This window comes from Ochotona princeps, chromosome 10 (genome assembly GCF_030435755.1).
Source record: "Ochotona princeps isolate mOchPri1 chromosome 10, mOchPri1.hap1, whole genome shotgun sequence".
Taxonomy (NCBI): domain Eukaryota; kingdom Metazoa; phylum Chordata; class Mammalia; order Lagomorpha; family Ochotonidae; genus Ochotona; species Ochotona princeps.
The window spans coordinates 48,468,107-48,756,464 of NC_080841.1; the positions used below are offsets into that span (position 1 = coordinate 48,468,107).

Consider the following 288,358-nt stretch of genomic DNA (forward strand, 5'->3'; position numbering starts at 1 on the left):
TTTTGTCTGTGCTTTTACTTTTAGATAAGGAAACATCTTCATTCATGTTCTTACTTTATTTCATGTTCCAGAAAAAAAAAAACAGAATTCACACATATGCATGACAAATAGCATACACTTGAAATCATATGAAAAAGAACAGTAAATAAAAATAAAGCCAGAAATGAGTTTATAGAAGTATGATGTTAACTTTCTCACCAAGAGTTGATGTACAAATTAGAGTCTAAATTTCCTGGCACACAGAAAAATAAAAAGAGAAAACAGAAAAAAAAATAAAGCATGTTCAATTGTTTACCCAATTTAAAATCTTGCCCAGGGAACTATTAAGAGTCGGCTGACAGAGAGCATAAATATACCCAAATATGTCTGTTAGAGAATTCGTGAGAATCCTTCAGGGTGAATTCCTGTTTGATCTTTATCACCTCACTGTGTAAGAGAAGATTCTTCAGAGGATGAAAGTCTCACCACCAACCATGAATGAAAACGAAACTAGGAGCACATCCTATAGCAAAAGAAGAACCAAGCCACTAGGCTGCTGTGCAGACTCTTCATCTTACACGCAAAACACAGTGTCTTCACTTGGCAGGATTTTTCAAACCGAAGTCCCTTCTATGTTAAAGCTGAGTTGCTCACACTTAAGGGTACTAATGAGTTAAATGCTATTACTGAAAATTGGCCCTGACCAAAGACTGTTTTCTGGGTCACAAGTGGGCTGAGCTTTGGGCAACGTTAAGCCTGGGAGAAACCAGAGTGTGGAGAAGCCAGCCCCAACGAGAAGAAGAGACAACTGCCGTGACCAACGCTTCTGTGGCTATGGACTCCTCTGACTTGCCAAGGAAAAAAGTAGCTGTCATTGGTGGTGGTCTGGTAAGAATTTATTCAGATCTATTATTCCTGTGAAAGATTCAATAGATGATATTTCTAATAATTATTGTTTTTCACTTGTGCAATTGGTTAATTTTCTGGTGAAAATATTTCTAATATTGGGATAGATCTAGTTGAAACATGCTGTTAATATGTTCTTTTTCTAGGAAAGATATTCCACATACATTAACTAGCAAGTTGTCCTGTTTTCTCTCATCATTTTGGTCTAACAGCTCTTGAAAATGAAAACTGAAGATGGCTAAATTTACTTTGGTCATCCTAATTGGCTGTGTTTTTCAAAATAGGTATTTGTCTTAATAGTCACCTTGAAACATTTGTCCCACTTTGGTTAATAACTCATTTTATGCTGTCTAGTGATATGAGAGGTCAAAACAGATGAGGTTATTGTAAAATTCCATGGAATGTTCACTAGTTGTTAAGTGATTGAGCAGTTGGGAATAAAATGTTGGGCCTTATCCTACAGCTAGCAAGATACAAGAAACGTATAAGCAGGTGTGAAAAGAATTGATCCTTAGCTTTCATGTGTGAGTGGCAAAGCTAATTCTGCTTAATGTTGGGACTGCCTCAAGGAAGCTAAATTTTTTCCCTCCTTTCAGTTGGGCCTGTTTTAGAAAAAAAAAAAATATTCCAAATAGTCAAAAGTGTGATCAATTTGTTCTCCCCTTTGGTCAGATTAGCAGGCTTTTAAGTCCTATGTATCCATTGATTCATTTACTTGATGAAAGGGTGTTGAGAGGCTTACACAGTTCTAGACTGCATGTATATTGGTATATTATATGCCACGAATGTGTTTATATACTACATGCTAGTTTTGTCTTCTGCCTTTCTGGGTCTGCTGTCTGGGTCACTGTAGATGACATACGTTGTCATTGCTTCATACTGGGCTTCTGGCCAGTTCTTTCCCATCAAAATGTTGCACAAAGTGAGAGTTCACATAGTCTACAAAATCTTACTGAGTGCTTGCTCTATGTAAACATTATTTTAGGTAATAGGGACAAAAGGTAGGCATTCTAAGGAGGAGGTGGAGGAAACTTCGTAACAGATGAAAGTCAAAATATTGACGAAATTTAAAAAATATTCATTCAATAGGATGGTTCAAGAAGGTTATATTCATTACACAGAGGCAAAACTTATTGTCTTACACATCTTCTTGCTGGTTTTTTTTCATTGTTCTCATTCTTCACTTCTCCATGGGCAATATCCTAATATATTGTCTAACATATTCAGACTGTCTCCTGGTTTCTAGGATTTAAAAAAATGCAAAAGTTGAGAATCTTTTTTTTTTAGAAGTTCTTAGGATATGACGAACTTGCCTTAATTCATGATAGATCACTGTATCTAGTGAATTTGTTCTTGCTTCTGTTGTAGTGGTGATCTGGTCCTGGTTCGACCAGTTGATTTCCTTTCTTTGAAAATATTCCTGAGCCAAAAAACCAGGAATTGAACCTAAGAGAAATCAAGAGATAACTGCATGAATATTTACTGAGAAGCTAACCATAATCATAAATTGGAGAAAGTTTAAATATTGAAGCAAAGCATGGAAAAAAGATGTTTAATAATGTTAACTTAAATATTTCAAAAACTCACTGTATTGAAACCATTCATGAGATAATATCATTAGCAATGTAATCCTTTCCAGGATTACTTTACAAAACAATTTGGCAAACAAATCACATTTCAGACCCAAATGAGTTCCATAGGTATAATTTACCAATTCTAACACCTTAGAAGGCAGGAAAACACCTGCCTTTCAAAAAACTACTGTACAAATAACCTTGTTTTGTGTGGGGACTTTCAAAGAACAATGATAAACCCGAGAAGTAAAAAACAGCGTGGGCATTTAAGCTAGCAGCTAATTCCTGGCTTGCACGCCTTGCTCTGACCCTGGGTTGACTCCAGCTTCACTCCACACAGACCCTGAGAGGCAGCTGTGCTGATTCAAGTGACACCTGTCACTCACATGGGGGGCGAGTGGTATGACCGGGTCAGCCCCAAGTACTGAGGACATTCGGAAAGTGAACCAATGGATAGGAGCTCGTTCTCAGTGTCTCTCCCTCTCTTTCTCTCTTCCTTCCTCTCTCTTCCCTGAGTCTTTCCTCACTCTCCCCCATAAGTTAAATATTTTAAATTTCGAATAAACAAAGGCTACCTGGTCTAACCTGTACAGGTGCCTTTAACCCATGTCTTAAATTCAGATTCCTTGCTATTCAGAAATACTGAGAAATGTTGACCACTATTTTGAGTGTTCCCAGGTATTATGCAAATGATTAGCATCAAAAAGCATTAGCTCAGTGATGACTATAGCTATCTAAGCCCTCACTTTTTGGCAGAATCCAACAGCCTTGAATAAAAGCACTAATAAATATTGCAGGATCAGCTGTTTCCTGCTGTTGTCATAGGAATGCACTCTTCTAGAATATATCCTGAAACTACGTTTTAGGGTACTGCTGAAGCAATTCTGTCCCTCATGGTGAGAAGCAATGCTAACACAGTGTCTTTTGTGATACATTCTTCCTCTGTTTGACCCAGAAAACTTGGCAATTGAGAGATATTGGTTTTATTTTTAAGTTTTTATTTAAAGGAGAGTGAGATTGAGAGAGAAAATTTCCATCCCTTAGCTTTACTTCCTCAGATACCTGCAACAATCATATCTGGGCCAAGTTGAAGCTTGGAGCAGTTCCACCGGTCTCCCATGCGGGAGGCTCCCGGCATACACACTAGCAGGTAACTGGATAGGCGGTGGAGGAGGTTGAGCCTAAGCACTCACATATTTGATTTGGCATCCCAAGTGGCAGATATTCCGGCTGTGCCAGAGTGCTTGGCCCTGAAACCAAATCCTTTCTAAGAACTGAAATAAATAGCATCCAGAATTTTCACTTTCCCCAAAATAAACATCCTCAACACAATAAACCATCAAGTGTCTCATAACCTTAGGTTGAGGTCTATATGGATAAAGTTTGGTTCAAGGAATTTTTTTTTATTTCTTGCAAGTATCAACCAGAGATACCATTAAAAACCAAAATTACAATTCACCTTTATTACTGTTGTTATTATTTTGTTAATGGTAAAATGAAACTGTAACTCTGTTTACTCTTGCTTCCTACTCCCTAGACCCAGAGCCTCTTAAGAAAATTTCTCCTCACAGGTAGAATGGATTTTTCATGACAATAAAAATCATTCTGAATCTGTCCAACATCAGCATATACCTTTTATCTGACCCTGTGAACCTTCCTCAATTGATTTCATAGTTATTACTGATATTCCAATTCCTCCCCCCAAACAAGTTTTCTTCCGTCAGTCTTACTATGTAGCAATAGGCTACTTCAAAAATGCCAAATCTGGGCTACATGCAAACCCACAACAAAGCCCTCAGAAATTAATGTTACCACAAATCCTTTGACTCTTTTTGAGACGCTTTGTGGTTATTCAAGAAAGCAAGGGTAAAAGCCAAGCAGAGTTCTGCTAATTTCTCTCCCAAATAATTCCAGATCTTCCCCGTTCCCCCTTCTCTGCTTTCTGATTCCTACTTTTCTCTGCCCTAGCAATCAAGAGCTAATTAAGCAGATAAAAAGAGAATATGCCTCTCAATAGTTGCTGGAGTTTTGGCTCCTTTCACTTCAACTTTCCCTTTAATGGGTAATCTCATTATTGCAATTTTATCAAAAGAAATGAATGCACACCATGTAATTGTTTATAATGCTAAAAGAATAACTTGAAAAATTAAATATGGTTGCATTTCAGGTAATTAAATGTGATGAAGCTATGAGTGTTTTAGTAAAGATAGTTGCATAGGGTACCCTGGTTAAAGTCCTCACCTTGCATGTGCCAGGATCCCATATTGGCACTGGTTCTAATCCCAGTGGCCCTGCTTGTGCTCCAGCTCCCTGCTTGTAGCCTAGGGAAGCAATGAAGAGTGACCCAAAGCCTTAGGATCCTGCATCCATGTGGGAGACCTGAAAGAAGCTTCTGGCTCCTGGTTTCAGGTCAGCTCAGCTCTGGCCATTGCAGCTACGGGAGTGAATCAACAGATGGAAGATCTTCCTCTCTGTATATCTGACTCTCCAATAAAAAAATAAATCTTAAAAAAAAAAGATAGTTGCATGAAAATATATAGCAGTATTTTATAATAAATAGCATGTGTCTTATATACTCAGAAAATATTAAGACTAATTGCTTCTGCTGTTAATATAATTCATCAAAAAACAGTAAAACAAGAACAAGTCATCTGACGTCCGTTTCCGGGGATAGCTAGCTGTAACGTGACATTTACCTTCAATAGATAGAGATTGGAGCAGCAGTAGTCCTGGTAAGAGGTAAGTAGGGGAAAAAACAAAACAGAAAGATGTGCATAGATCTGTTTTGAGAAAGATTCCAGAGGAACAACTAGTAGACTTCAGTGCCATATTAACTGTAAACTGTTAAGAAAATATGGACATGAAATATTATTTGAGCTCTTGTAGATGGATGTATCAGAGGGAAAATTGCTGTTTTCCAAAATATGAAATTCAGAAGAAGGAAAATGTTTATAAAACATAAATAGCAGGGAAAGAAGGAAGAAGGATGAGAGTATGTTGAATTTTAAATATATCGACCAAGTCACCAAGGTGAACAAGTTCAGCAGTGAGAGATGGAGTTCAGGAGAAAGATAGGAGTTAAATAAAAGTTGCAAATGAGTGTCCTCTAGAGTGTCTGTGGAATCGCATGGGACAGGCACTTTATCACACCTTTGAAAGAAGGGAAATTGAGACCTCTGCTTGGCTAGTAGAGAGCAGGAGCAAGTGGTACAGATGAGAAAATTCAGGTGATGTTTAAATTAAAACAAACTTGGTATGATCGTTCATAGCAAAACACAAGGACATTTTTGTGTGCTCATTACAAGTAGAGCTAAAATAATTCTTCTCATTACATTGATATTTTTAAAAGACTTATTTACTTGAAAGGCAGACTCACATACTGAGGGAGAAAGAGAAAGAGCAGAAGGAAAAGAGAGAAAGAGAAAAAGATCGTCCGTCTGCTGCTTCATTCCTCAAACAACTGTAACAGTCAGGGCTGGGCCAGGTCAAAGCCTGGGGCCACAACGCTGGGTCTCCTGCATGTTGGCAGGATTTTCAGGTACCTGAGCCATTATTTGTTTCCCATGTGCATTAGCAAGAAGTCATATCAGAAGTGGAACAAGGAGGAACAATAAGCATCCCAAGTGGTAGCTTAACTCACTGTTCTAAAATATCTGCCCCCTCATTACACTGATGTACTTAAATGATGATTATTATTACTTTTTAAAGTTTACTCACTTGAATTATTTTCAAGGCAGAAAAAAAGAGAGATAGAGATCCCTCATCCGCTGGTTCACTCACTAGGTTACCACAATGGTTAGGGCTATGACAGACCAGTGAGAAGCTGGGAACACAATTCAGGCTTCCAGTGTGAATGGCAGGAACCCAACTACTTGAGCCTTCACCTACTGCCTTCCAGGGTACACATTTGCAGGGACTGGAAGCTGAAGCAAAGCCAGGACTTGAACCTGGAAATTTTATTTCCATTTGAAAAACAGAGCTACGGGGAGAAGGAAAGGGAGAGAGAGAGAGAGTGAGAGAGAGAGAATGAATCTTCCATCTGCTGGTTCATTTCTCAAATGGCCACAATGTCCAGAGCTGTGCTGATTCAAAGCCAGGAGCCTCCTCTGGGTCTGCCACATGGGTGCAGGGACCCAGGGACTGCAGCCACCCTCTGTTGTCATCCCTGTCATAAGAAAGCTGTATCATAAGTGGAGCAACTGGGACTAGAACTAACGACCATACTGGATGCAGGCGCTCAGGTGGAGGCTTAGCTTATGTTGCTACAGCGCTTTCCCCTCCCAAGCAGTATTTTAACTACTTTGTCAATTGCTGACTCGCAAAGATCAAATTCCTCAGATTGTAGTCCGTGACTAAATACAGATTTCAGGAGGAATAAATCAACTTTTAAAAAGTCAAATGACAAATAAGAAACACTTATTGTTCACAGGGAATGTTCTATATGGGCTTCATCAAGTAAAAAATCATTGATAGAGTGTTCAGTATGACATTTCAGATTAATTGCAAGTGCATTACACAAAGAAACATAAAACACACTAAACTTTATAATCACAATCCCCTTTCATAATAGGCTCAGCATTTGTAAACTTCAGGTATGCTTTTCTAATGGTCATTTGCCACTCAGAGCCATCACTGCTGGATGGGATCACATGGTAAACTAATAAAATACATCAGCTGAGCTTATGAGAAGTATTTCAAAATATTCACATAAAATTTAAGTTTTTAATTGATAAGTAAGGTGTCAATGTAATGGACTAACAAAGGGTCAAAGTACGTGTTGTTTAACGAGGGAAGTTTAAGGAGACAGAAGAAAAAATTGCAGAAGCAGACTTGGGTTAATTCCATAATTATGTAATTAGGGAATCTCTTAAGAACTCTTATATATAATCAGGTTAATATCATAAATTTTCTCTGCTGTGTGATAATTAAAATATACTACAGGGACCAGCACAGAGGTGTAGTGGGCTGGTCTGTCACCTGTGTGCCAGCATCTTACATGGGTTAGTATCCCACTCCAGGGAAAGCAACAGAGGACAGATCAAGTCCTTGGATCCTTGCACCGATATGAGAAACCCAGAAGCTCCTGACACCCTCATTTGGGTAGGTCAAGCTCCGGTCATTGTGGCCAGTTAGGGAATGAGTCAGGGGATGGAAAATTTCTGTTTCTGCTTATCCCTCTCTGTAATTCTGACTTTGAAGTAAAATAAATAAAACTTCAAAAAATATGTATGTATATAGTGCAAAAAATGTATAAGAAGGAAATAGACATCTTTTTATTTCGTTGTCGGTTTAGCCCGTGTCTGTATTTTTGTAGAGCAGCGGTCCTTCTGCTCTTTGCTTGTTGCACATCATGGCTGGTGGTGCATTAAACCTGTGATTATACAGTAAGCTGAAAGTACATTGTTGCAAAAAATTAAAGGACAAAAAAGAAAGGAAGGAGAGGGTATTGGTGGAGAGAAAGTACGGCTATCTTCTCAGATTTTTATCTATGAAATCTGTTTTCTTTCTTTAAATTTTTTTTAATTGAAAAGCGAAAAAGAGAAGTTGCTAATGTAATTTTAAATTTACAAATAATTTTGTGATATAAGAAGTTTACTTCAAACAAGTATAGATCCCTTTGCCGATCATGTCCTGAACAGAAACTGTCTTATCTCTAGGAAGACTCAATCTCAAGACCTGGCACTGTGGAATCGGGTTTATTCTCCCAGGTGTCTGCTGTTGCCCGGTTTCCCCCTCATCTCACTACCCTCCTTCCCTATTTATACTCAGGAACCCAGCTGTGTTGTAACCAAGAGTTTGTGGTGGGCTTCCAGTGGTTCACAAACCACATTTTGTTTCCATTTATGTCTTAGTCTTCTTAGAATTTTGTTTTTACAGCAAAACGACTAAAAATGGCACTGACAGTTATTCTCAATTAAACATGTTTTTACAGAAAGTACAATGGGAAATAGACTTACAGTCCCGTGACGACAGTGTCAGCCTAATTCCTAACCCTTCAGATTAAGCCAGTTACACATCGGAGCTGCCCTTGTGGCTTTAGGCATTTCTTACATGGCATCCTCCAGGTTCTTATTCTTCTTGCATTACAACTGCACCCAAAAGGTAGAAAGTAGGAAGATCAGATTTCAGAAGATCATGTAGAACAAAATATGTTATTCCAGGCATTTTTGAAAAAATACCACATTCTTCGAGGCAAAATTAATCCTTTTCTCTATAATTCTCTTTTTCTCTCTCTCCCTCTTGCATGTTCCCTTTCTTTTACACTTGTTTTCCCTTTACGGCCAAGAGTTATTTTGCAAGGAGTATTAAAACTTATATGCACACAGAACACTGGGTGTTGGGGCCAGCACAGTGCTTGTTGTAGCAGGCTAATTCTCCATCTGCAGTGCTGGCATCCCATGTAGACACCAGTTTGTTTCCTGGCTGCTCCACTTTCAAGCCAGCTCCCCCCTTATAACCCGGGAAAAGCAATGAAGGATGGCTCAAGGTTTTGGGTCCATGCACCCACTTGGGAGATCTGGAAGAAACTCCTAGCTTCTAGCTTAGAGCAGGCCTACCTCTGGCCATTACAGCCACTTGGGGAATGAACCAGCAGATGGAAGATCTGGGGCTGGCAACAGCCAACTTTTTGACTAGAATAGCAGTTATAAGGATGAGAATGCTATAAAGTTCTCCTTTCAAATTATTCCGTTAGGTATATGCATGATTTGTGTTTTCTCTAAAACTGTACCATTTAATCTTGAATTAATCTTACTATTTTTGCAACGAGTTCTAACAATGACTGATTAATGTGACAGATGAAGTTAGTAAATATAGCTATGTATATTCTTGTTGCCACTAAACTTCCCTATATTGTAGAATCAGATAAAGACATGAAAAAAATTGTTCTTGTTCCTAGGTTGGATCATTAAATGCATGCTTCCTTGCAAAGAGAAATTTCCAGGTTGATGTTTATGAAGCTAGGGAAGGTAAGTCTGTAGTGACATGTAGGTACGGCTTTGATTCTTGGACCTCTATTTCTTTAGAATATTTTTTAATAAGGAAGGGCTTTTTAATAAAAGAAAAAATGTAAGAAGTGCTAAATTTAATTTAATTCAGATTTACTAGTATTATCTGTTATGGAATTTTAAAAACTTATTTATATAAAGTGAACAATTTTTATGTATTTCACAACACAGATTTAGGAGCTATTGTCTGTTTCTAAGAAATGGTAACACAATCTTCTAATTTGGTTCTGAATGCACCAATTGCTCAGGTGTGCTATTACTATGTCTGTCTTACACTGGGATATAGAGTTGTGTGTAACACATGTTTGCTGTCAATGTTTTAGATATGCGAGTGGCTAAATTTGCACGTGGAAGAAGCATTAACTTGGCCCTTTCTTACAGAGGGCGACAAGCCTTGAAAGCCATTGGCCTGGAAGATCAGGTATTCTGTTGATACATTTTCCTTATGCAAAGCAATACCTGAAGGTTTGCAATAGTCATATTGTCTGTATTTCAACTTGGTTTGATGCTATTTACCACCAAGCCCTTCTGCATTAAAAACTCATTCTATAAAGGTTTTTTTTTGAAGTTTGTTCAACATTTGCTACATGAAGCACTTGGGAGTTGGGGCAACCCAAGCACAGAAAGAAGACGCTGTAGCCTCCTCTGATGACCACTTTGCCTCTGAGTTCTCACTGGGTGACAGGTCTCTGGCTACAGACAGTGATTGTTGGCATGCCAGGACAAGAGGAAACACATAGACTCCATTTTGATTATCTGTTTACAGAGGTCCATAAACTCTTATCTACAATTCTGTGTTCCCCCAAAGCCTTGAAAATATAGAGCTTTCCATCCCCCGTTTGGCAGCAAAATTTCACCTGATGTGAGAGTTTTCATGTCCCCCACCAACTCAGACTTAGCATGAATTTGTTTTGCTGTAGAAATATTTTGCTTAGCTATGGAGTAGTTCTCCAGATGTACTGAGTGTCATATGATATATAGTATACATACAAATACTGCTTCTCTATAAGTTATAATTAAAATCTGATAGCTGAAGCCATCAAGCCCTGCAGGTTTGGATAAGATGCTGCAGGCTTAATGGATTTTTCCTCATGTGGGCTGTTGTGAAACTCTTCACTGTTTATTGTATGTGCATTCCTCCATTCTTATTACAAATAGGAGCAGTCATGGGCAAAAAAAAAAAAAATCTGGTGCTGGTATTGTGGCAAAGTGGATAAAGCCGTTGCCTGCAAGGCTGGCACTCCATATTGGATGCTGGTTCAAGTACCACCTGCTCTGCTACTGACCTAGCTTCCTGCTAGTGGGAAGGTAGTGGAAGATGGCCCAAGTATTTGGACCCTGAGCCCAATTAGAAGACCCAGATAAAGCTCTTGGCTCCTGGCTTCAGCATGGCTCAGCCCGGCCATTGTGGCCATTTGGGGAATGAACCAGTGGGTGGGAAATTCTCTCTCTCTCTCTCTTCTATCCCCAACCCCCTGCACCGTGTGACTCTTTCAAATAAATAAATAAATCTTTAAAAATAAAACACTTGGCACTAGATTTTAGCAGCCTTAGGTTTTATTCTTCATGATGCCACTTTACTATCATGAGAAAAACTGATCTCTTGAGCAATAAACCACTTTCTTCAATGTGTAATATTTGATTTAGAGCAAATAAACTTTAAATCCAAAATGCAAAAACAATGTGATGGCCTTTTGGGATTTCTAAATGTTTTGGGAAACTATTTGCAAACCTTATTCTAATATCAGTATTTATATTTGTATGACGTCATGTTATAGTAATTGAAATCAACATCTCTGGTTTTCTTTCAGATTGTATCCCAAGGTGTTCCCATGAGAGCAAGAATGATTCACTCTCTTTCTGGAAAAAAATCTGCAATTCCCTATGGGACAAAGTCACAGGTAGATTTATTCTGGAGATGGTTGGTTGTGCATGGATTATTACTGACCTAATGCTGATAATGTGCTGCTTATTTGAAAGTACCTCTTTCTGTATAGTTCTGTTTCTGACATTGTCTGCTTCATGCTAGACCCCAGGAACATTTACACTAGGTAGCAAGTTAATTCGTAAGAGGTACTCAAAATAGGGCCCAGGATAGTCAGGAAAAACTGGCTGTTATTCTCCTATTTGGCCATTTCTTGCCTCTATGTTTTGCTCTTGCTGCCTGGTTGCTTAAGATACCCTTTCCCTTTATCTCCTCTTCAATGAGATCAAAAAGGTCAAGCAGGTTATTTGTTGTCAAGTGTAATGTACAAACACAACACTACAGGGTTTGAGGTGTTGTTGGCTTCCTACAACCCATTTGCTCCAAATGCTTATAATTTATAGAATTGTTTTGAAATGCTTTCACAACTTCATGATTGCTAATATAGCAAATGAGAAATGATGAGATAGAGTTTATGAACAAAAGTTATATTGTTTTGCAGTTTCTTATCTTTCACCTAACAATGTTCAGAGCTGGGTAAAACATATGCTTTTATCTAATTAAACCTTCTGAGTTTGTTTCCTTGAGGGAGAATGAATGTGTCAAACATCCATTAATAAGAAAAATACTCCTACTGGTCTTCTCTGTATCCAACAGTGCCTCATGTTGTTTAGAACAGAGCCCAGTGAGGTTCCTGTACTCCCGAGTTCCCACCCTGGGTAGATCAACAGTATTTCTCAGACTCCCTGGAATCCTGCTAAAATGCAGTCTGCCTCTGCAGGGTTGGGGTACAGACTGAGGTTTTACATCTCTTAACAAATTTCCCATGTGGTTTCTAGCCTGCTGGTCTTAGGACCACACACTTTGGAAAGCAAGAAATAAAATGTATGTGTTTGTGGGTGCAAGCTCATTGTTGATCTTGGGGTGATAAATAGGACTTAAATGTAAGACATTCCAATAAGTAAGGGCTTTGGGGGTGGGGATAGGATCAAAATGTTCTTTTCAATGACTTTTTTTTTTTTTTTAATTTATTATTTTTTTTTTTTATTTTTTGTTTTTTAAGACTTATTTTATTTTTATTACAAAGTCAGATATACTGAGAGGAGGAGGGATAGAGAGGAAGTGGAGCTGCCGGGATTAGAACCAGCGGCCATATGGGATCAAGGCAAGGACCTTAGCCACTAGGCCACGCTGCCGAGCCCCTTTTCAATGACTTTTAAAAAATAGTAACAGTGCTAAACCAGCTCACAACAGACAGGCCAAGAGATAGGAGTTGAAAGAATGCTCAAAGGCACAAGAACCACAAGCAAGCCCACACAAACACACCTTGTGAGTTATTACCTAGTGTGCAGTTACCATTGAATAACAAACTCACACATCAAGTAAACATAGCGTCTCGTTTGGGTTTTTGAGTCCTCTGATGTTGATGTAGTCTCAAGTGATTGACCAAGAATGTAGTGACCCAGGAACACTCTGCGAATAACTTCTCACATCTAAGGCGAACACACACAACTGCTGCAGCTGCACCTGCAAGTTGGCACTCACTTAACTCTAACAGAAAAGCCTATTAATTGAGTGTTAATGCTATGAAAGCAACAGTCAGCAGCCCAATACCAGAGATAGACCATGATTTTTGAAACTCAACAAGTAACTTTCTTATGTTAGCGTTACGGATGCTAAACTGATTACAGATGCTAAGCCATTCTTTCTGAGAGAAATTTCAGGTTACTGAATTGGCCCAATTTAAGCTGGGTGCTTCAAAAAAGACAAATGTCTCCCCTTAAAAGACTGGTAACATTTGCACATTCAAGTAAAATACAATCTGTGAATACAAAATGTTTCACTCAAAGCTCCTGAGCTCACAGAGAAGTTTGCAAACTGGTCTGGATAGTAGGGATCAAGTTCGTTGTGGAAAGCTCTCAGTTGATCTCAGGAGAGATCGGCTAAAAAATACTGACTCAGAAAAGGAAGAGATTTCATTCAGAGAAGACTTCATAGAGGAAGTAAGATTTCAGACAGCCAATTGGCTTAAATATTGACAGTGAAGTAGAATTGTCCTAATCAAATCTGTGAAGCAGAGCCTTTACCCCTAATGCCTTAGATGCAGGCTATCAGGACTCAGTAACTTTTCCTTAACTTGTAGTTCCTCTAGTAAAGATCCACCCATGAAGTTGAGAGAGTGATGTAAGGTAATGCCACAGCCCAGATCCTAAATCATAAGGATTCAAATTGCTCCCCCTAGTTAACTTCTCAGTGTTAATCTCTATTCTGACAGCTTGGTAGAAACTCATGGGCAGAGAGCAAAGTAATACCCAGTCTTCTCTCAAACCCAGGAGATGGGTAACTACCTTTGCCATTGCCAAGAAAACATGCTGACCTCCTCAATGACCAATCAAAGGAAGGCCACATGCACTGTGGACCAACCAGCAGCACACACAAGAGCTGATTATATGCTGCTCATCCCCAACCTTGAACCACAAGATTGTACTGCCTGTAACCCCTCTGGAAGTTGAGGAATTGCGTTCTGGAGGCCAGACTCCCTGCTCTGCACTTAGCAATCAATACCAACCCAGTGTCAGCGATTGGCTAGTTGCATTTTGGGCAAACAGACCAAATTTTGAGGGTTCTGTAGCAACTCTTCCAATCAGTTGTGGACTATTCTGTAATTTGGGGATCAAGATATGGAAGGAAGTTGGGGGAACATCAAATTTCTAAGAAATTAATGTGCTGAGTCTGTGTTACTGGAAAATGATGTGTAAAGGCACCTGAGCATCACAGCAAACATGAATCACTGCTCCAACTGTCTTAACAGGAAACAGGCTGCATGACTCATATGAGAGTAATATTCAGGAAGAAATAAAGCAGAAAGTATATTTCTCATAGGGAAGTTGCCTGCCAAGCATGCTACAGGAAACCTGGGCAGTACTGTTTGGTTACCTTTTTATCTTTGTTTAAATACAGAGACTCGAAGTAATCAGAATCACAGTAGTGGTAGCCATCACCATCCTCTTGTATTAACATGGGATTGCTGGAGAAGGTCAGATATGGAGCCAATAAGCAAAAAGCAAAGAATGACTCCATATCAGAAAAGCCAGAAAAGGGGAACGAGGGATTCTACACTGCATTCTGTCTGTCTGCCTGTCTGTCTGTGTGTGAGATTTTCATGAGTGCTAATAGGAGTACCCACTCTGGGTCCTTTCAATACATTTTAAGGAAAAGGAAATTATGCTTTCCACATCGTTACTGCTGTGCCTCAATTCTTAACAATCAAGTTAATGCTAAATATACCCCTAAATTATAGTTTTTGCATCATGAATTGCCCTTTTCAATCAAACATGGAGTCCTTTGTGCCTTATAAAATCCATATAAGATTGCTTTGAACTTTCCAGTTCCACAGCTTATGGAGGTTCAAAGTCATCTCAGAAACAACATGCAGAAGATGCTGGCACTTTCTGAAGACTTTCAGGTGACAGAACAGTCACTTAGTGAGGTACACAAACAATTCAGAATCTCTGACATGTAAGACTTGACCTCCCAAATCCTTTCTGAGCCCTCTTTTGATCTCAGTCCTTCATCAGTTGGTTCCCTAGCCCTTTCTCCTGTGTGATTCCCAGGTCCTTCCTGCCTTGCTTGCTGTTTCCAGGGTCCCCTTCAAGTTGTTCTGGAAACTGTTAAAAATCTCCTCAAACATACATAGCATGTCAGGGCTCAACAGCTGAGACTCCCAGCCACCTGTCCTCCAAATAGAGAAGCTGCATTCCTCCCAGGAGGAAGCATTCTCCATGAGCGGCATTGGAGATAAACATTTTTTCCTGGGATAGTGTAGAAAGGCCCTCACACTATTGTTCAAGGAATCTCTGAATGAGATTGACCTATTTTACATTTCACTTTTTCTGTCTTTCAGATTGTAAAGGACATTCTACAATCTTTAACTTGTCTATTCATATTCTTTACAAGATCAATGTTGTAGAATAGGTATTGTACAGAGTGACTTGATGGGAGTGACTGTCGGTTAGGCTCTCGTTTGATCTACAACTGTGTAGCAGACTGAACAGGGACAACTTAATATTCCCTTACAGGGCTGATTTGTCAATGGTTCCCAGATGATACATACATCAGCCAGGTCTGATAATTGACATTCCCTACTTAAACAAACCTTCATAAGGTGAACATGTCCTAACATGCCTTGGATAAGAAGTTTAATTTACATTAAATGCAGCAATTAATGACATAGAAGACCAAAAAACAGTGAGACACAGAACCAAAAAGCACCTCCTCATTCATTCTAACTTATAGGAGACAGGAAGCTCCTCCTTGGTCATTACCACTGTGGTCTGATTGAATTATTTTTACACTAAGAAGTTATTTAGTTATTATTATAATACTTCCACTGTTGAGTGAAGTGATATTTCAAAAATTGGTATGTCTGAGTTAAAATGTTGTGATGTCCATAATTTGGAAAATTACATGTTTTAACTAATTAGATTAATAGATTCACCATGACTTACAAGACTGTAGTTTGACTTATCCTACACACTTTAACCCCTATGGGTCCTTCTATAAAATAGCAAATATTAATAATTACATTGTATTATTTTATTGGTAGAAAGACAATCACTTATTATTTATGTATTTATTATTATTATACAGTGCCTACTAGTATTATAGTTACATCTTTCCCTTCTGTTTTTTAAATAAAGTAAAAAAAAAATTTAACTGTGAGCAACAAACTTGACTAGTTTGATTGATGGTCGTCATGAATTACCCGATAAAGTCAGAAGGAATGAGCACGTATCCCAGCAAGGCTTGTCGTGCTTGTGACCATATTCAACCCCATCACAGCCAACACGCACACAGACACACACACACACACACACACACTTTTATCATTGGACTGAAGGGCTTCAAAGTAGCCTCTTTTTGGGAGAGTAACACATTTCTTCTAGTGATGGTGTCATTAGTGAAATTTTTCCAACAGCTTGATTTACAGACCTAAGATGAAAAATAACTTATTAAATTAAGATAACATTTTTCTTGACAAAATATTTTAGATGCAAGAGAAAAGTTTGATTTTTATGGTATCAAACTTGAAAAATAACAAATTAAAACTTACGAATTTTATTATACATATTTTGCTAAAGTATTTCTTCCTGAAAAAAGCCTTTTAGTAAAATGGTTAAAACCTAAGCTTACAACCTTCTGCTAAATAGTTAACCATTTTTTATTACAAATTAACTTAGAATTATAGTTGTCTATAATCCAAAAACACTGTTTACTTAATTTTTCTTGCAGTACATTCTCTCTATAAGCAGAGAAAATTTAAACAAGGATCTATTGAATGGTAAGTACAAGATTTTATTTACCAATAAAGTATATCAAACTAATCGTGTCACATAACTTACTGGGATTATCTCACTAGTTCTTTAGGGTTTTTTTTTTTTTTTTTAAAGATTTATTCATTTTATTACAGCCAGATATATACAGAGGAGAGACAGAGAGGAAGATCTTCCGTCCGATGATTCACTCCCCAAGTGAGCCGCAACGGGCCGATGCGCGCCGATCCGATGCCGGGAACCTGGAACCTCTTCCAGGTCTCCCACGCGGGTGCAGGGTCCCAATGCATTGGGCCGTCCTCAACTGCTTTCCCAGGCCACAAGCAGGGAGCTGGATGGGAAGTGTAGCTGCCGGGATTAGAACCGGCGCCCATATGGGATCCCGGGGCATTCAAGGTGAGGACTTTAGCCGCAAGGCCACGCCGCCGGGCCCTAGTTCTTTAGTTTATAAAGAGGACTATGTATATTACAAAGTCCTTCCTTTAAAAATTATTTATTAATTTATTAGCTTGAAAGGCAGAGAAAGAAAGCAAGAGACAGGACTGCTTCCATTCACTGGTTCACGCCCCAAATGCCTGGAATAGCTAAGATTGTGTCAGACCAAAGCCTGGAATCCAGATCTCAACCCAGGTCTCCCACATGGACTGCAGAGAGCCAAGTACTTGGGTCATCACCTGCTGTTTTTCCGGTGGGCGTAGGCAGAAAGCTAGATGGGCATGGATCCTAACTGGAACCCGGGCACTGCAACATCGGATGTAGGCATCAGATGAAGTGTCTCAGCTGCCCCACCTGTCCCACAAAGTCCTTCCTAAAGAGTAGTCATACAGCCCCCAGCATCTTGTCTTCATCTTAACAATTTTCTACATGGAAATTGCTGGTCCAACATGCACTACATTCCCATTATGCCCTTGGCATTGCCATTAATATGTGTTTATTCTCTCAAGAGACCAGTAAAACAGGTAAGCTCAATTAATTTGCCAAGTTACATGGATAGATATGCTTTTCATCTACATGAAAAACACTAGTGTGGAGGTTGGTTGCTACAATCTTGAGGGCATTAACTTAATTTCTGTTTGCAAAGAGAAGCCCAGAATTAAATCTATGATAGTTGCAGCCAAGAGTTTGGAGTCAACTTGATAGGAAATCCAGAGGTTAAAGAGAGAAAAGTGTGAAGTATAACCTTAACATTCCTCATCTGAGTAACTGAAAGATGTATGCATTCATGGAAAAGCCATTAGATTATAAACTTGTTGTTTGGATAGTCAATCCAATCACATCTCATGCATCCATTACTGAATTTAAGCCTAGATCATAATAGCGCCGGCGTTTATACTAAATGGATTCATTGCCAGAAAAATATGCTCCTTGCTACAAACTTTTCAACCAATTTTTTTTAAAAAAGATTTGTTTTTGCTATTGAAAGACATAGTTACATTTCAAGAGAAAGAAAGACAGGGGCCTTACAGCCTTTGGTTCACTCTGCAAATGGCCACAAGTTCCAGGGCTGGACTAGACCAAAGGCAAGAGCCAGGAGCTCCATGCAGGTCTCCTGTGTGGGTGCAAGGGCCCAAGCAGTAGGGCTATCCTCCGGTATCAGTAGGGCTATCCTCTGGTATCTTTTCAGGCACATTAGCAGGCACATTCTGATCTCAGGATCAGAAATGGAACAGCTGGGACTTGAACTAGCACCCATATGGGATGCCCACAGTGCAAGCAGTGCCAGCAGGCAAGGGTGGGGGTAAGAAAGATCAATAACTTTTGACTCTTGAACAGATGAGTTTCTACATGACTTGTCTTTGTGTCTCTACAGTACCCTCACAAAGGAAATTTACAATGTCAAGTTGAACAGAATTGAGTCAAACAAATAGGGTTGAATGGAGGGAGCAGAGCATAATTTCATTCTAGGTGATTCACTGAGGACTCTGAGCTAGAGCTTAATATTCTTTTTAATTCCATTTCTTTTTTTAAGATTTTATTTTTATTGGAAAGTCCTTTGATTTACTCCCCAAGTGGCCGTATCGACTGGAGCTGCACCGATCTGAAGCCAGGAGCCCAGAGCATCTTCTGGGTTTCCCATGTGGGTCCCAAGGCTTTGGGCCATCCTCTCCTGCTTTCCCAGGCCACAAGCATGGAGCTGGATGGGAAGTGGGACCGCTGGGACACAAACCAGAGCCAATATGGGATCCTGGTGTGTGCAAGGCGAGGACTTTAGCTGCTAGGCTACCGCGCCAGTCCCTTAATTCCACTTTTTAGTTACATTTAGTAGACTGTATTTTGGACAAGTTGATGGGTGGGATGGAACCAGTTTGTTTAAGATATTCACACTGATCTTAAGAAAGCCAATGAACCAGAAAACAGCTTTTTTTAAAAACAATATAGCATATCTAAAGCAACTTACTTATGGTATACTCTAAACTTATTAATATAAAATTAATCATAAGACTTATTTTTAAACATTGGAGCACCAGATATTACATTTAAATGCTTTATTGCATGAATGTAAATAACTCTACCAGTAATGATGTGTAAGGAGAACTTAGGTTAATAAGCTCTTAGATTAATAAATCTACCACTGTTAATAATTGGCAGACTGTAAATTTGAACGTGGGTCTGTTTATTCCAAGGTCCAAGATTTTAACTACTGCAGTTTCTTCTTCAATATTATTTATAAGATATCTGCTAGGAATAATAAAGTCTTAATATATAAAACCGAAGGGCATTAGCTCTTATTGATTAAGAATGTGCTGCACATTATATAATTTCATAAATGCCATAAATGTGTCAATAAAATGAGCATTGAATCTCTTCTAAATTTCACTTGGCAAAAGAAGTTCTTCGTTATTTACAAGCCATCAAATCTATGACCCATTCATTCTACACATTTAATCAATTATAAATGTTCATTTCTCTTTGAACAGTCCGTCTTCTGAACACTAGATTCTCTCCCTGTATCAGTACAACTATTTCACGGATCACTCTGCCATGGGATGTTCATATTTGCCACACAAAACAAAATAGTAAAACAATGTATAGTTCAATAAATTTGACAATTCCTGAATTTAAAAAAATAGTTTTAAGAACTGAGAGTTGTGGTCCAGCAGGTGAAGCTGGGACACTCGCTTGCCTGTCAAAGTGCCTGGTTCAAGCCTGGCAACTCTGTTTTCCAATCCAACATCCAGTGAATGCACCTGGGAAGCCATGAGTGATGCTGTAAAGGGGTTCTGCCACCCACATGGAAGACCTGGATTGAGTTTTCAATTCCCTGGATATAGTCCAGTCACTGAAGGCATATCTGGAGTGAACCAGCACATGGGCATACTCTCTCTTCTTTTCTTTCAATTTTTTATATTTTTTAAAGTGAAATTGACTTCAATAGGACATATTAACCAAAGGTATCCAAAATAATGTTATTTTAGTGTATAACCAAGTTATTCATGGAATATTTTCATTGGTTTGCTTTTGATTTTGCATATGCAACTGTGCACAGCGTACTTCAGTAGAGATCAGGTCACATTTCAAGCACTCAGCATTCATGTTCCTGGGTCCAACACAGCCCGAGGTCAAAAAGGTAAAAGAATCAGCATTTCCTAAGCTGTCTTTAACCATGGTGCAAGGTTTGAAAGGAATCTACGCCAAAAGCAATGTTCTGGTGGAAATTCTTTGGGATATAGCACTATATATTTAAGGAAAAATAGAATAAGGTTCAAATTACATTTCACATAAAATGCTTGTGAAAGATATCCTTAGCATGTCAGACAAACTGATTTCTCCAAATTAATTTGCCAAAAGGCTTGTTTTAAGTCGATAGCCTAAGAATCTTCAGATTTCAATATTCCAAATGTCAGTCCTGTGTCAGACTCTCAAAATCCTCAACCCCCAGACCAGCCAAAGAATACAGAGCCAAGGAGAAACCAGAGGTGCAAAGAAAAGAGAAATACAGGTATCAATATTAAACTGGAAATTAGGAGCCCTGACTTTTTCCCCCCACGTTTTTTTTCAAAGTCAACAGTTTTCTATCAATCACTTTGAATTATAAAAGTTGTACATAATTTATGTACACTAAGAGTTTGCCTCTTTATATATATACATACATGTGTGTACATATATACACACATACACATGTACATGCACACATATATAGCTTTGTATGATTCCAGAGACCTTCTGTTCCCTTCCAGGGTCTTGATTACTCTATGATGCAAAGAGGAATTTTGAATCTAATTGTGTCTGAGGTCTACTCCAGTGCTTACAGCTGTATTCCATTTTGCATCTTTATAACATAAGTATGCTATAATTATAGATTTTTTATTCATGAGCATCAATATAAATAAAATTATTTAATAACTGTCACAGTAGATGATTAATAGTTCAGAAAGTGAAATTCACCATTTTACAGGTTACTTCCAGCAAAAAATAGACATTGAAACCATTTGGTGGTATATATATATATATATTTTTTTTTTTTTTTTTTGGTGGTATATATTGATAAATTTCCAACTTCTTACTCATTTTCTCTGGTGTTTGCTCCCAAGAATGCTTAAGTATCAATAATCTGTATTTGCGGCAACTTGAATCGAAAGTCCAGAGTGTTTGCTAAAAAGGGATATGTAGATACACATAATAAAATAGGAGGAGTTTGACTGAATTTTTCTAATCACAAAGTCTTAGTGACAACTGCTGTGATACATGGGTGTCTGATTCATTCTATGCGTGGAAACAGTTTCAGTGGTGGGATTGGCATGCTGAAATTGGCTTCATTTTAAAGAAATTATTCCAGCTAATTTGAATCCATCTGTCATTACTACAGAAGTATACTAACATATCCGCCAAGCAACTGTCAAAATACTGGTTCTTTTGGCTTTGTTAAGAGCAAATACATCACACTGTTCCCCAGAAAGTGACCGTTTCAATTTGATTAAATGACATAAGAATTAAAAAGTTTCTCTTCTGTTTATTCTCTTTCTTCTTTCCTCAGCTGTTGAGAAATACTCCAATGCCAAGGTGCACTTTGGCCACAGGCTGTTGAAATGTAATCCTGAGGAAGGAACACTCACAGTGCTTGGGTAAATAGGGGCTCAGGATTTACATTTCAGAGGTGAAAGTGCAGAGGGAGAGAACAGTGTGTTAACTGTGGTTTTGTTTTGCTCTTTGGAAAGGATAAAATAATAACTGAAACTGCAATTCAAAGAGTTTCTAGATTCGGGGAATTTTAGGTTGAAGTAAGCCACAGAGATCTTCTGAGTACTGGAGACAGTGATTTTGCTTAATTTTTGTGTTCACTCCCCTGTCGCAGTATTCCACAGAGATGGCCTCACCGCTCTGTTTCAGAGTCTCCTCCCATGAAATAGGTAGCCATCCATGGTCTTTCTTTTCTTGCCCTTTTCCCAGTGCTATTTCTTTGCCTCTCCTTGGCTTATACTATTTCCACTCAAGTTCTAAGTTCTATATCCGATTCTTAGGATGTGTCACGGATTCACAGTTATGGGTTCAACAATCACTTGTTAACTCACATTTCTAGGGTAAAAATCTAGTTCACATGCCTGTCTTCGTTCCCATTCCTTCTCTGCATCCTACTCAGTTATTGTTCATCTTTCATGAAGCATCTTCGCAGATCTCAAACACATCTAAAGAAAGCTTTGCTCAACTATTTGTCTCAAAATATGTTCCATTCCTGACTGTCCAGATAGACCCATTTACAATGTACCCTACTTCCGATTTTCTCCCGTTACAGTTAAAAGCACTCTCACCTTCATGTGTCCGTGCTTGCTTTGGAATCTGTCTTCCTTCCCGCTGTATGATGGTCCTCCGAGGCTCTTTTCCCCCTGCCTGTGGAGGCCTCCTATTCCTCCTTCCTGTTATACCTCCTTCTCCATTCTGCTTCCACTTCAGAATGAATTTTCTTAAATCACCATTCATCATGTATCACCCTCCTCAAGGATGGAAAAACTTGCTTTCTGTCTTTTTTCCAGAATAATGTATATAAGCCCTTTATCTTCATGTTTAAAATTCTCTTATGCTTCTCCCTCCTTGCCTTCTTCACAGGACATTATTTTCTTAAACTTGATTTTGGATACCTTCTGCTCTTGTCAAGTTTCTATTGCTCCTAGAATATCCTGGTCACATCCCTACAGTTCATACACTTGGAATACACTTCAATGTGTTATTTACTGGAAAATTTTTCTTGCCCTCTTTCCAAGATACTCTTCCTTCATGCTGATAGCGCCACTCTTTTCACACCGCCATGGTCTAGCTTGTTTTTATTAGTCAGTATGGCTGTGCTATTCTTTCTCATAGCAACTCTGTAGTTGGGATAAGTCATCCCATCTTAATTTTGTATCTATTGTTAGATATGTAAAGGAGACTTCTCTGAGTTACCAAGTTGAGCCACTATTTCTCAGACTCGTTGTTTTTACCAATAATGTTTTTTCTTTTTGCTATGAATTTGTTCTATTTTTCAGCCCTGATAATATTCCAAAAGATGTGACTTGTGACCTCACTGTAGGATGTGATGGAGCTTATTCAACAGTCAGAAATCACCTCATGAAGAAACCCCGTTTTGATTACAGTCAGAAATACATTCCTCATGGGTACATGGAATTGACTATTCCACCTAAGGATGGGGATGTAAGTCCTTTCCTGTTCCCCATATGGGTATAGGGTTACCACAAGAACCTTGCTACCAATAATCATTTGGATGTATAATAGCCCTTTAATCATATCACCCTCACTCCTTACCTTTTGATATTCTCTCTTGAGTGTTCAAGAAAAGAGAGAAGTTCTAAACATCCTATTGGAAACCCAGAGGCTGTTTATTACGTAATAATGCCATTTATCTATGATGTCTTACAGTAATTTACTCTGGGAGTAAATTTTTCAATATATTGACAATCCAGAATACCTATCACCATGACTGAATCAGGTAATAGTTACTGCAAAAAATGACTAATAAATTGTTGCAAAGAGATCTTCATTGTGTTTTTCTTATTTCCTGGTTCCTATAGTTAAACCATACACAAGCAGAGGCAAGTGAGCAGTACGCTAATTTTTATGTTGTCATTAGAAATAAATGTAGGATATCCTTAAGGAAAATTGAAATGCTAATAAAAAACAATCCGAATTTTTTAAAAAAGATTTATTTTATTCTTTTTTGCAAAGTCAGATATACAGAGATGAGGAGAGACAGAGAGGAAGATCTTCTGTCCAAAGGCTCATTCCCCAAGTGGCCGTAACAGTCAGAGTTGAGCCAATTCGAAGCCAGGAGCCAGGAGCTTCTTCCGGTCTCCCACGTGGGTGCAGGGTCCCAAGGCTTTGGGCCATCCTCAGCTGTTTTCCCAGGCCACAAGCAGGGAGCTGGATGGGAAGTGGGGCTGTCAGGATTAGAATTGGCACCCGTATGGGATCCTGTTTCAAGGCGAGAACTTTAGCCATTATGCTATCGCACTGGGCCCACAATCAGAATTTTAAAACCTCACATATTTTAAGATATGTAATAATCCTGAGAATCTCCAGGGTTTTCATCAATTGGGTCCTTGGATAAATTGATCAACCCAAGCAAGCCATAACTTCCTCAGACTCTCACTAAGGGCACTAAGGAGGAGTCACTAAAACAAGCAGACTCATCTCTATTCCTTGTGTTATGATAGGAAACAAATCATAAGAGGTTTGTCATAAAGTTTTGTTTGGTTCATGAAATTTAAACTTCAGATTTTACTGTTTAATATGGATATCTTTTCGAAGGCAAAAAGCTAGAAAAATAACACCGGATGTACACATACACATACACATACACACATATATGTATGTGCACAAACACACATCCAATATTATATATACATATATTCTACCCATGTTTGTATGTACAAATAGGTGTATCTGTATGTGTGTGTCTATGAATAGAAAGAGAAGAAACATCTTATTGCAGCACATCCTCAGAGTGTGACTGATCTTGGCATCAAAAACCAGCCTAACGTGGAATTTATGAACTCAGAACACCAAGTATTTTCTAAGATTTGCTGTGTGTGTAGCAATAGACATATATCATCATATATACATTTATATGACCCTGGCTTAGATTATGTGGAAATGGTTATACAGTAATTCAGTTTTATAGATGTTATTTGATGCACTAATCAAACATGCATGATTTTTTTTTTGCAGTATGCAATGGAACCCAATTATCTGCATATTTGGCCTAGAAATACCTTTATGATGATTGCACTTCCCAACATGGTAGTATAAGACTTCTTATTCACAGTAATATTGCATCTGTAAACAATGTTTTCCATTCCTCACTTTTTTATCTAGTATGTGCTTACCTAATTGGTGTGCTTACTTCTAATCTTTGAAAATTCTGAGGAAAAACAGTGAAGAAAGCACTATTAGTTACTTTGAAAAAAAGGAGATGAATTTTTTTTCTGAATGAGTAATGGGAGTTCATTTGTCGTGATGTCACTCAGCTCCAGTGAAGATGTTACTGGAAGAAAGTCAGATATACTGGGACCACATATTGGGAAGTCGGAACAGCACTTAGGAATTGTGGGGCATCGGAATATACACTACCAAAGACAGGCACAGCTTTTCTTTGCAAATTGGGGAGTTTTCTTCCACAAACTTTTAGTTATTTGTCTTGTTGGCTTTTTGTCTTTCTGTTGCAATCTGTCATGTAAGAAGGTCATTGTTTACTCGGTGAAAATGGAGAATCTACAGTGTAGAAATTTCTCTAAAAATCAAGAGAGCAGTGGACCACCCGTGGGGCTCAGCAGAACTTTTCTTTGAGAGGGACGGGACAAAGCCAGCTTGTCTTTCCTGTCTGCTTGAGTTTTCCTTCCAGCAAGAGTCCCTGTGACTGAGACATCTACTTTTAATGTTGGCATTGCTTGCCTCCCTGTTGTCTCACACTGTCCCTCTTCTCACAGAACAAATCTTTCACGTGCACTTTGTTCATGCCCTTTGAAGACTTTGAAAAGCTTCTCACCGGCAGTGATGTGCTTGACTTCTTCCAGAAGCACTTTCCAGATTCCATCCCTCTAATTGGAGAGTAAGTTTCAAGACATTCAATTGCGCCTTTTTTTTATGGGCCTGTGGTACTCCCAGTTCAAATAGAGTACATAAGTTATTTTGGTTTATTTAAGAACTACAGGTATGCCAAAGTTGACGTTAAAGCTCTCTCCAAGGTGATGGTACCCTAGAGCAAAACTGTAAGTGGATGTTGTGCTGTGAGCGGGAAATCTGGAAAACAAAAGAGAACAAAGCATGGCATAGTAAAACAAGCCACAATGTCCCCAGGCCTTTATGAATTTTGTGCCATCGTCTCAAGATCCTGGATTTGGCATCATGTCACAGGGCCTGGCTGTGTTTCCTTCTGCTGAGAGACACACGAATCTTTGGCATGGATGACACATCCAGCAATCTCATAAGCTTCCTTGTGCCTCTGACCCCTCATGGTAAAATGCCGATAACCCTATCTGAAAAGGTTACTGAAGTTAAAATGAGACACACTTATTAATCACTCAGCACCGGGCCCAGTACACATTAAGTTCCAAGTGACAGATAACTGATCGTGTCAGTTACCTAGCTCATCTCTATTTCTCTGGCCCGGGTCAGAACCACCCTCCAATGAACTTGGTCATTTATTCTAATTTGGGGTCTTTTCACTGTCTTCCCATGGCAGAAGCATTGTATCTTCTCCGGGGGTCCCTTGAGGAGTACTAAGCCATTCCTGAGGGTCCACTCTGAGGAGCTTTTGGTTCCAGGTAGCCTCACCTATTAATACCATCACCTTGAGGAACAAGATGCTCACACATGCGTTTTAGGGGATGTAAGCACTTGGTCTATAGCGCTGTTTCTGGCTCGCTCTTCCTTAAATCTTAAGTCTTAAATTTGATATCCTTAAATGGATATCAAAATACATCCCTTTGAAGACAGTTGTGTTAAGTAAACTAAGTATGTAAACTGGACAGACACTGCTAGCCTATAACACGTCTTTTTGAAAAATTGCTAGCCCATATTTTCCTGTGTGTTACAAAGGAAATTTAAAAATTTTCAGACATAGATAAACTTCTTCTATTTGGGTGTGAATAACACTGTTATGAACCAAGAAAGTAATTAGCACAATGGAATTTAAGAACTGGAAGAAGACTGTATTTTCCTTTTTCATGTCTTTTTTCCTGGCATTCTTGGGTATTTAAAAGTAAGCCTATTGTGATGATGTCAAGTAAATCTGAAAGCGCTGAGCAGCACCTGCTACCTGATGTAATAATTTCACATTCTGATTTTTTTTCCTCCAAAGGCAAGCCTTAGTGCAAGATTACTTCCTGTTGCCTGCTCAGCCCATGATATCCATAAAGTGCTCCTCTTTTCACTTTAAATCTCACTGTGTGCTGATGGGAGATGCAGCCCATGCCATTGTGCCATTTTTTGGGCAAGGAATGAATGCGGTGAGTTCTTTTTCCCTAGGTAAGTTGCTGATATGTTCCCAGGTCTATCTTAACTAATGTGTATTAAAGAAGCAATATTTGAAAGACTAAGTCCAAATACACCTGAAGATTACAATAAATTAAAAAGCCATTCCAGATGTTAAATTAGATTGATCACCAACTCTAGTCAAAAATTTGGATTACTTAACTAGTAATTTAAAATACAAGCAGTATAGGGAATAATATAATATTATGTTTAGTTTGAAAATGCCATCAATAGCTTGAAATTTAGAAACTTAGTTAGCAATGTTTCTAGTCTTCATCTTTAAAATATATTTTTCTGGACATTACACATAAACTTATTTTTTAGAGTTATTTATTTATTTAAAAGGCAGAATTACAGAGAAAGAGAATAAAAAAGATCTTCTGTGCACTGGTTCATTCTCTAAGTGCTCTTACCAGCTGGAGCTGGGCCTGGCTGGGCTGAAAGGAGGAGCCAGTAGCTTACTCTGGGTCTCCCACCTTGCTGCAGGGGCCCAAGGAGCTGGGCCATCTTCAGCTGCTTTCCCAGACACATTAGCAGGGAGCTAGATCAGAAGTGGGACTTGAACCAGCACCTAATTGGGATGCTGGTGCTTCAGGTGGCAGATTTACCTGCTGTGTTACAGTGCAGGCCTGGTACAAATTTATAATGTTAGCATCAAATAAGATTCCCAAATATTTTTATTTTCCAAAGGAAAGGGAAATGCGATAAGGTTAAATAAAACTGTGAACAGATCAGTTATTGAATACAATGGCTTTCATGAAAAAATTTACTAGTCAAGGAATAGCATTCAAACATTGAACATTAACTTAAAGAAATCCTAGGGGTCAGCGTGGTGGCTTAACTAGCTAAATCTTCTGCCTTGAGGTGCTGGCACACTGTGTGGGTGCTGGTTCATGTCCCTGCTGGTCCATTTTCCATCCGAATCCCTGCCTGTGTCCTGGGAGGACAGTAGAGGATAGCCCAAGTCCTTGGGACCCTGCACCCACCTCGAAGACCCAGAAGCAGCTGCTGGCTCTGGCCATTTTGGTCTCTGAGAGAGTGAACTAGTAGATGGGGGATCTTTCTGTCTCTCCTCTCTATAGATCTGCTTTTCCAATGATAATAAGGATTTTTTTAAAAAATAAAGGAATTCTAAATTGTCTTTGTGTTTCTGTATATGTAAATGCTAACTAATAGCTTTATAATCATTTGGTCATATACTATGTTTGCCATGGCAAATTATAGCAAGTAAAACTAGCTAGTGAGTCTAGTTAGTTGTTTTCCAAAAGAAGTGGTAAACATTTCTGTACATAAAAGCATTAGAATACATCAACTGTGGCATAGAGGACAGCTGCGCAGGGTCTAGCATTGGAACCTTTGGGTTCGAATTCTTGCTCCAGGGGTTAGTGGTCAGTATAATATTGTACATTTTATTTACCCTACCTCTTCTTTATCTATAAAATTGAAATTTTTAATACCTACCTACCTCAGCGATCTATGGCAAACAAGTGAATTAATTTAAATGAATAATTTAAAACTTATTTCAGCCCCATATGGTAACTGTTGTTTTTAAAATTTTTATAAAATGTGAAGATCTGCGTAATTTATTTAACCCATTTACTTGCTTCAAATATAAATAATGAGAAAAATACTTTTTCGTAGTTTATATTTTCTATAAACATATAGTTTGAATTTCTATAAAATAGGAAAGACCACTTTTCTTATTTCTCACTATATTTTGCATAGAACCTACCTTGCTTAGTGGAGTTTATTGTTTGCATATTTGCTTTAATCTTGAGATGTAAACTAATTTGGGGAATAGCTTTATGTTATCATTAAATTGCTCTGAATGTGAATCTTAAAGATCTGAGTATTTTAAATATAATTCTAACTTCAGGTAGAACAATATAATTACTCATTATTCTCAATAAAACCATGACATACAACAACATCATAATAATAAGAGGTATTTTGGTAAAATTCTTAGCCACTGTTTCTATACATGCAGTGGGCAAAGACAGCACCATCAAGTCATGCTGTGGATGGTCTTTATGATCACAGTTCAATACCACATGACCGAACTAGTCATGAATGGAAGATCTTTCAAAATTACTAAGATTTTGTTTTTGGTTTATTCTCCCCCTCCCCCGACCCTGTTTTAATTTCAGGGCTTTGAAGACTGCTTGGTATTTGATGAGTTAATGGAAAAGTTCAATAACGATCTTAGTAAGTAAAAATTTTCAGTTGTACCTGGACTGGTCTTGCTGAAAATTGCAGGCCAGTGTCTGATCCTCAATTCAAAAGCTCACGAAGCCTATTCCCTGTTCAGGATTACTTATTTTTCTGGTAAGAGCCTATGCTTCGCTTACTTCCCACATCTGTCAATGAGTAAATAATAAGGAAAATAGAGTTCCTTTTTTAAGGCCTGTGCATGAAGCTCCCACACAGTGACTCACTCAAGGATGACGATTCAGAACACCAAATGGTGGCTGAGAGACCCTCCTTTTCCTTTTGAGCTTAGACAATACCCTCTCCCTGCAACCTCTACCACATACCTGTAGAAACACTCTCAGAAGTCCTAGTACTTTCTTGCTGTTTTCACTGACCATCACTGATAATAACTGTTCTCCATTTGGGAATGACAAAAAACAATTATTTCATCCAATGGTGTATTAACCTTACTGTTGAATCACAACATACAGGAAGTGCCCTGTGTGTTGCTCAGGAGTCATAGGTTGTTGACAATACAGAATGGATATCCATAGTTTTAAAAATTAGAGAGAACATTAGTTTTGAATAGACCATGTAGCTTGAACTCTGTATATCCCAATACATTTCTACACAATTCTTGGAACAATGTATTATTTAACTTGGTTTCTAGATATCTGTCTTCCCGAATTCTCAAGATTCAGAATTCCAGACGGCCATGCCGTTTCAGACCTATCCATGTATAACTACCTAGAGGTGAGTGAGGTGATTCAGCTCGATTCCATGCAGTCGTTTGTGGACATCTTGCAAATGTTACTTTTTGTTTTTGTTTGCTCTAGCCCTGTCTCGTGCATGCATGCTGCTTAAGAATAGAGACAGATAAGAACACACACACAAATACAGCATGACTTAGACATGGATGGAATGTGCATAAGTAGCCAGTAATAATGACCCATACACAACATCGCTCTTTATACTTTAGGAACATTTTAAACTAATGGAGATGACAAAATCACTAATCATTCACAGGATTAAATGGTGAATATTTAGTAAAGTTAGTAATATGCTGTCTTAACAGATGTATTAGCATGTTTATAAAATATAGCTATGTATTTTATATAATATATAGTTAGTAGATGTGTTAACATAGTCAAGAAATCTAAGAAATGTTCAATGACCCTTCCATTCTTAACATTATAGTATTACAAATTTAGCAAAGTATTGAATATCCTTTGGAGATCTACGCAGGGAAAAAAGTATAATATCAAAGAAAGATGAGTACTTTGAAAAATACATTCATTCTGTTTTTACTTAGTCATGAAAATATCATGATAGTAGTTATAATTATAGCTTTTCAACAACCAGACAAAAACTCACAAGATAAAAACTCACAAGATAAATTTAAGGAAAAGAGTGACAAAATTTTTTCTATCTCTTGTGAAGACATAAAGAAATAGAATAACATCAGAGTGAGCAGAATTATTTATGTGATAAAGCAAGTTTTAGAAAACACTTGGAATACTTTAATGATATATCTGGCCTAAGTATTTAAAAATATATATTACATGTCCCAAATAATTAGCAGGTCAAAACAGTCATCACTTAAAACAATCCATGTTGCCATAAGCAATATTGCAAACTAACCAATACACAACAGCAATTGGCCAAACCTGTGGGCTCACAGACGACTTACAGATCTGGCTGAATAAACACTTTGCTGAAATACAGTCCCTATAATGACCCCTGAATAAAATAAGAGTTTCCTCACAGGTTTTGCATAATTGCTATACATTTTTAAGGTTGTAGCCTGTTTTATTGATATTTCTTAAAAATGATTGGGAATGATCCTTATGGAAATAAGCATTAAGCCTTGAATCTAATGATAAGTGGAAATTGAGAGTATTCATAAATTGTGGAAAGGAAACAGAGGCACATATACTTTGTTCAAGCTATTCTCTTAAAAAGTTCTCTTGCACTGTTGCAGATGAGAGCGCACGTCAACTCCAGGTGGTTCCTTTTTCAAAAGAACATAGAGAGAGTTCTTCATGGTATTATGCCATCTACTTTTGTTCCTCTCTATACCATGGTAAGGTCTGGATTTAAGACTCCCCCGATGGAATCCTTTGTTTAGCCATTAAAGAATGCACAAAAATACCTCTTAAACTTCCCTACAGGTCACTTTTTCCAGAATAAGATATCATGAGGCAGTGCTGCGCTGGCATTGGCAAAAAAAGGTTGGAACAGATTATACTTTTTATATAAAAAAGACTTATTTTCATTTGAATATCAGAGTTGCAGATAGGAGAGATAGAGACAGACATCTATCAGCTGATTCACTCCTCAAATGGAGAAATAGCCAGAGCTGGGTCAATCTGAAGCCAGGATGCAGAAGCTTCTTCTGGGTCTCCCGATGGGTGCAGGCTACCAAGGCATCGCACCATACCACAGCTTTCCCAGACCTTATGCGTGGAGCTTGATAGTGGAAAAGCCAGGACATGAAGCAGCACCTAGAACATGAACCAGCACCCACATGGAATACCAGTACTCCAGGCAGCGGACTAACTTGCTGCTGGCCCCAGAATAGATAACACTTAAAAAAAAAGTGTACTGAAGTATTGTAGTGTCTAGGTTATCTTTATTTCAAGTAAATACAGAAAAGATGGGACAGAATCCAAATTTTATGCTCTAAGGACAAAGTGTCCTGAGTACACAAAGGGCATACTAAATAACAAAGCTAAGAAAGAGAGTTTTTTAAGGGAAGAAATAGAAAAATAAACTGATGCTAGTACTTCTCAGCCTTTTACTTAAGCTCTGAGGCCATTCTAGATGTTTGATTTGTGCAATGTTCTAACAAAAGCAGAGAGAACCAAGTTCCCTATGAATCATTATATAATTCCAGCATAAGGCTGCAACACATTCATTTTGGGTAGCTGGCTCCAAAGATGTCATAAAGTGGAGCTCAGATTCTTGATCGTCCACTTCAGGAACACTACAACTTCATCCATTCAACAAATAGTTTTACTTAATGCATCGACATTGAGCATATGAACCAGACACAGAGCCTATCCCTCCTTAGAGGCTGTTGAAGAAAAACTACAGAGAAAACTACAGTGGCCAGGGATAAACTTACTTAGGGAGTAAAGGGGTGGGCTGGCCCAGGAGAAAGCTAAGGAACCAGAAAGAGCATGGCCAGTGTAAGAAGGTGAGAAGGGCAAGCTCCAAGGCATTGCAGGAGTGTGAGAACAGTTATAGACAGAGAGGGAGAAACAATCACAAGCGAAAGGGTCTTTAATATTGTCCAGAGACAAACAAGGAGACCAGGAAAGCAGGCTAATAATCTCACTTGAATCTGAGAAAGAATATTTTGCTGTGGCAGGTAGTTAGAATGAAGGACAAACGGTGGTGTCAGAAATAGAGTGTTACGAACAGGTTAAAGAACAAAGAGGAAAATGTATACACTTTTATAGTTTAAGAGAGTTTTGTTTCCAGATAGTAATGTCTGAACAGAGTCCTTGCTGTCCCACAGGTGATAAACAGAGGACTCTGTTTCTTTGGATCACTGATCGCCATTGGTAGCTACTACCTATTTATGCACTACATGTCACTGAGACCACTGGACCACTTGAGAAGACCAGGGAACTGGATCGCTTACATCCGAAACACTGGACGTGTTTTGCTGCCATTTCTACAAGGCCACTAGAACAAATTACATTTAATTACTAGTTGCTACAAATATTCTGAAATAGAACTGATTTCTCTGTGATGAAATTAAGGATCAAAAATGTGTCTCCCCCACCCCTTTGTATTTAATTCATTATGGGAAGATAATTGTGAACCTATAATTAAATTAAAATGTACAGTTTCTTTGTGATGATTGCAATTATTGGTGGGTGGCAGGGGGGCACTTCTTAAAAAACTAACATACAGCTTCCTCACCACATTTCTGCATACTCAGGTTGGTTCATTCTAAAAAGAGAAGTGCAGTGACTAAGACTGCACTTCTCACAAAGGCAAGGCAAGGCGTGCAGGGAAGACACCCAAAATCTTTTTCTTTGAAGGACATGACAGGACTCCCAATAAGCTTTATTCACTGCCTGGGACTCAAAAATCACAATTTGCCTAAAATGTTAACTACTTTTTCTCACCTGACTAAAACTCATCCAACCACAAGGCTCTGACTCACTTGACAAAAACCAGAAAGGCAAATGACAAAGTTGGAGATCTTCTTACAGAATAAACTGATGACTTACAGAATAAACCGATTTTATTTCCCAGCCTCCAAATGCCAATAATAACTGTGAAGATAGGAAAAGGGTTATTCATCAAGATGGCGGAATAGGGTAAGGACACGTATAAACAGATGGAGAAACATTTAATCAGAGTGAAGCAGAGAGAACGCATTCCAGGAAATAGGAGAGGACAGAACAACAGTAGAGGGGTACCTGGAGACTGACAGGCACAGGAAAGCAGTAAAAACAACGGTGCAGTGTTGCAGTGACTGATACTCCAGCAGCATTCAGCTAACGGTGATCTGAACTCCACCAGCAACCAGGTAGGAAGGGACTTTCACTGGGAGCTTAGGAGGTGAACCTAGACAAAGAACTGTCCATCCTGCTGGTCTGTTTGATTTGACCAGGAGCAGAGTCAGAGCAGCAGATCCCAGACAGGCAGTGCGAGAACAGGGTAGATTTCACAGCCCAGTCAGTCCCCTAGAGCTAAATTAGACACCATTTTACATAAGGAGGCAAGGGCTTTGGGGCAGGACTGTGCATGCACTGAGCTGGGAGTGAACTCATTTCTGATTCAGTGAACTGCAGCAATGCAGCATTCTAAAGGTTCCACCCAAGACCGGTCTGGGTAGACTTCAGACCTGATGGCTAGCAGATCAAGCACTCTAGTAGGGGCATGTCAGGTGCCGTTTCGTACACTGTGGCAATAGCTTCAGGACAGCAGGGGACAAGAGTAAACTGTGCTTGTGCTGAGCTAGTGAGAACTCACTGAGTTCCGTGGATTGCACTGGTCCCGCAGGAAAATAATACCGACTTTGGCATTGTACAGGTCAAAATAGGTCCGAGTGGCACCCAGACCTAACATCCAACAGGTTCCGGTAAGATCAGCACCACCAACAACCTAGCTATATAGGACACCTGGTTTCTACCTAATCCTGGGACCTACTCCAACCAGAAGTGGGAGAAAGGTTGCAGAGACAACAGTGCAACCTCAGCATGATATCACAGGAGGTTGAGAGTGGTGAGCCAGGAGCTGGGGGCTACAGAGAACATGGTGGAAATCTAACATAAGAACCAAGACCTGGAACTTGCTGGAGGGAGTAGTAAAATTGGCTGCAAGCAAAGAGCTCTGTACCAACTGCAATAAGTAAAATCAAACTACAGACCTGTGGGTGACACAGCTTAGAAACCTGTCCCAAGGAGAAGAATCTGCTAACCAGAAGTAAAATTACCAAGAGCAAAAGAAGAGATAAGGCAAAATGAATATTACTGAAGACTCCCCTGCAAAGGGCCAAAACCCTATGCCAACCCCAGTGTTCACTGAGCAAGACATCAAGAAAATGGGGGATACAGAATTAAGAAAACTCATTTTAAAGCTTCTGATCAACAATGAGAAACACATACAAGAGTTCAAAGAATTTAAGCAATATCTTACACAAGAAATAGCAGCAATAAAGCAAATCAAGGTTAATATATCAGAAATTAAGAACACAGTAGAGCAAATTAAAAGTACAGTGGAAAGTCCCCAAAATAGAATGAAGCAAGCAGAAGAAAGAATCTCAGAATTGGAAGATATTTCCTGTCATCAGGGGGAAGCAAACAAAAAGCTGGAAGCAGAGCTGGATCAGACCATAAAAAGTATCCAAGAATTGAAAGACACTACTAAGAGGCCAAATATAAGAGTTATGGGAGTTCCAGAATGTGCAGAAAGAGAAACTGGTTTTACAGATATATTTAATGACATAATAAGGGAAAAATTCCCTAATCTAGAGAAAGAATTGGGAAACAACATCCAGGAGGGGCACAGAACTCCCAACAGGGTTGATCAAAAATGATCTTCACCACGACATATGATCATCAAGCTCTCTTCAGTTGAACATCAGGAAAACATCCTTAAATGTGCACATGAAAAAATCAGTTGACATATAAAGGAATGCCAATTAAACTCACAGGAGATCTCTCACAGGAAACTCTACAGGCAAGAAGAGAATGGAATGACATATTCCAGATTCTAAAAGTAAAAAACTGTCGGCCTAGGATAACATATCCAGCAAAGCTTTCTTTTGTCTTTGAAAATGAAATAAAATCCTTCCACAGTAAAGAAAAGTTAAAAGAATCTGCCTCTTCCAAACCTGCCCTACAAATGATGCTTCAAGATGTTCTCTTGACAGAGAAAAGGAATAGCACCCAACAAAACCAAAGGAAAGTGTGAAGAATATCCTAGTAAAATGACAACAGAAGACTAAATCAATGAACAACCCATTCCTAAAATGACAGGACCAAATTACCACCCATACATATTAACCCTGAAAGCAATTGGCTTAAGCTCAAATGTCATAGATTAGTAGACTGAATTAAAAAACAAAACTCATCTATTTATTGTGTAGAAGAGACACATTTCACCAACAAAAATCAGCAGAAGCTGTATCTCATAGATTTTGATGTTGTTGTTTTTGTTAGTTTCATCTCTTCAAAATAGTTTCTTGTGATTAAATTCTTCAATTACTCATAGATCATACAATATCATTTTCTTCATGAAGGTTCTTGATTTTCCTTTTCATTTCTTCAGCGACACATTAATCATTCATTAGTATGTTATTTAACTTCATGGTGTTGTTAATTACTTTTTTCATCCTGTTGCTGATTTTGTTTTGTGGCTTTTCATTTAAGGGGATGTATAGTAGCTTATAATGGAGACTGTCATATCTAGTAACATATTATTCAACTCATGGCATTGTAAATTTTTATTTTTCTTCCTGTTGTTAATTTTGCATTTTGACTTTTCATTTAAGGGAATGTACAGTAACTATGAAATGGAGACTAACATATCCAGATGTGAGGATACAATGTAGCATGCATCTCTACTTCCAAAGATGGACTTACAATGAAACTGTTTACTATAGCTTGACAATAGAATGCTGGACTCTCTGCCACTGTCCATGCCTGCAATTATGGACATGTGACTGTGTATGAAGAACTATACTTTAGTAATGATGTAGAGGAACTAGGTGGGGGGGGGGGAGTTAGGAAGGGGATAAGGGAAATCCAATGAGCCTATGCAACTGTATCATACAATGATAATAATAATAATAAATAAATAAAGATTAAAAAAAGGGCTATTAATGCCATACTAAGTAAAGGACAGGGAAGGTTTTATTAATAAATTAAATATGTATAGAAGGGTACTTTAACAGGTCCTTGAAAAATGAAATATTTATTTTGGGGAAAAAAACCCTAATCATGCATGGGAAAGGTAATCAAAATGTTCATGGAAAGTAATTATGAAAGAGCATAGTATGAATTTCAACTATTTTTTTGCATAAAAGCAAGCTTTTCTTTAAATTTCACTTTTCCACAAACACTTTGAAGTACCCTCATACAAAATAGTGGAAGGAAACAAGGGCAGACAGTTTTGGTAGAAATATTAAACCATGGTTTCTTCCTATTCTAACCCTCAGAAGTAATTTGTTAGCTTATTCATGAACTACATTCTAAGGCTGAACAAGAAATGAACTTGATTTCAAGAAGTATAGTTAGTAAAAGTTTTTTCTTTGGTTGTCCTTTTATAGAGGACAGAAGTCCTTTAGTGTGAATAATGATGAAGATGCAACACTATGGAGACTATTACCCAATATAAGAATTATATAATGAAATGGAAATTTTCAGCATTTTTCTACAATGTTACATTTAATCTACAGGGGAGAAAAGAGTAATTTTTCCTTTTATCCATCTTATGTTCATTGGCTGGATCCCTATGACAAAAGGCACCAAAAGGAAACCAAACACAAACAAAGTTTATTCACATGTATTTTTCATATGTACATGGTAGGCACCCAGGGGATGGGTAAATCTCAAAGAGCTGAAGTAGATCTTCACCAAGAACAAGTAAAATGGGATTTGAACCTCTAGTGATGGCAAATTGTGAGATGGAAAATAAATGGGAGTTAATGCAGATTTCTCTGGTTCTGTCTCCAGGAAGAGAATTCTCTGGTGACCAGCCTTTCTGTCTCCAGTAGAATGGGGAGACAGATTTGTAAGTATCTGACCTTTCAGGCAAAGAGAGTAGGGACCTTTTTCTGAGCTTCTTCTCAACTGTAGTCATATGAAAATAATCCTTTTGCAGAAGGAACATGTATAGTGGTAACATATTATGGTTGCCTCTCCACCAACATTGGTCATAACTTATTTAGTGGACTAATTGACGACCACCAAAACTAAATAATATATTCCACGAATACACTTCTACACTTTAGTTCCTTGTTTGCCTGGAAATCTTTTCCTAAATCCGTAACTCTGGAAAACTATTTGAAGGCAGGATAACCCTTCCATGCTCATGGTCCAAATAGATGGAGAAAGCAGCTGTCATCAACATCATCTTCACCATGTAATCTTCTATAATTGTACAATGAGCTATGTACCAAGATTACCTTGAAATTCCTCAACCTGTTCTCTTTGCATTGCTGGTTTTAGTAATATCACCAAGCACATACTCCATAGTACATTAGTGTGAGACTCCTCTTATGCTTGCATTCTAGAATTAGCTCCATAAATATGATTTAGTCAAACATGACAACACTGAAAAGGACCCAATTGTACAGAAAATTCAAGATTTTCTAATTATTTCACACAAGTGTATGAGACAAAGCTATTTTTACAGAGAAATATATTTGAGGAAAAATGTAATAATTGCCTTGGAAAATACAGTCCCTTAAAAATGTATCTGAAATGAAAATTTCCCACATTAGAAGAGGATGGAGTCAAGATGCCCATCTTGTGCCACAGGTGGTTTTTCATTATGTGAAGCACCCATTGAATGAAAAGAATTTGTTGTCTTCAATTACTTCTTGAAGCTAGACAGTAATTCAGAATTATGCTGGGCCACAAACATTGTGTTAATTTTATGAAGAATGTGTATTCTGAAAGTCTTTTTAATGGAGGTCTATATATAGTGTTCAATTCAAGGCTCCATCTTTTATTACCATCATTTATTCCTATAATGGACGAACCTGGATTACATCAACCTTGGACCCACTGGCTTTATCACTGTCATCAACTGATAATGACTCATCACTGGTGATAATAAAAATGATGGAGGAAGAATTAAAAGTCACTTTTTTCTTTGGCCTGTCCCCATCTTTCTGTGACATCACAATGGGTCTGATCTGCATTTCACTCCCGACAGCTGGCAGGGCTTTACTCGACTGCTGGCATCTCAGTGGCCGGAAACACAGAAGCTGCAAAAGGGATCTTCGAAACTGGGCAGAGAAAAAAAGAGTTGAAATTTAAGTAAAAATTTGGCCTGTTATCCAGATTAATATTCCAGAAAATTAGTTCAGCTTTGAGTTGATTTTTTGCTTGTCAGCTGATAGGGTGTGGAGTTCTATAGTAATGCTCATATCTAAGTCACCATGGAATTTCATGTCTTATTTAATTCTTATTAATTATAGGACTATTTAAAAAATATCCCTAGCTTCAATTCCTATGCTCTGCCTATCCAAGCTGTTATATTTCTTTCTCTAAGGAATCTGAACATCAATTCGATCTACAAATGCTCAGTGAGCACCTTCTAAGTTGTAATGCTAAAAACGAAATTATAAAATGCAAAGCCAGTCAAGTCACTTCCTGGCAGAGTTTAGGTCTTGGTGTACTCTCTTCCTTTAATTAATGAAAAATTTTTAAAATCAAAATCACTAATCATTTGGGGGAAAATACAACACAGATTGTCAGTGTTCACCAATGCATGTGATTCTTGTAGTGTTTGGAGTAAAACCCTGCCTCGCTCTTCTCAACCCCCTTTGTTCTTTCACTTCTGCAAGCACCTTGGGAAGTCTAGGCTTGAAGCTGGCGACGTCACAGAATGGAAGGAGCTTAGATTCCTAAATGACTGCCCCAAACAGATCCCATCGCATCAGACAGGAGACTGGAGACTGACTCATAAACTGTCTCTCTGAGTTAATCCTCTCAAACACTGAGATTATTTGCTACAGTAAAACAAAGGCTAATTTGACTGTTATCCATTTTCTATAGGAAAAATAACCTATACTTTCCAAAATCAGGAAATACCAATTAAGAAAATGAGGAATATCTGGATTGATTTCTGTCTTCATATAAGCAAATTAGCACTTAGTTTCTATTCCCAGTTTAAAATACTCATTTGTTTTGAACTTTTTCATCAAACCATTCCTTGGTATGTCAGATTATATGTGCTAAAAATACATTATTATAAAGGTTAAATGTATATATGGCAAAATTCTATATTATTTTCATATATAAGGAATAACCGCATTCATAACAAGGATCAGCCCAGCACAATAGCCTAGTGGCTCAAAGTCCTCATCTTGCACGCACCAGGATCCCATATGGGTGCTAGTTCATATCTCGGCAGTGCCACTTCCCATCCAGCTCCCTGCTTGTGGCCTGGGAAAGCAGTGGGGGATGGCCCAAAGCCTTGGGACCCTGCAGCCATGAGGGAGACCTGGAAGAAGCTCCTGGCTTCAGATCGGCTCAGCTCTGGTCGTTGGAGCCACTTGGGAAGTGAATTATTGGATGGAAGATCTTCCTCTCTGTCTCTCCTCCTCTCTGTATATCTGACTTTGTAATAAAAATAAATAAATCTTTAAAGAAAAGATAACAAGAATCACTGTCTTTTTTGCTTAATTTAACTTATACATTTGGCTTTTTTTAAAGCTTTATTTATTTTTATTGAAAATGCAGATTTACAGAGAAAAGGAGACAGAGAGAAAGATTTTCCATCCTCTGGTTCATTCACCAAGTGGTTCAATGGCTGGAGCTGAGCTGATCCGAAGCCAGGTACCAGGAGCTTCTTCATGGTCTCTCGAGTGAGTACAGGGCCCCAAGGCTTTGGGCCATCCTCTACTGCTTTCCCAGGCCATAAGCAGGGAGCTGGAAGGGGAGTGGAGTAGCCAGAACACAAACTGGTGCCCATATGGGATCCCAGAGGATACAAGTTGAGGATTTAGCCACTAGGTTATCGCATCAGGCCCGAGATTTGAATTTTTAAAAATTATATTCATGCATTTGAAAGGTAGAGTGATAGATGACAGATCAACAAAGAAGATGCTCCCAATCATTGGCTCTCTCCTCCCAGGCCCACAATAGCCAGTGGTGGGCTACAGCAAAACCAGGGGATTGGAATTCCATCTGGTTCTCCCTGTGGACAGCAAGGACCCAACAGCTTGAACCATCACTCACAGCATTACGGGTGCATATTAGCAGGAATTTAGAAAAGCAGTCAGTACCAAATCCAGATACAGGCATCCCAAGTGGCTGCTTAACTGCTGTGCTAATGGCACACCGCAAGCTCTCATTTTCGTAACAGCCAACAAATAAAAATATTCGTGCTACAGAAACAGACATAAACTTTCCAGTAGACCTACATGAAGTTTCTAGAGCCAAACTGAATTTGGCTAGATACTGGCCATGGTGTGTGAAGAACAGCCCTGATCGATGGCTTGGTAGTGTCCATAGTGTCAAGTGAGGAGGTATAAACACTGAATTTGAAGATACAATTGAACCAGGTTCAAGTTGTAACATTGGCAACTCCTGGATTAGGCAAGTTCATTTATGCAATCTGAACCTATCCATAATCTACAAAGGAGAAAAATATTTTTATTTCATGGGTTTTTGTAAAAACAGTATCACTGCTTAATACAGTACTGGTTCTAATCCCGGCAGCTCCACTTCCCATCCAGCTCCCTGCTTGTGGCCTGGGAAAGCAGTTGAGGACGGCCCAATGTATTGGGACCCTGCACCCACGTGGGAGACCTGGAGGAGGTTCCAGGTTCCCAGCTTCGGATCGGTGCGTACCGGCCCGTTGCGGCTCACTTGGGGAGTGAATCATCGGACGGAAGATCTTCCTCTCTGTCTCTCCTCCTCTGTGTATATCTGGCTGTAATAAAATGAATAAATCTTTAAAAAAATATGTCTTAATTGGGGTTCCCAATATTGAAGCTGCTCTGAAATATTTCTCTAAAAGTATTATACTGTCCAACTCCACCCTCAACATGATAATAAGGAACCAATTACATAATTTACCTTTCTGATCATGAAGATATAAATAACTGGATTGTACACTGTGCTTGATTTACAAAAGAGATACGAAACAATAGATATTGTTGGTGTGACCAGGCGCCCATAGCCATTAACCACCAAGAAACGGATTACTATATAAGGCATCCAGCAAATCAGGAAAGTGAAGATCATAAAAAAGCACATTTTGGCCACTTTCTTTTCATATCTTAAAATCTTGATCACTTGAATTGTCTGAAGGTCTTCCACACAACGAAGCTGCAGAGAGGAGAAAGAAGGGAAGGGGTTCAAAATGAACGAACTGTTTTCTTGGCTGTTATTGTAACAAATCCACAGACATCATTTTAGCCCCTGTCTGAATGAAAAGAAGAACTGAACAGGACCCAGATAGTGTGACTTCTTATTCGAGACCTATGACCAGGCCTGGGGAATTTGTCTGGGCTCTCAGAGTCCTCATCTGTAACGTGTCATGGTTGAAATACAGAGCATTTTCCATCACTAAGTCATTTTCAATGCTCTTGTAATTTACATAATAAGAAAAAAATAATTCTTTTGTTTAGGTGCCAAGTTCTACAAGATAACTGAAAGAGTCATGATAAAATGGAAGCAATTTCTGCGTGATCTTGGAAACTTCTATATCCAGATCATTAGTCCACAGCTTCACATACCATGCAGCCAACCCAGTACTATGTCAGGAGTTCTGACAGCAGAACCTGTAGCTGATCTTGATGATGCTGGAAACCACTGAGTCCTTCAACCCACTGCTAATGACTGTGGGGTGAGATTTGAGGAATGTGTTTGCTGATAGTTTTATCAGGGGCTCATTTACAGAGAACAGCACTTGATAAAACCTAGAGAACCTGATTTCCCTGAAAACTGCACACCCACTCCTTGTCCGTCCCCTATAACGAAACTCAGGGCTAAAATGCACAGTCTGCAAGTAGTTAAAAGTTTCACTGATAAAAATTTCTTCCTTTTTTTAAATAAAAAGTTCTAATAAAATTTTAATTATAAATTTATTTTTTAAAAACCTCTGCCATCACAAAAAAAGATTTTTCAATGTCTGTCCTATTATTATTATAACTGTGTTGTGAAAGTGAAGGACATTATATTCCTACACACCAAAAGCATATTCTAAGGTAAAAATGGTTGCTTCAAGACATTCTCAGAAGTTATATCAATTTTTCTTCAAAATGAAAATACTTTTACATTGATTTTTTAAAAAGATATGGTGCATACAGTTGATACATGGTCTTGAAAATTTTTAACTTGGAAACATACTCCATTGCAATGCACTCTAAACATTCATTTTAATTCTAAAACTATCATAAAAATTTGGGGAAAATTTTCAAAAGAAATTACCTGTAATGTGTGCTAATAGTGTTTTAAAATAGCTTTGAATTGATATTCTTAAATAGTGATATCATATAAAATTATATTTCAGAAGCTATAGTATTATTAAAATTGTGGGTTTAGATTGATCAAAAATAAAGACAGCCAAAAATTAAAGTGTCTTTTTTTAGGATAGAGAGATAATAATTTGTGTAGACAGGGAGTACATATTAAATTTTTAGTGCTGTTGTCCTTGTGTATAACTCTCTCTTAAAATAATTGCATTTAACATGATAGAACAGTACCCTCTTTTCAGAAATGTTTTGAAGGGAGGTTCCTCCTTAGAGTATTTAGGAAAGTTATGGGTTTTGGTAATAAAAGCTCTAGATAGGGGGAGTATGCAGCACAGCTGGTTAAGGCATTGGAAGTATCCAAAGCTTAAGCACTGGCTCTGGTCCCTGCTGCCCCACTTCTGATCTAGCTTCTACCTAATGCACCTGAGAAAGCAGCAGAAACTAGTTCAAGCATTTGGGCCCCCACTACCTACATGGAAGACCCAGATAGAACTACTGGCTCCTAACTTCGGCCTGACCCATCCTTGGCTGTTGGAGCTATTTTGGGAGTGAAACAGCAGATGAAGATTTCTCTCTCTCCTCCCCTCCCTCCCTCTGTCTGTGTCACTCTGGCATTCAAATGTAGATAGATAGATAGATAGATAGATAGATAGATAGATAGATAGATAGACAGACAGACAAACAGACAGACAGATAGATAAATTTTCTTTTTAAAAAAAGTCTCTGGATTTGGAATTAGATCAGGTCTATATCCTACTTGGGCTCCCAGTGTGATACTGAGCAAATCTATTAGCTCCTCAAAGAGTAAAGAGAAATGAAGTTAAAATGAATAATGCGTTAGAATAAACAGAACCTTAGTTCCAGTTCCAAATATATGGTTTGGGGAAGTTGTTCTCAAGATTAAAATATCTACTTATGTTTTAACTATATCTGAAGCTAATATGCTTGTATACATATGCAATTTTATAATATCATAGGATATTTGCAATCACGATTTTTGATTGCTTGAAACTCTTCCAAGTATCAATTTGTAACCACATATACTGCCATCCACTCTACCCACTGCCATGAGCCCCCCTGAGTTTTGCTGCATCACTTTCTGGGCAAGTGAGTCTTCATCATTTGTCACTAGTGTTCCACTCAGAGTGCTTACTCAGCACCTTGGAATTCCATGCATGCTGGAGAAGCTAATGAGCAGACACTGCTCAACACCCGCCCAGCTCCTTTCTGGCAGAAGGAAAAGATCCTAATATTTCAGATTATTTAGTTTTACATATGTGAAGCTTTCAGAATTTTCATTGGCCTATTTGTTTTGCTTCTTAGGTGTATCATTTTCTATTCCTTCATTCTTCTCATTAAATTGTTTTTTAATTAAAGAGCTCTTCTTCCTGTATCAGCTCCTTTGTTCAACTGAGGACATTTTTCAAAATGGTTATCGATGAAGCAAGAGCGCATGCACAAATTGGTCCTAATTAATGAAACCCTTGAGACAAATGCTCTGGAATTTCTCCTACACAAATTCTCTGCCTAAATAAATAGTGGATGCTTGGTGCTTATTGATCTAGGTATCTGTCAGTAGTCAAAGAGTCCCAAGTTTGCAGTTTCGTCTCCATCACTGTTTGAGTCACCCCTTGAAAAGCCAACAAATAGAGGCAAATTACTCATCATGACTTGTCTGTTGAGGTAGCAGCACAGTCAAACTTTCAGTAGCCCCTGCATTCCTCTTTCTATGTCCTCCATCTGTAACTTATACTAAAATTGTGATGGTACCTATTGTATATGAGCACCACTACCATCGAAGATGAAAAAGTAAGTAAGCCCTGCTCTCTGGTCTTAAAAGAATTCACCATTTGATGGGGCTGATAGGCACACAAACTGAATCAATAGGTGAAGCCTGCCAAAGGGAAGGTTACAAGCATAGGCTTGGAAGTACTCAGGGTGGTTGGTCAGTTCTGATATTCAGTTAGAACAGGAAAAACATGATCTCAGCCTTCTAGCAAGAGGAGGAGAGATAGAATATTCTAAAGAGAGAGAATGTGCTAAGGCAGGGAAACAAAAGACTATTCAAGGAACAAGAAATAGTGCATTTTAGGGCCCAGCACAATAGTGTAGTGGTAAAAGTCCCCGCCTTACACACACCAGGATCCCATGTGGGGACCGGTTCTAATCCCGGCTGACCTGCTTCCCATCCAGCTCACTGCTTGTGGCCTGGGAAAGCAGTCGAGAATGGCCCAAAGCCTTGGGACCCTGCACCTGGATGGGAGAATCAGAAGAGCTCCTGGCTCTTGGCTTCAGATTGGCTCAGCTCTAGCTGTTGCAGCCGCTTGGGGAGGGAACCATCGGGCGGAAGATCTCTCTGTCTCTCCTCCTCTCTGTATATCTGCGTTTCTAATAAAAGTAACTAAATCTTTTTAAAAAAGAAAAATGCATTTTGGCATGAACTGAGATGACAAGGGGAGGAGAGTATCAAATGAAGCTGACCAGGCAGATGGGAGATACCACACAGGATCTGGTTCTGTTCAATCATGCAGCTGATGGACTTCCTGAGGTATTACTTGAAAACAAGTGCTGTGGTGCTGATGTGCAGCGAAGAGGCGAGAAGGAAGATATAAAGGAAGGAGGACTGAGATCTTTTGAGTTGAGTTCATAGCAATTGGATTGGGAAAACATGGACATATGGCACAATATTTAAATAAAAGATAAAAATTGATGGAAGTTAGCTTTGTTGGCTGACCATGGGTGAACAGTAAAGTATTACTTCCTAATTTCTGGTGGTGAGCTAGTCATGATGACCATTCAACAAGAAAAGGAATGGAAAAGTAGCAAATCTGGGGGACACATGGCAAATTAATCTCTACATAAGTTGACTTTGAGGCGACTGAACTCCAAGTGAAGGAATATAGTAGGCAGTTCACTCTGAAGACCTAGCAAACGTCAGAAAAAGACTTGCACTGGAAAAAGATTTTAAACTCAAAGTTCTTGGTAGACAAAAAAAAAAAAAAAGTTAACGCCAAACTCATGACTTCATCTACTCATCTAACCCTAACTACATTCTAAGGTCTTATTTTTCAAATAATATCAAATTGGGAATTAGATCATAACGTATGAACTTGGGAGAGACACAAATCTAAGGTTGGTTTTTATTGTAAGTTAGCCTACTTAGTAAAGAAAAGATTGAAGATACAACAAAAGAGAGATGTAACATTTGAGTTTCCTAGAGGCAGACAGCAGGCTGAGTGGAACAATCAGAACACAGCATCAGTTTGTTCCTGGCATACAGCTCTGCTCACCATGTAATTGAGGAAAGAGGCACAAAGATCAGGGTGGCCCTGTGTATTTGTATAAAGGGGAGCAAAGAGAGGGGGAAGTTCTTGTCATGGCTTTATTTTACTCAATGTGTAAGAAGCATGATTACTTGACAAACGTGAGAGTGAAGGGATAGTTGGAAAGAGATTAAAGTCAGGATCTGTAGCCGCCCTGGTGTAGCCCACATAAAGATATGAAGGATGCTTTTCATCCATGTCCAGGGCTGAGGGAACATCTAAGTAAGGGCAGGAGTGGGTTTTCTTCCAGTTTTGCTAAAAGAGCATTGGATTCAGGGATTTCTTTTAATAAAATGAATGTTTATAAAGGAAAAACACGTTGAATAAGATGAGTCATGATATAAAATGGTACATGTAGCAGTATGTGGTTTAAAAACAAAGTTAAAAAAAAGAATAAAAGCTAGAGGCATTTGTCAGACTGAGCAAGACAGAATTCTGATGAAAGCAGAAGACAAGTAGCAGCGAGTGAATACAGAAAAATGTGCACAGTCCAAATTAGAGCTGGTATAGGGATGCATCCCACTCTCAGTTCAAACGTCCTTCTAGTTGGTGCCCAACATGAAATCTGTCTCTGCTCAGTTCTTTTCCTTTCTGATTTTGAAGTGGTTTATAGACAAGACACCTGTGCCTGTTTCTAGGGGTGGGGTCATGTGACCTTTGAGTCAATAACATGATTGGAAGTGCGGAATTCCCTTCTTTAGCATTCTTAAATTCAAAGAGTGCTGGATAAAGAAGGGATTTTTATTGTGGTTATTTTTTGTGGTTGATTTTTGTCTGCACATTAGATGCTTATTCCTTTTTTGTGGTGAAAATTATGTAGAAAGTAAATACTAATTCTCATTGATCTTTAGAGAGTGACTCATAGTACAAAATTCTACTGAAAAATATTCTGAAAAGCAAAATCAAAAAGAAATTATATTGAAAAGATACCCCATTGATCTTTTCAGAATGATTCAATGTAAAACTCTACCAACAAAGGACTCTAGAAAGTCCCCCAAAGCTACTTCAGTTCTGTATGGCTACTAATTATACAGACAGACTTGGATTCATTCCCACACAACACTGCTCTGGGGGAGAGACCTCTGTTGCTTTCAACTCACCATTCGAACCGAATACAGAATATGGCCATAACAGTGGGCTATGACACCCACAGGCACCACCAGGCAGCCAAGAAACAAGAAGAGCACAAAAGAGGAGTCGTTGGCATTCTTGGATTTCCAGTCCACGGTGCAGCCTAGTCCATGTATGTCCAGCATGTACCTGTTCCAGCCCAGGAGAGGTGCTCCGGCCCATGCCAGGGAGTAGAGCCAGATGTAGGTAATGGCCCTCCAGGCCCAGGAATAATTGATCACTCTTGCATGGACCACACGAATATAACGTTCATAGGCCAGCACAGTTAGGGTGGTAATAGAAACAATCCCTGCAAGAAGAGAAATTGGAAAAGCATAGCATGATGCCAGGGTAAAACAGAGAGATGACACATTATCCACTGGAAATGTCTCATGGGGCGTCAGACTGATGGAGTGCTCTGAAGCTTATATATCCAGGACTAACAAAGACCCTATGGTACCCAGGAAATTGGGCGGAAAACATATTTACTGAAACAAAGAAAACACAGCAGAAAATGGCATGTGGATTGTAGTAGGAAAAAAAAAGTCCTAAAATCAGCCCTGACCCAATGATGCAGCCTTGCTTTAAATTTTCTGCTAAAAACAAACTTCAGAACAAGTCAGAGACAGTCACTAGAGCAAATATCTCCTTCACTTTTGCCTTCTTTCAGCTATATCTAACTTAGCAATAAAGACGTAGTATATTACTGTTTTTAATGATCTATGATGACTTTAAAATTTAGTACATATGAACATATGTGTGTTTTGCCAATCAGTTATTGTTTATAACTGTTTCTATATTCTGATTAAACTAGGGTTTTGTTATTTATTTTCTTTTTACTTGCTAAACTCATTATAAGCCTTTTACTATACTGCAAATTTATAATATGTTATCTCAAAAATTAATACAAGACAGAAAGGGAGGAGAAAGGAGGCTGGGAGGAAGGATGCAAGCAGGAGGGAAGGAGAAGGGAATATCATATATTCTTAGAATTATATCTATAAACCATATTAATGAATAACTTTTAAAGAGTTAAGAAAAATTATGACGCTATCACACTATTTGGTGTATCATTATAAATATTGCTGCAGAGTCCTATCATGTGCTAATACATTCTTATTTCCCCAGTTATGACAATTCTCATGATCTTCCTGCCTTATGACATCAATCTCTATTCTTAGTAAAAAGTATCTATACTACATATAAAGCAAATGCAGAAAATATTAAAAATGGTTAAATTTTGAAGTTAAGAATAGGGCCCGGCAGCATGGCCTAACGGCTTAAGTCCTCACCTTGAACACGCCAGGATCCCATATGGTCGCCGGTTCTAATCCCGGCTGACCTGCTTCCCATCCAGCTCCCTGCTTGTGGCCTGGGAAAGCAGTTGAGGATGGCCCAAAGCCTTGGGACCCTGCACCCGCATGGGAGACCTGGAGGAAGTTCCTGGCTCCTGGCTTTGGATTGGCACAGCACCGGCCATTGTGGCTCACTTGGGGAGTCATCTGATGGAAGATCTTCCTCTCTGTCTCTGCTCTTCTCTGTATATCTGACTTTGTAATGAAAATAAAATAAATCTTAAAAAAAAGAAGTTAAGAATAAAGAAATCATACAGTAAGAAAAAAGCGGCAGTTAACTTCTCTTCCTTCTCCTCATTTTTGTTGTGTAGGTCAGTCATTCTTATAGCAATATAGAATTAGAAATAGTTGGAACCAGCTTGAAGACTACTGTGGCAGTGAGAGCAAGATATGGCAGGGCCTCAACAAGAGCAACATTAAAGGGATGAACAATAAATTCTGGATCCTAGAGATATTAACAATCGCACAATGGAATCCATCTGCTTATTCAACCCAAGGAGAGAGGAAGGGGAGTCCAAAATAACTTAAAAATAATCCTTAACCTGCCTACTAAGAAGATGGTGATCACAATAAGCCAAGATTGCAAACTGTAAGGATATGAAGAGAAAATGGAATTATGAGCTGACTAGAACACATTGTGAAAAATATTTGTCTAGGGCCTGGCGCGGTAGCCTAGTGGATAAAGTCCTCGCCTTGAATGCACCAGGATCCCATATGGGTGCTGGTTCTAATCCTGGCAGCCCCGCTTCCCATCCAGCTCCCTGTTTGTGGCCTGGGAAAGCAGTGGAGGATGGCCCAAAGCCTTGGGACCCTGCACCTGCGTGGGAGACCTGGAAGAAGCTCCTGACTCCTGGTTTCAGCTCAGCTCCTGGCTGTTACGGTCACTTTGGAAGTGAATCATCAGACGGAAGATCTTCCTCTCTATCCGACTTTGCAATAAAAATGAAATAAATATTTTTAAAAAGTGTAATGTGTAGATGAAAAGAAGTTAGAGGAAAAGTGGCTTTAAAAGAAAAAAAATAATAATCAGGTTGGTCTCCCAAGAAGCAGGGTAAGGTGTGTGTGAGAGAGAGAGAGGGAAGCACACGATGCTGCTATTCAGAGGCTTGGGGGCAAGTCCCAACTCCACACTAAGTAACTTCATAATTTTCAGAAGATGATACAGTCACTTCAGACTTTAGCCTTTTATTCTTTTGCAAAATTAAAAATCTTTCCACATCATAAAATTTTGTGTTGATGAGCTACAGATTTATGAAGTAAAGAGGCCTTAGATTCAAAAGGCAATGGACAGGACACAATGTTCATTTATTCCCCGACATTTTGAGAGTAGTATTAGCCCCAGTGTCTGACACAAATGTTTCCAATAAATGCTCAGTGGTTAAGTTAGTTAATGCTTACTGAACCCTTACTTGACCAAGAAGACTGAGTTTTGAAATACAGAAATTAGTGATATAATGACAAATAATAGACTTAACTTCAAATTCTGACATATAGATGCATTGCCTTCTAAAATCAGTTGTATCTTATAAGTGGTACTGTCTTTGCTTTGATTATATCCCTAGAAAGAAATCTAAACATCTGGAGATAGTGCTGTAATAAGTTAATTCACTGTTGTTTAGCAGGACTTGACCCGACCAAACACTCCATATGGGACATAGGCATCTCAAGTGGTATCTTGACTACCAACCCAGAAAGTGATATTTTTCCACCAGAAAATTAAGTAGGTTAGGTATTGGCGTTTGTGGTACCATGGGTTAAGCCATCACCTGTAACACCAGCATTCTATGTTGGCACCAGTTCATGTTTTGGCTGCTCCAGTCTGACCCAGCTTCCAGCTAATGCATCGAAAGCAGTGAAAGATGGCCCAAATCATTGCACCCTGACAATCACGTGGGAAGCCTAGATGAAGTTCCTCATTCCTGGCTCGGGTCTGGCCCAGTCCAGGTCCCAGCTGTTGAAGCCATATTGGGAGTGGACCAGCATATGTAAGATCTCTTTATAACTCTCGCCACTTGGCCACTAATATTCAGTACAAGGACAGGTTAGTACAGATTGGGGAATAGTAAACCTTGTATTCTTCAGGTTCCCCCTGGCAGCATGGCCACGGAGCCGAATGGCGCCTCTAATCAGATGGACGTAGTCTTGAAGGGTGAGTAAGTGAACAACTCCTTCGCATGTACATGCTGGTGTTGAGTCTACTTACTGCACATGATTCAGCGTTTCCCTTAACACTAAGGCAAAGGACGGCTTATGCAAACTGGCCCCAATTATTCATGACCAGAATCATCACTCTATAGATGGCTCCTCTGCTTTTGGGAAAGAGGTCTTTGGCTCAGAAACCTGTAGGTAGTGGAGGTACTTTTGCAAGCTGAGGATGAACTCCCAAACCTGTTATTTTGCTTTTGCGCCACCTGCTGCCACTAAAGTGCAACTCCCACTTCCCCACACTGGGATAGTGTGTAGTGTGCTGCCTCTGCTCTTCCCTGCGCAGCTGCTGGTTGAGCAGGTTCTGTGGAAGTGCCTCCCACTGTGCTGAGTAGATCTTGTTGAAGAAATCAACATTAAAACTGGTCCAGAATATAGGAACAGGTGTTACGGGGTAAAAAGACTGGGCATGCATTCCTGGCTGGAAGAACTTCTACAAAGGCAAGGTGAAATCCCTCAAATGTTTGCAAGAATGCCTCTGGGGGCATCAGTGGTTAAGGTGCTGCTTGGGATACCAGCAACTCCTATTGGAGTGCCTGGGCTTGAGCCCAGCTCTGCTTCCAACTCCAACTTCCTGCTGATGTATACCCTGTGAGGCAGTGGGTGGTGGCTAAGATGTGGGAGACCCTGATTGAGTTCCAAGTTCCTGGCATGGACTGGGTCACATCCTGCATTTGCAGGAATTTGGGAAGTGAATCAGCAGATGGGAGATCTTTCTCCCTCTCTCTCTCTCCTTTCTTCTTTCTCTCCCTCTGCCACACACACACACACACACACACACACACACAAAGAGTGCCTTAAACTCCAGGCCTACACTGGAGTGGAGTCTAACACCAGCACTGGTGCAAAGCTAGTTTTGTTTTCTGTAGTTGTGCTCCACAGCAGGGAACTTACAATATTTTTCTAGTATTTTCTCAAGAAATAATTATTTTTCACATTCCTTAAAGTGCTCATAAGTTTAAAAAAAGACACCTAAGTTGTTTATCTAAGTATCAATATTTTAAAGTCCCACTCTTCTAAATAATCCATTGCATGCATGTGTGTATAAAAAGATGAGCAATAATTTACACGTATTTCATTCCAATTTACTCCTAAATGTTTTATCACACATACATAAGTACAGCTGAAAGAATTAAAAATGTTCATCTTATTTTGCAACAAAAATGTATCTAGAAATTGACATTTTTCAATTGCCTAAACAGAAAGACTCCAAGCATTAAAAAAAGAAGGCCGTTGAGGTTGAATTATCATTAAAATTTATATTTGCAGATAATTTGTCAGAATGATTTATTACAAGTAAACAAGAATGATCTCTTAAAGAAATTAATATGGCTTTTTCCTACTACAAAAGATATATCTACCTATTGTTATCATTACTAATACCTACAATAATGCAGGATCAATTCTATTCCTAGTGTTCTTGTTTATAAAGTAAAAATAGCCAATCTCACTTACAATGGTGGCAAAGGAAAAAGTTTCGTTATATAGTTAATTGCTATTAATTATAAGAACATTCATTCTTTGTCTGATTGCTTGAACTCTTTATTTTTAATGATTTACCAGTTAGCAACTCAATTTGTTTAAAATCAAATAATTGGAGATCGTCGGAGTAGTCCTACATTTCCTCAGTATCTTAAACTGTCCTTTGGTTCATATCTTAGAATCCCTTCCGTGCCCAATGGCAGCCAGCAACCATAGTAAGACTTCACTTTACTGAGGAAGCACAAGGAATTGCCTTTTGGGAGGGGGGTCCTGGCAGAGGACAGAAGAGCTTTGAGAACAGGTATGTGATTTCCAGGAAGGGACACAAGCAGAAATGGAGAATTTAGAAACTCTGTCTACCTAGCCACGAAAAGGGTGGAAGTACCTCTAGAGATTCTGGAACCAGCAGGCTAGCAGTGTTATTTTGATGGTATATCATGATGCCTTGGAGGTTTTGCTGGATCTGGCTGCATGGCTCACATCAGAATACACTTCATGCTCAGAGTGCAAGCCACAATCAGAGCTACCTGGCTGGCCACTGGCTTCCCTTTGCCCTACAATGCTGACAAAGTCTCCCAGGCTGGAACACACAGAGGCACGAACAAATGATTCCAGGGACTTGATGGATGTTGAAACAGAGCATGTGTCCAGAGAGCTGGGGAATGCAACAGAGGAGTACTCCTCCTGGGGAAATTCTGAGGCAGGTTCTTAAGAGAAAATCAGTTCTTTATTATGAACGCAAAGAGTTTATCAAATTGATGATACTGATGGTGTTATTTATGGCCAAAGATACCAGTGGTCTTCAAAAACTTTATGAAAATGTATGTAATTAAAAACTGCACAAATTTCAAAATTGTATTGCCTCAAAATGAATCTACCGATTCCATTTTCCATGCATGAACTTTCAAAAATCTCATTGTAATGCATGCAGAAGGCATCAAGATGAGAGAGGTATTCGGATGCTGACCCCTTCCTCTCTGAGTCAGATCCAGTTGTCTTGCTTCTGCAGCCATAGATTCAATAAAGTGTGGGCTCCTTCTTATTGTTCTTTAACCATACAACAATTTACATATCATCACTTTACATTGCAGGGTTTTATAGGTAACCCAGAGATTGTTTATATGGGAGTACTGTGCAAATATTCTGCCATTTTATTTAAGAAACACGGAAAAGTGAAGATTTCAGTATCCCAGTGGAGTCCTGGGACAAATGCCCATCCAATACCAGGGAACAACTGTAGTTTTTGTGAGATAGCTTGATATGACTTGATTGTTATGCATCACACATCATAGCATATAGCATGCCAGATGCCATGCTAGGCAATAAAAGAAATAGGTGAATTATACACAGAAAATAATTTTAGAATAGTGTGATAAATTCTACAATAGAAAAATGTGTTAAGATCAAATTCCTTAGAATATGACTCTGGGATAATTAATGAGCATCTCTGAACCTCAAATTTCTCACCAGTAAAATAGGTACAACTGTACCAACATGCTGTCTTACCATGTGCATGTGTTTCTGTGTATGCAATGAGAATTGCATTGATTTAATAAAACAGTGGTGCATAGTGTATTACTGCTGTGGCTGAATAGCTGTATATCTTAGAGAAAAACTGTTTATAGTGGGTAGTAAGAGGACAGAAGGTACAAGAGTTTATATACGTAATGTGATGAATTTCTATGTAACTCAAGAACAGCCATGCTCCTACATTGGCCACTAGTTGGCGTCATTAAATAGCTTATTTATAGTTCAATACTGTAGGCTGTCTAAGCAAATTTCACTAAGAAGACAGTGTAAACTTAACAGTAAGTGCTTAGAATAGATACTGCCTTGCTGTGACCTAGATCTGTTACTTCCTATCTGTTAAGTGAAAAGTTACTATGACACGGTCCTTGCCTCCACTGAGAAGGGAGTAGAAAAAGAAACTGTCAATGGGAGAAGTACTTAATTCAGAAAATGGCTTTTGAAGCAAGAGTCTTAAAGGGTAAATGCATTTCAACCAGGTTTAAAAAGGGGAGGGAGGTGTGAAGGAAGGAGCTTCCAGTCCTTCTGCAGAATCAGCTCTGTAAGCCAGAGCTTGTGCCATTTTATTTTTTGTAAATAACTCAAAATAGTAGGAGCAACTATTTCTAGAAAGAGAGCAGTGAAAGATGAGAAATTCTCCAAGGGCTCTGGGAGGTCATCATCCTGGTTTTGTCAACTTCAGCAATTCTAGAGAATTTTATTTGGAGTTTGCAGATCTTTCTATTGGAAAGTTCCTGTGGCTGCAGTGAGGAAAAAGATATGTGGCTAAGGACAAGCCCAGCTGTGGGAAAACCTAGTGGTCAAAGATAAACACCGTGCTGTAAGCAGAGCTCGCACAGTGCACCCTGGGAGAGGTGAGGGGCCGATTACTGAGGAGGTGCAGCTTTGAAGGCTTTGGGAATGGATGAACATCTGCAAGACTTGTGGGCTTGTTGGCCTAGCTCAGTCAACAAGTGTTGTAGTACTGAGGAAAAGAACAGAAAGAGTTATGGGAGAGAAAAAGGGGGTGGGGATAATTTGCCTCAGAGCTCTCTGGGTCCTTTCAAATAAACCACTTGATGGACTGTTTTTAAACCCTCTTCTTAGGAGATGGACAACTACAGAAACTTGCATTATGGTTTTGATAGCTGGCCAGGTGGTGATTACATAGCAAACTTTTCCAAATTAAGTTGAAGCACATTTGCCCTAACAAATATTGCAATTTCCTTTGTTCAAAAATATATATATTGACTTGGGGATTTTTAAAAACATGCAGTTTAATTGTACCTGTCCAATACAGTAATGGAAACAAAGGCTGTTTGAAGCGTGCTTAATAAAAAGGTTACTTGATTAGTTACTGGCTTTTACTCACGTGAATATTAAAGTAAACCAGTACATATATTGTTCTTGAAAAAGCTTTTTCTCTTAAACAGGTAAGCCTGTTTTAAACTTGTTTCCATTGCTTACCTGCTGGGCAGCTTCCCCATCTCTTATTTATTGGACAATGGTGACTCGAGGCGTTAGCACTTGGAGAAGCCCGGTACACTGTTCTGTTATCTGCTATCTCATTCAGTTTTCCCAGTTGCCATGTGAAACAAGCAGTAATTGCTGTTATTATCACGTTAGTAGATAATGAAGAATTCAAGACAAAAAATGGTAGCAAGGTCACATGCTAGTGACTGACGGCCAAGATGTAAATCACACGGCTCTCCCGCAGAGTCCATGCTGCATGGTTTTCTCCTTCTCCCTTGAGAATTATCAAAACTGCTGGACTAGTTAGGTTCCCACTACAAACAGCATACTGAACCCTCTCATAGCTAGCCTAATACACAGCTCCTGTAACTGTATGTACCGTTGATAAGAGACATTATTTTTTGAATTCAAGTTTTGTTAAGCTGAAGGATTTTAGAGGAAATGAAGGATGACCATCTTCATTTTAAGAATGCTTTCCAGCTGCTGAAATAAGCAGTTCCCATTTGGTCAATAAGAGCGGTTCTCTAAAATACTAAAATGATGGTTTAGTATGAAATGTTTACCAGACGTCTATCAAGGTACAAAAATAGTTTTAGTTAATGATCCCTTGGTTCAGATCTGCTTCTTCCCTCCCTTTATCACATTCTGTTTTTCAATGATTAGTTGTAAGATCTTACATTGAATGGCCTTCATGGTTAATATACAGACTCAGTTCCAAGGCATGTCCACACAGAATGAAAGTTAACAATAACTTCTCATGGGTTCAAAATGATGACTTCAGGTAAGATCGAACAGGTTTATGTGGAAACCGAGCCACCAAAATGCTCATGGTCCATTAAAAACTGAGACTCTGGGACAGATGTTTAGCCCAGCAGCTAATGGGCCTGTGTCTCACATGGGAGCATCTGGGTCTGACTGCCAGCTGCAGCTCCTGACCCCAATTTCCTGCCACAGCACCCCCTTGAAGGCAGTGATGATGGCACAAAGTAAGTGGGTTCCTGCTATGCGCGTCGGACACCTGGACTGAGGTCCCTGCTCCTGACGGTGGTTGCCCCAAACCGAACAGAAACAACAAAATCGGGAGCTTACCAGGACAGGTGACAAGGCAGTCCTCATGATGTGGTCGCTGGGATCATTTCTCATGGTTATGACATCTGTTCAGTTTCAGTTCTTCTTTGTTATGCTACCCTTTACTGGTAGATCATACTGAGGGTGCAATTTTTAACCCATTAACTCTGGGGACTTTTTTGACTGGGGAGGTAGAGATGAATAATTGCCAATGCAGCTGGTAAGACACTGAGTATGGGCTACATGGGCAAATCATTTTACACTCATATCCCTTCTTTGACCTTTCTTCCATTATTAACTCTCCTTGATTTCTGACTTCTCTGGCTTCAAACTTGATTCTTGTCTCCCTTATATCCCTGCTTGCACAGATATCCCAGTTTTAGAATGTTTACTTTGACTCCAGTGCGACACTTAGCATTTTTCTCCTTGATAACTGCTTGACCCCATAAATTAAGCCTCTCTTGGGACAGGACCCCATTAGCACATATTCCACACATACACCTTACCTGTCTTGGGAGGATATTGTATAGAGTGGTTCACAACGTGGGAGAATTGGGTAATACTGCTGCAAGAGACAAGCATCAGCCCAATTTATGATGCTATTAAAAATAGACTCGTGGCTGAGTTCTTTATCTTTTTTTTTTCAAGGATTTAGTTGGGGCCTAGCACAATGGTTCAGTGGCTAAATCCTCACCTTGTAAGCGTCAGGATCCATTATGGGCTCCAGTTTGTATCCTGCTATTCCACTTCCCTTCCAGCTCCCTGCTTGTGGCCTGGGAAAGCAGTAGAGGATGGCCCAATGCCTTGGGACCCTGCACCTGCATGGTGTACTAGGTTCTCCCTGCTGAGATTCCCGCAGTTTCCAACAGTACCACATGGAGGACCAACATCCCAATCAAAAAAGGACCCAAGAAATACCTATTGCTAGCAAGAACTAGAGGCCCAGGAGAAGATGAAACTGAATACAAGACAATGTCTCTATGTATTCCTTAAATTTCAACAGAATGACACACATAAGCACAGTGAACCAATCTCAAAACCTTTATCAGGAGTGCAGCTTTTCTGTATTCTACAGATAATCCAACCACACAGAGAACGTGTATGGTACTACATACATTTGTTTCCACCATTAAGCCAAAGTATTTTCTTAAGCAAATCTTAGAATAATCCGCCAACTGTGTGTGCTCAAGAAAGTCATATTGGCGAATACTTTTGGAGTAGAGTCTAGGCTCTGATACACTTTAGGAACACCTTCACTTGCTTAATTTTTCCATTTCCTCTCTCCCCCTCACATTTGCATTTAAAATTTACAGAAGTCTTTTCTCTTGAAATCTTTTAAAATTGTTCTCAGTGCCTCATCCCATGCTCACTACGCTAGTTTAGGCTCATAGCCTAAACTGATGGCTACTATCTACTTCTAAATGATGTTTTCTTCTGACTTCTGACATCCTTTTGCATATCAAATACGACATCAATCTTACCCAGACGCGATTTCTACACCGGCACAATCTTTTCCACCTGACTCATAATCCTCACTCCCAACTGTGGGCTGTGACCATGTGCGTTGTATCTCAGCAGTAGCCATTCCGTGACTACCAGCAGCTGCCACTACAACCACTGCCACTTACACATAGTGCCAATCTCTACTGTGGACCTGTGGAGAAGCTGGCTTCTCCAGCAGCAGCTGCTGGACCGAGCTGACCCAGGCAGAAGCAAAGGGATGCTAACATCTCTTCCAGTAGACTTGGACCCATGTGAGTAAAGAGACAAAGAAGAGTCAGGGATGAAATTTAGAGTTACACTGTATCTCTGAAGTTGCCCTGAAAGACTGATTAACCTGCTGGCTTTTTGTTTGTTTATTTGGTGAAGCTCTCGTTGGTTTGGGAGAGTATTCTAACCTCTTTGGCTTCCTTTCTTCCTTCCTCTATTCCTCTACCTTTTTTTTTTTTAATTTATTGACAAGTCAGAATTGGAGAAAGATCTTCCATCCACTGGTTTACTCCCCTAAATGACTGCAATGGCCAGAATTGGATCAGGCTGAATCCAGGAGCTTCATCTGGGTTTCCTATGTGGGTGTCAGGGACCCAAAAACTTGAGCCATCTTCTGTTGCTCATGTCTCTCTCTCCAATTAAATAATAAGCACCATGCATTTTATATCTTGGCATCCTCCTTAAACTTACAAAAGTTCTTAAAGAATTGCTGTATATTTGTTGATGATAAAATTTGTATATATATAACCATTTTAGTACTTCCTCTAAAACAAAGAAAACTCCTTGAGTATGCCTCTGAAATGAAATAAACACTAAGGTGAATTTGTTCTTAGAAATAGATTTCAACAAAAAGGATAAATATTCATGGTCATTGGCAATATATCAGTTAGAAAAATGTAACATAGCGACTGGCATTGTGTTATAGAGGGCTAAGCTACACCTGCGATGCCAGCATCCCATATAGTGACCAGTTAAATATGCAGCTGCTGCACTTGGATCCAGGTCCCTGCTGATAGCATGGGAAAAGCAGTAGCACACTGCCCAAGTGCTTGTGCCCCTGCACCTGCCCAGGAGACTTGGAAGAACATTTGGATCCTGGCTGCAGCTGGGTAGAGCCCTTTTGCTACAGCCATTTGGGAAGACAACCAGTGAATTGAAGATGTGTGTTACTCTAATTCTGCCATTCGCATAAATAACAATAAATCTCTAAAATAAATAAATGGACATGTGAAACAAGACTAATTCCCTGCTCTTTTTCCTGAAGGATCCTTCTTTAAATTACAGATGAATATTTTACCATAGGATTGTCATTGCACGATGTTTATTATTAAATATCTATAAATATTAGTTTTAGAGGATATAAAGTCAAATATTCCTATTAGGTTTATCATGTCTTGCTCCTCAGTCATGGTAACACCTTATATGATATGACTTTCAAATACAACTTAAAAGTTTCAAATAATAACTGCATGTACTTTTCTCATTAGATCCTCACAAACATGTGAGGCAGGAAAAACTCACTGTCCCCATTTGACTGCAGTGTGGGGAAAAGAGGGGATTAGATTCAAAACTAACTTTAGGTTATTATATCAGTAAATTTTCTGCTTGGAAGAAAACCCAGATCCTCTAACTGCTAGTCCAGAGCTCTATTGCCTTTTATATCATTTTTCTTCACAAAATTTAGCAAAGCAAGTTGGTTGTGATCCATGGAGAAGTCTGATAGTTCAATTTTAATCCCACGGGGGAAAAAAATCACTGCATGAATAAATAGTAGAATAGCCATGTGACCTCCATCTGCAATGATAAGTGTAGTCTGTACTGCTCCTTCCATGAATGTTAACCTGGTACCAAATGAAAAAACCCAAGCTGGCAAATTAAAGAAGGGAAAATCAAATCTATGAGGTATGGCTAGAAGCACTGAGTGAAATACAGTCATATATAATTAACAAAGGTTTCAAGGGAACTTAAGATTTTGAGTCCTACAATGTGACAATAATAATGCCGATGCTATTTTCTTTTTTGTGTGTATTGCTGACTCAAGGGAAGAATACCCAAACAGCCAGAGGCCCACTGTCACTTTTCTCTCAAGAAGCTGTGATTTTGGCTGTATAAGTAACTAACCATAAAATAAATAACCAGAAGATCCTTCAGGATTGTAAAAGGAGAGTAAGGATGGAAGAAGCTTGCTAGCATATTATAGCCCAGTCAGTGCAATGCATGGACAAAAATTCTTGGTAGTTTAAGCACAAATGTGTCAGGTGGTAGCACTGAAGTATAAAGTAAAACCCACCTTGGTAACAACTTTGGGAAAATTTGCATAGGCAAAAACAACAGCAACAAACAAACAAAAATTCCTTAAAATTCTTCATTATCCTGAGCTGAGAATGGCAAATGAAAAAGATTTAAAAAAAAATTGACAGTGAAGGAAGCAATGCTTTCAGATGTTAGATCAGAGCAGTTTCCTAAATCTATAAATTTTAAGATTTCAAGCTTTCCTTCCACATCACCAAACTGGGCTTAACCTTCCCTCTCACTGTTCAAAGCAAAACTCTCGGTCAGACAAGCAGAACTCTCTTTCCCGCCTGAGAAAGTGCTTTCAAAAGTCAGTTCTTAAAATAGTTACCTACACATCTCCTGGGACACTGTTTAAATTGCTAATTCTAATTGTTTGCTCTTGAATGATCCAGTAAACCTGGGACACGTACCCAATTATCTATAGGACTCCACTGATGACACTTTCAGAATGACTGGTCTAGATTACAATCAAATCTCTCTTGATTTATAACCCAGGTTTTCTTCCCTAGACCTGATCATCAGGGCAGGGCAAGTGCTTAGTTTGTACCCACTCAGTGCGGGTGCTTCAACCTCTGTGATCTTGCCCCAAGTCCTCACCTCCATTATTTGCAGCATAGCAGCAGCAATTCCCATTGTGCGACTACGTTCAGGCAGCAGCACAGGGTTGCGAATATACTGACAGTTCTCAGCACTCTAATTCTGTTCAGTAAGAAGAATGAAAAGAAATGCTTTAAGTGCCTAGTGGAGAGAACAGTTTATGTTTTTTTTTCATATATGTAACTGAGAATCTCCTTAAGCAAGAAAATAGCAGAGAGCTGACCCCTTAGAGCTGCCATGCTTTTGTTCTTTAGAGACCTTTCCCTTTTAGCACTCCCTCCCTTCATCTTTTGGCCCCTTAAAAGCCTTAATGAAAACCTCTCAATCTGAGTGATAAAACAGATTTGCTTTTCTTCCCACCTGCTACTGAGAAGTTGCCTATTACATTGTGGTAAACTGTCCCCAATGAAGAACTGAGTAGAACTGTCGCACATTTCACTGGAAGATGGGAGGAGTGTCATCCACCAAGGTCCCTCCTTCAGAGGGACAACAGGAGTCCCAGAGTGAAGCGCTAAGTCAGCCCTTGGAACAGAGACATCTTCTAACTGACATAGGCTGCTCTGATTTTTCACGATGCTTTACCCAATTCTAGCTTTACTTCCTCTCTTTAGTGGCTCTGTCTCTTCAATCCTGCTGCTTCTTCTAGTCCAATATGCTATGTTGGTGCTGTGTTTAATAAAACAAGACATAGCATCTCAGAAAATAGCTGGAGGGGAGCACACTGGAAAAGGAACTCTTCAAAATCTAGCCAGACTGCTTCATGCGTGTGAAGCTTACCCTGGCTCTGCCGGTTACCCTGATCCTGTCCTCTATCAAAACGTGAGAGGCTTGCTGGAGAGACATAGCAGTTTCATCAGGGAAACAGGCAAAATAAAGATGGGTGTCACTTCCAAGAGAATTCTATTATACAGGAGAGCAGCGTGAAGCCTGGATGCACAAGAAATGTGAGGTAATTCCAGATAAGTTAGATATAGTTGTTCCGGACACAGCACAGCATAAAAGCAGTTTGACCTGGCCAAGAGTGTCCAAACTCCTAAGCAGGTTTAAGTGTTTCTAGCAGCCAGGACAATGTCTCTTTCTCTGTAGTTCTTGTTTCCTTCCCTAACTCTATTATCCAAAATATAAACCCTTAACAAAAGAGACAATGAGATCAAATTTTCAAGTATTCATGAAGATGACCCACTTCCTATATTGGAGAACCTGGGTTGGATTCACGAGCTTAGTGCTGGAGAACCAAAATCGTAAGACATGGTCCTTGACATGAAGGGGAAAAATACTATAAATGATAAACCAAATTACCAACCTGTATACCGAAAAGGCCAAATGAGAAATACAGATGTACACACCACAGGAGCGCAGGGCAGCAAGGTCACGACCAACTAGAAGACAGGGATGCCTGCTATGAAAAACAAACTGCTCCCGGCACATCAGGTGCTACCTGTTCTGGACTCACCCTGACAGCCCTGTAAAGATCCTCACAGCTCACTCAGAGTATGTGAGACATGTGCTGTCGGGGACTCAAGCCCCTCTGCCACTCACCAGGTGTGTAATGTGGGTTTAGTTCTCTTCAAAGAGCTCGTATCTTTTTCTGCAAAATAGGACTGGTAATAATGTTACTAACACAACTGAGACATTTGATGACTAAGCACAGCTAGCACTTAGAGCAGGACTCTCAGAGTGAGTGCTCAAGAAGTGTTGATGACAATTACCGCCTCTGTGAATGTGTGAAATAGTGTGGAAAGAGGAACACAGGCCACACTCAGCAAGGTTACGTGCCCCGTGCAGTATCATCTAAAGTTCTTCTCAACGAAGCATACTTTATGATGCCATTACAATGAAATATTGTCTACAGGTTAACACCCATCTATAAAATGCCAAGCTGCTGCACTAACCTATTGCTTGGGCAACTGCTAGTGAGTGTAAACTTGAGTACAATTAGATGGTTTATTCTTTTACTGGCTTCTCTGAAGCTCACAGGATTCTGTTATATACACCTGTGATTTTATTAGTTTACTTAAGGAAGTGGGGAATGTTTTCATTGCCAAGAGCCATTGGAGTATTTTTTAACATAATTTGGGGGCCATACAAAATTACCAAGTTTAAAAGTAGCTTGCTAGGGCCCGGTGCGATAGCGTAGTGGTTAAAGAACTATCCCATATGGGCACTGGTTCTAATCCCGGAAGCCCTGCTTCCCATCCAGCTCCCTGCTTGTGGCCTGGGAAAGCAGTCAAGAATGGTTCAAAGCCTTGGGACCTTGCACCCGCATGGGAGACCCGGAAGAACTCCTGGCTCCTGGCTCCTGGCTTCGGATTGGCTCAGCTCCAGCAGTTGCGGCCTCTTGGGGAGTGAGCCATCAGACAGAAGATATTCCTGTCTCTCCGCCTCTCTGTATATCTGCCTTTTCAATAAAATAAATAAATCTTTAAAAAAAAGTATCCTGCTATAAACTTATTGATGTCTGAGTCTCACCTACAGTTACCTTAGCAGGTCAAATCAAGTAACTGCGTGGGCCTTCTGCAGATCTTGGACTGGACACTCCCCAGCCCTGTGTAAACTCCATGTCTTAAGAAAAAAAAAAGTGGGTTAAATTACATTCCCGTTGATTCTGAGGCAACTTCTTGCAATACATGAGAAAGGTAGCTTCTCATATCTGCAACTATTTTGCCAGTTATTGTTATTTCTTAAGGATTTTAAAAACCCTGCAATTCTTAATGTATATCTGAACACTGGGCCAGGATGAGAAATTGTATTTTAGAGTTTAAGTTACGATCAAGTTGCGGAGGGAAGCCATGTTTGATTGGCAAGAGGCAACAAGGGAAGCAGCACATTCGTGGGAAGAGCGAAGACAACAGTTCCTATGAACTGTAAGGCGTCAGAAGACTCGAGGCAGAAGTGGGGAACATAGAACAAAGCAGAATCCTTATGACAATGCACAACTTCAATGTGATTTCTCCACCTTGGCACTGCTGGCATTCAGGAATGCATAATTCTGTGGTTAAGGGGTAGTATTGCGCATTACAGGACCAGGAGCAACACCACTGTCCTTTACCCATTCAAAAGCACCTCCTGCTCAAATGTCCCCTGGGGCAAAATCACACTAGTTTCAGATCCACTACTCTGGCAGGGCTAAGGAACTTTTTTTTTCTGCCAAAAGTTATTTGGATATTTGTGACAGCATTCATAGGCCACAAAATTATCACGCTAAAAATCAGCCTGATAGATTTACTGAATTTCAAGTGGAACTTGAAATATACAACTCTTAGGCTAAGACATTGCTAACCCATGCTCTAACGGGAGACTATGAGTAAAATTATTAAATGAAAATATTTTATATATTTTTTATAATTTTTATTAAACTCCAAATTATCCTGTGCTTTAAAAACTTCTCTTCAATTACAAACCTTATACTAAAACTATTGATCTGTAGTAAAATATAAGGGGTCAGCATTGTGTGACCAATTTTCCCACACGGGTCTCAGTGGTTCTATTCCTCAAACTGGAACCTAAACAGGGTGGTAGAGAAGAGCTGCTGGAAGGCCATCTTTCCGTTAGCTAAGTGTTTTTTGGATGCCCATTTTAGGCAAGAAGCGGTAGGAAAAGTAGAGGCAGAACACACATTGTCTAACGGAGACTGCAGTTTCCAGACAAGTGGTTTCCAGTGCAGTTCTTACCTGTTTTCGTTTTAAATAAACATCCTATTGTGGTTTACATTTCAGCAGCAGATAGCCCAACAAATAAGTCATCATAAAATGGAACTGGTAACAAACCAGGACATACAGATCATTTTCCCACAACACTTCCTTTCAACATTTTAGGAAATCAACTTATTAATTTCCAAAAAGAAAAGATTCTCGATTCTTCCTCAGCAGAGCACATTCAACTAAAGTTCTTCACAGTAGGCAATAAAATACTGAAACTGCTGCAAAAATTACAAATCAAACTCAGATATAATGAAAATGTATTTATGATACCAAAAATACTTTCCTCATACTGTACTAGTAATATTCCTGTTTTAAAAGATCAGGAATGAATAAATAAGAGCATTTTATGTATGTAAGAAAAACAGGTGGTAAAAAGCCCGCACCAGTGCCCTAGAAGATTCTCACTCTATGCAACTACCAAATGTCCAGCAGTGAAGTTCTTGGACCCTGCTACGGTCAACCCTGAACTGTGTGACTAGTCACTCCTTCTATTATGTTGCTTTTATTCATACTAAATTGTTATTTTGCTCCTATTTAGGGTTACATATGTTTTCAGCAACAAGCAAATGCTAAAAATCACAGGATATAACAGCAAGAACTAATTAAGGAAATTCTTGACTTAAATATCAAAATAATGAGTTTATCTTGGTGTATTTAATCATCTCCCTTCTGTTTTTCAGTCAACCCACTTTAATCACAGATCTTTACGGTTATTAAAAAAAAAAAACTAATGAACTCTAAAACTCTAGAAGCCACCACATTAAAAATAGGAATTTAAATGCCGCACTCAATTATGTGCAACAAATCACTTTCTTTAGTTGGAGGCACACCGGAACAGTAACATGTCAACCCTTACGAATGAATCTGAAAACTCATTAGGAGTATGGGTCAGTAATTTAATTCTTGTAGGTCTTCCATATAAAATAAGTACCAACTCCTGCCCTTTCTCCCCTCAAACACATAGCCTGAGGATCACATTAAGAAAATGCAGTTGTCAGAAAAAAAATCATTCCTATGAATGACACAGCGTAACTGTTGTCACAAAGTCCATGCCACAGTTATGTTACACTCACCTTCTTTACAGAACACTGGAGGTACTGTGCCCCCCTGCTGTCAAAACATGAATATACTTGGTTGTCGGGAGAAATGGAGAACGATACTGCACACAACCTCTCTTAAAAGTAAAAATAATAATAAAAACTCAAGTTGCCACCTCAATGCCAATGAGAATGATTTCCACTTGAACCGCAAGGTAAATGAAACAACCTAATCAGAATTTCTTGGAGTTGGAACAGATTCATTCTCATTTAATGGCTTTACACTTCCTTTTCTGTTTGATTTTAAAGCTTTATTCTTCTGGACCTGATCTTTTGTACCCCCTCTTCATTCCTTCCTCAAGCAACTGGGAAACTTCTGATAGTCAGAACTTAACTAACCGCATGTTGCTGAAACAGATTAGAGAATAGCCTGGTTTTAATCTTTCAGCCACTTCTTTTCAATGGTGTGATAAAAGATTTTGGTACCCTTTAAAAGCAAGGTCATGCCGTGAGAGATTTCTCGTTTTTCCTCTTGCAGTGATGGGGTAGTGGTAGTTACAGTTGTCAGTGTAACACATAGAAACACCTTAAAATTCAAAAGGCAAAGAGCACTTTACCATAAACTAACAGAATGCTTCTCACTTTTGATTTGGAAATTTCTTACCCTTAGGATAGTGCCACAAGTGGTATTTGATGTCTGTTGACTTAAATCCCCTTGATGTGGACTCTCAGGCCGACTGTAAGAAGGGATGTGGCTGCATCCTCATAACCCATGATCCACCAGATCATGGGTCTCCTGCAAACCACCCTCAGGACACACCAGGCTCCTCGTCGAAACCCAACATTCATTCCCCTGGGTTCCGAGACTCCCAAATGCACAATGTGTTCTTGGATTAGGACCGCATTTCAGATGTAATGTCTTCATGCTGATAGCCTAGGATGTATTAGGTCTGTATTCTCTTCCTTAACGCTCAACCACTGAGAGGAGAAAACAAAGTCCATTTTGGCCAAAAACTCCTTTCCATCTAGACTTGTAAAGCTTTCAGCCACACATTTTTTTGAATTAGTCTTTTTTACTTTAATATTTAAAAGTGTTTTTATTTGAAAGAATTTTACAAGTATCCAAAAAGTCATTTTCTCACCAACTCAGTAAAATACAACAATTAATATTTAATTTTTTATTGCACACATCAACATTTTACAGGAAAGATAAAGAACCCCTTTGTGTTACACTGCAATTATATGTTTTCTGATATTTTTCAATGGGGAGATCAAAAGTTTTTACACAAATATATAGTAAGTATATAATATATATCCTGATGAACATTTTTGAGTCTTGTTTATACACTTCTTGCATAACACTGTATTTATTACCAATATTATTTAAGAGCTATATAGCAGTTTACAATAGCAAGACACCAAAATTATTTATTCATTTCTCAGTTAATGGACTTAAAAAACTGTATGTATGGAATTCCTATAAAAATCTTTGTACAAGCAGTTTCCTAATATTTTTCTAGGTATATGCTACTGAAGGTGAATCAGTATTTCAGAACACAGGTCAGGAGCAGGAATTTGGCCTTGGCGTTGAGATGCTAGCATTCCTTACCACAGTGCTAGTTCAATCCCATGTTTGGTTGCTGACTCCAGCCTACTCATGTGTACCTTGGGACAATCTCCAGCAGGCCATAGTGATGGTTCAAGTCGCTGGACTCCTGTCACCCAGCAGTCTTGGCCTGCTTGTCCAGTTCCTACCTTCTACCTCAGGAAGCTATAGGCAGCTGGGAAGTGAACCAGCAGATGTATAGAGAATCTACTTCTCATATTTTTTTAATTAAAAGTTTTTAAAAATTAAAAGTTTAAAACCCAGATTTCATTCTAAGAATTTTCATTGTCTGACCCCTTCATAAATTTGTCTAGGAAAAGTTCTTACAGATTGCAATCCATTTTCAAAAAAAATATTTAGCACTTGTGCAACACAAATAGCTATTCTTAACCTTTTAGTATTCAACTTTTGTTTTTGTTGATCTATCTTGTCAATAACTTTTTCATTGCCTTGAGGCTGTCCTATTACTGGGATGAAAACTGTGGACTTTTATTTTTACTCTTCTATTTAACATTTTTAATTCATCTAGAATAAACTCCATTATTACACATGAATATCTTTCATTGTAATGCTATCCAGCTAATCTTTTCACCACCAGTTTTAAGTATTCATTCCAAATGGCTTATACTAGTCTTGAACTTTCCCACTCAACAATGGAAGATATTTAGCGACCAAGTTTCTTTTTTAATTTATCTTTCCTTACTCTCCTTTATGGTCTACCATATATTTGTAAAGCTAAACAAAATAACCCAATTGTAATGCCAAATGTAACTGACAAATCTACATGTTAATTCACACTGGCATTACTTTGGATGTGACTTCATTTATATTATCTAATTCTCACAATTTTGTGCAGCATCATTTCCATTTTATGCATTCATGAAAAGGAAGATCAGACTATTGGTTAGTAATGAAGCAATATTCCCTATTTACCACTTTTGCATTATGCCAGGATGCTTCGGATACATGACAATTTTAAGTTTAGCTTCTTTAGCTTGCTTCTATTTAAACATCTTGCTTAATTATTCCAGTACAGTAGTACAATTTTCTTTAAAAGGCTCATATGTATTAAAATTCTAGCATTCTTAAAACTGTAGTCACCATTCAAAATTGTAGTCACCATTAGCATCTACAGTAACTTTTAAAAATGATGTGTCTTGCAACGTCCTGAATTAATTTTTCATTAATAGACTATTTATATGATAATAAAGACTTAACTAGCAATAAAGTTAATAGAAAATATTTATGCTCTCTTTACCTTTCTTTGTCATTTTGTATACTTTATGGCAGTGACAAGCTTAAAATGACGCCACTATTAATTTCTTTTTTTCCAATACTTCTTACATGTTTGCCTACTAAGCACGATACTTATTATCATACTGTTATAAGCCAACAAACTCATTACCCAAAGACAACTAAATCAAAACAGAATGAATTTTTTCAAAAAGTGCATGTAGCTATCTTTTGGAATTTCTACATTTTACCCTACAAATGGTGCTATAACAACTGTTCTGCTGAACATTAACCTTATAATCCTGTAACACAGTAAACATTTTTATTTATTGCTGTTACTGGCTGTCAATATTTGCATTTTGCAAATGTCTGACTTTCAGTATTGAGTCCAAATTTGTCTCAAAATGCAATTAGCAGAAAGATATTAATTATTATTTCAGCTTTTGAAAATGTTCACCAAAAAAAGCTTAATCAGGTTCAAATTCTAACTTGTCAGTAAATAAGACTGCATTTTAATGCCTCCTGAACTTTAAATGTTTTTTTTGTTGTTGTTGTTGTTGGCTACAACTCTTCTCATTTCAACTTATTTTGTACTGATGTAGGAAATGTAATCATTTTGTTACTATTTTTAGGTAATCCTTATTTTTTGCTTTTTTAAAAATTTCCATATTTAGCCATACCATCTTTTGCAATATCTCCTTATTCCTTGTCTCAACATCTTAGACATAATTCTGGGATAGTGAGAAAGTTTTCAGTAGGTCTGGACTACCTTCACCTAAATGTTACTTTAATTCATTTTTACTTTCATTACTATTGTGAGTCATTTCAAGCATCTCAGTTGTTCTGGACTACTTATACAAGAAAATCAGTATTAACACCTATCCATGACTTTTCTACTTACAGTAAGCTGTCCCACGACTTAAGTCCTGTCTTGTTTCCCTCAGAGAGAAGTCCGATGAAGGACGAGTAAGAGCATATTTTGGCCAACTAACATTTGCTTTTCATAACAGTGTTCCAAATCAACAGCTATATTATTAAAGACTATTATTTTGCCAAAACTTAGCCAAAGTCTGCTTCAATGAGTTACAGCTATAACATAGATTTACTTTTAATTAATCTTGATCTTCAGATTTCTGATTCAATAAAAAGCTGCAAGTCTTAAGTGTGTACACTTCTCCCCCCCAGCAATATTAGATTCTGATTTCATGGGTATCTTTTCCTTCCATTCACTATGTACACTATTCTGTGAATCAGACACAAAGGGTTTTGTAAGCATGGTGGGCTCCAGTGACAGCTGTTTTACATAGTAGACTGAGAAAATTATAAATAATTAAGTCTATTTCCTCCTTAAAAGTGTATGGTATAATAGCTGCCTCATACTATTATTAACTCTTACAAGCAAGCACAATATTAAATGCCTGGCACACTATGAATGGTATATTCCAGAAAGGACTTGGTTCTTATAGGACCACTCCCTGTTTTTCGATTCAAGAAAATGGACATGAGATTAAATGAGGAAGCTCACCTTTCCTGACAGCCTCACTAAAGAAGAACCAGTTTTGTGCCTTCTGGTCGCTCTGAGGAGAATCTAGTTTTTATTCTCCACAACTCAGCAAAGAGGCAGGAATGATTATAAAGATGGTGACCTAGGGTGGGACACAAGGTAAATGCCCCTCCAATTCATTCCTATCAGTTGTAGTCAGCCCTGCCAGTTAAGGTGGTAGTCAAAAAGGAGTAGGTTTTACCTGAGAAACCTCAGGTAATCTATTTATGGACAGTTTTTAAACCATCTGTAATCTCAAGTTTTAAAATGATTCATTCGGTTTTCTCCTTAGCAATTTTAAGAATTCCAAATGGGCAATCTCAAGTAGTATCTTTCCTGTAGCATCTTTTTTCTGAAGTATCTTTCCCTGAGGCAATCTCGTTTTTGGGGGGGAGGATAAGGGTGGGGAAGAGGCTTGGGGGGATGGCAGAGAAGTGGCACCTGAGTCACTTCTGGGAAGTCCTTTACTCTGATGTGCTAAAGCAGAGCAGGACTCTGCAGGAATTTTCTGAGCTCTTCTGCGAATTGAAATCAGGCTCTTTTGGAAAGCAGAAGGTATGGTGGATGGCTTCACTGCCCTGTCAGTTACAAGGATAAATGGCAAAATGTAAAATTTCTTCACGAACAACAACAACAAAAAAACATGCAAAGCTAATGTTGTAACAAAATATATCTTTGATCATACTGGAACTTGTATTAGTTGATATTCCCACTATCAAGTGTGTATTTTTCTATTATGTACAAAGGCTCATATAATGTACTGTTTCACTATTCAAACAAAGGTGACAGCAATGTAAGAGCTGCCAAAGTAACTAAAATACACCTTAGAGAGTTAACTGTCCTGTAGGAAACGACAAAGTCTGAAGATCAACAGTAGGTACAGTATTTTCTTTAAGCAAAGCTGCTAAGGTGGAACTCAGTACACGCAATATTAAAACATGGAGCAGGTTCTGGAACAAAAGCTGTGATACCCAATACATCAATTAGTGACAGGTTAATAAAGAACACCCAATGTTGAATATCCTAAAGAGTCAGAGACAAAATCCTCAAGGCAGTCACCATCAAACCACTTCCAATTACTCCTAACGAAACATGGTCTTTAAATGAGAATATCCTGAATGACAAGATGAAGAGGACTTCCAATTGACTTCTTTCTAATTCCGAAGTTGCTGCCCTGGGCTTTGTCGGTTTTTGCTGTCCTCAGAGGATTCCAGCTCGGTCATGATTATATCATGAGTCCCAGGAGCCTCTGGTTGCCTGTCATTACTGTCAAAAATAATGTCTTCTGGATTTGGAGGTGGAGGGCAGAATTCTTCACTTGGAAGGATTTCCCGGAAAAGTGTTTCAGCTTGCTTGACTGCATGTTCGTTTCCCAGATCGCAGTCAGGCCCAGAGCAGACATAGACGTTGGGGGGCAAGCCGGTGTAACAGCTTCTGCTGATTCCTGAGGAATCTCTCATGTTAAAATAAAGAGCCCACAAAAGTCTTGGCTTTGTAAGCCCTTCCTTTTCTCCTTCTGATGCAGAATAAGGAATGAATAATTTCCGAGTTACTGGTTCTAGGTCTTCTCGAGCTGTTTTCGAAGAGGAACAAGTTAGATGGACCAGATGTGCACCTTTCATGCATGTCATCGTTGAAGAACATAATTCGGTGACCCGAACGGAGCAAGTTCCTGCTTCCACTGGAGGCACCATCAAAATGGAAATCTCCTGATCCGAATCTGTCTTTAGTAAAGACTTATCTGTAATGAGCACTGCCCTTGAGATTTGCTTATACTGCACCTTTGAGCAGGTTTCCTCAGAAAGGTAATGGTCCCCCATGATAAAATACTTAGCACTTATTCTTTGGCCAAAGTGATCTATAATGGCTTTACATCTTCCAGATTCTTTATCAACTACAAGACACTGCACTCTATGACGAAGACAATAGATTCCACCAAAAACTGCACACATCCTGCAGAAACACTGCGGAATTTCTCCTTGGCCATACACAGGAAATAAAAAGGGAGTGTTGCCAAACCGTCCAAGACACTGAAGAAAGTTTTTTGTTGCCCGAAGACCATCTAATGTAGTACACGATGATTCTGATGTCATTGCAATTGAATGTAGTATAAAATGTTGGAGGTTGGGAGTTAGTTTTTTAGTTTTCAAGTACTCTGAAAATGAACATTGTTTGAAATCTTGGTATTCATCCGGATGCTGCTCATAGTCTAAACAGAATGTAAGAAATTTCATGAGCATCCTCTTTTCAACCATGGTGAGTTCTTTGCTATTGAAGACATCTGCTCTAGAACAAGGCACCTGTTCCACCTTCCCTTCCCGAAATGCAAGAATCCTGGTGACATTTTTAAATTCTGCGTAACGACTAACATTCGATTTGATTAAGAGATCAATTAGGGATCCTTGAGAATATAGCAGCTTTGATACCAAGTCAATGTTAAATCTCCTCCCTTCTTTAACTAGTTGAGAATAAGTAATGGTATTTCTCTTTCGTTGGTTAGAACTGTCTTCTATAGAGTTGTTTTCATCTTTATCTCCACTGGAGACTGTGTGTGTACAAGTTGTGTCTCCACAACACCTTTCTTTCTCCAGTGATTCCTCTATGTCAGTTGCTTTGTGTGAAATCACTGCTTCACTGTTTTGAGTGTGTTGAGCAAACATTTCATAGCCAGCATCATCTGATGACAGTTTTTGTTCGGGCAAGGCTGAAGAATCCAGAGGTTCGGTGAGAGCAGCAGATCCCACTGAGGAAGGATTTTTCCGCAGAGCACCAATCTCTTCGACAGTGTCCTCCACGTCATGACTAGCATAACAAAACACTTCAGTATGTTGAATGCTTTTATCCTTCTTGCAGAGTGGGATGGCTTCTTCCGTTTCATGGATCGAGTCTTGCCACGTAGCAGTACTTCCTTCGTCAAGGTCACTGCTTGGCTGATACTCCTCTAGCCAGGACAGTAATCCGGAAAAGCTGAAACTAGCCCAGTTTCCTCCATAGTAACTTCTTGAGTCAACATGCAGGACTCTCTGACCACTTCTTGCACATGCAGCGGCAAGGATGGACTCTGGCAAACCTGTCCCTATTATAACCACATCAAACTCTGTGGGGAGCCTGTCCGCCATCCTAGGAGGCAAACTGTCTGCAGGCAACGGCTGGAAGAAGGAACTGCATATAACAGAGGCGGAGGACTCAGTTGAGATGCGATTGTGCAGTACGAAAATCTCTCCTCGTGAAGCTCCAGCTCATCCCAGGAGTACTAAGGCTGCAGGTCCTAGTGATTTAACAGTTACCCTTTTAAAGTATTGTTTTATAAATCAGCAGTACAAAAACATTATAAAGTACATTAAATCACATCTGAGAATACTAAAATGGATGTGTGGTTTTCATTTCTGCATTTCATCTTAGCAGTAATGTCAAAATGCATCACACATGCATTTGTGACTGGAACTCTTCTCTGAAAGAAGAAAATTCAAAACAGAATACAATTGTAAACAATATAGAAGTAATTTCATGCAACAGTAATTACAACCCACTGGAGCCTGACTTCTTATTTGGATGTAAACCTCTACTGAAGCAAGTCATTAAATACTTTCTCATATTTTCTAGGTCCTTGAAAATAAACAATAGCATATAACCTGCAAATCAGGCAATGTAACAATAAAAATTGGACATAACGTTTCACAATAGTTAATTTAATTCCATAGCTTTTAAGAAAGTATTTGAATAAATACTTGGCACAACTGTAAGTTAGACTAAAAAAACGTGTGGCTCCCCAGTATTTTTGGGAATAGACTATGTACTTACTATGTGCACACCCTCATGATTAGGAATATTTCTGTGACCAGTAGAGTAGGTGGATGATTCCAGAACAAACAGGAGACCTTTCCATATCCCAACCACTTCAGCATCTCACAGTACCAGCAGGAGATCATTTTGAATGAGTTAACAAGCCAGATTATGACAAAAGGATTATTAATTCCATCACATAAATGACATTTAAAAATATTCAGGAGTGTAAAATGGGCATACCAAGGAGCGAAATGCCTAACAAATTTTCTTGTGAATCTCTGTATACTCATCCATGTGTGTTTTTCAAGAGTAAAGTACGTAAGTAAGTTACTGGCTTCATATATCAAATGTCTTCCAACAGGATAATGTTTGCATTTTGCCAGACTTTCTCAGCAAGCCCTAAGTCTCTATATCCCAAGAAAAAGGTCTGAAGTATCTCTTGCCAAGATGAGCATGTAGTATGCTACTTCTGCTTTTCAAGGGGTAGTGTACAAAAGGCTCCCTTTTTTAACTTCCAGCACAATGCTCATTAGATGGGACATGCAGGAAATTCAGTGTGATGCCACGGTTATCCACAGGAGGCACAAAGAAGAAACTGAAGGGCAAGCTAAAACACTACACACACACACACCAACTGCTAATCTCTGCATCATTCATCCACGCACAGTAACAAGTGAGGGGTCCGGAGCTCTGATTTTCACTATCACTAAGTCTACTGAAATGTACATCAGAACAAGCTGCATCTGCTAACGCTAAGATGACTAACTGAATACTGGTAAAAGCAATCATCCATCAAGAATGTAAATTGAATAGGTCACTGACCTCACTGGTCAGTTTAAATGAACGATAGTCCTAATAATGCTACCCGGTCAGAGCCGCTGCCTAAATGAGTATTTTCAGCTTTCCTGAGAAGCCAGATCGGAGCACAAAGTACAGCGGCAGCCTGGGCCTTCGTCCAGCAGGGTGCAAAGAGGCAGACAACCTATGATGGTACTGGAAGAACAGTAACCATGGTTCTTGATTTCGAAGGGTGGGCGAAGACACCAGAGGCCAAAATCACTGATGCTTTCTAACCTGTCTTACCAAAACACAAAGCAAGTGGGATGACCTTAAAGAACACTAAACTCAGCCAAGAGAAAACCAAAGCTGAAGAGCTTAACTCTCACGTCCTAAAGTGAACCATCTTCCCACTAAATAGGGCAGCCTCGCTAAAGCCTACTGCACCTCGCTCCTCCCTGGCGTTTATGCCTTCTCCAGTACACCACAGCTAGCTGGCCATGTGACTGCTTGGTTAGTCCTGGCTCGGAGATAACAAGGGAAGTGACGCACCTTTCTTTCCTTCATCCTTAACTCTAATCTAGAAGCAAAACCCTAATAGATGACTTACTGAAAACCCAATGCTGCCTCGTTTTCAAACTCCCAGACACAGACACACAATCTCTCAGCACAGATAAGGCACTTCAAGGAAATAAGAATTCTCACGTTCATTAGAACACCACCTTTTATCCTCTAGAGAGGACATTACTGATACTTTACACATGGCCTTGAATTGTCTTCTTTAAAGCTTGTCCCTCTCTTTAAAAAAAAAACTGCCTGGGGGTATTTTTAATTAAAATAAAAGTGTTATCACAAAGCCATCTACATTACCATCTACATATCAAATCCTTGTAAAGTTCTCAAATTAATGCTTATTGGAAAGGATGGGGTCATCAGGGTAATCAAATCAATGTAACCATGTTTTCTATGAGATTCCTTGCTTCCTTCAAAATATCAAAAATTAAATAACTATAAATATTTGAGTTATACAAGATAGGAGGCAGGTGATTACGAAAATATTTTTGCTACCAAACCTGCCAAGATAAAACTCATGAATTACCCATGGATTTCATGATTAAAATCTAGAATTTCATGACCTTAAAAATATTCCTTCTAATGTTGGTACAAATAAAATGCCTGCAGCACACACATAAAAATAATTTCTCTCCAGAGCTTATAAAACCACAACTTCAATGTTAAACGGGGCTGGTCGTCCTTCAAAACATCAAGTCTCCCGTAATGATGAGAAGCATTGTAGAAATACATCTTCAATGAATAACCAAGTCCTACTTTGATGAAATCTGTCGGCTGCACAGCGAAGTATGTGTTCCCCGGGGCTGGGATTCTGAGACACCTGCAATCTCACCACTAAGGAATGACAGACAGTTAAGTGCAGCTTAGCTGGTGCAAATGTATTTGCATTCTGAATGAACTACCCCACTCCCTAAGAAGCTTTCAAAGGCTTACAACGGCTAATGAGAAAACCCATTTACATGTGGCTACTATTGCAGCTTTCTACCCTTCCATAAGGTGGGAGTCAGGCATCATTATTAATTCAAGCACTTCTCGTTCCCTTTCCAACTTTCACGAATTAATCACTTTTTCCTTGATCTCTCCACTCCACAGGCCCTCGTGCTCTCTCTCACAGGGTGTAGGCTGACGTGTCATGCCCTGTTGAATTTCACTAGGGGATGAAAACAGAATTGGGGTGCTGGCCAGCAGGCAAGGAAGGGGGCTGTTAACCAAGGCGCTGGAGGGGAAAGCGGGGTGGCGTGGCGGGGAGCCGAGGCCGCAGGGGGCGAGTGGAGCCCTGCGCGGGGCGGGACGAGGGGAGGCGGTTGAGGAGCGGGGCGGCAAGCTGCGCGGCGGGGGCATCAGGGCAGGGAGGGTTTGGGGGGCCAAGCTGAGGCCAAGCGGAGCCTGGGTGGAAACGGGAAGCCGGCGGCGGAGGGCAGGATGCCGTCTCCTCCCAGCCCAACTCACCGAACAGGCTGCTGCTAAACCCGTCCCACACGCAGCCCACGGTGTCCCATACCCAGCCGTTCCTCAGGCAGGACACGAGGGTAAAGGTGACCCCGAAAAGGGACACCAGCAGGTCGCTGAGGCTGAGGTTGACCAGGAAGAGGTGCGTGGGAGTGCGGAGCCGCTGAAACTTGTAGTAGAGCACGAGCACCAGCAGGTTGTTGCCGACGCCCAGCAGCCCGAGGGAGCCGAACAGCAGCGCCAAGCGCTCGTAGGTGTTGGCGCTGAAGAGCGGCGCGGGGCTCACCGTGCCGGCTGGCTCCGACTCCTCGGCGTCCTCCCAGTGGCCCTGGCCGCTGCTCCGGTTCCCCGAGTACATGGCCCGGCGCCGGCACGCTGCGCCCTGGGTGGGGCTCCCGGCCCGGGCGCTAGCCGGACCCACTGCACCGGGAGCCGCGTCCTCCCGCGCGCCGGCGCCGCCCTCCCCACGCCCCTTCCGCCCCGCGCGCCCGCAGCCACGCCCCGGCGCGCGCTCGCGGAGCCAGCCGGCTCACCGCGCCTGATGCTCGGCCCGCCCCCTCCACCCGGCCCGGACGCGCGCTCGCGGAGCCTGCCCGCTCACCGCGCCTGGTGCTCGGCCCGCCCCCTCCACCCGGCCCGGACGCGCGCTCGCGGAGCCTGCCGGCTCACCGCGCCTGGTGCTCGGCCCGCCCCCTCCACCCGGCCCGGACGCGCGCTCGCGGAGCCTGCCGGCTCACCGCGCCTGGTGCTCGGCCCGCCCCCTCCACCCGGCCCGGACGCGCGCTCGGGGAGCCCCCTCCACCGGGGTCCCCACGGCGTGGCGGCGCTCGTGGACCTACCCAGGGGCGAACTCGGAAGACAGGAACGCCACCAGGCAAAGTCGACCTCAGTACCCGTCTACCGCACCTGGCTGGAAAACGTCGTGTCCATTCACCCATCCATTCCAAGTATCCGTTTTAGCTCCTCTGTCTACCTGGAGCTTGGGACATGATGTCTTGTCCTGGCATGCTAAGTTTCAGGATAAGGAGGAGGCTGGCATTATTACAGTGTGGGGCCGGCTGAGCCCCAAACTGAGCACCATGATCTGCTGCTGCCTGCCTTCTGTCCTAAGTGGTGGCAGATCTGTCCTTTCCTCAAGGCCCATGGAAGCCCTTCACGGAGAATGACTGCGGGGGCTGTGCCTCAACGCTTCAACCTCAGTCCAGCGGCCTAGAGCAGTAGGTCGTACATTTAGAACAATACACATTTTCCGCTGGGCCTTTGCCCCAGGAGGGATGAAAAATACGGTGTACGTCAGATATAGACTGAACGGGATCACAGCCTGGGATTGCTTCTTTTGACTTAGTGCCAGATCCGAACCAAGGCCTAGCAGGTAGCAGTCCTGAGCCACATTGCAGGCTGTTATGGGTACCAATGACTGGAGCACTCTGTGAGAGCTAAAACAGCTGCTCTCCATGAGGGTGTTTGTGTCTCCCACCTCTGTTCAAAAGATCAATCAAGCATGACTGGGGTTTTAATGGATCCCCTTTCTGCATTCCCACGGGATGCACTCTAATGGACTGGCCAGTCGATTTTTCACCATCTGCATTGAGCAACCACTGAAGGCCATGTGTCTGCCCACAGAAACCCTGAAGACCTCTAATCTGGACTTGCCAGCCATGGGCCTGTTGATGTCTTTGAGATGGGTGCAGCCAATTTGCAAGCTTTGTGTGTTTCATGTCACTGTGTTTTCAGCATGGTGCCCAGTCTGTAGTAAATTCCCCATAAATATTATCTGAAGCAATGAATAAAGGACACACTATTTTTTACTAACATTCTTTCCCTCTCTGGCGCTGAGTCCCTGCCCCCATAAGTTTATATATTGGGAGTGTTGGGGGGGAGTTGGGGAGGGAGGAGTGTGGTAGCAAGATGGACAAAAATTACGTTAACGCATACAAAGGAGAGATGCTGGTAAGTTCTACAAAGAAACAAAAGGCAGAAAGGACTGATATAGCAGGCACATGGTAGATGGCCTGAGAAGACTGTACTTAGCCCATTGGAATAACAAGGACGTTGGGGTGGCTGGGGCAGAATGACAGTTAGGAAATGAGGGCAGATGTGCCTGAGTGCAGGTTAGCCAGATCATGAAGGCCTTGTCCCATTTTATAGAGAGAGGATGTAGAATGGTGATCCCCAGGGGCTGGAAGAAGGGGCAATGAGGAGGTAGCATTCAAAGGATACAAAATTTCTGTTGCAATAGTAATTTGAAAAGAGTTCTGGAAATGGATAGTAGTGATAGTTGTACAACACTGTGTATGTCTTAATGCCACCAAATTGTACACTGAAAAGTGATTCAATGATAAGTATTGTTATGTGTGTGTTGCTACAATTTTAAAAAGTAAGTAAAACAAGAAGGAAAAGGAAGGAGTAGGGGAGAAAGCATGTGCAAATTGTGCTGTGCCTCACCCTCTCAGAACAAGAGAAGGAAACTAATGTAGTCACCTGTTGAGCATGCTAGACTTAGTACTGTGCAAGCCAGAAGTAACTGTGCTCTCTCCTTTCTCTACTGATTTCAGTTGTCTTTTTTCTACTTGCCTTTTCCTGGCCTTTGATCAAATTCTGACAAGTCCCAGAGCTTTCCTGACCACTGTCCATTAAGTTCAGAATGTTTTCATATGAAATGTTAAAAATCCGCATAAAAGGGCCCGGCGGCGTGGCCTAGCGGCTAAAGTCCTCACCTTGAACGCCCCGGGATCCCATATGGACGCCGGTTCTAATCCTGGCAGCTCCACTTCCCATCCAGCTCCCTGCTTGTGGCCTGGGGAAGCAGTTGAGGACGGCCTAAAGCTTTGGGACCCTGCACCCGTGTGGGACACCTGGAAGAGGTTCCAGGTTCCCAGCATCGGATCAGCACGTACCGGCTGTTGCGGCTCACTTGGGGAGTCAAACATGGGATGGAAGATCTTCCTCTCTGTCTCTCCTCCTCTCTGTATATCCAGCTTTCCAATAATAATAAATCTAAAAAAAAAAATCCGCATAAAAGTCATTTGTCCACAGTACAAAATAGGCTCTGCTTCAGGCCTAGAGATTTTCTGTAAGGGTACAAGTTAGCATCTGTCCTTTTGGGATGCTGCTATGGCACCTCCAGGTTTGTGAGGAAAAATCTTCCCTGGTTGGTAAAGTTGTCATCTGATACTTACATTTTCCTCTTGTATTGGATTTTTAAATGCTGTTTTTGTCTTCCTTATGATAAGTTGTGGATTCTTTAGAAAACCTATGTCCCCAGAACCTGTCCTGCACACCTCCTTTGATAGGGACAATGACTTCATCAATTGACTACTTTGTTCTCCCTCCCAACCCCTAAGTAGAGTTGCTCCCATCCAAGTACTAACCAGGCCCGACCCTGCTTAGCTTCTGAGATCAGACAAGATTGGGCACGCTCAGGGTGGTATGGCCGTAGACCTAAGTAGGATTGCTGAATGACAGAGGCAACCTTCAAGTATCAACCAGGCCTCACCTTATCTAGCATTCCAAGATCAGAAAGGATCAGGCACATGCAGGCTGGCATGGCCGTAGATAGAGGCAGCCTTCTCGATAAGGCCCTTCCCAAAAGGACCAGACTAGCTGCCTCTACCAGTCTAATAGGTGACCCTCTAGAAAGTCCTTGTTCCACCAAACTCTGCAAGTAATTTTCTATGGCGAGCTGGCCAGCCCCAATTTTCTCCCCTCTCAATGCCCTTGGATGGGAAAGATAGAGAGAAGTCATGGTTCCCCAAGCACTCTGAAAACTCTATCTGAGGAAGTACTGGTCAAAAGTCTTTTCAAGGGCCTGATGAACTCTGGCCTTCTCTCTAGCGCTCTGGAGGAGAGCACAGGCCAAGCCAGGCAGAGCTGGCTTCCAGTCCCTCTTGAGAGTGCTACCCAGCACAGCCTCTTACAGGAGGGAAACGCTTCAGGTCTTCTGTTTTGTAGGGGCTCTTTGAATGCAGAAAGAGGGAACACTGTAATGTCAAGCATTTTCAAAAATCCATAGAAAAGGTGTAATGTAAAAAAAACTATTTATAAATTTTTTTCGCCAAAAAGCCCAAATTTATCATCTAATACCATTTTCCAAAAAGCTTTTTGAAGTGTCCTCATATTTTTTTACATTGCAGCAGAATATCTTCATCGTCTGCTGCATTGTGGTACAGCTGATTAAGCCACTGCTTGTGACACTGGTATCTCATAAGAGTGCCAGGTTCAAGTCTGGGCTGCTCTACTTCTGATCCAGCTCCTTCTACGATGCCTAGGAGAGCAACAAGTTGGCCAAACACTTGGCCCTCTATCATCCATATGGGAGAATGGATGGAGTTCCCGGCCCAGCCTCAGCCATTGTGGCCATTTTGGTAGTGAAGCAATGGATGGAAGTTTTCTCTTTCAAACAAATATCTTTTTAAAAATTGTGGCTATATCATTTACAATTGAGAAAATGTAAGTACAAATGTATCCTGTAGTTTCCTAAATGGCATAATGGCATAGTGGGCAAATCCTCTCCCTATGGTGCTGGCATCCCGTATGGGTGCCAGTTCCTGTCCCGGTTGCTCCACTTCTGACCCAGCTCCGTGCTAACCACCTGGGAAAGCAGCCCAGGATGGCTCTTACAAAAGCATGAGGGAGTTTCTTGTTTTGTTTTTGTTTTCTGCCCCTCCCCCAATGTGAGGACACATTGGTACTATCTATAAGGAATGGACTGTCACAGGATGATATAGCTTCTTCGACCTTGGACATTTCAGCTTCCAGAATTAGAGACGTTATTTTGTTCACTGCTTTATCCTTGGTGCCAGACAAGGTCCCTGACATGAAGCTGGCATTCAATACATAGTTACAGAATGGGCAGGTGAACAAGAGAATGCATGCACTGAAACTGTGAGAAAAGCAGTTCTTCAGAAGTCCACATCATTTCTGGTTTTCTACCCCAGTGTGTACCTATTGATATGAAGAAATCACTTCTCCTGGACTTTCCCCCACCTTAGATGCCCCCAACACATACACTTTTATGCTCTTTCTTCAGAATGCTTGCAACTTTTGGATGTCTTATTTGATTCTGTGTTTATATTCATGATATAAGATCAGATATCACTGAACAGCACTTTATAAGCTTTCAAGGGAGAAAGGAAAAAATAGGGTTAGAAGATTTTCTGCCTATTAAATATTATATGGAGGGTTGCTCTCCTAACTCCATAGTTGCCAGACATAGATGCAAACAACCCTGGGAGTGGAGGTGCCCATGATGCCATCTATTGCATATCTTCATGCCAGGATCTATTGTATATCTTCATGCCAGGCCTCACAGGTTTTTTTAAAAGACAGGCTACCGGGCCCGGCGGCGTGGCCTAGCGGCTAAAGTCCTCGCCTTGAAAGCCCCGGGATCCCATATGGGCGCCGGTTCTAATCCCAGCAGCTCCACTTCCCATCCAGCTCCCTGCTTCTGGCCTGGGAAAGCAGTCGAGGACGGCCCAAAGCTTTGGGACACTGCACCCGCGTGGGAGACCCAGAAGAGGTTCCTGGTTCCCAGCTTTGGATCGGCGCGCACCGGCCCGTTGCGGCTCACTTGGGGAGTGAAACATCGGACGGAAGATCTTCCTCTCTGTCTCTCCTCCTTTCTGTATATCCGGCTTTCCAATAACAATAAAAAAAAAAGACAGGCTACCATGCAGTAGAAACTTAGTCTGGCCTGGAATTATGGCATAATGGATGAAGCTGCCACCTGGGAGGCTGGCATCCTATACAAGCTTCTGGCTTGGATCCTCACTGTTACACTTCCAAACCAACTCACTGATAATGTGCCTGGAAATGAAGTAGAAGATGGCTCTAGTGCTTGGGCCCTTCCCACCCTGTGGGAGACCCAGACGGAATTCCTGGCTTTGGCTCAGCCCAGTCCCCTTCATTGTGGGCATTTGGGAGATGTATTAGCACAAGGAATCTCTGTCCCTCTTGTGCTCCGCCTCTCTCTGTAACTCTATCCTTCACACAGATAAATAAATCTTTGATATTTAATAAAAGAAACTATCTAACTTACTTAAACCATAGGAAGTCAATTTACTATTAATAAAACCCATATCAGAAGTTGAGGACTGGAAAACTTGAATGAACAGCAACTCGACTAAATAGGACTGGAGATTACAATTACAGAGATGCAGAAAGACTTCTCATTCTCCTAACACCTTATCTTGAAAAACATTCCCTACAGCCAGGACACTGCATATTCTCTATGACCTTTAAAAATTCTTCATTTATGGTTGACATGATAAGTGCTGAAATACATATTCATCTTCAGAAGTTAGTTTCCACATCTAGTTCAGCAACAAAAATGAAAATGAACTCTACTTTGCAGACTCTTGAGGGAGCGAAAGATTTGAGGTAGAAAAAAAAAGATACAGGAAGGAAAAAGTAGTATTTGTTTTCTCATCTTGTCTTTAGTCACCTCTCTCCCCTCTCAAAAAATGCACACAGAAACAAATCTGAAGGGAAATCTGTCTCTTTCTTGTGAATAAAAGTCAGCCGTCACAGAGACATTATGATGCAATGAGGACCATAATAATCTTGTGAGCTAGGATTCTCACTGACATGTCCGCTTTTATGACATGCGTTAGAACTGAGTCAGCTTTTCTTCCTTTTAACATTCCAGTGGCCCAAACTAAAACAGCAGGGGGCAATGTCATGACTGCAAGGTTTTCCATGTTGGAAAATCTGCAGTATTTTATCTGCAAAGAAATAAAAGATCCCCTTTATCCCAATGGATATAAGGGAGGAAAAGCATTATGGCACTGTACCTCAGAGTAGCAATTTCAAAGCAGCCTTGAATGAGTTTGAAAAATTGGTTGAGCAGACAGCAATCCAGAAAAAAGAAGAAAGAATGGGTTTGTTTATCCAAAAAGAAGGTAAGATTAGAGATTACAGAACAATTCAGCTGGGCTTGGATTAGCATGAGGTAGCATTTTTATATCATCAAAGAAAAGCGACAGAGCTGAGCAGCAAAGAAATAAAATAGTGGCTCTAAAGAGTTTCTCAGTCTTTGTCCCTAAATAGCTAAACAGACTGAGGAAGCTTTCTTAACATCTCCATTGTACAATAAATGGCATCTCAGAGTTCTGTAAATTCTACCATGTGGTACTTGGCTAATTACTGACTCTGAATGAAGCAGAGTTGGTACTGGCAAACAATGTGTGCCATATGCCATGTATTTGCCTGAGGGCATCATGAGACCACACAATCTTTCCTGCTTCACCATTAGTCCACTCTTGGAGCCACTCCTCATGTCTCTACGAATGAATGATTGGAGTGAGCCAAGGTATGGGACATGGTGTGGGCAGTGGTCTATCAAGAGAAACCATCATAGACCTTAAAGAATAGCCCCATGGCCAGAATGCAAGGAGAGTGATGCAGTGGACAGCTTTTGAGAACAGGTGAACAGTAGAGTAAAAGACTAACAGAAGTCTTGTTGTTGTAATAAAAGAAGCAGGGTTCACAAAACTGGTATAGGATGCCATGGCCAGTTAGTGTGCCAGGCTGTACAGTTATGTATAAGTGAAGCTTGTGACTTCAGGTGTTCAAACATACTCTGGAATTATTTGAATAGTATTTGATAATTTTAGAAGTCACTTTTACAAATAGAAGTCATGTTAAATGACAGTTTGAATAGGCAAACATTTGTATTGCTATTCTGCCCATTTTATATATCAAAAAATCGGGAGGTTTATGTCACTCAACTCTGAAGTGTTAGAGCTAAGTATTAAACATTTAGAAATGTGCTCCTTAGATGAGTTTGAGCTTGACTAGGCTACTCAACAAAACTTTCACTGCACCCAAGTCAGTTTTACCTCGCTCATCACTGACTTTCCAAGCTTTTACCATATTTTCTGCATCCATGCACTGTAGGCTTTTTTTTTCAGCTAATCTTCATACATCACAAGAAAAAGCAAGACAAAGACACAAACATTCTCTCAAACTCCCTTTCCTTCACCGCAAAATTCCCTTCATCAGCAGCACCTGTCTTTCCTTCCTTTCTTCCCTCCAACGCTATCACTTTGCTGCAATCTCCTTTTCTGCTGGCTTTGTTTCCTTAGTCTAAAAATACCCTCAAGTGTCCTGATCTTGACTTTCTCTTACTTTCAACCTGTGCCTTGTCTCTCCTTGGTTTCTGTACCACATTTCTCCGTGTAACATCATTATTTAACTTTCAATGTACTCGAGACTGGCATCCCTTGTCTTTCTTTTTTTCTGAAAAAATTTTTACCAATGTATTTGGTAACTTGCTATGGTTGCCAAATTCAATAAACGGTTTTCACCTTTCCAACTGGCTTGGTCACTTAACTGCATTAGCACTGCTAGCTGCCTCTGCTGCAGAAAGCTCCTGATCCTGCATCTGCCCTCTTCCTTTTCCCCATCCGCATACTTTCTTTCTGTGTCACCTTTTCTCCTTGAGCTTTGCTTCTGCGCCCTTTCTACGTCTCAGAGAATAAACACCGTCTACTTATCTCCCACACAAGTTATGTTATGTTGTCCACCCCTGGTTATATTGCAAGCTTTTCACAAAGCTTCTTGCTGACAGATTTTCCTTCCTCTACATCAATGCAGAGACTTTTTCCCTTACAAAACAAACAAAAAAACTTCATGCTCTATATCCCTGGCTTACCAGCTCACCTCTAAAACCTATATATGCCAACTTGGTATCCAGGATCATATAAAAACATGCCTTAACCTGAACTTTCTCCCCTCATATGTACTTTTTAGTATTATCAGACTGACTTTACATGCTTCATTCCCCTAATGCACAGTTCATTTCTTTCTTCGTGTGTGTACTCCTGCAAACTCCTGCTCTCTTGCTCATGCCATAAGACTCTGTGAAACCTTCCAAACTCCCGTTAGGCAAAACCATACTCAGCGCTGCCCATGTGCCTGCCGCATTTAACCTGCTAAAACTGACACATAATTGGATGTAGCTGTTCCATGTCCTTTGTCCCTAACCATTCACTTGTGAGTTCTTTAAACACTTTCCCACTGTAGGGCTAGTGCAGCCCGGGGCTAGAAAGTACTTGTTAAGATGTGATAAAATCTCTTGGCTTTGGCCTGCCCCAGCCCAGTCATCGTGGCTTTGTTTCTTGCTGACTTTGTTTTTGCTGAGAAACGACAAAGTCAGAGTGAAATTTTCCTTTTGTTTCTAAGTTTCATGAAAATTAAGTATTGCTAAGCAAATGGTTTTCTATGATAGACTAATCTGCAAGACTGAGGGAGAAAGAGGAAATAGAAGCTTAACTTTTACCAAGCTGCTAATATCATCTGGCATCAATCAATATTCCTTGATAAATCTTGGGAAGTAAGGTTCACCTAATACCAGAAACACGGAACTAAGATCCAGAGAGAATATTTCTAATGGAACAAGATCTGCCTCAGGAAAGTCTCATGCTTTGATCTAGTGACATTTACAATGCAACACATATGTTAAACTTGTTAATATAAAGTTTAACAGTTCAGTATTTGGATGGCTCATAGGATTTTCAAACCTGATCTGTTCAAAATGAAACACACTATTTAAGGCTGTAAAATGAAATGAACGTTCAGCAGGTAGAATTTGAACACTGGTAAACACACCTAGAGTCACCAAGGACAAGATAAAGAATGTTGCTAGGTCCTAGAAAGTTGCCTCTTGGTTGATTTGCTTGTTTTTCAGCAATATTCATTTCTCATCTTATCCTCGGATAACCACAGTTTTAATTTCTACGTTTATGAATACTTTTCACCTGTCACAATCTGTAGGCAATTAGTCTGCACTCCTTAATTTTCTGATTTTTTTCCCGTAAGAATATAAACTCCCTGAAGGCAACTATCTTGCTCATCTAGTTTTCCTTTCCAAGTCCAAGGTTCAGCTCAGTTCAGACACACAGTGCATGAGCACCATTTTTGTTAACTAACTACATGATTTGGGCAATCCCTTGTTTTTAGTTTTAATATAAGTTGCCCCCCCCCCGGGAATGAATTACCAAATTCAGCAAAATAAAATGCAAGGATTGGGGTGTGTGGGTATGCATGCTTACATAGTGTAAAAGCATCAGTAAGAATCAATTGTGAATCGTTCTTCACACACTTTTATCTTCCATGTAATATGATTCTAGCATAGACTCGTACACTTTCCACATTTTTTTGAGTGTTACAGACAGAATATTTATTCCTAAAGAAAATTGATATGTAAAAGCAGAGCTCATAGCAGAGCATGGTCACACTTACAATAAGTGGAAACCAAAAATGAAGACTGTATGTTATAGAAAAGAAAGTTGGTTTTGAAGAATGCATTAGCAAATTTCTGTAATGCAGTGTTACTGTCCCATGTGGATATCTTAATGACTGCTGAGGTGTGACTTTCTCAAAAAAATGGTTTTTCCACATTTCATTCTATGTAGTATTTTTTATTTTTTGTATTTTCAAACAGAATTCATAAAATAGTTAAAAAGAAAAAGTTTGCTTGAATCCCAGTAAAAGATTTTCCTTTGATTTAGTACTATTTCTAGACCTGTTCTCAAAGAGAGGATTTTTAAAACTGCAGAAAAAATCTGGCTGTTATAAAATAAGGAAATAGAAAGTGAGGCTGACAACCGAAATACTGTCCTTAGAATTTGATAAGCATGTACTTGCATTTTTTCAAATACAGATGCAATTGATTATGACAAGTTTTATGCATCAGTCCAGGAACTCTTTGGTCCAGATTTGAAGAATCAAGATGTGAAGTGCTTCTACAGGAAACTCTGCAATAACCCTGATGCACCTAGAGACTGGTGTGAGGTAGTCACCTTTCATGTTTTTAATAAGAAATCTAAGTATTATGTTTGTTTTGTTCAGAATAAATGAGTAAATCATGTGCATCCTCCTCAGACATTAAATCCACAATGGGTATGTGGTACATTTTAAAGCCACATCTATAAGGGATGGTCACTGTCCACGTAAATGCATTGTTAATCAACAACTCTTACATAGTTTTAGTTCAAGCTGTGAATTGGAAGAACTGCATGTGTGCTTAACACTAACCAAGTTTTTGTTAATGGCCTTTATTACATTGTAAATGAGACATTTCTTTTCAAATGTGCAATGTATGAAAATTCTTAATGTAAAGAAGAGACAATGATTAACTATTGCTTTTCACGTGTTGTTGCACAATGCAGATTATTAAAAAATTATAGGCACTCAGAGTAATTGAAAGACTTAAAAAACTCTCCTGTTCTTCAAAATTCAATATGTATAATATGTAAAAAGAATGATTTAGATAATTTGACTATTATATTTAACAAGATGGAATTTTGAATCCAAGATACAGGGAAAGAAAACTCTCAAATTCACCTGAGGTAATCACAAAAATGGTCCTGCATGAGGCTTAGAAAGAAAATTTTTTTTGTTTCAGTAAATTGCAGAACATTATAATTAGAAATTGAAAATAGGGCCCGGCGCAATAGCGTAGTGGTTAAGGTCCTTGCCTTGAAAGCACTGTGATCCCGTGTGGGTGCCAGTTCTAATCCTGGCAGCTCCACTTCCCATCCAGCTCCCTGCTTGTGGCCTGGGAAAGCAATGGAGGACGGCCCAAGACCTTGGGACCCTGTACCCATGTAGGAGACCCAGAAAGAAGTTCCTGGTTCCTGGCTTACGATCGGCGCAGCACTGGCCGTTGCGGCTCACTTGGGGAGCGAATCATCGGATGGAGAATCTTCCTCTCTGTCTCTCCTCCTCTCTGTGTATCTGCCTTTCCAATAAAATAAATAAGTCTTAAAAAAGAAGAAATTGATAATAAAAAATACCCTAGGTCCATAAAACCAAAAGAATAAAATATTATTTGAGGAAAAATTATAAATAATTCTAAACAAATATGTAAAATATTTAACTTAATACTGACTGCTGAAATTTTATTTTGTATGTAGGTGAGTTAAGTATTACTAAAATTATTTCCTCTTTTTTCTTTTTACATTTTAATTTGTGGCTGTTAAAATTTCGAAGTTACATATGTGTCTAATATTGCATTTCTGTTGGACAGCACAGAACATGTCCAAATAGATCGAGGAGGAATTCCTTCTGATTGCTGAAGACAATTTTTGCTGCTAAACACATCTGCTAGAAGTCTGACTTTCAGATAGTAGTTTTGGAGGACTGCCTCAACCTACATAATAAATTGAACTAACCACGAGGCACTCCAAATAATTTTTTAAAGAAAAGGAATAGCTGAGTCATCTATGCCAATTCCTGATTTGTCTGATTTCCAAAGATATCAAAGAATTAGAAATGAGGCATTGTCTTCCAAGATCACAAGCATAAGAAAACAAAGGTTAAGGTTATGCATTTAAATTTCAGATTAGTGAAAATGATCAAGTATGTTTGGATGTCTGTTGGAGTACAGTGATGTCAAATTGTAACAATTTCATAAAAAGGCCAAATGTGCAGACTGTCAATCGTTTAAGTTTAAGCAAGACTAAAAATACAGGATAATATATGGTATACCTAAATATTTTTAAAATGTAAATTCAGCTTATACTAAGTTAATATGTTCTACTCTCTAATTTTAAAAATATAAGAAGGTCCTGGACATCTGGATTAGAATTTAAAATTTCCCTTTACAATCCTTGTAGTTTTAAACATAACTGAAACATAAAGACAAGGATAGAGGTGTTCTTGGCACTCCCTGATTTTTTGCCACCAGTAGCTCCGTCTCACATGATGAGCAGCCACGCATGTACCTTGAACACCCCAGCCCACATCTCAGCTTTCCATACTGTGCACTCCCACCAACACTTTCCCAGGACCATTTCTCAGATCCAGACATGCAATGCTGTGCACTCCACCCTCATGAGGATTGACCTGGGTGATGATGTCCATATACCTTGGAGGTAGGCAATGAGTCCTTAGGACAGGGAATTCTGAGATATCAGGAATATCAGGAATAGTTTAAAAGCACTGGCATAAATCCAGGTAGACAATTGTTCCTTAGAAAGAACTAGGCTGAGATGCTCTCAACTTGTGCAAATACAAAAACCATGAGTTACCTGTGCTACTTACATTTAAATTAAATAAAAATTCAGCTCTTCTGTTACATTTGTTACATCTCAAGTGCACAGCATCCACATGTAGCTGGCGGATATCACAGAGTGAGACACATTTAGGGTATTTCCATCATCACAGAAAGTTCCACTGGACAGTGCTCCTCAACAGTTATAACTCCCAAGAGGCAGACAGGTAGAGACTGTTTCACTTTTATAACCTACTGGATCAATCTGTATGTTACCAAAAACCCTTAGCTACCCAACGATCGACGACAGTCTGAAGAATCAAGTGAACAGTGAAGTAGCCAGTAATTTGAATCAACACATTCAGAAAACCTGATTTCCCCCTCTAAATCTTATCAGTATACACAGTAATTCATCTTTTCCCCAGGATCTTGGTTATATAACATAGTATTTGCTTGCACAGTTTCACATGTAATCAGTAGCTTGAATTCTCTATCACTAATTTTGAGCAGACATGATTTTGAGAAACATCTTCACTGTTTCCTATTTTCTTATATAAATATTTTTCACACAATAAATGGTACATGTTATTGAATTACAAATGCAATCATTTTTGGTGCACTAACATTGTGTGTAAAACACATGAAAAATTAAGCACACCAGAATATTTGAGAAGTATTCTCACATTAAATTATATACTTACTCTCAGAAAAGCAGAGTTCTGGATATGTTCCAGAACAGATCTTCAAATGAAACACAATACCTTATTGCAACTCCATTCACAAGGAGTTACGCAGTAACAGAGAAATTGGGCTTTGAATGTAATGAAACCTTATTCTACAGTCAAATTGATCAAACAGAGGAATAAGTTGAGCCTCGTTTTCTCCAACAGCTGGCTCCCCCCCTTTTTTTTTTCTCAGTTAAAATCTCACCATCTTATTTCATTGTAAAATGTCTTCTGCTTTTTTTAAGTAGCTCCCTTGCAGGTTCCCATTTAATCTTTACAATAGTTCCCACATTGTAGATGGGGGACAGTAGTCATAACAAATAATAAAGATGAATAAAAGGAAACAGAGAGAGGTTAACTGACTTATGTAAGGTCCCAGAAAAGTCTGTTTTGGTCTCGATGGTGAGATTTTTGTCCCTCTCTATTTGGTAATCTTACATGACTTTATCCTGTGACATCCACTGGGTTCCTATTGGTCATAAGCAAGTTTAATTCGGTCTTGTGACCAGCCACTGACCAAAATTTGTATATGAAAGTCTGCTGATGTGTGCAAAAACAGTGCCAAACTGTTGTTCTTTCATTGAACTTATCAGTTTCCAGTGCCTCTAAGGCATTTTTGTTTCAAGCCATGGGAGTTAACCTTTCTAAACTTCACATTAGTCCTCTGTCAAATGGAAATTCAATACTAAAAGACTAACTTCATTTCAGGATGGATCACCTTTTTTTTAATCAGCTGATATTAATCTTATCAGGTAAAAATAGGTTCATTTTTTAAAAATCAGGCACAAATGTGCAAATACACATTTCTTTGTCATAGAAACATCACACAAGACTGCATTTTCTTTTTCTAGATTTTAGATGCAAATGCAACTGAACTTAGAGAGTTTTTAGATTCACAGAATAAAGAAATCCCAGAAGTCAGTGAAAACAGCATCTAGACTTGCTTCTTTCATTTACAATGAGAAACATTAGGCATAAAGAAGTGTGATTGCCTTAAGTTTGAATAAATATGTTAAAGCTAATCAGTGAAACAGTCTGGTGTGCTACAATCTATTTTTTCCTACAATTTTGTGTTGGTGGTGTTTGGCAACTCATAAATGCTTTTTTCAGTAGCCCAGTACAAATTAATTCAAAGAAAAACAATGTAACACTATGTGAAATTCTTATAATTATATTCTCTCCCTGAAGTGAATATAAAGTGAATTATTATAAATCTAAAATTACATTTGCCAACTCCGAAATATGAAAAGTATGTTCCAGGGTAAAAAGTGAGTTGCATGCAAGTTTTTGTTTTCCTTTATCTGCTTTTCATTTTCTCCATATGTTCTCCATATGTTCCATGATGAGTATGTGTTCCTTATATAATCAGAAAAAAGGATGACTCACTTGAAGTATGGAGCAAGCCCCATAAATAGCATAGCTAAAATTAACACACTGAATTGTCATACTGTTGAACAGTCACAAAAGAATCAAACTGTGTCATAAGTGTAATTGTTAGACTGAAATTTAAAATGTGGAAAGAAAAATTTGTGATCCTTGAGACTGCAGCCCATTACAGCAGTACAAATTTTTCTACTCTTCAACTTCATTATTTGCTTGAAAACAATTATTTTCAAAATACAGGGGTGAATGTTGTGGCACAGCAAATGAAGCTGTCAAACATAATGCCCACATTCCAGGAAGGCGTGCCTGTTTCCGGTCTCAGCTACTTTGTCAGTTTGATCCAGCTTCCTGCTAATGGGCCTGTGAGACTGCATGTGATGGCTCAAGTGCCTGGGTTCCTCCCACCCACACAAGAGACCTGGGTGTAGATCCTGGCTCCTGTGTTTGACCTTACTCAGCCCTTGCAGTTGTAGGTATCGCAAGAATGGATCTGCAAGTGGAAGAATCTCTCTCTTTCCCCACTCCTCCTCTGTGTGTGATTCTGCATTCCAAATAAATAAGCAAATCTTCAAAATGTAAAATTTTCATTGTCTTTCTGGAAGAGCTTATCTGGTATACTATCTTAGACTTTTCCCCAAGAAATGTTAGTAATTCAATGTTTTGAATATGCTTTGAAGTTATTGTTGGCAAGCAATTCAATATTATGCTATTTCAAATGAAAGTAGCAAAAGAAAAAGTATCCTTTTCATATGCATACATGTCCTGTACTATACAGTATATGTTGAACTGTAAAATGTATGAATGATTACTTGCACGACTCGTGTGTTTGCTGTCTGAATAGGCAACAACAATGCTTAGTGACAATTTTAAACTGAGTTCTCTGTGGAAGAATAAGGAAGCACAGTTCCTCAAAGGTTAACATGCTTGTGCTCCTTTCCAGTTCTTGGCATAATCTAAGTACTTTCTAATCTTCCTAACTACAAAGTACTTGTATCTTTCTCTTCCATAGTTAATCCTTACAAAAAGGCATAAGGTGGCGTTAATAATGATTATCCCTAGTTTTCAGATGGAGAAAAATCAAGCAGAAAAATTAAGGAATTCGCCTGCAGTCATGTGGCTAGTAGACCACATAATCAGGATTTAGACTCATGTCCTAAAGCATCCAAAAATGCTCCCTAAGGGCATTCTTCCTAGATTTCTTCTCACATCTGTTTTTAGATACTTCACATATACATTAACATGATGTTCAAAAAAATTACATTAAAATTACAAACCTGGTTAAACCACTATAAACCACTCTTTGAATTAGATGTCATAGACACATGGCATACTATTTCAAATTAGATGAGAGTGCATGTAGTCTGGAGTTCTTCCATCCTTGAAAGCACTGGAATTCATTAGCATAAAGATGAAGAACCATCATTCCTATTGTCATTTTGCATTAATATCTGCAAATTATTATTTTACACTATTTCAGGTTAAACTGGCAGCTACTATTATCAACTTTTTTGAATTTTAAACTATTTATACTGAATACTATTTATAAAATGATGTGACAATGATTAATTTTTTGTTATTTTATAGACACAGTCACATACATAGAGTGTACCTATCTACTGGTTCATGCCTCAAATTCCTGCAACTACTAGGGCTGGGCCAGAAATGCAATGCAGGTCTCACATCTGAGTGGCAGGATCCCTGTTACTCGATACATCACAGCTGTCTCTGGGGTCTGCATTTATTGGAAATGATCAGGAGCTAGATCTATGAATAGAACCCAGGAACTCCAAAGTGGGAAGCTGTGGGCATCTTAACCTAAAGATTAGACTTGTAGTTTGATAGATGGAATTCTAAGTGGTGTTCCCTTTCTCCAAGATTATGACTCCTGGGTGTGCAATTAACACTAATCTAGGTAGTAGTGTGAAGGGATTTTATGGATAAAATTAAGATGCTAATCAGTTCATCTTCATTCAGGGAGGTCATGCAGAATTATTCAGGTGATTTTATGTAATCACTAGCCCTGGAAGGTAGAAAGAAGCCAAATGTAAGGAAAGCTTTAAGCTTCACTACTGTGGCTGAGGCAGCATGTGGACCCACGTACTTCAATTGAATAGAAGTTTCCAGGAAACTAGCTGATAACCAGTAGGGTCATCCAGCAAGGAACCATAATTCAGGCCAACCAACTGGAAGAAAGCCCCAGCAGATTCTTCCCCCAATGTCTCTGGTAAACAACATATCTCTTCAAATGCAATGATTTTAGCCAGTGAGTTCTAAACCAGAACTGTGAACTCACAGGTGTTTTAAGTCACTAACTTTGTGGTGATTTGTTTTGGCACCCATAGATAAAGAGAAAAAAGTCAAGTTCAAACATTGTGTGTGTGTTGTTAGAACCAACAGCTAAATTTATTTTTAACATATTGGTTACTCATTACTATGTCAATTCCATAATGATGTAAATTTTTGCTGATGGTATGTTGGAGCTTTTAATTGACTGGGATGATACTCTGCAGGCTCTGCCTTCAAACCAGAGAGGGTCTTCCTAAGAAGCCATTGAACTTGACTGGACAATAAGATGCTAGACTCTATGTTTGGTATATGCTTGCAATGAGGGAATCTCAACTGAACTTGAACTGTGGTTATGCAACAAGGTGGAGGAATCCACCACGGGGGGAGGGTGTGGGGAGGGATGGGAAGAATCCCAGTACCTATGAAACTGTGTCACATAATACAATGTAATTAATGAATAAAAAAAAAATTAAAAAAAAAAAGAGAGAAAAAATAGAACCAACAGCTAAAATGTAGCCATTGGAGGAATTCAAACTGGTTAACATCAACAGGTACAACTCTTGAAACCAGCTGGAGAAAATAACAAAAGGACTAATATTACATTACTGACTTGGAAAGGCCTATTGTTTCTCTTTTTAAAATGGGAGATATATTATCATATCTGGACCCTGAAAGGAAAAGTTAAAAAAAAATGGGAAAGAGAAAGGAGACAAACTCTGAGGAAGAGTCATTTGAGAGTAGCCAAATCTAATGTTAATTTCTTACCTGGGGTCCTGCCTTGGGAAGGCTGATTTGATTTCTAAGTAAGTGCCAGCCAGCTCCTGAACAGATCTATCAGTTTGAGGGAGGATATTAGCCTGGTACATAAATTGTTGTATGTAAAAGAAAAGTCAGCAACTGCTCATACAGAATGCTCCACCAGCACACATTTAAAAATTATATATAAAGCTGCTTCCTTTTGGCATGAGAAATATCCCACATTAATAAATCAATGTGTAGGTTGCTAATCCATCTGTGACTTTAAATTCAGTCTACATCAACTCCATTATTTTCCAGCCCATTCCAAAACAGAATGCAGCTTAACATGTGGTATTTGGGATTTCAGATATTTGGCTATTTCTCCAATGAAGAAGATGCTCTTGCTTCAAAGATGGATGAGGAAAATTTAATTTTCCTGGTGTCCAGAAAACAACGAGTTATAATTTCAGGTGACAATTTAAATTCTCCTTGCCAAATAGTTTATGTTGTTATATCTTTATTCCCCCCAAAATAAACACTGAGACTAAAATGCTACCATATAATGATTTTTCATTGCTCAATATTTTACAAAGGGGTAAAGTGATAGTTTCAGCTGCAGTATCAGAAGAACAGCACTTACAGTTGAAGTTGAAATATTGTCATTTCTCAGAAGGACACCAAGCAGTACACAAGGCTTGGGGAGGTATTTCATATTTTCCTGAAAAAGCTCAGACCTCAAACTTCAAGATAGTAGTATTTTAATTATTCTTCAATGCTAATACCGAAAAAATCATATTTCTTTTAAAATCTTCTTAATTCTTAAGTTTTCACTACCAAGGACTTCTGTCCATGGGTTTATCTATCTTCAATTACCTCAGTGGAATGACTAAAGTTGGAACCAGGTGAAAGCCACAGACAGAAATGCAAACCACATCTCCCACATGGGCAGCAGGAGCCCAATCACTTAAGCCATCTTCCAGGGTCTGCATTAGCAGGAAGCTGGAGTCAGGAGGCAGAGCTGGATAAAAAACACAGGTACATCTTAACTACTAGGCCAAACACTCCTGAGTTAAATTGATGTGTGTGCTCATTGAGCTCTTCTTTATTCTTAACTGGATTCTCTAAAATATATTCAAATAATGAAAAAATATATATACACACCAAAACAGAATTTACATTCTAATGAGAAGAGACAACAGCAACAATAAAATCAGGCACAATATACATGATACCAGATGGCAGTAAGTGCTGTAAAAAAAGAAAGTAAGCAGGTTGTGGAGAAAAATAAAGCAAGAATGTGGGACGGAGCAGTTGATTTGGGGATGGGAACATGGTGTCACACACAGCAGCCAGGGAAGAGCTCACTGGGAAAAGTGAGAGAGCAAACCACGAGTTCCTGGCAGAAGAGCACATGGGGGCTGAACTTGGACATGGGCGCAGTGAGGCAGTAGTGGACAGGAAGACAGTTATCTAGGACCCTGTGGTCACATTCATGACTTGTGAAGGAGACCAAAAGCCACAAAGGGCTACGCGTAGAGGAGAGGGAAGGGATGATGTGGGCCACACTTTAAATGTGATTCTGTGTTGCAAATAGTCCATTCTGAGAAAGGAATGGAAGTAGGAAGAATGATGGTGGCTTGGAACAGGACTGTGTGTCTCAGCCATTTTTTCATTCTAATCAATGAGGAGCTGTCTTAGACCATTTGTTACCTATTCATCTCCTTCTCACTCACTCTATCCTACTCTGTGACATTGTAATACCTCAGACATGTTATTAAGTGCATCTGGGTGTGTCTTCTATATTGTCTTGTGATTCGGACATAAAAAGAGGAGGATTTTCTCACGGTCCTAATCCCAAGAACAAATCTTTATTCCTTGGGTGGTAATATCTTCTCTATTGTAATGTCTTAATGAGCTTAACACTAGAATATGAAACCTGTTCACTTGATTTTCCTAAGAGTATATAGTTATGAAAAGTAAGTCATCCTAGAAGTCCAATATATATGGCTTTATCCTTCAGTACATGAGCACAGAAACATGCATGAGGCTAGTGTTTCCAAATGCAAAGTTCAAAGAAGGCCCTAATGGCAGCATTAAAACATTTTCATTGTTTTGTACTGGAAAACCTGAAAGTATACTGGGTTTTCACTCTGTTTAAACAAAACACTGACAGTTTGAAGAAAGGATTTCTAAGACATGTTAAAATTCTCAAAATAAAAATGACTCCAAAACATGTTCAGAAAACTCGTTTTCTGTGAAATGTGCACATGTACATGTGTGGGGAAAGTATGTATATCTTGGGGTTTCTCTGGGAATTCATATGTCATATTTAGTAGGAAAATAAACTCATTCAAATTAGTATTTCTGGAGATGATTAAAAAGCATCCATTATGATTTGGGTTTTCATGCTTTTATCTATTTCAATTTTTAAGTAACCTGTAATTTTACAGCAAAAAGTCACTTTTTTTTCAAACAATCTAATCAATGCGTTTTAAGATGTTTACTGCTGGAAGCTAAACTCAGTATTGTGCTATGGACAGGCAGTAGAAGACGGGATGTGATCAAGTGCATCGTCAAGATTCCTCAATTGGATTTACTAGTAACGGCTTCTCAGAAAGGATTGATAACTGTCTTTAACAGCCAGGTAATTCTGAAGCTTGGATCCTTCCCTCTCTTCCTCCGTCCCTTCCTTCCTTCTCCCTCTTCTATTTCATCTAAGTAGTATGTTTATGTATCAAGTACAGAAGATAAACAAACCCTATTTTATTTCCCATAGTAAAGAGGAGAATTCTGAGCCTCAGGGTAGGTTTTGAAATTTGCAATTGCATTTCACATTTTTCATCAGCTGTCATATTGAACCTTGTGGCACCAGTACAATGAAAGAATGATTCTGCATAATTTTTCACAGAAAAATAGAAAACACTCCAGAAACTTGCATTTGGAGTAGAAATATGTTTCAAATTCTAGACCCTGTATTTAGCTAGTTATGATGTCAAGTACAGAACTTAGTGAACTACTTAACTCTTCTCACAACTCTTTCTTTTCACAATATAGAAATAAAATAATAGAACCAGCCTTTATCCCTCGGAGAATGTTACTGAAGGTCAAATGAGGTAATAGATGTCAAGATAGTTTGTGAACTATAAATCCCTATATGAATATAATGCATTACTATAACCAATGTCATTTTTCATAAATTTGTGGAATTTTTACTTCCATTAAAAAGTATAAGCTATTTTAAGTTAATACATGAAGAAAGGTGATGGGGCTGGCATAGAGCTATTGACTGCATCCCACCTGGGCATCAGTTTGTATCATGCTATTCCACTTCCACTAAAGCTTCCTGCTAATTGCCTGGAAAAAAACAGAAAAACATGGCCAACATACTTTGGTTCCTGCCACCAGGAGACTGGGATGAAGTTCTTGGCTTCATCTTGGCCCAGACCTGGCATTGTGCACAAAGACCTCTCTCTCTCTTTTCCTTTCCTTCTGTATCTAACTCTTTCAAATAAATCTTTTGATTTTTTTTTCAAAGAAGGTGAACGTTTAGTGATTAACAAAAAATATTTAATTAGTAGTTTATTTTCAACTGAAGGCAAACTTAGAAGTAAAACATATTTCAAATAATCATCTCAGGAATAAAATGTCTACAGTAATTTTCAGCCCTCCAATAATGTTCAGTGTGGAGATTCTTAAAGAAGTTGTAGTCATAGCTAACCAGATTTTGTCAAGGAGAGGGATGGCTATGACCAGAAGTGGTCCAGTGGGGATCTGTAGGTGGGAATGGAGCCTAGATCTACCCTAGCACTAACACCTCTGGCCATGAATGGCACCTGTTATATCCATGCCTTGGATGCTCACAGATCTCTCCCAAGGAAGTTACATCATTTAAATGAATGAATACACAAGAAGTATTTATTACTGGAAACACTCACTAAATGTAGGCAATTAATATTAGGAATAAATATTGTGAGCTAAAATTGCCTCTTTAAATATGAAAACCATCTTAATCTCTTTTTTCTTTTAGTACACTTATCTTCATTTTTATGTTAATTTTAACAAAAACAACAATAAGATGGTAACTGATGAAAAACGTAACAAGAAATCTCAAAAGTCAGAAAACACAATGATCTGCCAAATGAAGAGTTCAGAATTATGTGAAACTAGGGAGGTAGTACTATGTGTCTGGACATGCTTCCTACACATTATGCACACATGGAAATGTGTAGACACACAACATATACTCACAAATGCTCATATGTTTGGACACATAAGGAATAAATAGTATTTTGAATATTCTATGCCTTACAAATAACACAAGAAAAGTGTTTTGGAAGTATGTGTCACAAGAATAGTTTATCCCAAAGTACCTATTAATAAACCAAAATATATTATTATCTAAGCCATGCCTTAGAGTATATCTGTATAAGAATAAATAAATATAGTTAAGGATTTTGCTGGTAGTATAGAGTCTAGGTGTCATTAATAAAATATTTCTGTGAATAGATACTAGATTTCAAAAATTTAGAAGATATCTATAAGGATTATGAAACTTAAAGAGGGTAAGAGTAATTGAAACTAGTGAGTTCGCCCACACAGAAAGATGGATGCAGAAAGTGGAAGATAGAGCCACAGGTGTGCTGCGGTGTGGCTCACCCATTTCTTTACAGCACTTTGCTTTCCCAGCTAGAAAAATGGCTCTCATTGGAAGAGCCCTTTTGATCTTTTCTTATGAAAGATGGTCTGCAGGTAGTCGTGATTAAGAATTTTAGCCATCTCTTTGATCTACTTTTTTCGTTCACATAATCTATTCCTTCTGGGAAATCATTTCCTACACATTCCCCAAGACCATCTGAACACTGAAAGAAACCAAGTCACTGAGACACATCTAACTACTTGCCATCATGTTGGGAGCAATTATCATGCCTTACGGGGATGAGAGGCTCTCAGACACACACTAGCTCTCTGCAGGAGCCACGTCCATGATTCTCAACAAGCCAAAATCCAGGACATGATTCACGCGGCAGATATTTGTGAGTAGAAGAGGCGGCCCAGTGATTAGAATGTCCTTTAAGTCTCTCAACAACTTGAAAAGGTAACATTTTTTAAAAATTTATTTTTATTGGAAAGTTAGATATACAGAGAGGAGGAAAGAGAGGAAGATATTCCGTCCGATGAGTCACTCCCCAAGTGATCACAATCCCTGGAGCTGAGCCAATCCGAAGTCAGGAGCCGGGAGCCTCTTCCAGGTCTCCGATGTGGGTGCAGGGTCCCAAGGCCTTCGGCTATCCTCAACTGCTTTCCCAGGCCACAAGCAGGGAGCGGGATGGGATGCAGGGTAGCCGGGATTAGAACTGGTACCTATTCGGGATCCTGGCGCAGGCAAGGAGAAGATGTTAGCCACTAGGCTACCACGCCGGGCTGTATATTGACCTTGACCCATTAACTTTCTTTCAATCTTCCTGCTATTGCTTTTAGTATCATTGTATGATTTTGCTTTCCAACTTTCTGTATCAAATGTTACTGCAAATAATTAAGGAATAGGAGGTAGCTTGCAGACTGTAGGAATGAAACATTTAATCAAATATAGACTAAGAATATAGAATCAAATCACTAGGCATAAAGAAGAGCCCTACAGGTATGTAAATTCTTTACATATTATTCCTCAGAGCAGGATATTCAGGGGAAAGAGAAACAGGGTAGGAATTTATGAAAGTAGAATAACAAGATTAAAGCAAGGAGATGCTGTTTTATCCTTGATTATCTTTAATTGCAGTGTCAACTATGTTTCATTTTTTCTCTTCCTTTGTTGACAGATGAAAGTTCAGACCAGCACGAGCATTACAGTAAGTACATTCCCTAATTGATCCAAATGTAGGGCTAGGGAATGGTTCTTCTGTAATCAATATGGATCTCAACATCACTGCCTACATATGGTTCCAAGTATAAACTACTCCATGAAATGTAAGCTTATTTTTATTCAGAGGATCAAAGCTTAATCTTGAGCAAAAGGGAAGAGCTTGGTCTTGGTTTCTGGAGCTAAATTGACTTCAGAGGATTACTTGGAAATGGGTTACCCCTAAAATGCTTCAATTTAAAGACTTCCAAGTTTTCCTGAGTACCTGCCATGGGGGGACAACTGAAGTTGTGAGAACAACAAAGGGGTACCATGAAAATAACTGGAAAATATTTCACTCGAAACTTAAAAAGAGTACAAAAAATTTGAGTTCAGATTTTGCAATTCAGTCCATGCATATCATTGCTACTCCTAGGAACAGTAATCTTGCAACAGATGTTAAAAATTTACCATTGCCTACATAATTGTACCATAAAATTCAAAATAAAAAAAATAAAAAAAATTTACCATTACTTTCTTGCATGGGAAATTGGGAACCTGGACAATGCTGGACTTTTTCACCTTGCTTGCATGCAGTGAGTACACCGAACTACAAAGCAGAGCAAAAGGAGTCTGGATCCTCTTTAAAAGTTGGAGCCTCCATTTCTTAGGAGGAATAAAACCCATCAGAGTCCCTAATGGACTACAAAACTTTCACCAAAGGCATGCCTGAAACAAACGTAACAACTTCTGGCACAGCAGCTACCCAAAAGATGAGAGTTATCTCCTCAACAGTATGTTATTGGTATTAAAGATCCCTACTATGCCAGCTTGATGACACAAATTATAAGACAAACTCATTGGTCTCAATTTGTCATTGGTCAAATGATCACTAAAGTCTACCCGCTACAAAATTTTACTTTGGGAACAGGGGTCAGAGAACTTGTTCTACTCAGTACCCTAAATCTAGTCCCCCTGCTCCCATGTGACGACGTGTTTCCCCAAATCAAATGGTGATCGGAGCTGGCTGATTTGCCATCTGCCATGGGCTTCCAAATTCTGACGCTGGCAATAATGGAATCATTTTCCAGCTGATACTTAATGGAGAACGGGAGCAGGGTGAAAGGGCAAAATATAAGAGTTTCTGCACAATATACTCAAACCATGCCTTGCTAGGCTCCTCTGTAAATAAGGCCATCATTGGGGTTTTTCATGTTTCTGAGCTACTTTGCAGTAACCACTGAAATACAAAAGGAAACACACTGGACTGTTTAATCCTATGCTTTTCTATCAGGATACCTCCTGGATTACAGGATGTGATTACCTTTTACAACTGAAACGAATTGTTGCCACTACAGAAAGGAGCATCATTATCTGGGATTATAAAGCTCAAGAGAACAACCAGGTATTGTACCAAGAGAACTAAAGAAACATAAACTGACACACGTGGAAGACCTAGACCTGATCAAGCCCAGCATTAATTTCCTGTAATTAAAAAGGCGATGCCTTCCTGTTTTAGATGCTTAACTGACGGTTTTCTGCTTTCTGTTGATTTTGAGAGGGAGAGGCTAATTCCTTTCTTTTTTAACACCCCGCTCTGAGCCCATTATTTATATGGTTATGTTACCAAGTTCAAAGCCTCTTTCTTCAGGTAAGAAAATGACACAAACAAAATATCAATCTGGCAAAAAACCAAAAAAACAAAAAACAAAAAAGTCTACTGAGGTACCCCATCTTTGGCTGTCATGGTGCCATCAGGAGTGGTCCTCGACGCATAGCAGATGCTCAGTGAACAAATTTATATTGGATGCCAAAGGAGAAATGGCCGTGGAGTTTAATGATCAATTCAACTCTATAAAATTAGCTCCAGAAATGCTTGCTGAGTATGGCTGGATAAACATAAATGTTGGGATATGTTTACTCCTGATAAGTCCTTGTAAAATATTTGAGATTTTGATATCTGATTTTCCCAATTGCCACCAAGTTTTATACCAATGATGTTGTAACACCTGGGTCTTTTCAGACTGTTAATATTTTCTGATGAATCTAATACAGAATACTGCATCAGAAAATCATGAACTCCTGGGCCAGAAGTAAGTCCTCTATCCCTTTCCCATTAAACACTCGAAAGCATTAAGTTTTCTTAAGTATAATTTGGTAAATTTGTGTGTTTTTTAAGTTGCTTTAACACTATGGAAGGATTTAAAGAGAGAAATACCAGAAAGTAGGATTTTTTTAAAGTAATGGGGCTAATATATATTAAGTAGAATAAGGCAATGGCTCATCTGAAATGTTCTTCTGTTTCTAGGAAAACTATTTTGTCATCAAACCCATGGATCACTGTCTCCTCTGTGTGTGTGTGGTGCCTATGCCTGAACAGCTCTATCGCGATGACATCCTCTTTGGGGATGATGGAGGCTTTGTGAGCAGATTCACCGTTAATAGTGTTGACTTTGGACTAAAGCAAACAAAATCCAAAAGGAAATTCCAAAATCAGGTCTTAGATTCAAAGAATTTCAAGAGGTAAAGGTTTTATATGAGTGATTCCTTTAATAATAAGAATTATTACATATATATATATATATATACATAAAAAGGTTCAAGATTTCATGGAAGCAGTTTCAAATACAAAGTTAAATGAGAAATGCTTCTTGTCTTAAGGAGCTGCTTAGGGAAGACAGGCAGGAAAATTAGCAACTGAAATTCCTTTCTGAAATGTACTTGGCAACCTAAACTTTCAAGCCCTTGAATGAGATGAAGAATACTAAACCATGAAAAAGCAATTACAGTTATCTATTTATCTATCCATCCATGATTATTTATTAGCACGTGAACATGGGGAATGATTCTAACCATAAAGGCAATGGACACAGAACACAAAGGAAACATTTGAGAGACTTGTCTATACACAAAATAAAACCATTTGGACATCAAAGATCGCATTTAAAAAGAAAATAACAAGAGAACAAATATTTGTGACAAGCATGATAGGCAATGGATGTATATTCCTTAATAGGTCTTAGAGTTCAATTAAAAAGTAATTCCTCAAGAGAAAGGTGAACACAGGCTATGAACAGAGCATTCACACACATGCATACATAAATACAATGGTCAATAAGCGGTTCAAAGGGATCATCAGACAGAAATGCTAAGGTAACTCCAAGTGTTGAGATTATGGGTTAGTTTTGTATTTTTCCAATTTATTTACTTATTTATTTAGACCTTCCAATCACTGGTTCATTTCCCAAATGGCCTCAGTGGACGGACCTGACCAATCCAAAGTCAGGCACCAGGACCCTTCTCTAGACCCCTAATATGAGTACAGGGTCTTAATGTCCTGGGTTATCCACCACTGCTTTTCTAGCCCATAACAGGGAGCTGGATGGGAAGTGGAGCAGCTGGGATTTGAACTGGTGCTGATAAGGAATGCCCTCATAGCAAGCAAAGGTTTAGTCTGCTATGCCATGGCACTGGTCTCAGTTTTTTATTTTTTACAATGGCTATATTCAAAGTTCTTTAGTAAGGTGTATGCTACTTTCATTAGGAGAAAAATCTAATTTTGTATTAAATATATCTTTATCATTAATCAAAATACAACTTAAAATCAGATGTCAGAAAAGACGAAATAAAGGATGTTGTGAAACAGAAACTTTAATATTTGGAGATGGTGGTAGTGTGAGTTAGACCAACCCCAACAACAATCTGTCAATAGCCCATCAAGTACTTTCAATCTCTACGTGTTCTAAAATATAAGCATGGTTTGTATAGCATGTCTTCCAATGATAGTTTATCCACTGTCCAACAAAAGAATAATAACTTTAAATTCTTATTTACATAAGTAATTCAAATATACAAATATGTAAATTAAACATATTAGAAATTTCATAGGGCCCTGCATGGTAGCCTAGCAGCGTCCTCACCTTGAAAGCATTGGGATCCTATATGGGCGCTGGTTCTAATCCCAGTAGCCCCACTTCCCATCCAGCTCCCTGCTTGTGGCCTGGGAAAGCAGTAGAGAATGGCCCAAAGCCTTGGGACTCTGCACCCACGTGGGAGACCTGGAGGAAGTTCCTGGCTCCTGACTTCGGATCAGCTCAGCTCCAGCCATTGCGGTCAGTTTGGGAGTGACTCATCGGACAGAAGGTCTTCCTCTCTGTCTCTCCTCCTCTTTGTATATCTGACTTTGCAATAAAAATAAACAAATCTTTAAAACAAAGGAAATTTCATAAATGAACATTTATATATTATACAAACATATCAGTGCATAGGTAATATATTAAGATACATAATACATTTTTAGACTCCCAAAGTATATATGGAATCAAAGATATTTAGTAAATCATAATGTAGACAAATAATTCTATGTGATTACTGAAGAATATATATATTTTTTCTGAAGTATATTTTGAAAAGGCGTTTACTAACATGGAAAATGTTAATGATATATTAGGTAACAACCACTTTTCTGTGTATCTATGAATTTAGCTTTATAAATATATGTGTACATATATTTCTACTTAGAAAAAATACTGAGTGTATATATAAAAAATATGGGCAAAGTTTTTCTGATGGACTTCAGAAAGACAATGTTTACTTTGAGCTCTTAATTTGGCTTTCTAAATTATGTATAAAGAACTATCTTACCTGCTATGTTCCAGTACCAGCTCCCCCAAAAAACTTTATAGTTTAAAAAAGAAAACAAAGAGAATTTAATTTTTTAACAGTGTAAAAAAGTTTTTAACCTAGAGTTAAAATATTCAGTTAAAAAATCAGTCTAGAAGCAAGCATTCAGTACAGCAGTTGAGATCCTAGTTGGGATGGCCACATCCCACATCTGAATGCCTTTGTTCAGTTGTGCTCTAGCTTCTGATGCCAGCTTCAAGGGAGGCAGCCATGTTAGCCTGACTCACTGGGCATCTGCCACCGCTGTAGGAGTCAAGACCGACTTTTCAGCTTCTGTATTCTGTATGGCCCAGGCTATTGTGGCATCTGTGAACAGATGGAGCTCTCTTTTTTGAGTCTGTGTACCTCTGCCTCTCAAGTAAATAAATCAGAGCTCAGTACAACTGTAACTACATAAAATTAAGATTACCTCCATAACTAAAACCCTGAGATTGACATAGTGGTTGACCAGGTGCATTTTTTGTCCTTCAGGTAGGAGTGCTGTTACTTAGTGCAATCAAAGTGCTTGTTGCTGAGAGCATTGTTTCCCTGTATGATGCAATCCTGTATCTACCATCAAGAATCTCATCATGCTAGGTTGTCAACATAAATGATTATATAGGAATCTTGACTGAGCGATGTGCCAAATGCCAGAAAGTCCCACAGCTTCTTTTCTATCCATGTTCTCAGTGGATAGTTATGTCAGATCTGAGATTTGGAGATCTCAGGAATTGGAGGAACCTTGTGAATGCTAATCCACGCTGGATCTTGTGGGAGATCATTTACATGTAGAAGGAATATTTCAAGGAGTATTACATAGGCTGAGAGTAGAGGTGCTTTTTTGTGCCAAGAGATCTCAAACCTGATGCAAACAAAGCATTAAGGTCAAAGGATTACTTAAATTCTGCAGCCATCATAAAAGTTTGTGTGGAGTTGGCATTCATAGATTTCGTTTATGTGGAGGTATTAAATACTGAAACATGCTCCATTGGGATTATTAGTTTTATCTTTTCAAGTAAGGTAAGGATAATAGTGTTGATATCAAACAGGTTCCTCTAGAGTATTTCTTTTTTTGTGTGTGAATTTATGTCTCAACATTTTATAATAGTCTTTCATAGGTTTTTTTTTTTTCATTTTAAATAGGCTAGGTTGGGATATGTAGTTGAGTATTTAAAAATGGCATTATGCATGATGTTGTTGTACATGTCATATTTGGCACAGTACAGAGTTACAAATTTAGCATGTTCAATAGAAAAAAAACTCAGTATTACGTGTTTGAAAAAAGTAACATCTTCCTCTTTTTAATCCCCCAGTGTTAAAAGGAAGCTGCATAATGACTGGGTAATGAAAATCAGATATATTCCATCCCTAAATTGCTTTGGATCTTGCTCCTTAGACAGCGTCCACTCATTTGTTTTGGAATCTTTGAGGAGACTTGAGGATAATCTGTAAGTATGATAGTTAATGTATATGACCATTCTTTGTGAATTTAATAATTTTTACAATGATAGGCTCATGGAAGTTTTGGAATTTTAAAACAGATTTTTCATATGTTAACATTTTTTTATTTGTTTGGCAAAGTCCATTAGATATTTTAATAGTGAATTGAAGTATTCAAGCAAATCTGAATACGAAGCATCCTAAGAAGAATTTGGCTCATTGATTATTATATTAATTTTGTGAAATAAATAAATGCAGATATAGCCATAACTATTGTTTCTAAATATAACTCTGATGATGAAACCTCATTATTTCTAGATCATTCTTGTGATTAGCTGGTCTCCAGTGAGTATGATCTATAGCACAATCATTTTGTTTATTGTGTAAAATTCAGGATAATATTCTTTTGGAGAGATTACTTGAAGAGTGTTCCATCTTTGAATTTGGTTTTATTTATGTCTAGAAAGCAGCAATTGTACTTTAATTTTGCTTTAAAATTCATGATAATCTTTAAGAACATTGTGCCAAGTGGCGAAAACCTGACAAGGAGACTTCGTATTGTATTACTCCATTTATACAAAATGTCCAAAAGATCTATTTTATAAAGATGGAAAGGAGATCAGTGGCTTTCCAGGGCTGGTGGTCGGGGAAGGAGTCTCCACTGGACATTAGGAACACTACGCAACTTTTAAAAGTGGTGAGAGTTATGGTTCTAAGACATATTATTATAATTTATATTCAATCTATACATTTACTAAAACCCAACAAACTAAAAGAAAAGAAAGGAAAATTAAGAACACAGTCAAAAAAAGAAAAATCACTGGAAAATTCCAAAATTATATGGTGATCTAACACACTTATAAATAACACATGAATCAAACGAGTGACAGAAGAAATTAAAATGTCCAAATTCAACAAAAAGAAAATAACTTATTAAAATTAAGATTTAGACAATTCAATATTTAATAGAAATTTTAAAGTGTTTAACAGAAATTTTAAAGTGCTGCGTGTATACAATAGGAAAAAAACCAAAACTATAAAATCATTCATTTAAGCTTCCATTCTAGGGAGCCAGAAAAAAAGAGTAAATCATATTCAAAGTAAGAAGAAAAATATAGATTATATATATATGTACATATATCTAAATATAGAGTGAAATTGAAAATAGGAAATCAACAGACAAATCAACAAGATCAGAATATAAAGTCATAAGTTCTAAGAAAGTGTAAATAAGTTGATACCCTAAGTTGATACACCCAAAAAAAATGAAAATTACTAATAAAAAAGGGAATATCACCATAGACCCCAAGGATATTAAGAGGATAAAAGGGGAATATTGTGAACAATATTCCTATAAATTAAATTTATTCCTATAATGTCTATAAATTAAATAATCTCAAAGAGAACTAATTCCTTAAAAGATACAACTTGCCAAAACTCCTTCAAGAACAAATAAATTGAAAAAGCCTACATCTTTTAAATATATTAAATCATTAATAAATGACAGAAAATGCCAGGCTCAGGTGGGGTCACTGATGGATTTCACAAAACATTTAAAGGAGAAATTTAACCTACTCTCTAGAATTTCTTTCAGAGGATGGAATATTTCCCAGTTAATTTCATGATTCCATTATTGCCTTACTACAAAACAAACTAAAGACATTACAAGAAAACTACAGACAAATTAATATAGAGAACACAGACATAAAAATCTTCAACAGAACAGCATGTCAAATCCAGCAAGATACACAAAGAACTATACACAGAGACTTTAGTGGATTGAATGTTTATGTCCCCCCAGTATATTTTACCCAGTATGATATTTTAGGAGGGGTGGCTTTTGTAGAGTAATTTAGATCATGAGACTAGGGCTCTCATGTAGGAGTGTTATGAATTGAACAGTACTTGGCTCCTGAAATGTATGCAGATGCTGAAATTTCAAAGTCCTATGTTAATTGTTGCTGGATTAGGGTGGAGACTTGACAGTGTCTGAGAGATGGGGCCACTGGGGAGGCATTTGGGTTGTTGGGGGCTTTGCCTCAGAACCTGGCTCTTGAAAAAATGTAGTTTACTGATGCCAAGCCTGGCCTCATTTCTTCGACTTCTAGCTCACCAGACCAATTGGGCTGCCTAGTTTTGAACCGAGAACCTTCAAAATGTAAGCCAGAATAAATATATTCCTTCCCAAGAAGCTGGCCTCCACCCCAGGTAATTTAGCTAAAGCAATGAAAAGCTAACTAATACAACAAACTTAACAAATAAAGCACACAGTTCTCTTTTCCTCTTTTTGGCAAGAGAGTTCTCAGCTTGGAAGAAGGCCCTCCCCAGGACTTCTCTATACTGACTCCATGATTTTTCTCCAAAAATTGTGAGAAATAAATGCTTGTTGCTGAACTCACCTTATCTATAATACTTTGTTATATAAGCCAAAACTGACTGATACAATGACCCAGATGAGTTTATCCTAGCTATAGAAATCTGGTTCTACATTTAAAAAATCAAATAATGTAGCCTATCACATCAACACATAGAAGAAAAATCTTCTATACAGGCTATAGAAGAAAAATCATATGATCATAGTAACAGATGCAGAAAATTTGACAAAATTCATCAAAATATTTAGTGAAATAGGAATAGAGGGAATTGCTTTTATCTGATAAATTACATCTATAATACATAGCTAACAACATCACTCAATGCCGAGAAACTAAGCCAAGAACAAGGCAAGATATTCTTCTACCTCACCACTTGTTTTCAGATTCATCCTGGATCTACTAATCATTGCAGAAACACAAAAGTGAAATAAAATGTTATTTGTGAAAAGAAAAAATTAAATTGCCTTTGTTCACAACTGGTATGGTTTTCTATGTAGAAACCCGCAGGAAAGCTGTAACACTCATCAAAGAAATAAAAGAACTTTGTAAACGGAGAGAACTTCCACGTTTGTGGATAAGAAGAGTCAGCGTCAACACATCAATTCTCAGCTTGCTCTATAGATTTAATGCTTTCATAATCAAAATACCAATAAGACTTTGTAATTCTCAAGATAATGATTCTAAAGTTTATGCAGAGGCAGAAGACGTCGAGTAAATAAAACTGAAGAACAAAGTCAGAGAACCGACACTACCTGACTTTAGCACTTAGACGAAAATTGCAGCACTCAACACAATGTGATATTGGCATCAGAATAGACAGAGATCAATAAATCAGAAAAGAATTCTGAAATATGGATATATATATATTCAACTGATTTTGATAAAAGGGCAAAAGGCAATATAGTGCAACAATTATATTCTTTTCAATAAATGGTGCTGGATCAACTGGACATACACAAAAAGGAAAAACCTAAACATAGACATTCCACCTTTCACAAAAGTTAAAGTAGGACACCAAAAGGTAAAATGCAAAATTATAAAACTACCAGAAAATAACAGGAGTAAAGATCTAGGTAACCCTGGATATACGAAAAAGCACCAAAGACAAAACTCATGAGATTTCTCAAGGTTGATCATTAAAATACAATAATGATGAAACTTCTGTTCTACGAAAGATACTGTCAACAGAATGAAAAGGTAAGCCACAGGCTGGGATTAAATACTTGCAAAAGATTTATTTGCAAAACAAAACAAAACAAAAATCTTGCCGTCTAAAATATACCAAAAAAACACAAAACCCCACTTAAAACTCAACAGTTAGCATACCAAAAAAACAGCATATCATCCAAAGATACATCAAAGAAGAAGATATATACCAGCATGTGAAAATATTATAGATGCCATAAGTGTGAGGGAATTGCAAACTTGAAAAGAAAAATGAGGCATCATTATACACCTAGGTAAGTGATCACAATCCAAAACCCTATCACTACCAAACTCTGGCAACAGAAGCTCTCAATCCTTGGTGGAAACTGAAAATGATACAGCCCTTTTGGAAGACAGTTTGCTAGTGATTATATGCTGGCATTTAAAGACAGGCACTTTAGATAAGAAGTAGATACAATTCTTTATCTGACTTTTTATTGATTTTATTCTAGGTTGGCAATTCATGTTACATTCAAAACCATTAAGAAGCACTGTGAAAATACCTGTAAATAGATGTCCTACTGATCTATAGAAGACATGTATCCTATGTAAACATTCATATAAATAGCTTTTATTTATAATCTGCAGCCATGATTTTAGCAGAGTAAACATAAACATAACAGGTCAACGTGCTAATGTGGCAATCAAAAACTTATGCTGGTGATGTAATTTAACCTTTAATCCAGAAACATATCATTTACTCAGCAAGTATTTAGTAAATCACTGTGGGGAATACAAATATATTCTAGTCATGACATCTGTCTTTACATTTTTAAAATCTAAGTGGGAAAATAAGAAATACAGACATAAAATCAATGAGATGCTGGAGTCAGCTCATATCAGCATATGAAAGCTGACATAGTAAGATTCAGGTACTTGGCAAGCCTATTGTTAAACACTGTTATCATTAAAAATTAAATTATATAAACTTATAAATAAAGCAAAAACTATTCAAAAGCTATCACTTTCAATTCATTTTGCAAACATTTACTAACATCTATATTCCTGAAGCTTTACCATTAAAGAACATACAAATACTGCATAACGGCATGCAATTAAATCTTTACCCAATTCCAAGTTCAGAAGTTTCTTGGAAAATTACCATGAAAGCAAGCCCCTCAAAAGAATGTCCCATCCCCACCTCCCTCTTACCCCTAGCCCCAGCTGAATAGTGCACCTCTCCTAGGACACCACTGCCAAGTCTGATGACCAACAGTGTGAAACAAAGTGTGATAAAGGCCAGTTAAATGGTTTCTATTATAGATATGAAGGAATTTTAGAAAGGAGCATGATAAGCATTGGTCTTCAGGGACCAAGAGATAAGAATAACAATAAAAAATCTTACAAAGGGGACTAAAATAATAACTTTGGCAATGGTTTCATGAGCAAGAAAAGCTATAGCCAGCATAATAAACGTAACAAGTCTGCCTTTTGATTAAGGGCTTATTTCTTGTTAAAGGTTACCTTTACTTGGTATTCAGTTACCTATTTTCAATAATAACATAGACTAGGACTCAAAACACTAGTTTGATATTGACCAGCCCCAAATTTTATAGACTCAACATTTTTTTCCTTCAGAAACTGGCATTGTCTGTGTCATGCTTCCCCTTACCTCCTTGATGCTCTAACTGTACCTACTCAATGATGTCACTGAGGTCTCTGATGACTTGATCACTACATTACCTAGAAAACAGAGTAGCCTTTTCTTGTCTTTCCTCTCTTCCCACTCATATGGTCCATGGGATAATCATCTAACTCCTGACTCACTAGCATTCTCTGGCATCCATATTCTCATTGCTTCCATTAGCAAATCCTAACCAGTTTTGCTCAGATGAGCTCTTACTTAGCCTAGACTGCAAATCCTCTTTTATTTCCTTTGCCATTCACCTTGTTTGCTATTCAAAACTTCAACTCCTTTTACCTCTTTCCTGACAAAATTCAGATACCCAAAGAGAGTTCTCCAACGTACTATATCTTTAAACTTACATATGGCCACACCTATTCTTCCATCTTTTGACTTTAGAAATTTAAGTTACTTACTCCTCTGGTGATTCTGCACTCAACTCTTTTTATACTCCATGATCTTTCTGAGTTTCTTCAGTTGTCTACTTATTTCCAGCTCATTATGCTCAAGTCTCTTCTGAACTGAGTAATCCTTTCCTGGACTCACAATCTTCAATAATCAAACACCTTTGCTTTGCAATCACTACCTCCATTTCCTTGATATTACCTATTCCCATCACAATTCTCTCCAGTAGTTCACCCCCTGCCTCTGCTCTTTCAACTCCATGGAATCAGGCATCCTCATCACATTCAGCATTGCTGATCTCACCTGCCCAGAAACGAACTGCCTTCTCTCGACTTCTGAGAAGTCGGTGTTTTCTCCTGGCATTTTCCTGTTAGCTCTTCTCCTTGTGATTCTTCTTTTCGTGCCTGCCTTTACTGGTTTGGTTCTCAGAAATTCTGTCCTTAGGCAAATGTCCTTCCCACTTTCCATGATCCTCTTGGGTGATGATTGTCTTTTCCAATGCACTGTTAATAGTTTGTATTGATTAAACCCAACCTATCATGAATGTTGAATTTGAGTGTACAATTCAATCACCTCCACTTGAATATTTCACAGCCCTTCAAATTCATATGACCATATCTAAATTTAACTCACTTCCCTCAAATATAAATGTTCTACATAATTTGATATTTTGTTTGCTGATACCATGATTCATCCACTATCCAACCATAAAGCCAGCTTTCCTCTTCTTCAGTAGCTATGTCTATACTGCCCCATAAACACCCATGAAGTCATCTTATCTTTATATTTCTCCACCCATCAGGCTCTTCTCTCAGTGTTATCTCTATGAAAAAAAATGCTCCAGTAATATTCCAGAATATTACCTTTAAAATGACATACAATCAGGTTCTGGCACAATAGCATAGCGGTTAAAGTCCTCGCCTTGAACGCACCAGGATACCGTATGGGCGCCAAATCTAATCCCGGTAGCCCCACTTCCCATCCAGCTCCCTGCATGTGGCCTGGGAATGCAGTCGAGGACGGCCCAAAGCTTTGGGACCCTGCACCCGCATGGGAGACCTGGAGGAAGCTCCTGGCTCCTGGCTTCGGATTGGCTCAGCTCTGGCCATTGAGGCCTCGTGGGTAGTGAACCATCGGACAGAAGATCTTCCTCTCTGTCTCTCCTCCTCTCTGTATATATCTGCCTTTCCAATAAAAATAAATAAATCTTTAAAAATGGCATACAATCATCTCAATCCTTTAACAGTATCCTCTCTCCCACGTATGATGCTTCTGCAGTCTGGACCATGCATAGCCATTCACTTAATCCCCTTAGCTGACCAAATTTAGCTTCCCATGACTGATCCCTTCTTGTTCCCTGGATAAGTCCTAGTATTTTGCACATATTTAGCATTGGAAACCTTATTCCCTTCCTATATACACATGCTTCCTCTATCTTTTTCCTGATTCCATGGTGTTTTAAGCATCAAATAGCTGATACCTACCCCCAGGGAAATTTTTTGAACTTTCCAAGCATTTGTCTTCCAAAACTCTTTCTCATGCTCAATCTTTGTATCAATTGCATTTTAAATACTCTTAGGATGTAGCTCCATTAGACTCAAAGATGGTTCATTAATATAATCTACACTCCCTTTCTGATTGTTCATAATTTGACCACAAGTACAAAAATAATTTAGAAAAAACTCTAGAGAACTCTGAATAGTCATTGTCCTATCATATATTTATTAACTAATTACTATTCAAAACTCTATACCACTTCCTGGGAATTTAAAGATGAAAAAGATTGGGTCTTTGATATCTTAGCCAACGAAGAAGAAAAGAAATAAGTAATTTTGTTTATTTTATTTTTATTTTGTGATACAATTCCATAGGGTCTGGGATTCCCCGTACCCCTTCTCCAAATTGCCTCCTCCTCCAATGATTTACCCTATATTATTATAATACTATAGTCCATCATAAGCAGTCATAAGTCCATCATTCTGTAATTTACATGTAACCTGACATCGCAGGTACAGACGATGGCAGACAGTCTAGCATCCTATTGTCAAGATTTATTTAACAATTTTATTGGTTGTCTATCTTTGATTTGGAAGTAGAGATGCATACTGCATTGTATCTTCACATCTGGATATGACAGTCTCTATCACATAGTTACTACTCATTCCCTTAAATGAAAAGCCATAAAACAAAATCAACATCAGGAATGAAGTTAAAAAAAATTTACAACACTTTGGAGTTAAATAACATGATTTTAAATGACCAATATGTCACTGAAGAAATGAAAATCAAAGAGCTTCCCAAAGCAAACAATGCTACTGTGTGACCTATGAATCAACAAGAAAATTAGTAAGAAAGAAAAACTTTTTCTTTAATGAATGAAAATAGAAACAAAAATATTAAACACCCTGAGATGTAGCAAAAACTGAAAGGGCTATTGGTCTCATATTTTGCCAGCTGAGCTTTTAAACTGCTTCCTCACTTGAGTCACTCTCCTAAATCTAAAAGCTAAAGAGGTTTCTCAAGTGATTGATGTAGTCATGTTTTCCGGAAATCCATGGCCACTGAGGACTTATCTCCAATAAAAAAGCAGGTTAGATCCACTTCATTCCTAGATTCAATATATTGCTATTTCCTCAATTCCTTGTAATGAGTCTTAAATTGAGCCAGATGAAACTACATTCATACAAATACATAATTGGCCAGCTGTTAAAATGGAAACTAGTACAAATTCCGAAAAGGCAGGAAACAATCCTCTCAAAAAATTTCCATTTCAGAAGTGTTATAATTTTGTATGGTAATTTCATAAATGGAGTTTTGTGCAAAAAAGAAAATGAGCACCTGCCATTAATTATACCATCTAGGACATATTGGTTCCAAGATGTAACTTGAACCTTTAACCCCCTGAGAGCCTGATAGCTTCTAACAGAAAAGCAATTAACTACACAGTATTGTTTTTTCATTAGTCACCCAGCCTGGAGGAAGATAATTACACTGGAAAGACTGTAGTGCTCACCTCTAGGGTTGCTGTGAAGTCAGGCAGAACTGGTTTCTGTCCTAGTGATCACTAGTTCTGTGACCCATGAATTGGACCGTTAGCTTTTAATCAGTCTGTTTTTCCCTTTTCAACATAAGGAGAAAATACACAACCACACAGTATCAGAGAAAAATTACTTTAGTTAATTCATGTGATGTTCCTGACTAATAGCTTGGCAGACAGTATATGCTCAACAACTGTTTCCCCAAGAAAAAAATGAAAAAGCATATAATAAAAGAAAGATATATGACTACTGAGAATAGGTGGGGCTTTATAAACCTACATCACATTGAGCTCACTGTTTTTCATCTTTCATTTTTTAAGTTTATTTGAAAAGCAGAGCAACAGAGAAGTAAGAAGAGTCACACACACACGAGAGAGAGAGAGAGAGAAAGAAAATCTTCCATGAGCTGGTTCACTCCTCAAATGGCTACACATTGAGGTCTGAATCAGGCTGGAAGCAAAAGCCCAGAACTGCATCTGGGTCTCCCACGTCATTGGCAGGGGCCCAAATACTTGTGCTATTTTCTGCTGCCTCCCATGGATCTCATTAGGAAACTAAATCTGAAGCACAAGAGCTGGGACTTGAATAGATGCTCCAACAGGGCCACTAGTATTGTAAGCAACAACTTAATCTGCTACATCACATTGCCTATTCCTGTATGTTGAGCAGAGTTTGGAAAATTATGGCCCGAGAGCTAAATGCAATTTATCATGACTTTTTTTTAATGTCAGCAAACTAAGCATGATTTTTACATTTTAGGTAGTTGAAAACATCAGAATAATATTTCATGAACCATGAAAATCACATTAATATTTTCCTTGCTCATAAACAGAGTTGCATGGGAACACCCTTATTTACATCACCAATGATTCTCCCTGTGTTCCAGAGGCCAAAGTGGATACTTCTCAACTTAGGATGTAGTTCCTCCTGATTAAAACCATTTTAAGGAGTTAGTGCTATAGTATTGTGGGTGGAGTTAGCACCTGTAACACCATCATTCCATACAGGCACCTATTTGTGTCCCAGTTATTCTACTTCTGATCCAGTCCTTTTAGCTGCCTGAGAAAAGCAGCAGAGGATGACCCAGGTGTCTAGGTCTCCACAACCTGAGTGGCAAACCTGGATGAATCTCCAAGTTATTAGCTCCAAGCTGGCCCAGCCAAGGTTGTTATGCCCATCTCTCTCTGTGTCTCTCTTCCACCAACTCACCCTTTCTCTCTCTCTTACACTGTGTGTGTATGTGTGTCTCCCCCTGTAATTCTCAATCTCAAAATAAATAAGTAAATATTTTTTAAAGATTTATTTATTTTATTGGAAGTCTGATATACAGAGATAAGGAGAGACAGAGCGGAAGATCTTCCGTCCCATGATTTACTCCTCAAATGGCGGCAATGGTCGAAGCTGAGCCAATCCAAAGCCAGGAGCCAGGAGCTTCTTCCAGGTCTCCGATGCAAGTGCAGGGTCCCAAAGCTTTGGGCTATCCTCCATTACTTTCCCAGGCCACATGCAGGGAGCTAGATTGGAAGTGGGGCCTCCAGAATTAGAACCAGCACCCATATGGGGTGTGTGAAAGGCAAGGACTTTAGCCTTGCTTTAGGCTATTGCATTGGGCCTAGCCTATCTTTTTTTAAAATTGGAAACATCCTAAGTAGAAAATTTACTAAATAATCCTAACCTCCTAAACATCATAGCTTAGCTAGCCAACTTAAATATGCTCAGAACTTAGCCAATGTTTAAAGAAAATCATCTAACACAAAGTATATTTTACAATAAATTGCTAAATATCTCAAGTAAATGTAAAGATAGATGTTCTCCAGACAGGATACAATGCAAATACACAAAATTCAAAAATAGCTGGCACCAACGCCGTTATCTCCTATTGTGACTGCCTGGCCAATTAGGAAGTTCGGCTGCTGCCACTAATCAGCATGTCAAGAGGCATCATAAAATATATCACTATCTCTGATAAGATAAAAAATCCAGATTCAAACTGCAATTTCTACTTAAGATATATTGTTTTCATATGACAAAAAGTGTAAGTCAAGCCATGATAAGCTTGGATCTATCTGTAGTTGGAACATGAGAATTCATATGGTAAAAGCCTGAACTATATTTATATTGTTTTACTGAAAAAATTTACCAATCTCTCAAGAGAAGGCTTCAAGAAAAGTGTACTAATCCCTGATCTAGTTTTTTATTATACTCTCACTTGATCCCTGGGAATGGGCACCAATGAGAAGCAATAATCCAGTGTGGGGGACACTTCTTAAAAAAATATTCATTCATTTATAATTTGTAAAGTCAGATATACAGAGAGGAGGAGAGACAGAGAGAAGGATTTTCCATCCGATGATTTATTCCCCAAGCTGCCGCAATGGCCAGAGCTCAGCCTATCCGAAGCCAGGAGCCTAAATCCTCCTCTGGGTCTCCCACACAGGTTCAGGTTCCCAGGCCTCAGGCCATCCTCGACTGCTTTCCCAGGCCACAAGAAAGGAGTTGGATGCGAAGCAGGGCCACTGGGATTAGAACCGGCACCCATTAGGAATCCTAGAGCTTTTAAGGAGAGGGCTTTAGCCACTAGGCTACTGCACCAGGCCTTGTGAGGGACACTTTTTCTTTAATTTGGGACTCCCCCCCAAACTCCCACCCCCTGACAGGTTTTCCCCATGTTGCTACAACAGCATAGTCCTTCATAAAGAGTCATACTTCCATCAGTCTCTTATTTGAGTGGGACACTTTTAAAAATACTTTTGCTAGAGGTCCTCCCAAATTTCTTGCTTCTTATATTATAGAGGAGGACACAGAGGTTCTTTAATTTCCTGTCCTCCTTCTAATTACCAACTAACTTGATCACCGTCTCCGAAAAAAGATGCCATTTGCTGTGTGACCCTGCTTCTTTAATAAGCAAACAACTGCCAGGAATGCCTTCTTAGTTGAGTATTACAGCAATTCTAGTGAAAGAGGATAGAGGGTTGGTCCAAAACATTTTAGTGCATATGAAATGATGTGGACAAATTTCAGGTAAATTTTAGAGGCAAATTACTTAGACTTGATAGCCATTTCCAACGGATAATAAGCGTCTAAATGATTCCTGCCATTATGTGCTACCAAAGGACTTGTTTAGCTGCCAACATCTCTCTTGGATAAGAACTGATACTGTTGTTTCTGTCCTCAAGACCAACCAAGCCACAGGCCCAAGGTGGAGGATTGGGCTCCATTTTACATAGAATCAATTTAAAATGATATGCAAGCGTCACCACATCAAAGCAAGTAGATCCTATGAGAATGCGAGGACTTAATCCTGACTTAACATTATTCTCTGTGATTAACTGTATTGAGTATAACCTACTTATATATAAGACTTTAAAGAAAAATATCTTCTTTTCACATCTAATTTGTGTTTTCCAGGCCTGTCAGAGAGTTTGCTATGCCAAGAGGAGCCAATACGTTTTGCTACTGCTCCAAAGCGAATGTCATTGTCACTGGAGGTAAGGACAACACTGGCTATACAGATATTATTTTTATTCAAAGAGTACTTTCCTTGATTTTTTTCTTGGAACAGCATTTTAGGAAATTAAAAGATTTGTGTAAAAATCAATTCACTTTGCCCTGTTCTTTATGGCTTCTGGATTTAATGGTACGTCCTTAAATCCCAAGCATATGTGAAATAAATTGTCCCATATTTAACTGTAATTTGTTTTCATTGTTTTGTTTTGGCTTTAGAGTTGGAATGCTTTGAGCTCCTGAGCTCTAAAAGAGTTCAATTCTCCTAAAACAGAGATTCACTTGGGCAAATGTGCATATTTTGGGAGGTTTAAGTTCAGACTGTTGTCAAATTCTCAAGAATTGTAATTGCTGCTGGTCTAGAGTTAACAAAGAAAACCATAACTTCAGAGAACACTGACACTTAAAAGATAAGTAAGGTATGAGACATGAAACAAAGTCATTAACTCAGTATAAAGGAAAAAAAATAATACAAAGAGTTTCAGGGGGAAAGGTGGAGAATTGAAAAACTAAAATTTCCTTTGATGCTCCAACTCCTCATCTATGATAATGGAGTTTTAGTATTTTTTGATGGTTCTGAGTCTGGCCTCAGACCATTTAGATACAAATCCTTTCTCTCTCATTTGATAGCCATTTTGTGAGCAGGTTATTTACTTTACTAAGCTTAAATATCATCTGTAAGTGGGCTTAAATGTAGTCCTTAATCATAAGGTTACTGTAATAACTAAGCTGATTCAAAGAAAATACTTGGCATTTTGCACACGGTAAGTATATAATACAAGTTTGTTAAGGACAACACTAAGGAAAAAAACACATGTGCTTTGTATGGTGGTATTTCAGATTAAGATAATGTATACCTGGCAGATGGTTCTCCCTAGTAAATATTAATTATAATTTATGTAAAAATAAAGGCAAAATCACAGTTCCAGACTATAGAAGATAAATTAGAATAGAATAAAATCTAAGGTTCTAATTAGAAGGCAGTACTAATGTCATGAGTACAGAGAGTGTCTGAACTATTGCTATACTATGGGGAAGGAAAAGAAAGAACCATTCTCAAAGACAAAGGAAATGAAATATTCATAAGACTTGGAAACAGAATGATACTCAGGATTACTAAAGGAAACCAACTGCTCAAATTCTGTAAGGTAAGAGAAATGGAAAAATTATACTGATGGATTGTACAGAGTTTTGGTCCTTCCACAATACCTACTTGAAATGAGCTCAGAGTTCAAACATTATTATAAAATAATACAGCAGTCTATTGGAAAGCACAGCAAATAGAGAAACAATGCAGAAAGTAGGGAAGTTGAGTTTCATCACTTGTCCACTAACCAACTGTTCAAATTTCAACAATCATATCTTACTGTTACTCTGTTTCCTTTATCTAGCAAAATGAAGTAGGACCACAAATTCCAATGACTAAGTCTGTCTATTCATAGGTGAATTTTAAATTAAATAAACTAAAAACATTCCTTGGAAAACTTAAGATGCAGTCTTTTAATCAGATATTCCTCAAATATATGATATTTGGGTGTTGTGAATTAAGAAAAACAAAGCATTCATTGGCCACATACTTCTAAAATTCAAGTAAGGACATTAAGAAAAGGAAGGAAAACAGGTGATCATAAAGTCTGCAGAGTAGTCCATAGGAGTCATGGCTTGGACCAGGAACAAGCTGTCTGAACCTTGTTATTGATTATTCTAAGAATCATCCATGTATTTAAACTGTGCTTGCCAAGAATGATTATCATTTAAAGATGATTCTTATCTAGGTATAGAACACACAAAGAAAAATCTTAGAATTGGATGTTTGGGGAAAAAAATAGAAATCCTAGTGTTATGATTTTCGGTTTCATTGTTGTCAGTTTCTGAGTTGGTGATTATTCTGACTTATCATTTCACTTGCAAGGAACATGGGCATGTCCTACAGGTGTTTCAGGAAATGTGCAAAAACATTTCCCACTGCGGTGAGAAATGAGGCAGCCAACATGCTTAAGAATCAAGTGCAACTGGTGCTGTTCACCTCACTGTAATTCCTCAGGTCATAATATTAGCCTTCTACATCCCTTCAACTCAAATCCTATGCACAAAGCTCTTTTAAAAAGGAGTTTATGTGGCTAAAGGGACATCTGATTTCTAAAGTACAACTGTTGCTTGATACTGTACATTGATCTGGACCACCTCCTCTGGATAGCCTCCTGTTGTTTTCACACAAGAGAAAACAAAAATGTTTTAAGTGCTGACAGTTTCATCTGTTTTTAAATCTTTGTATTTCAGATATTTCTGGAATTAAAGATTATGTTTGGTAAAGTTCTGGGACTTAAACCACTTCAGCATTTGTGGATTACAACATCTGACTCCTGTAATCCTCGATGTTTACTATATTGTAAAATTCACATCCACAATTTGAAAACGGATCAATTATATGAGCTTTCTAGCTCTTTCTCAACGGCAAGAAAACACTGAGTAGCATAACTGACAAGCAGCTCACACCATCACCATGCATAATTTATTGAATTGTCACAGTTATGGAGCCTTTATTTAGCAAAATATGCAAATCCCTGTAAATGAAAAACACATTTTCCCAGGAGAATGCTCTTGTGGATCAGTGACTCAGCCAAGCGCACTGTTAAACACCGGTACAGCATGTAGCAGCTGAAGGCTCAAAATACGTAATGAAAGCAGCTTTCCAAAGTGTTAAATGTACAGAGGCTTTGATGATCTTGAAAAAAAAAAAAAACAGGAAAAAAAAAGCAAACAACCAACTTTCCTGAATATTATTTTAGTGATCATCCTGGATATCAATAGTTTTTCACTAGCTGTTTTAAGAATCATGCTCCCATAATGGAAAGTTCAGTGTATAAAAGCAATTAATTGCTATCCAAGGTATCTATGGAGCTTTGAAAGTACTTTTTAATGTTTCATTCAGCAAATATTTTTTACACAACTGCTATAAACTAGGTACCATCAATATTACATAAATCAACTTGTACCCCAAATCTTCAAAACATCCCACCAGAACTAGGTGTTGAGTCTAGCAGTTAAGATGCTGGTTAACATTACTATATCCAATATCAGACTGCCTAAACTCAGTTCCCAGCTCCAACTACTAACTCCTGCTTCCTTCCAGTGCAGACACTGCAAGTTATTAAGTGATGGCTCAAGTAGCTGAGTTCCTTCCAATTACATGCAAAATGTGGGCTGAGTTCCCAGATGCTGGCTTCAGTTAGCATTGTGGTCTTTTCAGTAGATGGGTATTTTGTCTCAAACAATAAAACAAAACGAACTCAAAGTTTAATAGTACAAATAAGACGGGTCTATAGATAACCATAATATAACATAGAACATGAGTCAACAGATAATAATGATAATAGCAATAATAATACAGATAGAATATTCCAGATTTTTAAAAATTCCAGATATTTAAAGCTTAGTCTTGGGCCCCTTTCTACTCATTCTGGATTAAAAAACAAACAAAACCAAGAAAACCCCCATCCATACAGAATCCATAGACTTCATTACTACTGTCATCAGTAAAAGCAAAGCAGAGTGGAGGAAATCTGGCCATATTGTTAAAAACTTCTAGAAGATCAGATTTCTTTCACAATGCACATTGATCAAAGCCCTTCATTTAAGAGACTTGGCCATTTCTCAGGTGACAATCCTCTGCTGTATTATTCTTCACATGATTTGTAAGTGACAGACTTTCTTTGTGGATAGGTTAGTCTCACCTCCTAGGAGTCACAATGCCCATTTCCAGGGTAGCCCCAACCAACATTTTCTCAGATTATGAGTCTCGGGTTTGGTTCATGAACATATCTAAATGTTATGATACTTCTTGGCCATTCTCAATGAAAACCACGTACAGGTGAAGTAATGTATTATTGGAATTACTCAGTTTGAATCATGTAATTGAACACCTGAAGGTCTTTTACAAATAAAAATTTCAGTTTGCCATCTAATCTCACTATGGTGATTTTTCATTCCAGAGCATACAGTCATAAAACTTTAGAGCTGAAAGAACTCTCAAAGATAAATTTTACAGACAAAGAAATTGGGTTCCCAGAAAAGAAAGCAATTTACCATAAGTGGTGCAACTAGTTAGATGGCGGAGTAGAGGCTGAGTCAGTTCTCCTTGTTCCCAGCCTAGCATTCTTCCTGGACCACAGCAATTGGATTCACTAGAGGATCACTCCATCTTGCTTTTTTCTCTTGCTGTTCTCTGTGAACTGAGCCAGCTCATCTCATCAAAAGTGATGTGCTTGGATCAAGTGACTCACCAACTGAGATAAGAATTTGCTAAATGAAAGAACAGCTATATTTAATATGTGACTTTATCTAAATCTTGATTTGAAAAAAAGCAGAAAAATCAAATGAAAAATAACAAAAAAAGAGTGAATTCACTTCTTATGAGCAATCACACACTTTAAAGCTTTTTATCTCTGAATTATTTCAAATTTACAAAACAAAAACTGTGAAGTAGTACAAAAAGCTCCCATATACCTCATACCTGCCTAAGCCAATGAAAATTGCATGATATATTTATTTTGCTTATAAGAAACACGCAACTTCCCTTATTTTTTGAATCCAAAAGCCCTATATTCTGCATTCTCCACTAAGTCTCTAGTAATCTGTGTTCAGACTGATGGTTTTGCTTTAGCTCTCACATATAAGGGAGAATATGTTCTATTTGACTTTCTGTGTCTTGTTTATTATTAATTTTTCATATGAGGTCCGCCAAGCTCCATCAATTTTTAAGCAAATGACAGGATTTCACTCTTTTTCATGGCTGAGAATATTCCATTGTGTGCATATACCATACTACTCATTTGATGTTGGATATCTTAGCGAGTTCACAGCTTAACTACTGTGAACAGTATCAAAATAAACATGATAAAACAAGTATCTTTGAGATAATGATTTGGATATACACCCAGTAATGAGATCACTGGATCATATGGCAAGTCTATTTCTAGAGTCTAAGAAATCTCCACATTTGTTCTCATAGTGGCTGTATAACTTGCACCAACAATGTATATAACAATTCTCCTTGCTAATAACCAGCAATGTTTACTTTCTGTCTTTCTGCTAACAGCAAAGTAAGGTAACACGGCTCACTGTAATCTTGATTTGCATTTCCCAGATGACTAGTGATACTGATCATTTTTTCACATATCTGTTGGCTATCTATGTTTGCCATTACTGACTATTTCTGTTTTATCATTTGAGAACTGTCTACTCAGGTTCTTTGATCTTTTCCTAAGTGATGATTGTATTTTGTTGTTGAGATTGAGTTCTGAACACATTCTGGACATTAATTCTTTTCTAGATAAATAGCTTACAAATATTTTCTCCAGTCTGGTGTCCCTTTACTCTGTTCCCCTTGCTGTGTAAAAGTTTCTGAGTTTGATAAACCACATCTGTCTAGTTTTGTATTGGTTTCCTGTGCTTATGGAGTCATAGCCAAGGTATTATTGCCTATTCCAGTGTCTTGAAGTGTTACCCCTATTTTCTTCTAGAAATTTCATAGCCCAGACATAGTTTCGAGTTTTTCATTTAAGTCTTTGATCCATCTTGAGTTGATTTCTTATGAGAATTAGGGATCTAACATCATTCTTCCATATCTGTGTCCCGTTTTCTTTTCAAGATCTATTTATTTTTATTGGAAAAGCAGATATATAGTGAGAAGGAGATATGAATACATAGATCTTCTATCCACTGATTCACTCCCCAAGTTGTTACAATGGCCAGAGCTGAGCCAATCCGAAGCCAGGAGTCAGGGGCTCTTCCAGCTATCCCAAATGGGTACAGGGTCTCAAAGCTTTGGGCCATTCATGATTGTTTCCCAAGTCATAAGCAGGGAGCTGAAAGGAAGTGGAGCAACCAGGACCCAAACTGGTGTCCTTGCGGGATCCGGGTGCATTCAAGGCGAGTTTAGCTACTAGGCACTCATGCCAGGCCTTGTGTGTCCAGTTTTACTAGCAACAGTTATTGGAAAGAATATCCTATTTCCTTGGGCCCGGCGGCATGGCCTAGCGGCTAAAGTCCTCGCCTTGAAAGCCCCGGGATCCCATATGGGCGCCGGTTCTAATCCCTGCAGCTCCACTTCCCATCCAGCTCCCTGCTTGTGGCCTGGGAAAGCAGTCGAGGACGGCCCAATGCATTGGGACACTGCACCCGCGTGGGAGACCTGAAAGAGGTTCCAGGTTCCCGGCATCGGATTGGCGCGCATCGGCCCGTTACGGCTCACTTGGGGAGTGAATCATCGGACGGAAGATCTTCCTCTCTGTCTCTCCTCCTCTCTGTATATCTGACTTTGTAATGAAATAAATAAATCTTTAAAAAAAAAGAATATCCTATTTCCAGTGTACATTCCTGGCACCTTTGTCAAAATCTATGTATGTGGAATGATTTCTAAGCTGTCTAACTCCATTCCATTGATCTATGTGTTTGTCTTTACACCAGTGCCATGATGTTTTTTTAAGGTACTCCTTACGTGCAAGGAATCTGGAAGATGTTGAGAGAATATAGATTTTCTGAACAGCTATCCAGCCTTTGTCATAAAACTAAATGCATATGCATATATGTATATGCATATAATAATTTTTTAAATTAAATATGTACTTTTAATAACACCAGAGTTCCAGTACATTCCTGGTAAAAGATTTGATCTCAAAAATTCAGAGAAGATAAAATTAACAGACACACTGCAGCAGAAAATGCACAACAGCATTAGTTATCTTAACATTAAGTCTTTTTTAATGTATCATTTGGGAAAACAGTCTAGTAATAGGCTTTGAAGTCATAAAAAATGTTGCCACCTTTTCATATAGTGACCCAACACTTGGATATAAACCCTCAGTTAGTAATCCAAAAGAAAAAATACCATATAAATAAAATAATGGTTCATTTCAACGCTAGGGAATAAGATAAAAGAAAAATAGAATAATTGGAATAATCTATTAATATGTGAATGATAAATTAAGAAACAGGAAATTGAAAGGATAATTATGAAAGGATGGGTGCATGATCTTCATAAACATAAAAAGGAGTATGTATAAAAATATATCTAGAAAACATTTAATATGTATGTTTCAAAAAGTTAACACTGATTTCCCTTAAGGAGTGGAAGTGCCATGATGGAAAGAAGACTTTCTTTTAAATTATCTATGTTTATGGACAAGTGCTAGAAGAGATGGAAAGATAACAATATTTGGGGCCCGGTGCGATAGCATAGTGGTTAAAGTCCTTGCCTTGCACACACCAGGATCCCATATGGGCGTGCTGGTTCTAATCCCAGTGGTCCCACTTCCCATCCAGCTCCCTGCTTGTGGCCTGGGAAAGCAGTTGAGGACGGCCCAAAGCCTTGAGATCCTGCACCTGCATCGGAGACCCAGAAGAGCTCCTGGCTCCTGGCTCCTGGCTCCAGATTGGCTCAGCTCCAGCTGTTGTGCTCACTTGGGGAGTGACTCATCGGACAGAAGATCTTCCTCTCTGTCTCTCCTCCTCTCTGTAAATCTGCCTTTCCAATAAAAAAAAAATCTTTAAAAAAAATAGCAATATTTGATCTGTTATAATGGTAGATCATTGCAGTTTCCTTTCTCCTTTGAATGCTTTCATTATTACAATGTTTGTGTAATTTAAGAATGTGAAAATCAAAGAAGAGCTGCCTTAAATACTTTTGGAAGTAAATAAAGTATAAATAATACATTAATGCATGAAGCAGTAGGAAAGTACTGAATCCAGAAAAGTACTTATAAAATATTCATAACATTCTATACTTCTATGTATAAATATGCTCAAAAACAGCATTAAAAGGAGCAGCAGATTCAAAGCAAGCTGGTCTCTTAGCAAGCCAATCATTTACGCATCCTGGAAACTGACTGGGATTTAAAGGGAAAAGCTAGAGAAGAAAATGGCTGGGTAAGAGAGGGACTTTTTACATTTGACCACCTGAGAAAATTCATAATCTTTCGCTGTTGCCGTTTTCAGGAGAAGACAAAGTGCTCCGACTGTGGCACCCCAACATCAGCACCAAGCCAGTGGGGAAACTGGTGGGACACATGTTCAGTATCACTGAGATTGTCACCAATGAGAAAGATCAACATGTCATCAGCCTCTCTTCTGCCAAGGTAGTAAAAAGAAAACAAAACAAAAATGAAACAAAATAACTTTTCCCTTAAGTTCAACTATTGGAAGGTCCAGTTCATGTGCAATGTTTGAAATAACTGAGAGTCACTGAGAAAAAATATTGTCTTTCTGGAGAGGAAGGTGATGAGCCACTGCTGTCTGGGTTTGTTGATTAGTGTGTAAGAAGGAAATATCTTCAAAGGTTAATGGAGAAGGACACCATATTAGGAAGAGAGCTCACAATACCCTCAATGGGAAAGCACAAGAGGTCTGCTCACTAGAAATAGAAATATCACAACTGAAGAAAAAAATAAGTTTCTGCTATTGAGCAGTTATTAAATGGCATTTTCAAAGTTCAAGGCAAGGTAATAACACAGAAAAAATAAGTTGTGAGAATTATACAAATGGAATTAGGATATTTGCAAATAATGTAACTTCTAAAAAAATTGAGTGAAATCAGCTTACATATTTAGAGCAATCAATAAGATAGTTGGTTATAAACCAATTTACAAAAAATGGATTTCTTTTTTTTCTGTTAGAAAAATGATTATAGCGATAGCATTAATAAGAAGAAAAAACACAAAATATGTATGAATAATCTTAATAAGAGATAGGTAGCATTTATATAATGAGACAATTTTATTTTAGAATACTAGTATAGAAATATTCTACATTCCTACATGGAAATACTAGATTCGAAGGCTATTCAGTCAATTTGTCAAGTCTAAAGGTAATGTAGAAATACTGATGTGAGAGAGTATCCTAGAAACTTTCAAATATACAGGATGATGGATTCTCTATCAAACATTAACATACAGTATAAAGCAAAAAAAGGAGATAAATATTAGTTATTGCAGCGATAGTCACATCTATGAAACAGAAGAGGAGAATCCAGGAAGTATTTGACATTCATGTGGTAATCTTGAATAATATAAAAGTAGCCTTTCATGTTTGTAAGAAAAGGATGGTATGTCTAATAAATACTGGAATAAGTGATTAAAGACATAGGAAAAATAAATAATCAGACCATTACTTCTATGTAGCAAATTACATTCCAGGTGGGTGAAGCATTTTAAATGTACAATCATAAAGGTTCTAGAATTTTCTAGGAAAAAAGAAAGTGAATTTTTATATAATCTTCATAATTCCTAAATATAGCACCTGTAGCTAAAAGAAAATAAATAAGACTGTATGACATGCAAACTTTCCATAAATTATGATAGTAGATATCATGTATCAAATGTGTACTATATGCCAGGTATTATACTACTAAGTATTTTATATGCACAGCTTATTTGATTCCAATAGAAGTCCTGCAAAATAGTTATATGAAATTTATACTTATGAAGGAAAATCACATCTAAGTAACTACGGTCACACAGCTACCTAATGACTAAGTTAGCCTATCCCATTTCTGACTTTACCCAAACTGCCTACCTAGAACTCATAAACAAAGCTAAGGTTAGAGGAAGAAGGGGCAGAAATGCAATAAAGATGACAGAAATAGTCATAGCTTTAAACAAATAACGCTGACACTTGACATGATAGGAGGCAGGGGCAAATGTATAACATTTTTTTTTTTTAAATTGAGAAGCTGAGAGACAGAGGCAAAGCAACCACTTTTGCTTTAAAGGAACTTTTAATTTTAAAAATAGTAGTGAAAGGACAGTGTAAGTTTTGAAGTATTAAAGCATTCTGAAGTATGATCTGGGGTCACCTCTAGAGAATTTAAAGAGTTCTGGGGGAGCCGAGCGGCTTGACCCCGGGCAGGCATGCGGCTCAGGTACTCGGGTCCCGGCCACGATTCCAGCCTAACACAGCCAAGCTTTCCACCACGTACGTACGTACATGGGGTGAGAGGCTCTCGGGCAGCTTCCCGATTTGCCAGGGTCCTGGTTTGATGGCCTCCTTTTGGGGTTGGGGGGGTTGTCCTGGGACCCTGAGGAGCGGATTGGGAACACCCCAGCCCGCCATGCGGCTGGAGCGGGGGAGGAGCTAGCAGGATCCAGGCGGGGGCCCAGCGGCTTGACCCCGGGCAGCCATGCGGCCCAGGTACTCGGGTCCCCGCCCCGATTCCAGCCTAACACAGCCAAGCTTTCCACCACGTACGTACGTACATGGGGTGAGAGGCTCTCGGGCGGCCAGTGCGCCATTTGGCACCAGGCTGTGCCTGCTGGCCGCCTGGCCAGGAAGTTCTGGAATTTGGTTTCTTTGATATGCTGCATGAGACGCTCCATGCTGAACCCACAGTACTCTGAGAATGTGTATTAGTCCTTAAGATTTTCAATGGCATTTAATCTTCCTCTGAAGAACCTGTAGTCTCTTTATAGTGCCGATTGCCAACATCAGTTCACTCAAAAGCAAAATTCCGGGCTTGTCTAGCAGGATACCCCATTACCTGATAGGATGAGGGATCAGCAGAGGGGTCACAGAAGGCAGGACTATGACATTGACTGGCATTCGAGAACCATACTCGGGGCTAAAATGTATGAGGCCTGCGTGGACCAATCCCCTGGAAACTCTGACCCCATTGGACGGTTTAGAAGGGCCAGTGGAGTCTATGCAGGAGGCATGACAGTCTAGGGCGCGCTGGGCTGACCCAGAGCAACCTCTGGCATACTTAACACTGGCTGGCAACAGGCCTGGTTGGGGAGCGTGGGGGAGGCCTTGGCTGCGTGGAGCCTACCACCAAGGGGCGCAGGAACTGGAAGGGGGCTGAGTTCTGGTCGGGTCACAGTTGTAATCCCTTGGCACAAATATCGATTCGGACTTGATGCACCATGCCTAATTAGACCGCAGCACAGTTTGGTGCTCCGGAGGACCAGGATAGATGTGGGATGGCTCGGCTAGGCCTCAACCCCAACTGAGCCTTGTATGAGATATACGTGGGTATGGACAAGCCGTGGCTGGGCTGAAACTCTCAACAGCAGGAACCAGAATGGACTGAAGAGCGGAGCTGGCCGAAGGACCTGCTGGTATGCGTGAAGCCCGACACCAGGAAAGAGTCGGAGGGAGGAATCTGAACAGTTCCTCTGACAGGACACTGACCCTACAAATAAATGCAGGAAGCATGGAGGTAAACAACCCAGAAGAGGCTTTGGAATGTGACCCACTGGCATACACTTGGCTCGGGTTGGGGCAGAGCAGGCTGAGTCAGTTCACGTCATCCAATGGCAAGCCCAAGCGCTGAAACTGTGTGGGGGCCTGGCCAGGTTTGGTCATGATAAAAAAAAAAAACAGTACAAAACACAAAATGCCAAGGTGAAATGGCCTGTGCCAGTAGGGAATGCAACACCCGACCAGCACACCTCCCACTGGGAGAGGTGCAATACTCATTGGTTCCAATGGAGGTCGGGGCTCAGAATAGAACCAACCCAGGGGGTAAAACCACCAGCTGACCGGAGTGATGGACTGTGACGGGCACCGTGCTTACTAGTAGTGCATGTAGGAGCCTGGACTGGGAATTCCTCAAAGTTTTTTTAGGGGATTCCCCTGAACAAAATGGAGGAATCAAAGCATCAACCAAGAAAAGATGGAAAATGGAGTAGATCAATCAACCACCTCAGCTATATGCTTCCAGCGGAAAACTGGACAAGGGGAAACTCTAAGATGGACTATGTCAATCAGTGGACTCTGCACCAGCCTCATCATACCTGGACTGTTGCTGATGATATGTTGGAGCTTCTAATTGATCGAGGTGACGCTCTGCTGGCTCTGCCTTCAAACCTGAGAGGGCCTCCCTAAGAGGCCGTTGAACTTGAACTGGACGAGTGGGATGCTGGACTCTGTATGGTGTGAACTTTTAACTAGGGAATCTCAACGGAACTTGAGCTGTGGTTATGCATTAAGGTGAAGGAATTCACCATGGGGGAAGGGTTTTTTGGTGAAAGGGGTGGGGGCAATCCCAGTACCTATGAAATTGTGTCATATAATACAATGTAATTAATGAATAAATGAATATATATAAAAAAAAAACAAAAGCACCACAGGCACAATTCATCATCTAGAAGGAAATAAAGAAATGTAATATAAAGAAAAAAAAACCTGTAACTTAAAAAGTCATTTCTATTATGATTTGATTTATTTTAAAAAATATATTTTTAAGGCTATGGAAGAGTGATGATCCACTCACAAAATCAACTTAGGAAACTTAAGTCGTAATAAACTTAACTCTGATCTTCTGTTAAAGGTAAAAAAAAAAAAAAAAAAAAAAAAAAAAAAAAAGAGTTCTGAACTTTCTACCATTGTCTATACCCACAATGTCAAGGATAAGAACCCTGAGGGAGCTTACTTCCTAGAGAAGACCAAGTAACAAATATAAAAGAAGGCAGGGGATGGCACAGTGCTGCACCCTGCTAGTCCTCCACTCTGTAATACCAGCATTCCATATGGGTGATGATTCACATCCTGACTTCTTCACTTGTGATTTAGCTTGCTGCTTAATGCCCAGGAAAGCAGCAGAGGATGCTCCAAGTACTTGGGCCCCTGCACACATGTGGGAGACCCAGCAGAGGCTCCTGGCTCCCAGCTCAGTTCTGGCCATTGCAGCCATTTGGGGAGTAAGCCAGCAGATGAAAGAGCTTCTCTCTGTATTTTCTCCTCTCTCTGTAAAATCTGCCTTTCAAATAAAAAAAATAGTAACAGCAAATCTTTTAAGAGAAAGCAAAAAGTTAAGAATTATACAAATTGTGAAACAGCCTCCCAGTGTGTTTTGGAATTAAAACCTGAAGCTTGAACCACCAGAGGAACCAACCTCATGAAGATATATAAAATGAGTAATTTGGGCAGTGAACAGATGAACTGGTACCCATATGTTTTTGCTGAAATGATGATTTATTATTGTGTATTTTTTTTAAAAAAAGAGGAAGGATCTTCACATGTAGCCTTCCCCTAAAACGGCATCACATAAATTAACTTTCATTACACTGAGCTGCAGCTGTGATGAATTGGGTGGAAACTACATGCCTTCTCCTAATCTCTTAAAAGTTATTTTCATCCTTCCTCCTAGTTTTGCAGTGCTGCCACCAGGATATTATATATATTTTTTCTACAGGCTTCTGAAACTGTATTTCTCTTCCAACTGCAGGATTGTATGCCTAGTCACAAAACTCATATACTGAATGGTTAAGCCATATTTACTGCTTTGGAAGACAAGCTGACAAATGTTGAAAGATGCCGAGCCAATACATACTTACATTCATTTCATCAGCAAGAGCAGTAGAACAATGGTTGGCAATCTTCTCAAGCACAGCTTTAACACTTTTTCTTTTTTTTTTCTATGAATAAGAGAAATATACTGGCTTTGGCGATTTATAACAGATTGCAAATGGGTGTAAAAGTTGCTATTTTTCTTAAAATTCCACTTTGGAAGTGATATGTAGGAACCTGAGAAAAGGCAATATTTGATTTTGTAGATGTGTTTCAGAGCAGGAAGCTATGATGCGAAATCAGATGCCAAGCAGATAAGGTCTGAGTAAGCCTAACAGGTTGCTAACCTAGTCTGTAAGTAGACTGATCTTCAACTTTCTATGACCACAGCTAAAGTATTCTCCAAGTTCCATCTCAAGGAAGCATGTCTATGAGAATAACTTACAGGATCAGGCAAGTTTAAATTTAAGCCTGACTGTGACAATTCTTAGTTGTGAGCTTGCATGAATGCTTTGAAACCAATAAGGAGAATAATAAAAGTATCTTCCTTACAGAGCTGATGGAGGCTTAAACGAGATTATGTAAGTCAAGCATCCAACACCATACCCTGTATGTAACCAGTCTTCAATAAATGCTAGGAATAATCAGAAAGACATGTGATCTTTCCAGTACTCATTTTAAACCCATCTGCCTTTGACCATACAAATAAAGAATACAATGTGTTTCAATGTTATAGGAGAGGGTGAGTCTTTCTTTTTAAAAGTCTCAGATGCCTCACAGTAATTATATCACATCTTGCTGCCCACCCATCAAGTCTATGTGATGCATAGATGAATCATCTTTCCCTGAACCCTTGATACCACTCCAAAAAAGCTTTTTTATCTTACTTAACTAATCATTTTGAGCTCACTTTACTGCTTTCCTCCTTTCTACCTCAAAATGGTTATTTTACCTATTCTCTCTTCTATTCCTCCTGTCTCCAGTAAAGTTCTTTATTCCTGAGTAAGTCAAATTCCTCTTCTTCATTCTAATCTAAACATTGCCCTAATAAGAACCATGTATTGGTTTTCTTGATCTTAGATTTTCCTTTTACCAATTACAAACCATTCAGTTCTTACTATATGTCAATTTTTGGCATCTCTAAAACTGAACTTACTTGCACTTCAACTCTCCTTTTCTGAACTTCTAATTTTCCTCTAGGTATTATCAGCGTCATATTTCTCAGTGAACATTGACCCAACATCAGACCCTCCTGCCTCCCGGATTCTTTCCATTGCTCAGTCATTAAGTCTCTGAAACGTATCTCAGATTCATCACCTCATTCTTCTCAGGCTCTTGACTTCAGGACAGAGCCCGCAGGGCTCCTGGTGGAGGCGGCATGCTAGAAAGCGCATGTACTTGCACTTCTGTCTTCAGTCTCTTCCCTGTCCAAGACACCTGGTCCTACGACTCCTACCCACCGTACTTACAACCTTGTCAGTTCTTTCTTAAATGTCTTTGAAGACACATCATGTCTCACAAACAAAGCTCAAATTCTTTCTAGTTTTTAAGGTTGTCTATAGCCTGGAACTAGAATTATCTTTCAGCCTCATTTCTTCTGTTATTTAACTGTGTCCTTACAATGTGAGTACAGACAACGGCAGACAGTCCAGCATTCTATTGTCAAGATATTTCCAACAGTTTCATTGGCAGTCCATCTTTGATTTAGAAGTAGAGTGCAACACTAGTAGGTGCTGTATCTTCACATCTGGATATGATAGTCTCTATTGTGCAGTTACTATACATTCCCTTAAATGAGAGGCCTTAAAACAAAATCAGCAACAGGAATAAAGATAAAGCAAAAGATTTACAGCACCTTGGAGCTAAGTAACATACTACTGAATAACGAATGTGTTGATGAAGAAACGAAAAAAACATAAAAGCTTCTTGGATAAAATGATGCTACTGTGTGATCTATGAGTCAGTGAAGAATTTGATAAGAGAAAAGAAACTATTTTAAAGAAATGGAAATAAACACAATATCAAAACTCATGGGTTGCAGCAAAAACAGTATTGAAAGGGATATTGATCTTATAATTTGCATTAAGTTTGCCTTTATCAGAGAGAGAATGTGGTATTTGTGCTTTTGGGATTGACTGATTTCACTGAGCATAATGGTCTCTAGTTGGGTCCATTTAGTTGCAAACTGAATGATTTCATTCTTTTAATGCTGAGTAGTACTCCGTGGAGTAGGTATATGGGCATCTGGGTTATTTCCATGTATTTGCTATTGTAAATTGTGCTGCTGTAAATACAGGATTACAGAGCCCCTTCTTATATGTAATTATAATTTCTTTTGGGTATATACCTAGGACCTGGATCGCTGGATTGTATGGCAGGTTTATTTGCAATTCTCTAAGCACTCTCCATACTGATTTCCACAGTGGTTGTACTAGCCTACACTCCCACCAGAAGTGAAGGAGGATACCCTTCTCCCCACATCCACACTAGTAGGTGTTGTTAGCAGAGTTCTGAATATAGGTCAACCTCACTGGAGTTAGGTAGAACCTCAATGTGGTTTTCATTTGTATCTCCCTGATGGCTGGCGAGCCTGAGCATCTTTTCATATGTCTGTTAGCCATTTTAATTTGTTCTTTTGAAAAAAATGTCTGTTCATTTCCTTTGTCCACATCTTCAAAGGGCTTTTGGTTTGTATTTTTGCATATTGTTTTGTTTTTACTGTCCCTAGCTTTCTAAAGCTATTTGTAAATCCTGGATATTAGTCCCCTATCAGTTCTGTAGTGTGCAATGATTTTCTCCCATTCCTTTGGTTGCTTCTTCGCATTGTTAATTGTTTACTGCACAGAAGCTTTTTAGTTTGAAGTATACCTCAAGGCATATTACAGAGCAGTGGTTATCAAAACAGTCTGGTATTCATATAGAAACAGAAGAAGATCAATGGAACAGAACCGGAACAGAGCCCACACATGTATAGCCAATTAATCTTTGACAAGAAAACTGAAAATAATCCAGGGAAAAACCCTGGTCTCTTCAACAAATGCTGTTGGGACAATTGGATAGCAACCTGCAGAGGTAAGAAGCAAGACCTCCCACTCATCACCTTAAAAAAAAAATCAGGTCTAAATGGATCAAGAACCTAAATCTGCACCCAGAAACCATCAAATTATTAAAGGAAAACATAGGAAGCACTCTCCAAGATATAGCAATGGGGAAAGACTTCTTGGAAAAAAAAATCAATGGCACAGGCAGTCAAAGCCAAAATAAACAAACGGAACTTCATTGCTACTTTCTGAATAACTGAATGCACCCAGGGTTGAGTGTCTGGTTTCACCACTTTTAGCATTTGGAGACGTTCTGTCCTTGTTCTCCTGCTTAGGACATTCATTACCTTTTATGTACGTTATTTTTGCAACTTTCTTAAGAATAAGAATTACTTGTGCCAAAATTTAACTCACAGTAATCATACAAGTATTTTCTAGAGAAGACAAATATTTATTAAGACTCTTCAGTTAATAAAATGTCAGTAGCCATTTAGAAAGAAAACAATACAAACTATAAAAGGGCATATGCTTTGAGATTCAACATTCAGCCATATGCAAGCATAGGTGTGTTCCCCCAAGTTTGTCTCTTCAGGACAGCCACCCTAAGAGGAAGACTTTAACAGCTCTGAGCTCTGGAAGCTAACATACCTGTAAATGGGAGAAAGTACTAGTCCTTATACAAAGCTTCCTTTTTCTCGTGGCTGCCATTTTGTATACAACCTGAGCTCTTTGTTGTTATTGTGTCTTTGGTTGCACTGAGCCATGCTGTTTCAGATTGTTTTTCAGAAGGATTCTTTGTGGTTTACACATTTTACTGTTTTGCCCTCTGGACTTTGCCCTCTCCCTCCCTGTAACCCCTTGTACATTCATTATGATCCCACACACATTCATCATAGTTTTAAAGATAGCTTTCATCAACTTATTCTGTCGATGTTACCCTTCGTCTCTGTTTCTTGGTTGGTAAACAAGCTGTGTATCATGGCAATCTTAGGAACCCTTACTTCCTACTGTGTTAATGTGGATCAACTCATTAGAAAGGATGAGGTAAATCTAAGTAGATAAATGTGCTCTGATATGTAAACTCTTAATGTAAAAGGATACTTCAAACAGCCCAGGGAAAAGAATGAAAATAAAAAAAATTTTGGCCAAAAAACAAAAAAACCTTGAAATCTCTCATTGTGACTTCATAGTACAAGTTTTCCACGAACTTTTGAAAACCCGCCTTATGTGGCTACATTTAATGTTTGTAATAACTCTAGAGATAAGTACTGGAACTATTCCCTTAACGACAGAATTTGTCAGAGAAGTTAAGTGATTGCTCAATGACTTACAGCTACCAGTCATGCAGCAGGATCCAGCTAAGGTAGTCAACCTCCAGATGCAGTATCTTCAAACAATTACTACCTTAACAGGAGCAATTAGCACACCCAGAAAAAGGAACAGGTGGGGACTAGAATGGTTTAAATTTGTTCACTCAGTATGTATAATAATTTGGTAATGAAAAGGTTAATTTAAATACATTCTGGCTTTATCCACCTGATTTTATATTTACCAATTATCACAGGAAAGATGTGAGACAAAATTAGCAAGTTTAGTGTCACACACATTGCTAAAAGCATATTTTTCCTGAAGTTATGTGTAAAAACTTAATAAATATTTTTCACCAAATTCCCTACATCCATAATGTTGTGTGCCTTCCATTTTAACTGCACTGTCATACATACCCCAATTTCTCAAACACATCATTTGTCTGTTACTATGATAACTCCTGAAAGAGTTATATAATCTCAAATATCTTCAGGCCTTTCCTCTGTTAATGCATTTAATCCATTGAGTGACCCTGATTTGATTCATTTGGGGAATAAAATCTTATTAACCTCTTGTAGCCATAGCATAAAATTAGGAAGGCAGGCCAAATCCCAGTTTCCCTTGACAAGTCAAAAAACAGTGATTTCCCCCATGTCTCTTATTCTATCAAAATGATACTGCAATTCTAAGGATTTCATCTACAGATAAAATATAAAGATGCAGTATTCATCATGGAATGATATTCAAGGTCCATTATAATATTTCTAGCAATAAGTTGAACTATTTGTCCTCTATTGATTCTTTGGCCTAGATCTTGATTTGCTCACAAACAGTAATGATGACTCTAATATTTTTGTATCTGTGGGATCTAGCCCAGAATTCCATAACTGTTTCATGCACAATGAATTGTGGATTGTGTATGCCTTCTTAGCATTGAGCCTGTGTATATCTTGATGCATCTCCACCCCAAATCAGTAGTCACTGTAAATTAAACTAAGAAAAAGTTGATCTTTTAGTAGTGCTGTTTAGATACTAGTGATTGACATGAATTTCACAAAAAGTAAAACTAGTAGGATACACAGTTGAACCAAATAGTTCTTGTTTCGGCACACATGCACCTATCTATTTTTCAAATTTCTACTTTACCATTATTCATTAATTATTCCTTATAAAAGGGCTGAAGGTAAAGTCTTTCTTTTGTCCTTTCCTTTGATATTTTGTGACTAATGGCTTTAGTTTCCATTTTACCCTCAAAGCTTAATCAAATTTAAAAATGATTGTTTTGCCTCAATGTTAAGATATAAAAGCCTTTTATGTAAGTCTTACATTCCCAATTCATTTGAAAATCATCATGGTTATTTTATTGCTACTGGAAACTGAATGTTTTGCAATTTTATATGCACATGTATAATATTTAATTTATAGCTTATAAATATTGCAGTTTGCCACCGCAGGGCTTCTTTAGTGGAGGCCATCTGCCTTTTCTGATTTTCTTTCTATACCAACTCTGTCTCTTTCTGAAATGTCCTACTGCTTGCCTTCTTCCTAATGTCCTTCTCAGGGATGACCTGACTATGTGTCTTCTCACCCAGCTTCTCAGCACTGCGACCTATTACAAGAATACTGTTGATTTCTCGGGAAGTAAGTGAAAGCAGAGGACTAGCACTGAAGGAGCTTTGTTGCTAACAACTTCTCTCTAGTCTTCAAGCCAGAGACTACCTTGCTTTATTTCTTAGTTAGAAGGCAGTGACTTCCTCCTCTTCTGGATTCCACTTCATCCAAAATATAAGAACCCAGCCTTGTTTTTGTGAGCTGGAGACCTGTTGCCGTGTCTGCCATGGAGTGCAGCTGCACAGTACTGGTCCTGGTGTGCAGGAGCTATTCCACTTTTGCCTGCTTCAGACCTAGTGCCCAGTGCTCTGACATTTGCCCAATCATGCTTTTGTGTTGCTCTACTTCTAGATTTGGAGAGAAATCTTCTTGCTTTGGACCGTGCTGTTTGTCCATCCATTTCTTTTCAAAAAAATATTCTGCTGTATGTAGAAATTGCATTTCAAGGGTTGAACTGCTCAAACAATTCTGACCTGAACCATAATTCTTTTTATGGCAGTTTGAAGGAGAGGGTAGGAGTTAGCCAGATAGAGTAGAAGCTGACAGAAATTGAATTTGGGCAGAATGTGTGAGCATTCACACAATGATAATAAAAAGAGGATTTAGGGGGATTTTAAGCACTTTGTTAAGACAGTAAGTAACAGGGCAAACGTGGAAAAGAGCATCAGAAAAACTTAGTGGATATATCTAGCATCTCAAGAAAGGATTTTTTTCTCTATTTTTGTCTGTTTGCATGAAAGGCAGAGTGACAGAGAAGGGCAAAGACAGAGAGTTGGACACACTGAGAAAAGGAGATCTTCCATCTGCTGGTTTGCTTCCTGAATGGCCATAAGAGCCAGAGCTGCGCCATCTAGGTCTTCCATGTGAGTGACAGAGGACAGAGTACTTGGGATATTAACGAGGCTTTCTAGGTACATTAGCAGGGAGCTGGGTCAGCAACGGAGCAATTGGGACTCAAACTGACAATCGCATATGGGATGCTGGCCTTGCAAGTAGCAGCTTAACCTGCTGCACTGAAATGCCAGCTCCATGAGGAAGGTCTTAGATTCTCTCAATTGTCAGCAATTGACACTTCCCTAAAACACACACAAAGGACTCAAGAACTGAATGCTGAAGAATAAGAAGACAGAAGACAGAACTATCCTATTCTCACAGATTTCAAATATACTCAAATTAGTTAGATGAGGAAGAAAGAGTCCCATTCTAGAAACAAGAAAACTGAAACTCGAGCCTTTTAAGTGATGGACCAGAAAGAACTGGAACACCAGTCCTTCCCCCAATCACAATGTTCTCAGCTCCAGCGATAAAATCAGACCCAATTTGAATAGAGCTATCCCTTCTTTACTCCTTGATTCCATTTTTGTATTTCTTTCCCTAGGATCCAAAATTTATTAATAGTGCATTGTACATGTTTACTCTGCAATAAAAGACTGAAAGGATTCAGTGTTCTTTTTACTCTGTCTCCCCATATTTACATGTTTACTAGAAGAAAAAGAAACAAATCCTAATTGCAGAAGTTCTGAGTACTACTGGCTTACAGACAGTATACATTTGAGCAAAAGCTGCTTGCCAATGCTCCTGAAATCACTTAGACATCTTTATGTTCTTACATAAGCCAATCTGGCTTACCAGTAGTAAAGATCTGAACTGAATTGACATAATTAACTGAATTGTAATGGTCTCAAATTAAAAGTGTCTCTGCTAACAAAACTGCTTATCAGAGGATTAATGTAGTTCTATAATCACTCATTTATTTAATCAAAATTTTGATGTAATAGGTTAATAATAACTATTATCATATGAAAATATTACTTAAGGCTGATGCACAACTAGTAAATGTAATCCTTGGTCACATTTATCTGACAACATTATAAATTGTTTTAAAAATAATCTAAAAAACTAAGATAATCTATTTTGGATAATAAAGTGTAAACTTAACCTAGTTTGGCTGAATTCATACTTCGTTGTTCTTTCTACTGTAAAAACAAAAAGCCAACTTCTATTTGAATCATTACACAGTTCTTTTTCCTCTCTCAAATGAAAGCTGAAATCACCCATTTTTCCATAGTCTTGCTATACCTACATGATTCCCCTAAAACTTTTTTTTAATAAAGCATGCATCTCCAGGCAATTAGAAGGGGAAGTTCTGAGAAACCTATCTCAGTAAGATATTCCCATATTCATAAATGAGGAAAGAGAAAATTGAGAACATTATAAATCTTCTATTTGTTCATCCCATAGTGGAATGATAAATTGACTTAACAGCAAGTCAATAGCAGTCTTTTAGTATTCATTTACATTTTGAAAGATTAATAAATACAATGTCCCTCACCTACTCCCCCTAAAACCCCAGTTCCTAAAGATACACACTTAAGCAAACTTGCATTACTATTGTTTTCCCTCAACTCAAACCAATAATCAGGTTAGTGATTATCAGAGTTTAGTGAACATGTGCTCATGATATCAATCATACTTTTTGGCAAGGTTATACAAGTGTGTTACAGACTGTGAAAATGTTTTACCTAAAAGTCTTGAGGGGGAAGGATAAGGCATAAGCAGCAATGAACTGTGTTCTCCTTCCCACAGGTTTTCAGAGTGTGGGATATACAGACTCTCTCACTATTACAAGTCTTCCATGACAGCCAGGGAGGACCAGGAGACATGCAGATTTATTCAATGATATATGATGCTAATCATGGCATGCTCATTACAGGTAGGCATACTTAAATACAGATAAATGAAACTGAAATAATGGTTTTAACTAACATTTGAGCACAATCTGTGTGCACGCACATTTGTGTGTGTAATGTAGTTAACCAAAGTAGATATGATATTTATTTTAATTCTGATCTTTACTAAACTTCTATGGCTAGCTGGATGAAATGCATAACTGCATATATCTAAAAACATAAGGTTGGTGCTCTAAGGTCTTAAATGTAGAAATACATGGGCTGGAATTAAGCAGAAAAAGATGATTAATCTGTTGCTAAGTATAGGGCAAATCAAGCTCCACGTTAGCTGATGGGACTCTCATGAACAGGAATGGAATCCTATCTTCAAGCAGCTGCACCAATATGCACTGGCATGAGACTCTTCTATAGCAAAGCACTTTGCTCCATGCATTGTGGAAGTGAGTCAGTAGCTATGATTAAGGAGGATACTGACTCCCCCACCTGCCTTAGCCTCTAGACAAAGACCAGAGGGAGGGTAGAGTCCAGGATGACAGATTCCCAGTGCAGATACCAAAATAGACACACCACAGAGACAAGGGACCGTGCTAGGCACTTAGACTGAATACTGTTCTTATGTATACCCTTAAGCTTTGGAAGAAAAACTAACGATATTACTAATATTTCCTCCCTTAGTAACACCAACCCAGAATATGTGTCCTAAGCATATTTTAGACTTTAATTTAGGCTTTGATTCCAATGCAGGGGACAGGGTGATCTTCTAATCCCCAATGACAGTAGCAGTGCATTCTGTTTGTTGTTGTGAGGGGCACTACTGTTATTAATGTTTCTCTCACTCAGACAATTACTATCTGTATAGCTCTTTTAACAAAATCATTCATCTCCTCTTTCATATGGTCCACACAGTCATCATGTGAACTCGGAATTGCTGTTATTCATTTCTTACAAATGTTAGAACTGAATCCCAAAGAGTTCAGCTGACAAGGACACCCAGTAGAACCAAAGAGCTGAGGTTTGGTCTCAGCGCTTTTGATGCTTGAATTCCTGTTCCTTCTGTGAACTGCAGTGTTCCCACAGTATCAGTAAAACAAGTCCAAAACCAGTAGAAACATGTTGAGACTGTCCTTAGCATACCCAGCACTGCTGACGTCCACCGAGTAAGGTCAAGTCACTCTCAATGTAAAGGAGCTTCTACCAAGAAGTTCCAAGTGTGGTTCGATTATGTGGTGACCACATAGCTCTCACATTTTAATCTCAGGTTGTTTGCACTGAGATACATTACCAGAGGAGCAAGCTCAATCCTTCTTTACACATGAACAGATCTTATTCCAGTATTTAAACACATCAGTCTCTGGCTGAAATTTCTAGAGTGGAAACCTCTTTAAAGAGACTTGAGAAACTCACAGCAAAATCTGCCTTTAGTAACTTTATCTAAGTTTTAATAACCAGGGTGAAAAACATCATATTTGTTTGGGCTAAAGAATGTTTTGAGATCTGTATTTATATTTCTGGACATTACACAAAATCAGAACACATGTTTGGCTGATTTTGCAAGTCAAATCAAGCACTCACTTGATAATATTATTGTAAACCAAAGCCAAAGACCCTTAGAAGAATGCAAGCCAAGAATGCCTGCTCTCTATCTAACGGCTGTTTCTAACTGTATTTATCACTATGGTGATTTGGAAATTAATGCTATTTAATATTGATGTTGCACGCATTTGCTTGAAAATATTTCATGCATTATATTTAATACGAACATGTTTGCAGAGTGCTTTATCTTTTGTTAATTGAAAAGGGCTCTCTAACAATAAATTTCAACCACAAAATGGGAGCTTCCATTTAGCAGAAACCTGATCTTTACCATTATTGCATGTTCCAGAGGGAGAGGCATACAGTAGGCACAACTAAGGGGGAAGATGGATTATAAAAAAGAGGATATTGAGGGTCACTAAAAGGGGAGTTCAGTGAAGTCCCGAGAGTCAGTGCTTTAAAATTAATGAGGTCCTAAGTGACTGTATTTCTTGGGCTGAATCACAGTTGCTCTATTTGTCAAAAATGTTTTAGAGTGGGTGAATGTGTTTTCACCTCATTACATGTCCTAGGTATTGATATTAAACTCACTGATGGGCTGTTTCCAACCCCAGATACTTGAGTAAAATCCTTTAGGATTCAAGATGTCTAGTGCTGAGTGTTTATGATATTATTGCTTCTGTTACAGGCTCTAGTGTTATGGACATGTACCCTTTGACAAGGATGATCCAAGATACAGAGCATGTCCCTCATACTCATGAACGAGAAATCAATGTCATGCTTTACAACAAATATTTTCACCAAGTGCTCACTATCTGCTCTGAATCTATTATTAAGGTGGGTATTTCTTGACTCTTCAAGAAAAAAAGGCAAAGCAAACAGTATTTCTCTTTTTCCAGGTAAATCATTGAGTGATCAAATAAGTATAGTGGCACATACAAGATTGTACATTACATCTTTCTTTACACTTTGTGAACACATGAACAAGCATTTGAAGTCCAGTTTGCTTGCTATCAAGCTGCATGTCAACTGAATAAATAAAGCTGATAACTGTCAAAACAGAAAATTTAAAGCAAACATGTCAATTAGTAACAGTTACAAGTTTAACATTCTGCTATTTAAGTGTATTATGGCTTTGTAAGTATAGTAGATAGCAATAGTAGATAGTCTAGTATCATTCGTTCCAGGTATATTCAACTGTTTCACTGGGAAGACTCCTTTTATTCAGGAGCAGAGATGCCTACGGCAATAAATCTTCACTTCCTGGCATGCTAATCTCTATTATACAGCTCACCTATGAGAATATATGTATATACTTGTTAAACTATATATCAATTTGTTTTGTATTTTCCATGAAGATTATTTTATATCAGAGAGAACATATGAGAACATATTACTGTGATAATACGGGTGAAAATGGAGAGAAAAGAAGGGGAAAGAGAAGGGAGATACCCATATCTACAAAAATATGTCATGAAAATAAACAATAAAAAGAAAATATGTCAAAGATAGAGAATTTTTTTTTGCATTTTGATTGGTTTCTGGCTAGACCTACAGTTACTTAACAAGAGAGAGGTATTTAAGTTTTTAAAAATGTACATGTATAACAGTCCAGTCTGAATAAATGACCAAAGCACAATGTGTTTGTACTTTTACACAACGTTTTGTACTTATGACAGAACACATGGTTATCTAGACCACAGAAGTAAATTCTAGAGATGTTACTAAGAGCTATTTGGGAGAGTGAGCAGAATTTAGTGGAAGAAAAGGTTCACTTCAGAGTTTGCTTATTCAGATTCATTGCAATTCCAAATAATAAGCTATGTTGATCAAGACTGTTTTCTACCCTGGAGTGTGAATGGTGTCACTTCCAAAGGAAACTCTATGGCTTGCTGCATGTAGGAAATAACCAGCCAAGAGACCTTTCCTGAGGTGACAGCTCATCAAGTGATTTCAGCTTGAAATCATTTTGATGTAAGTGGAGATGGCACATGAACCCAGATGAATCCAGCTGTGTGTGTCAGGAACGCTCCTGCTCTTCTGCTCCAGCCCTTTCACCACTCTGTCCTCCAGGGATCATGACATCACCTGGCAAGGATAGCTGGGGGTATTTGCTTCAGATGTTACAAGTTTATTTCACATTTGCTCTCCAAAAGGTGAGACATGGACAGAAAGTAAGCTTTCCTCTGGAGATCTTCCAGCTACCTCTCATTTTTTAACCTTCTCTACTCATCTTAGGCTAAAAAATCCCCTGGGTTCAGCATAATGCCACGTATTTTTGGTATGCATAAAGGGAGAGTAAATATATGAACACTAAAACACCTGGCCTGCTTCTTCCCATTACTGACTTGTATGACACAAACAACTTTTTGGAGTAGGAGAGATTAAAAAAAAAAAATCCACCTGGTGAGTTTTCGTACCTGACTGGTTGGACAGGGTTTGTACTATGAGACTGGAGATGGGTGACCCTGAGATGTATTCAAAAAGGACTCATACTCCTTTTTTCTTTTAGGATTATCAATAAACCCAGGGACAGGCAGTGATGAACATGGACTCTTAATGCCAGACTGATGTCATTCAAATCTTGAGTACCACTACCCAGTCAGGGGTCCTCTGTTGTCTGGCTTCCAGTTTCTTCCTCAGTTGCTTCCCCCATATTCCCTTACCTCTCCCTCCTGGGCCATGGTAACAGTGTCCTTCCAGTTCCCTAAAGGAAAATTACATCTGCCCAAATCCAGCTTTCTGCCTGCACTGCCTTCACTTCTCCAAATACTTCAAGTGTAGACATTGTGTTGCCAGTGCAGTTCTATTACTCTCTGGCAGTCCAACTTATATCTAAATTTGGCAGATCTGTGAATACAGATTCACAGGACAATTCTCTACTTTGTTTCCAAAGAGAGAGAATGATCAATGCTGAGATGTTTCTGGATTTTCTGATTAAATCCAGCTTATTCATGCAGATGCCCTTCTCTAAAATCACAATGCTCACCTCTCTCTCCCTTCTTTCCCTTCTCCCTCTCTCCCTTCCTCCTTCTTTCCTTTGCTCCCTTCCTTTGTGTTCCGTCCCTCCCTTTTCTCTCTTGGTCCGTGTTCATAGTCAAAATCCTCTTCGGAAAATCCAATGAACTCTTTCCTCGGGCTTCTCTCTACTCCAAGACGTTAACCCTGGAATTTGTAATGTGACCCCCCAGTAAACTTGAATGAGTGTCACCAGGTTCATTTCCTGTCTGCTGCACTTTTTCTTGTTATACTTCCATCTTGCTGCTATCCCTTGCTTCATCTTTACAACTGACAGCTCTCTACAGACAGGCGATGCCCAGAATAGAATGAGTCACTGCTTATTTCAGCCACCTCCATTGGCAAGAGAATAAAAGGCCACAGCAACTGTTAGAACTGCATCTTTTAGAACTTTCCTTGATCAAATCAGCATTCAAGGTCAAGTTGTGGGAGAGGTACTGCATGTGCAGAGTACAATTTTGAACATGGAAATGTTTGTTAATAATCTTAGAGTATTGAGTTATTTGATTTTTAGTGTGTGTTCTTTGTTTCAGGTATGGGAACTCGAGACTGGCTTCCAAATATATCAGATTTTAGACGCTCATGGCTATAGCGTTGAACTGACTTCAGCAGCTGTTGATGAAACTGGATTTTGTTTTGCCACAGGAGCATATAATGGTTAGAATTAGATCCAAAATATGGCCACTCTGCTGTAGCAAAGTTATTAGCAAAGTTGTGCTAGTAACTCATTAGTTTCTTTGGATAGTAGGGAAGACTAACAATCAGAATGGACTCTCTGCCAGTGGACAGTAACAGATGGCCTATCCAATGGGCATTAATGTCTTGGTATTGATGCTAAAAATAATCAGCACAATTCATTTACATGTGCTCTTAAACAGTTTGCAAAGGTCACATCATCTCATTTAATATTTGGTTGGAATTACTGTTTTGCACTGGTTTATTCTACTTGAGGTACTCCTGGTTAATGGTGGGGCCTAATCTGTGTTGCAAATTTTTTCTTATTCTTTTTGATATTTTAAATTATTTTATTTGTATAAAGTGAACAAATTTCACAATACAAATTTAGTAATACTTCCCACACCACCCTCCCTCCTACCCACATTGCCCACTCCCCCTTCCCCTTCCTTATTTCTTTTATTTTATACTGGTTTATTCTATCATTGTATCTTAGCATACCAATAATTAAGAGATACACATTAGACTTGGTACTTACAAATCATATTTTCACTGACAGTAGATTTTGGGACAGGACTTAATCTAGTCCACTTGTAATATAATACCTAAAATTCTTTATTGGGCTTGTTTATGTGTCTAGCTCCTTGGGAACATGTCAGAGGTGGGAGAATGTCAAATTCACAATCTCTTATTTCATCTCAAGTTCCTCATGCTGTGGAGTACTATATAGGATCATCCAGAACTAGAGAACCCCAGACTGCTCCACCTTTCCCATCACCTTGTTATGAAGCCCATGAAAGAAATGCTCTACCTATACAATATGACCAACTGAATACACTACCCAGAGCAGATTAGTCTAGGTATATATTTACTGAGTAGGTGATTGCCCTTAAGCCAACTGATGAAACAAGTGAGCATACTGATACCAAAGATTTTAAAAATGTAAACTGGAACAGTTTCTTCCCTGCCGTTAAGGCACCTGTGTCCCACTTTGGAGGATTTCACTTTGATTCCCAGTTCTGGATCCTGATTCCAGCTTCCTGCCAATGGAAATCCTACAAGGCAGAAGTGATGACTCAAGCAGCCGATTTCCTGTTACCCCTATAGTAGTCTTGGATTGTGGTCTCAGCTTCTGGCTCCAGAACCAGCCCAGTCCAATTGTTGGAGTCACACAAAGAGTAAACCAGCTTGACAGTTCCTTACCTGTTGCAGTTCCCTCAAGCCTTCTATCCTCCAATAAGAGCTAACGCCCTATAAAAATATGCAAGCACCTTAGAAACTGTGACAGTATACTGGGATGATCTTTTACTGTTAATGCTAATTACAATGTACTAGCTCAAATTCAGTCAACTGGAAGACCCTGGGGGAATGGACAGAGAAGAGTCACAAAAAGGGAAAGCTCAGACAGGGGAGTCTGAGGGCTTCAAAGAAAACTGTCACCGATTTCAAGACACTGCTGATCCTGTTTATTTTTTATCAGCCTGTGATAAATCAAGATTTACAGAAATATACTTGCTGCACAGTAAGCCTGAGGAAACTCATGAGCCAGTCTTAGTAAGAAAGAAATTTAAGCTAAATTGTTGGTACAAAGCTTCCAATAGGATCAATTTTTTCTGAGCAAAAAAAGCCAAGCATTCTGTAAACCATTTGACCCACATAGTTCTTTCTCTGTGTGCCAGGAACAGTGAAAATCTGGGACTTTGGCAGTGGGCAAGAGATGAAAGTGTTGCCTAAAGGGAAAGAATGGAAGGAGGAAGAGCACTGGGTGAAACGCCTGATTTTTCTCAAAGCTCAGGAAAAGCAACAGCACTTGATCCTTACCTTGGAGCGCAGCGGAGCTATCAAAATGATCCAGGTTTACAATCCTATTTTGATATTTGGACTATAGGTGCTCTTTTTGGGAAAAATCAAATGAGTCAGTGGATAATCCCCATTTAACTCCTTTATTTCCAGCCAGCTGAATATAGTATTTGTCCATTGTCATTCCATTGAGGCGTCTCATCAACTTTGTCCAGATCCATGCAATGAACAAAGAGAATAGCTGCCCAGTTAAGCAGCCTGTCCATCAAGCTTGAAGGACCTAGTCAGGATTTCAAAGCGGGTATCAGAAAGACTCATTTACAAACACTAGCAGCTTCTGACATTATTCATCCAGGCATTGGCCAGTTAATCCATGGCTTCCCTGAATAGCTGCTTATGTTGGTTCTGTGCCCTATAAGCCATAACATGTTTTGAGATGGGGAAGTCTCTTATACAGTCTGTTGTAGAAATTGCTTTATTTAATCTAAGGCAAATGATACAGTCTGTTTAAGGCTGTTCTGGAGGACTGAGATAGACTAATTTATTTTTCCAGTGGATGTTTGACTACTTAGGAATGTTAATGCTGCCTACAGATTTAAGTCTAGATTCTTTATCCTGGCCAAGTGGATCTCACCCTGTCACCAGAACTCAATGACTCACTGCCTTTATTATTCCCCTTCTGAAAGCTAAGATCAGGAAGTAAATCTTTTTCAAAAATTTATATTGTTTTCTGTGATACAGTTTGATAGGTACAGGGATTCTTCCCTCCACTTCCCATTCCTGCCTCCCCACTCTCTGCCCTCCAATTGTTTTCCCCTTTATTATCACAGCAATATAGTCCTTCAGCAGTAGTCACAAGTCTAATATTCTACAATTTAAGTGTATCATGGCATTGAAGGTATAGGCAATGGTAGAAAGTCTAGTGTCTTCTTGTCAATGTGTATTTAACAGTTTCATCGATAGTCCTCCTTTTATTCAGGAGTAGAGATGTGTACTGTAATGTATTTTCACTTCCTGCTGAGCTAGTCTCCATTAAACAGTTTATCTATGAGAATGTATGTATATACACGCTTACCTATATACCTATTGATCTTATATTTTTTCATGAAGGCTGCCTTGCAGCAAAGAGAACATATCATATTTGTCCTTTGGGGACCGGCTTGCTTCAATTTCATTCTTTTTCTTAATTGAATAGTTTTCCATGGAATAGACGCATCACAGTTTCTTTATCCATTCCTCTTTTGACAGGCATCTGGGTTATTTCCATATCTTTGCTATTGTAGATTATATTGCTATAAATATAAGGCTTTAGGTCACTTTATCAAATGAAGATTTTACTTCCTTTATATATAATGTTAGGAGTGGGATAGCTAGGTCATCCAGATCAATTTTCGATTGTCTTAGCACTCTCCATACTGATTTCCAGTACAGCAGTCATGGCATACTAGCATTGAATAAAATGACTGATGACTTTACAGATGGAATAAAGAAATGAGAAGTTTCCCTGGTTCAGTTCATTCTGCCTTCACTGTCTGAGTAATCTAAAAGAACACTCCAGAAAGAAGCCACTTAATAATATCTGAAACACAAAAATATGCTGATTTTAAGTTAACACAATGAGATGCCCTCCGTAACAACGTCTGTTGTCACACATTCCTTTTAACTTTCTTAAAAGCTATCACTCCTTGCAACAAGGTGGAGGAACCCACCATGGGGGGAGGGTGTGGGAAGGTGTGGGGAGAATCCCAGTTCCTATGAAATTAGAACACAATGTAATTAATGAATAAATTTAATTTAAAAAAAGCTATCACTCTTTTTTCAAAGATTACAAACAGTATATTATTTTGCCACATCAAAAATTGTTTTGGTTTTACTGTGTCAGTATTTCACTTACCTATGGGTCTGCATTCAGAATCTATAAATTCAGTTTAATAAAGAAAAACCATCTCTTATTCATATATATATTCATATATATATATATATATATATAAAATTGAATTATGCCAGATGCCTCATGGAACTAGATTTGCCTATTGCATATATATGTACCTACACTTCTATGACTAACACTGTATTTTGGTAACTACTTACTCTAAAGAGGGAAGAGGGGATAGACAGGGCTTAAGATAGGAGAAAGTCAGATGGTAGATATGCTGAGTTGTGTTCTGTGTTTCTCTGTCTTTTAATGGCAGCTCAAAATAAAATAGTTCAAGTTCATGAACTCACTGAATTTCTTCTATTAAAGGGCAAGGAAGATGATATTTTCCTCATGGTGATATGGGAGCTGCCTGATGCCATTCCTTACTTACAGAATGGGATTCGTGTGGTGCATCTGAAGATGTCTACTACAGACAAGAACATAGCTATTCCTTTCCCAGATGTCCAATTAGTAGCCGAAAAAACATTTCCTCATCACAATAGTGTAAGTTTCATTCCTTGACTTTTTTTCATTGTTTAATTTTTCACATGGAAACTTAAAAACTAAAAGCTACACAAAATAATATAATGAACTTCTATGTATTGTTTCTCAGCTTCAAAAATAATCCGTGCCTACCCAACAACATCCACGAGGGCTGGATAGTTGAGGTGGTAATACGGCACTAGGCTTCAATGCCCATTGACACACATATGAGAGCCGAATGGAATGTGGGGCAGACTGGACTAGTCTGCTACACAGACTGGCAAACCAGGGCAGGGGGTGGACCTGGTGGGAGTTATTGTGGGTCGCTCCGACTAGACTGCAGCTCCCACTGGTTTGGGTGAGGGCCAAGTGTGTGCTGGGCAGAACCAGGCTGGACTGCAATACCCATTGGTTCCAGTGGAAGACAGGGCTGGAAACAGAACCAACCCAGCAATTGCAACCATCAGCTGATAGGGGCGATGGACTGTGCTGGGCCCTGTACTTGCTAGTACATACAAGAATCTGGTCTAGGAACAGATGTTCCTCTCCCATATTGTTCCAACATGTACTTCATGTGGCTATGAAACAGTACTTTCAGCTTACACAACAATCAACCTTTATCTGAATGTTTTAAAATATAAAAAGTCTCGGGCCCGGCGGCATGGCCTAGCGGCTAAAGTCCTCGCCTTAAACGCACCTGGATCCCATATAGGCGCCGGTTCTAATCCCGGCAGCTCCACTTCCCATCCAGCTCCCTGCCTGTGGCCTGGGAAAGCAGTCGAGGACAGCCCAAGACTTTGGGACCCTGCACCCGCGTGGGAGACCTGAAAGAATCTCCTGGCTCCTGGCATCGGATCGGCGCGCACCGGCCCATTGTAGCTCACTTGGGGAGTGAAACATCAGATGGAAGACCCTCCTCTCTGTCTCTCCTCCTCTCTGTATATCCGGCTTTCCAATAATAATAAATCTTTAAAAAAAATAAAATAAAATAAAATAAAATATAAAAAGTCTCTTGGCTCACATATAGTCCATTTGCGTTTGTGTGCCAGGAATTTAACATAATACACATGCAACCAATACCCTAAGGAAGATTATGAAAAGCAACAAATAGAACTGACAGTAGGAGTTCTTAGTGAAACAGCTTCTTAAGATAGTAGGAAGAGACTGATGGAATTATGACTCCTTATGAAGGACTATACTATTGTAGCACATGAGGAAAATCTGTCAGGGTGGAAGTTTGGGGGAAAATCCCAAATTAAATTTCACTAAATTTTTTTTAAAAAAGAGAATAATAGGGAGCAGAAATTTGAGTGGTTAAATGACAGAGAATGCAGTGAGTACAAATAGTTACCATAGGATATTCTTTCAGGTTAGGCATCAGACAAGATTCCAGGTGAGATGTTGACATCCCACATCACGATAGCAGAGTTCAAGTCCCATTTCCAGGTTCCTACTGATATGTTCCTTAATAGTCAACAGGTAATGGCTCAAGAACCTGGTTTCTTTAAATTTAATTTTTCTATTGCAAAGTCAGATATACAGAGAGGAAGAGACTGAGATCTTCTGTCCAATGGTTCACTCCTCAAGAGGCCCCAGTGGGCAGGGCTGAACCAATCCAAAGCCAGGAGCCTAGGGCCTCTTCCTGAACTAGGGTGCAGGGTCCCAAAGCTTTGGGCCTTCCTCCACTGCTTTCCCAGGCCACAATCAGGGAGCTGGATGGGAAGCGAGGCTGCCGGGATTAGATCCGATGCCCATATGGGATCCCAGCGTGTGCAAGGCAAGGACTTTAGTGGCTAGGCCACTGCACCAGGCTTAAGTATCAGGTTCTTATTACAACTGTGGGGAATCTGGACTAAATTCCAAGATTATAGTTTTGACCTGGCCCATCTCTTATTGGGAAGATATATCTCCTTCTCTCAAAATCAGTATTTTAAGGAATTTTCTTTTAAGAAGTTCAAGGAAAAGAAAATGATAAACATTTATTTTATTTCTTTAAAAGGTTATATGGAGAGAGGGAGAAACAGTGAAAGGGTTTCGATCTGCTGGTTCACGCTACAAATGGCCACAATGACCAGGACTTGGCCAGGCCAAAGCTAGGAGCAAGGAGCATCTTTCAGGTCTCCTGTGTGGATGTAGGGGCCCAAGGACTAGCCATCCTCCGCTATTTTCCTAGGAAACAAGGAGAAAGCTGGATTGTAAGTGAAGCAGTTGGGTGTCAAACTGGCACTCTTATTGGCTCAACCTGCTGCACCATAGCACTGCTCCCAGAAAGATAATCTAATGATGGTAAGGAAGAATGAAATTAGAGTCAAAGGGGAGATCATTTTAATTTTAATGAAATGAAAAAAAAATATTTTACTAAAGTTCCATGCTCTAGAGTTAAAATATTATAATATGTTCTTAAATTTAATGAAAATTACCACATGTGGACACAGCAATAGTACTCTGGTTTGACACTGTATTTATGACACTCACTGCCTGCTCCCTTCTTTGTTCAGATTCCTACCATCAGTTCTGAAGTCAACTGTGTTAATTTGTTACAAGTAGAAGGATACAATTTGATAGCTATTGGAACTTTACAGGGTGTGATCATCTTATGGAATTTTGTAACAGCTACTGTCAAAGAACTGTAAGTTGGTTCTTCCTTAAACAATATAAAGAGTTGTCTAAATTCCAGAATTATATGAACAAGGTGAACACTAAGTTTGCCTATTCCAAAGACCTTTATTCTTTTCACATTAGTATATGCCTTTCATATGTCCAAATTTATCTTAACAAATATTTTAAGCACATTAGGATTTTAAACACTGCAGATCTTAAATATTCATATGTAATTGCATAATGACAATTTCCATCTGTTTGTCCACCAAAATACTTAAATACTTCCCAACCTATACCTTCCCTATACTTTTCCTTTATCTGTATTTCCAGCACCATTACTACGTACACAGTCATCAAAATCAAATGGTGAGAAGCATCCTCAGAGTGCTGTCCTTCTCACTCGGCATGCCCAGTGCATCCAGTTCATTCCACAATGATGCAAAGAAGGATCATTGTGGCAATTGCAATTCTACATCTCAACCGATTAGATTTTCTCCATGCCATAACCGAGGCCTTTACCTCTCCCCTACTAACTTACCAATCATTTCCAAACGTTCTTTACATTGGCTGTATTGGAATGAATGTAATATTTTATTACTTATATGGTTGGATTGTAAATTAACCTCTCTCATTGTATAACTGTGATGGGCCAAGGCCTATGGGTGGACAGACACAATATATCAAGAGTACTTCAAGGTAAGAGATGGTCAAGAACCTTACCCACAAGTGAAAATGCAATTAAGTTTAAACATTTAGGGAATGGATGGGAATATAAGGAAGGAGAGAAGAGACAGATAAAGGACAAGGGAAAAGAAGAAGTTACACAAGAAATCACCTATTTACAGTCCCCTACATATTATCCATCCACCTGGAGTCCATGTGCCTTTCACATCCAAAATTGGGTCATTACTTTCAGCCAAGTTTTGAGAGGAAATAATTCTTGCTTGGACTCTGAACTTACATTTTTTGAATCGTTAGCTGAAACAGCTGCTTGTGCAGACCCTTCTCTTTGCCATATTATCCTGACCCCACTTCCAGAATTCCTGTGTCACTGTTGTTTTTCTCAATTCCAGCCCTTAGGACTTTCTCACATATTTCACTTGATACTGGTATTCACCAGCATTGCACAATTCCTCACCTGCTTCTTAAGGAAGTCCTCACACTTTGTCAGCTGTTTATATCTCTCTACTGTAAAGGGAGAGCAGATAGACTAAAAAGACTACTAGCAATGCCACAGCCTGAACAGGACAGTGATCCTGTTTATGGATGGCAGGCACTTTGTCAAGGGATGCATGTAAATTCAACATCAAACCAGAGAAACACATCTAATTATATGACGTATCACACAGTGTCCCTTTCCCAAAGGCAGTTAATTATATACAAAAACAATAGATTTAGACTCACTAAAGTATTTTTGCGAAACTGTCTGAGGTAATTTGGACCAAGCTTCAAAACTTTCGAATAGGAAAATGACTATTCATGGGGGATGTCATTCCTTTGAGCATCTGAAACTCTAAGACTCTTTACCAGTTAGAAAAAACATCACTTCTCTTACTGGTCTGAACTTTACACATTTTTGGGTATAAGATTCAATAGAAGTAACATGTTCTTTAGAAATAATACCTGTATTCACTCTTCATAGCATCTGTAGAGTAGAAAACTTAACAAGTTTGAGTGCAACATGTCATCAAACACATAGGCTGTTCCTTTGATATTGGCTCATCCTTTGAGATTGCTGCATCTTCACTCATCAGCAAAACTTAACAGAAGCAATTTCGATGAAAAAATGGGGGTTAGTAGTGGTGTGTGGTGTTTTTCCACAAAATATGTTAAATGTGTCTTTGGGAGCCAGGCATGAAGTGCCAGTGGGAGCGGTTAGGGATTATTACTCTCTCCCCAGGAAACTGCCTAGAGAGGTGTACAGTTCCTTGCATCTGGATTAACAGGAGGCTCTGATCAGGCAGACAGCACAGTAGTCCCTGAGTGTCCTGTACTCCACTCTGTCATAAGCTACTTGAGGGTAACAGTCATATGTTGCTCAAATTTCTTACTCTGCTTATTCAAAGAGTAGAATACATTGTTTAAAAAATGTATGAAACACAAAAATAAAACTAAAAAACAAAAATAAATGTATGAAACACCCCAGGAATTTCTCCATAAGATGAAATAAATCCATTCTTTTAAGGCAGACTGGACCAGTTTACTGAATTAAGACTTTAAAATCACAAAGTGACCATGTTTTTATGCAGAGGCTTACTAAAGAGGAAATGTTCAAATTTCACACCTCTGGGTTTTCTTTGCATGGTCTGCAATAATTTATGAACTGATTAACTCTGCATGGGATATGTGCTATAAGTAAAATGTTACCTCATTTATGAATGTTTATCATGTAAATGTATTCTTCTTTCAAGGTATCGCCCTGATGATTGTTACAATGTGGACTCTAGCATGGATTCCAAACATTTAAGAATTAATGATATATTATTCCTCTTTCGTGCTCCTGAATGTGCAAGGTAATTCAGAACTGACTAATGAGCTAATACCAGTGGGGACTATGTGAGTAACAAAAGGGTTTTTTTCATCCCAGCTTTACGGAAGAAACATTTGAAGCAAGACATAAGTTTGGGTGACTTTTAGGATTCAAGATCCTCCCTCATTACCATCTGTATGGAAATAAGGTAGCCTCAGGGATCTGATGGAATCTGTGTTCCTCTTTCCCTAAAAACCTTACAGCTCCCTTTACCGCAGTGGCAGAAATGGAATATGCTCGTGTTGTGACACTATAGGTCAAAATCTCATGCTGTGAGCACTGATGGACATGTGGGGGCAAGGCAGAAGTCATATGGGAAGTCTCCTACACCAGACACTATGAGGTGATCAAGCACAATCCACTTCTTGGAGAAGGGGACTGACTGCCTTTCAAATTCTGTTTGTATTTGCTTAAGAATTCTGATTTTGCAGGTAATATATAACGTTAACCCCATCCTTGGAAAGATGTGTACAGTGTCTATACTAGTTTGCAATTACCCATTGGGTGAGCTAAATTGTAACACGCCCTACCCACCTGGCTGGAGATTTCAATCACAAGTGTTCTTCAAACCTTTGAGGACTTGTGATGGGTATACTTGCATCAGCACCCCAAGCCCCTCTACTGCCATTCCAGTAGAGTGCAGCAGAGGCAGGATCAGGCCAGAACTCGGTGCTGAAGCAGTCAGGCTTGGCAGTCCCCATCTATGCCTTGCCTTTTCAGGGTCAGTCTCTGGACTAAACATCCCTTAGCACTGAGGCAGATAACACCTGTGCATATTTTCCAAACTGGCAGCAGTAAACATTAATTGCTGATTCTCCTCAACACCACACTGAAGAACCTTTGTCACACAAAATGTAAGCTGTGATTTGTTTCATGGGTGGCTCGGAATCCACCCAAGAAGAAAGCAGTAGTTACCTGAAGTTGAAGCAGAGAAGAACGCCCTCTGAGTGTGACCACATCTTAATTCTCTGTGGCCCTTCTTACCCTTGCAGATCAAGTCAAGATTCAATTTGCTCCTCAAGCCAGTGTGACTCTAGCAGAGGTCCACAGAGTAGCAAGGTAAGAAAAAGAGAACATGTCTTCTTGTCCCAATGATTGCTCAGAAACAGTGACATACATCCTGAATTGAAGTGCTTGGGACCCAGTCCTGACTTTACTTGCAATCCAGCTTTCTGCTAATGCATACCTTCCAGCATGTGACTGCTCAAGTACTTAGGTATCTGTCACCTGCTAGGGAGACCCAGATGGAGTTCCCAGCTCCTGTCTTCGGTATGGCTCCATCCTGGCTGTTACAGATACATGGGAAGCAAATCAGTGGATAGACAATCTCTCTCTGCCCCATTTCAAACAAATAAATGAATGAATAAATAAATACATAAATACATAAATAAATAAACTTTCAAATTTAGTGATATTGAACATCTGAGCCCTTCCTTTGGTGGAAGGTAAAGATGGAAAACTTTGCATGTATCTAAGAACTTTTTCATTCTTTTCTTTAAAAATTAGTGTCTAAACCATTTTCTTCAATATTTTCTATTTTTAAAGGCTTTCACACTTATGAATCATCAATATATTACTGGAAATAGAATAAATTTTGTATGTTATTTTAATATTCTAAGAATAATAAAAATTAGATTGTAGCTCTCACTAAAAACTGAGTATTATTCAATTTCCCAGGGATTAGAGACACTGGTCAAATAATTACATTATATCCATAATACAAGGGAGTGATTCTCAAACTGTGCTCTCAGTTCCAAGTTTATATATTTTTGCAGACTACATTTCTAGTTAAGACTTTCTTTCAAGGAAAGTTTTTATTGCAAAAACAATTTTAAGCCACTACCTTAGTTAAAGAATAAATTTTTATGGGTATCAAAGGCGGGCAGATTTGTCTAGATTCCAATGCATTCACTTCTTATCTGATTAGCTTCCAAGATGTCACTTAATTTGAGTTTCTGTTTCCTAATTGCAAAAGGGAGATAATGAAGACTAAGTTGCCCGTGTGTTAACAGCACTGGAGATAGCATACACCAAGAACTGGATATGAGTTGGTCCTTTAATTTCTTTCATTATGATGATAGTTCTCAGTTACTAGGAAACTATTATGGACTCCCTATTTATGAAACTCAAAATTCCTGTAATGTATCATTTTCAAAATGTCAATTTAAAAAAACTACAAATTAATACTTAGAAATGCAAATTCAACTACTGGAGAATCTACTCTTCCAGTGTATGTCATTATAATATGAGAAATATTTCCTCTTTTTCTCTCCTAATTCAGGGAAGCAGGCAAAGCATTCATGATAGTGATGGTAAAGGTAAGCGTGAAGTCATCTTTCTTCTTTGCAATAAAACAATTCATTCACAACAGGGTGTTTGGATAATAGTATACTCCTAATGAGCACATTTATATATTTATTTTGTAATCCTGTACTAAGATGTCACAGAATTGGATAGTCCACTTGAAAGGAGCCATTTCCAGTATGATGATGCCTTTTAAAACATCAGTTCTGGGTTTTACAAATACAAACATTACTGAGACTCTTAGTTTCCAGTCTTGTAAGACTTAAACTGGACTTAAAAGTCATTCTGAATGTAAAAAATATACTAGATGAATATTTACGGTTTAGTTGCAATGTATAATATAACAGCTCTTGCAACAGAACCAAAAATATGGCTTTTATATATTTCCAATGACCCAGAATTTTATTAGAGAAAAATTGTTCTCTTTGCTGCTTGAAGCTCTCTGGTGTTTAAAAAAAATACCAAGGAACAATGTGTTCTATTTGCTATTTTCCTTCTTTCTTCCATAAAATTTGGAATTCTAAAGATTGTAATACTCTGGTGTCTCATTAATCTTTCCAACAGGTGAACATACAGATGTTACAGTGAAAGAGTCTCATCCAGTAGACAAAAAACATCTTGGAGCTGCCAATTTAATAGAAACTCAGCCACCCATCCTCGCCACTGCTCATGAGGATGGGCACCTCCGCCTGTGGACTACAGAGGTGACAGAGCCTAATATGTCCTGCAATAGAAGACAATGACAAGGTTCAAAAAGAGAACTGGATGACTCTAAGCCTTCTTCTGTGGCAATAATTCTAATATTTTTCCATGTTCTTATCAAATTGTTAGCCTTGCAAACTGCATCACGAATAATGCTACTCAAACTTTTCATTTGGCCAATTTCATAACTCAAAAAACCAAACCGATAAAAGCGCTAACTGAACTATTTCAAATATTTCTTTTAAGTTGAGCTGTAGATAGTTTACTAAATACGTCATTGGGTATTTAAATAATACTAAAAGATACTAAGATGCATTTATAGCAAAAAGGACATAATAGTACTGAAACTTTGCAAATATATAAAATTTTTAGTTCTCTAAATTATTGGAAGATAGCATTAGATTTTATTGAGTGTCCTCGGAAGTTTAAACGAAAACCTGATTTGAGCTGCAGACTGCATACAGCTTACATAAAGGAGTCAGAAAACAGTGAAGAACAGCATCTTAAATAGTGAGGGATGGTGGCAATGAAATCCTCATTTCCTGAGACACTATTTAGAAGAGCCAAACATTCAAACAAAGCTTGAGGCTTGGATGTTTACTTTTTTACTTACGTGAAAAATCCTTCCTTGTCATATCTATACTAAGTGCTGGGGGGAAAAAAATCTGCATTTGCATGTTTTATAATCTCTTATCTTGCCCCAATACGCAAGATAGAAGTTTATGCAAAGTCAACTATTCCTATTTAAGACAATGAAGGTATATTAAAGCTGAAAAGAATGTTTAAGAGAAAATATGTATACTGAATAATTATATGAAGTTACATGTAAAAAATGACCCTATGTATAATCTATAATACTGTTTAGATGTTTATAATCAATAGCCACCTATACAGCTGGAATATTTAATCTTAAAAAATAAATCCCTATTGATAGTTGCAACTTATTTTTATAACAAAGAAGAGAATCATGTTTCAGAAGTAGAGATAATTCTTGAAATGTAATATTTATAGAGCAATTCAATCTCAGTAGACTTTATTATTATCATAGACTTCAATATTATCATAAAAATCCCTAATTGCCTTGTCTTCTATTCAGGGAAGACTACTAAAAGATATACTGCCTTTCACAAAACATTCTGCCATTCCTCTGGCATCACTATATACTGACTCATGTGCCAGGATACTACTGACTGGAAATACAGGTAAGTTGTTACTCAAATATCTAGCCACGGTCATTAAAACAACCCATGTAACATAAATGCCATGAATACATAATATTTATTGAGACAAAAGGAACTCTAACATGTATGTTTAACCAAGGGAGAATGTTACAGACAGCTTGCTGAAAGAGAATAAATGGATATAAGGCCAACTCTTTCATTCCTAGCTCTTAGTAAGAGCAGGGCATTCTATTTCTTCAATTTTTTGAATGGATATCTTGCTACCAATTCTCTTACTTTATTTTATGGAGAGGAATACAGAGTTTTAACCTTGAAAGAGCTATGCTGCATTAGTATTCAAGGGAGTAGCAACAAATATTAGAAAATTTTTCGCTTATATTTTATACATTAACTCTTCATTCTAGTACTGCTTTTGTTCTTCCTGTTTCTCTTCCGTTACCTTTTGAACTAATCCTTCATTTTTTCACTTTGATTTTGTGTTTGTGAATGAACTTGAAAGTGTAAAATATTTTTAATTTCACCAATGCTTATGTTTTTCAAATCCATCAGAATGAAGAGTATCATTTCAGTCAAAGCAGAAACCTTAGTTCCCTGTAACATTCTCTTTTCTATACATGCATTCCTCCACCTATTTGGCAGCATATTTGTGAGTTGTATATCCAGAGGAGATCTGCTAGTACATTCACTTAAATATTCTTCATTATTTTTAAGAATATTTTTCCTAATTTCAAAATGTATTTTGTAAATTCCCAACATAATATTTGATAGTTCTTTTTAGTTTTCACATTATCTGAGTATATCAGAGTATTTTTCTATGTTCTTTTACATGTTTATTATTCTTATTATTATCATTTTATGATACAGTTCCATAGGCTCCTGGGATTTCCCTTATCGCAGCCCCAATTCCTCCACCCCCACCTAGTTCCTCTACATCATTACTAAAGTATGGTTCTTCACACAAAGTCATATGTCCATCATTGTAGGCATGGACAATAGCAGAGAGTCCAGCATGCTATTGTCAAGATATAGTAAAACAGTTTCAATGTAAGTCCATCTTTGTCTGGAAGTAGAGATGCATACTACATTGTATCCTCACATCTGAATATGTTAGTCTCCATTTCACAGCTACTGTAAATCCCCTCAAATGAAAAGTCATGATACAAAATCAACAATAGAAAAAAAAATAGAAATTTACAATGCCATAAAGTTAAATAACATGTTACTAGATATGACAGTCTCCATTACACAACTACTATACATCACCTTAAATGAAAAGCCACAAAACAAAATCAACATCAGGAAGAAAAAAGAAATTAACAACACCATGAAGTTAAATAACATGCTACTAACTGAATAACGTGTAGCTGAAGAAAATCAAGACCCTTCTTGAAGAAAATGATGCTACTGTATGATCTATGAGTCACTGAAGAATTTAATCACAAGAAACTATTTTGAAGAGATAAAACTAACAGAAAACATCAAAACCCATGCGATATAGCTTCCGCTGATTTTTGTTGGTGAAATGTGTCTCTTCTAGACAATAAATAGATGGGTTTTGTTTTTTAATCCAGTCTACTAATCTATGACATTTGAGCTTAAGCCAATTGCTTTCAGGGTTAATATGCATGGGTGGTAATTTGGTCTTGTCATTTTAGGAATGGGTTGTTCATTGATTTAGTCTTCTGTTGTCATTTTACTGGGATGTTCTTCACATTTGCCTTTGGTTTTGGTAGGTGCTATTCCTCTTCTCTGTCAAGAGAACATCTTGAAGCATCATTTGTACTGCAGGTTTGGAAGAAGCAATTCTTCTAACGTTTCTTTGCTGTGGAAGAATTTTATTTCATTTTCAAAGACAAATGAAAGCTTTGCTGGATATGTTATGCTAGGCTGACAATTTTTTTCTTTTAGAATCTGGAATATGTCACTCCATTCTCTTCTTGCCTGTAGAGTTTCCTGTGAGAGATCTCCTGTGAGTTTAATTGGCATTCCTTTATATGTTAGTTGATTTTTTTCATGTGCACATTTAAGGATCTTTTCCTTATGTTCGGTTGAAGAAAGCTTGATGATCATGTGTCTTGATGAAGATAGCTTTTGATCAACCCTGTTGGGAGTTCTGTGCCCCTCCTGGATCTTGTTTCCCAATTCTTTCTCTAGATTAGGGAAATTTTCCCTTATTATGTCATTAAATATATTTATAAAACCAGTTTCTCTTTCTGCACCTTCTGGGACTCCCATAACTCTTATATTTGGCCTCTTAGTACTGTCTTTCAATTCTTGAATACTTTTTTTGGTCTGATCCAGCTCTGCTTCTTGCATTTTTTACCTAAACATTTTGGTAGAGTCTCCAGGATAATCTTTGTCATGATGACAGTTAAGGCAGTATGGTTTTCTAGCCAAGTGGGCAACAATGTATATAGCTGGCTATCTAATTGGACTGAATCACTTCACAGAGATCACTTCTAATAAGTACGAGGATCAACTTGGCTCTCTAAATCACCAAAATAGAAATTAAACTCAAGAACTTTGGAGCCACCCTTGATCAGCACTACACTAGCATATAGCATTCCTGTGTAAAGACTACCCTCCTGCTTCATGCCATCTAGTGTTCTCTGAATAACACCATTCTTAACTTTTAGTAGCAATCCTTAGAAACCTGACATGCTCCCTATCCCCTTGCTGGGGTCACCATTTCCCCAGGTAATCACTGGTGGTCCTGAGTGGCAGGCATGGGGGCTACTGTTCTCCTATCAGTGGAATACAGACAAGATACCTCCTGTCCTTCTGGAAGTGCTTCAACAACAGTTGTTTCTCCAGCCGCTCCAAAAGATTTCTCCTGTACAGCCTTGCAGGGCTCTGCTTTGTTTGTTGCATCAGTGACCAGTTTCTTAGCTGCAAAACCACTGGCCTTCATAACCAAAGCAGGAAAGTGGGCACTTACAATGAAGCTTCAGGCCTTTTCAGGCTTAGTGAAAGCTCTCCTTCATGCAGTGGAGATTTCATGCTGATCCATAAACTTTTTGGCAAAAATTAGGCTGGACTCCAACTGAGCTGTTTGTGGTGTGGGGCTAAAGCATTGCACTCCTACAGATGTCTGGGTCTCAGCAACTCCAGCAGTCAAATGTGCCTCAGGTCCAACAATTACCAAATCAAAATTCTCATCTTGGCAGACTGAGCAAGGCACACTTTGGAATCTTTGCAGAGTAGCAGTGCCTGCTTGTTTGACATAATGGGACCATATAAACTTCCTGGCCAGTGTTGGCTCTCTTCCATTGCCAATTACGGTCCTCAGACTGTCACCACTATGTCCAAAGCAGGAATTCCAAAGGAAAATGAAACCGACACCAGGGGACCATGACACTTGTCCATGCCCATTTTGAAGTGACACAATGCCATTTCAGGAATAGTAAAATTACCTTGTGATACCAAAGTATTCCTAACTCTTCTCTTCTGTCCTTTGTATAATTATTGTCATTCACTTCAATTATTATAAACTATAATAATCAAATATATTGTTATTATTATTTTGTGTCAACTATTATCTGTTAAACAACAATTTAAAAATAGTTCTCATTTTAACTTCATTTATTCTTTGCCTAGGGTTCTTTATGTAGAGTTGGGTTTTGAACCAAACTCATGTTCCTTTTCCTTTAAAGAAATTCCTTTAATATTTTTTTGCAAGACAGTTCTACCAGTGACACATTCTCTCATTTTTTGTTTATCTGAGAAAGTATTTCTTCTTCACTGCTGAAGGGTACAGATTTCTAGGCTGTTGCTTTTATGTTCTCAACATGTTAAATATTTCATTCCACTCTTGCTAGCAAAACTTCTGAGGAGAAGTGTGATTAGATTCTCAACTTTGTTTTCCTGCCCAGTTTCTTTCAAGCCTTTTTTCTTTATCATACTTTAGGTACAATGTGTCTAGATATAGTCACGGTTTGTCTGTATGTTTTTAAGATCTGTCATTTGGTTTGCAGGATGATTATCTCTGTAACAATTTGGATTCTACTTGGTAGTGCTAATTTCTATTGCTATCTACCAGGATCTCCAGAAGAATTCTGACTCTGACTGGATAAAGCCACATCATTGTATCAAATTAAGCCAGAAAAAAAGTCCTAATTGTTACCTATAATACCTATAAGAATTTATATGAAATATTTTCTTTAATTTCTGGTTTCTCGGGTTCTATTTTATTTACCAATATAAATGCCTGGCTCAAAATTAAAATTAGGCATAGTATCTTTTTAGTAAACATAATATTAAAGATTCTAATGTTTAAATTTTACACAGAAGGACATGTTATCATATTCAGCATTAGTTCTTTCCTGGAACCTCCTCATGATGAAAAGGTAAGATAATCTGCCATTTTAATGAATGAATCAGCACATATTTATTGAGCATTTCACCTATGTTAGACATTACAGAAGATAGAATTCAAGATTCCCTGCTCTCAAGGCACATATTGCACTGGAATTTGAGCTCTATGGATAATAAAGATTATGTACTGGTAAAAAAGAGAATGAATGAGGGAGGAAGAAGGGGGTGAAATTGAGTAGGCTAATCACAAGTCTCTTTGCATCTTCATATTTGGACTTAGTTCTGAGTATCCATTTAATAGTCTGTGGCCTGCTAAATGAACTATTGTAGCCTATAATTCATGGGTGATCTCCACGGTAAGTTCTCTTTCTTAGATATTGTCATACAATTTCACAACCTTTTCTTGTTTATCTAGTACAGAATTCTAATTATTTTAAAGAGATTCCTCCTATTTTTAGTCTAAATCTTCTTCATAATTCAGGTACTCTTCATTCTATTTTTAGTGCCAATGCAATGTACATGTCACCACCTTCATTTTATAAACATTTAAATATGTACTTCTTATACATATTCATATGTACAAGAATATGTATATGAATATCCAAATATATCTACACATCAAAAATACACTATTTTAGTATGGTCTTCTTGTCCCTTTAAGGTAATACTTTAAATCCAAAAGCTAAATATTAGTATAAGCAAAAATGTTTTACTTTTGAATCTTAAAGATTAACATATGGATACAAAGATTTAGATTTGATCCTTTACATAGTGTGTGGAACAATTATTATTTCAAACATTATTTTATTTAATCAGTATAGTTTTCTTTCCATTCCACAAAGTTCATGGTAGTTTTCAGAAGGTTTAGGTACTCAATTTTAGAAGTACCATCTCCAAGAGTGTAAATCAAAGAAAGGTTTTATCCAAGATCACACAGATTTTTATTAATAAAAAGTAAGGGCCAAAGGCCAGAGTTTATGTCCTATAATTTAATGTCCTTTCCATTTCCTTATATCCAACGAAAAACAACAACATTCAAACAACCTGTGAAACGCAAAGTTTCATTTACTGATAACTATAAGTTTATTATAATCAAAACATAATGTAAACTGAACAAAGTAAAATAATCCATTTGAACTACATACAGGTGAATATTTATCTGCTTTTTTTCCTACTGGTGATAGTGATCAATGTTATTGCACTACTTTTATCAAGTAAAATATGTTTTTGCAAATTAACTGTAAAATATTTAAAAAATCAGAGAGTTTGTTCAAAATATACAGCTGTATAGAATACTGTTATTATAATTTTACAGCCTTTTTATCAATTTCAAAGATAGCCTCTTTTAAAAGCCTACTTAAAATTCTTCCTATCAATATCATGTCAACTTTTTCTGGACTTGGAAAATGTGATTATCCAGTTTGTTAATGGCTGTTAATTTATTAATATACCACATAATCTAGTTATAAAACATGTTATTATTATATAGATTAACACAAGCTAATGCATTAAACTAGGCCCAGACAGCTATTACAACTGCAGTGAAAATCTAATGTGTGAATCTTAAATTCAGAAGTTAATCTTGTTCTCTCCCTAAAATTCTTGCTAAAAAGAAGTTTCATAGATACACAGTGAAAAATTTTTTTAAAAAAGAACCTCTCCACAGCAAGGCAAATTATACATAGGATTACATATACACACATTCAGGAAAGGCAGCCCCACTTTCTCATTTAAGGTTATAATTCATTGAGATGTATAGTCCAATTTAATGAGTTGAAAAAGAGTAGAAGAGTTGTGGTACAACAGAACAGACAATATTGGTATGTATTTCGTATAGGAAAGTCAAACAGCTATTTGTGAAACTTGTTTCAGATGATGTGTAGGTGTATGTTGGTTTTTATTAAGTCACAATGTAAAATGAGCATCTCACTATAGGTATAGAATATGCAAGAGAAATATTTTGCTTAGGGAATCCTATCTTTATACAGAGAAAGCAACCCTGAAAGACCAGATATTCTTAAATAGTTGGGACAATAAGCAAGAGAATATAAAAGACTTTATACTGGCTCTCTAAGAAACACCAGAAGAGGAGCCATGCCGTGGCATAGTAGGCTAAGCTTCTGCCTTTGACACTGGCATCTCATATGGGTGCCAGTTCATGTCCCAGCTGCTCTATTTCTGATCTAGCTCCATGCTTATGATCTGGGAAAGTAGCAGGGGATGGCCCAAGTCCTTGTACCCCCTGCATGCATGTCAGAGACCTGGAGGAAGCTCCTGGCACCTGGCTTCCGATCAGATCAGCTGTGGTGGTTGTAGCTATTTGTAATATGAGCCAACAAATGGAAGATGTATCTCTCTGTGTCTTCCTCCCTCTCTCTCTCTTTCAAATAAAAAGATAAAATAATCCTTAAAAGAAAGGAAGGAAGACCAGAAGAAACTGAGTCAGAAGGCAAAGAAATTCAGGAGGAACTGTACGTAACCTTTGTTAAAGTTTACATGTAGGAAACTCCCAAATGACTGCAGTAGAAACTCTCCAATTGACTACTCTGTTTCCTATGCTTTATGAATGTTTGAAGTACACAGAAGGCCCCTTCCTTGAGAATAAACCAGAGCAAACGCACCAATTAACCTTCATGATCTTTCTGAAAGGCTGAGTTGAGGCCCTCATTCCTGTGATTTCCTTACAGTATATACCTCCAAACTAGACCTTTCAAAAACAACAAAATATCTAGAGCTACCACTAGATACAAAACCTGAAAACAGCAAGTCTTTTTGTCACATTTCATTAGAGTTTCACCTTCCTGTTCTGCTTCCTCCCACTCCTGATTATATACATGCTTGGTCTTCCCACAACCACCTGCTAAGACATTTCTTTCATCTAGTCAGCTAGTAATCACCAACTAAATTAACTGCCAATCTTCAATTATCTGCTAAATTACTAAAGATTTAAGACACATTTGGTCCAATGGCTATGTGTAAATTAATAAATCTCTTAAAATGGTAGTTTGTTACCTGAACAAGAAAAGAAGAGCTAATTAGGGGTAAGCATTTAGTCATCCAGCACAGATGTCTACCCAGATGTCACTCATAAGCATGGATCTCTTGAGAGAAATTATTTTGCCCAAGAATATACTGTGACTAGTACAGACTTGCTCCAAGGGATATGATTTATTGTTACTATCCAGAAATTCAAGCAGCTGCTTTCCTGGCGTGCTCATGCATTAGAAATTATTCAAGTCATCTACGTGGAAGACAAACAAGTAGTGCTTACAGCCTCCATTGACGGCTCCGTAAGGTAAGCCAGGATGGCTTCATACTCTGAATTAAGGTTTTAAACATAAGATGCAAAGGATTTTAAACTGAAATTTAAGTACCCTGTTCAAATGCAATCTTGGTTCGTGATGAAAGTAAATAAAAAGATCAATGAAAAGCTGGCACAAAAGACTTGGACACCATGTTCACCGATTTTGAATTATTTTCCGTGTTCAAGTAATTGAGATGAAATTCCCATTATTGTTTTTAGTCCTAGTCTACACTCCTCTGGAACAGTGGCCTTTATAGTTTTTACTTGTTGAACACTACGGTTGCGGTGCATTAAGTCTGATTTATAAGCTGAACTTATTCTATTGTAAAACTCAAAGGGAATAAAAGGAATGGAAAGAAGGGAGATGGAGAGGGAAGGAAGGATGGTTATCTTCTTAGAATTATATCTATGAAACACATAATATCTGTTCTATTACTAAAAATCATTTTAAATAAGAATACAGATGTTTTTTAGAACAACTTCAAAAAACTCAAGCAATGGTTTAGCAGAAAGATTCAAGTCCAGAGAAGGCTTTAGATGAGGCTTAAAATCAGAAGTAATAACAAAAAGTCATAGAAAAGAGGAACACATGATGAGGAAAATGAGCCAATTAATCCACTGAGGGGGAATCTACTTGCTTTAAATTATCTAGATAATGTTAAGCACATATACTTTAAATGTCAAAACATATACACATATAAAGACAGAGAGGACATTTCTGGAGACAAATTGCTGCCTATTAAAATGTCTTCAAATCATGGTAATGAATTATCCTTTAAAAAAGAATGAATGTTAGAGATATTAACAGATGCAGACATGTCAGAGTATATTAAGGAATTTAAATGTAATGCAAATGAAAAGGAAGGAATATTTCATGTTTCACAAAAGCCCCTGGACTGAAATTAGATAGACCTTAAATAATCATGTAGGATTCTGGCTGAAAAAGCAGGCATAAGGCTGGGCAGTGTCTGGAAACCACTGGCAGGCACTAGAATCTTTTCTATGAAGGATATAGCTACTGAGGCATTCTAAACAGAACCAGTAACATGATTATATTTTTTAAAGATAATGCATGTGGATAGATTGCAGGACAACAAAATTGGGTACAATAAAACCAGACGTCTACAGTGAATATTATTGTCTCAATTAAGGGAAGTGGCAACTGTTGGAAATAATGTAAACTGAGACCTGTCTCAGAAGTAAAATGAAAAAAATTCATGAATTTTAATTGAAAATAGTGGTAAGTGAAAGAAAATTGAAAGTATGTAACTGTAAAAATTCAAAGAAAATAAGAAAACTAGGAGAGCAGATGAGAGTGAGTGACCTAGGGGCTGGGAAGTATCATTATGCTCTTAAAGCGTATATATGAAATCTGTTCCAGCTACATAAATTTAAAAAAATGTGCCTCTACAAACAGGTGAATGTTACTGTTACTAACCAAGATAAGAAACACTCAAAGAGAAAATACTTAGATTATGGAAGGGTGAAAGACAAGGTTTAGAAATGTTCAATTTAAAATTAATCTGTAAAGGAATGGTACTATTTGAGGGCAAATGGTTAGAGCTACTTCGTCTGTATTAAGAGAATCTGTTGCTTTATTTGTGGAAGAGAGTAAGAGCATACACTTTCATCATGGCTGATTTTAACAATTCTATCTCTTGGCCTCCATTCCAGCTTATTTTCAGCTGACTCTCAGCAGAACTGTTGACTGAAGATTTTAATAACACGAACAGATACAGTTTGCAACAACAGATACACACAAACACTCACACTATTAGGCATTCCATGCTTGTTTTACTCTGTTCAGGATGCTATTAAAATGCTTTAGACTGGGTAGTTTATAAAAACAGCAGAAATGTATTGCTCACAGTGTTGGAGGTTGGGATGTCCATGGGTATTCCAAACCCAGGCCCCAGCAGAGTCAGTGTCTGGTAAGGAATCTCCCTGTTTCTTTGGTGGCTCCATCTAGCTTTGTCTTCACATGGCAGAAGGGGCAAACAGGTCACCTCTAGCCTCTTGTATGAGGGCATTACTCCATTCATGATGCTGAGTCCCTCATAACCTAAATACCTGCCAGAACTACACCCCAACCCCACCGTGTGAGAGACAATGGTTCAACAGGAGAAATCTGAGGGGATGACAGCATGCAGCTCATAGCACTGCTCAAACCAGTTATTCTTGACTTGGTGAAATTATATGATTCCTTCAAGTGGAAATCTCCTTAAATACTCAGTTCAAAGATCCTGACTCTGTCAATCACTATCTCATTCTCTCCATGACTAAGCCATGTCTCTTGCTAAAACTGCCACTTCTTTCTAAGGAGATAAGCAAGTTTAACATGCTAAACCTTGTTTGTCAAAAAGATTGGAAGTTTTAATAGGAGAGTTACAAAACTGAAGCTAAATGCTGAGACACAACACTAACAGTTTGAAGATGAAATCGCACGGAGGCAAGGATCCATTTCCAAGAGCCTAGAAATCTGGCACAAGGGCAGCATTCATTTGTTGGGAGTGCTCCACATGGAAATGAAACAAGGAGACCCAAAGTTATTTCAGTCCTGGTTTGAAACACAACAATTTTTATCAAGTCTTCAGGGTACTTTCAAGTATGAGGTACCCCAACTAGATCCCTCTGCTTCTAACAGAGTCCTCAGCATCCACTTGTTTGAGGTGCTTACCCGAGCTTTGTGGAGTCTTCTCATAGCCCTTTAGTTTGTCCTCCTTGCTCAAATCATTGCTGCAGGGCAACTGCTGATTGCTTTTACCATTTACTACTCTAAGAAATCAAGAATGAAAAGGAACATCTTCCAAATATTGTGTTCTTTCTCTAAGACATAGGTCACTGTGTTTTCTCTAAGATACTTTCTGGTCCATAGACATACACACATATGGTGTTTACAAAAACCTCTTGGAGAGAACAGATGAATAAATAATGTATACGCAGATCTTGCCATTCTGCTTCAGGACTCTAGTAAATCTTAGTCTAGTGTTTCCAGAGGAGTAGGCACCATGAATTGAAGCCAAGAGGAATTTTATATTAATAAGAGTTCTACTAATTCTTTCCCCCTGCTAATTACATTGGTATTGATTTGAAACGTAGATAAATGATATACAGCCCATTCTAAGGCCTAATTCAACTAACAGACAAACAGCATGGTTCAGATGACCTTAAACAGTGTTATCTTTGTGAAAAAAAAATCTATTCTTTTCTGGTTCTGATACATGTCATGAATACAGATTCAATTTGACATTTCATGAAAATATTCTAAATTTGAATATTAAAAATGTCTCTATTATGATTAGCTCCACAGTATTTAACAGAAAGAGTCATAGACTCAGGTCTAAAATCCTTGATGCATCAAATGCAAATCACTATATATGATCTAATGAACATAAATCCCCCAGTTATTTTCTACTTCCTCCCTTAAACACCCCTCAGGCTTTGGCATGCCCCAAGTGGTCATTACTGTGGATATTTTGGACAGCGAAGAAATTTTGAATTATCACAGACAAGTGACTTCATTTTGCCTTGTGATGTTAATGAATATCCCGTAGAAATAAAAGAAGAAAGCAAGTTCACAGAAAAGAAGCAAAGATATGAATATCCTTTGGTATTTGATCGAGCAAGGTAAGATGATTACTATTGTTTGTATGGCCAGATAAGAATTACATGGTGACACTATGTTTGACAAAGAAAACTGAAAGGTGAAAGGCCCAGAATTTTTCAATAACTTTTCAATGCTGTGGAAAGAATAAATATGTTAACAAAAAGCTCTGAATCAGTATAGTATTCCTTTTGGAAACATCTAATTCTTAAGATATAACAAAAGACTAAATAAGATTTTGCCTGATCTAAGATGCCAATTAATAAGAATATGATGTAGCCTTTCATACTTGGAGTCTATGGGCATGTGGGGAAGATATAAAAGGACACAAAGCTAGAAAAATCCACAGAAGTAAAATCACAATGGGCCCTTTTATGTGCCAATGTAAGGCTTTTTAAACTTTACAGAAGTCTCTGTAGAAAGTATACAAAAGAAAAAGTAGGTGTAAAGGAAATAATGAGTTTGACTTGAGACAGGGTTAAATCTGAGATATTTTATGGTACAATCCAGTGAAGCTGTTATAGAAAATCCAAATCTTGTCAATAGCGCCAGATTAGAATAACAAGGACACAGTTTAAGGACAAAGGAAAGAAAAAGTTTAATCAACAGTAAATGAAGATAGTACCAAGGAGGCTGCACTGCTGAGTCAGGTGCATAAGTCAGAAGTGGGTCTGATACCAGAGTAGCTTGCTTGATGGTTTGATTTCATCATGAGGTGGGACTATCAGGATGCAAGTAGTAACTACAAAATGTTATTTGGCTGAGACCCAAAAGAGATGAAATACTGTCAAAAGATTGCTGTGTGTTATTAATTAGGATGAAACTCACTCAGCCTAGAGCCCATACATATATGTGCCTCTTTACATTTCTTTACAATAAATTTAAACCTCTTGTCAGGTTGACCAAGGAGGGCTAGATTACTTTGCAATTTCAGCTGACTTCCGAAAGATCGGTTTCTGGAACTCATAAGCAAGCACTATTTGCCAGGATAGATATTCCAGTTAGTTACAGCCTCAGTAGTCATCAGAATATGCAAAGGAAAATAAAAATGCATTAGGTCAGGTAACAAAAGGACTTAATAAGCATCAAGACAGACCTGTCTGGAGGTCTGGGGCAGTCACCAGCATATCAGTGTTTTCATTGTGAATAATGTGTCACTCAGGTACCAAGAATGGAGTGAGAAAAAGAGAACATTAAGGAAGAAATAAATGGCCTCTGAAGAAAGCTAAGGGAAGAGAGAGCAGAGCAAACACTGAAATGGAAGAGCTAAAGTAGTGAAAGGAAAACCACACATTGAGCGGTATTCTGAGAATCAAGGGATGAAGGGTTGTAAGGTTGTTAAGAATATGGAATGTACCATTTGTAGAATGTGGCAGTGAGGTCACACAGAACAAGTGAGCACTGGACATGGCATTTTTTGTCAGCTGATACATCACTGATGATTCTGGTGCTATAATAGATACACAACATATCATGAAGGCGGAGAAATAAAGGAGGAGATTTGTGGTAAAGATGGTAGAGATTACCTTTTAAAGAAGGTAAATAGCCCTACAGTTGAGTTTGGTTGATTGGTAGGGAAGACTTAACATGCTTAAGGCAAGAGGAGAGGCAATGGTTCTCTAACAGGGACTAGAACATTGATAAAAAGCATTTCTGTGTGCTTCTGCACATGAACTGTTTAAGTCAGGTTTTAACTGTGATTGAGCCTTTGTCATAATGGAAAAGATTGGTACTCATTTGAGCTTTCAACACCAACAAAGCTCCAACCTGCATGGCTGTTATCTAAAGGTCTAGTGTTCAGGAGATCAGACTTTCAAAGACTGGTAACAGAACTGGATTCAGTGTAGCCTGAATCCTACACTGGAAACATCAGAGAAAGTTGTCAAACATGAAGTCCTTCAGGAATATCATAAAATGGAAGTTGTGGAGACACAATGCCATGGTCTATTGCAAAAGCAGGTAGAAGATCTAAAAATAGGGATTGAAGGTAAGACTCAAAAACAATGAAGAAATGGTAGCAAAATAAGAATCATTTGAGAACAAGCAAAAAGAGTTCCAAACTCCATTGGATTCCTCAAGGTCTGCTTTTGCTGGCTAGTAACAAAACTGGAGAAGAGGACTGGATGAAATTCAAGGGGTGGTAAAATCGAACCAAGCCTCTTCAAGATGTAGTAAAGTTCACCAGGTAAAGATATCAACTATACCTTTGGAGTAATTGCTTAGCTTTGAACATCAGTGTACGTTAGTACTTCAGGCAAGGCTTGTGTCCTGGTTGCTAAATTGAGAATTCCTTGAAGACTAGCACACTTTTTTTTATATATTTTGGTACATTCTCAGTATTTAGTTTAGCATGTAGGACACAGAAGTCACTCAAAAGATGCTTGTGAAATAAACAAATGACTAACAGAGACGATTACAAGCAGAGGAATAGATGTAAATGGCAGATGCAGAAATATGCAAGGATATATTCGGGATCATTTCAGTATGGCATATGTATGCACATCATGTTGTTATTGCTAAATAATCAGAACTTTCCTGTGGCAAAATGGGTGATCTTTTCTAAGATGACTCCCTCTCAAGACCTTATTTACTGACTTTTAAAATGTGTGTAATGATTATTATTTCATATAAAGTATATATTTATATGTTAAACACATCATATATTTAATATATACCATATTTACATATTATATATTTACATGTATTTACATTTATGTAAATGTGATAATATAAACATGCATATAAAATATACTTCATATATTTTATATATTATATATAGTGGATATATATATATATACACAATAACTAACTATAGGGGAAGCTCTTCTGAGTCACTTAAAATACATATAGGAATACATAGTTTTATACATAGTATATAGTTTTATATATAGTATATATATTTATAGTTTATATGCTTAGATATAGCATATATAAATTTATATTTACATATGATAAAGATATATCTATATATTTAATATATCTGTATTTAATATACCACATATATTGATTTTATATGTTATGTGCACATATAACATATATTTATATGTGCTTATATATATATTTAGATATGTGTTATATATGTTATCTATTTAATAGATAACATAGTATATGTCTTAATATATTTCTATTTAGTGTGTTTATGTTTAACATATAAATTTTTATATAAATGTATTTAATATGGATATATAGTTTTATATAGTATGCCATTTTATATATATGACATAAATATAACTATAGGAGAAGCTCTTCTGAGTCACATAAAAGTCAAACAATCATAAAAAAATCTTCCCCATTCGTACTAAACCAATTTCCTTTTCCAATGACTACTAATCAACTGAACAAAATAGCATGTCCGGGTAAATTACAAATCACTGTGGTTTCCCTGAAAAAAAAAATCTGGGAAGAAAAATGGAATAAAAATTAGGTGTAGATATAATACCATAGGGATGATTGTCATGGGAGCTAGGACTTTGGGATACCAATGATCAACGACATAACTGGCATTTACTTAGTTGGTAAAGAATAAATGGTGAGTATGCATTTAACATTTTTTCTGATATCTTTATATGCAGATGGAGGAAAATGAGCTCAATGTCTTTACTTTTCAAACGTACACCTCCTAAGCCCTTTGAAGTGGAACAAGATTTTAAGTTTTTCAAGTCTCTTTCTTCTCCCAAGGTAGTTTAAAAAAAAAAAAAAACACTTTGCTTTTGTTCTTCCAGTCCTGAATTCAAATGTATCCAGTAAATGAAATATATTTCTTTCCTATTTCTGCTGTACGAAATTCCACAAGTTTTATCTGACATGAGTCTGAAATGGACTAGAACTCAGGTGTTGCTAGACTGTGTTCCTTTCTGGAGGCCATGGGACAGGATCAAAGCTCTTCACTGGCAAACATATGTGCATAGCACATAAAAGACACTTGTCTTTAAAGTAGGACTGAAATAGTAGAACCTAGAAATAAAGACTGGGATTCACTTTAAATACTCTTTTTAAAGATAAAAGAAATCATTTTTAAAAGTAATTTAAATATTGGGGGCCCAGTGTGGTGGTGCTGCAAACTAATCCTCTGCCCTATTGTGTCAGCCTGGCATCTCATATGGGTGCTGTCTCATTTCCTGGCAGCTGCAGTTTTGATCCAGCTCTCTACTGATGGCCTGGAAAAGCCACAGAGGATGGCCAAAGTTCTTGGGACCTTGCACTCATGTGGAGGACCCAGAGGAAGCTCCTGGCTCCCAACCCAGCTTTGGCTGTTGTACCCACTTGAAACAAAAATAAATAAATTTTTGGGCCCGGCAGCGTGGCCTAGCGGCTAAAGTCCTCACCTTGAACGCCCCGGGATCCCATATGGGTGCTGGTTCTGGTCCTGGCAGCTCCACTTCCCATCCAGCTCCCTGCTTGTGGCCTGGGAAAGCAGTCGAGGACGACGCAAAGCTTTGGGACCCTGCACCTGTGTGGGAGACCTGAAAGAGGTTCCTGGTTCCCGGCTTCGGACTGGCGCGCACCAGTCGTTGCAGCTCACTTGGGGAGTGAAACATCGGATGGAAGATGTTCCTCTCTGTCTCTCCTTCTCTGTATATATCTGACTTTGTAATAAAAATAAATAAATATTTAAAAAATAAATTTAAAAAGATAAACATTAAAAAATCTTAGCAAAATATTCAGAAAGGATTACAGAAAGCTTGAACCAATTGAATTTATCAGATTCCAAATATTCAAGCCTTGCCTTCTTAGTTCAGGTATTTGTTCAAATAAGAAAGTTTAAATATTAAATTTGCATAGAAATTCTTGTCATTTAGAATTCTCTGATTCTTACCTGCAGTCTTATTTTCCTTGTTCTTTGTCATCTCAACTATGTAATATTTATTTACTTTTCTGTCAGCTTCATTTTTAAAGTGTATTTTTAATAGTAAAACCATTATTTTTTTAAGATTCGTTTATTTAAAATGGCAGATATAAAGAGAGAAGGAGAAGCAGAGATCCTGCCCTCCATTTGGTAGTTCACTCTTCAAATGGCCGCATCAGCTGGAGTTGAGCTGATGTGAAGCCAGGAGCTGGGGTTTCTTCTGGGTCTCCCACATGGGTGCAGGGATCCAAGCACTTGGGACATCCTCTGCTGCTTTCCCAGACCATATTCAGGGAGTTGCATAAGGAACACAAAGCGAGACACAAAGTTGGGACACAAAGTGTTGCCCATATGCCAGAGGCTTAGGCTGCTATGCCATGATGCTAGCTCCCAAACCATTAATTTTTTAATGCTCATTATAGAGTCACGGGGACAGGGATTGCAGACTCATGTAGTTCTCTGGTAGAGATGGAGAGGGTCAGGGAGTGGAACTGGGGTGAGAGGGATGTGTCTGTGGCTGGCAAGGAGTGGAAGAGGATACATGGTTACTTGTTTGTCAGACTGCATTAGTGCTGGGGATGGAGATGGTCTCTTGATGCTGCTCCAGGGGCCTCAGAATGGGTAGAGATGCCTTAGGGGTGTTACCTAAGTGTTTACTGTGTAAGAGGTGACTTAATTCATCTGTCCTCACAGGTGCTCTTTGTTCTCTCGCCATAAGTTCTGAGGTCTGTTGATTATATCTACCTCAGGGTGTTCACAGGCCCAGATCTTTCTGTAGAATTTGGCCTGAAGTGTGGTGCCACTTGCTTGTCTCTTCATCCTTTGAAGAAAACTTGAGGTCATCTATTGGGTTAGAGGATCCTGTTGTCTTGCCTTTTAATATGCATCTGTGTTTGTGCTTCATCCTTTCTCTGGACTCAACAATGGGGCTGGCTCAGGCCTGCACGACATGCTCCACAATCAGAATACATTCACAGCATGTTCCCTGAGATGTAATATCTTGTTAGTCTAAGGTACTCAGGCATTTCAGGAGCCAGTCCTGATCGGGTCACTTAACCACCCTCAGCAGGCGTTGCAATCTGGTCCAGACCAACACCTGCCCTATTTCTTGTATGCACCTGCGACATTTTCTTCCTCCTAATACTAATATATCATGGCACTAAGTCTTATGTTTGAGTAGCACCTTACTATATGTATGATCTCATTTGAGTCTCACAACTGTTAAACAGGGAAGGGCTTGCTTAAGATCCTGCAGAATTTTATCCCAAGTATTTTTGTATTGACAGAATGTACCATTTCATTAAGCATTTATTCCTTTGTTTGGCAGACTCGAAGATATGCCTTGGAAGGTTTCTTGGCTGAAAACAGAGAGGCAGGGATTGTATTTGGTTCTCTTCCTATATACAGGGTGAGTTGGCGGGTTTTAGGACTGGAGTGGTAAAAGAAATATGACATCTCATTCCTTACGCTGGGCAAGGTTGAAGAAAATCACAAAATCGACCTGACCATGTGTTACAGCTTATCCCAGAAAGGTCTTAGATTTTGTGTGCCAATGGTCTAGATGACCTATCTTTGCCATTCCTCACAGTAGTTATTTTGAATGTTGCCCTGCTAGTTCTTTCTCACCAACAGGATAAAATCCAAATGTTTGATTGCCATACAAAACCTTGCATGATCTGGCCTCTGTCCTACTATGTGACCTCATTTCCCACTGCATTAGTCCCTACTCTCCTTATATTCCAACCACATTAATAACATTTCCTAAACTTTCCTTATTTCTCTCTTACCTCTGTGATTGTGCCTAGTCTGCTTCTTTACCCAGGGTTCATCTACCCATTGTCTCCATCTAAATCCCAACCCATCCTTCAAGTCCCCCCACCACAGGAGTTTCTGTAAAAGAACCGAGTAATTCACCTAAGACACAATAAATTCAAGACCAAATAATTGAACTTAAATGTTACTTATCTTTCTCAAAGACATGTTGATTGTAGTATCAAACACTCGAGTGGATGATAAAAGTGAGTGGTCAAGAATGAATCATGGGCATCTGGGAGCAGCAGTGTATTTTGAAGTAGCTCAGTTTCCACCTCCCATCCCTCAGCTCTGACTGCACACTGAAGAAGGAATAACTTTGTATATGTCTATTTCTGGCTTCCAGGTTCCAAGTCCCCCTAGTCTAAGGTTCCTTCCACTCATTGGCTCAGATGCACGAAGGGACTCGGTAGATGGCTTTGCAGGAAGGAAGAAAGGAGGTCATGTTCAACATGAAAAAGTAAGTTAGCACTAATTCCATGGTTAATTCTAGTTCCACAATGTGTCCCATTTCTGTTTGGTTTCCATTTTTTTTTAATTTATTTTTATTGGAAAAGCAGATATTCAATTCAAACACTGTCACTTTTCTACTAGCTCTAGGAGCTTGTGTAGGTCTAACTTAACCTGTGGCATTTACTCAATCATAGCCCAAAAGCTAAAAGGTAACTGAGAAGTATTATTATTGAATCTTATAACTCACATTTTATGCTCCATATTTTCATAATTCATATAGGTTTTTTTCAAAACATATTTAAGTGATGGGAAATTTTCACAATTTTACCTAAGGTGGAAAGAAAATCCCTACTATAACTCAGTAATACTGTTCATTATGATAGCTAACATCTCCAGTTTTGTTTTGTTAATTGGTTCTAAATACCTTGCTCTCCCACTACATCCTTTGATAGTCTCAACTCCTTTTTTTAACACATGCCCAAAGTGAAAAAGGATTGTTAAGGAAATAACTATGATTTTGAGTGTTTGTACCAGCAGTATTAAAATAAGTATATATTAGTAGTGAAACTTGACTGTAGAAAATTGTGTTAGTCACAAAATGCCAGTTACTAGCCGACATCCCTTTATTTCACAGGCATCACGGAAGAGAAATCTAAAAAGAAATTTAGTCCCACAGATAAACCTTGCTTCATCCTTCTTCCCAGCAATGCCCAAGTAAGAAGGTACTTGGAAATGGCTGCTGCGAATTAAAGAGCAAGTTCTGGATGATACCCTGGCCTTTATTTTAGGAGGAAAATGACTGTGGCCCAGACAATGTTAGCTGTCTCTGTATCTACAGACCATCTTGAAGGATGATCCATGAACACATCTTGAAGGAAAACACTGATTATGGAGCTCTGACAACCTCAACTCTTAACAAAGCAAGCAGCAAGTTTGCCAATATCTCTATACATTGAAATCCCTATAGTGAACAGTCAGTGTTTCTCGTTTATCACGAACCAAATCAATAGTATAAGCAAACCCCAAATAATGGTTCCAATGATTAGCTTTCATCTCCCCACATTGTTTATCCTGATCCATAACCAGAATAATTGTCAGAGCATTTTATGATGACAGATAAGTTACTTCTGAGTCATGCTACTTGGTACATTAAAAATATTAAAAAAGGAAAATGTGCTAATCATGCCTCTAGCTATTTCATTTATGGGAATGCCATCTAAAAGAAAATATTCTAGGGCCCAGCGTGTGGTATAGCGGCTAAAGTCCTCGCCTCAAACGCCCCGGGATCCCATATGGGTGCCGGTTCTAATCCCGGCAGCTCCACTTCCCATCCAGCTCCCTGCTTGTGGCCTGGGAAAGCAGTCGAGGACGGCCCAAAGCTTTGGGACCCTGCACCCGTGTGGGAGACCTGAAAGAGGTTCCAGGTTCCCGGCTTTGGATCGACGCAGCACCGGCCGTTGCGGCTCACTTGGGGAGTGAATCATCTGAAGGAAGACCTTCCTCTCTGTCTCTCCTCCTCTCTGTATATCTGACTTTGTAATAAAATAAATAAATAAATCTTTTTAAAAAAAAAGAAAATATTCTGAATTTCTTAAAGTCAAGAACTATATATTTGATCTAGAAATGGCACCAGGTAAAATTGAACTTGAATAGTTATATGGACTTTTTGAGTCTTAGATTTTATTAATTCTTTTTATTAATTTATTTTGGTATTTTTATTTTGAACAAGCAATTTCACAAATGGGTATTTGTATAAAAAACTGAAATACCTAAATATGATCAATAATTAGATTTTAAATAAATCAAAGGTGTGAAAAAAAATTAGTACTAATGCTTTAAGATTGACTGATCTGGGCCTATCAGCAAGTGATTCCTAGCTCCAAGTATAATTTTTTTTATTAAATTTATTCATTAATTACATTGTGTTGTAATTTCATAGGAACTGGGATTCTCCCCACACTTCCCCACACCCTCCCCCCATGTTGGGTTCCACCACCCTGTTGCATAACCATAGTTCAAGTTCAGTTGAGATTCCCTTTTAGCAAGCATATGCCAAGCATAGAGTCTAGCATCTTATAGTCCAGTCAAGTCCAACTACTTATTGGGGAGACCCTCTCTGGTCTGAGGGCAGAGCCAGCAGAGTATCATCCCGATCAAATAAAAGCACTAACATATTATCAGCAACAATTAACACCGTTATGGAATTAATTGACATAGTATTGAGCAGCCAACATGTTAAAAATAAATGCGATTTCTTAACCACATTCTGTGACCACCCCATCCACATTTCCATTTTAGTTTATATACTATATATGACATAACATCCATAACATAAGATGTTATGCATAACATCATATCTTCTTAAATTAAGGCGAACATGTGGTATCTAACCCTTTGGGATTGGCTCATTTCCCTTAGCATTATGGTTTCCAGTTTGGCCCATTTGGCCACAAAGAACTGCATTTTGTTTTTTTTAATAGCTGAGTAATATTCCATGGAGTAGATGAACCATAGCTTTCTTATCTAATCCTCTGTTGATGGGCATTTTGGTTGTTTCCATGTTTTTGCAATTACTGATTATGCGGCTATGAACATAGGGGTGCATGTTGGTTTCTGGTAAAACAGGTGTTTTGGATATATTCGTAGGAGTGCTATAGCTGGATCATACAGTATGTCGATTTTGAGTTGTTTGAATATTCTCCATACTGATTTCCATAGAGGCTGTACCAGCCTGCAGCCCCATCAGCAGTGGAGTAGGGTTCCCTTTTCCCCACAACCTCGCCAACATGAAAAACACCAAGTATAATTTTTAATCATACACATACAAAGGACTTCAAAAAGTTCATGGAAGTTAATTAAAAGATAAGTTTGTTTGTTTCTGAGAAGGTAAGAGAAAGAGAGAACTCCCATCTTCTGGTTTACTCATAACAAGCCAGCAATAGCCATTGCTGGACTGGGTTGAAGCTAAAAGACAGGAACTGAATCTAGATGGACGGCAAAAACTTGATCCACCACCAGCTGTCTCCCGGTGTACACAGTAACAGAAGTAAAATTGTTAAGAGGCTGAGGCTCAAAATCAGGCCTTCCAATAGGGCACATAGGCATCTTAATTTCTAGGTCAGGTGCCTGATCTAATTTATTTGTGGGCAAAAAATTTGAAATCCATACATAATGTTTTCCTAATATGCTTTTTCCATGAGTTTTAAAAACCCACTAGTAATTATAAAATGTGCATCTTTTCTTTCATGTATTAGATAGTAGACTCACTAAGCATATCTTAAAAGGCATGATTTGAAGCAAATATAAAATGTGTTGTATTTGGTGTGGACATAGACTCCACAAAAAAGTTTGGATAATGACTTGCTTTAGGCTAGGTAATTTAGACACATCCTACTAACCACAACTAGCATCAGAAAACACGTCTTTGAAAGCATCTGACAAAATAAAATGAGCGTGAATTTGGTGGGTTCTGTGGAGGGCTCAGAAGAACTAGACAGGTCAACCCGACAGTTAAAGCAAATTTTCTCTTGCAACCCAAGTGCTGGTTCCAGAAGGGAGAATTAAGAAGCTAAGAAGCTGAAGTGGTAGGTCCCGCTCTTCAAGGGGTGAATCTCTCTCACTTTGGGGTAGGACATCAAAGGACCATGTCCTAAAAACATGGATGACACAAAAGTAGACAGATCTTCCCTGGGGACTGTTTTAAGAAGATACGACAGAAGGAGACTGAATGCTATTAAAGTTTTCTGGGGCTCTTGAATTTTCTGGAAGAGTGAGAAAGTAACACTAATCATTCAACTCTGATAATTATTAATCTAAAATAATCAGATTATATGAGCTGATAATCAGACTTTCAGTTTGAATAATTAATGTATTAAAAGTTTCATAATTATTTATAAAGCTTCCACGTCTTTGGATTTCATGGCACTATGTTATTACAGTTCTTTCAGGGATTTATATGTCCTTCCAGATTGTCAAGTTATTACAGAAGCAGAATTTCAAGAAATTTCTTAAACTTCTATTTATTTTTTAAAGATTTATTCATTTTATTACAGCCAGATATGCAGAGAGGAGGAGAGACAGAGAGGAAGATCTTCCGTCCGATGATTCACTCCCCAAGTGAGCCGCAACGGTCAGTGCTGAGTCGATCCAAAGCCGGGAACCTGGAACCTCTTCTGGGTCTCCCACGCGGGTGCAGGGTCCCAATGCATTGGGCCGTTCTCAACTGCCTTCCCAGGCCACAAGCAGGGAGCTGGATGGGAAGTGCAGCTGCCGGGATTAGAACCGGCGCCCATATGGGATCCTGGCGCATTCAAGGCGAGGACTTTAGCCGCTAGGCCATGCCGCCGGGCCCTAAACTTTTATTTTTGATGTTTTTTACATAGTTGAGAAGGATCAATGATTAGGATGCAGAGGGTGGAGGCCTGGGGAAAGGTGGGTGACACAAATGCTTCCATTTGTTTTGTTTTTCTTTTCCTCTGTATGTGGGGGTGGGGAGGAAATGGAACCACTCCCAGCTGCCAAACGACATCAGCACCAGTGATGGTAGATGGCCACCTGATGCATCTGGAAATCCTGATGTCAAGCACAATTGATGGCTCAAAGGCTAAATCCTCACCTGGAAAGTGCCAGGGTTCCATAAGGGTGCTGGTTCATATCCCGGCTACTCCACTCCCCATTCAACTCCCTGCTTATAGCATGGGAAAGCAGTGGAGGATGGCAAAAATCCTTGGGACCCTGAACCCATATGGGAGACCCAAAAAAACTCCTGGCTCCTGGCTTCAGATCAGCTTAGCATTAATCGTTTTAGCCATTTGGAAAGTGAACCAGTGGCTGGAAGATTTTTCTCTCTCCTCTCTGTAAATCTGATCTGCCATTTCAATAAAAATAAATAAATCTTTAAAAAAAGGATGTGGAGAAGACTGTTCCAAGACTATTGCTTGAATGTTTTTGATAGTTCTGAGATGTTGTTGGTTTCATTGTTCCAAGGTTGAGAAAATCTTTTCAAGATCTATTGGCTGACAAAATCTACTTTAATACATCCATACATTTGCAGCCAAAGCTTGGCCAGAAGAACTGTCCAACTTATTCTGCTTTCCATCCTCTGATATGGTACTTGACATCATCTACAGTCCTAAATTAGCTGGCTGTCATGTCCTCCATGCATATCTGGGTATGCCATCCACTACAAAGGCATCAGCAACTGGAAGCCCAGACCCAATACATGCATTCCAAAGTCAGACTGCAAATCCTATGATTTTCCCTGTGGCCAGAGTTTTGAGTCCCATGATCTAGTTGGTGGTTCCCCCAAGAAACCTTGCCTGGGATAACTCAGACTTGATTCTGATGTGCACCAGTTAGTGAGTGAAGGGTCTGGTTCAGTCCGTCACCTGCATCAGCCTATGCACATACTGATGATGCAGTTGCCTGGTCAGTTCTGTACCCAATCATATGCCCTAAGCAAACCAGTGGGTGCAGAAGTCTAGCCCAGCCTAGCCTATCACCAACCCAGCTCTTACACACAGCAATGCAAACTGCAGCCTAGTTGGGGCAACCCCAACAACCTCCACCATGCCTGCTGGCAGCTTCAGCTCCTGCCTGTGCCAGTGTGTACAGCAGTCTACTCAAGTCTGTCCCACATACCATTGGTTCTCATATGCATCTGTGGGTGCTACAACTTAGCTCAGCCCACTCCACCCCCCAGACCCAGCCCATACTCTGACAGGTACTGCCACCTTGTCCAGCCTGCCTTCAGATCTGATTCTCATGCTCACTAGCAAGAGCTGTAGACCAGCAGAGGAATACCCTCAGTTTCCCTACTAGGCCCACCCCAGTCCCAGATCTTGCACTTTCCAGGGGAATATTGCAGTTCAGACTGTTACAACTTGCACCCAGTCGTGGCACTTGCCAGCAGATGCTGAGGCAAAATCAGCCAGCCTACATTTATTTTGGCTCTTGCATGCACCAGCAGATGTGGTGGCCTAATCTAGCCCAGCCCTCTCCCAAATCCAGCTCATATCAGGCCGACTGACCTATGCATGTTCCCAGCAGAAGTCAGTCCTCATTTGTAACATACTCCCTCAGCAGTACCCCCTCCCATACATCCCCAGTTCCCCATCCCCAGGCAATCCACGTGTATGTATGCAGGCCCAGAGCCCGGTTCAAGAAATATTTTCAAAGAAGTAGTAACCAATTGCTTGAGATTTGGCAATGAGATCAAGTAAATTATCTCTGTTTTAGCTCATGATGTTTTCATTCAGCTCTCCCATAGCTCTAAATATGCTGATATATCTAATCAATATTTCTGTTTCAAAAAATATTTTTGGCTGTGAAAGTAGGGTGCGTAGATATAGAGTGGTAACTGGGAGAGACTTAAACATGCTTAAAGAGTGAGAATTCAGTCAAGATAGTAAAATAAGAGAACATGATGATATAGCAGATACCAGAGATATTTGATGAAGTCAGATTTGCTTTAGATAACCAACAGGGCTCATCTTTTCCATGTCTATCTATTTCAAAGCCAACATTACTAAGAAATATGTCGAGCCTAAATGAAACTGGAAATTTAAATTAGGTTGGCCATTAAAGAGCAAGAGAAAACTTGGATATTTCTTTAAAATAGAAAAGGCTGCTGGGTAGGATTAAGGCCCACTAATCTCTTTGCTCCCTGAAATGTGACTACCTGCTCCTCTCTGCATTCCTGCCATGATGTGCTGCCATCCATCTACCCTGCCAATAGCCAAACCAACAGAGCTGCCTAATTGTTGACTCTGAACTTCAAAACTGAGCACTTACTAACCATCTTCACTTCATAAAATAAAAAACAATGCAAAGCAATTACATCCTGCTGAGCTTTTAAAAATATGAATTTGCATTACTTCATTCTGGAGAGTTTGGAGATCATCTCTATGGCTCTTGCAGAGGTCTCATGGTCTGCTTAGGGATTTTCAGAATGAACCCAATTGAGTTACAAGGGAGCCAGTATTTCAGTGAAAGACCAAGGCAGTGATTTGATGGAAGACCATAAAACTAAGAATACTGATGACCTGAGGGAAAGTGAGAGGACATGAGCTACTTAATACTGACACAGGTAGAACAAAAAGTAGGGTGAACTACTTATGAGACTGTGGTCAGAGTGGGCTAACAAAATTTAAGATGACAATGCAGTAATTCCAAATTATTGTATAGTTGATAGTCACACACACACACACTTCTTGAAGAAAGAGAAGGAAGGTACAAATGAATTACCAACAAGATGTGGAAAGTATTCAGGAAGATGGTGGAACTGAGTTTGGAGAAAAAGACCCTGAACTCAAAATTCACAAAAAAATGTGAAGAAGTGCCAGAAGGTCCGTAAACAACACAATCAGGAAGAAGAAAGTGCAGAGAACTTTTTTATAAAAGCCAAAGGGGAAATAATTTTTGAAAGCACAATGGAAAACAAAGATAGAATTTGTCCCTGTCACTAATGGTCTTGGGTTGTATTAAGAGGATAGAGTAGTTGGTAACTGAATGGTAATTCTGACAGCTGTGACAGAAAGGCCTAGAAGACAGAACAGGACAGTAAGAACAAGCCAGGACTGAGACTGCAGATCAGACCTGGAATCTGAATGCCTGGCTTTGGATTGGGATAAAGGAAGGGAGCATCACAAAGTGGTACTGACTGGCGTCAGTATACTGGCTGCAATCCTAGGAAAGCATACTGTAGTGATGGCTGCTCAGAGTTACTTGGTGGTACCCTATCCTGGACTGTTAAAAGAAAAAGTAAAGGAAATTATTCAGTGCTCCATTCATAAGAAGCACAAAATATTGCTCTCTCCATGATTATTCTCAAGTTGTGATTGGTATCATTATTGTGATCTCTTGCATCAATAGATAATTTTTAAAAATTACACAGATCATGCAAGTCAACTGAGGCAATGGTTCTTAGATAGTTTATACATTGAAGTCCTTAGACAGTCTATTACAGGGCTTGGTGTGATAGCCTAGTAGCAAAGGTACTTGCCTTGCTTGTGCCAGGATCCCATATGGGCACCTGTTCTAATCCCGGCAGCTCCACTTCCCATCCAGCTCCCTGCTTGTGGCCTGGGAAAGCAATAGAGGATGGTCCAAAGCCTTGGGACCCTGCACCCACATGAGAGACCCGGAATAGCTCCTGACTTCTGGCTTCAGATCGGCTCAGATCCTGCTGTTGCAGCCACTTGGAGAGTGAATCAGTGGATGGAAGATCTTTCTGTCTCTTCTCTTCTTTGTATACCTCCCATGAAGCCAATCTTAACCATATGTCACTTGTTAGTATTTAATTGACTTGTATGTTATGTGTTTAATTGACTTGTATGTTAATTTATATGTTTGCTTTTTGTTTAAAAAGATTTATTCATTTTATTACAAAGTCAGATATACAGAGAGGAGAGACGGAAAGGAAGATCTTCCGTCCGATGATTCACTCCCCAAGTGAGCCGCAACGGCCGGTGCTGCGCCAATCCAAAGCCGGGAACCAGGAACCTCTTCTGGGTCTCCCACGCGGGTGCAGGATCCTAAATCCTTGGGCCATCCTTAACTGCTTTCCAAAGCCACAAGCAGGGAGCTGGATGGGAAGTGGAGCTGCCGGGATTAGAACAGGTGCCCATATGGGATCCTGGCACAAGCAAGGCAAGGACTTTAGCCGCTAGGCCACACCACTGGGCCCTATGTTTGCTTTTTTTTGGCTATAACTAAAAACTGTTTGAAGGCTCTTACATACTTTTCATAATGTAGCTGAATTATTCAATGAATTTTGGTAGACGATTCAATCTTGGCCATAAAATTGGCTATTTTATTTTGTAATACTGTGAAGCTCAATCTGCTATTTAATTTTACCAGATTTTAAGGCTGCATTCATTCACCTTTCTATGTGTTACTGGGATATTTTGTGCCGTGTCTTATCACATTTTAGGATGACATAATTAGATTCATTTTTAGTCTAACAGATTTTACTACCATCAAAGTGAAAACACTTCTTAATTGCCAATGTGATAACAATTACCAGTGGCAATTTTTATATGAGACAAAAATATCTGAAATATGTATGCCAAAGCACATCCTTTTAGCATAAGAAAAGTGGTGTAAATGAGGCTTTCTGAAACTTGACCACTATACCTGGTAAACACCTCTCCCTAGGTTGTTCTCCTACTAGCTGTAGATCTCTGCCCAAGCATCATCCTATGTGAGAGTTCTCTGAGACCAGCCTCATTTAAAACAGCACCTTCCCATCCTGCTTTCCCCTGTCTACCTTGTAGCTTCCCATCCTCCTTACTTCTTGTTATAGCATTTAGCATCAGTTGGCAATATCCATTTACTTATTTTTTTTTACCACATTACTTGTTCCTAGAAGAAACAGTTGTGGATAGACTGCTTGCCATATTCCCAAGGTCCAGAACAGAAACTGGCACAGAGTAGGCATCTGTAAGTACCTGCTGAATAGCAGCTTAACAGACATGGGTTACTGGAGCAATATGGAGTTTGGACTGTTAATAGTCCAGCCTGGGCCAACTTTCAAGGCGTATAGCATCAGACAAGTCAATCTTCCTGATCCCCCACTTGCCTAACAAAAATAGTTGGAGAGGGAGCTGGTGTTGTGCCATAGCGGGTGAAGCCACTGCCTACAATGCAATTCATGTCTCAGTTGCTCCATTTCCATTTTAACTTCTTGCAAATGGCCTAGGCAAAGCAGCAGAAGATGGCTCAAGACCTTGGACCACTGGATACATGTGGGAGACCTGGATGAAACTCGCAGCCATGGCTTTTACCCAGCCAAGCCTTGGTCATTGCGACAATCTATGGAGTGGAGCAGCAGATGGAGAATCTCTCCCTCTCATCTCTGTAACTCTGACTTAGAAATAAATAAACAAATCTTAGCAACAACAACAAAAATTGGAGCGTTACCCTGTCCTATCAGTATCTTACAGGTTGCAGAGTGACATGCTAGTTTCATGCATGGCATAATGTGTTTTCTCACTAATAGCCAGTCTGTCTTGGCGGCAGCACTGTGGCACAGTGGACTAATCCTTCACCTGTGGTGCCAGTGTTCCATGTGGGCACTGGTTCATGTCCTGGCTGCTCCACTTCCAGCCCCCTGCCTTAACCTGGGACAGCAGCAAAAGATGGCTTGAGTCCTTGGGCCTCTGCATCCAAGTGGTGGACCTGGAGGAAGCTCCTGGGTCCTGGCTCCTGACTTCTGGCTTTAGATCAGTTCAACTCTGGCTGCTGTGGCTGTTTGGGGACTGAACCAATGGATGGAAGATCTTTCTCTCTCTCTCTCTCTCCTTCTCTCTGTGACTCTATATTTCAAATGAAAATAATTTTTTAAAAGAGAAAACCGTTTGCCCCTCACTGCTTGGCTGTTTTATGCCACAGTGGTGGTGAGTAAAGGCTGTGGAGAGTGAAAAGCTAAACATGTGACTTGCTAATGACAGCCATTTGTCTCAGCAGCACAGCCACCATCAGTACCAACAAGGTCTGCAGAACTTTTGAGCTCCCCAGGTCAAGCAGAGTCTGAAAAAACCCATCACTGTCCCCTCCAAAGGGCCACGTTATAAGCAGCCAACTGTCAGAAAATACTGGTAGAATAGATGTAAAACATGGAGGCTCTGGAAGTTTGATGCCTGGGCAAACTCCCTATAACAGAGACTATCCTTATAAACAATCTCCTCAATGACCATTTTCTTTCAGGAAAGCATAAATTATTGCACTGAGAAATATTAAAAACGAAACAAAAAACCTATTTTTGAACAGGATAAAAAAGTTATTCCTTTATTTCTTATGTTGTTCTTCTGTGTAAATTCCCTATATGACTAGATTTCCTGGACCTGTTGCATTGGCTCAGTGGCTAAATCCTTGCCTTGCATGCAACAGAATTCCAAATGGGTTCTGGTTTATATCATGGCTGTTCCACTTCCCATCCAGCTCCCTGCTTGTGACCTGGGAAAGCAGTTAAGGATAGCTGAAAGCATTGGGAACCTGCTCCCACATGGAAGGCTTGGAAGAAGCTCCTGGCTCCTAGCTTTGGAACAGCTTAGCTCCAGCCATTGCGACCACCTGGGGAGTGAGCCAGCAGAAGAAAGATCCTTCTCTATATATCTTCTTCTCCCTGTATATTTGCCTTTCCAATAAAAATAAATCTTTTTTTAAAAAAAACCTAGATTTCCTCATTTCTTCATAAAACAATAACTAAGAACGGCAATGTAATGTGCACTTTGGTCGCACACACAAATACACATGTTTAAAGTATACTGTTTTTTAGAACATCTTTAGGTTCACAACAAAATTGAATATGTTGGAAGCAGGCCAGACAGGGGATCCTAGAGGGGCTCCCTGGCCAGGCATCTGCTGGTGTATGTGAGAGCCAGGGTTGAAGGTGAGCGTGGTTAGGCGCCTGAAGAGTCAGCATGTCGTAAGCTCCCCATGTCAGGCAGCAACACACCTGCAGCAGGAGGAGGCCCACAAATGGCTTTTGGCTTTGGCAAGCATCATATCCCTTCATCTCATGATGGACTTGTTTTGGCTACAGGATGTGTGATCTCAGATGAGAACCCGTGGATGTGTGGTCTGGTCTCAGTGCACACATTGCATGACTGGACCACCTGCACTGCTGACTCCTGGGCAAAGAAGCCAACAAGACCTCAAAGGAATAATAAAGATATTGGGACATGGCCAATAGTACTGAGTGAAAGCTCCCTGACTGTGAGAGGGTTATCAGGTAAGACAGAAAGTGTATAATTGCTCCTCTTTCTCCACATCCTCACCAGTATTCGTTACTGTCTTAGATTTTAGGCATTCTGAAAGGGGTGATATCTCACTATGGTTTTCATTTGTATTTCCTCCCTGTAAAGTGATGTTGAGCATTTTTTTATATATTTATTAGGCATTTGCATTTCTCCTTTTGAGAAGTATCAAAGTCCTTTGTCCACTTCTCAGTTGAATTGGTTGCTTTCTTGTTGCTGAGTATTTTTAAGTCTTAAAGTATTTCCCCTGTTTTCCAGAAACAGTATTTCCATAAACTTCACAGATGTTTCAGGATCTTGATTGCACTTGTTTAAATTTTCCATTAAAATTTCTTCTTCTGTTTTCAATTAATCGTGGAACAGTAACATAAAATTTGATTGAAGAAGCTAAATCAACTGAACTGTCTATGGTGTTGGTTACTATTTCTGTTTTAATTATCAGCTTTCTTGAATAAGGATACAAGAAAAATTTTTTTCTCATACATTGCTGTGGATTGCCTGCAACTATGCACCTCTTCAACATCATCTTGTATCTTCCTTAAAGAGGTTAGCTAACTAGAAACTGCTGATTTCTTAGGGGACATTGCCCTCATAAATTTTTTGTAAAGCATCAGTTATTTCACCATTCTTCTGCCCAAGCTCCACCATAAACTAAATGCTTGTTCTTGATTTATGGTTTGCTTTTTGGCAGAATTCTTCTTCATAAAACAATAAAAGGAGCTGTTGTTAGATTTGGTTTATTTTGGCACACAAAAAAATTGAAATTACGCAGTCTTCTTTGAAAATGCTAATTTTCCATGGACTTCTCGAGGATCCCTCATATAAGACATTTTGTATTTCACACTTTTTTTAAAGATTTATTTATTTTATTACAGTCAGATATACAGAGAGAGGAGGAGAGACAGAGAGGAAGATCTTCCGTCCAATGATTCACTCCCCAAATGAGCCGCAACGGTCAGTGCTGCGTCGATCCGAAGCCGGGAACCTGGAACCTCTTCCAGGTCTCCCACGCAGATGCAGGGTCCCATCCTCGACTGCTTTCCCAGGCCACAAGCAGGGAGCTGGATGGGAAGTGGGACCACCGGGATTAGAACTGGCGCCCATATGGGATCCCGGGGAGTTCAAGGCGAGGACTTTAGCCGCTAGGCCACGCCGCTGGGCCCTGTATTTCACACTTTAAGAAATGTTTTAAAAGCATAAAACTTGTTTTCAGTTTTCTTCTACGTTCCTAGTTCTTTTCAATAAAAGATATGGTCTGTTTTCAATATTTCTCCAGTGTTTTCTATTTCCTGATGTGTCTGTTTTCTATATTTCTCTACTCTCAAAATTGGCATACTTGTAATAAAAAGTATACTCAAAAATACATATTTCAGTTGCATGTTTGCATAAATAAAAAAATACTTCCTCACAAAATGACTCACAAACCCTCAAGAGTTTTAAACTGCTTTGGAAGGCTAATTTAGACCTTCCAGTATAATAAAGCATACAGAGCAAAAAGGAGTAAAAATTAAAAATCTTTTCCTTTTTCTGTTTTCATTTATTATTATTATTATTATTATTTTATGACACATTTTGATAGGCACTGAGGTCTCCCTTCCACCTCTCTAAGTTCCCAGAAGTGTAGCAGAAATTAGTATGCTCATAGACGGAAACAGGGAGAAGTCAGTCCCCATGCAGGCAGTGCAAGGACGGACTCACAGCGAAATGGCTGATAATCTCCTACATCGTTTGAAGACATCTCAGTGGCAGCATGACAGACTTGTGAAAATTCACAAAAGACACCTATTGTAAGAATTTCACTTTAAAAAAAAAGATTTATTTACTTATTTATTTATTTATTTATATTGGAAAGTCAGATATACAGAGAGGAAGAGAGACAGAAAGAAAAGATACTCTGCCAACTGATTCACTCCCCAAGCTGCTGCAAATGGCTGGAGCTGAAGTGATTTGAAGCTAGGAGCCAGGAGCTTCTTCCGAGTCTTCTTATTATTTTAAAAATACTAACATCAATTGATATTCAGAAAAGTTTAGGATAAAATTGACTCAGGTCAGTTCCATAAACCATGATCAATTTCTAAAGGAAGCAGTATACAGAGGTTTTTAAAAATAAGAATCATATCTTCTCCTAATTCAATCACTCACTGTATTTAAAATGATGCCTTGTTCACTCTAAGAGCTTAATCAACAGCTCCTGACTGGGGTACTGAGTACTAGCCTAGTGGCTAAATCCTTGCCTAGCCTGAGCCAGGGTCCCATATGGGAACTTGCTTGTATCCTGGCTGCTCCACTTCCTATCCAGCTCCCTACTTGTGACCTGGGAAAGCAATCGAGGATGGCCCAAAGCCTTGGGACCCTGCACCCGCGTAGGAGATCTGGAAGAAGCTCTTAGCTCTTGGCTTCAGATCAGCTCAGCTCTGGCCATTGTTGCCAGCTGGGGAGTGAACCAGCAGATGGAAGATCTTTCTGTCTGTTTCTCCCTCTTCCTGTAAATCTGATTTTCCAATAAAAATAAATAAATTTTAAAAATTAGTTACTGACTGAATGTCTAGTCAAAAAATCACTCTCAATTATATGTTATCCAATCTAATTTCACTCTGTATAGGACTAAGAAATACATCTCTAGTCCTTTATTTCTAAGAACCGAAGTTACAAAGATAAGAAACTTTTTAGCACAGTCTCTAAAGCCTGAACTTTCTAACTTAACAAAGTGATGCCCTACAGACAGAAGCAAATCTATTGTGGGTAATTACAAGTGTGAATACAGAATTGAGAAAGTAAAAGAAAGACAGCATGGTAGAAAAACAGGAGTACATGCTTCTATATAGCAGCAACCAGCATGCTTGGGCACTGGGATTGTATTAATAAACTGGAGTTAGAATATACCAACGTATTCTGATGAGAATTGTTATTGAGCCAAAATAGTCAAAATGAAGATTAAATAATTTCTCACAGTGATATAGGATTTGAGAATTTCTGCCACACATTAGGCAGTGTTCTTCAGTGACTTACTTAGAATAGTCTAGAAGAGCCTGGTGCAGGAGCCTAGAGGTTAAAGTGCCCCTCCCGCCCCCTGCATGTACTAGGATCCCACTTGGCCACCAGTTCGTATCCCAGCTGCTCCACTTCCCTTCAGCTCCCTCAGTGTGACCTGGGAAAGCAGTAGAGGATGGCCCTAGGCCTTCGAACCCTGCACCCACATGGGAGATCGGAGGAAGCTCCTGGCTCCTGGCTTTGGATTGGCTCAGCCCTGGCCATTGTGGCCATTTAGAGGATGAACTAGCAGACAGATCTTTCACTCAGCAAATCAGGTTATCAGTATGGATTACAAAACTGGGATGGATTATTAAGTGTGGATATCTGTATTGATCAGAAAATTTAATCATTAAGATGGATTTCATCATTGTTGTTCCAGTCACTGCAGAAACACTGAAGATTTGCCTTTAAAGTCTTAGCCTTAGTCATTCATTGAATAAACATTTACTGAGCTCCTATGTTAGGACAGAAGCCATGCTAAAATGGAAGAAATTGTTACAGGTTTGAAGATAAGCTCCTTCATAGCTAATCAATCACAAAACAGATAGACAAATAATTATAATACATAGAGTGATACAAGCAGACTCTATGGTCTTATCACCAACTACAGAACAACCATTTGAGTGCTGTAAAGACAGGATAATATCATAGTGTTTTGAGACACACTTTGGAAAAGACTCAGTATATATTTTCTTTTTTAAAGATTTATTTATTTATTTAAAAAGCAGAGCTACAGAGAGTAAAAATACCCCATCTGCTGACTCACTCCACAAGGGAAGAGTTGGGGCAGTTCAAAGTCAGGAGCCAGGAACTTCCTTCAGGTCTCCCACCTGGTTCCAGGAGTCCAAGCACTTGGGCCATCTTTTGCTGCCTTCCCAGGCTATTAGCAGGCAGCTGAATTGGGAAGGGGACAACCAGACTTGAATTGATGCCCAAATAGGATGCCAGCACCAAAACGTACCTGCTGCACCACAGTGTTGGCCCCTTGGTATGTACTGTCAAATGAAAATCTGGAATTAGAGACACATTTCGATTTCTCAAAACTAAAGAATACCAGATCACCTCACCCACTCTAACAACTCCCAACGATAATGGCTTAAGGCTTTTAAGGAAAAAGAAATATTAAGTGGAAAGAGTAATAGAGAAAGAAAAATGGTATAGGGGTCAGTGCTGTAGTATTACATGGTAAGTTGCACTTGCAATTTCGGCATCCCATAAGGGTACCAGTTTGAGTCTCAACTGTTTCACTTCCACTCCATCTCCTTGTGAACACACCTAATCAAACAGTAGAAGGTGGCCCAAATGCTTGGGCCTCTGCCACATATGTGGAAGACCCAAATAAAGCTCCTGGCTTTGGCCTTGCCCAGTCCCGGTCATTACAGCCATTTGGAGAATGAATCAATAAATGGAAAATCTTCTGCTTTATTTTTTTCTCCTCTCCCTCAGCCTCTGTAATTCTGCCTTTCAAATAAATAAAAGATGTCTAAAAATAAGATAAAAGTGACAACTATAAGGAATTCATGACATGCAAGAAGCAGGTAAACAGGAGGAGAGAATGAAGGAGCCTGGTGATGAGAGGTGGCCAAAGGAGTGTCGACCAGAGAGAACCAGGACAGAATACAGCTGGAGGGACAAAAAGAAACCATTTCTAGAAAGAAGGGTTTGTTAGCACTGTGAATTTTCATCAAACAATTTTAGAGCGGACATACCATGAATTCTGAGAACTCAGAGGAATTTAGAAATCCAAAAAGTGAAGTGAAGAGGGCTAAGTCCTTGCCTTGCACATGCCAGGATCCCATATGGACACCAGTTCATGTCCCTGCTGCTCCACGTCCCATCCAGCTTCTTACCTGTATCCTGGGAAAACAGCAGAGGATAACCCGAACCTTGGGACCATACACTTGCGTGGGAAACCCAAAGGAGCACCTGGCTCCTGGCTTCGGATCGACTCAGTTCCAGCCATTTTGGTCCCTTGGGGAGTGAAACAGTAGATGGACTATCTTTCTCTCTGTGTCTCCTTCTCTCTGTAAATCTGCCTTCCTAATAAAAATAAATAAATCTTAATTTTAAAAAATGTGGAGAGAGCAGAAACAAGCTCCAGAGCCTAAGGGGCAAACAATGGGAGGTGTGGCAATAAAGATGTTGGTGAGTCCTTCAAGCTGCTTTGCCAGAAAGAAAAACAGAGGGAGTTTGCAGACAAGGCAGAGAAAGTTCTGTCCTTTCTTCCCCCACTTTCATTTTGAAATAGGATATAGAGGTGGAAGCCATCATTCATTGCACCAAAAGAATTGTTGAACAGAGATTTCCTGAAATTCTGGGCATAATGGAGATACTAAATGCTAAACAGCCAACTGGAGACAGCAGAGTTGGAAAGTTCTACTTTCAAATCCTGACTGACTACTTTGTAACTGAGCAAACTACTTAACCATGGCAAGATTTCCCCAGAACATCATCTTCCTCATAAGTTTGTGTGAAAGACTAAATAAAGCAACGTACACAGGTACCTACCACGGTATCAGAAACTTTCAGATTTCCCTTTCTTTTCTTTTGTCTTAAGGAAAATCAACAAGGACTTAATAAGAGCCAATATCTATTAACCTTGAAATACACAGACACATGGTAATTAAGATTTATATAAGTACTAAACCAATAGATTTATAAAAGTACTTATTTCATACAAGTACTAAACCAATAAATCTTTTTTATTGGGAAGTCAGATTTACAGAGAGAAGGAGAGACAGAGAGGAAGATTTTCCATCCACTAGTTCACTACCCAAGTAGCTGCAACGACTAGAGCTGAGCTGATCTGAAGCAGGAGCCGGGAGCTTCCTCACAGTCTCCCACATGAGTGCAGGGTTCCAAGGCATTGGGCTGCTTTCCACTGCTTTCCCAGGTCACAAACAGAGAGCTGGATGAGAAGTGGAGTGGCCAGGATACAAACCAGAACCTATTTGGTATCCTGGTACGTGCAAAGCAAGGACTTTATCCACTAGGCTGTAGTGCTGGGCACCAACAGATTTATTCTAACCAACCATTTTATAATCCACACATAATCATGAAAAACAGAAATAATGTATCCAGAAATCTACATTATAAAAAGGAAACATAAAGTAGGATTCTTTCAATGTGATTAGACAAATGAAATAATGCAACTGTAAATTCCACATGACACATAAGCCCAGGTACAAAGGCTGTGGATGGCAATTTATTAATGTTCATACAGATCAAGAAAGCAAGCTGTCATCTCACCACCACCAATCACATTCCACAGAGAAGAGGTTCTTCATTAGGCTCTACCTTAACTGTAATTCTTGCTCATGTGTCCAGGTCTCTGCTTGTCAATCACTATTGTCCTAGCAGAGTTTGTGAAAATCAACCTACATGGACTAGGGGGCCCACTGTATAATGAGTTTGTGAATTCCAACCCTGACTCCATGACACAGCAGGCTTTGGGATCAGAATTGTCTCAGCTGCCAAAAGGCCAGATGATGACAGACATCTTATGGATAATTGAGAATGTGTTCCTTGTCAGCAAAATCTCCTGTTAAAATGATTACTCCGATTCCCTGTCAGGATGTGATCAAGCCAGAAGCTGCAGCCAGAATGTGAATGGTGCCTGCCATGAGCACAGTTCACATCCATCAAATAAGCTGATGTTCCTATTTATAAAGCTGTGCTATATTATCCCCAACTACTGGTCTCCTAGTGTCTAATCAATCATGCCATTCTTGAATGCAGATAGGCAGCCCTCTGTTCAGAATGAGAAAACAATTTCCGACTGAGTGGCATTTGAAGTGTCTCTCCACTCAGCTGCCATCTGAAAATTAACCCTGATGCTGTTTGGACCCTTGAACTCAGGCAGGAGTTTAATCCTTAAAGTCTTTCAAAGTTAACAGAATTAAAGGGTGGAAATTCAATCCAATTATGGTGGTTAGACAAGGGCCTTGGAAAGTTACTAGATTAGATTAGATCATTAAAGTACTGGCCCCATGATTCAGTCTGGGTGATTTTATACGGAGAGGGGCAAGGAAGAAATAGCACAGAGATGGAGAACATGTGAGATAGCCCAGGGGTGCAGGATAGCCATGTAAAAGCCTGTGCTATACCATTGGGACCTTGTACCTCCAGAATCTTAAACCCAAATAAATCTGCTTATCCTCATAAAGTAACCTGCCTCAGGTATTTTATTATAGTAATGAAAAGCCTACTAATACAATCAATACCAGAAGAGCACTCTCCTGGATCATACAATGAAAACATTGTTTCTGAATGCCTAAATGTTTAAACTGGCATGTGCCCCCACACAGGATAAAACCCATTACAGTTAGGTAGGAGAGGAGAGTGGGAGGTATACATGTGTATGTACTAAGAGAAGAGCTAAACACAGAGAACAACAGAAAAAAAATCTCTCAGGAGGAAGGGTGAGGAAGAGCAAGCATAGTATTCAGGTCAGATTGCATTATCCAAGTTCTCTTGGTAAGCAGCAGAGTAACAATCTGATGTTCTCCATGCAGTTTTCATTTAGCTTTGAAATACATACTACGGTATTTTATGTAGTTATTGAGTCTGAGTTATGTTATAGGTGAACACTAAAAGTTTGGGTAGAATTCAAAACATTTCAGAGACAAGGTATAATATAATACTGCCTGCTTAATTCAAGTGACTCTACATGTGTAGCTTGTCTTTGTATCAGTCCTGGATGACTGCACTCATTTTGGTGGCACATGTTGGGTGAGTATATGTGTGTGTGTCCTTATTCTCTCCTACTAATCTAGAAGCACTTGAAAGAAAAGGACCATGACTTACATTTCCTTTGTACTTTCCTTCACTGTTTAATTCAGATATAAGTACACCATGTGTCCTTCAAAATATTACATGAGCTCTGACTATGGGATGCCTATATTTATATTCTTTTTTTTTAAAAAAGATTTATTTATTTTTATCGCAAAGTCATATATACAGAGAAGAGGAAGGACAGAGAAGAAGATATTCAGTTCGCTGGTTTACTTCCCCAAGAGGCTGCCAGGACCAGAGCTGAGCTGATCCGAAGCCAAGAGCCAGGAGCTTCTTCCAGGTCTCCCACACAGGTGCAGAGTCCCAAGGCTTTGGGCCATCCTCAACTGCTTTCCCAGGCCACAAGCAGGGAGCTGGATGGGAAACGGGGCCGCCGGGATTAGAACCAGCACCCATATGAGATCCTGGCATATACGAGGTGAGCACTTTCGCCACTAGGCTACTGTTTTGGGTCCTATATTTATATCCCTTTTAAGAAACACCAAGTTTTTACTAGATTATGAATAGTTAGGCAAGGATTGGAAAAAGACATTAATTTGTTAAAAAAAATATTGCATAAAAATTAGGTTTACCCTCCAAAACGAGATGACTTCTGTACCTGAGGTAGTGATATTATAATTAGGGAGCAGAAACAGAGACACACTCAAATATAGCTGCCAAAGTATCAGAGCTGCTCTGAGGGAGGTCAGCACAGGTACCACAGGGACATAGAAAACAAGCCAATTCTGTCACATTCACATCCCTTCTTGTCATTTACCCACACAGTCTGTGTAGGGCTCAGAAATACATTCGTTTAAATAGAATGAAGGCTAAGCTCTTCAATTTTTATGGGGACAGCACATTATATTAAATGCAGGAAGACAAAAATAATGCATGGGCAGGGTCTTCAAAATCTAGAAATTCAGATGGAGACAGATGAAAGGGACCAACTGGATGGATGCCTGCTTACATAACCAGTGCTCATTTCTATATTACTAAATGATTGATAGCATGGTGGCATCTATGTCAATGTCTGCTTTAACTTACAGCTATATACCATATGTCCTACTTCCTATTTTTATTATGGTAACTTCTTTAGAGAACACATTCAATTTTTAAAAGAATGTCATAACTTCTTTCAGTTTTTTTTTTTCTACGAGAAAGAAATCACAGAAGCACAGGTGGCTCAGAATTTTTCAATGAATAGAAATGAGCTAAAATGCCTAGTGTTTCCTTTAAAATGTCTTATGATGTTAGAACAGATTGAATGAGTCTATGCATTGCTCAAGCATACATATAGTTTGTTTGTGACACAATGACTGATGCTGTGTTTGGCTGGTAAATTTAACTTCTGCACTTCAATTTACTGCCTGGAAATATCATTTTCTGTAATACTGACTTAATCTTTCATGGGTAAAGAGATTAATATATTTGGAAAAAGAGAAAACATTTCCACTATGAAGGACTAAAACCTTAAAAAAAAAAGTTAAATAGGCACCTGAACACATATGGGAGAAACTATGAAGCAGTTAGTGAGTTACTTCATTAATTTTATTATTTGTACCCTTTCAAAGGCAAAAGCAGAGTTGTGGGCTGGCATGTGGCACAGTGGGTAACTGTCACTTCCATTACTTGCAATGTCAACATCCCATATGGGAACAAGTTCATGTTCCAGATGCTTCCGGTTCAATCCAGCTCCCAAGAAATGGCTGTGGAGAAATAATGGAAGGCTTAGGATTTTGCCACCTCTTGGGAGACCTGGATGAAGCTCCTGGCTCCTCCTTCAGCCACGGTCAGTCCTGGCCATTGTTGCCACTTGGGGAGTGACCAGCAGACGAAAAAGTTCTTTTCCTTCTCCTTTCTCTCCTGTCTTTCCCTCCCTCTTTTTTCCCTCCCCCTCCTTCTTATTCTATAACTGTGCATCTCAAATAAACAAATCTTATACTAAAAAAAGCTATATAATAAGTACAGTTATTTGCAAAACTAGATCAGAAGCCAAACGTGTGTGTGTGTGTGTGTGTGTTTCAAATTCACCTGTGCCTTGCAGGGTGTCCAGGAAATAGTTCAGTTAATAGAGTCCATCTTCTTTTCAAATAGCCAGGCTAAATCAGTTCAGATCCAAATCCTGGATTCCAGAACTATCTTGCTATTTGATTTTTTTTGAGAGGAGCTTGAGCAGGAAGATCTATTCACATCTGAACATCACATTAGACAACTACTTTTACCCTGAGTGGCACTGATCCCCCCAGGAATTTTCCTAAATTCTTGTACTTCATAATTCATAGAAATAAATCAATTTAGGATGGGGGTAAAAAACATAAATTCTGGGGTCCAGCACAGTGGTGTGTGGCTAATGTCCGTACCTTGCACACACCGGGATCCCATATGGACTGGTTCCAATCCCAGTGGTCCCACTTCCCATCCAGCTCCCTGCTTCTGGCCTGGGAAAGCAGTTGAGGATGGTCTGAGACCTTGGGACCTTGTGCCTGGAACACCGGGGGAGGTTCCTGGCTCTTGGCTTCTGGCTTCAGATCGGTTCAGTTCTGGCCATTGTGGCCACTTGGGGAATGAATCAGAAGATCTTTCTCCCTGTCCCTCCTCCTCTCTGTATGTCTGACTTTCCAACAAAAAATTAATTAAATCTTTAAAAAAATAAGAACATAAGTTCTGTAACATTAGTCTTTCTTGATTTTAATCCTGGCACAACACATACATGGTTTGAAAAGTTAATGAAGTTATTTGTGTAAAAGTTGACATATAAAAAACAAAAATCACAATGTAACCTACGTTACAAAGAAATACTTTGTAAAATTTCTTTATTGTAAAGACAGAATGTTGGGGCAGGGAAATAAGTGTTCTAAAGAGGCCCAAGTACTTGGGCCAACTCCCACTCTACCTAGGTGCATTAAAAAGAGAAAGAGAAGAAAAAAAAAACCCTAATATCCTAGCCCTTCTCAAGTTTTTATCCATTTCAGTTTTGATATTTCTGTCAGTGCTTGCAGTAACAAGAAGAAAAGTAAAAACATTTTAGGAATTGATAATGTACTTTTTCCATCACCAGTTAGAATTCTGAGGACCTAGAAGAGGTCACACGGTAGGAGAAGCTTCCAATGTGTTTTCAAAACAGCAGAAACAAATCCACATACATTTCTGCTTGGAGAGAAAAGCCTTTCTCCCATGAATACTAATTCAATTCAAAGGCAAACCTCATTCTAATCCAAAACAGAATAGAAGAGAAAGCTGCAGAAGAGACTTGAAGCACGGGATTGGGAGAAGGAGAAACAAGCATACACAAAGTTCATTCATGTATGTTTCCTAGCAACTTACTGGAGAGCAATCATTATTTCTGTAACAGAACTGAAGACATGAAAAGAATCTAAGTGGGATGGGAAAGACAGACAAGGGACTGAGGCTCAGGCTTCCGAATTTCACATTTGGTTCGCACAGTGTTCCCTGAATCACTCTCTGCATTATCAAAGACCAGAACAGGGCTGAAGGATCCTGCTATGTAATGTTTTATGTAGAGGTAAGACTGCCTGCCATTTTGTTTGCTTGCCTGTTTTGATAGAACAATGAGACAAGTTCTGGATATCTTAAAGCTAAAGTTGCTGATTCTAAAGCTAAAACAACCCCTTCAGGGAAGTAGAGAAATGGGAGTCCTCTCCCCTTAGCACAGCAGACTTATACCAAGAAGCCACAGACGCAATCGGAAGAAATATTTTGGTATACTACCATTATCTTAATATTTCAAACATCTAATCTCTGAATTAAGTGCATTATGAGATAAACTCATATAACTATATTCTGGATTTCAATTTCCTGTTCTTCAGGAAAGCATATTGACTATAGTTCTTTTAAAGTCTGTTCAAAATTTTATATGGTTGTATTAATTCCAATTTCCCATATGACTAGTAAGGCAGAGAATGATTTTTTTCCTGCAGTGTTTTCATTTCCCCCAGAGTCAGCTCCTGCCTCATCAGTTGCCAGAAGTCTCTAACAGAATTTGAATTTTCTTAGAGAAACCGAGTAGCTTGGAAGTATTAAAGAGGAAGAAAAATCAGAAATGTTCCTAGAATAATACTTTCTTTTCCTCTTTATCTTGAGAGATTCAAATCTTAAAATTCTTTACAATAGACTACTCTCCCACAGGATTATTTATTTTAAATAAATTCTTATGCACTTGGTCTAGCCTAGAGAGATTCAGGATTAGAAGGGTGGAAACTACAGTCCTAGGCCTGGCCTTCTCTTAGGTTCGTTATATTTTCATTATATTTTCGTGACAATAAAGAAGATTACAGCACCATGGTGATGACAATATTTTAGAAAATATTTCCACTAACGGTATTAGTGCTAGGGTTTCAGGATTATGCAATAATTCATTTTTTTTCAATGCTGCAGGTACTAAGCCTGCCTATCTGAGGTTAGAGACCACTCGGTGCTGCTGCTGCCTTCCAGACCCCACTTGGATCACCCCATTCACCAAAGCCACCAGAGCCACAACTGATGGTCCTCATCAGAGCTCTCGACCCTTGGCGCTTTTCTGCTGATCCTAAAGCATAGAGCGGCTTCTGTTCCCCTCAAAATGCTCTTGCTTGGGGTAAAACTTGGCTTCTGATGGGAGTGTCCTCCGCGTACCTCCCAGTTACACCCCATATGTTAAAGGCAGCTAATTCTATTGCAATAAATTTTTGCTAGAATGTAAATTTCTGTTAATAAGGGACTAGTTCATTAAATTATGATATATCCATATGCTCTAATTATGTCACTCAAGTAGTGACTAATAGCACCCAAACCAGAAGTTAAATGTGATGTTAAAATGACAACAGCAAGTTTGAACAGTATTTATTTTAGGAGCCCAACTTTGAAGCTAGAACACCTTGGCTGGTATCTGTCTTTCTGCTCCTTTTCTAGTTGGTTATCTTGATGTCTACATGAAAACTAATAAAAAATGCACTGAATGATTTATTGGCCTGCCTAACAGAAATGCTTAAATGCACACAAGATGTATTTAGCATAAACATGGACATATTTAGCATCCAGTTTTTTAAGAGCATAAAAACATTTGAAAGAAAAACATGGATTTAATGCAAAATCCTTTTTTGGCAGGAAGAAGGCTGTCTGCACATGCAGCCAATGCCAACCCTAATCCCGCTAACAAGGAGCTGGAAAGGAGCAACTTCCCGGTTCCTAGGCAGGTGATTCTTAACAGTGCTAAGGAGCCTCCATCACTCATACTGAGAATAGCAGAAGAACGGTCTTGCTCTGCAAGCAGTCACTCCACTACTGAGTCCTACTCAACGGAACACAGGAGTTCTCTCATACCTTGTTTTGCCATCCTATTTGTTAAGAATCAGTGATAGTTCTTACATCTTTTGCTGACCAGTAAGAAGCTGGTCAGGATGACCACTGTCCATTACCAGCAGCTTTGGCTGCCAGGAGCGTGGAGAGTTACCTTCCTCTGGCTAGCAATTACTGCAGCAAGCTTCAAGAATGTGCCCATAGACCTTGATGATGTCAGTCTCAATTTTAAGGAGGGTTCAAAATGAAAGTATAAGTGTCATAATTTAAATAGTTTGACAGATATTAATGTCCATGATGTTCATGCTATTTACATGTAATTGACTACTAAACAGATTTTCTAATTATTCCAAGGACTTACTACAGCTCAGATCTCTAGCTCTCTTTATTGGGGGCTGGAGATTGTGATAAATTAATATCTCTCTCTCACCCAACTCTCATATTACTGTAAAATATAACCAACAATTGGTCTGTGTCCTTGATGCTTATTCCATCAATAATGATTCTGTGTACAACCAAGATAAACTGTGTAACAACTTTTTGTTTAGCATATAATTATTTTGTTTCTTAAGAATACAAAAAAAAGTTTCAAATGTTATTTTCCAGAATATTACCTCAAACATCATCCTAAACAAGAAAGTTACAAAATCAGTATTACAAAAGCATAGTTGGGGCCTGGCATGATGGCTTAGTGGCTAAATCCTCATTTAGCAAACACTGGGATACCATATATTGCCGGTTCATGTCCCGGCTGCTCCATTTTGCCACCCATCCAGTTCCCTACTTGTGGCCTGGAAAAGCAGTTGAGGATGGCCCAAAGCTTTATGACCCTGCACCTGTGTGGGAGACTTGGAAAAAGCTCGTGGCTTCCAGCTTTGGGTCAGCTCAGCTCTGGCCATTGTGGCCACTTGGGGAGTGACCCGGCAGATGGAATATCTTTCTCTCTGTATCTGCTTCTCCCTGTAAATCTGCCTTTCCAATAAAAATAAAATAAATCTTTAAAAAAAAAAAAAAAAGCAGAGGGACCACAATATGACAGCATGTTAAGCCACCATTTGGGATGTTCTTATCTTACAACAGAGGGCGTAGTTTGAATCTCAGCTACCCCATGCTTCCAATCCAGGATACTGCACCTGACAGAGAGGAAATGATTGCCCAGGTACTTGGATTTCTACCACGTGTAAGATCCAGATTGAGATTCTGGCTCCTGGCTTTAACCTGGTTTAACTACAGTTGTTGTGGGCCTGCGAGGAATGAACTAGAGTATGGAAGATCAGATCTCTGTCTCTTTCTCTCTGTTACTTTGCTTTTCAAGTAAGTGAATAAATCTTTAAAAACATGATTTTTTGGGCCGGGCATGATGGCCTAGTGGCTCAAGTCCTCGCCTTGCATGTGCCAGAATCACATATGGGTGCCAGTTCTAATCCCAGCAGCCCTGTTTCCCATCCAGCTCCCTGCCTGTGGCCTGGGAAAGCAGTCCAGGATGGCCCAAAGCCTGCACTCGGGTGGGAGACCCGGAAGAAGCTCTGGGCTCCTGGCTTCGGATTGGCTCGGCTCCTCCCATTGAGGCTGCTTGGGGAGTGAATCATCAGACAGAAGATCTTCCTCTCTGTCTCTCCTCCTCTCCGTGTATCTGCCTTTCCAATAAAAATAAATAAATCTTTAAAAAAAAAAATAAAACATGGCTTATCAATATAAGAAAAATTAAATAATGGACATAACATAAACATAGCAGTAATACAGTCTTGAAAATATTTTTAACCATAAAAATTCAAGACCTATATCAAACAATTTTGGGCCTGGTGTTATAGCATAGCGGCTAAAGTCCCCGCTGTGAATGTGCCGAAATCCCATATGGGCGCTGGTTCTAATCCCGGCATCCCTGATTCCCATCCAGCTCCCTGATTGTGGCCTGGAAAAGCAGTTGAGGATGGTCCAAAGCCTTGGGACCCTACACCAGTGTGGGAGATGTGGAGGAATCTCCTGGCTGCTGGCTTCAGATCAGCGCAGCACCGCCTGCTGCGGTCACTTGGAGTGAATAATGGGACGAAAGATCTTCCTCTCTGTCTCTCCTCCTCTCTATACATGTGACTTTGCAATAAAAGTAAATAAATCTTAAAAAAAAAAAAATTGGGGGGCCCGGCGGCGTGGCCTAGCGGCTAGGGTCCTCGCCTTGAAAGCCCCGGGATCCCATATGGGCGCCAGTTCTAATCCCGGCAGCTCCACTTCCCATCCAGCTCCCTGCTTGTGGCCTGGGAAGGCAGTCGAGGACGGCCCAATGCTTTGGGACCCTGCACCCGCGTGGGAGACCTGGAGGAGGTTCCAGGTTCCCTGCTTCAGATCGGCGCACACCGGCCCGTTGCGGCTCACTTGGGGAGTGAATCATTGGAAGGAAGATCTTCCTCTCTGTCTCTCCTCCTCTGTGTATATCTGGCTGTAATAAAATGAATAAATCTTTAAAAAAAAAAAATCCTTTAATAAAAAAAAAAAATTTTAACATAGTACTTAAAATTTCAATCTTTGTTAAATATTTTATTAAAATGTTGAAAATGTTGGGTATATATAAATCTATATTGATACATTTTAAATGATAAATAAAAACAACAAAAATTTTAAGTAAGGTACTTTGAACTCATTAGGGTAAAAAATAAATATATTTCTATGTTTAGAAAAAGGTTCTAAAAAGGAAAGGATTCCAGATAGTAATGCATATTATAATGAAATAATAATAAAAAAGAGTCTGATACACCATCCAAACAGATAAAAAGAATAATTAACTGAAGGTCTAGAAATAGACATAAAAATTATATGGGAACTTCAGAAAGTTCATGGAAAGCTTATTGCGTGAAATGTTTTTAAATCTATGCAGTTTTTTCATAATACGCATTCTATATGAACTTTTGGAAGACTCCTTGTATATGAGAAGTCAGGTTACGAGAAATGGCCGCTTCAAAGCTGTGTGGAAAAATGAATTGTGAGGCAGCAAACTAGAGAGTACTAGGAATCATCTCAGGAAAAATATTACTAGACCTCAATGTCATTTTTTACATCAAAATGTATTTCAGCTGAACCAAAGGTTGGAAAGCAAAAAAGGAAAAAAAGAAAGAAAGAATAAAGATACTATAATATGGAAAAGTGTAAAAATTAACTTAGGAAGAACTGTTTGGAGCCTGACATAAAACCCAAAACCTCAAAAGATTGGTAATATCATTACTTAAAATTTTAGATTTCTAATCAACTCAGGAAAGCAACCTCTGAAACACATGAATAAACACTGGGCTAATTTGCATATAACATAATCCAGGAATAATTTCTTAAAGGATTTTAAATATTTTGTAGGAAAATAAGAAAACAGGTGAAAGATTCATACTGTATTCATAGAAAATACAGTCTAAGCATAGAGAAATGTTTGAATTTGTGCCCAATATAGAAGAAATGCAAATTAAAACCACAACAAGAAAACCACAATAAGATTCTTCTTATTTCGCCTGAGAGGTTGGAAGAGAGCAAAGCCCTGATGAAAAGCAAGCTTCAGGAGAGTGTGCAGCAAAGGCAATGTGTTAGTGGGCATGCAAACAGGGACCATCCCTCTGAAGACAAGCTTGGCGTCTGCACACATTACAATGGACATACGGTTTGGCCTGCTGATTCCTCTTCTAGATTTCTGTTCCTACAGCCTATTCGCACAAAAGAAATACAAATACACTGAAAAGCGTTGCCTTATTGTTCCTTTTTGAAAGTGAATGAAAATACCCTACATTATCTTCCAAAGGAAAATAAGACAAATCATCCCATGGAACACTTTGTTAAAAAGAATAAGGCCCACCTCACTGAGATCTAACCGTTCTGCAACAAAGTGCACAGCATGGATTCTAAGTGTTGTTGCTGGCTGTGGTTGACTTAGAACAAGGTGTGGAACGTTTGCATGACATGTTGTAATTTCAGTAATAACAATAAAAAAAGAAGGAAACTTTCATTTAACAATTACCTCCAGATAGTCAAACTCCAAGGCCTGGGTGAGAATCAGAACAGTGTGCAGCTCAATGAAAACATTTTTGTTGTGCTTGTACTTGTCAGTTAACTAAAACTAAATTTAATGAATTATGAGCTAAATTTAATGAAATATTTTGTGCTATTACTACATGTTCCATCTTTATAGTAAATCAAAAATAAGCAGAAAATGTATTCATTTTAAGGTTCCTTTAAATGTAACTTGGCACATTTGGATAGCCATTTTGAACACTTTAACCTGTATGCAAACACAAATCATTCATACATTTATTTCAATCGATGTAAAAATAAATTCTTTTTATAGTATGGCTATGATAGTGGTTATGACGTAGCTGTCCTACATAAGAAAGGGCATCCGAAGTCAAGTCCCAAGCTGGCATATGTACCTTTGTAATTATAATAGTGCCTTGCTTTTTATGTATGTGGGCTATCCTTTGAACCTGATCATGGTTTTTTTTTTCCATTTCTAAATATAAGTAGCTATCTGTGTTTAAAGCATGGCTTTCAGCTGTCCTTTTGTGTCCTCTTGGAAAGAGAACTGCAGTCTTGCTGGTTGGTCTGGCCTTGCTCCCTCCTGCCTCCCTCCTGCCTGCCTCCCATGTCTTCTCCCTCCTTCGCTTCCTTCCTTCTTTCCTCCCTCCTTCCCTTTGTGGATTTGTTTGCATTTGTGCATTAAATATAAACCCAAGAATGTTGAGGGGAAATGAGAGGAATTGCTTTTCAAAGAATGTTTTTTGGGAGGCCTGCATGGTGGCGCAGTATGCTAATCCTCCACCCCATGGAGGATGCCATCCTGGCATCTTATAGGGGTGCTAGTTCATGTCCTGGCTGCTCTACTTCAGATCTTGGGGAGTGAATCATCGGACAGAAGATCTTCCTCTCTGTCTCTCCTCCTCTCTGTATATCTGACTTTGTAATAAAAATAAATAAATCTTTAAAAAAACAATAGATTCTTCTCAGTTTGAAACTGTTTTCCACTTGGTATCTATACAGAAGTCGTACAGAATATGTGGGTGGGGAAACAGGGATAGGTTAGCTTCACCCTTGGGCCTTCAAAACCAAAAGAGAAAAGGGAGAAAAGCACCATTTCTGTTTCTGGTTACTATGGTTACTAGTTCCTCATTACTCATGCTTACTGGGATTTTTGGAACACAAACTGGATGACCTTTTTATTTTAATTTTTTTTCTTCTGTTTTTTATTTTTCATTTTTAAACTGCTTTATCTGTATTTTGTGTTTCATTTTTTTCCACTGAAAGAACTCTGAACCCTTCTCACTTAACATGTTCTCTTTAAAGAGGCCTTTTCTTTTTGTCCAAATTCTTCTTTCTATAGAATTTCCAATTACCTAATTCAGATCAAAACTACTTGTTTGTGCTAAGTTTTCCTCCTTTCAGAGAGCAAAAGCTACCTGTTTCTTTCAAACAAGTGTTGTCCCCTAGCGGTACAAATAAAGCATCACACTCTTTGACAACTGGGTCCAAGAAAGCCTTAAAAGCACACTGCTAGCGCAGAAGGAAGCAAAGGAAAACACAATTCATTTTGACAACATATATGCATGGGATAAAATCACAAACTGCAAGGAATAAAATCGATTCCATGATAAATGTAGAAGTTAGAAATGCAAAAAAAATCATGAATGAAGGTTAAAAAAAACACTTCCAATAAATGACACAAAAATAATGAACATGTTTAGTGTTTAGAGTTCTGACAAGGCCAGTACTGTGGCTCAACAGGCTAATCTTCCACTCTGTGGTGCCAGCATCCCCTATAGGTGCCATTCATGTCTGGCTGCTCCACTTCAGATCCAGCTCTCTGCCCTATGGCCTGGGAAAGCAGCAGAGGATGGTTCAAAGCCTTGGGTCCCTGACCCACATGGGGGACCTAGAAGCAGCTTCCAGCTTCAGGTCAGCTCAACTCTAGCCACTGTAGCCTTCTGAAGAGTGAACCAGCAGATGGTTAGTTCTCCTCTCTATAATTCTGCCTTTCAAATAAAAATATATAAATCTCTAAAAAAATTAAAGTTCTGAAAAATTAAAAACTGAAAGACCTAAATAAATTTTCAAAGGTTTTATTACAACACTCACAAAAATCATAACCATTAAAATTAAAAAGGGGATAAAATTTACAGAAGTAAAACAAAGTCCCTAAGAATTAATCTAACCAGAATATGTCATAGCTTTAGAGGGGGAAAATGTCAAGTGCCAAGAAAGAATACGAATGATTAAATAAATGGGCTTAAATAAATTATTAAGTTTAGAAAGATGGACTGGAAATGGAGTAGTTTGGCCTTGAACTGGTACCTATATGGGAAGCTTTCTCATGCCAACCCCCAAATTTTTATAGTTAGAAAAAGCCAAGTTTATTGCTTTAAAAATTCATACAGATACACACACACAAATTGCCAGAAAATATATATATTCTTTTAACAGAACTCTCTGAATAAAACTATTACAGAATATTATTTTTCTTCTCTATGCATTCATGTATTTTCCTAAGGTGGCTATAAAAAAACCCAAGATGTATTCCTATTAGAAACAGAACAAAATATTTTGATATAGGAGGCACAGGGGCATCCTGACTTGCAGTGAATGGCAATCTGAGAGAGAGGAACAGTATATTTGGTCTCAACACTCTGGGTGTGTCTTATAGTTATTGTTCTTTAGGAGGCAGGCTTTACAAAAAGGAAAGGTAGGGGCCCGGCAGCGTGGCCTAGCGGCTAAAGTCCTCGCCTTGAAAGCCCCGGGATCCCATATGGGCGCCGGTTCTAATTCTGGCTGCTCCACTTCCCATCCAGCTCCCTGCTTGTGGCCTGGGAAAGCAGTTGAGGACGGCCCAATGCATTGGGACCCTGCACCCGTGTGGGAGACCCAGAAGAGGTTCCAGGTTCCCGGCATCGGATCGGCGCAGTTCCGGCTTGAGGCTCACTTGGGGAGTGAATCATTGGAAGGAAGATCTTCCTCTCTGTCTCTCCTCCTCTGTGTATATCTGGCTGTAATAAAATGAATAAATCTTAAAAAAAAAAAAAAAGAAAAAAAGGAAAGGTAGGCAGGACTTGCGGTCCGTCAGCATTCCTGCCCTAGACGGTTTATGTAGAGCTGCAATGTGCAAGCGAAACACAAGCCACAAATAGTCCACATTCCCCTCACAGCCCGTCTCAAAGGTCACTCCAATCTGAAGGATTTTTGATGAATAGAGCCGATGTCCTTTTCAAGCTCGAAGGTTCTTTATATAACTATAATTTTCACACAGAATGGGATTTCTAGCTTTAGTAATTTCTAGAAAGCCAGATAGCAGCTCTTCCACAATATCCATTAAAGACATACCTGAATACCCCAAAATTTTTTCAAAAGTCATTCTATCATTTGAAGAGTTATCAAAGGTAATCGTACAGAGATAAAATGGCATAGAGATTAAGATATTTACGCTTGTGTTTTACAAATCCAGAAATCTTTCTGAAGAAATATATTTGCTGAACTGACATGGCCTACTAGGAATTTTGATGTGGAAAACCTCAGTTGATGTTTTAATGGAGACATAGTGGAATGCATTGGGTTTGCTAGGAATAGGATATTTTTGACTCACAATTTTGTGGCTAATGATCTAGTCCCTGGTGGTCAAAAATATCTCAATTTAGACAAAGCAGTTGCAGGTGGTATGATCAGAAAAGAAATATTACGCCTAAAGAACCCTGAAAAGTTGATGGACTCAATCTTCATTCTTGAAAGGCAACTGGGCTTAGCAGATTAGACTTCATTAAAGTAAAATTGAATTGCATGCACCTCACAGATGGAAGTCAGAACAGAAACAGGAAATACACATCCCCTTATAACAATCTGATTCAAACATTATAGAAGCTTACATATTTTATAAAGTCACATTTTTTTATTTATGAAAACTAACCTAGCAGAATAATAGCGACTTACATCCTGATCAAAATGTTTTTGAAAGGTAAGTTAAAAAAAAGTCTGGAAAACAAGCTTGTATTAGTATATGGAAGTGACTCATAATGTAATAGCCAGAAGATTAGAAAAACATTGTTCAAACTTCAGAGAAAGAGACAATCAAACTTCAGAGCTACAAGTTCTTAATTTACAAATTTAGTGGAAGTAAGACAGATGAAACCCAAGGATGTGCTGACTGACCGTGGAGATGGACATCAAGCAAAGGGATTGAGATTTGTGAAGGAAACCAGGTTCCAGTGGATGTCACTGCGGCTCAACTGGCTTATCCTCCTCCTCCAAGTGCCCACATCCTATGTGGGCACCAGTTCACGTCCCAGCTTCTCCACTTCCAATCCAGCTCCCTATGTATGGCCTGGGAAAACAGAAAGCTGAATACCTTCAGACTCTGTACCCGCATGGGAAATTTGGGACAAGTTCCTGGCTCCTAGTTCTTGGCTTCCAGTTTCAGGAGGGGTCAATTCTGGCTATTGCAGCTATTCGGGGAGAGAAACCAAGGGTTGGAAGGTTCTTCTCTGTCTCTCATTATCTCTATAAATCTATCTTCCTGCTAAACAAATCTTAAAAAAAAAAAGGTCCCAATGACATTTAGTTTCTTCATATAAAACTCACTAATTCGCTTTTATGATCACTCACTCCACTGCATGACTAATAAATATTTTCCATGATTCAGGTTCCTTGCGAGGTTTACTGACATCATTGTTTCCCAATGCTCTGATGCTGCAATTTGTTACAGTATAAGGAAGAGTTTGGGGGCCCGGCGCGATAGCCTAGCAGTTAAAGTCCTCACCTTAAATGCGCCGGGATCCCATATGGGTGCCGGTTCTAATCCCAGCAGCCCCGCTTCCCATTCAGCTCCCTGCTTGTGGCCTGGGAAAACAGTCGAAGAAGCCCCAAGCCTTTGGGACCCTGCAACCACATAGGAGACCTGGAGGAAGCTCCTGGCTCCTGGCTTCGTATTGGCTCGGCTTCAGCTATTGTGGCCGCTTCCAGAGTGGGTCAATGGATGGAAGATCTTCCTCTCTGTCTCTTCTCCTCCTCTCTGTATATTTGCCTTTCCAATAAAAAATAAATAAATCTTAAAAAAAAGGGGGGGAGGTTTTCAAAGTGTGGGAAAAAATTCTGCTACCTCCATTCCATACTTGGTCCCACTTCCTGTTAAGGCATATTAAATTATTTTCCTACTGCTAAGTTCCTATTACTGTGTGGCATCCTCCTATTCCCCAGCAAGTTGGTGTTTGGAAATCACTGGTCTTACCTCACCAAGGAGCACCGAGGACTACATCCCTACTGCCAAGGAGACCATGGGGAAATGGAGTGCCTTCGGAGACCAAGAACTCTGAAGTCAACCACCCCCATTTGGATCTACCACATGGGATGGAAGAAGCCCAAATCCTGCCTTGCAGGTTCCAAGGTCATCGGAACAACAACCAGGATCCCTGAGCGGTCCACAGAAACAGAAGGACAGTAAACTTCCTTCGGAACTAGGGAGAGGAGCTTTCTCTGGTCCTTGCCTGCTTCCAATTTTGGGTCCTCACCCCCTCTCGTAATAACCATCAGGAGCGCACAAGAAACCCCTCAAAACAAACAAACAAACAAACAAAACTAGAATAGATAGACAGAGAACAACAAGGAAAGCTTAGAACCAGACAGGAAACGGTCAGCGGGGATGCACTTATACCTCACTGGGTGGGACACAAAGATTAGTTACTCCTAACTGGGGTATGGAAGATTTCTCTGCACACCCCTCCTAAACATGCTCACCTAAACTGCTGACATATATCCTGTTAGAATTATAGAGTTAGACCACCCGAAAAACAGCCAGGTTCAGCGAAATCATGCTTCAATGCTATAAACTGCTAAAGACTAAAATTAAAATAGGCATGAGACAGCTGAATAGCAATCTAAGCCATTTTAAGGTGTATAGAATATGGCTGAATGTAAACCAAAATTGAAATGTCTATGAAGAAGTCACAGGTTGTGGTTGAGAACCTGCATTTTCCTATTAACATATTGGTTAATCAATACCATGTCAATTAATGCCATAATGTTGTAAATGGTTGGAAATATTATGTTGGGACTTTTAATTGATTGGAAGGCTCTACCTTCAGACCAGAGATGGTCGCACCAAGAAACCATTGAACTTACCAAGAGAGTAAGATGCTGGACTATATGCTTGGTAAATACCTCCAATGAAAGAATGTCAACTGAATTTGAACTATGGAAATGCAACAAGGTGGAGCAATCCACCGTGGGGGGAGGATTTGGGGAAGGGCGGGGGGGAATCCCAGTGCATAAAAAAATGTATCACATAATGCAATGTAATTAGTTTTAACAAAAAGAAAATGCAATAAAAATATATGTAAAAAAAAAAAAAAAGGAAATCACTGGTCTATGAGCACCAAAGAAGGACAACACTCATTCTGGTACTGGGTAGCCATTGGCAGCCCTCTGTAACTATTTGGGAATATTCATGAATGCTTATTGCCTGTGACTCTTTCAGCCTTAGTTTCATGAAATGAAGGTGGCAAGATCTGGTGCTCAGAGCTGTAATGGGTCAAAGCCATTACCCCATGACAGTGCTTGTCACGGGTGGTGTTGTAGTAACACAGGCTTTCCTCACTTTCGGTCCTCCTTCTGATAAAGTGCTCCACTGGCTGGTGTGAATTTACCTTTGGCCACCCTTGGGCTTCGGGATTGCCCCTTCCCCCAACACTGCTTCCTGGAATGGACAAGTTTCAAGGATGATCGGCTGTAGACAGTGAACACCTGCCTGGGTTTTCTGCTGCAACAACTGGGAAAAGGCTCTCTGGTTCCACTGGGGCAATTCCAGGACTCAGACCGTTACCAAAATTTTCCAAATCAGTTTGGTTTTTAAGAATTTATTTACTTACTTGAAAGTCATAAGGACAGAATGAAAGAGAAGCAGAGGAACAGAGAGATGTGCTCCATCCACTGGTTCATCCCCTAGCTCCTTGGGTCATCTGCTGCCTGCTGTAAGGGGCCTCAGCAGGAAGTCAGACCAGAAGTGAAGCAGCTGCACTTAAAACTGTACTCCCAAAGGTGGCTTAGCCCTCTTACCACAATACAGGATTTAAATACTATTAGCTTTGAGTTGCTGGGGTGCACACATAAATAACCCACCAGGAAATATCCTATTTTAAGAGTTTCCTGACTATCAATAATTATGACAAAAATTACACAGCATGAAGATCAAAGAAATTTAAGAAGGAATTCTCAGTTGCATCTTGATTTCAGACATAGAAAAAAGGAGAGAAGAAATGGACATTTTAGAACTGATGGACTATGATAAGACAACAACAGAAAGCGAGATGAAGAGGTAGAACAGGTATTAACAATCCTATTTGATTCTTCAGATTTATTTTATTCCTAAATCCTTGAGCTAGTCATGAACTTTTTGAGTCAAAGTGAATGCTGTTTGTTAGGGCTGCTGTTACAAAGCACTTATGAGCCACACTGTTGGTTGGAAGTCCAAGGTGACGACACAGACAGGGTTGCCACCTTCCGGGATCTGTGAGCCAAGGGTCTGTTCAAGGCCCTCTCCTTGGCTATAGACAGCCATCTTCTACCTGGGCATCTTCCTTCTGTTGTGGCAAAGTCCAAATTTCTCCTTCTTTTAAGGACATCAGTTTTATTGGTTTAGGGCTCCTCTGTGAAATACCTCATTTTAAGTTGATTATTTCTAAAGACTCTCTCTTCAAAAAGGGTCAGATTCAGGGATCCTAGGATGTGGGACTCACAAATAATTTAGGGGCAGAGGACACATTCAACCCGATAGAGATAGAGTGAACACCCTCTTTACAAGGGCCAATTTTAGCTAGATTTCTGTCATTTACGGCCATGATGACTTCCACTCAGAAGATAACTACTGGTCAGCAGAATTCAATTCACTTCCCTTAGGTAACTGAAAGTTGTCTTAAATCCCAGCTAGATTTTTTTTCAGAAATGGAAGATAACATGAGTGGATGCAATATGAATTTAATCACTTCAGTTCTTTCTGGGTCATTCTTGAGAGACTAGATGTTCACAAAGACCATAAGCTCTAATTCTGCATCTTCAATTAACAATGAAGTTGATCGAATCAACTACACAAGGAATAGTACTTTCATTTTAAAGGAAAGTGGAATGACATTGTGAAAAGGACATTAATAAAGGACTCTACCTGTTACATTTGCTCCAACATACTGGTTTGAATGGTGTTGAAGGCTTCATCTTGATCCTTGAGAACAAAGAGTAAACATACTCTCACTAGTCACTGTAAAGAACAAATGAAAAAATGTATGTGAAAGCTCTTGGCAAACTATAAACCACTGCATACAATTAAGTCTGGTGGTCTTTTTTCACTTAACTGATTCTGAGTGTCACAGACTCGCACCACACAGCTTATGTATATCTCCTGTAATTTCCAGTCTTATGATAAGATTTTATGCATCTACTGAAACAGTTCAGTTAAGTCTATTACTAATCTATCTCAGTTTTCATTTAAGGGAATTGAAAAACAACGCAATAAACAACTATTTTCTAAAGTCAGCAACTGGAGGAGGCTGTTTGGTGCAGTGGTTAAATTCCTACTTGGGAGGTCAGCATTCTGTATTGCAGTGTTGGCTTGAGATTTGGCTACCTTACTTCTGACTCACTGTTATAAAGATTTATTTTTATTAGGCAGTCAGATATACAAAGAGGAGGAGAGAGAGAGAGAGGAAGATCTTCTGTCTGATGATTCACTCCCAAGCCGCCGCAGTGGCTGAAGCTGAGCCAATCCAAAACCAGGAGTCCAGAGCCTCTTCTGGGTCTCCTAGGTGGGTACAGGGTCCCGAGGCTTTGAGCCATCCTGGACTGCTTTCCCAGTCCATAAGCAGGGAGCTGGAAGGGAAGTGGGGCTGCGTGATTAGCACCAGTGTCCATATGGGATCCTGCATGTGCAAGGCAAGGACTTTAGCTGCCAGGCTATCTTCCGGGCCCCTGACTCAACTTCTTACTTACATATATCCTGCAAGGTAGTTATTGATGGCTCGGGCATTTGCAGCTCTACTGCCTATATAGAAACACAGATTGAATAGTCAGCTCCTGGCTTTGGTCTAGGCAAGGCTGATTGATTGTATGTAGCAAGCATTTGGGGAGTGAATGAGCATAAAAAATCCCCCACCTCTCAAATCTTTGATGTAATTTAACATTTTAAATTTAAGAATAAAAACTAAAAAAGCCAGCAAATTAAAAGTTGATAATTATATAACAGCCCAGATTTGAGTCCAAGTAATGTAGGTCCAGAGCTTGAACTCTTAACCAAAAGAGATAGTACATAAAGGACAATGGAAGATGTTTTTAAATAAATCCAAAGGAACTTCCAAAGGGTCATGCAAAAAAAACAAAGTATAAGTTTATTTTGTTGCAAGAATGTTTTAAAATACAAGCATCATTATAATATATATTCCATGTGTATTATGAAATAATTTTTTCAATAAATATTTTTACCAAATATTTTACTTTTAATTAAGTGCCCTTGTAAATACAGATACAGAGAAGAACAGTGGAAAAACTGGCTATATATATCTGGTAAAAATACATATTCAGTTTAAAACTGTGAGATAAAAGCATGCATTTATCCTGTTTCTGAAAATAGAACTGCTGGCTGAGTAAGTCCCCTGGAGGCTGAAAGACCAATAAGTGCCCAAAATTGATGACTTTCATCCTGGGAACGGCTGCAGCATATTGAAGCCAGCCTTTATCGCCCAAGGTCCTCTCCTTCTCTGCTTTCCCCATGGGACTCTGGAGGGCCGGCTCCATCTCACACTTCCCCTCCCTAAGCATTCTTGCTGGTTGTTGCCCTTACTCCAAGGTTGTTTCCCTTATATCCAGGATCGATGTCCACTGCATCATTCAGGTTCTGTTTCACTGAATCTTCAAGAGATTCCTGTCTACTGGCTATCTGTTCAACGAAAGTCCTCCAAACTTCCCCATTTTAGGCTCATGACCAAGTCCCAAGCTCACCAAAAAAGAAGGCAGCATTCTCAGAACGTTTTGCAATTTTAATTTGTTTTTCAAAAACCAAACGAACCAGAACATTAAAGCATGATGTGTGAAACACTGGGCATTGTTAGAGATGAAGTTGTTACCCCAACAGTAGGCAAAGATGTTTCCTCAGTCCTAGTTCAGGGCTCAGGAGGTACAATTATTAAAGCTCTCTGATAAATACAAATGGACAGTGTGGCTGTGAACGCAGAGGATCTGCCTTCCTCACTAGCCGTGAGCTCACTAAGAGCTAACTCTGATTGTCTGGAAAAGGTAGCTGGGGACCAGAAATTCTAGCTGGGATTGTGCCTAGTGCTTCCTTCATTCCTCAGCCCCATTACACCTGCTACCATCCGGAACTGAAACTTTCCTCTCTGCATCTTCACTGTTCACTAGGCAAGTGCCAGGCCCTCTGAAGGTCAAAGAATAAAGGCATTTGGAGTCATATGGATTCCAAATTAATCAAATTTGAGTTAATTTTAAAAATGAAGCTAAAAGCATTAAGGAAGGATCAAATAAATTGATAACTGAATGTTATGGGACCAGTGTAGTGACATAGCACGCCAATCCTACACCTGTGGTGCTGGTATCTCATAATGGTGTCAATTTGTGTTTTGCCAGCTTCTCTTCTGATCCAGCTCCTATACTTATGGCCTGGGAAGGCAGCAACGATCATCCAAGTGCTTGGGCCCCTAGACCCACGTGGGAAACCTGGAAGAAGCTCCTGGATCCTGGCTCCCAGTTTTGGACCAGTCCAGCTCTAGCTGTTTCAGCCATTTGGCGGATGAACCAGTAGGTGGAAGAGGTCTCTTGATCTCTCCCTGTCAGTCTCAATAATTCAATAATATTTCTGACTTTCAAGTAAAATAAACAAATATTTAAAAGAAAGAAAATCTAGGAGCCAGTGTGATAGCCTACTGGTTAAAGTTCTTGCCTTGCATGCCCGGGATCCCACATAGGCATCGGTTCTAATCCTGGCTGCACCACTTCCCATCCAGCTCCCTGCCTGTGGCCTGGAAAAGCAGTCGAGGATGGTCCAAGGCCTTGGGACCCTGCACCCAAGTGGGAGACCCAGAAGAAGTTTCTGGCTCCTGACTCAGCTCTGGTCATTGCAGCCACATGGGGAGTTTGCCAGCAATGGAAGAATTTCTGTCTCCTTCTGTAAATCTGACTTTCCAATAAAAATAAATACATCTTTAAAACAAAAAAAGAGAGAGAGAAAATGCAGTATCTCTGGTTCTTCAAGAATAAAGTACCTAGAAGAAGATTTCAAAAATTTGTGGAAAATAGTTTTAAAAGTTGATTTGGATACAAAATATTATTAAATCCTTGCACAATTTCTTCATAATATTAACTTTCCACATAGTTTTTAACGTGCCCTCCTTTAATGGCCATTCAAAGGTAATGATTGAAAGCACAAAATCTGGACCCAATATACTTGGGTTCAGTTCCCACTGTACTTCAATTTTCTTCTGTAAAATGAGGATATTAGGGGTCAGTTCCATGGCATAGCAAGGTAAGCTTCTCCCTGCGGTGCTGGCATACCATATAGATACTGGCTCATGTTCCAGCTGGTCTACTTCCAATCCAGCTCCCTGTTTATGATCTGGGAAAGCAGTAGAAGATGGCTCAAGTCCTTGGTACCTACGCCCATGTGGGAGACCCAGAAGACATTCCTGACTCTCAGCTCTGGATCAGCTCAGCTCTAGCTGTTGCAGCCATTTGGGGAATGAACGAGTGGATAGAAGATTCTCTTTGTCTTCTCCCTCTCTCTCTCTCCCTCTTTCCCTATAACCTTGCCTTTTAAATGAGAAATCTTTAGAACAAATGAGAATATTAAATGTGCCAACTTCATAGTATTTTTAAGAGTCCAACGTAAGTGAAGTACATAAAACACATTTCACAAAGCTGAAACAAGCTACGTGTTCCTAAATGCTACAGCGCAGGGCTCTAATAGAAAATGACTGTTTCTACAGACAAAGAAGTAATGCTGACACTAAGATTTCAGCATCCTAAAAGCTTTGTCAAATATCATTGTCAGTTTCTCTAGAAGTATATTTTAAAGCCAGTTAAGTTTTTAGAAGTACCACTTTGTGCAAATTCAGGAAAGTTATTTTTTTTTTGGCAAAGGAAAATAAAAGAGGACATTTAAAGCCATTCTTCTAACTCAGTCTTGAATGAGAACCTCTATTCATCATTCTTTCTGTATCCTACATCCTACATTGTTCAAATGATACGCATGCTGATAACTTATGAGTTGCTTATTGCTACTCTAAAACAGACTTCCAAATAACTATATCAGTCAAATGTGTAAGTTCTAAAACTATTTCAGAGGCACACTATGAACAAATTTCAGTATTCATTTAGTTATTCACCCCATGATTCCTGGCAGCCTGCTTTGTGTCAGGGAACATTACAGATAATATACAACGATCTCTGGCCTTAGATAGAGGCCACAGAAAATGGGTGACTAAGATATATAATATGTCAAATAATGGCGAGTCCCAAGAAGAACAATGAATCAGGAAAAATGAGAACCGAGTCCTCAGGTAAAAACAGGAACTGCAATTTAAGGCAGCACAGTTATGAACAAGTGTTTGGTGCAGAGGCTTAAATTGCCTATACCTTGGGGCTGGCATTGTGGTAAAGCAGGTTAAATTGACCCCGGCATCCCATATGGGGACTCAGTTTCTGTCCTGGCTGCTCCATTTCTGACCCAGGTCCTTACTAACATGCCTGAGAAAGTAGCAGAAGACTGTCCAAGTGGATGGGCTCCTGGCTCCTGACTTCAGCCTGGCCCAGTCTCAGCCATTTCTGTAAGTCTGCCTTTCAATTCCATAAATACATCTCTTTTTAAAAAGTTAAATCTGCCTTTTTCAAATCCCTAGGTAAGTCTTAAAAAAGAAAGGTTGCCTGCATGCCACATTATAGTGCCTGGTTCAAGTCTTGTCTACTCTGCTTTCATTTCAGCTTCCTGCCAATGTACATTATGGGAGGCAGCAGATGAGAGATCAAGACTTGAGTCCCTGCCACCCTTACTGAAGTCCCAGATGGAGTTCCAGTCAGCTTGGACTGGAGTCAGCCTGATGCAACCTTGACTATTGTAGGCAATGGTGGAGTCAATCAGCAAATGGAAGATCTCTCTCTCAATCTTTCTCTTTATGTCTGTCTCCCAAACAAAATGAAAATAAATAAAGTATCATTGGCAGAGAAAATGTAAGGAAAAAAGAGTACAGACCTGAGAGAACAAAGGGCCGAGCTAAGTGGATATCTGGTGGAAGAACATGCTGGGAGAAAGGAACAACAAATGCAAAGACTTGGAGATGGTAGCAGCCTGGAATGTTCAAGAAATACTGGGGGGCCCAGCACGATAGCCTACTAGCTAAAGTGCTCACTTTGTATCTGCCAGGACCCCATATTGGCACTGGTTCATGTCCTGGCCGCCCAGCTTCCCATCCACTTGCATGTGGCCTGGGATGGCAGTTGAGGATGGCCCAAAGCCATGGGACCCTGTACCCACATGGGAGACCCAGAAGAAGCTCCTGGCTCCTGGCTTCGGATCGGCATAGCACTGGCCATTGCGCTAACTTGGGGAGTGAATCATCGGATGGAAGATCTTCCTCTCAGTCTCTCCTCCTCTCTGTATATCTGCCTTTCCAATAAAAAGCTTTTAAAAAAAACACACACACATAACAGGGATGCTAACATGACCACTAATATTGAGCAGGTAAGTTACTTTTTTGGTAAATAAAATAAAATAAGTCATTTAAAACCATTTTTTTCTAAATCAGTCTTGAATGAGAACCTCTCTATGTGTTAGAATCACATGTACATGAAGCCACAAGGCTGTTTGTAGAAGCACTATAAAAAAGAGCTAAAATCCAGAAACTCCTCAGATATCAACAGTAAAATGAATAATCTATGTTTTCAAAATGAAATTCTACATAGAAATGAAAAAAATCTCTAAGTTCTTTCGATGATGTAAATAAATCTCACAAATAAAACACTGAGTGTGGCCAGAATGGAGACCTTTTTGATATGGCGGTTCTCTTTAAGATACCTATATGTGGCATATTCTTAGAAGGACACAGATATTACAGCAGTTACTACAACAGGGTCATCCAATGAACAAAAGGCTCACTTCTCTACAGACAAATGTCAGCCATATTTGCATCCTCTTTAACCAGCCAGAGTTGAGATCCCTGCTTCCGCTGGTGGAGTCGGCTTCAAGCTGGCTCACAGTGCAATCTGCCTCAGCGGTGGGAAGAGGAAGGGCCAAGAAATGCTGTGGTTTGAATACTGGTCTCTCCTGAACTCAGAAAGTCAGCCCTCAAAGTCTTATGATAGTGGCACTAAAGAAAGTGGAAATGCAATCCAATTACGCCATTTAACGGCTGGGACCTTCAGAAAGGGATGTCATTAATTTGGCTGTTCAGACTTGCATATGCCTCCTGGTTCTTGCCAATGTGATGCTCAATGTCCCCTCAGGACAAGAACACCATTACCAGAAACCGAACCTCTTGGACCCTGAACCCTCAGGTCCATCGCCCAGTACAAATTTTTTCCCCTGTAAAACCTGCCTCAAGGAGTTCATCGCAGTGCTGAAAAACTGAGGAATACAACTTTCTCATCCCGTCATCTCCCACTGAAAACCAGAATCAGAAATCAGGCAGCCAAATCTCTCCAAGCACAACCCCCCAAACTGATTCTTCCATCCTCTAGTTTATTCTCGAAATGGCCAAGGCGGGAACTGAGCCAATCCAATGCCAGGAACCTCTTAGGTCTCCCACACAAGTGCTGGGTCTCAAAGCTTTGGGCCATCCTCCATTGTTTTCCCAGGCCACAAGCAGGGAGCGAGACAGGTAGTGGGGCAGCTGGGACACAAACCAGCGTCCACAATGGATTCCGGCACTGGCAAAGTGAGGACTGCCCATAGGTCCCTCTGAAAAGCTCTTCGGGAGATCAGACTTTTGGTCTAGGAGTGTTCTGTGGGTGGCCGGGTTCCATACCTGGTTCCCTTTCTGAATCCGGCTTTTCAGGCAGTGCAGATTCCAGAAGGCTCTAGTGATGCTCAGTGGCGAGGACCCTGTTCCCACGTGGCAAACATGACTCGCTCTATACAATGACCCCGGCCACTGTGGCCATTTACAGAGTGAAACAGCGGGTGGGAGAGCTCCGACACTCGGCTTCCTCCAGAAAAATACACCAAGAGTGGTTGGTTTTGAAGGTAAAACTTTCCTGAATCACGTCAAAGATAATGCTAGAAAGTAAAGTGGCCACGGCAGGAACGAGTCCAGCACCAATTTGTCCAGAATTGATTGGGCTAAAAGATCAAGCGTGTGTGTGAGCTTGACCACGGGGAACTCATTCCAAAGCAGCTCCCTTTCCACATAAACGCGAGGAGGCGCTCCTTCATTTTCAGACCTAAAGCGGCTGTGAGGAGAGAACTACATCTCCCAGCAGCCTCAGCAAAAACGCTCCACTTCCGGGGTGCCTCCCCCAGGGGCACCCGCAGTACCCGCTTATCCCGCACCTAGAAGAGGCTGCACGGATTTTCAAGCGAGTTGCCGCGGCCACAGACGTTCCTTTAGGGCCTCGTGGAGTCCACCATGTCCGGGGCCCAAAACTGGACGAGAGTGGGCAGCCGGACTCGGAGCCGACGTCACCGCGTGCGCGCGAAGTCACGTGCGCTGGGCGGGGCTGCGAGGGATCCCGCGCAAATTGAAAGGTCCTGCTGTGAGGCGCTGGGCGGCTACCGGGTTCCCGGTGTCGTTTGCCGCGGCCCCAGGGAGCGAGGGGAGTCGGAGACGGGCTTGGCAGTCCCGGTGCCGCCGCCCTCTGCGCGGGGCCTGACGCGTGGGTCTCGCGGCACGTCCTCCATCCCCGTGTCCCTTTCCCGGGACAAAGGATTTCCCAGGTAGGGAAGGGCCGACGCCGTGCGCCGCCGAGTGCTGAGCCCGAATGGAGGGTGGCGTGATGGGTGCCGAGGGACTGTCGGGTCTAGGTGGGGAGGACGGGGATCCCGGCTGCTCGCCCTCGGCGCAGGTCCGCAGCGTTGGGAGGACCTCGGCCGGTCCGCGTCCACACCAGCGGCCTGCAGGTGCAGCGGAGAGGCGAACGCGGCACCCTCTCCAGCGCGCACCGGTGGTCACCTCGGTCCCTCCCGTTGTTCAGGCCCCCGGGAGCGTGAGGTCGGGATCGGGACGCAGGAAGAAGGAGCTCAAGTGGGCGCCGCGGGATGGTGTGCGCCTGGCCGCGCGAAAGAGGCGATGCTGGCTGCAGGGTAGCTCCAGGGCCTAGAAGACGCGCACGTGTCACCCTGCGAGTCGTCTGTGCTCTTTCCTCGAAGTGAGCCGAACCTGCCTTTAGAGACCTATCCATCGGAGAGGTAGGGCACGCGTGGCTTTTCCCAAACTGCCTCCCAGTGACCCTCCTGGATAATATTCCAGGCCCGCTGTCCGGACGCCTCCCTCGAGGTTGCTGGGAGTGGGGCTGAGAAAAATGAAATTGAGGAACAGCCGGGTAAGGCTCACAGCTGACTCTGCTTTCTAGCTTTGTCTTCACAGTGGATTTTTTTGTTGGGGGGATTCCTCGGAGATGAGCACCTCTGCCCAGTGCTCATTGCTGGCCTCTCTACTTGTTGTCATGTCGTGTGCAGGCAGCAGGTGCTTCCCGCTCCTCTGGGGGCCTGCAGAGAATCTGATGGATGTGCCCAAATGGATGTGCTACACTGCCATTTGTCGTGTAGCTTGCTTGAAGTGATGCACGCTGAAAGGACAGATGTTTCTCCTTTTTATTTATTTTTCTTTTTCAGCTGTAAAGCCTACCTTCTTACAAAGTTTGCGTTTTTTCCCCTCATGAATATACGTTGGTCCTTCCAATCCCTTTGTTAAAACCAATGTGATGCCAGAGTACACAGAGTGAATTTTGTTAATGCTTTTTTGAAGAGAGGAGAGACTCACACTTAAAAAAAAAAATTTAAACGCTTTGTACCTCACGTAGTGTTTGGAGCTTGGAGCATGTGTCGTGATTCTAAATACAAAAGTTCTTTTCAAGAGTAAATGACAAGTGACATAACATATAGTATTGGTGGTTGGTGTAAATTCTAGACCATGGAAATCAGTGTCAGTGAGGAGTCCAATGAAAATTTAAAGAACAGTGACTCTCAAATACCTAAATAACATGAGGTCTTGTTTTGTATTCCAATCCTCTTTTTTCCCAAAACTTCCAGTATGTATATTTTGCTATAAAGACTGCTTTTTCCCATTTTTGCCTTCCTGTCATGTAGTTGATTCAGCACCATGGGGATTCAAGGATTGCTACAGTTCATCAAAGAAGCTTCTGAACCCATCCACGTGAGGAAATATAAAGGGCAGGCTGTAGCTGTGGATACGTACTGCTGGCTTCACAAAGGGGCCATTGCTTGTGCTGATAAACTAGCCAAGGGGGAACCCACTGATAGGTGAGTTCGGGCCTTCATTATTTGACAATAAGAAGTAGTATCGGGCCCGGCAGCGTGGTCTAGCGGCTAAAGTCCTCGCCTTGAAAGCCCCGGGATCCCATATGGGCGCCGGTTCTAATCCCGGCAGCTCCACTTCCCATCCAGCTCCCTGCTTGTGGCCTGGGAAAGCAGTTGAGGACGGCCCAATGCTTTGGGACACTGCACCCGCGTGGGAGACCCGGAAGAGGTTCCAGGTTCCCGGCATCGGATCGGCGCGCATCGGCCCGTTGCGGCTCACTTGGGGAGTGAATCATCGGACGGAAGATCTTCCGCTCTGTCTCTCCTCCTCTCTGTATATCTGGCTGTAATAAAAATGAATAAATCTTTAAAAAAAAAAAAAAAAAAAAAAGAAGTAGTATCACATTGCCCATAAAAGAGACATGGCAAGATTTAGAGCCAGGTACAAACTAGTTTCTGCTGATAGGGAATTAATTTTCTTAGAAAAAAGAAATAAATGCTTTTCAAGTGTTACTTGAAAAGATGCAAAGCTTTTAAAATGCATTTTCTTTTTGTTCCTCGTAGGTATGTGGGATTTTGTATGAAATTTGTAAATATGTTATTATCTCATGGAATCAAACCTGTTCTTGTTTTTGATGGGTGCACTTTACCTTCTAAAAAGGAAGTAGAAAAATCTAGAAGAGAGTAAGTTGATTTTCTACCTAATCTAACTTAATTCTGCAAAATGTTGCACTCTGCGTCATACCAGCTTCTAGAAATTTTAATTGTTAAGGTTTGTTTTATAACCTAATACACGAATAGCTTTTTTTAACTGTTCCATGTGCTTAAGTCATTTCCTCACTTTCAGCTGCTGTGTTTTCTTTTGTCATAGGTTGCTGGGGATAGTCTGATGACAGTCCGTGTGTGGGGTGGTGGGTGCATGTACACATTATGAACAATTTTCCCTGGATGCTTAAAGGATCTGACTATTCCTAAGAGCCTAGATTATACTTTACAATAAATCAAGCTTTTTCTGTCTTTGGAAAAGTTTTTAATTATAGCGATAATAGAGTTTCTTGAGTCAGTGTCTTAAATTTTGTTTTGTTTTTTAATACACATCGTTCTTTCTTTGTAGACGACGACAAGCCAGTCTCCTTAAGGGAAAGCAGCTCCTTCGTGAGGGCAAAGTTTCAGAAGCCCGAGAATGTTTTGCCCGTTCCATCAATATCACACATGCTATGGCCCACAAAGTGATTAAAGTAAGTGAAATGAAACACAAGGTGTCAGTTTAATGATGGATCGTGTTATTAAGGAGAGAACAGGAACCTCAAGGAAGGAGTGTGCATCTAGGCCTGACCTCAAGTAAAAGGCAGACATTGGGGAGAAAGGAAACATTCTAAGAAGAGACAGTTTCCAAGGGAGAAAGCCTAAGCAGTAACTGAAGTTCTCCCTTTGGAGGGGAGTGGCTTCTACAAACAGACTTCCCTGGCTTGTTCTCTGGAGCTTGCACTCTCACCACACTGCAGTGTAACCTTGCCTGCTTCATGACTCCCTCAGGAATTCTAGACTCCTACTCTTCTAGCCGAAAGGCTGTCCTTGCCATGAGTGTCAGTGTGCCTACATTCTCAACCTTCACTTTCCCGATTTGCCACTCTGTGTTCAAACTGTAGTAAAGGCTTCGCGATAAAAGTGAGACAACTTTTTCCTGCTTATGGTCCTGCCATCCACTTAGTTCCTGTAAATTCATTTTGTGGCTGTTAATTGTGTAGGCATCTTTTTTTTTTCTTTCTGTGTGGGACCATGTGAAAAGCAAGCCTAGGATGCTGGAGAGGTTGTGAAGTATGAGAAAAATCCTATGCTGGCTGTGGTTACAGGGAGAGGCGGCCTGTGGTGTGCCTGTGAAAATGGAGGGAAAACTTGCTGAAGTCATAGTGCTACAAAGGAAGAGAGGAAGACACCTGCTGGGCAAGAAGGAAGCACAGCAAGTTGCATGGTGAAACCACAGTTAATAGTGGCAGGAACATGAGAGCTTCGCTATTTCTTTTCAGCTTCCTCAGGCATTGGGAACTTTGGCCCACTATCTGGAATACAAAAATTTCTCTTTCCCATGTTTTGAAACAGGCTATCATGGAGACTGCTTTTCTATGGCAAAATTATTTTTAAAAATATTTTCCCATAATGGGTTGGTTCAGAAATGATTAGAATGTATAATATAACCAGTATGGTATCAGGTAAGACATTTGTAGCCAGACAGGACAAACCCATTAATTTTATAAGGAAAATAGATAAATACAGTGATTCCTTGTATTCTTTTGAAACATAATCATTCTTAAAATAGTAGCTTTATAATTTGAAATAATTGTGTAGTTTACACTTCTCAGTCTGAATGTGTAGCAGTATTTCTTCAAATTCATAAATTGGTGTTTTAAAACATTTGTTAGTAGCCATGTGACTAATTCAGTACGTACGAAGATACTTCAAAATGCTTATGGAAAATGAAATCAACAGATAAGTTTATTTCAGTATCCAAATCTTGGAATTCCTGTGATTTTTTTTCCTAATACACATTATCTTTGAACTTTTTGAGGTACCCTCTTACTAGAACTGAAACTAGAAAATCTCTACTTCTAAAGAAATGATTTCTGAAAATAATATTAGCCTGTGCGTGTTGAGGTTAATAAAAGGCGTTTGAAAGGGGAAGTTGCTCAGCTCAGTGTTTGCTGTGAACCTTTCTTGCAGGCTGCTCGGTCGCAGGGAGTGGACTGCCTCGTGGCTCCTTATGAGGCTGATGCGCAGTTGGCCTATCTTAACAAAGCTGGAATTGTACAAGCTATCATCACAGAGGATTCTGATCTCCTGGCTTTTGGCTGTAAAAAGGTACTTATCTGCAACTACTTTATACTAATTGATGGAGGTAGTGGAAGTAGTGTAAAGCATGAACCTAAAGGTTTTCCTGTACAGGAATAAGTATTTAAAATTAAAAGAACACCTATTTTTGTCATATTAATGTTTTATTATTATATTATAATCATGTTCTACAATATAACATATTATATAAAAGTATTACATGTCATACATGTTATATGTGTTATGTATATTGTATGATATACAACATGTATTATATAATTGTGTTAAGGTTGTGTTATATATTATATATAAATATAGTATTGTATTCTAGTTATGTTATATTTTTATGTGTAATATGTGAAATATACGTGATTTATATTATTATAAAAATAAGTGTGACATTTTATTTAAAATGTTTGTCATTTGTGTAATCTGGGCACTTTTTCAGAGCAGTCCTTAAGGTTGGAATGTGCCACTGTTTTATCTGAATTCTTTCCTGGGATGTAGTAACTAGTAACAGTGACATGCTTTATATTTTTCTAGTTAGTTAATTTCTGTACAAAGGGCATGCTATGGAGTTATTTAGAATTGAATAAAACTTTCTAATGGATAGTCTTGTGATACTAAGGTTGGAAATTAAAGATACAGTTCCTTACATGACTACAGGATTTATAATACGATAATGCTGGGCAACAGTAAATGAGGGATTAGGGCAACTGTTATTCTTTTGCAATTTATTTTCCCAGCTTTTTGCAATAACTAAATAAAAACTATTTTAATGATAAGAAAAAGCAGTTACTTTAGAATGTAAAAGTACAGGATAAATTTTTTTATAAGATTTATTTTTTTTTTTATTACAAAGTCAGATATACATAGAGAGGAGGAGAGACAGAGAGGAAGATCTTCCGTCCAATGATTCACTCCCCAAGTGAGCTGCAATGGCCGGTGCACGCCGATCTGAAGCCAGGAACCAGGAACCTCTTCTGTGTCTCCCACGTGGGTGCAGGGTCCCAAAGCTTTGGGCCGTCCTCAACTGCTTTCCCAGGCCACAAGCAGGGAGCTGGATGGGAAGTGGAGCTTCTGGGATTAGAACCGGTGCCCATATGGGATCCCGGCTCATTCAAGGCGAGAACTTTAGCCGCTAGGCCACACCGCCGGGCCCAAGATAAATTTAAAAATGCTTTTTTTATCACATTATTTGATTGTCATTACAACCCTATGAGACAGATAGGAAAGAGAGAGGTACACAAAGGGATTTACAACAGCTCAACTGAATTATGGCTATATGCGTAGATTCAGTAATTTCTTTATGATTTTTTTTTTTTATTTGAAAGGTAAACTTAGAGAGAAAGAGGGAGACAGAGATCTTCCGTCCACTTATTCACTCCTCACATGGCTGCAATGGCCAGGGCTGTGCCAGGCCAAAGCCAGGAGCCTAAGGCTTCTTCCTGGTCTCCCACATAGGTAGAGGGGCCTAGCCACTTGGACCATCCATCTCTGTTGCTTTCCAAGGTGATGGATCAGAGGTGGAATTCCAAGATGAATCAGTGGTGGAACTGCTGGGTCTTGAACCTGCTACACCACAGTGCTAACACCCACATTTAATAATTCTTAACCTGCTTTCCTGTCTCTGTGTTACGGTGAAGACATATTTCTTACAAGTATTATAGTAGATCAGATAATGACAAATAGCGTTTACCTTTCTCGGCATTAATGACTTTCTTCCCTTTGAAGGTGATTTTAAAAATGGACCAGTTTGGAAATGGACTAGAGATTGATCAGGCTCGCCTGGGGATGTGTAGACAGCTTGGGGATGTATTCACAGAAGAGAAGTTCCGTTACATGTGTATTCTTTCTGGCTGTGACTATCTCTCCTCACTACGTGGGATTGGATTAGCAAAGGCATGCAAAGTATTAAGACTAGCCAATAATCCTGACATTGTAAAGGTAAGAGTGATTTCCTGGGTGTTTGACTCAACTTTTACACCATCCTTTCAATAATAAAATATATATGAATGTTAAATATTCTTTTATACTGATGGCCTATATTATGTTACTGAATGACTAAAACTGACTGTGTACATTGTGGAAGTAACAATCATTAAAAGAGCCATGTTTTCAGCAAGAATAGTAATTTTTAAAATGATTGCTATGGAGAGATGTGAAAGCAAAATATTCTAGGGTAGAATTAACATTAAACTCATAATCTTTTGATTCTATCCATTACTCAGAGTGATGATTCTCAGACATTTTGATCTAGGATCCCTTTACATTCTAGAAAGTTCTTTGTGGTTACAATTGGTATGTATGTGTGTGGATTATAACTTGATATTTTACTAAGTTAGTGATTTTTAAAAGTTATGAAAGAACTGGATCTTCCAAAAAACATACTGTGAGAGAATTATTTGTGCAGATCTCTTTAATATGGCTTGGTAAAAACAGCTTAATTCTCTGATCTACTTCCTCATTCAATTTCGTCCAGTGTCAGGTGTCATGTACCCTGGGGTAAACTAAGATACCCTCGGGGCTCAGAATGGTGCCATATAGTGGAAAGGTCTACAGATTGGCAGATAGTGGCTCAGCTAGAGCTAGAGTCAAGTGCTCCAATCAGCCTGTGACTGTATCTGTGAGTTTGGTATATGGTGTTTAAGAGCCTATCCGTGTCTAACAAAAGCTGGAATGTCAACTTAATTTTTAAAATATAACCTAAGAATATTTAGGTTCTCTAATCCTTAGACTTCATGTATTGTTTATTTTTTTGTGAAAGAGACTGAATAATATGTATTAAAGTTACATCTAGGAATATAATCTTGATGGACGATTGAATTTTTGGTCTTTCGGAGTAACAGTACAAAAAAATTAAAAATTATGAGGCTTAAAATTTTAAGTGAGATGACAAGGTTGGGTTTCCTAGTGGAGATTTTGTGTGTTTATGTGTATGTGAAATCAATTTATGTTCAGTTCTACTGTAAACTGTGTTCTTAGGATATTGTATTCCCTATTCTCCGGTTGCAGATAAAATATTTTTGTTGTTAGGTTATCAAGAAAATTGGACATTATCTCAAGATGAATATAACAGTACCAGAGGGTTACGTTGAAGGATTTATCAGGGCCAACAATACCTTCCTTTATCAGCTAGTTTTTGATCCCATCAAAAGGAAACTCATCCCTCTGAATGCCTATGAAGATGACGTTGATCCTAAGACACTAAGCTATGCTGGACAGTATCCTTTTTTGATCCAGAACTTTTGAGTTTGGAGTTTCTTTTCATTGTTATGGTGATATTCTTAGTAAGACTTTCAGTTAAAAAGCTTATGGAATGGCTTTTGCTGTCTTCATAGTAAAATTCATACTTTATTAATTCTGAGTACCTTGTTCATGAAATGTGAAACAATGTTTTCTAAATAAGCCTGAAGCTCAATATGCCACGCCAACCTAGTTACTTAGGCTAACTTCACTGGGTAACTCACTTTCAGTTCTTGAGAGACCTCATGACAGGCCAGCTTGATTTAACTGGGCACATCACTTCACCAAGAAATGATGCCTTTGTATCTACTGGCCACACACCCTGTGGTTGGAACTGGGACTTTCCCTCCAACTCCTTTGAAAGAGAGGTGGGGAAAACTGGATGTGGAGGCTTGCTTTCAGAGCATGGGCAGATCCCTTGGGGACAAAAAGATCCTAGCAAATTGCATATGATTGTAGCAGTTGATACAGAAAGTAGTAAAAGGACCCATTTGGGTTGTAAACCTAAAGGTTCGTTGTTGATAAAGGTATTTTTCCTTAGTACTTACTAACCTAGATATGTTGATGATGCTATAGCTCTTCAGATAGCACTTGGAAATAAGGATATAAATACTTTGGAGCAGATTGATGACTACAATCCAGATACTGCCATGGTAACGTTGTAATGACTGCTATGCAACAGCACACCTTACTTGTGTTTCAGGAACTGTGATTAAATGCAAATCTTAATTTACTAAACATCCTTTAAATATCTCTATATCCAGGTACTTTGCAGAGTATGCATTGGAAATAATTTGATCCTGGATAGGTTATCACTGGTAGAATATAAATATATTGCTTTTTTTCCAATTAATAAGCAATATAAAATATTCAGATTGCATTAAAGTATTTGGTACATTTTTTTCTCATATCATCTGGCATTTCATTTGTTGATGGCCCAAACTTAAAAATACTCCCTCTGGGAGTAAAAACTATTTTCTCGCTCATAGGACCTTCCTTTGCTGTCTCCTACCTTTTCTTGATCATATAAATCCCGTTAAATTGTCCCTCAAGTTCTCTTCTTTCTCTTTGTGTTTCTGCTTATACGTTGTTCTTTCTGTTCCTATTTATTCCTTCCCTAAGTTCTTAGGACTGCAATGATTCTCTGTGTAAATACACAGAGAATTCCCATATCTCCATCTTATCCTCCCTGTCTGCTCAGTTTCTCTTGTGTGCACTACCCACATAGTTCTCCATGTCTCTTAGATGTACAAATCATTTCCTGTGATCTCAAATATATTCAGAAGTCAAATCCAAACTTTATTGTTTTTCAGCTTTCATGAATAACATTTTTCTTTTTTTTTTTACTACTTTACAGCAGTATGTGTATTTTATTTATTTCCCAATTCTTCCAGGTAGAATGTGGTCTTTATACAGGCAGGATTTCATGATCCTTAGTGCTATTGTATTTAGCATGCTTATTACATTACCTCTTTCATTGTCTTAGACAAAAAAGGAAATAAGTCATGGCTTCCTTTTCAACTGCTATTTTTTCATTATATTTCTGACTGATATTTCCCTTAGCTTTTGTTCTAAATCCAAATCTTTTTTTTTTTTTTTTTAAGATTTATTTGTATTGGAAGAGCAGATCAGATTTACAGAGAGAGAAAGATCTTTTATGCACTGGTTCGCTCCCCAAGTGGCTGCAATAGCCACGGGTGAGCTTATCCAAAGACAGGAACCAGAAACTTCTTCCGAGTCTCTTACATGGGTGCAGGCTCCCAAGAGCAGGCCCTCTGCTGCTGCTTTCCCAGGCCACAGCATGGAGCTAGATGGGAGGCGGAGTAGCTGGGACACAAACCAGCATCCAAATGGGATCCCAACACATGCAAGGGGAGATTTAGCCACAAGGCCATTGTGCCAGGTCCTAAATCCAAATTTTTGTACCCTTGCTCAGTTATTCAATCCTTCACTAAGCATTTTAGTACTCTAACCAGCATAGTTGTATTAGCTAAGGTTCTGGAATATAAAATAAAATAAAATAATACCCTTTCCTGTAAGGGGCTTCTTGCTGAAGAAGGAGATGTACTTAATAGAAGTGTGATAAGTACTGGAGTAAAGATGGGTTCTAGGATCCATAGAATCAAATAATGTATGTCCTTAATTTTGCCTAAGAATTTTCATAACACTAGAAAAAGACATTTCTTACATATTTACCGTGTTTCAAGAATTCTAGAAATATCACACATAGTAACTCATTCCCTCTTTAGCAAGCTTCTGAAATCAGAGCTATTAATCTCTTAAAGGATGAGGAAGCAGGAAGCTTAGGTAACTTCGCAACATTATATATTTAATAAATGAGGTATTGATGTTGCCAAACCAAGCCCGCTACTCTTCAAAAAAATTTTTTGATAGGTCTCAATTTGTGGCATTAATAGGAGTTTCCAAGATGGGTGAGCTAAGCTGAAGAAAATCACATGTGAGGAACATGTTAAAGAAATAGTTAAGGGCCCGGCGGCGTGGTCTAGCGGCTAAAGTCCTCGCCTTGAAAGCCCCGGGATCCCATATGGGCGCCGGTTCTAATCCCGGCAGCTCCACTTCCCATCCAGCTCCCTGCTTGTGGCCTGGGAAGGCAGTTGAGGACGGTCCAAAGATTTGGGACACTGCACCCGCATGGGAGACCCGGAAGAGGTTCCTGGTTCCCGGCTTCGGATCGGCGCGCATCGGCCCGTTGCGGCTCACTTGGGGAGTGAATCATCGGACGGAAGATCTTCCTCTCTGTCTCTCCTCCTCTGTGTATATCTGGCTGTAATAAAAATGAATAAATCTTTAAAAAAAAAAAAAAAAAAAAGAAATAGTTAAGATTGTTATGGCTGGAGTAAGAACTTAGTACTAAATGCTTACTATTGCAAGGATCCAGACCTCCTTGAGAAAGAATAAGTGAGCCTCAACACAATAACCACCAACAAGCAGGTGACCACTGGAGCACTGCATTACCGTCAGCTGGAATAAGGCTAACCTACTAGGAGCACAAATCTATCGTCACACTAAGAGGGAGTTTTATATTCATCAACTCAATTTATGTAGATCCTACACTTATGTTCCGAACATAATAGTCAGTACCCACAAGGAGCTCCTTCAATTAGTTAAAGCTAAATTGCAGTCAGTTTTATTGATGGACTGCTTTTAAGTTCCCTTTTTAAAAATTGCTTCCCTTTTTTAAAAAAAATTACTTATTTTTATTGAAAAAGCAGATTTACAGGGAGAAGGAGATGCAAAGAGAAATAGCTTTTCCTTCTGCTGGTTTACTCCCCTCAAGCGGCCAGAAAAGCTGCAGCTGGGGCAGTCCAGAGCCCAGGAGGGTCCCAAGGCTTTGGCCATGCTCTGCTGCTTTCCCAGGCCACAAGCAGAGTGCTAGACAGGAAGTGAAGCAGCCAGGACAGGAAGTGAAGCAGCCAGGACAGGAACTGGTGCCCATAAGGGATCCCAGCATGTGCAAGGCAAGGATTTAGCCACCGAGTCATCATGCCAGGTCCAGAAGATTCTGTTTCACGGCTGTAATCTTTTAATAGTCTCTCTGTGGAGCCTTTTCTTTCCTTTTTTAAATCTTTTTTATTTGTTACTGTTATTATCATTTTATGATACAGTTCCATAGGCTCCTGGAATTTCCCTTATCCCCTCCCATGTTTCCCCCCCTGCACCTAGTTCCTCTATATCATTACTAAAGTATGGTTCTTCATACACAGTCATATGTCCATCATTGTGGGCATAGACAGTGGCAGAGAGTCCAGCATGCTATTGTCAAGATATAGTAAACAGTTTCATTGTAAGTCCATCTTTGTCTGGAAGTAGAGATGCATGCTGCATTGTATCCTCGCATCTGGATGTTAGTCTCCATTTCACAGTTAGTGTACATCCCCTTAAGTGAAAAATCACAATGCAAAATCAACAATAGAATAAAAATAGAAATTTACAATGCCATGAAGTTAAATAACATGATACTAGATATGACAGCTTCCATTGCACAGATACTATACATCCCCTTAAATGAAAAGCCACAACACAAAATCAACAACAGTAAGAAAAAAGAAATTAATCACACCATGACGTTAAATAACATGCTATTGAATGACTAATGTGTCGCTGAAGAAAAAAATCAAGAACCTTCTTGAAGAAAATGATGCTACTGTATGATGTATGAGTCATTGAATGATTTATTCAGAAGAAAGTGTTTTGACGAGATGAAACTAACAGAAAACAACAAAACCCATATGATATAGTTTCCGCTGATTTTTGTTGGTGAAGTGTGTCTCTTCTAGACAACAAATAGATGGGTTTTGTTTTTTAATCCAGTCTACTAATCTATGAGGATTGATTAAGCTTAGAGTTTAATATGTATGGATGGTACTTTAGTCCTGTCATTTTAGGAATGGGTTGTTCATTGGTTTAGTCTTCTGTTGTCATTTTACTGGGATGTTCTTCACATTTACCTTTGGTTTTGGTAGGTGCTATTTTTCTCTATCAAGAGAACATCTTGAAGTATCATTTGTAGGGCAAGTTTGGAAGAGGCAAATTCTTTTAACTTTTCTTTACTGTGGAAGAATTTTATTTCATTTTCAGCTTTGCTGGATATGTAATCCTAAGCCGACAATTTTTTTCTTTTAGAATCTGGAATATGTCACTCCATTCTCTTGTTGCCTAAAGATTAGGGAAATTTTCCCTTATTATTTCATTAAATATATTTGTAAACCAGTTTCTCTTTCTGCACCTTCTGGGACTCCCATAACTCTTACATTTGTCCTCTTAATAGTGTCTTTCAATTCTTGAATACTGCTTCCAGCTTTTTGTTTGCTTCCCCCTGATGACAGGAAATATCTTCCAATTCTGAGATTCTTTCTTCTGCTTCATTCATTCTATTTTGGAGACTCTCCACTGTACTTTTAATTTGCTCTACTGTGTTATTAATTTCAGATATATCAGCCTTGATTTGTTTTATTGCTGCTATTTCTTGTGTAAGATATTGCTTAAATTCTTTGAACTCTTATATGTGTTTCTCATTGTTGATCAGAAGCTTTAAAATGAGTTTTTTGGATTCTGTGTCCCCCATTTTCTCGATGTCTTCCTTAGTTACCTCTGAGGTTGGCATAGGGTTTTGGCCCTTTGCAGGGGAGTTTTCAGTGATACTCATTTTGCCTTTGTGTCCTCTTTTGCTCTTGATCATTGTACTTCTGGTTAGCATATTCTTCTCCTTGGGGCAGGTGTCTAAGCTGTGTCACCCACAGGTCTTCAGTTTGATTTTACTTATTGCAGTTGGTACAGAGTTCTTTGCTTGCAGCCAATTGTACCACTCCCTCTAGCAAATTCCAGGTCTAGGTTCTTACGTTAGATGTCCACAATGAACTCCATAGCCCCAACTCCTGGCTCACCACTCTCAACCTCCTGTGATATCGTGTTGAGGTTGCACTGTTGTCCCTGCAACCTTTCTCCCACTTCCAGGTGGAGCAGGTCCCAGGATTAGGGAGACACCAGGTATCCGATATAGCTAGGTTGTTGGTGGTGCTGATCTTGTTGGAACCTGTTGGATGTTAGAACTGGGTCCAACATGGATCTATTTTGACCCATACGATGTCACAATTGGTATTATTTTCCTGTGGGACCAGTGCAATCCACTGAGCTCAGAGTTCTTGCGAGCTCAGCATATGCACAGTTCACTGCTGTCCCCTGCAGTCCTGAACTTTTGCCACAGTGTACAAAATGGCGCCTGACGTGCCCCTACTAGAGTGCTTGATCTGCTGGCCGTCAGGTCTGAGGGTTACCCTTACCTGTTTTGGGTGGAACCTGTAGAATGCCACTTTGATACAGTTCACTGAGTCAAAAATGAGTTCACTCCCAGCTCAGTGCATGCGCAGTCCTGCACTATAGCCTTCGCCTCCTTATGTAAAATGGTGTCTAATTTAGCTCTAAGGGACTGACTGGGCTGTGAAACTCACCCTGTTCTCGCACTACCCATCTGGGATCTGCTGCTCTGTCTCTGCTTCTGGTCAAATCAAACAGACCAGCAGGATGGACAGTTCTTTGTCTAGGTTCACCTCCTAAGCTCCCAGTGAAAGTCTCTTCCCACCTGGTTGCTGGTGGAGTTCCAGCTGCTGGTTGAGTTCAGATCGCCGTTAGCTGAATGCTGCTGGAGTATCAGTCACTGCAACACCACACCATTGTTTTTGCTGCTTTCCCTCTGCTGTTGTTCTGTCCTCTGCTATTTCCTGGAATCTGTCCTCTCTGCTTCATCTTGATTAAATGTTTCTCCATCCGTTTAAACGTGTCCATACCCTATTCCGCCATCTTGATTCTCTGCGGAGCCTTTTCTTCTGAACTTGGAATTTTCTCTGAATTTTTTTGTTCTCTTTTGTTGGTATTCCTTCATGTAGGAGCTTTTCTTTCCATTTGTTCATATAGAGATTGAAAAGTTCATTGCAAGCTTTGTGTGACAAGTGAGGTTTATCTTCAGGATCAGTCTTGGATGATCTCGTTGGTAACAAGCTAAAGTGTATTAGTGAATTCTGCAATGTTAGAATTTTTTTTTTCCTGAAAAGATCTTCCAGTTTGTATGAATTTGAATGTCTGCATTTTGGTAACCAGATAAGAACAGTGAGTTGTACAATATGATTCCATGCCATTTACTATTTGCCTTTCATTTAATGTTTACTTTCAGACAAATGGATCTCTCAACCTTATGAAATACCTATTTCTGTGCTACTGTTTGTGAGTGTCAGCTGGTTCTGAAGGCAAGTGGATGTTAAATGACGGACTGCATAGTCAGGGTGGATATTAGAACCCCAGGATCATCAGTGTCCTCTTTTTTGCCTTTATGCTATGTGTTACCTTTCATTCCTGAGTATTTCCCATGTTTTTGTGGGTGAAGTTGGCTTGCCACTGGCATACTCTGCTTATGCTTGGGTTTGTTCACTAGTCTACTGAATTTTAAAATTCTTGTCTACCAGCAGTCCTCATGGTTTGGAAGTCAGATATCTCCTAATTTTATTGAAGGTGGAATTTGATGTTTCTTGTTTCCGTTGTTTTGAAGGGTTACAGTTGAAAAAGGGTAACTGAAAAGTGCTTTGTTATGTTGACACGCTTAAATTACTGGTATTATTCATCATCAAGAATAGTTCTGAATTTTGTTTGTCTCAAGAAGTCAGAACTAGTAGGGTATATCAAAGGTATTCAGTTATTAATGGGAATGTCTAAAATGGTCATTATTCATAAACCCAAATCCTTGTCAGGTTTTGGCTTCTTTTATAGAAGAACTTCTACTGTTTTTGTTTGAGATTTACTCTCCCAGTCTGTATTTCTACCTGTGTTTCTTTCTCTCTTTTCTGATAAAACCACCACCAATAGACTAATACTGTGAGCCATGCTGTGAAAACTGTGTTTTATAATGCATTTCTTAATTGCATTATCTTCATTGTTAATTCTTGAAAGATATCCTGCATAATGCCACCTTGCTTTATTTTTGTTTTTTTTCCATGATAGATTCTTTTTTTTTTTTTTAAGATTTTATTATCATTGGAAAGCCGGATATACAGAGAGGAGGAGAGACAGAGAGGAAGATCTTCCATCCGATGTTTCACTCCCCAAGTGAGCCTCAACGGGCCGGTGCGCGCTGATCCGATGCCGGGAACCAGGAACCTCTTCCAGGTCTCCCACGCAGGTGCAGGGTCCCAAAGCTTTGGGCCGTCCTCGACTGCTCTCCCAGGCCACAAGCAGGGAGCTGGATGGGAAGTGGAGCTGCCGGGATTAGAACCGGTGCCCATATGGGATCCCGGGGCTTTCAAGGCGAGGACTTTAGCCGCTAGGCCACGCCGCCGGGCCCCATGATAGATTCTTAAATGGGATTTTTGTTAGGTTGGATTCATGCCCAAAGTATTGATGCTTTTTTTTTATCTTTGTTAATAGTTTCTCCTTTGGTTCATCTTTATTAGAGTATCATTGACATCTTCTCAGCAGCTCATTTTCTTCTAAAATGCTCTATAATTGTGAATGATTTACATTACCATGTTGATTGCTTAGGAATACTATTCGACTTCAAGCCGTTCCTCTCAGAAAGTGTCATGAAAGACTCAAGGTAGACAAGTTGCTTTCTACCTCTCTGTGTTGTCTAGTAAAAATAACAGATGTGGGTCCAATAATAGTCCTTGTTTTGTGACATAGATTGTTTTGTTTTGGTTTGAACTCAGCTGATCTAGAGATGAATTAAATGATGACTTTAAAAGCAGTTTTGTCTCAGAGTTGTCTTAAAAGGTACTTAAAAGACCATTCAGAGGCATATTGGTAATGATTATTAAAGCAGGTGATTGTGTGTATTGAAATGATACTTGAATTTTAGACTATTTTTTTATGGTCATGATTTCTTAGTTACAGTCTCATTCCCTGCATTATTCACGTTAGGAAGGTCAACATTTTGTTTCTTAGAAATAGCCTTAACAGGTCACTTGACTCACATTAAGATTCTTTCATCTGATATATTCCTCCAGATGACTGCAAAAGATAAATAGAGGCCATGGTAAATACACGAGGTAAAACTCAGCAAGGTCTCCACCATGGCTGGCAGGACCCTAGTACCTGGTTTTCCCAGGAGCATTAGCAGGAAGCTGAATTGGAGCCAGAGTTAACAGGACTTGAACCCACATCCTGATAACAGGATACCAGCATCACAAACAGATTGAACTTACTGTGCCTCAATGCCAGACCCTGTTTTTACTTGCAGTTTTTGTTGCTACAAAGGATATTATATTAATTACTTCTTTTCTTCAAATGACCTTTTTCCTTTTATTTTTCAGCCTGCTCAAGCAAGAAGTCATAGTTGGGATGGCAAAACATGTCAGAAGACATCTAATGTTAATAGCATTTGGCATAGGAATTACTGCCCTAGAATTGAGTCAGAAGTTATTTCAGATGTTACACGACTGAAGGAAAAACCAAGTACTGTGGGCATTGAGCAGGTGGTTAGTACCAAAGGACTGAATCTTCCAAGGAAGCTATCCATTGTGAAAAGACAAAGAAGTGGTATGTGTTTCTGTTTTATGGAACAGGACTGAGTGTTCAAGAGTTTTATAGATGTCTCTTATGTTTAGACCTATGATCCATCTTGGGTAGCTTTCTCATATGCTGTGAAGTAAAGATCTTAGTTCTTTACCTTATAACAGTCTAATTCCTGTATTACCATTTGTCAGAAGGTTTCCCTTTCCCCGGTAATTGTCTTAGCACATCGGTTAAGAGTCACTTAAGCATGCGTAGGTCTTTTTCAGAGGACTATCATTCTACTCAGTTGTTCCCTACTGATGTTTACATCTAACACATTCTTGGTTTCTATAACTGCAAATTTTTTTTTTAAGATTTATTTATTTATTTATTTATTTTTATTACAAGGTCAGATGTACAAAGAGGAGGAGAGACAGAGAGGAAGAACCTCCGTCCAATGGTTCATTCCCCAAGTGAGGGCAATGGCCGGTGCTGTGCCAATCCGAAGCCAGGAGTCAGGAACCTCCTCCAGGTCTCCCACATGGGTGCAGGGTCCCAAGGCTTTGGGCCATCCTCGACTGCTTTCCCAGGCCACAAGCAGGGAGCTGTATGGGAAGTGGAGCTGCCGGGATTAGAACCGGCGCCCATATGGAATCCCGGGCGTTTAAGGCGAGGACTTAAGCTGCTAGGCCATGCCGCCGGGCCCTTTTTTTAAGATTTATTTATTTTTATTACAAAGTGAGATATACAGAGAGAAAGAGAGACAGAGAAGAAGATCTTCCTTCAGATGATTCACTCCCCAAGTGACCGCAACAGCTGGTGCTGTGCCAATGGGAAGCCAGGAGCCAGGATCTTCTTCCAGGTCTCCCATGCAGGTGCAGAGTCCCAAGGCTTTGGGCCGTCCTCGACTGCTTTCCCAGGCCACAAGCAGGGAGCTGGATGGGAAGTGGAGCTGCTGGGATTAGAACCGGCGCCCATTTTTTTATTGGCAAGTCAGATATACAGAGAGGAGGAGGAGAGAGGAAGATTTTCCTTCAGATGATTAACTCCCCAAGTGAGCGCAACGGCTGGAGCTGAACCAATCTGAAGCTAGGAGCCAGGAGCTCTTCTGTGTCTCCCACCTGGGTGCAGGGTCCCAATTCTCTGGGCCGTCCTCGAATGCTTTCCCAGGCCACGTGCAGGGAGCTGGATGAGAAGCAGGGCAGCCGGGATTAGAACCAACGACCATATGGGTTCCCGGCATGTGCAAGGCGAGGACTTTACTACGCTGTTTCGCCGGGTCCAGAGTCCTAAGATATTTTAACATTCAAAACTAGACCCCTTGACAAAGCCGACAGGGGGAGTGTGGGCTCCCCTGCTGGACAGCCACTCCCAGTGGAGAGTGTGAATTGGGATGGGGCAGACCGGACCAGGCAGGGCTAACTGTTCCAACTGGTGCAAGCATAAATTAGAGAGGGTGAAGGTTGGTTGGGCTTTGCCGCAGCATCAGCTGGCAGAGGCTGGCACTGGGGACTAAATCTGTCAAGTTAAATTCCAGAACCACGTGAAGAGTGCATAATCTGGGAGTGGGAGTGGCCTAGTAGGGAAATAGTGGGCACCTCCCTCTTGGATTGCCACTCCCACAGTAGAGCATGAAAACCAGGACAGGGGCACTGGTGGCTAGACAGAAAGGCACCCGCCACTTTGTGTGTGGGTTGTAGAGTAGGGCTGGTCTGGTTGGGTTGAACTAGGTCTCTGTGCCCATTGACAAGTACAAGAGCTAAATGGGATGTGGGACAGACTGAACAAATCTGTGGTACATAGTGGCAAGCATGGGAATTGGGATAGGGGCAGGCCTGGTGGGGGTTTTGGGGAATCACCCTGACTAAGCTGCAACTCCCACTGGTTTGCGGGAGGGCAGAGTATGAAGTGGGTAGGATCGAGCTGGACTGCAACAACCATTGTTTCACATGGAAGACAGGGCTGGAAACAGAACTGACCCAGCAAATGCAAACACCAGCATGTGCATAAGCTGATTTGGGCGATGGACTGTGCCAGATCCTGTACTGGCAAGCACACACAAGAATCAGGTCTGGGATCACCAGATGAAGTTTCTTTGGAGATCCCTCCAATTAAACTGCTGATCTCAGAGCCCCAACCATGAAGAGACTGTGTCAGCCAGTGGATTCAGAAGAGATTTCATCATGCTTGGAACGACAAGACTGGCAGCAATTCAGAACTGTTGAACTATCAAAACTGCTTGAGCTGGACCCTCGGAGCATGCCCCACATCAGGGACCTAGGATGGTTGGGAGGCTGGATGGGGCCTCTCCCTTTGTTTCTCCGCTTACCCCAGATACAGAAAAAAAATATTAGTGTGGAAAAAAACTAGACCCTTCAGTATACTGAATATTTCACCATACAAAATAGATTATGATCTTGTTTTAATTACTATAATTTTACACGAAATTGCATAAATAATTGACGTTAAATATTAGCCAATTGTGTAAAACATAGCTACACATAGCTACAGTAGTTTTTTGTTTGTATTTCTTTTTGCAAGGCATCATTAATAAAAATAAGACTTATCCTTAGGACACTAGGATATTGACTTTGAAGTTAAGAACGAATCTAACCACAAATGAAACGAAGATTTACAGTGATTTTTTTTTTAATTTGGCAGAGCTGTCAGAAGATGATCTATTGAGTCAATATTCTTTTTCATTTACAAAGAAGACTAAGAAAAATAGCTGTGAAGGCAGTGAATCAACAAACTCTTCTGAAATGCCAGTGGCTGGCCTGGCAGATGGAAGTACTAGCCAAAAAAGCTTAAGTACCCCACCTAGTAAAAGAAATAAGTTTGCAACATTTTTGCAGAGAAAAAATGAAGAAAGTGGTGCAGTTGTGGTTCCAGGGACCAGAAGCAGGTATGGTTCTATCTACAGAATATTATGTTTCTATTACAGGCTCTATTGATAGCTTGCTTTGCTATGAATCTAAAGGACATAGGTATAGGACCTGCTGCCATCTGATTATAATTTAATTACATGTTACCTTAGTTCCAACCTGAATGCATTCAACTTTTAATGCTTCAGTAATTTCTCAGTATACAGATTTCACATAAAGAAGACTGCCTACTGCTGATACATTTTGCAATACAGAAATTCCCATTATTTTTCTCACTCTCCAGTAGGGGAAATGTTGCACAAGCAAAATCTCTCAAGTGAAGTATGGTGCATATGGTGATTGAGACATGCAGGCTCAATGAAGGCATTAGATGGGACTTTTGCTAGAGCTGTAGTTGGAAACATTCAGAAGAGACAAGTGATTAATGTCACTACTAAAGTTTCAATGGCCAGCAGAAAGAAGTGGAAGGCAGCAGCTATTTTGCAGTAGAATCAAAGAGCCTGAACACAGGTAGGGAAAGCCTGAGGCAAGATGCAAGTTGGTGAGAAAAACTGGAGGCTTCTTTAGGGCTTGTGGGCCAAACAGAGTCCTTCAGTATTCTTTAGATTGGAAGCATGTAGAGGGCCCAAAACAATCGCTTCTCCGCCTTTTGGCTAAGATCAAGTCTTGAGGGCCTAAATCAGAAGGATAATTTTGTTTCTGTTCCAGAGAAACAGCCGTGAGCATTCTGTGAAAATAAATATATTGCATAAGATCAGTTAGGGCATCTATTTATCATCTTGGGCTTGAGTTAATACTAAGAAGGTAAATTCTCTTTTAAGTTTCATATTCATCTGATCTTATGCCCTAGGATTTTCTTTGTAAGTCTAAAACCTTGAATAAATCCTCTTCAGTAGTGATACTAAAATAAAATAAAATAAAAATATAAAAAATGGTGATGCTGATGTTCAATTTTATTAGAAAATTTTTAGGGAATCTTTTTAAAGCTGCTACACTGACTAAGTAATACCTGTTTAGGAATATAGGAGATCTGATTGGGAATATAGATCAGATCTTGGTAGTAGTAGCAAATATTCAAATGAGAACTTTGAAGGTCGAAGTAGAGAAGGGTTCCATGTGAGGAGCAGTTGAACACGGATTGGGGTCAGCGCTATACACGAGCTATTCCAAGTCCCCTGATTTGTGGCCAGGAAGAAAGCTAAGGGGTAAATGTCTAATTTCTCCTTTTTTGCTTCCTACAACAAAATATGAAATGGTCCTTTCTGTTGTGTTTTTCCTTTCATTACCAGCCAGGCGTTAGCCACCATCCAAAGTACTGTGGAGGATATGGAAACATGGAAAGCATGCCCTCCAAAAGTTGGTCTTACACGGAGGGAAAAAGACATCAGTACAGTGACTGAGCGTCAGCAAAATACAGAAATTCTAAGTGCATGTGTGTGGAGATGACTACTTTTAGAAAGTCCTGTCTGAAAATTATACAGATGAATTTCTAAATGTGTGAATGCCGATATGACTAAAATTTTTACTTTATAAATAAAATTGAAGATGTATATTCCCTTTGTTTATGAAATTGTGTGTGAGGCTTTGTCTTCAGGGAAACTAGAACATTAATCCACTTCAAATCTAGGCAGCTTTGTAAGAAGACTAAAATAATTATCCATCATTTCTGTTGCTTTGTCCATTAGGTTTTTTTGTAGTTCTCTGGATCCTGCTAATTGTGTGTCAAAGAAAGAAAGCAACCAGAATCTCTGTGAGAGTGCTGTCAGCGAAAAGGGCAGCACTCCCCAGGAGTCTGCGTGTCTGAACCCGGAAGGCCAAGAGGCGGACGTGGGGAGCTCAGGTGGTGGGACTCTGTCTGCTGAGGAAGAGCCTCCTCAGCCTCCTGAGACCAACACATGCACAAAGACCATTTCACCACCTACTCTGGGGACACTCAGAAGTTGTTTTAGTTGGGCTGGAAGCCTTGGAGAGTTCTCAAGCAGCCCAAACCCGACTCCAGGCACATTGCTGCAGCGGTTCCGAAGAAGGAGCGGTTCTCCCACTCCTCAGCCTGAGAGCAGTAAGTCATGTGATGCAGTTCAGCTGAAGGTTGACGAGTCACGTGATGGATTCCATCGTTTCCCTCAGGAAGATTGCTCTGCTCGGACTCAGGAAAGCATGCAGTTGTCGCCACACAGTTTAAATACGTCAAAGCTTTCACAACCTTCCAGTAAAGATTCCGATTCAGAGGTAAGTCAAACCTTAAAGACCTTGTTTTCAAATTTGTATGTAGAGGAAAGGGTGTTCAAATGATAATCTGTAAAGTGAAAATTTAACATAAAGCTACTATTTAAATCATCAGCATATTCTAGATTTCAGTTAGTCTTTGAGACTTCCTAAAGAAATGGTCCTATTGTGAAAGTTGCTCTTAAATTTTAATACTTAGGTAATGTTTTGTTTGCCCAGATTATTCTTGCCAAATTTTCACTTTTAACAAAATGAGAATGACACAAGTAATTTTACATTTTTTCCTATTTTTAATTTCCAACTATTACTTCCTTGTATGTTTCTTTTATTTCTTTTTAAACTTTTTTATGATACAGTAAAATATCTTATTTTGACATGAGTTACACATACCTGCTCACTAGATTCATTGACAGCTATCATGAAGACAAAATAGGGTTTTTTTTTTAATCTAAATTATCTTAAGTTTACTGACTTAACCTATGTCATTTTGTCTTTACCTATTCTGATTACCAATTGTAAGAATAGTTGTGACTTTGGTAACACTTGATGTAATTTTAATGTGCAATAAACCTGAATACTGAACATCTAAATCAAATATCAAAAAGAAGATATTTATTTTATATTTCCAAAGGAAACTCTATAATTGGATTCAACGGAAAAAAAAGCCAGGTTAAAATGTGAAAATTGAGCCTTGCACATGGCTCAATTGGCTAATCCTCTGCTTTCAAGGGCCAGGATCCCTCCTGGGCAACAGTTTGTGTCCTGGCGGCTCCACTTCCCATCCAGCTCTCTGCTTGTGGTCTGGGAAAGAGGAGGATGGCCCAAAGCCTTGGGACTGTGGACCCACGTGGGAGCTCCTGGCCCCTGGCTTAGGAAGTGAACCACCGGATGGAAGATCTTTTCAGCAGTGTTTAACAGAGAAGCCTCGCAGCCCACAGGCTGTGTGGCCTGACCATGACCAAGTTCTCCACACACTCTTCTGGGCCACCCGTTGTTTATACTCCTCAGTTGCCGAAATATGAACTTCCCCACCCAACAACTGAACACTACACACATACTAAATTAGGAATCATCATTGACTTATATATCTTTTGCCACAAGATGTATAAGCTCATTTCAGAAAAGATAGATTATCATCTCTCAAAGAATTGGATGCCAACAGTTAACTAAAGCCATTTAATAATTTTTAATTCAAGAAATGCTTCAGAAAGACACCATACCATTGGGCTTTCTTTTGTCTCAGTTTCATCATATTCCGAACGAAGTGTTAGAACCGTCTGATAATTTTTTCCTGTATAAGGGAACAACTGTTAGCCCTATTGGAATTGACATAATCTTAGGCTCACACTCATGACCTTTAGTGTAAGATGATTTATTATAAGATGTCATGACCTGTTAGAAAGAATGGCAGTGCTTTTATGAGGTATTGTATAAATTAATGTAGTCTCTTTTTCACTACTATTTTTTAAGCATATATACTTTGTAGGATCTCAAAATAAATGTAAAGTCTTCTGAATTTTCTCTTTATTTTCTTTAATTGGATTTTAACTTTTAACATAATGAGGATAGGAATATGGATTATGAGAGAACTGTCCACCATGGAAAAGTGTTACATAGTGGAATTGGTGGCAGAGAGTAGGGCGTCAAGCCGTTGCTGAGGGCAGATGTGTGTGTGCGGTGCAGTACTCCTTCACTGTTTGAAAGTAAATGCTATGGCTCTTTATTGCTGAGTGTGTTAGATACAATTAGAAGGGGAGAAACAGTGACGGCACTGTGGCACTTTTTTATAGCTACTAATTTATGAGAACTATTAGCTTAGCTTGAGATAAGAAACAGTATTGCAGTAGGAGAATCTTGTTTCAGCTCAGTCAACGTTTTGACAGGCTCCAGAAATGGTTCATAAATTCTGTAATTTATGAACATTTAAGCAAATTTTTTCTCATACTAAAACATCTATGGTTTCTCAAGTGAAAATACTCATTTCCTATGATTTATTCTATTCTGAGTTTTTTTTTATCTTTCTTTTATCTTTCTTATGCGTTTTATTTACACTGATTTTATTTCTACTTATTTTGCATTTTGTTGAATATTGCTTAGTTATAAAAATCCAATATTAAGCATTTTTTTTTTGTCTGGGGGATCCAGGAGTCTGATTGCAATATTAAATCACTTGATAATCAAGATAATCGGAACTCCCAGCTACATTTAACTCATTTTTCAAAAAAAACCACACTACTAAAGAATAAGGTAAAGCATTTGTTTTGAAATTAAATTTAAGATGTAGTCTATGTGTGCTACTAGCAAAAAAGTCTACTTATATAGTACTAACTGGGTGCATGCTTTACGAATTAAAATCATAGTAATTTCTACAAAAGACATTTTTAGAGGGTTTTTGATTTTGGATTTTTTTTTTTTTTTTTTTGCATGTTGAATAGTTTGAAATTAGCTAAAGGTAGAGTGTTAAAACGTGTTTCTGTTTTAGGCTCCTGGGCTGTATAAATCCAGCTCTGTGGATTCCCTCTCTGCCACCAAGATCAAAGCTCTGGTGCCTGCCAGGGCCAGCGGGCTGAGCAAGAAGCCAGCCAGCACCCAGAAGAGAAAGCATTCTAATGCGGAGAACTCTCCAGGACTGCAGATCAAAATCAATGAGCTCTGGAAAAATTTTGGATTTAAAAAGTGAGTTGTTCTGTTATTTATTTTCAACGGAATAAGATTTTACCCCATAATTTCTATCCCTTTCTCTCTCAACTCTTCTTAATTTCATATGAATTTCTGTTTCTCTAACTATTAGAAGATTATTTTCCGTGTTTCCTTCACCTGACTCTTTTAAATATTTAGTTCCTAAATATTTGTTTTAGTGAAACAGTGGTAAACTGAAAAGCTCAGTGGAGCAGGGCTTTGAGGTCTCCTGCGTTAAGCACATTACCTTTCTAAGCCTCAAGTGTCTCAGCCTCCTTTTGTTTTGTGTAGCAGGGTTGTAATAAGAATAAAGTTTTAGGTAATAGGAGGTACTGCTGTGCACACTTCCTAAATTATCGTTTCTAAAATAGGGAGAATCGTGAGTTTATATGATGAATGTACACTATTTCTAATACATGTGGCAAGTGCAGTGTTGAGATGTTTGATTCTCTATACAGCACAGTGTTTTAACTACACGACTTACTTCTGTGAGGCCGCATAATTTCTCACAAAGTAACATCAATTTAAAGTTAATTTTCTTGTTGTAATTAAAGCAAATACACTGTTAAGTATTGAAAAGAGGAAGAATGATAGATTAAACCTTACGTAATAAAAATATTACCCAGGAGGCAGTAAGTAGTCAATGCCTACTGGACAATTGTTCTTTTTTTTTACATTGTGTGAAGTGTAGGATTAAACCATATAGCAGCAGTGGTTTAATGATAGGCTTACGAATGCTTTGGTAAGGGCAAAATTTAGCCTGTATTTAAGATACCTGCTTACCAAAATTACTAGATTGGTTCGCTGCTTCTTGCAGTCTGCTGCCAATGCAAACTTTGGGAGACGGAAGTGGTGGCTCAGGTAACCTCAACCCTGCCTCATTCACTGCAGGCATTGAAGGAGTGAGACATTGATCTCAAATGTGCTCACAGGTGCTGTGGCCTAACCTGGCCTGGCATGACCTGCCCCCATACTTGGCATTTGCCAGCAGATGCTATGGCCTGGCCTGACCCAGCCTACTTTCAACAGGTGCTGGCGCCTAGCCTGGCATGGCCCACATCCTGTCCTGGCACTCAGTTGTGCCAAGGCAGTTGCACCTGTCTCAGCCATCCCCAGCCCCAGCTATTGTGCTCAACAGGAGCTGCAGCCTGTAAGGCAAGTTCCCCAACATGCTGGCAGATGCTGTGGCTCTGCTTGGTACTGTCCACTCCCATTCCTGGCCTTTGTATGTACTGGTGTGTGCTGCAGCCTGGTCACCTCCCAGCCGCAGCAGCTGAGTTGGTGAATTGCGTAGTGTAGCCTGGCTTGGCCTGTCACTAACCCCAACTCTAGCTGTCCTACAGGGGCAAGCCCATAAGTTCCTTATAGAATCTGCCTCTAGAGTCAGTGCTGTTGAGGGTTGCAGGCCAGCCTGACTTGGCCCACCCATTCCCCAACACTCATGAGCAAGTACCACAGCCCAGTATGCCCCCAAGCCCCAGCTTTTGCATGCACTTGTCAGCAATGCTACTTAGCCCAGCCCAGGTCTCCCACATGGGCTGGCACCTTGACCTGATGCAGATGTGCGCTCCAATTTCCCTGCTCTAAACCACCTCTTCTCAGCTCCCTTGCCTAATTGTAACAGCAGCGGTCCATTCCATGGAAGCTCCTGAAGTCACTCCTCAGTTGTCAAACATGCCTTTGGCGGCTCCAACACCAACATGTCCCCAGATCCCCTACTTCACAAGAGATAGGAATATTGTTGTATCTTGATTGTTCGTTCTTATGGCTGGGCCTGGCGTGGTAGCCTAGCGGCTAAAGTCCTCGCCTTGAATGCGCCAGGATCCCATATAGGTGCCAGATCGTATTCTAGCAGCTCTGCTTCCCATCCAGCTCCCTGCTTGTGGCCTGGGAAAGCAGTCAAAGACAGCCCAAAGCCTTGGGACCCTGCACCAGCATGAGAGACCCCGGAAGAGGCTCCTGGCTCCTAGCTTCGGATCAGCTCAGCTGGGGAATGAATCAGGAGACAGAAGACCTTTCTCTGTTTCTCCTCTCTATATATCTGACTTTCCAATAAAAATAAATAAATCTTTAAACATAACTTTTATGGCTATAGAAGCTTCTTACAGTGAAAAATGAAAAAATATGATATAATAGTTAAAAGATAGTGCTTGGGCTCAGTGCAATAGTCTAGAGGCTAAATCCCCACATAGCAAGTGCCATGATCCCAAATAGGTGCCAGTTCATATCCTAGCGGCTCCACTTCCCATCCAGTTCCTTGCCTGTGGTCTAGGAAAGCAGTAGAGAATGGCCCCAAGTGAAGCTCCTGGCTCCTGGCTTCAGTTTGACTCAGCTCTGGCCATTGTGGCCACTTGAGGAGGGAACCAACAAACGAAAGATCCATGTCTCCTCTCTGAATATCTGCCTTTCCAATAAAAATAAATAAATCTTTTTAAAAAAAGTGCTTAGCCAATTTTTCAATTTTCATTTACAGCATTTCTTACCTAGATTTGAGGCTGGCACTAAGGAGTGAAGAATTTAAAATCTCCTTATTGGAATGACTTTCCCTTAGTTAATGAAATACATGTAGTAACAGCTTGGGCCCGGCGCCGTGGCCTAGCAGTTAAAGTCCTCGCCTTGAACCCACCAGGATCCCATATGGGCGCCAGTTATAATCCCAGCAGCCCCAATTTCCATCCAGCTCCCTGCTTGTGGCCTGGGAAAGCAGTCGAGGATGGCCCAAAGCTTTGGGACCCTGCACCCGCGTGGGAGACCCGGAAGAGGTTCCTGGTCCCGGCATCAGATCGGCGCGTACCGGCCCGTTGCAGCTCACTTGGGGAGTGAACCATCGGATGGAAGATCTTCCTCTCTGTCTCTCCTCCTCTCCTTATATCCGGCTTTCCAATAATAATAAAATCTTTAAAAAAAAAAATTTATTTTCATTACAAAGTCAGAAGTGGAGCTGCCGGGATTAGAACCGGCGCCCATATGGGATCCCGGCGTGTTCAAGGCGAGGACTTTAGCCGCTAGGCCACGCCGCCAGGCCCCAAAATAAAATAAATCTTAAAAAAAAAAAAGTAATAGCTTACCAACCTGTATTCAAAGGTAATTTTGGAAATAGCACAAGAGATTGAGAAGCAAGAGTCAAAACTATATAGAGGGTATTAGCAGGCTGAATGTGTTATATCATGAGTTGTGACAGAATGTTCAGGAGATATTACTCTGTTCATGTATCGCTCCTCTGTCCAAATTATCTTTTCTGCCTTGGTCAGTACCCTAGAAGTACCTAATTTATTTTATTATATTTTATTTTTCAGAGATTCTGAAAAGCTTCCTTCTTGTAAGAAGCCCTTGTCTCCAGTCAAAGATAACATTCAGCTGACTCCAGAAACAGAAGAGGATATATTTAACAAACCTGAGTGTGCTCATGTTCAGAGAGCAATATTCTAATAAATGTGGACTGCCAGGAGACTGTTGCTTGCAAGAGAATCTTTCCAATTTTAAGTCCTTATTTTGGATAAGGCAATTATCAGTTTGAGTGATTTGTTTTTAAATCTGTGCCATTTCAAAAATAGGATATATTTTTTATACTAACAGTGTAACTTTGTTTTACTTAGCTTTTTATATTTTTACAAGAAGCTATATAGAAGAATTCTTAGGTTTTTTGGGAAGTTTTAATTTAATTGAATAGCTGCCCTGGGACTTATGAAAGTCTGGCAATTTCTGTAATGTCTAATACAAGTATAGTAAATGGAAGGTTACATTTCTGTGATTATCTTTTTCTAGACTAAATCCTGTGTTTCTGCAGGATTTGTATTTTTCCACTTACCTTTCGAATCTGCCGTTCAAGGTTGAATTAGAAATAAAACTATTGAGGGGACAGAGGTAGTTGAAAGCTTTAACAATCAAATGGATCCATACGCCAACATCCTTGAGGAAAATGATTGCATTATAGGTCGGCAGTGCAAGGCCATGTTTTTCAGCTGCATGTGAAAGGAACTACATTTACCATGAATAATCGTCCTGAATATATATATTTGCTTATTTTTATTTATTTGAAAAGCAGAGAAAGAGAAGGAGATAGACTTAACTCAGAATAACCTTATTTTTCCTAATGTCTGTTTTGAAATGTAAGTTTCTTAACATGTTTCAGTACTTTAGACTAATGCAGTAAATGCTGTGGAAGATGTTAAAGCTGCAAGGTCTGCTATATATACACTCTGCAGGAAATAGACAGGTGCCTGAAAGGTAACCAGCTACCAAAGTGAATATCTGAAGGGCAGGAAGTAGAGAGATTATAAAAATGCTACATACAGAAAAAGGACCCAGAATATTCTCATTTTTAAAACTTAGTAGTATGAGAAAGTTATTTGAATAGAACAAAAAACAAAGCTGTAAAAACCATGAAGTTTGAAAGAATCTAGAAAAGAACAAATCCAAATACAGAGAAAAAGAGATCTGTCCACTGGTTCACTCCCCAAGTGGCCACAATGGCCAGAACTGAGCCAATCAGGAAGCAGGGGCTTCAACCAGGTCTCCCACGGTTGCGGGGTCCCAAGGCTTTGGGCTGTCTTCAACTGCTTTCCTAGGCCACAAACGGAGCTGGATGGGAAGGGGAGTAGCTGGGACATGAACTGGCGGTATATGGGATCCCAGCGCATGCAAGACAAGGGTTTTGCGACTATGCTATTGTGCCCATGCCATCTCTTTAAGTGTTGAAATGCATCTGGTCTATAACACATGACCTGAGCACTTGGCTCCCTGCCACCCATGTGGGAGACCTGCATGAAATTCCTGGTCTGCCTTCCCCTACCAGTTGCAGGCATTTAGGGAGCAAATCAGTGGGTGGAAGCTCTTCTTGTGTGTGTCACTGCCTGTCAAATAAAAAGCTGCAAGTGGGGTGGGGGTGGTGGTTAATGCACCTCTTGGAATGTCTGCATGCCTTATTTGAGTTCTTGGAATTGAACTAGGCTCTGCTTCTAAGTGCAGCTTCCTGCTAAATGTGTACCCTGAGAGGCAGTATGTAATGGGCCCGCTGTGTGGGAGGTCTGGATTGAGATCTGAAGTCTTGGCTATAGCCCTGCTCAGCCCCAGGTGTTACATGCATTTAGAGAGTGAACAAGAAAAAGATTTGGATCTTATGCCTTTCAAGTAGAACTAAGTAAAAGTGCATTCTTATTTAATATTATGTATTTAGAAGAGTTAATGTATAAATAATACTTCAAAGGAAAAAAATTACTTGGGTAAAAACAAGCTGTAAAAAATACTTCATGATCAGACCTTTCCAGTTTCATTCCTGAAGGTACGGAGTAATATCTTCCCTCGAGGAGCAGAGATTTCTCTCTAACAAAATTCACTTTCAAGTATAAAGGGCACAAGACACGAGTATTCAACATAGAAAAGTTGGGGAAATATTTTTTCCTTAGCCCTTGTCTCAGGATTATACCAGGCAGCAAGCTCCAGGTAACCAATAAGTTTGACATAAACACATGGTAAGCTTTAAGCATGTTCACTTCTCCAATTAAGACAGTGACAGTTGAAATGGAAAGTATCATATGCAAAAACATTCCATTTAGCTGGGGGGTAGTTGTTATCTGAGTACTGTTGTGTCTCTAAATGGGAGCTGGAGTAGGAGGGACAGGCGTGCCTTGGAGGTAATGGGCATTCAGTTCTAGACTACTGCTATAGTGTGGGTAAGGAAATTTTGATTTCCCAATACATATGAAAGTTATCGCTTATTTTATAGTTTGCTAAGTGAACAATAGCACTATGTCTTAAAATCCTCATAGTTAGTTCTTTAGTAAATCATCTTTGTGCTAGTAGAGTCTTGCCTCATTGGTTGGGGTTGCCACGGCAATTTTCAGAAGAAAGCATGTAGCACTGGGCCCGGCACAGTAGCCTAATGGTTAAAGTCCTCCCCTTGAATGCGCCAGGATCCCACATGGGCACTGGTTCTAATTATGGCAGCCCAGCTACCCATCCAGCTCCCTGCTTGTGGCCTGGGAAGGCAGTCAAGGATGGCCCAAAGCCTTGGGACCCTGTACCCACATGGGCGACCCGGAAGAGGCTCCTGGCTCCTGTCTTTGGATTGGATCAACTCCAGCCATTGCAGCTGCTTGGGGAGTGAGCCAGCAGATGGAGTATCGTCCTCTCTGTTTCTCTTCTCTGTATATCTGACTTTCCAATAATAATAATAATAGTTTGCTGAACCTCCTTTTTGAAAGATTTCTCTGTAGCATATGATGTTTGATGGCTTTTTGCTGTCTTACAAGTTGGAGTCACTTTGAAAGTCTGCCACTGCTCTAACAACTGTAGTTAGTTTTCTAAATCCTTTGGCGTCATTTTAACAGTGTTTACCAGGAGTTGACTCAAACTCAAAAAGACCGTTTCTTTGCTCATGCATGAAAAGGAGTTCCTCATTGATTAAAGACCTAACCTGAAATTGCATTGTCAGTCAGATCTCTAAGCTCCACTTCCTGTTCTGTCTGGCTATTTCTGTCACATCTGTAATTATTTCCCTCACTGAACTCTTGAACACCTCAAAGTCATCCATGAGAATCGCAGTCAGTTTCTTCCAAATTCCTGTTGATGTTGGTATTATTACCTTCTATAGATCAAGACTGTTGATGACATCTAGAGTAGTGATTCCTTTCCAGGTTTTCAGTTTGCCCATGTCTGTTGGAGAAATCCTTAACTGACTACTGTAACCTAACAAAATGTATTTCTCCTTGATCCCTGGATGCAAAATAGAAAGTTGTGTTAGGAAAATATCAGAACTCTTAGGTGTAGTGTCAAGGAACAGTAGTTTCGGGGGCTGGCTGCATGGCTCAACAGGCTAATCCTCAAGTGCTGGCATCACTTGTGGAAACCAGATCATATGCAGCTGCTCCACTTCCCTGCTTGTGACCTAGGAAAGCAGTAAAGGATGGCCCAAAGCCTTGGGACTCTACACCCACGTGGGAAACCTGGCTCCTTACTTCAAATCGGCTCAGCTCTGGCTGCTGCAGCCATTTGGGGAGTGAACCAGCAGATGAAAAATCTTTCCCTCTCTCTTTGTAAATCTGCCTTTAAAAACGAAAAACAGGAAGAGCCTAATTTTAAAAAATTATTTGAAAGTCACAGAGAGTAGAAGAGACAGATCTTCCATTTGCCGGTTTACTCCGTAGACGGCACAAGGGTCATTACTGGGATTCAAATCTGTGCCCATATAGGATAGTGCCGTCATAGGCAGTGATTTTACCTGTTGCAGTTGTAATCTGAGCAGTTCTCATCAGTGGGCTTAAATATTAGGTAAACAGTGATAGAAATAGATGAACTTTCATCTTGGCTTTGTTCCATTTGTCGAATACAAGTCTTTGGAAATTGGATTATTAAGGACTTTAATATTTTCAAAATAGTAGCTGAGTAGTGACGTCAACTTGAAGTTACGGTCTATGTTGGCCCCTGTGCTTTGAAACTTTAAGTTACAGCATTGCCTTTTCTAAAGATTTATTTAATTTTTATTGGAAAGTCAGGTATACAGAGAGGAGGAGAGACAGAGAAAAAGATCTTCCATCTGTTGATTCCTCAAGTGGCCACAACAGCTGGAGCTGAGCTGATCAGGGGCCAGGTGCCTCTTGTGTGAGTGCAGGGTCCCAAGGCCCAAAGAGCCATCCTCGACTGCTTTCCCAGGTCACAAGCAGGGAGCTGGAAGGGAAGCAGGACCACCAGGATTAGAACTGGCACCCATATGGGATCCAGGTGCGTGCAAGGTGAGGACTTTAGGTGCTAGGTTACTGCGCTGGGTCTTTTACTTCACTTTTGTAAGCTAGGGTCTTTAGTATGGGGAAGGCAAATGCAAGTGTAGTACAGTAACTTTCCTCACCTTTTATAGTATAAAAAGATCCTTAGCATGGTAGCCATGATTGTTTTCAATTCTTTATCTAATATTTCCAAAATCTGAGTTATTTCTGCATCTGGTTCTGTGTTTCATGTCTTCACAGTGTTTGCTTTTTCCCTTTTTCTTTTCACATTTTAGATTGAATTTTTATATCACAGTTTTTGTTCTACACGTGCTCATGTAGAACACTGATAATTAAAATAATATTGATTTGTGGTGTGGGCTTGCCTCTTCCACTGCTGGAAGAGGCATGGTCAACACAACTCTGCTATTGCTATTTTTCTCATCAAGATCAACAGGGATGAGTCCAGTGTGGTACCCTAGTGGCTGAAGTCCTCAACTTGATTGCTCCAGGATCCCATGCTCGTGCTGGTTCATGTCCTGCAGCCTTGCTTCCCTTCCAGCCCCCTGTTTGTCGCCTGGGAAAGCAGTAGAGGATGGCCCAAAGCTTTGGGACCCTGCACTCATGCAAGGAACCTGGAAAAAGCTCCTGGCTCCTGGCTTTGGATTGGCGCAGTTCCAACCGTTGTGGCTACTTGGGGAATGAACCAGCAGTTGGAAAATCCTTCTCTCTCTCTCCTCTCTGTATTTCTGACTTTCCAATAAATAATAAATCTTAAAAAAAAAAAAAAAATTTAACAGGTGTTCCTGGCACAATGGCTCAACGGCTAAATCCTCACCTTGCCAAGTGCCAGGAACATTTGAGCACCAGTTCATATACCAGCTGTTCCATTTCCTTTCTAGCTTCCTGTTTGTGGCCTGGGGAAGCAGTGGAGGATGGCCAAATGCCTTAGGACCCTGACCCATTTGGGACACCCAGAAGAAGCTCCTGGCTTAAGATTGGCTCAGCTCCAGTTGTTTTGTCCTTTGGAGGAGTGAACCAGTGGCTGGAAGAACTTTGTCTCTCCTCTGCATAAAACTGATCTGTTTCTAAGGTTTTGATTCGAAGTCACACAGACCCTGCCTGCCTGGTATCCTCACAGCACAGAGAGAATCCTGGCTGGTTTGGTTCTGGGCAGTTAGCATTCCACCCTTCAGTCCTCAGTGCAGACTCCCCTGTGTTCCATTCCCTTGACCAGGCTTATCTTTTAGCAATGCATTGAAGAGTAGAACTCTTCCTTGTATAAAGGTCTCACTTACTTTCATGCTGTTTCCCAATGAGCCACTAAGACAGTGGCTGATTCCGTCCATCCCTAAAGCTCAGTTGAACTGCAGTTTTAACACATAACTTTTATAAGAGTTAGGAATTTGTAGATTTTTCATGGTATTTTCTCTCATGGTTAATGTGGGAGTGCGTCTCTTCCTTTATGCTAGGAAGAAATGGAGCCCCCAAAATTCTTTTTTTCAACCAGTTGTAGAGGATGTTTCCCTGCCTTCTGTTGGATCCTGACCATCTTAGGCTAGAGAAGTTATGAATGGAGTCAAATTATGATCAGAAAGATTAGCTGGGTTGTAGTAAAATCATACTTGCTACATGGGAGTTATGACTAGAAACATTCCCTATTCCACTGTAGTACCCAATTTATTAGATAAGGTATTGCATAATGATTAGTTGAAGACTTGTAAATAATGCTATTAAATGCAGTAATTTTTACATCTATCACCAAACAAAACAGTGATGCATTTTTGTCTCTGAAACTCCCAGAAAATTCTGGTAACTAGATCAGCATTCCACTTTCTTATTATTCAATGACTTCCAGATACTTGATTCTGAAGATTGAATAGTACATAAGGACTTTGTACAAACAATTTGTGATTATTCAACACTTATGAATTCATGTTTTCAGAAACGTTGAAAAATAGTTGAAAAAAAAATCCAGGTAGGAATCATAAAATTTGGTCTATGATTATGAAGTTGGCCTCTGATAAACTTCTGAATCTTTGTATTTTTTTTTTCCTCAAAGAACAAATATGAGGGTTCCATTGTCTGAAATTCTCTCAGATTCTGTGAACCACAGTTCTTAGATTTATGAGTAACCATGGTAAGAATACCCAAAAAGCTCCACAAGGGGGCAGCTTCTCCACAGTTTAATGTCTTCAAGAGAAACTGTACAGAACCTTTGTACAGTATTTCATTTTTATCCTTTTAATTATGCAAGTGAAGCACAAGTGTATTCCATTTTTAAAAATTCCAACATTCCAGATCAATTTCAAGTCTCTTGATTAGTGTGCTTAATCCTAATTCCCCAACCACTATCAAGTTTGTTGGCATTTTAATTTATTTATGAAGGTTTACTTCCTGTAACTTTTTAAAAACATGAATACTAAAATTATTTTAAAAGATTTGTTTGTTTTTTTATTGGAATGCATGATTTACAGAGAGGAGAGAAAGATTCGTCTGCTGGTTCACTCTCCAAGTGGCCACAATGGCTGGAGCTGAGCTGATCTGAAGCCAGGAGCTTCTTCTGGGTCTCCCACATGGCTGCAGGATTCCAAGGCTTTGGCCATCCTCTACTGCTTTCCAGGCCACAAACTGGGAGCTGGATGGGAAGTGGAGTGGCCAGCACAGGAAGTGGCGCCCATAGGGGATCCCAGCATGTGCAAGTTAAGGATTTAGCCACTGGGCCATCACACTGAGTCCCAAAACTGAATTTTAAAAATTATGTATGACTTAAATACCTTTCTTGATAATTTATAGATTGACATATCTTTAATTGCATTCTTTAAAGTGCATATGTCAAGGGGGAAGCATCTGAAACAAATTAAAGTTCCAGCTATTCTGAACTTCAGTTTCTTGCACATCTATAAGCAGCAGATGAAGGCTTAAGTACTGCATCCCTGCTATGCACAAGGGGCCCCAGTTAGAGTTCCTGCTTCCTGGTTTTAGCCTGGCCTAAACCTAGCTATTGTGGGCACCTCTCTATCTCTCTCACACACACACACTCCCTTTTGATTAAAACCTTGCAAAAATAAAATGTGTATATTAGAAATTACATTTTTCTTATTGACATCTAAACTAATTTATAATTTTTGTTATTCAAACAATTCTGAATTAAACATTTCCATATTATCTTATGAAAAAGGAGAATCTGGCGCAATAGCCTAACAGCTAAAGTCCTCCCCTTGCACCCACCAGGATGCCATATGGGCAGTGATTCTAATCCCAGCAGCTCCACTTCCCATCCAGCTCCCTGCTTGTGGCCTGAGAAAACAGTTGAGGACTGCCCAAAGCTTTGGGACCCAGCACGCCCACGGGAGACCTGGAAGAGGCTGCTGGCTGCTGGCTTCGGATCTGCACAGCACTGGCCATTGCAGCTATTTGGGAAATGAATCTGCAGATGGAAGATCTTCCTCTGTCTCTCCTCTCTGTATATCTGCCTTTCCAATAAAGATAAATGAATCTTAAAAGGACAGAAAAACGTGAGGTCTCATGCAGGGTCTCCCCCACAGATTCCTCTAGTACCTCGTTGCCAGAGGGGATGAGCCTACTGCCCTCCACCCAGCCTCCCAGCCTGCGAGAGACAAACAAACGGACAGGGGTTCTGTCTAAGCAGTTCCGATTTATTGGGGAAATTCAGATTCTTATATAGGGTAAGGGATAGCCTCAGGCCAGGAATTTCAGGAATTCCAGGAAGAGAGAAACTAGGAGCACAACTGACTGCGGAAGCCACCTCCCATAGGCCAGGGGTAGGTGAGTGAAATGGCCCTGGCCAATCAGTCTTTCCTTGAAACAACATCACCCCTGCCCTGGTTCATGCCCAGGGCTCTGACCTTGGCCACTATCTTGCTCGCCACAGGTAACCCAGTGACCTTGACTGTTAGTCCACATCTTATTGACTTAGTGACCTCTGCCCCTGAGCCCCAGTCTCACAACCACATATTTTTTGAAAGATTTAAGGTTTATTTTTTTTTTTTTTAATTGAAAGGCAGATTTACAGAGAAAGAAGAGCAGAAAGATCTTCCATGCACTGGTTCACTCCCCAAGTGGCCGCAAAATGTCAGGGCTGAGCTGATCTGAAAGCAGAAGCATGGGTCTCCCATGCAGGTGCAGGGTCCCAAAGCCCTGGGCCATTCTTGACTGATTTCCCAGGCCACAAGCAGGGAGCTGGACAGGAGACAGGGTTGCTGGGATATGAATCGGTACCCACATGGGATCCCAGCACATGCAAAGCGAAGACTAGCCACTAGGCCTGCAGTGCACAGGGCCCAATAATTAATATTTTAAAGCTAATTTCTTAGGCCAAAGTAAGAATAAGTGATTTTACTAAACAGAAATATATGAAGTCAATCCACAGAAGAGACTACAAGGACAAACGTTTGGCAGTCTCTCTTGAAAGCATTTCTGTTTGCTCTGTTCCATGATGGAACTCCTTCAGAGACACCATTGCCTATTAGGATTTGGTGTCGTCTTAGACCAGATTAGACCCAACTACCAATGTTCCAGTTAATGTAGAGAAGAGAAGCAGGAAAGGAACCCCCTGATGTTACCATCTACGGGAGAGATGTGCTCTGTCTGGGTTACTTCCATAGCCTCACTATGTCAAGGAAATATTTGCTGAGAATAAGAGCTGTTTGTGTTTCTCATATTTATCTATATATACATTCACAAACAATAAATATATAATCATATATAATTATATAACATGATTAATTATATGCATTGTTATGTAATTATATATTATTGACAGGCATACCTGCCAATTATTACTGCATATAATAATGTATTATATTATTAATGATTAGAGCAATGTATAATTATATATTATAAAATACATTATATTATTTATTGTGTTAATTATAATTTATATATTTTATAATATGCTATGTATATTATAAAAATATGTTTAAATCTGGGCAGGTTAATTAGTTGTATCTAAAGGGAAGGATTTGGAGCCTGACTAGTCTTGCACTAGACATAAGCAACTGAAATTGATATGAGGCAGGGAGTTCCAGTGATAGCTTGGATAAACAAGATCTTTATGTGAGAAAAGCTTATAGGAGATGCACTAAATTTTTCAGAAACATTTAAGAGACTGATGAGGCATTTGGCATAGTGGTTAAATTTCTGCTTAGAGAGGGCTATTGTATCACAATGGATGAAGCCACTATATTCAGCTTTGGCACTGGAAGCACTGGTTTAAGTCTCAGCTACTCCATTTCCAATCCAGTTCCCTGCTAATACACCTGGGAAGGCAGTGGAAAATGGCCCAAGTGCATGGGACCCGGTCACACATGTGCGAGACCTAGATGGAATTCCAGGCTCATGGCTTTGACCTGGCCCAACCATTTGTGGAACAAATCAGCAGATGAAATATCTCCCTCCATTATTCCCTCCCTTCCACTGTGACTCAAATAAATACATATTTTTTAAAAGATTTATTTTATTTTTATTACAAAGTCAGATATACAGAGAGGAGGAGACAGAGGAAGATCTTCCGGCCAATGATTCACTCCCCAAGTGAGGGCAATGGCCGGTGCTGCGCCGATCCGAAGCCGGGAGCCAGGAACCTCTTCCGGGTCTCCCACGTGGATGCAGTGTCCCAATGCTTTGGGCTGTCCTTGACTGCTTTCCCAGGCCACAAGCAGGGAGCTGGATGGGAAGTGGAGCTGCCGGGATTAGAACCGGCGCCCATATGGGATCCCGGGGCGTTCAAGGCGAGGACTTTAGCTGCTAGGCCACGCCGCCGGGCCCATAAATACATATTTTTAAAATTGCTTTTGGGACACTCACATCCTATATAGGAGTACCTAGTCCAAGTACTGGCATTGCATCCAACCCAGCTAGCTGCTAATATGTGACACTGGGAGGCAGTAGATGGCTCAGACACTTGGGTCCCTGCCACATATGTGGGAGACCCAGAAGAGGTTCCTGGCTCCTGGCTTCAGATTGGCTCAGCTCTGTCCATTGCAGCCAGTTAGGGAGTGAACCAGTGGACAGAATATCTTCCTCTCTGTCTCTCCTTCTCTGTGTAGATCTGACTTTCCAATAAAAATAAAAATAATTTTTTTAAAGGTACTTTTTAAGGCACGGCGTGATAGTGTGATTGTTAAGGTTCTTGCCCTGCACGCCCGGGATCCCATATGGGCGCCGGTTCTAATCCCAGCAGCCCTGCTTCCCATCCAGCTCCCTGCTTGTGGCCTGGGAAAGCAGTCGAGGATGGCCCAATGCTTTGGGATCCTGTACCTGCGTGGGAGACCTGGAGGAGGAAGTTCCTGTCTCCTGGCTTCGGATTGGCTCAGCTCCAGCTATTGTGGCCGCTTGGGGAGTGAACCATTGAACAGATGATCTTCCTCTATGTCTCTCCTCCTCTCTGTATAAAATCTGACTTTCCAATAAAAATAAATAAAAAAAATTTTAAAGGTACTTTTTAAAAAATAAAAATTAAAAAAATCAGAGATTTTACACTAGAGGGGTGGGTGGTGCTACAAAGAAAACTATTGGAAATTCCTAAGTCGTACTGTAAATGATGTTAAGTAGAATTTAGGTTTGACTTCTAAGTGGCAAAGAGTCAGTGAAGATTTTTTGAGTGGTCAGTTTCTCTTCCAGTCTTCATTCTTAATTCTGAAATTCCATTGAGTTCTTACTATGTATCAATGAGTAAGAATGAATATGGCTAAGAATTAATAGCTGAAAATATCTTCTCTCAAACCCCAATTACCCATCCTCATTCCTTATCATCCTTTACAACTTTATGTTTACTTGTTTACTGCTTGTTTTGCCAGTAAACTATACCCCCATGAAGACAGAAAGATATTGACCATTGACAGCTGGTACCTGCTCTCTAGTGGGTCCTCAGTGCCTCACAGTGCATGGAACAATACAGGATTGAACAACTCTTTTTTTTAACTGAGTGACTGAATGAATGAATGTGAAGTTAAAATATCCCTCATTTTTACAGAAGAGGAAATAGAAGCCCAGAGAAAATACCAACTATGCTGGACAGTATTTATGATAGTCTCCAATAATCCCCGTCTCCTGCTTTCCCACATCAACTAGGGTTTAGTTGCCAAAATGATAGAATACCACAGAACTGAAACTATGTGACTTCTGAGGCCATCTCATAAAACAACTTTGTGACTACCCACTTTCCTGTAGCGCTTGAACCTTTTTACCCTAATTAACTATGTAAAGATTGTAAAAAAATATAATAAAAATAAATAAATACTTAAGCTTGGAAAAAAAAAAAGACTTTGTGACTTCCATCTGGTTCTCCCTTTAGGACAAGTTGTAATAGGGGAATCCAGCTGCCTGTTGTGAGGACGTTTAAGCAGACATGAAGAACTCCAAGTGGCAAAAAAACAAGGGCTGTGAGGGAACAGCACAGATGTTCCAGCCCAATGGAATGAGCCATCCTGGCAGCGGATCCTCCAGCTTCCATCAGTCGTTCAGATGATAACAGCACTGGCTAACATCTTCACAGCAGCCTTGTGACAGAACCATTCCGCTAAGCTGCTCTGGAATTCTTGACCCACATAAAGAGTAAGAGGTAATAAATTTGTTGTTACTTTAAGCCATTACATTTTGGGATAATATGTTATTCAGCAATTAATGTAGTTTACAAATGCCGTAAAACAAAAAATGTAAGCTTCTTTGAATAACGTGCTATGGCTAAGTTCAGGCTGGAAAAGTGGCCAAAGTTCCAGAATGTATTAGTCTGTTTTTCATTATCGTGATAAAATACCTGAAGCCGACTAACTTTTTAAAGAAAAGGCCTTTATTTATCTTACAATCTTGTAGGATGCAGGCCCAAATTGTGTAGTGCATGAGATGTCATGCCGCAGAAATCACCTCACCACATGGGAAGACAAGGCAACACAGCGGCCTGGCTCATTCCTAGAATGCTTGCTGTCGTAAGAGCTCTGGGGTCCCACAAGAACTAACTTTTTCTTTATCTAGAGTAGCTAGTGTGATGACATGGGGACAGTTAGGCCCAACCTTCTCTTAGCACTGCTGTAGTGGGGACCAAGCTCCCAACACCTGAGACCTATGAGAACACACTTATTGCAACTCTATCTAAACTGTAGCACATGAGGCCATGGTGACTGACTGCTGCTGAACTAAGACTAAAAATAGAGGTTTATTAGGAAGCCACAAGACCAGTTGCCAACTATATTTAGAAATGCATTTCAGTAATTGCAAGAAGCACAGAAAGCAAGAATTTTCTCAGGATGTTAGAAAAATGAGCATTGAACAATTTTTGTTCACTAACTTCTCTAATCCAGTTTCAAAACTATTTTCCAGCCTTAATCATTCTCTTCCTATTCTCTGTATCTAAGAGATGGCTTAATGTCCTTAAAAATATTTTTCAATACTCATGAAGACACAAATGTTTATCAAATTGATTCACGAGAGGAAATGAGGGTCAGCGGTGGATTTGGGATGTCCTGAGACAGGGCCTTTTAGCCGTTCCCCTGACATCCCAAGCTGGAGGCAGCCTGCTCACTTGCACCTTGGGACATCATGGTTTGATTTCTACAAAGACAATCAATGATGGTATTGGCGGTATACAGAAGAAATTGTCTCCATTTTTAGAGGCTAGAAGGTGCACTTACCATTTAATCTGAATTTGGAAAAAGCCATTCAGTGGATAAAGATAGGAACTGACCATTTCAGAATCATTCCAGGGTGAGCAGCACCATTTTTGTAGTAGGTTAAGCTTCTCCCTGTGGCGCCAGCATCCAGTATGGGCACCAGTTCATGTTCTGACTATTCCACTTCCTAGCCAACTTCCTACTAATGGTCTACGTGAGTAGAGAGGGACAGGCTAAGTTGTTGGGCCCCTGTGCCCACGTGGGAGTTCTGAAGTTCCTGGTTCCTAGCTTTGGACCAGCCCAGCTCTGGCCATTGCATCCAACTGGGGAGTGAAACAGCAGATGGAAGATCTTTCTCTCACCTCTCTGTAATTCTGCCTTTCAAATAAAAAGAAAACAAACCTTAAAAAAAAAACTGGAATTACTTTGATGAGGAGATTGTTTAGAGGAATGTCTCAGAAAATACTTTTCCCAGAACTGTAAGATTTCTAATCATTAAAATTTCTATGTAAAAATTCAAGAGTTGAACAGTTTTTATAATTGAATGAACATGGCTAAGTCTCACCAGATATGCTGGGATCAGAAGCAGCGCTGTGACTCAATCCTAGGTCCTCTGATATGGGGCATGCCAAATGTGTCTTATTCACTGTTCTTTTGCTATATTTTAAGTAACTAATTTCTCTCATAAGTTTCCAAAGGAAGCTTTGAAAACTAATGTATAAAACCTTGTGTTTTCAGGCATTGTTAAATCCCAGTGACAGCCTTTTGCTTTTATATTGTTCTTTCTCCCCCTGGTTGCAGGAGGTGGGCGTGAAGGGGTGGGATTTCTGGTAGGGAACTATTTAGTGCACCTTCTGGAATCACTGAGCAGAGGAACCCAGGCCTGCCCTAATCGGGCTTTCTCCCACACTGGACAAGGAAAGGAAAGGCAAATCAAGCAAATGCTGCCGACTTGACAAACAAAACAAAACTTCAAGGAATTAAAGCTGTCGCCAGCCAGCTGAATTCAATAAAAAGTGGCATAAAATTCAACACAGCTGATGGGAGCTCAGTAAATGAACTTGTCTGGCGGGGATCTTGGAGCTGGAAGCAACCCCTCAAAGGTTTTGGTTGCGGCTGACACATTCTTCAGAGTATTTATTATGACTCTCCAATGAGATCTTTTAGAATGCCCTACCTTCTCTTCAGACCTAGTAACTTCAGATTAATCCAGAAGAAGCTTGGGACAGCCACTGACAATGCAAAACCAGATTTGGATCCCAGTTCCTTTCAGACTCCAGGTGCTACAGGGAATCAAGCAGCTTCACCAGAAGGTGAGTTTTGATACAATTTCTCCCTTTTTCCCACACAGTGGTGTCTCCCAGTTTACATGTACTCCCCATTTCACACTCCAGCAATAGGAATTCTAATTGCTTCACTTAGAGATTTATATATGAAGCATTCATTATGACTAGACACCTAGGATATATGCATAAATATCATCCACCTCACAGCATTTTCAAAAAGGAAAGAAAAAATAAGAAAAAAGAGGATAAAAAAAAAGGAAAGAAGAAAACAAAAGCAAAAACTTTTTTAAAAGCGAAAGATAAAAGAGTTTAAAATTTTAAAAAAGAATAGAATATACATATATAAATCTTCCACCTCAGCATTTTTACTCTTTGGAACTTGCCAGCCTTAATGAGAGTGTGGTAGAAGAGTAAAGTGACTGTGTGGTTTCTGAACATGAGCACTGCGGCAGCAATCCGTGCTTGCTTCAGCCCGTCATTAGACCCACCTTTTCCTGGGTAGAGCCACACTGGTTCCCATAGGGTGACAGAGCAAGGCGCAGGGCTCAGACTTTGAATTGTCCAGGCCTGAAATTGTTTCCTGTTTATATCCTTAGCCCTCCAGCCCCTCAGAGTTAGCACTGAGAGTGCCCTAGATACACCCCCAAGGACACTGAGAGTGTATGGTTGTCCAGGTGGATGGTGGTTAAAGAGAACATTAGCCATTACCAATGGCCTTAACTTGCCATGCCATTAAAGTACTTCAAAGTCCAGCCAAATGTGCCTACTCCTTTGTCTGTAACACAAAGAGAGGGATCTTAAATTTTACGTAGCAATTCCTGCTCAAAAGTCATCTTAAAGCTGTGTGATAATCTCTGAACACGCCAATTTATGAGTTCTTTCTGTACCACCTGGGAAATTCTTCAAATTCATAGCAAACAGAGGCTTATTTGTTTAACATCTTTCAGCTGTGTTTTTGCTAGTGAATTAGGTATGAAGGCCTTGCACTCTGAACCGAGGTAGAATCCTGGGCCCCTTTAAATCTCCAGGAATGTGTGTGGAGTCTTTCTAGCAGTTTCTGATGTCTTTTTTCTAGCCCCACAGAGATAGTCACTCAGGCACATAACAGCCTTTGTTAGAGTTTAACTACAGTAAAATAATACTAATATAAATTTACCATCTTAACCATTTTGAAATGTGCAATTCAGTGAAATTAAGTGTATTTATAGGGTCCAACACGGTAGCGTAGTGGTTAACATTCTTGCCTTACATGTGCCGGAATCCCATACGGGTGCCAGTTTGTATCCTGGCTGCTCCACTTCCCATCCAGCTCCCTGTTTGTGGTCTGGGAAAGTAGTGGAAGATGGCCCAAAGCCTTGGGACCCTTGTACCCAAGTGGGAGATCCAGGGGAGGCTCCTGGCTCCTGGCTTCAGATGGGCTCATCTCTGACTATTGCAGCCACTTGAGGAGTGAGCCAGAGAACAAAAGCTCTTTCTTTCTCTCTGTAAATCTGATTTTCCAATAAAAAATAAATAAATATTTTAAAATGATAATAAAGTACATTCACATTATTAGGCAACATCACCACCAGTCTCCAGGATGTTTTTGTTTTCCCCAAACAAAACTCTGTAGCCATTAAACTCATTACCTTTCCCCTAATCCCTGTAAATCAGCATTGTACTTCTTGTCTCTGGCTTTGACAAAGAACCTCATATAAGTGGCATCATATAGTAATATGTCCTTCTGTGATTATCTTATTTCACTTAGCATAATATCCTCAGGGTTCATCCATATTGTGGCATGTGTTAGAATTTCCTTCCATAAAGGACTATACTACTATAATACTATGGGGCAGAGGGAGGGGGTGTAGGGCAATGGCTGAGTGGCTAGATCCTCGCCTTGCAAGCACTAGGGTCCCATATGGGTGCCAGTTGGTGTCCCAGTTGTTTCACTGTCTCCCTGCCTGTGGCCTGGGAAAGCAGTAGGGGACAACCCAAAGCCTTGGGACCCTGCACTCATGTGGGAGACCTGGAAGAAGCTCCTGGCTCCTGGCTTCGGAATGGCTCGGCTCTGGCCAATGTGGCCACTTGGGGAGATAGAGATCTATTGCAAGCATCATTCATGATGGTGCCTGCAGGCTCTTGAGGAGTTTGTGAGGGCAGGAGACCTGCCTGTGGCTCTCATCCTGCAGCAGTAGACAGGCTTCTGATATGGGGGCTCCAGGGCTACGCTGCCAGGCAATGATTTCTTAGATGTTTGTTTCTATTCACTGAAAAAGCAGAGCAGCAAAGAGAGTGAGAATAAATAAGATCAAGACGAAGGGAGAGGGGGAAGTGGGATAGAGAAATGGAAAGGAAAAGAGAGAGGGAAGAGAGAGAAGGAGGAAGACAATGAAGAAAGGAAGGGAGGAGAGGAAGTAAGGCAAGGGGGAAGAAGGAAGCAAAGAAGGAATGCAGATAGGAAGATCTTTCATCTGTTGGTTCACTTCCCAAATGCCTGCAGGAGTCAGGATGGGTCAGGCCAAGGTTGCGAGTCCAACACTTCATCAGAGTCTTCCACGTGGATGGCAGGAGCCCAAGCACTGGGCCATTGTCTGCTGCCTTCAAGATAATATTAGCAGGAAGCTGGATCAGAAACAGTGCTCTGTTATGGGATGTGGATGCTTGAAGCCATAGCTTAACCCCCTGTGCCACAGTGATACTCTACTCATTTTCAAGGGAATATGTTCTAGAGGAAATGCTGTTCAGGTTCATATTTGGTGAGGAATAATTAGTTTGACAAAGAGGATAAGGAAAAATATAGACACAGCAGATGGGATGGAATATTTAAGCAACAAAAGTATCTTGCTGTGTATGGAAATTTGAGGAGTGAATGGAGTAAATAAGAAACACAGAGGAGGCTAGAGAGAGGCAGGGGCCTTGAGGACTGGATAGGAAGAGAGGTCACATCACTGCTCAGCCTTTCGGCTAAGATCACATGAAGAAGAGAGGTCACCTGGAGAAGATTAGAAAGGAGCGTACATGTTTCTGAGCCCTGGAGTGCTTTGCTCTGGATTCTGTTCAGATCACATTGCCAAAGAGAAAAGCCACTGAAAGCCTTCTATATCCTTTGTAGAAAGGTCACTGATTTGCAAGTGACTAAGGATGCTGCCTGAACATATGAAAATGGGCATTGGAAGGTTTAAGGGTGAGAATGATAAAAGTAGTCGTGTACTTCAGAATTAGAGTAATGGAAGAGGCTTAACAGATGAGGAGCTGGTGGAGGTTTGGAGGCTTAGAGGTTTGGAGTGAAGGTGAGAATCCGGCATTAAAAGCGGCATGGTCCACACAGACTTCACTGAGGGGCAGTGCTCAGTCAGCCCCTACATTTATTTTTCTTTTTTAAAAAGATTTATTTATTTTTATTGCAAAGTCAGATATACAAAGAGGAGGAGAGACAAAGAGAAAGATTTTCCATCCAATGATTCACTCCCAAAGTGATTGCAACGGCCGGAGCTGAGCTGATCCAAAACTAGGAGCCAGGAATTTCCTTCAGGTCTCCTACATGGGTGCAGGGCCCAAGGCTTTGGGCCGCCCTCAGCTGCTTCCCAGGCCACAAGCAGGGAGCTGGATGGGAAGTGGGGCTGCAGGAATTGGAACCGGCATCCATATTGGATCCCGTCACGTTCAAAGCAAGGACTTTAACCACTAGTGTCAGGCCCAGCCCCTACATTTCAACAAGTGCATAGGGAGAGTGGTCCCTGGTACCACCAGGACACAGCAGTTCCACTGTCCCCCAGAGAAAGGTGAGGTGCTGATTGGTTATAGGATAGGATCTCTTATGGCTCTGTCCCCATAATGTGGGGCTCTTGCCTTCAGAATGTCTCAAAAGACATGGCTCATCCACTGTGTGCGGAGTGCACTGGTGGCCTTATAGAGTAACAACACACTCTGTCACAGAATATGAGTGTCTGAGTTATTAAGGCTGTTTGAAGATGACGAGCAGTTGGATAGGATGGGAGGAGGTGCTGTGGATGGAGCTAGGGGTCCAGGTAAGACTGGTCAGGAAGTAGAGATATGGAAAACCATGAAAGACATCATCAGGCAGTGAGGACACAGAAACCACTCTATGTATTGGATCAATAGACTAATGGCTCAATAGACTAATCCTCTGTCTCCGAGTGCCAGGATCCCATATGGGCACCAGTTCATGTCCTGGCTGCTTCACTTCTCATCCAGTTCTCTGCATGTGGCCTGGGAAAGCAGCAGAGAATGGCCCAAAGTGTGGGACCCAGTACCCATGTGGGAGATCCAGGAGTTCTAGCTTCTGGCTTCAGATTGGCTCAGCACCAGCTGTTACAGCCATTTGGAGAGTGAACCAAAAGATGGAAGATCTTTTTGTCTCTCCTTATCTCTGCCTTTCCAGTAAAAATAAAGAAATCTTTTTTTTTTTTTTTTTTTTTGCTTTAAAGTAAGTAGAGGTATTGAATGCAGGGAGTTGTAATCTAATGTTGGAATCCTGCAAAAGCAAAACAGAGAGTGGGGACAGCTAAAGGATAGAAGGATGCCCAGAGTTCAGAAACAGAAAAAATAAAGGTATGAGAGTGCTAAAGCCCCAAGCCAGTACTTGCCACACTGCATGTGTACTACAGGGAGGTACAGGCAGTCCCAAGTGCTTCTGTCCGTCTGCCCCTCTCAATTTCCCTCCACTTTCTCTGTGTATCTGAAACGAGGCAAAGAGACACCAAAGGGCATAGAAATCTAAGTGTGCAGAGTCTGAGCCCTTGAGTACTTAGTAGCAAACAGAAGGAAGGGCACAGGTATGTATGGGGGGAATAGAAACATAAATGACCTGTATATGCCCACTTTCGGTTTCACCGTCATGTGGTAGTTAATGTTTTTAAGCGTCTGTTGACATCAATTTTGCTGGCTTACGAAATCTGAACTCATTCTGTTGCCCATATATGTTCATCTTGCCTTTCTGATGCTGGTGATGAATTCTTTTCTTCTTCATCTGCAAATATCCTCATTTACCCTCATGCTTATAGATATTTTTACTCAGTATTGAATCTTGGATTTGTAATTATTTTACTGAATTTATGAGCCGTTCCATATTCCAACAGCCTCAGATTGGCTACATTGATGCTCTCTCCCCACCACCTCCGTTCCCTCCCCATCTCTCTCTCTCCTTTGTCTCTTTCTCCCAAAACACCCAACTTTTAAAAAATAGTCTTTATCTTTGATTAGCCTCAGTTTTACTGTTTTTAGGTATGGTTTTATTTTTGTTGATTTTATTTTTGTTGATTTTAGACTTGTCCTCCAAGTCTCTTAACCTTTCATTCACTCTTCCCGTGCATTCATTTTCTTCTCTGCTACATTCTGTATAATGAACTTATCTTCCAGGTCTTTTCTCTTTTGTGTCCAATTTTCTTAAAAACCCACTGCATCAACTTATTAATTCTTTTTTTTTTGAGGGGGCACCTGGATATGAACCATAAATTATTAATTCTGATTGTTTCATTTTTTTTCATGGGTGGAAGTTCCATTTGATTATTTTTACAAATCAGTTGTTTCCTCTTCCCAGTTTCCTGGTATATGAAGATATTTTTAAGCTTCTTGTACTTTTTAGGCATAATAACCAATTGCAATAATCTGTTTCCAATAATTCTAGTATGTAGGTCTTTGGGATCTAGTATATACTACTTTTTCTGTTTTGTCTTATTTGTTGCACTTTATTCCTTATTGTATTAGTATAGCTTTGATTTAAAGATGGCTTTTTTTCCCCCTGAGAAATTTATCTGTGAAGTTTTCCAGAGGCTGAGAAGACGATGCCTCCAACCAAAGAAGTTTTGTTTTTGCAATTGCTGAGTACCTGGGCAATGAGAATTTGTAACCTTTTACATTTTTAACCATTTTTGCTTGTACCTGTCATTGTGAGTTTTGCCTGAAAATGCTTACCAAGCTTAGCATTCCCCCCCACACACACAAGTTCAGATACTGATTCTTTCCTCACTTAATTTCATACTCAAGAAGGAGCAGGAAATCATGTTTAGATGTAGTTCGATTCAACTTATAATTTTTTAAAAAGATTTGTTTATTTTTATTGGAAAGGCAGATTTAAAGAGAGAAAGATCTGTCCGATGATTCACTCCCCAAGTGGCCGTAGTGGCCGGAGCCAAGCCGAGCCGAAGCCAAGGGCCAGGAGCTTCTTTCGGGTCTCTTGCATGGTACAGGGTCCCAAAGCTCTGGGCCATTCTCGACTGCTTTCCCAGGCCACAATCAGGGAGCTGAAAGGGAAGTGGGGCCGCCAGGATACGAACCAGTGCCCATATGGGATGCTGGCACATGCTAGGCTAGGTTAGCCACTGAGTCATTGTGCCAGGTCCTCAATGTGCTCCTCTGACCTCATGAACCATGGTGTAAGACTACTACCTCATCTCTTCCAAATATGAGCTATTTTTCTATATTAATCTTTTTTTAAAAATTATTGATTTTTATCTATTTGAAAAGCAGAACAATGAGGAGAAAGGAGTTCCTAATCTGCTGGTTCACTCCATAATTGCAGCAGCCAGAGGTGGACCAGGTCAATGGCAGGATTTTTTTAAAGCTGTATTTATTTTTGCAAAGTCACATATATAGAGAGAGGAGGAGAGACAGAGAGGAAAATCTTCCGTCCAATGATTCACTCCCCAAGTGACTGCAATGGCCAGCACTGTGCCGATCTGAAGCCAGGAGCCAGGAACTTCCTTCAGGTCTCCCACATGGGTGCAGGTTCCCAAAGCTTTTGGGCCGTCCTCGACTGCTTTCCCAGGCCACAAGCAGGGAGCTGGATGGGAAGTGAAGCGGTGCCTCTGGGATTAGAACCAGTGCCCACATAGGATCCCGGCATGTTCAAGGCGAGACCTAGCACATGGCAACAGGCCCCATCCAGGTTTTCATGTGAGTGAAAAGATCCCAGCATTTGAGCTTTAATCTGCTGCATCCCGGGATGCAATATCAGGAGGTAGGTTCAAAAGCAGACCTGACAGGGCTGTAAGCAAACACAGTGGTACGTTACCATGCACTGCAGCAGCTTGACTCTGCACCATGATGGCTTCCCCAGTGCCAGTATTGTCATATAGTTTTAAAAAGTTTTTCATATTCTGGGCCCTGCATGGTAGCATAGTGGTTGAAGTCCTCACCTTGCATGTGCCAGGATCCCACAAGGGTGCCGGTTCGCATCCTGGTTGCTTCACTTCCCATCCAGCTCCCTGCTTATAGCCCAGAAAAGCAGTAGAGGATGGTCCAAAGCTTTGGGATCCTGCACCCATGTGGGAGACCCGGAAGAAGCTCCTGGCTCCTCTCTTTTGATTGACTCAGCTCCAGTCGTTCCAGCCACTTTGAGAGTGAACCAGTGGATGGAAGATATTTCCTTCTCTTTGTAAATCTGACTTTCCAAAAAAAAAAAAAAAAATCGTTAGCCTAGTGGATAAAATTCTTGCCTTGAACCTACCGAGATCCCATATGGTCACTGGTTCTAATCCCAGCAGCCCTACTTCCCATCTAGCTTCCTGCTTGTGGCCTGGGAAAGCAGTTGAGGACAGCCCAAAGTCTTGGGATCCTGTACCCTCGTGGGAGACGCAGAAGAAGCTTCTGTCTCCTGGCTTTGGATCGGCGCAGTTCCGGCTGTTGAGGCACTTGGGAAGTGAAACATTGGACCGAGGGTCTTTCTCTCTGTCTCTCCTCCTCTCTGTATATCTGACTCTCCAATAGAAATAAATAATCCACTTTACTGTGGCCCATTATCCTTTGAGTCCTAATCAATTATGTAAAGATTATAAAAATAAAACAATAATTAAAAGTAAATAAAGAAATATTTTAAAAAATCTTTAAAATAAAGTTTTTCATATTCTGCCTTTTTGTCTTTATTTGTTCCAAGTAACAGTCTATTATAAATAAAAATGAAAGCTTCTCTAATCATTTTTGCTTTCCCTGTCCACCCTGCCTTCATTTCTATAATGTGTCTGCAAGCTTGTGTGCTAGTTAAAGCAAAAAAAACTGTGCTTTCTCAACCTTACCAAAAGCTTAGTCATTTCTAGCTATCCCACATAGTCATCTGAAAGTCAAACAAGATACCATAGATAAGAGTTCCCAGAAATGATCAAGTGCCATTCACAGGGAACAAGTGGGAGGGATGTGAGTCAAGAGATTAGATTGTGTTTATGTTCCAGTTCTGAAATTCCAGGTGTGTTTCTGCATGACTATTCCCCATCTCTTCCCATTATAAATGCAAACTTTCACACCCTCCTTGACTCGTTCATACTTGTTACCCTGTTTTTTCTTATGGGAAGTCAATCACTTTTCCTACAACAATAGTTCTGTTGCTGCAGAAATGCAGGACTGTGAGTCCCACCAGGATCAGTGTATCCAGAACCTCTAGGGTGCAGCCTTTAGAGTAGGATGGAAAATAATAGTTCTGGGTAGAGTCTTTCACAACATAGCAAAGCACATCCAACTCACCTCCTGAATCCTTCCTCTTATTGGCCATATCACTCTTTGGGACAGAACCCATAGTGCCTTGTGTTTTCATTTTTCTTTTATTTATTTGAGGAGCAGAATTACAGAGATGGAGAATGGGAGGGGAGAGTAACAGAACCTTCCAATCACTGGTTCATTTTCCAGATGGCCACGATAGCCAGGACTGCAAAACTAAAGCCAGCAGCTGCTTTTCAGTCTCCCACATGGGTTTAGGGGCCCACGAACTTGGCCATCTTCCTTTATTCTGCAGTGTATTAGCAGACAGCTGTATGAGAAGTGGAGCAGCTGGGACTTGAACTGGTGCTTATATGGGATGCTGATATTGCAGGCGGCAGCTTTACTTAACACATCACAACACCAACTCTTATGATGTCTTTAAATTTGCAAGTATCCTGTCTTTCTAAATAGAATACAACTTCTTTATGGAAAATTCAGTTTGTCTTCCCATATCATACACAGAACCTCTCCTTGCCAAGATAAAGAAACTAACAGATTCCATTGGCTGGTATGATATTTCTTTTGTGGAATTGGACAACACTGGGTTGGCAGATGGTACTGGTACCTGATACAGGATGACTGTCATTCACAGCAGGCACAAGGAAAAGGGTAAGTTCAGTGCTTACCTTGAATTTCCATGTAACCTGAGCACTGTTTCTCACTTACCCATGATTTGATATTTTTTCATTAAGTTGTTTACATAATGAGTGTCCCACAGGCTTGCGCACCTCTGGTATACCTTGCTCTGATGTAAGCACTTATAGTCTTTGAAAAACTGTAGTGAAAATATTTCACATTGTGACAGATCAAAGCAAAATGTTATCCTAGAAGATAGCTGGGGGAGTGGGAGACAATGACTAAGCCAAACCATGCCCTCAAATCGAGAGTTACAGGAGACCAGCAGTTAAGACCATGGGCTACTTTTACACTAAAATCAACCCCTTTACAGTGATTTTAAAAATTTATGAAGAGTAACCAACTTTTACTCTCTCTTGCCCCACCTTTTTTTTTTTTTTTTTTTTTTACAGCTTAAAAAGGCTTAGTCCCATGATGGAGGAAAGCAGCTTTGTGCTCTCTGCTGCATTATGTTCTAGTTCATACACGGTTTAACACTGCAGTTAGATTGTGTAATTTAACATTCCCTTAAATTTATCTGCTCTCTCACATTCCAATGTTCATCTTCCAAAGAAGCAATTAGAGAGAAGAAGCAAGCTTTAGAGAGAGCACAGGGTTAGAGAGAGATTAGCTCAGGAAAAGCCAGCCTTAAGGCAATAGTCAGCTTTTTCTTCATAAAATAAGAAACCAAAATTCTTTTAACTCTTCTACCCTTACCCTTTAATGTGCAACTCTCTGCTGATTCAGGAAATTTTATATTATTCCAAAAACATTCTATGGTTCCTTGTCTAAAAAAAAACCCCATGGTCCTTCCTGTTGCTCTAAACCTTTCCCCTTCATTCAGGGGGCTCCAGGAGACATTCAGTCAGACTGAAAGTCATGGAAATGCTGTTGCTGGGTCCCCCTGGTCCTGCCTGACGTCCTGGGAGTACCACAGAGGAAATTAAACTCTGATTCATTACCCTGTCAAACCCAGAAATACAGCCGACTTAGTTGTTCATTTTCATGATGTGTGTATGTGGTGTTGAATGGAAAAATGAAGTGTGGCCATTAGAAGAAAGGAGTATGTAAGCACAAGCCTAGTGGGAAGGGGCAGTAAATATGGGACTCTAATTACTGCTGTTTGAAGCCAGGAAGGCAATAGGAGGTACACCCTGAGAGAGCTGTGTATGAGAGGTACCAGAACCTTTACTTCATGTCTCCCCATCACTGCTCACAGTCTAAGCGCCACACCATTTATCCTCTGGGTCTGGTTAATCCCCCAGAATCTTTGAACTTTGTTCTATATCAATATGAAGAAGAACCCACAGAAGTAGATGGGGTGCTCCAAAGTTACATTGGAAAAAATCACAAATGCACTGAAGGTGGAATTTGAAAATCAAATAGACAACAAGTGGGGATGGACAAAAGGTGGACATCAGCACCACAGCCAGTCTGATCCTCTGCTGATGCTTTTAACTGCCCTCACAGCTGCCAGCAACCAAGTAGGGGATGAAAGCCAGAAGGGAGTGGACCAACCTTGGGGATGGCAGGCTGGAAAAACCAAAATCTGTGTTTAAAAATTTTTATTGAAATTTTTTGGACTTGAAAAGGCAGAGAGAGATGGAAAAGAAAGATATAAAGACAGAGAAACCTTCCAACCTTTGATTCACACTAGCCAGTACTGGGCCAGGAAGAAGCTAAAAGCCTACGGCTCAATCTCAGTTTCCCAGGTGGGTGACAATCACTCAACTACCTGGGCCTGGCGTGGTAGCCTAGCAACTAAAGTTCTCGCCTTGCACGCACCAGGATCCCATATGGGTGCTGGTTATAATCTCAGCTGCCCTGCTTCCCATCCAGCTCGCTGCTTGTGACCTGGGAAGCAGTCAAGGATGGCCCACAGCCCTGGGACCTTGCATCCACGTGGGAGACCCGGAATAGACTCCTGGCTCTTGGCTTTAGGTCGGCACAGCTCCAGCCATTGCAGCCACTTGGGAAATGAATCCACAGAATGAAGATCTTCCTCTCTGTCTCTTCTCTCTGTATATCTGCCTTTCCAAAAAAATATATAAATAAATAAATAAATCTTAAAAAAAAAAAAAGAACTCAACTGCTTACCACATCACCACAGCCTCCCAGGTTACACTCAAGTAGGAAGCTGAATCAGAAACACAGGAGTTGAGACTCAAACCAAGAACTCTGGTGTGGGATTCTAGTGTCTCAGCATTTTAGCCCCTGCACGAAATGCTCACCCCTGGTATGGATTATTTATTGGCAATGCCTTGCCATTCACTTGCCAAGTGATGTATTCCAAGTGCCTAATAGGGGTCACTCTAGCAGAGGGTTCAGATCCAGCAGCCATGCTAATTCCCTGTATCCAGGTGGGGAGAGACACAGCTGGAAACAGGGAAGTGCAGTAGTGCTGTAGGTGCTGGAGACAGAAGTCCTGACTAGGAATCATAGGGACACAGGAGAGAATGATCAGGAGACTGATGGGAGATGTAGGTGAGTCTTCCTGTAGAACATGATGTTTGAGCAGGATTTTCCAAGGCGAGATGGTAACTGCACAGAATAAAGGGTCTAGAGTTGGGTTTCTGGTAGAGGGAGCGACCAGGACAGGGGAGGAGCATAAAGGAGCAGGTTGGCTAGAGAGGGCTGGAAACTGTGCTATAGTATGGAAAGAGGGCAGAGAGAGCGCTGAAGACGGGGATCAGGAAAGGGCTTTCCATGTAGACTGACTCTTGGGTGACAAGTAAACTACCATAAATGATAGTTTTGCATTTTGTTTACTTTCATTTTTCGAATGTCAAAAATACCTGCCACAGTCTGTTCAGGCTGAGATATACTATTCAAAATTATTGTGCCACATCAAAGGCAGTAATGTTTTCTTTTTTTTTTTAAAGATTTATTTATTTTATTACAAAGTCAGATATACAGAGAGGAGGAGAGACAGAGAGGAAGATCTTCCGTTCGATGATTCACTCCCCAAGTGAGGGCAATGGCCAGTGCGCGCCGATCCGAAGCCGGGAACCAGGAACCTCTTCCAGGTCTCCCACGCGGGTGCAGGGTCCCAAAGCCTTGGGCCGTCCTCGACTGCTTTCCCAGGCCACAAGCAGGGAGCTGGATGGGAAGTGGAGCTGCTGGGATTAGAACCGGCGCCCATATGGGATCCCGGTGCGTTCAAGGCGAGGACTTTAGCCTCTAGGCCACGCCGCTGGGCCCATGGCAGTAATGTTTTCTGTATTATTCCCAGGTAAATCACAAAACAGTAATATCTGCTCATTTTCCAGTTTGTAGAAGATTTATGACTATAAATTGAAACAAAACAATAAGTTGTGTCACAGAGAAGCCTCTTTCTTGGAGCAACAAAGAAGAAAATGCTGTAGAAGCAGTAAAGGGTATAATGCAGGGAGCACAGATGCTGAGAGAACAGACAGAGGAGAGAATTTCAGGGAGGGAAATGAACAGTTGCTATTCAATCTGGCCAGGCTCTGGAGGAGCAGGACAGTGCAGTGGTGGCTGATGAATCCCAGAGAGGACAGGTACTCTCAGAGCAACTTCCCCGATACTGGGATCTGAAGAAAAAAATGGCAATTGGGAGATCAAGGGGGGAGTTTGCCAAAGAACTTGCACCAAGCAGAATGCTGGAAAGGAACTTGCTGGCTGGCAGAAGGATCAGAAGCTTGGAGAGGGAGGAAGGAGGAGGTGGAGCTGGGGAGGGTGATGGTGAGTCATTTTAAGGATCTACCTAGAAAGAGATAGCTAAAAACTAGGTTGTGAGGAAGTGAAGGACTTAAACCGACTGAAAAACCTGCATTAGGAATGGTATGGGTCAGCAATGTGTGAGGCAGGATCTGATTAAGAGGTGAGGGTTATTCTTGAAGAGCAGGGAACATGCCGCTGAATGAACCCTCATTTATTTGGTGTACCTCTTTTTCATGAACTTAGGTCTGCTTTTAGTTTCAGCTCCAAAGAATAGTACCATAGGAATGTGCTTTGGAGCAGGCACTAATTAGGATTTGCTCATATTTGGTGGGATGATCTTGAGAATACTTTCTCCATCTTAGGCTTTAGTAGTAGTTACTGTTGTTTTTAATTGAAAGGGAGATTTACAGAAAGGAGGCGGGACAGAAAGGAAAAACACTTTGGTCACTGATTTGCTCCCCAAATTGCCACAGTGGCCAGAGCTGAGGTAATCAAGACAGGAACCAGGGGCTTCCTTCAGGTCTCCCATGTGGGTGCGGAGACCCAAGGTCCTGGGCCATCCTCTGCTGCTTTCGCAGGTCATAAGCTGGAGCTGGATGGGAAGTAAAGCAGCTGGGACACGAACAAGCACCCTTACGGGATACCAGTACTTGCAGGTGAAGGGTTAGCCTGTTGAGCCACTATGCTGCCCACCCTTTTTTTCCCCATGCTTTAGTTTTATCATTCATAAAATAAATACTAATAGTTGTAGGTTGATTTAGTGGTTGTGAGGATTGGAAGATGGTAAAGCGTTAAAGGGACAGGTGTTTGGTATGGCAGTGAAGATGCACCGACAACTCCCGTTTTCCACATAAGATGCCTGGGTTTGAGTCCCACTTCTCTTCTCATTTCCAGTGTCCTGCTGCTGCAAAATTTGGTGTTCTCAATTGCTTGGGTTCCTGCCCTTCACATTTGAGACCTGAACTGAACTCCTGACTGCTGGCTTGGGCCTGGGCTGGCTCAGCTCTATCTATTGCCAGCATTTGGGAAATGAAGTAGCAGATAGAAAATCTCTCTCTGCCTTTCCATTCCCCTCTTTCTGCCTTTCAAATAAATAAAATACATTCTAAAATATACTACATATAGCACCTGGCATGTCGTAGGCCCGAACTCATAATAATAGTGTTTATAATGAATGCTATCTTTGTTTCTCTGTGTTTGGGCAATTGTGGCACTGCCAGCGGACTAGTTTTTAGTAGTAGTATTGCTGGGCAAAGAATATGAACATTTTTAAAGAATGATAAATATCCCAGCCTTTCTCTCTACAAAGTTGTTCTGGCTTACACTGATATCAAAGCCCCCCACTTCACCATCTATGTTGAAAATAGAAATCATTAAAAATATTTGCCAGTTTATGAGGTGGAAAATTGTCCAATACTGTTTTATTCTACATGCCTTTGGTCTTTCAGCATCTTGTCAAATGTTTATTGGCAATTTGTACTTTCTTTTTAGTGAATTCTGCTTCTTTGGAGGTGGAAAAATATTCATTATTTTTGCACTGATTTGAAAGCATGTTTATATTTTAGACAAATAGACAAATTTTAGAGAAATTTGTCTTCCATGGGCACTGCAAAAGTCTTCCATTTAAAAAATGCTTTTACAGTTGTTTTTTCTTATAGAAGCTTTCAAATTTTTATGTGATCAAACTTTTCAGTCTTATTCTTTATGGCATCTGGAATTCACATCCTGCTTAGAAAATAGTACCATTCCATGATTGTAAAATGCTAAATTAATGCTCTGTGTTTTGTTCAATCTGTTATGATCTTGTTTATTTCACATTTAAATCTTGATACACTTGAAATTTATTTTTGTATTATGAAGAATTCAGCTTCTACATGTTTACACAGCTACATTTCCAATGCCTTATGTTGAATTCATCTTATGCTCTCCTTCTCCCTCATGAATCTGCTGTAATTGCCGTATTCAGCGCTCCTAAATCCACTGCAACACGAAACATTCGAAGACCAAAGTTTGACTTGTTTCCTATTCCCTGCTGATCTGGCAGCACATAGAGCATATCACGGATGCTCGCAGTACAAGATAGTGAAGTGCAGTTTGGGGGTCACTGCAGGAACATGAGGCAGTGCTCAGTGAGGTCTGGGGGCGGGGGCTGCTTTCACAGATGGCACTGTAAAGGGAGTCAGCTTTGCTCTGACTCCTTCCTGCCTCTGTCACCTTTTGCTCTTTCTTTAACATCCCAACTAGTCCTGACACAATAAATAGATCATCAAAACATGGGCTTTCCTCACAGCCAACTTGGGGTTACCAACTGCCTTCAGCCTCAACAAAGGTTGGATTTATGTGATTCTACCATTGATGCATTCTGTTATTAATGAGGGGGCTTCACAAATATGAAGATTTGGATGTTGTCCCCCACATATGTAGCTCCCAAGAGAGCTATGAAGAAAGGTGTTCAGAACCTCAAGGCTCATTTACTGATTTCCTATTGCCAAGTGTCTGACGGAGTGAGTTCTGGGTACCCTGGCTGATCCTTCTGGATCATGGAGCTTCTTAGGGCCCTTCACTTTCAAGCCTGTTCCCTGCTGCCCGTCCCCTTTCTTGTCTCTAAGTTGGACATGTTGGGTTTCTAGAGGCGTTTACTGTGCTCTCCTTACAAGGAGGAACCGACTTCTTGGTCATTCTTCCTGAACTTTCCAGTGCTAGAGGACCTGAGTTTGTCTATAGCAGACAGGTCCAAGTTACATGAAGTCTAGCAAACAGAGTTCTAACAGGAAGGCCACTCTGCTTTCTCTTTCTAGGCCTTTGGGGAAGAACCCTAAAATGTCTTTCTACCTAAATCCTAGTGACTTTGGTGCCCTATTTATGCTTTATCTCTCTCACTTTTTAAAATTTATTTGTTTTTATTACAAAGTCAGATAGAGAGGAGGAGAGACAGAGAGGAAGATCTTCCATCCAATGCTTCACTCCCCAAGTGAGCGCAACGGCTGGTGCTGTGCCAATCCAGAGCTGGGAGCCAGGAACCTCCTCCAGGTCTCCCACGCGGGTGCAGTGTCCCAAGGCTTTGGGCCGTCCTCGACTGCTTTTCCAGGCCACAAGCAGGGAGCTGTATGGGAAGTGGAGCTGCTGGGGTTAGAACCGGTCCCCATATGGGATCCCGGGGCGTTCAAGGCGAGGACTTTAGCCGCTGGGCCACCGCACTGGGCCCTATGCTTTATCTATTTACGTCCTGCTTCCAGCTTAAGTTAAGAACGATTTTGGGGTCAGGAGTGATAGCATACCAGTTAAAGTCCTGTGGGCTTCCTAACTTCTCTGTTGATCTCTGTGTCAGTCAAATTCGTATGGTGTTCCAACATTTAAAGCCCAGTGTGCTTATTGGGCAGAAGATCTGGGACCATATACTGACAAAGGACCCTGGATTAAAGCTCCGACTGAAGATTCTGGAGTTGTTAATAAGTATATAGATTCTGGAGTATATAGAATACTATATTTCTATGTTTTCATTTTTCTTGGGGGTCTACAAATATTCATCAGTTCTATCAAGAAGTCTTGTTGTAAAAGAGCTACTTGCAAGTGAATGAGATGGACCCACTATCAGGATCTTTACCCTGGGCTCTAAGTGAAGAAACACAAACTCATCCCACTTCTGTGATCATGGGTGAAGGGTGAGACTGCCCTTTGTCACCCACGTGACCTTGGAAAACCTCTTATCTCTGGTGTCTTGGGCTCATTATTTGTATAGAGCAAAAATATTTACTTGAGTGCTATGATCTGAGTGTGTCTTCTCAAAATTCATTTGGTGAAACCTGACCTAAGGTGATAATGTTAAGGATGAGGTCTTAGGGAGATTTAGATCATCAGAGTGGAGCTGATCCTTAGTCCCTCTGTAATGTGAGGTTACAAGGAGATAATGTCTATCTACAGAACGAGGAATGCAGCCCCTACCAGACACCAAATCTAATTCTGTCTTGATCTTGGACTCCCAAAGCTCTGGAATTTTGAGGGGGAAAAAATGTTGCTTAAGCCACCTGTTCCATAATTTTTCTGTCATAGCCCCAAACAGACTAAGATACAAGATTTGAGAAAGCAGTAAATGAAATAAGATGAAAATTTCCAAGAACTGCATATAGTAAACTAATCATATACCTAATTATTTTTTAAATTTTTTTTGAAGATTTACTTATTTATTTATGGATTCATTGGAAAGACAGGATTACAGAGAGAAGGAGAAAAAATAGAGAAAGATTTTTCAATCTGCTGGTTCACTTCCCAATTGGTCGCAATTGCCAGAGTTGAGCCAATCTGAAGCCAGAAGATTCTGGATTTCCTACATGGGTATATGACCCCAAGATTTCAGGCTGTCGTCTACTGCTTTCCCAGCCACAGGCAGGCAGCTGCATGGGAAGTGGAGCAGCCAGGATATGAACCAGCACTCATATGGGATCCCAGTGTGTATAAGGTGAAGATTTAACCACTAGCTTTTGTACTGGACCCGAATGAATTCATTTAAAGCTGTGTTTTAGCTCAGGTGTTTTACTGCTAAAGCAGACAACCTTCTACACCTTTTGGATTAAGAATGTTTGAGGGCTAGGCAGTGTGGCCTAGTGGCTAAGGTCCTCGCCTTGATCCCATATGGCCGCTGGTTCTAATCTCAGCAGCTCCACTTCCTCTCTGTCTCTCCTCCTCTCAGTATATCTGGCTTTGTAATAAAATAAATAAATAAATAACTCTAAAAAAAAAAAAAAGAATGTTTGAGAATCTGGAGGGCCAGCATAGTGGCATATCAAGTTAATCCTTTGGCTGCAGCACTAGCAACCCCATATGGGTGCCAGGTCCTATCCAAGATGCTGCACTCTGATCCAACTCCCTGCTAACAGCGTGGGGAAGCAGTAGAGGATGGCCAAAGTCCTTGGGCTGCTGCACCCAGAAGAAACTCCTGGTTTCAGTCCAGGCCAGCTCTACCTGTGGCAGTCATTTGGGGAGTGAAACAGTGCATAAAAGGTTGAACTCACTCTCTTTGTATCTCTCTTTCTCTCATTGTATCTCTCTCTCTCTCTCACTCTCCCATTTCTCCTTCTTCTCCCTTACTGCCCCCCTCTGTAGCTTATGACATTCTAATTTTCAAGTAAATAAATAAATCTTTTAAAAAGCAGTTTCAGAATCTGGTAGTGTAGAAATAGAGGGTGACAGGAAAAAACCACGAGTGACTAAGAATACTTTAAAAGCATATTTCACATTTCAAGCAACAAAAAGGCTTAAAATTAAAATAGCTATGACAATTATTTTGATTGTATCACTGAGGTTAAATTTTGACATTGTAACATTCCGTGTCAGCCAGGATGTGGGTGGGAGCAGGAAGCTGGCATATGAGAACATTGCTGGGGGGTGCACACATTTTTTCATGGTTTTAGGGAAAAGTATGGCAGTGTTTTTATTTTGTGCCAATAATCCCAATTCAAGGAGACCAAAAATACTTGCAGGAGTTGAAAAATACATTTATTCATTCATTAAATATGTATTGAGCATCTATTTGGTGCCAGCTGAAGTCCCTGATTCATGAATCTTGAGGGAAATAATCAGTCCATCAAAGGAAATGAATTCAGGTAATTACAAGTGTAGTCATGCATCATTTATCTGGAGTGTCTTTGAATAAATGGGTTGTTAGGTGACTTCATTATGTTAACATCAGAGTGCACTCAAATAAATCTAGATGGTGTCACCTGCTACCCAGCTGGGCCATTTGACCTAGCCAAAGCTCCTAGGGTGATGGTGAACCAAATAACATAAGACTAAACTAAGCACAAGAGAAATGACATAACCAGGATATGCAGTGAACACATCTATAAAGCTACAATCTTTCACAGCAATTTTTTTAAAGATTTTTAATTTTTATTGGATAGGCAGATTTACAGAGAGAAGAGTCAGAGACAAAGATCTTCCATCCACTGGTTCATTTCCCAAGTGGCTGCAAAGGCAGGAGCTGGGCCAATCTGAAGTCAGAAGCCAGGATCCTCCTCTGGTCTCCTGCATGTATCCCTAGGCTTTGGGCTGCCATTCACTGCTTTCCCAAGCCACATGCATGCACCTGGATGGGAAGTGAAGCAGCCAGGTCACGGACGGTTGCCTACATAGGATGCTGGTGCTTGTAGGTGGAGGATTAGCCAGTTGAGCCATCACTACTTTTTATGGTAGCTGAAAGAAGTAAAAGTTCTAAAATCTACTTAGCAATAAGCCAGAACCTGCAACTGCATAGCGATTTTTTACCTCTTCTCCTTTATTTTGCAGTTGCCATAATTATATGCCTACATACACATCACACACCTCACAATACCAGTTCATCCTAGAACCAGTAAAATGTCTCAACAGGCTAATCCTATGCCTTACAGTGCTGGTCTCCCATGTGTGTGTACCAGATCTAATCCCAGCTGCTGCATTTCCCATCTAGCTCCCTGCTCGTGGCCCAGGAAGCAGTGGAGGACGGCTGAAGTTCTTGAGTCCCTGCACTCACATGGGAAACCCGAAAAAAACTCCTAGCTCCTGGCTTTGGCTCAGCTCAGCTCAGATATGGCCATTTGGAGGGTAAACCAGCAGATGGAAGAGCTTACTCTCTGTCTCACCTTCTTGTAAATCTTGCTTTCAGATGAAATATATATATATATATATATATATATATATATATATATATATATATAATATTATATATACATATATATATTCTTGAAAGTCCATCCTGAATAGTCATATGCATTTGAAGAAAATTAATAAGAAGTAGTTTTTTATACCAATCCACATAGTTATTATTTCCAATACTTGTTGAGTAGGTGCTTATACTGCATTCTGAAGAAATGAAATAGTAATGGATGCCAGAAAATAATACAGAGCAAGATACAAGCATTGTAGAATGTATGTGCGTTGGAAAACATCGCAAAAGTTGATGGAATTGTTGGACTGATTCCTGACCTTAACTTTTCCTAGATCAGATTTTATTTCTCTAATCAATGCTCTCTGAAATAATGTGGTGTTTTCTTTTTCCTTTTTGTTTCTGTGAACTCTAATAAAATCACTTGTGTATTCTAAAACATTACAAAATTTGGTTCTAGCTTATGATCGTGTTTTAAGGGAAGAATAACTTTTCTTTGGAGGGGAGAATCTTTGACTTATTAAATAAAACAGTGAAATTGCTTATCTAAAGTCTTTCTTGAGGGTCACAGATGGCTGTGATGAAGCTTGTCATTTTCCCCTTTCACATGGAGATAATTTGTGTGAGGAAGGCAACAACCTGTTCTTCTCCTACTCCACCCCCCATCATTGCCTCCCCTATAATCCCCTGTAAACCCCTGTAGCTATTTGTGATTCTGAAAACTGACCAGTGCAGAACTGGGGCAGGCACTCAGCTTGATGATTGGGATGCTGGTTAAGATGTTCATGTCTCACATCAGACAAGACTTCCGTTCCTGGTTCCAGCTGCTGACCCCCATTTCCTGCTAACACATTGCCTGAGATGCAGCAATGATGACATAAATGTGGGGCACCTGGATTGAGCTCCTGGCTTCATGTAGACCCATCTTCAGCTAATGCAGGCATCTGGGATTAGGCTAGCCAGTGAAAATTCTGTATGCTTCTTAAATAAATAAATACATTGGGGGCTGGGGCAGTGAAGAAAATCCAGGACTTTTGGAGCACAGGGAGGAAGGGGAACAAGGAGAGAAGCAAGCTAGAGAGATCAGACGGGTTCTCTGTAGTGTTGTTGGCATTGTATTCTAATTGTGACAAGAAGTACTAAGAAGCGTAAAGAGAGGGAGGAAATGATCCAGCTGGCCCTATAAGACGTTGCTGTGGCGTTGGAGATCTGAGGGTAAACAGGAAGTATGAAGTCCAGCCTTGAGAGACTTGGAGGAGCAGATGGCAGGGGATGGAGAAGAGTGGGGAAATTCAGATTCCAGCCAGGAGGTGGTGCTGTCAGAGCTGGCTGAGAAACAGGATGAAGGGATAGAGACCCACAGGACAAAGCTTGGTGTGAGGCCTAACCCACTGCCACTTACTAAAATGAAAAGACCTGGGCCCCACACAATAGCCTAATGGCTAAATTGCCTTACATGTGCCAGGATGCCATATGGGAACTAGTTTGTGTTCTGCTGCACTTTCCCATCGAGCTCTCTGCTTGTGGCCTGGGAAAGCAGTAAAGGATGGCTCAAAGCTTTGGGATACTGTACCCATATAGGAGACCTGGAAGAAGCTCCTGGTTCCTGGGTTTGGATCAGTTCAGCTCTGGCCATTGTAGCTATTTGGGGAGTAAACCAGCAGATGAAAGATCTTTCTGTTTCTCCTTCTCTCTTTTATTGGAAATGTGATTTTCCAATAAAAATAAGTAAATCTTAATTTCAAAAAAAAAAAAAAAAAAAAGAAAGAAAAGAAAAGAAAAGAAAAAGAAAGAAAGACCTGCTGATATAGGTGGTTTGAAAACCACATTTTAGAGGGCAAGCCAACCATTTCTATTTCTGGATTTACATGCTGCCATGCAAGCAGCTAGATTTTAGATTACAAGGCTTATGGGAAGCCCCACCTTACCTCCTGTATCACCTGTCCATCCTGGTGTCCACACTGCAACAGATTACAGTCAATCCCAGTCTCCCAGAGCCTTGGGCAAGAACTTGCCTATATAAAAGCTATCACATCCCACTTATGTACACGGATATTATCCTTGTATTGTAGCTCAGGGAAGTTTTGCCTCTCATCCATGTTGGAGCATGGCCTGAATTGTGTCACTAGTACAGACACAGCCTGGGAATTATGGCCAAGCAATAGCATGAGAATCCAAAAATAAGGAGGTACATATATGGTTCAGTTTTTCTTTACTGCAATGTAATTCCTGAAGCAGCCAGCTTACAAACAGAAAATGGTTATTTAGGCCATGTTTTGGAGCTCCAAGTTCAAGGTTAGAAGCCCACTTTTTGGCTGTGATAAGGGCAGAAGATGGCAATGGCTTAGAGTGTGGGAAGGAAGGACCCCATGGTGAGTCACGGGAGTATGCTCAAGCTTTCTAACAGCTCTCTTATGAGCAACTATCCTCAAAGGGTAGTTCATGCCCCCAGTGATCTAAGGACCTCTCATTTGACCAATTAGACTAAAGGTTCTCCAGTTACCAATAATAGCACCCTGTGGATCAAACCTTTAACACATAGATGTTTAGGGGATATTTAGCATCCGAACTTATATTCCAGTGATAGCAGGAGAGCCAGAAGAAATGGGAGGAACAAAACTAACGGGGATCCACAGTTTTCTAAATTATTCCCGGAGATTGGCTTCTGTCCTCTGCCATGAACCACCTGAAACACACAGAGGCACCACCTTTACAGCTCAGCAAGTCAAGGCCTTGTCCTGATTTAGAGGACAGTATTCAAGGCCTCATTGAGCAGCATACCTCCCCACAGGGTGGGTCTACAGGACCAAAATGAATATTAAATATGTCACAGGTGGACCTTGCTTTTCGTTCTTAACCTGCATATTATGGCTAAAGTTCTTTAAAAATTTTTCCTGATCAGGTACAAGGGGGCACAAGGGTGGGATACCTTTTTTTCTGAGGGCTATTTGGACATTTATAGCATCATTTGTGGGCCAAATAAAGTTACTAAAAATTAGCCTGCAATAGATTTATCGAATTTCAAGTCCCACCTGTGATTACCTTGGCAGGTCCACACCAAGTGATTTAACTGGCCTTATATGGCTTGCTGGACATATGTTCCCAGCCCAGTTTGGGGAAAAATAGGAAGTTTTGGCAGGGTAGGACAAGATCAGGCAGCTAGTCTGGGGAATCAGGGAAAGATGGGCTCCACAGTCCTCAAAGCTTTCCATGCTCTGCATCAAGTCACTGAGGCTACCCAGGAAATCCCAGTAGTTCAGAGTACCCGGAATTTTTCCTTGAAGAAGCAAGCTAGAGTGGACCTTCACAGTCAAGTGATGCCAAACCATCTAAAGCTAGGACAGTAATGGATTATTGGCCAATAAACATTCAAAGGTTCCAAATTGAAACCTCCTGAGCATATTTGAAATCTCTGAGGATTCAACACGGGCTAGGTACAGATGTTGGGGAATAGTAACTAGGAAAATTAAATGCATCTCTTTGATGTGGATGCTGACCCAACGGATCCTGAATCAATCACTCCATAGGAAAGAACTGCCAAGACCTTGAAAGGAACAAAGTATCAGAATGGAAAGCCCAGTCCTCCACACTTGAGAGCTGCCATGGAAACTGGAGGTTGCAATGAGATCATCCCAGAAGGGCCAGTGACCCAGGTGAACCATGGGAACATGGGCTGGGAGTGAGGGCTCCAATCAGCAGGGGGGAGATGAAAACCAGGGCAAGGAAAAGGAAGGCATTTCTGGTAAAAGAAAAAAATTAGTCACAGCTGTAAAACCACAGTCACAACATTTTGAACATTTTGGCTGGAAAAGGAGTAAAGACTAAATTTATTTTATTCTTGCATATGTCTTTCATTGGAGGATACTAAAACACTTTGCTCACACCAAGCACCTTGTTCTCAGATCAGCTGCTCCAATTTTATGAGTCAGTGACTCATGCTAAGGGAGAACACAGGATATATGCATAGCATTATGTCATGGGAATTGGCCCTTATAGTAAGTATTTGCACACTCATTGGAGCTCCCAAGATCAAACTTTCTATTTTTACTAAATTTGTGTGTAACATCACAAATAAAGACATATGATTAAAGTAAAACTCCCTTTCTAGAAACCATACTAACTGGAAAAACCAAACTAGTGAAAAAAATTTTTTTAAGATTTTATTTTTTGGGCCCAGCGGCGTGGCCTAGTGGCTAAAGTCCTCACCTTGAACGCGCCAGGATCCCATATGGGCGCTGGTTCTAATCCCGGCAGCTCCA

At 39.7% G+C, this 288,358-nt stretch overlaps 5 protein-coding genes and 1 pseudogene across 9 annotated transcripts; 3 read left to right on the forward strand and 3 right to left on the reverse strand.

The window, feature by feature from the left end:
* The first annotated feature begins 486 nt into the window (after positions 1 to 486).
* Positions 487 to 33,627, forward strand: KMO (kynurenine 3-monooxygenase). The gene is made up of 15 exons (XM_012930191.2): positions 487 to 867; positions 9,358 to 9,427; positions 9,790 to 9,887; positions 11,278 to 11,367; positions 16,683 to 16,731; positions 21,699 to 21,786; positions 23,182 to 23,347; positions 24,881 to 24,952; positions 25,639 to 25,760; positions 27,012 to 27,159; positions 29,332 to 29,389; positions 30,045 to 30,127; positions 31,356 to 31,457; positions 31,546 to 31,605; positions 32,898 to 33,627. Exons 1-15 carry the CDS (start codon positions 814 to 816, stop codon positions 33,069 to 33,071), a joined length of 1,434 nt encoding a protein of 477 aa, XP_012785645.2. The 5' UTR covers positions 487 to 813; the 3' UTR covers positions 33,072 to 33,627.
* A 4,065-nt stretch (positions 33,628 to 37,692) lies between these two features.
* Positions 37,693 to 77,023, reverse strand: OPN3 (opsin 3). 2 transcript variants are annotated; one of them, XM_004578507.3, is made up of 4 exons: positions 76,666 to 77,023; positions 47,479 to 47,798; positions 41,656 to 41,907; positions 37,693 to 38,855 (listed from the first exon to the last, which is right to left on the reverse strand). In XM_004578507.3, the coding sequence occupies exons 1-4, from the start codon at positions 77,021 to 77,023 to the stop codon at positions 38,592 to 38,594; spliced, it is 1,194 nt and encodes a 397-aa protein (XP_004578564.2). In that variant the 3' UTR covers positions 37,693 to 38,591. The 2 variants fall into 2 exon arrangements, with proteins under 2 accessions (XP_004578564.2, XP_036351123.2); XM_036495230.2 differs by lacking the exons at positions 37,693 to 38,855; positions 41,656 to 41,907; positions 47,479 to 47,798 and adding an exon at positions 73,402 to 73,531.
* Positions 70,479 to 73,257, reverse strand: CHML (CHM like Rab escort protein). The gene has a single exon (XM_004578506.2). The coding sequence runs from the start codon at positions 73,197 to 73,199 to the stop codon at positions 71,235 to 71,237; it is 1,965 nt and encodes a 654-aa protein (XP_004578563.2). The 5' UTR covers positions 73,200 to 73,257; the 3' UTR covers positions 70,479 to 71,234.
* Positions 77,024 to 83,302: 6,279 nt separating the features above from the next.
* On the forward strand, positions 83,303 to 178,997 carry WDR64 (WD repeat domain 64). 3 transcript variants are annotated; one of them, XM_012930468.2, is made up of 28 exons: positions 83,303 to 83,564; positions 87,329 to 87,459; positions 95,162 to 95,264; positions 97,335 to 97,438; positions 100,611 to 100,640; positions 101,925 to 102,035; positions 102,939 to 103,153; positions 106,606 to 106,740; positions 118,789 to 118,868; positions 126,880 to 127,019; positions 140,712 to 140,838; positions 143,037 to 143,185; positions 145,900 to 146,023; positions 147,721 to 147,896; positions 150,087 to 150,263; positions 152,741 to 152,871; positions 155,255 to 155,356; positions 156,366 to 156,432; positions 157,655 to 157,691; positions 158,242 to 158,381; positions 159,476 to 159,581; positions 163,848 to 163,906; positions 167,060 to 167,169; positions 170,617 to 170,805; positions 174,355 to 174,460; positions 176,956 to 177,036; positions 177,787 to 177,900; positions 178,528 to 178,997. In XM_012930468.2, the coding sequence occupies exons 1-28, from the start codon at positions 83,420 to 83,422 to the stop codon at positions 178,609 to 178,611; spliced, it is 3,273 nt and encodes a 1,090-aa protein (XP_012785922.2). In that variant the 5' UTR covers positions 83,303 to 83,419; the 3' UTR covers positions 178,612 to 178,997. The 3 variants fall into 3 exon arrangements, with proteins under 3 accessions (XP_012785922.2, XP_058525749.1, XP_058525751.1); XM_058669766.1 differs by having other exon boundaries at positions 150,153 to 150,263; XM_058669768.1 differs by lacking the exon at positions 101,925 to 102,035.
* On the reverse strand, positions 161,880 to 163,792 carry LOC105942296 (trifunctional purine biosynthetic protein adenosine-3-like; annotated as a pseudogene).
* Positions 178,998 to 222,459: 43,462 nt separating the features above from the next.
* EXO1 (exonuclease 1) lies at positions 222,460 to 250,543 on the forward strand. 2 transcript variants are annotated; one of them, XM_058669769.1, is made up of 15 exons: positions 222,460 to 222,674; positions 222,932 to 223,145; positions 224,046 to 224,219; positions 224,781 to 224,900; positions 225,331 to 225,454; positions 226,935 to 227,072; positions 228,777 to 228,989; positions 230,079 to 230,266; positions 230,845 to 230,941; positions 239,105 to 239,330; positions 241,947 to 242,190; positions 243,856 to 244,399; positions 246,542 to 246,643; positions 246,879 to 247,072; positions 250,372 to 250,543. In XM_058669769.1, the coding sequence occupies exons 3-15, from the start codon at positions 224,059 to 224,061 to the stop codon at positions 250,502 to 250,504; spliced, it is 2,484 nt and encodes an 827-aa protein (XP_058525752.1). In that variant the 5' UTR covers positions 222,460 to 222,674; positions 222,932 to 223,145; positions 224,046 to 224,058; the 3' UTR covers positions 250,505 to 250,543. The 2 variants fall into 2 exon arrangements, with proteins under 2 accessions (XP_058525752.1, XP_058525753.1); XM_058669770.1 differs by lacking the exon at positions 246,542 to 246,643.
* Positions 250,544 to 288,358: the final 37,815 nt, after the last annotated feature.

Excerpts from the sequence above, each read along its gene's own strand:
- OPN3 (XM_004578507.3), bottom strand. The coding sequence starts at position 77,023 with ATGTACTCGGGGAACCGGAGCAGCGGCCAGGGCCACTGGGAGGACGCC. Across the intron at positions 47,799-76,665 it reads GTTTAGCAGCAGCCTGTTCG|GGATTGTTTCTATTACCACC; the intron begins GTGAGTTGGGCT and ends CTCTTCTTGCAG. Across the intron at positions 41,908-47,478 it reads TTCTGTATTCGGTTCGAATG|CTTCGTTGTGTGGAAGACCT; the intron begins GTGAGTTGAAAG and ends TCCTCTCTGCAG.
- KMO (XM_012930191.2), top strand. The coding sequence starts at position 814 with ATGGACTCCTCTGACTTGCCAAGGAAAAAAGTAGCTGTCATTGGTGGT. Across the intron at positions 11,368-16,682 it reads CCTATGGGACAAAGTCACAG|TACATTCTCTCTATAAGCAG; the intron begins GTAGATTTATTC and ends TTTTTCTTGCAG. Across the intron at positions 25,761-27,011 it reads TCCATCCCTCTAATTGGAGA|GCAAGCCTTAGTGCAAGATT; the intron begins GTAAGTTTCAAG and ends TTTCCTCCAAAG.
- WDR64 (XM_012930468.2), top strand. The coding sequence starts at position 83,420 with ATGGATATAAGGGAGGAAAAGCATTATGGCACTGTACCTCAGAGTAGC. Across the intron at positions 95,265-97,334 it reads ACAACGAGTTATAATTTCAG|GCAGTAGAAGACGGGATGTG; the intron begins GTGACAATTTAA and ends TGCTATGGACAG. Across the intron at positions 97,439-100,610 it reads TAACTGTCTTTAACAGCCAG|ATGAAAGTTCAGACCAGCAC; the intron begins GTAATTCTGAAG and ends CTTTGTTGACAG.
- CHML (XM_004578506.2), bottom strand. The coding sequence starts at position 73,199 with ATGGCGGACAGGCTCCCCACAGAGTTTGATGTGGTTATAATAGGGACA.
- EXO1 (XM_058669769.1), top strand. The coding sequence starts at position 224,059 with ATGGGGATTCAAGGATTGCTACAGTTCATCAAAGAAGCTTCTGAACCC. Across the intron at positions 227,073-228,776 it reads TGGCTTTTGGCTGTAAAAAG|GTGATTTTAAAAATGGACCA; the intron begins GTACTTATCTGC and ends TTCCCTTTGAAG. Across the intron at positions 228,990-230,078 it reads ATAATCCTGACATTGTAAAG|GTTATCAAGAAAATTGGACA; the intron begins GTAAGAGTGATT and ends TTTTGTTGTTAG.